The sequence below is a fragment of the Mastigoproctus giganteus genome, chromosome 9, assembly GCF_048544385.1.
Source record: "Mastigoproctus giganteus isolate SK-2022 chromosome 9, ASM4854438v1, whole genome shotgun sequence".
NCBI classification, from domain to species: domain Eukaryota; kingdom Metazoa; phylum Arthropoda; class Arachnida; order Uropygi; family Thelyphonidae; genus Mastigoproctus; species Mastigoproctus giganteus.
Genome location: NC_143583.1, coordinates 198,397,214 through 198,673,640, shown reverse-complemented (window position 1 = coordinate 198,673,640; position 276,427 = coordinate 198,397,214). Strand labels below are relative to the sequence as shown.

Sequence of the window (276,427 nt, the reverse complement as noted above, 5' to 3'; positions counted from 1 at the left end):
CATTTCAAGGGTACAGCTCTAAAACGGTGTTCGCAGGCTGGTCGCTAGTTAGTACACCGGACCGAACCTATTGGTAACTCTCTAGGAGGCTTCCGGATCAGCTAGTGTATAATCTTGCTACCTCTACTCTGCCAGATAGTGACTGGAGGGAGTCTGAGTAGTGTGTATGTGGGGAGCATTGTCGAGGCCACATTATGTCAAGAATCTGGGTATATTCTTACCATGTGTACGCCATATCCAAAAATTTCGTTACTTCATACAGCATGCCCCACCCACTTTTTCTTACTATTGAATACACCATGAATTGTCAAACTAATAGAGCAAGCTTGTCTGCAAAAAGATCTAAACCTCCCAAGCACTTCCTAATTCATTTCACAAATCTAATCAATTCTAATCTTAATGATGTCTATTTCCACTTGCAGTCTGCCGAACCCCATGTACTTTTTCTGACAGAATCTCAGTTATCGGTTGATTCAACTACTGCTCATCTCAGATGCCCAAATTATTCGCTGTATGATTCCTTTCGCCTCAAAGGTGATACTTGTGCATATGTCCATTCTGATATTCCCTGTCAGAGACTTGGCAATTTGGAATCTACTCTCTTTGATGTTCTCTGGCTTAAAATCTCTCTACCTTGTGTAAAATTCATCTGTTGTCTCTACCATTCTCCCAACTCCACTAATCACTTTGAGCTCTTTGACTTCCTCTCTTTGCAACTTGACTTTCTGCAGTCCAACTTTCCTAACAGTGAGGTAATTTTCCTTGGTGATTTTAATGTTCACAACCCCAGCTGGTTTCCGTTTTCTAGTCACACCGACCCAGCTGGTCGAGGTGCTGAGGCTTTTGCAATTTCTATTGACCTTGCACAGATTGTTAATTTACCTACAAGAATACTGGACAATCCTAATCATACAGCCAACACGCTTGATCTTTTTCTCACAAACAACCCTTCTAAGTTGGCAGGGTTGTCAAGGACACTACTGACACTATGCTGCTGCAACAGGATTTGGAAAGGTTGAGCAGATGGGCTTCGAGGTGGCAAATGAAGTTTAACATTGACAAATGTAAAGTACTACATATGGGAAATAGCAACCCCAGAGCAACGTATCAACTCTGTGGTACTACACTGACAGTGGTAGAGAATGAAAGGGACCTGGGGGTGGTGGTGCAGGCAGATATGAAGTTCTCTGAGCAGTGCAGACGAGCTGCAAGAGTAGCTCATGGTGTATTGTCAATGATATATAGGAATTTTTCTAGCAGGGATAAGGAGGTGATTATTCCCTTGTATAAGGCAATGGTCAGGCCACACCTAGAGTACTGTATACAGGCCTGGAGGCCTCATTTCAGGAAGGATGTAGAGCTGCTGGAACGAGTACAGAGAAGGGCAACTAGATTGGTGAATGGGACAAAGGGGTTCTCTTACGAAGAAAGGCTTAAGTTTTGCAAATTACAGTGTCTGGAAACTAGGTACCAGCGGGGTGATCTGATAGAGGTGTACAAAGCCTTGAATGGTTTGAGCATGCTCAATGCTGATGGGATTCTTCCTCTAGCTCAGAAAAATCACCTGAGAGGGCATAAATTCAAATTGAGGAAAGACAGATGTAGGATAGATGTGCGGAAATTTGCCTTTAGCCAGCGGGTGGTTGGTGGGTGGAACAGACTTCCATCCCTTGTCGTGGAAGTTGATAGCCTAAATAAGTTTAAGGCTCAGCTGGACAGGTATTTTGAACGAACAGAGGGGTGAAGTGGAAGTGGGTTTTTTTTTTTTTTTTTTTTGGCTGATGCTGCATAAGCTTGCTTTCTTGCATCAAATGCCTCTACTAATGCTAATGCTAATGCTAATTTATTTTTTATAAGGTCACTATTCGGCGGAAAATCCGATTGGTATTTACCATGAAGTGCGTTGAAGTACCTTTCTAAATTTCATTTTTTGGGTATAGCCACGGAAGCATTGCAAATCAAACAGCAACATTTTGCTTTCACCATTACAAAAAAGTATTCTAGTCCCCACTCTTGATTAAAATGATACCTTTTACTCTTTTTCGTAGTATTCATTTTAAATCAAAAGGTATTAAATCAATATACAGGGTGATTCACTGCCAGTGCGACGGATTTGCGGGGGGTGTGGGGGGGGCGGGGGACGGGTCGGAGTCGCATAGCGTTGCAGGGTCCGAAATGCCTTCGTCATGCGTAGAGGACGTTGAACGGGAGGTCGCGTGAACAGCGATCCCGCTGGACGTCAGCATTTGCGAACCGGTTCCCGAGGCAGTAGGGATGGACGAGTATTCAAAACGTTGAACTGGCCGACATGCACCTCGCGTAATGAGCTGTAACGGGCGCGCCGCTCTGCTCTTGTACCAGGAACGTTTCCCGCACAGGCGTGCTCCTCATCATACGATTTTTGCACGTGCACAGGAAGGTTAGGTGAGACTGGTTGTTTCACGAGAGGTACCATGAATCGAGAGCGAACGACGAGGACACCAGACAATGAGGAGAATGTCGTACATCTTGCAGAAGGCAATCCGAGTACAAGTACTCGAGCGATAGGCCAACGATTGGGTATTTCCCAATCCACTGTATGGAGGATACTGTCAACAAACCAAATGAGTTCATACCCATCTGCAACGTCCAATCATTGGAGCCTGCGGATAATCCACTCCGGAGGACTTTTACTACTTGGTTTCTTCAACAGAAACGGCATTTCGGACCCTGCAGTGCTGTGTGGTTCCGATTCGTCTTTGCGCCCCCTACACTCCCTGCAGGTTTGTCGCACTGGTAGTGAATCACCCTGTATAAGTACTGTCCAGTTATTAAATCAGCAAAAGCAATGCTTACCGATTAAAACACTTTTAAGTTGCGCGAACCGGAAAAATATTCTGTCTGAACAGCTAACGTAGGATAATTGATGAAGAGGATTCCCGAATGAGGAAGTTGTTTACAAAATAACCGGACAAACACACCACCGTTTATTGCTCTGTTTGATTATATCCTTATAAGAATTAGTTTTGAATGCCGTTGTGATATTTTTCCAAAGCTATTTCTGGAGGTCACGACCATAAAACAATAAAAACAATTTGCACTTTTCTGTTAGTGCAATCTGATTATAAACGGGTAATAAACTGAATCTTATTGCATTTTCAATAATACCGACAGCTGGAAACGTGGTATTTTACGTTATTATGGTGAAATGTGTTTCTCCTTCAATGAAATCTTCAATCATGCAAAAAAAACCCCAAAATAAATTTTCAAAATCTGCTCTTCATTCCTATTTTTGAAGCTTCGTAAAAAAATTAATAAAATAACGCGCAGGTAGCGAAACCCTCTGCGCAATATAAAATTTTGGTAGTATACCTGACCGCGCAAATCGAGGGATGACTGCATATGGGAAACAGTAACCCCAGAGCAACGTATCAACGCTGTGGTACTACACTGACAGTTTTAGAGAATGAAAGGGACCTGGGGGTGGTTGTGCAGGCAGATATGAAGTTTTCTGAGCAGTGCAGATGGGCTGCAAGAGTGGCTCATGGTGTATTGTCGATGATATATAGGAATTTTTCTAGCAGGGATAAGGAGATGATTATTCCCTTGTATAAGGCAATGGTCAGGCCACACCTAGAGTACTGTATACAGGTCTGGAGGCCTCATTTCAAGAAGGATGTAGAGATGCTGGAACAAGTACAGAGAAGGGCAACAAGATTAGTGAATGGAACAAAGGGGTGCTCTTACGAAGAAAGGCTAAGTTTTGCAAATTACAATGTCTGGGGACTAGGCACCAGCGAGGTGATCTGATAGAGGTGTATAAAGCCTTGAATGGGTTGAGCATGCTCAATGCTGAGGAAAGACAGATGTAGGATAGACGTGAGGAAATTTGCCTTTAGCCAGCGGGTGGTTGGTTGGTGGAACAGACTTCCATCCCTTGTCGTGGAAGTTGATAGCCTAAATAAGTTTAAGGCTCAGCTGGACAGGTATTTCGAACGAACAGAGGGGTGAAGTGGAAGTGGTTATTTTTTATTTATTTATTATTATTATTATTTTTTTTTTTTTTGGCTGATGCTGCATAAGCTTGCTTTCTTGCATCAAATGCCTCTACTAATGCTAATGCTAATGCTAATGCTAATGCTAAGTACATGGTCGAAGTGAGAGGTCCTTTAGGCACTTCAGATCACAACTTCGTGATTGTCTCTTCTCCAATGGAGCCTTTATCTCATGGCTATTCCCAACCTCGTGTTGTTTGGCATTACAAGAATGCAAAATAGGATGACCTGCGAGATTTATTTTCTTCTTTTCCTTGGTCGGATTACTGTTTCAAATCTTCTGATGTCAATGTTTGCTCAGATCGCGTCAGTGAAATTATTCTTTGAAATCACACTCCACTTTGAAATCTCGTCCTTTATCTAAACCTTGGTTTCCAATAAATGTGCTAAGGCTGTTCAAGAGAAGAATGTTGCATATCGTAATTGGCTTGTTTCTAATTCTTCAGTTTCATTTTCTGCCTACACCAAAGCTCACAACAATTGTAAAGCAGTTATTAATCAGTCCAAACTAGAGTTTGAACAGGCTAAGAGTAGAAAACTTGCTTCTTGTCCTAATGGTAGCCGAGCATTCTGGTCCCTTGCCAAAGCTATTGGCCGCAACTTTTGCCCATCTCTGCTTCCACCTCTGTCCAAACCAGATGGTTCTGTTGTCACTTCAGCAGAACCATCCAACTCACAAGTAACTCTGTCAAAATAGCCTACAAAATTAGTTAAACATGATTTTCCCCTAACAAAACCATGTTGTCTTCATCAGAATTCCATGTCTATCTACACATATCTGGGTAGTACTCTTAAGTGTTGCCTCTAAGATTTTCTCTACCACTGATAGACTAACTAGTCTGTATTTACCAGCTTCATGTCTAGAACTGCCTTTATATATTGGCGATACATTGGCACTTCTCCAATCCAAAGGAATCTCTTCCAAGTCCAAAGATGCCCTCATAATTAACTTCAATGGTTCAATACACTCCCTGGTGGCTTCCCTGAAAATTATCGGGTATATGCCATCAACTCTGGGAGCCTTACTTGCCTTTATGCTTGAAAGTTTTTCTAGTAAACAGTCGTCAGTAATTTTGGAATCACTAATTTCACACAGCTCAGTCTCTTCTCAGCATGGTCTTCACTACAAAACAGATCCAAAGTACCTATTCAATTCATCAGCTGGGTTATCTAAGACTTTTCCACGGCCAGTGCACAATGGTCCGATCTGATTAGCTTTCTTTTTCATTGTACATGAAAAATTCCTTGTCCCCATTCTTTGCTCTCTTAGCCAATGCTTTCTCATATGCACCTTTGGTTTTCTAACCTTATTTGCAGTACTGTTAGAGATCAATTGGTATATGTTGTAGACTTCAGTACTTTTCACTGCTCTGGAACTATTTTTTTCTGCTCTGTTTGACCAGCCAACTCTGCATTCATCCATTTCAGCATCTTCCTCCAATCTTTTCTTAATGGTATGTAAGCATTTGTCTTTTGTGATTTTTTTTTTTTTTTTGCTTTATAGGTATTCCATAATTCAAATGTATTTGCCCTCACTCTGCAATCTGTCCAATTAATAGATGCCATATTGTGCCTTAAACTGTCAAAGTCTCCTCTTCTGAAATCAAAACACATGCATTTACCTGCTGCAACATCCTTCTTTACCTGAAACATCTTTTCCTTTTCCCGCTCAACAACTACTGCAACATCTTTCTTCATCTTTCAACTGATGATTGTGTGATAACTACCTGGTTATGATTACTATTCATAAATAATGATGAGGTCAAGAATATTCTTGCCTATAGTACTTTCTCTAACATGCTGGTACAAATAGTAATTTAGTTTATTTAAAAAAAAACTTTTCACCATGATGAGTTCCCCTCTTGTTTATTGCAATCAATCTGGGGCCTATAGAGGTCACCCATAATAAGACATTTGCACTTGCTTGCCCATTTCATCAGTTAATCTGCATGTAGAGACTCATCTTCTAGTCTGTTGCTTACTCCCAATCACATATGTTTGTTCCAATGAATTTGTCAGAGTTTTGTTAGTTCAATGTACCCCTGACATCCAGTGCAAAGAAAAGACTTTTCATTAGCTAGTGAAAAAATCGTTGCATACATGTGGCAATTAATGGATGCAAACAAAAAAGTTCATAATTTGCAGTAGAATCACAGTTGCCAATTCTGCCATCAGTCACACACAACATTGTTTGGCATGTTATGGTTAACTTTTCTAGGTGCATCCATAATTTCTTTTAAATACAGTTTAAAATTAAAAAATATATAAACTGTGAATTCAGATGAATAAATTATCAAAGTAACATATTAAACTAAAATTTGAAAATTATCACAATATAATGAATATGGCTTAAATTTAGTTCTGGAAAATTTGGTGAAGCTGATTCTATCAAGGTAAGTATAATGTGGAATTGCCAACCAATGACAGACCTGCTTAAAATCAAAGCAAAAAAAGTCTTAGTGACAATTTATTTATTATTATTTTTTTAAATTGAGACTGAAAACTAATCCCTTGGGAAAAAATATATATACTTACACCCATGCAAATTTTAGGAAACCTAAAGTTAAAAAGTATAACAATATGCTCAATATAATACAAATAATGGTGATATACAGGTAATTGTATTATATTTGTATTATATACAGATATACACTTTTTTTTTATATAAATATCGGAAACTTAATTTTTATAGTAGTAATAACTTAATATTTTAACTTTATTGTTATAAAGTTAAAATATTAAGTTAGTTATTTTAATATTGTAATAACTGTTTAAGTTACTACTAACTTAAACAGTTATTACTGTTTAAGTTAGTAGTAACTTAACAGTAATAAATGAACAAATGTCTTACCTTACAAACTGTGATACTTATGTCAGACAATGTAAGTTCATTTAATTTTCTTCCTCTTTATCGCTGCATCTAGATTTCGTGTACCTTCTGCTCTCTTGAAAAGTCACAAACTGCACTCTTTGAAGTCTCAATTATTTATGGTCTCAAAATACTGTGGATCCCCGCTTTAAATGATATGTGAAAATTGAAGCATATTTTCCAGTTAGAAAAATAAAAATAAATTTAAGCTTACATACATAGCTTAATTAACTGTAATATGTATATACTAATTGATATTTCTGCTCACTGACTTTTTTTTTTGGTAAAATTTAAAACAGTAAAAATGATAACAATCAATAACAAAGAACACGACAAGCGCAAGTTGCAACAATGAGTCTCAAGTTGCAAGTAATGAGTTTCTGAAAATTTGTCTTTTATATGATTAAATATTTCATGGAAGGGGAAAACACATTTCACTATAATAATGTGAAAACCCACAATTTCAGCTATCAGTACTATAGCAATTGCAAGAAGATAGTTTACTATCCGTTTATAATTGATTGCACTAACAGAAAAGCCCAATAGAATGGAAAAGTGCAAATTTTTTTTTATTGTTTTATGGTAGTGACCTCCAGAAATGTGCTTTAGAAAAATACCATGAAGGCAATAACAACTAGCGAGTCAACAACAGGGATTTACAAAAAGGAATGGAAATGTTGAAAATTACATTAACATAATTGCAGGGTTTTCCCAGAAAAGCTCAAAAATCCAGTGTTAGAGCGAAACCTTGTAGAAGAAGTACTGTGTTGTGCGAGGATTGCCACAATTTATCAGTAGTGTTAGAGCGAAACAGTGTTGTAGAAGTACCATGTTATACAGGGTTTGCCTGTACTTCCTAAAATGTTCTATATTAGAATATTTTTTATTAAATTTCATTAAAACCTGCCAAAAAACTGCACTTGGTTAATTACACATTAGTTCAAGAACTAGTTTGTGAGCAATATATAAGGAGACATCCATACTCTACAAAGACAAGACGAATCTACTTAATGATGTTTATGACAATAAATCATCGGTCGGTGAATTTTTGGCTGCTGTAAAGGGATAACTGTTATTGATAGTTTTGCCGTATTCTTCATTAATTAACATATTAAATAGGTTTAGTATCATTCGTTAGCTTCTTATTTTGAATTTAACTAGTGATTTTTGGAAGTAATGACTCCCGGTGTTGGCACAAATATTGTTGAAATAGCCGCCATATCGTAATCTATAAGAAATAGCGTAAAGTGTATATCTCGAACTGATAGCGTAAGGTATAACATAACACAAAGCACTGTTAGCTTAGTATAGTATTATCAATTAATCAAAAATATTTAAAGATTTATTAATCTTATTAAATTTCATTGTTAATTAAACTGTATTTAAATGGAAATCATGACCCAGACTAGAGCTGCGAAGCAAAGATCAGACTACTGAAAGTGCTGTGACTCAGAGGTGAAATGAAGGGGGCAATTCTCCAATGCATGTCTCAAAAAATCTGTGAAATGTGAACTGTTTGCTGAGCTTTATAAAACAGGACATGATCTAGCCAAGGAGGATGCTAGATGCCTAGAGTGTCAAGAAATTAGGTGCCAACTCGGCATTCTGATGGACATCTATGAGAGCTTGAGGTGTAGGGTATGACCACGAAGAAATTGAGAGGGCCATCAATGTTCTCAGCTGCCCAGCTCAATGGCAGAGCTGACTCCTGTGCATAAGACAACACAGAGGCAACCTCCAAGGCAGAATGTGCCGGTCCCAAAGGAACTAGTTATTGTTGGTAACTGTATTGTCAGGAAGATGGGGAATTACTATGCAAGGATAGGTGGAACAGGACCAGGGTATGTCTGCTAGGGGCAAAAGTTAACTTTGTAGAGGAGATATCTTTTAAGGGCACAAAAAGTGATATTGTTGTACACTCTGGAACTAATGACATTAAGAGTAAGATATCTTCAGATTTACTCAAGTACAGATCAAGGTTTAAAAAAAAGTCATGAGTTAGGGTTGAATGTGAAAGTGTCTGCAATTCTGCCCAGATATGATAGGAGAGAGTATATGATGAGAGCCTTGTTGATCAATTGGGCCCTGGAGAGATTGTGCAAGGCTCAAGAGGTAGAATTTTTTTCAGCCTGGATTGTGCTTGTTGACGGGAGAGACTGCTTCTACAGGGATGGGGTAAACTTAAATAGAAAGGGTGCAAGAATATTTGCTGATACTATCGAAAAACTGCTAGCCTTGGCCAATACACAGACTAAAAGGTTAACAGTGGCCGCAGAAAAAAGGCAAAAGTGATTCTTGCACTGCTTCTCTTAGAATGAGCAGCAACATGAAAAGCAAGGCAATGGAGATTTTCAGGACTGTTGGGAGTCATAGTGGAACAAATACATACATGGGCTGTGTTAGGGTAACTAGGGTAGAAACAGGTGCATGTATACTTGTGTGTACTCCAATGCTAAGAGTTTGGTAAATTATTATTATTAGCTATATAATGCAAGGAAGCCCGAGGCTTATGCTGCACCAGCCAAAAAAAAATTTCCCAAGTTACCCTGAGAAAGAGAGAGAGAGAGTCAGAAGTAAGTAGAAGGAAATCACCAAGAAAGCAAGAAAGAGAAGAATGATGATATCCAGCTCAGAATCCTGGGTGTGCCAAGCCCATACTCACCAGATGTGAGCCCCTGGGGTTAAATAAATTTTATGAGCTTGAAGTGCTAGTCAAGACATCAGAGACATGGTGTCACACAGATATAAGCAGTGCAGAATTGGAATTTGGAGAGTATAATGTGTACAGAAAGGATGGACAGGAGGGGTTTATGCTGTTAGTTAAGAAACACACAAAATCTAAGGAAGTGCATCCAATTGATATTGCTGGACAATGCAATGTTGAGTGTTTGGCATGACATAAGCACTGGAAAAGGAAAAATTAGAGTAGGTGTGTGTTATAGACCTGATGAGTATAATGAGCAGTTCTGCAGAGAAATAGTTGACCAGTAAATCAGAATGTCTTATAATGGGGGATTTTAACTTTCCAGATATTGAATGGAACTTGTGGGTTGGTCGATTGCACACTAGCAAGACTTTTTTTGGATTTACTGGATGACTGTTCTCTACAGCAGCACTTTCAAGAGGCAACCAGAGGGAATAATACTCTTGATCTGATTATTCATGCATTAAGAATTTTTAGATAAAGAAACCATTGGGTGACAGTGATCACAAAATACAACTTAAAGTTGTAACTACTATCAAAGCTAAAGGGAAGGGATTTTGCTTTTGTAAAGGTGACTATAGGGGTCTCAGACAGTTTTTAAATTCTATACAGTGGTTGGTAATATCAATGGTGATGTTACCAACATCACCATTGATGATGTTACTAACATTGAATTCTAAATGCCTTCAGGAATCTTGGAGGCCACACTGGCTTTTCATTCAAACTAAGAAATACTGTTCAAGGTTAAGGCCTATATGGATGTCAGATGAATTAATGAGGCTTGTGGCAGAGAATAAAAATATATGGGATGCATATAAATTATCAGGTGACACTGAAGCCTATGCCAGATATAAGCTTGTCTGTAATCAAGTCACTAAGGAGGTTAGGCAGGTGAAGGAAGATTATGAGAAACCTTTGGCAAAGGATGCAAAGAAAAACAGCAAAGAGTTCTTTACTTATGTAAACTAGAACGAAAGAGATGAATCAGATTGGCCCACTTAACATAGATTAGTTGACTATTGATGGTCATGCTCAGGTTGCTGATAAACTGAATGAGTATTTTGCATCTTCATTCACACTTGAGTTATTCAATAAGAGGAATGCCAGATGTTTATCATACTGTAACAGGGAGCTAAGTGATAACTGAGATCAAAGTGGAGAAGAAATTGTTGAAATTGAACATAAGGAAGGCACCTGGGGGTGGACAGGGATCTATCCAGTTAAAGGAGGCAGCAAAGGAAGTAAGCAAACCATTAGCCATAATTATGAGAGCTTCCTTGGACTCAGAGGAGGTCCCCTCAGACTGGTGATGTGCAAATGTATCTCCAATTCACAAAGGGGGATCAAAGGGTGACATTAGTAATTACAGACCTGTTAGTTTAAATTCTGTTCTGGGGAAAATAATGGAGTTACTGGTTAGAGAAACATTGCAGGATCATCTAGACAAGACTGCAGTAATAGTTAAGACACAGCATGGGCTTGTTAAAGGGAGGGCTTGTCTGACCAATTTGATTGGATAGTATGATGTGGTCACAAATGAACTAAATGTCAAAAATAATTTTGATATCATATACTTGGATTTCAGGAAACATTAGCATTAGTAGAGGCATATGATGCAAGAAAGCAAGCTTATGCAGCATCAGCCAAAAAAAAAAAAAAAAAAAAAAAACACTTCCATTTCACCTCTCCGTTTGTTTGAAATACCTGTCCAGCTGGGCCTTAAATTTATTTAGGCTATCAACTTCCACAACAAGGGATGGAAGTCTGTTCCACCAACCAACTACCCACTGGCTAAAGGCAAATTTCTGCACATTTATCCTACATATGTCTTTCCTCAATCTGAATTTATGCCCTCTCAGATGATTATTCTGAGAAAGAGGATGAATCCCATTGGCATTGAGCATGCTCAAACCATTCAAGGCTTTGTACACCTCTATCAGATCATTTGCCAGTGCCTAGTCTCCAGACACTGTAATTTGCAAAACTTAAGCCTTTCTTTATAAGAGCAACCCTTTGTTCCATTCACTAATCTTGTTGCCCTTCTCTGTACTCATTCTTGCAGCTCTACATCCTTCTTGAAATCAGGCCTCAAGACCTGTATACAGCACTCAAGGTGTGGCCTGACCATTGCCTTATGCAAGGGAATAATCACTTCCTTATCCCTGCTAGAAAAATTCCTGTATATCATTGACAAGACACCATGAGCTGCTCTTGCAGCCCGTCTGCACTGCTCAGAGAACTTCATATCTGCCTGCACAATAACCCCCAGGTCCTTTTCATTCTCTACCACTGTCAATGTAGTACCACAGAGTTGATACGCTGCTCTGGGGTTGCTGTTTCCCATATGTAGTACTTTACATTTGTCAATGTGAAACTTCATTTGCCACCTCTCAGCCCATCTGCTCAACCTTTCCAGATCCTGTTGCAGCAGCATAACATTAGTAGTATCCTTAACAACCCTGCCAACCTTTGTATCATCTATAAACTTGGACATTAAGCTTGATATACCATCATCAATATCATTTATAAATACAGAAAACAACAATGGACCCAACACGGAACCCTGAGGGGCTCCACTAATAACATTAGTCCACGATGAGCAGTGTCCATTGATTACCACTCTGTCTTCTCCCCTTCAACCATCCCTTTATCCATGGAGACACTGGTTAAAGAAGCATAGCAGCAATTTGCCTCCAATGCCACACTGCTCCAATTTGTGCAGCAGTCTTCCATGTGCAACAGTATCAAAAGCCTTTCTAAGATCCAAATATATAATATCAAAGTTATTCCCTGCATCCAGCTCTTTTGTGATTGCATCATAGTATCCAATCAAATTGGTCAGGCAAGACTTTCCCTTAACAAAACCATGCTGTGTCCGAGCTATAACTGAAGTCTTGTCTAGATGATCCTGCAGTGCTTCTTTATCCAGTGCCTCCATTAATTTTCCTGAAACAGAAGTTAAACTTACAGGTCTATAATTACTTGTCAGCCTTTGATCCTCCTTTGTGAATTGGGGAAACGTTTGTGCTACATGTGCAGACTTTTGCACATGTAACACTGCTGTACAAATTGTAGTGGTATGGCATTAAGGGTAAGTTGCTACAATGGATATAGGGATGGTTAAGTGGGAGACGGCAGATAGTGGTAATCAATGGACACTGCTCTTTGTGGACAAATGTTATTAGTGGAGTTTAGTGCTGGGCCCATTGTTGTTTTGTGTATTCATCAGTGATATTGATGAAGTTATATAAGGATTAATGTCCAAGTTTGCAGATGATACAAAGGTTGGCAGGGTTGTTAACGACAGTAAAGACTATGCTACTCCAACTAGATCTAGATAAGTTGGGCAAAAGGATTGAGAAGTGGCAACTGAAGTTTAACATTGACAAATGCAAAGTACTGCATATGGGTAGCAATAACCCAAGAGAAATGTACCATGTGGTACTACACTCAGGGAAGTGGAAAGTGAAAAAGACCTGGGAGTAGTTGTGCAGTCAAATATGAAGTTTGCTGAGCAGTGCAGACACACTGCCAGGGCAGGTCATGGAGTCTTGTCAATGATATATCAAAATTTTCCTAGCAGGAACAGGGATGTGATTATCCCGTCATTTACAAGGCTATGGTCAGGCCACACCTAGAGTAATGTGTACAAGTCTTGAGGCCTCATTTTAGGAAGGATGTAGAGTTGCTTGAGCAAGTACAGAGAAGGGCAACAAGATTGGTGAGAGGAACAAAGGGGTGCTCTTATCAAGAAAGGCTTAAGTTCTGCAGATCACAACACCTGGAGAGTAGGCAAGTGCAAAGTGATCTGATTGAGGTGTATAAGGCCTTGAATGGGTTGAGCAAGCTGAATGCTGATGAAATTTTTCCTCTTGCTCAGATTAAGAATGTGAGGGGGTACAGATTCCTATTGAGGAAAGACAATTGAATAGATGTGCGAAAATTTGCCTTTAACCAGTGGGTAGTTGATTGGTGGAACAGACTTCCATTTTTTGTTGTGGAAGTTGATAGCCTAAATAAATTTAAGGCTGAGCTGGACAGGCATTTGGAATGAATGGAGGGGTGAAATGGGAGGGGTTTTTTTTTTGGCTGATGCTGCATAAGCTTGCCTTCTTGCATCATATGCCTCTATCAATGCTAATAAAATTTATTTTATCTTGTTTTGTTCCCATAAATTTGCTCTACCTTTTCATCATACACATGTTCCCATATTATTGACATTAACGTATATTACTGAGGTTAAAATTCATGCACTTTAATCACGAAAAGACTTTGCTCTCACTGAAGATGAAGTACTCGGCACTAAGGCTGTTGCCTACGTTCAATTTAGAGACAAATACAAATTAGTGAAAAATACATTATTCACAGTTCTGCCTAAGTTGTTGATATCTTTTTAAATTGCATAGGTGAACCTGCTATAAAAGGTGTAGCTATCAAATAACGAGACTCTTGCAATCAAATGAAATGAAATATTTTGTACCTTACAAGTTATCCACTTCAAATTAATGCCTTGGGCTTGCGTACTGCTCCACATGTTTCTTTCAAGAACAGAAACATTTGTGAATGTTATCCTCTGTAAGCCATTTTAAATATACAGTACACCCTTGCTATTCTGGTTACAGTTAATTTGGATGTGCTAAGTTTGCCAATCAGCGGGTAGTTGATTGCTCGAACATCTGTTGTGGAAGTTGATAGTGTAAATGAATTCAAGGCAGAAGTAGACAAACATTTGGAATGAATGGATCAGTGAAATGGGAAGGTCTTTTTTTTTTTGGCTGATACTGTATAAGCTTGCTTTCTTGCATCACGTGCCTCTACTAATGCTAATGTCAGATAATCCGGATCGAAATATGAAAAATTCTGTTCACAGTTTAGTACTTTGAAAGAGATGGGATTTAGGAAGCAGACAAATCACTCTAACTGTGCAGAGGGGAGAGATGGAGCATACGTTACATTGTCTTATGTGTTGTTCAGTATTGTTGTTGACTTTGTTTGAATTGGATGAATGCTGTTGCTTATATTGCCTCATTTGCATATTTCTTTATACGTATATATGTACATAAGTAAACATTTTATATACACTGAGTGAACAGAAATTGTGGAATACCTACCTAGTAGTACGGGTTCGAATCCCGCCTCGAGCTTGGATCAGAGTAGTGCAAAAACTTTGGGAGGTGCATTATGGCTACAGAAACTGATCTGCCAACAACTAACAAAAAAAAAAAAAAAAACCTACCTAGTAATTGGTAGGCCCACCTTTTGCCAGGATAAGGGCAGTCACAAGGTGATGCATTGAGTCCACTGCTTCATGAAAGCTTTCCACAGGTATTTCCATCCATGCATGCTGCGCTGTTGTCCATAATTCTGTTGCATTCCTGGGTGGAGTATCCAAAGGTCAAATGAACCTTTCCACAGCATCCCAAAGATGCTCCACAGGGTTCATATTGGTGAAAGGGAGGCTATTCCATGGTGGCAAAATCAAACCATGTTCTTGTCACCATGGCTCTGTGGGGAGGCACATTGTCGTGTTGGAAGAGTCCATTGCCCTGTGGGTGCAAGGTGACCATGAAGCGATCAGATGTGCAAGGATGGACAAGTAATCTGGGCCATTCAGAGATGCATCTAGACGTACCAGAGGTCCCAACGTATGCCAGTTGAACATGCCACAGACCATTACCAACCGTCCTCCTGCTTGAACAGTTCCTTGTTGACATGATGGGTGCATAGCTTTGTGCGGTTCCCAGGAGACCTGTATCCAATCATACAAGGTCTAGTGCCAATGTTCTTTTGCCCAGTTGAGGCGAAGAGCCCTGTGTCATGGTGTTAGCAATGGGACTCTGGTGGGTCAGCGGCTGCCATAACCTATTGCGGCTAATGATAGCCTGTTGGTTTTGGTGAAGATGTTCTTGGCACCTCCCTCGTTGAAGGTGGCGTTCATTTATGCCACTGTCCCTCTCCGGTTGGCTGAAACAATGCGAGACAGACATTGATGACCAAGTTCATCTGCCACCATTCTCTGCCCACAGTGCTTCCACAATGATATGTTATTTTGGAAATGGCATATTCCCGATATACTCTTGATGCTGTTAAACGGGGATGGTGTAATTTCTGTACCACCTCCGCGATAGCACGACCCATGCATCAGACACCCACTATCATCCCTCTTTCAAAGTAGGTTAACTCACTTTGACTTAAGACCTTTATCCATACTGACATTGAAGTGAGAGGGGGGACAGTGTCATGTTGCCCAGGAACCAGGTATACATGAATTCTGTCCTTTCATTGAAATTGAAAAGTGGAATAAAAAGAAAACATGTTACTTTAACTATTATTAACAAGCTCAAAGTGATAGAACAACTTAAATGATGTTCCTGGAAATAAAAAAAAATGCTGAAGAATTTGGTACTGGCCAAGACTGTGTCAGATATTAAAAAACAAAGAATCTATATAGATTCTTTGTTTTTCAATATCATTTTTATCACTTCCCACATCAAATTTTGATGTGGGAAGTGATAAAAGCAGTCTATCAAATAAACAGACATAAAAAAAAAAAACCCAAAGGAAGCATTGCTGGAACAAGCTGTATTCACAGCAATGATCAAGTGGCGATAGCATACGATGCCAGTGCCACCTGATAATGTATAAAAAACAAAATGTATTGTCTTTTTATAGATTTTAAATAAAAGCTGTACAGTGATATTTTTTTATTTATTTTCATCAACACTAACTATATTTTATTTATTAAATTTTCCATTTGTGTTTTAAGTTTGTTCTTTTAAGGCTATCTTTTGCTTCACTAATCCGGATTTTTGCTTAATCCTAGTTCATTTCACAAATATACGTGGTCTCAGTTCTAATCTCAACAATTTCCACTTAGTCTGCCATACCCCATGTACTTTTCCTGACAGAATCTCAGTTGCCCTTATTATTTGCTGTATGATTCCTTTTGCCTCAAAGGTGGTACTTGTGCATATGTCTGTTCTGGTATTATCTGTCAGACTTGGTAATTTGGAATTGCCTCTTTTCGATCTTCTCAGGCTTAAAATCTCTCTACCTCGTTCTGTCAAACTCATCTGTCTCTACCATTCTCCCAACTCCACTAATCACTTGGAGCTCTTTGACTTCCTCTCTTTGCAACTTTACTTTCTCCAGTCCAACTTTCCTAACAGTGAGGTAATTTTCTTTGGTGATTTTAACGTTCGCAACTCCAGCTGGCTTCCATTCTCTAGTCACAATGACCCAGCTGGTCGAGATGCTGAGGCTTTTGCAATTACTAATGACCTCACACAGATCATTCATTTACCTACCAGAATACCGGACAATCCTAACCATACAGCCAACACGCTTGATCTTTTTCTCACAAACCAGCCTTCTAAGTACACAGTCGAAGCGAGTGGTCCTTTAGGCACCTCAGATCACAACTTGGTGATTGTCTCTACTCAAATGGAACCTTTATCTCATGGCTATTCCAAACCTTGCAGTGTTTGGCATTACAAGAATGCAAAATGGGCTGACTTGCAAGATTTCTTTCCCTTGGTCGGATTACTGTTTCAAAACTTCTGTCAGCGTTTGCTGAGATCATGTCAATGAAATTATTCTTGTAGGAATGGAATCCTTTATTCCACACTCCACTTCAGAATCTCGTCCTTTATCTAAATCTTGGTTTTCCAATAAATGTGCTAAGGCTGTTCATGAGAAGAATGTTGCATATCATAATTAGCTTGTTTCCAATTCTCCAGTTTCATTTTCTGCCCTACACCAAAGCTCGCAACAGTTGTAAAGCAGTTATTAATCAGTCCAAACTAGATTTTGAACAGGCTAAGAGAGAAAACTTGCTTCTTGCCCTAATGGTAGCCGAGCATTCTGGTCTCTTGCCAAAGCTATTGGCCACAACTTTTGTCCAGCCTGAAAATTAGTCTACTGAAGTTCAAGTCTAATGTCAACAAATATCTTCTTTCATCTTTTCAACCTCCAACCCAAGCACGGTACTAAGTACCATAGGTTCTAATACCTCTTGTGTTTGGAGTTTTCACAAAAAAAAAAAAAAAATCCGGATGACCTCTCTCCCAGTTAATCTGGATTAGCAAGGGTTTCTGTATATACTGTACGTTTTTTTTTTTTTTTCCCCTGAATGTCTTCTCTAGACCGAAAATGGGTTTCCTTAACTATACTTTTCAGTTCAGGTTTAGGGAAGAGAAAGTCACAGGGGGTTATGTCAGTAATTAGGGTCCATGATTACATACAGGGATATTTTTTTTTTTTTTTGGAAAGAAGAACATGTGGAATAGGACCGTAGTATGTCTGCCAGGGATTTTTGAAAGCAAAAGTTGTAGAGTAAAAATAATCTTTTAAGGACACAAAAGATGGTGCTATTGTACACACTGACACTAATAAAATTAAGAGTAGGTGGTCTGCAGACATGCTTAACAAGTACAGGACAATGTTGAAAAAAGGTTGCTAGTTATGATTAAATTTGAAAGTGTCTGTTATTCTGCCCCCACACGTTGAGAGCCACACCAATCATTTTGGCCCTGGAGAGAATGTGCAAGACAGGTAGAATTTTTCTCAGTGTAGTCTGCTTATTAATAGGGGAGATTGTTTTTAGATGGATGGGATACACGTAAGTAGAAGGGGTGCAAGGATATTTGCTAATGCTATTGAGGCAGTGATAGATGGGTTGGAAAACTGCTAGCTGGGGGGGTGATGCACAGATTAATAGATTAACAATAGTCACAGGCAGAGGTGAATGAGATTCCTGCAGTATTTCTATCAGAACACATAACAGCCTGGAAAGCAAGATTCCAGGCATTTCAAGGCCTGCTGTGGATTTACGGTACAAGTGAACACATGGGCTATGTTAGGGTAACTTAGAGTAAGACCAGGTGTAAGTATATTTGCATATAGCAATAGTGTAAGTACACTTACACCATTCCTAGAAACATTAGTAAATAAATTGGATGGATGTGAAATACTGGTACAGTATTGTCATTAAATGCAGATATTATTGGGATATCAGAGACGTGGTTTCACTCAAATAGAATATGGGGATGTACAATGTGGATGCAGAATTTGAATATGGGGAGTACAATGTGTACAGAAAAGATAGGTAGGATGGGGTTATGCTTTTGGTCAAGAAGCACATGAAATATAAGGCAATGCATTCAGATGATATGGGTGATCAGTGCACTAGTCACCCACATAAATTGGATGTACTGCCTTATATAAGGACTGAGAAAGCAAAAAATGAGAGTAGGAGTATGTTATGACACTGGTGAATACAACAAACAATTGTATACAGAAATAGTGGGCTAGTAAATCAGAATGTCTTATAATTGGGATTTTAACTTTACAGATATTCACTGGAACTTGTGCGTTCGTCACTCACACTAGTAGCATGACTTTTGTGTATTTATTGCATGGCTGTTTCCTACAGCAGCATGTTAGAGAGGCAACAAGGGAGTGTAATACTCTTGATCTGATTATCAGCAGTGATTATTCATGCATTAAGAAACTGCAGAGCAGATAAAAGAACCTCTCGTAGCAGTGATCACATTGTATTGATGTGGGACTTAAAAAAAAAAAAAAAAAAAAAAAAGCTATCGTCAAGGGTAAAGGGAAGGGTTTTGCTTTCGTAAAGGAGACTACAGTGGTCTCACAGACAGTTATTGAGGAAAATAATTACAAAAGCTACTAGGCTTTTCATACCAACTAAGAAATACTGTTCATGGCTTAGACCTAAATAGATGTCAGATGAACTGATGGGACTTGTGGCAGAGAAGAAAAATGCATGGAATGCATATAAATTATCAAGTGATACAGAAGCCTATGTTGGTCAAGACATCAAAGGCAGATATTGTTGGGATATCAGAGACGTGGTGTCACACAGATATAAGGAATGCCGAACTGGAATTTGGGGAGTACAATGTGTACAGAAAGGATAGACAGGATAGGAAGGGAGGAGGTGTTATGCTGTTAATAAAGAAAAACATAAAATCAAAAGAAGTGCATCCAGTTGATATAGATGAACAGTGCACTGTTGAGTCAGTTTGGTGTGACATAAGCACTGCGAAAGCAAAAATAAGAGTAGGAGTGTGTTATAGGCCTAATGACTTGAATGAGTACAATGAACAATTGTACAGAGAAATAGAGTGGGCTGGTAAATCGGAATATCTTATAATGGGGAATTTTAACTTCCCAGATATTGACTGGAACTTGTGGGTTGGGCACTCACACACTAGTCAGACTTTTGTGGATTTATTAGATGATTGTTTTCTGCAGCAGCATGTTCGAGAGGCAACCAGAGAAAGTAATACTCTTGATCTGGTTATCAGCAGTGATCATTCATGTATTAGGAATTTGCAGATAAAAGAACCACTAGGTGGCAGTGATCACAGTGTACTGACGTGGGATTTACTTAAAGATTTAATTACCATCAGGGGTAAAGAAAAGGGTTTTTGCTTCCGTAAAGGCGAGTACAGTGGTCTCCGACAGTTTTTAAATTCTGTACAGTGGGATCAACTGACGATGTTACCAACAGTAAATTCTAAGTGGGAAGCATTCAAGGTATTAATTGTGTAAGCTACTAAAAGTTTCATACCTATTAAGAAATATTGTTCAAGGTTTAGGCCTAAATGGTTGTCAAATGAACTAATGAGACTTGTAACAGAGAAGAAAAATGCATGGGATGCATATAAATTATCAAGCGACTCAGAAGCCTATGGCAGATATAAGTTAATCTGTAATCAGGTGACAAAGGAGGTTCGGCAGGCGAAGGCAGATTACGAGAAATCCTTGGCAAAAGATGCTAAGAAAAAACAGCAAGGATTTCTTTACTTATATAAACTCTAAAAGGAAGGGGATGAATCTGATTGGTCCACTTGACATCGATGGTTCGACTGTTGATGATCCTGCTCAGATAGCAAACAAACTGAATGAGTATTTTGCATCTACATTCACACGTGAGGAATTATTAAGGTTTGAAAATGGCAGAAGGTTATCAAATTGTAGCAAGATACTTAATGATTTTGTAATAACTGAGAGCAAAATGGAAGAGAAATTGTTGAAGTTAAACGTAAGAAAAGCACCTGGGGTGGATGGGATCTATCCAGTTATATTAAAGGAGGTGGCAAAGCAACTAACCAAACCCTTAGCCATAATTATGAGAGCATCCTTGGACTCAGGGGAGGTTCCGACGGACTGGAGATGTGCAAATGTATCCCCAATCCACAAAGGGGGATCGAAGGGTGACACGAGTAATTACAGACCAGTTAGTTTAACTTCTGTTCCAGGTAAAATAATGGAGTCACTGGTTAAAGATGCATTGCAGGATCATCTAGACAAGACTGCAGCAATAATTCAGACACAGCGTGGGTTTGTTAAGGGAAAGTCTTGTCTGACAAATTTGATAGGATATTATGATGTGGTTACAAAGGAACTGGATGCAAAAAATAATTTTGATATCATATATTTGGATTTCAGGAAAGCTTTTGACACTGTTGCGCATGGAAGACTATTGTACAAATTGGAGCAGAATGGTATTAAGGGTAAGTTGCTACAATGGATAAAAGGATGGTTAAGTGGGAGAAGACAGAGGGTGGTAATCAATGGGTGCTGCTCTTCTTGGACTAATGTTATTAGTGATGTCCCACAGGGTTCGGTGTTAGGTCCACTGTTGTTTTGTATATTTATCAATGATATTGATGAAGGTATATCAGGCTTAATGTCGAAGTTTTCAGATGATACAAAGGTTGACAGGGTTGTTAATGACAGTAATGGCAGTGTGCTACTGCAACAGGATCTAGATAATTTGGGCAGATGGGCTAAGAAGTGGCAACTGAAGTTTAACCTTGACAAATGCAAAGTACTACATATGGGTAGAAGTAACCCCAGAGAAACGTACCGACTGTGTGGTACTACACTTAAGGTGGTAGAAAATGAAAAAGACCTGGGAGTAATTGTGCAGGCAGATATGAAGTTTTCTGAGCAATGCAGAGAGGCTGCCAGGGCAGGTCATGGGGTTTTGTCAATGATATATAGGAATTTTGCTAGCAGGGAAAAGGAGGTGATTATCCCTCTATATAAGGCAATGGTCAGGCCACGCCTTTAGTACTGCGTACAGGTCTGGAGACCTCATTTTAGGAAGGATGTAGATTTACTTGAGCGTGTACAGAGAAGTGCAACAAGATTGGTGAGGGGAATGAAGGGATCCTCTTACCAAGAGAGGCTTAAGTTCTGCAAATTGCAGTGGCTGGAGACTAGGCACCTGCATGGTGATCTGATTGAGGTATATAAGGCCTTGAATGGGTTGAGCACGCTGAATTCTGATGGGATCCTTCCTCTTGTTCAGATTACGAACCTACGGGGGCATAAATTCAAATTATGAAAAGACAGATGTAGAATAGATGTGCGGAAATTTGTCTTTAGCCAGCAGGTGGTTAATTGCTGGAACAAACTTCCATCTGTCGTTGTGGAAGTTGATAGGTTGAATAAATTTAAGGAGGAACTGGACAGGCATTTGGAGAGAATGGTGTGATTTTTTTTTTTTTTTTTTTTTTTGGCTGATGTTGCATAAGCTCATACATTTGCTTTCTTGCATCACATGCCACTACTAATACTACTACATTCAAGTCACAAACGAATTAGGCAAGACAAGGCAGATTACAAGAAGTTTCTGGAAAGAATGCCAAGAAAAGCAGGGGCTGAATCACATTGGTCCACTTCATGTTGATGGTTTAACTGGATGATACTGCTGAGGTTGATGACGGGCTGAATAACTATTTTGCATCTATATGAGGAATTCCATAGGGAGGGGGATGCCAGAAGTTTATCAAACTGACAGGAAGCTGAATGATTTTGTGATAACTGCACAAAAAGTGGAAGAGATTTTTGAAGTTAAACATAAAAGCACCTAGGGTGCATGAGATCTATGTAATTATATTAAGGGAGGCAGCAAAAGAGGTAACCAAACCATTATCCATGTTTATGAAAGCATCTGGATTCAGGGAAAGTCCCCGTGGACTGGATGTGTGTGAAAGTATCTACAATTCACAAAGGGGGATCATAGGGTGACAGGAGTAATTATGTTCCAAGGAAAATAACGGAGTTGCTGATTAAAGAAGTAATGCTGGAGAACCATCTATATAGGACTGATACTTCAGACACATCATTTGTTTAAAAAATTGCAGTCTAGAGACCAGGCATCTGCAAAGTGATCTTATTCAGGTGTTTCAGGCTTTGAATGGATTGAGTAAGCTCAATGCTGATTGGGTTCTTCCTCTTGCTCAGACTATGCACGAGGGGCATAAATTCAAATTGAGGAAGAATGGTTGCATAATGAATGTGTGTAAAGTTACCTTTAATCATGGTTTTCACTTTTGATTTTGACATACAGTAGACTCTCGATTTTCTGGGATAGATGGTAAAAAACAAATCCCGGATAATCGATTTCACTGTTAATCCAAAAATACAGAAGTCCTCGACATACGTAATAGTAACGTAAGACGTAACTTCTTACTTTGTCGAGTTTTGCATAACTCGGGGAATGATTAATAACATATTGCTACTATATTATTATTATTGACAAATCTGAATTCAGCGCGATACTTGTTAATGTTTGACCATTTTGATACATTCTTATCAGTTTAATTTTTTGATCCAACTCGATCTCTTTCCTTTTCTTATTAGATTTACTAGTACCGCTGTAATTATTCTCTTGGTACCATAATAGCGGTCAAAATGAAATTTTCTGTAAAGAACTTCACAGAGTCGAGGCGAAAACTCACTGTCATCACCCTGCACAAGCTCACATTTTACTAAAGCACATTTCTGGAGGTCACCAAAAAACAATTTGCACATTCCGGGTTACTGGGCTTTTCTGTTCGTGCATATAATTATAAACGGGTAGTAAACTCGATCTTATTGTATTTGAGTTAATACCTATAGCTTCAATTGTGTGGGTTTTTACGTTATTATGTTGAAGTGTGCATCCCCCTTCACAGTAATCTTCAGTCATATAAAAAAAAAACCATTAATAAATTGTAAGAATCTTCTCTTCTTTCCTATCTTTTTGCTTGTTACTCCGTATCTCACTTGTGCAATTTGTGCATGCCGTGATTGATTACTTATTATTTTTTTTTGTTTTAAATTTTACAATCCTAAAAAAAAAAAAAAAAAAGTTGAGAGAAAAAAAATTTTTTGCGTAAATCCGTAGTTGCGTAAGTCGGGGACTTACTGTATCGAAAAATTTTCAACAACCTACGTAAAAAATATGGTGATAGATAAAAAACGAAATAAACTTACCATGCCCTACTTGCGTATCCAATACAATGCTTCCCTTTATTTTTTGTGATTTTGATTTAAATCTAATAGCTTCCCTTTATTTTTTGTGATGTTGATTTAAATCTAATAGCTTCCCTTTATTTTTTGTGATGTTGATTTAAATCTAATAGCTTCCCTTTATTTTTTACAATGTCACGTATGGTTTGGTCACCAACATTATAATTGTTCTTCCCAAAGGTCGCGGGTTCGATTCCCGCCTCGGGCTTGGATCAAAGTACTGCAAAAACCTTGGGAGGTGCAATATGGCCACAGAAGCCGATGCGCCAACAACTACCAAATCAAAAAAAAAAAAAAAAAAAATAATTGTTCTTAAGAGATTTAACTGATACACCGTTTTCAAACTTTTGAATAATTTGAAGTCTTTGTTTAACCGAAAGCACAACGCTTTTGCATTTACCCTTCATTTTTGTGATTTCTAACCAAAAAAATATATTTACTATAAAATAAATTTCGACATCCCTGACATAAATAACGAAACAAAATTTTGTCTTCTTGCAGTGATGCACTAAAAACAAACTAAACATTTGGTAGTTTTTTTTTTTTTTTTTTTGAGTCACAAGTTCTAGTTATTACTTGAATTTTATGATTTTTGTTGATTTTATTTATTTATTTTTTTTGAGTCACAGGTTCTAGTTATTACTTGAATTTTATGATTTTTGTTGATTTTATTTTTTTTTTCCGAGTCTTGAAATGTCCCGGTTAATCCGATCCCTGTAAATTGAGTCTGCTGTACTTTTCTTGTTTCTGGGTGGGGATTGTTTTGATTCTGCTGCATTGACTTTTAGTTTCTGGGTTGTACTGGAACAACCAACTTTCATTGCAAGTAATTATGTTACTCAAAGTCCGCATTTTCTTCGATTGTTTTTCGGAACATCTTCACAAAAACTTGGACTTTTCTTATTCTTTGATTTTCATTCAAAATTATTGGCACCATCTTGGCACACTTTTTTTCTCTTCACTAAATTTTTAGTTAAAATTTGTCTTTGTCCATATTAAATTCTTATGTAACCATTCTAATGTTTAAACAACAATCACTTCTAATCAAAGTTCTTACCCGGTCAGTCCACATTTTCATCAGTTTAATGGATATTAGATGGCCTGGTCATTCATCTTCCACATTCTCTCTCTTCCTTTTGAAAATCTTTTATGCCATACAAACACCCAAGTTCTTGATGTAGTATTTTCTCCATAAACTCGACGTAACAACTCATTTTCTTTAGTTTTGTTAAAATTCTGTAAGTTTGATTCTCTTGTCTGTTATTTTCCCAGCAAACTGCAAAAAACAGACAGTAATGAAAACCTGTCTCATTGTAGAGCAAATGAACATGTTGGAATGTGTCTTGGCAGACAAAGTGAAAGTTCAAGGTCAACTGCTGGTTTTTTTTTTTTTTTTTGTTTCACAGGTGGTGCTTGGTGTGTAGTGGCTGCATGCACTGTTTTGCCATTTAATAGCTACACCTTATACATTTAAATATCTGAGACAATGCTAGGATAATTGTTTTCAAGCTTACTCACTTCTCATTAGCTGGCAGGTGATTTCTATTAGCAAACATACGCTGAGCTGTGAATGTAAATTTTCTGTTAGTGAACAGCCAAGCATTCTATGATAGTAAAACTTCCAATTAAAAACATACAGGTATACAAGTGTTAAACCCTGAAATTGGGCAACATTTTCCCTAAGCAGTACAATACTTTAGAATTGCAGTGGTTTTCCAATGTGGTAGTTAAATTAAATCAAAATTCACTGTTCTTTAAATGGATATTTTACTTTCATACACTGCTCAGCTTGTTCACTGAAACGAAGTGTTACTCAGTTTGGTATACATTTGCTAATAGGATTACCTGCCAGGTGATGAGAAGTCAGTAAGTTGAAATTGTCTCAGATTTTTAAATGCATAGTGGGTTCACTTATTCAGTGTTAAAAGACACCAGCAACTTAAGCAGAACCATAAATAATAGCATTGATCTCTAGAGTTGAACAGAAACCCAAGCCTTATTGTGGAGTGCTCAATTTTCAGCGAGAGCAGAAAGTTTCTCCATGATTGAAATGGAATGCAGGTAGAGCACATGAATTTCGATTTAACTACTGTGTTGAACTAGCCCTACAATTGTACACTATTATTGAGGTTTATGGTAACGATTGAGGTAATGTTTATGTTCCACAGCTGCAATGCAGTCTTTTTTTTTACTTGCTATGCCACATAACTGTATTTGTATTTACTTAAGTTAAAAATAGATTGGATAGGGTTTTGGAATGCAATCTTGCTTTGCTTTGATTTTAAATTGAAACAGTAGCATGCCACTTTATGGGAACTTTCATACAATGCTTGTTGGAACAATCACATAAAATTCTCATGGTACTACTTAGAATAGTATCTGGTACCACATTTGGCACTGCTGGCATTGGTTGCCAATCTATAAAATATCTATATATTATATAGAAAGTTTTGAATTCAGTTAACTGGTTGAGGCTTATCTTAATGTTGAATGGGTGCACAGTAATGTAACTTGAGCATTCAGGTAATTAAGACTTTTTCTCATCACACATCTTTCCTCAGTGTATGAGAGGTTAATTTAATAACTGGCTGGAGAAAACAGTTTTTATGATGGGAATGAAAAAAGGAATCAAGAATTACCCAGGTGCTTCAATGGGCAGCAAGTTATGTCTGCCTCCTTTCTTGGGAAGTTCACTTGAACATTTTTCTACTTTACTAATCTTCAACTGTTTAAATAAGGTTGTTTGTACAACCAGAGCTTCCTTATACAGCAGACTCTCGATTAACTGGGATCAGATTAACCGGGACACTTCAAGACTCCAAATTAAAAAAAAATATATCAACCAGAAATCAAAAAAATTCAAGTAATAACTAGAGTAGATATAAACAGATATTTTGCAAGTTGTAAATAAACGACAAGCAGCATTATAAGTTGTCATTGGGAGATTAGTGTACCTATTATCTTGCAATCCCCGCTATCTTCACACCCATCGCTCAAAAAAAAAAAAAAAAAAGAAAGAAAGACCAAATGTTTAGTTTGTTTTAGGGCGTGGCATTGATTGTTGTTTTGTTGCAGCGCAAAAGGACAAATTTTGTTTTGTTATTTATGTCAGGGATGTCGGAATTTTTTTTTATAGTAAATTTTATTTATGTATTTTTTTTGTTTAGAAATCGCAAAGTTATGGGTAAACTCAAAACAGTTGCATTTTCAGTTAAATAAAAACTTGAAATTATTCAAAAGTTTGAAAATGGTGCATCTGTTAAATCTCTAAGGAATCATTATAATAAGGATGTATCAGAATGGCCAAACATTAACAAGTATTGCACAGAATTAAAATTTGTCAATAATAATATAGTAGCAATATGTTATTAGTCATTCCTGAGTTACGTAAAACTCGAAGAAGTAGGAAGTCCTGGAATGCATCTCTTACTTATGTCAGGGACTTCTGTTTTGGATTAACTGGGATATCGGTTATCCGGGATTTGTTTTTTTACCAACTATCCTGGAAAATCGAGAGTCTAATGTATCAGCAAGCAAAATGATAAAATATACTTGGATGTAAGTCTTCTTCGAGCATAACCTGACCCATAGTTTTAGGACTCAGATGTCAGAAAATATATTGTACAAGTCAATTTTAAAAAACGTGCTTTGAAGAAATGTCTATTGCTACAATTTTTTTTTTTTTTTTTTGGAATTTCTCTTAGCATGTGTTTCTGTTTTTGCCGTTCTTTTGCTGGTTTTTCATAAATTCCAAATGTACATGCAGCTTCACAATTATTTATGGACTGCAAGATTAACTACTTTCAAGTTTTAAGCCAGCTTCATGACACTTGTTTTCAGCTCATTTCAGCCATATTCAAACTTTTTTTATGAATGAATTCATAAAATTAGTTAAAAGGCAAAACTGCAGCCATTATCAACCCACTGCAAGATGGAAGCCTCCTCAACAATTCATTGGACCATAATCTGCCACGCTGGTCCAGTGTGTGTTGGTAGAAGACCGTATTTAGTAGTCAGGGGCTTGAACCCCGGTCTACTCAAAGAGCGTGTGCTACTGCACTCCTGCTCCTGTCCACTCGGCTATGGAGGCCTTTAGTTAGTTATTAATACTATTAAAATTAATTGGTTGATTATTAATACTATCAACTGCATTTCCTAAAACAAGGTTACTTTAATATTAGTTTTTCACTACCGTGCAAAAATATAGATGCCATGACTTATAAACTATGCATCCTCATAGCTTCTGTTTTTGTTCAGTATTTTTATAACAGCATCTTTAATCAAAGATTCTAGCTTTTAGTATCAAAGATTGCATTTTCTGGTTTTATAAGTTCTAAAAGCGTTTTATGATTTTTAACAACAAATGGTTATAATTAAGATTCAGTGAAAGCGCTGTAAGTCCACGAAGATACATTATTGCCTTCCATTTCAAATTACTTTATTTTTTTTTTACTTTATCTTCAAAGACAGTGGATTTAAATTATAGTAACTTTTTTTTTTTTTTTTTTGACAAATGGGTCATCTGATATGCACTTGTATATAATTGATTATATCATATTATGATGATGTTTTGTATTGTAGATTATATATAGTAAGCATTATCATTAGTAGAGAAATATGACGCAAGAAAGCAATCTCATATAGCATCAGTCAAAAAAAAAAAAAAAAAAAAACAGATGGCAATGTCTCCGACTCAACTATCCAAAGCTGCCCTTCCCATTTCACCCATCCATTCGCTCCAAATGTGTGCCTTGAACTTATTTAAGTTATCTGCCTTGAACTTATTTAAGTTGTTGACCTCCACTACAACAGATGGAAGTTTGTTCCAATTATCAACCACCTGCTGGCTAAAGGTAAATTTCTGCACATCTATTCTACAATTGTCTTTCTCAATTTGAATTTATGTCCCCACAGGTGAGTAATCTGAGCAAGACATAGAATCCCATTAGCATTGAGCTTGTTCAAGCCATTCAAGGCCTTATACATCTCACCTTGCAGGTGCCTAGACTCCAGAAGCTGCAATTTGCAGAACTTAAGCCTTTCTTGATAACACCAACCATTTGTTCTACTCACCAACCTTGTTACCCTTCTCTGGTACTCGTTCCAGCAGCTCTACATCTTTCCTAAAACAAGGCCTCCAGAACTGTATACAGTAAGCAAGGTGTGGCCTGACCATTTCCTTATACAAGGGGACAATCACCCCCATTATCCCTGCTAGCAAAATTCTTGTATATCATTGACAAGACACCAGAGCTACTCTTGCAGCCTGTCTCCACTGCCAGAAAACTTCATATCTGACTCCACAATTATCCCCAGGTCCTTTTCATTCTCTACTACCCTGAGTGTACTACTACCCAGTTGATACGTTGCTCTGGGGTTACTGGTACCCATATGCAGTACTTTACATTTCTCACTGTTAAACTTCAGTTGCCACATCTCAGCCCATCTGCTCAACTTTTCCAGATCCTGTTGCAGTAGTGTACTATCATTACTGTCGTTAACAACCCTGCCAACCTTTGTATCGTCTGCAAACTTAGACATTAACCCTGATATACCTTCATCAATATCATTGATAAATACCAAAAAACAACAATGGGCGCAACTCCAAACACTGGGGAACTCCACTAATAACATTAGTCCACGGAGAGCAGTGTCCATTGATAACCACTCTGTCTTCTCCCACTCAACCATCCTTTTAACCATTGTAGCAGCTTGCTCTTAATGCCATACTGCTCCAATTTGTATAGTAGTCTTCTGTGTGCCACAATATCAAAAGCTTTCCTAAAATCCAAGTATATGATATCAAAATTATTTTTTGCATCCAGTTCCTTTGTAACCACATCATAGTATCCAATCAAATTTTTCAGACAAGATTTCTCCTTAACAAACCCAAGCCATGTTTGAACTATAACTACAGTCTTGTTTGCTTGATCTTGCATTGCTTCTTTAACCAGTGACTCCATTATTTTCCCCAGAACAAAAGTTAAACTAACAGATCTGTAATTACTAGTGTCACCCTGTGATCACTCTTTGTGAATTGGGGATACATTGCACATCTCCAGTCCACGGGGACCTCCCCTGAGTCCAAAAAAACTTTCATAATTATGGCTAAGGGTTTGCTTACTTCCTTTAATATAACTGGATACCGACCGGGCTAGCCGGGTGGGTAAAGTGCCTACCTAGCAACCCAAAGGTCGCGGGTTCGATTCCCGCCTCGGGCTTGGATCAAAGTACTGCAAAAACCTTGGGAGGTGCATTATGGCCACAGAAGCCTATGCGCCAACAACTACCAAAAAAATAAAATAAAATAAAATAACTGGATAGATCCCATCACCCCAGGGGCCTTTCTTATGTTTATATTCAACAATTTCTCCTCCACTTTGCTCTCAGTTATTACAAAATCATTTGGCTCCCAGTTAGTTTAATAAGCTTCTATCCTCCACTTCCCTACAGAATTCCTATGTGTGAAAGTAGATACAAAATACTCATTCAGTTTTTCAGCAGGATTATCAACAGTCGGAACCATCAATATCAAGTGGACTAATATGATTCTACCTCTTCTAGAGTTTGAATGAAGATTCCTTACACCAATGAGCCAAAACATTATGACCAGCGAGTCATTATGCAAATTGAAGCAACTGCAGGTGAACGGCGCATGTGCAGGTCGGAACACAGTATGAAAAACACCTGATATTGAGCTCTGTTAATCAGTGTTACTCTTGTTCATCAGATGGGAAAGGCAGCGGACTTGAGCAAATTTGATAAAGGCCAAATTGTAATGGCCAGACGACTGTGTCAGAGCATATCCGAAACGGTACGGCCAGCCGTGGTTGGTACCTACCAAAAGTGGTCCGACGAGGGGAAACCCATGAACCACTGGGAAGTGTTTGATGACCACAGCTCATTGATGCTTGAGGTGAGTGAAGGCCGGGAGAGGATTGTACGTGGCAAAAGAAGAGTGACTGTTGCGCAACTCGCCGGTAATTGGAAATCTTGTGACAGAAGTATTGTCTCACAACACACACAGTACATAGAATTCTTCTGAAAATGGGACTGTGTAGCCGCAGGCCGCTCCGTGTGCCCATGCTAACCATGGTTCACCAGAGACAGTGCCTACAGTGGTATATTGATATATGAACTGTGAGCTGGCATACATGCACCTAGTGTATGGATTAGCAGAGGGCAATGGACGAGCCACTCAACGAATTTATGGAGAACACTTCCCAGACAGATGTACCGGACCACCATTTGTTTGCACATGTGCATCAAAATTTGTGCGATTATGGGTCATTTAGAAGTAACAGGAGTATTGCGGGCAGACCACGTTCGATGTGAACTCCCGCCCTGGAAGAAAGTGTGTTGAATGCCGTCCAGAATAATTCTACTACCAGCACACGTGCCATTGCTTCTGCCTTAGGAGTGTCTCGTTGCAGTGTACAGCATGTCTGGCACGAAGATTCCTTACACCCCCTTTCATCTCCAAAGGGTTCAGTTACTGCTCCCCCAAGATCATCCTGCACGTGTGGCTTTTGCGCAGTGGTTTCTTCAAGACTTGAATTTTCCAGCCTATGAGGCTTATTTCACTCAGGAAGGCTTATTCAATCAGCACAATGCTCATATGTGGGCTCATGACAACCCACACGGTGTGCGCCCCCATACGGCACAACATCGCTTCACAATAAATGTGTGGGCAGGTATGGTCGGTGACTGCTTAGTCGGCCAATACCTGTTACCATCCCACATGAACTCCGCTAAACATCCGATCTTTTTTGAACAAGTTCTACCAGGGTTACTTGACGATGTTCCAGCAAATGTGAGATGCAACATTTGGTTTCAACATGACGGGGCACCTGCCCATTATGGAAGGTGTGTTCGTGACCATTTGCATAGGTGTTTTGAGCATCGATGGATTGGCCGTGGTGACCTGTTGCCTGGCCCCCATGCTCACCTGATTTATTTGTGGGGGGGGGCCCCTCAAAAATACAGTGATATTAAAAAATACAGTCATGATACAGTGAAATACTGGGCTTCGGAGTCCAGCAGACTGATCAATACATCAGGTAAGAGCAATCCAAAGAAACAGTTTAGCATTTTACTGAACCTTAGGAGCAAGAATTCTTTTTCTCCGTTTAAACAATTTCTCTGCATAGGTGGAGAAGGCAGTATAATATTCAGAACAGTTAACCAATTTCTGCAGTTCAGAGCAGTCAAATACATTTGTGAGAAGTTTGAAAGTCTAGTCTTAAATCGTCGTACAGAGGACAATGAAAGACGAGATGCTCAACAGTTTCTTGAGCACCACAACTACAGAGAGGAGTGTTACTTAATCCTAGTGAGAACAATTTAAAGTTAAGACTGCCATGACCGGTATATAAAAATGTAACGTATAAACCAGGATTGAACCAGTCCATTTTCTTGTTGTAATCAACAACCTTGGGAAAAAACTTAAAGGTCTCCCTACCCAAAGTAGAGGTGGACCAGGTATTTTGCCATGCTCTATAACATTCATTTCTCATTCTTTTAATGTCTACATTTTCTTGCAAGTCAGTATTATATGTTATGCCTTTTACAATCGCAGGAACATTTTTTTTCTTCTACAATATAAAAGATAGTGTAACATTACTTCATATTGGATTGGCAGTTGATGACTGAGGACCTGGAGAGCAGCTGTAGAGACAGTTCGACAAGCTCTACTTACAGCGAGAAGAAAGAATCTTTGTGCTTGGGTAAGATATTTTTGAACAAGGGAGTTACCAATTCTGTATCCCCAGGCCCCAGCCGCACAACACACAATTGGTATAAATATACAAGAGTAGTATAATTTAATGGAAGATTTCTTTACACCAAAAGTACTCCTGGTAATCTTAATAATTTTATAGGTCATAGCTTTTATTTTCTGAAGTACATATTTTGCTTGGTAATTGAAATTAAGACGGTCATCAAAATAAATTCCTAAGTATTTATGCTGCCGAGTGCTCCTAATCATTTCTCCATTCAACTTAATAACAGGTGGTCTATTCACATCAAGAGAGCCTTTTAGCAACATTTGTTTTGTTTTATTAGTAGAAATTTGAAGTTTGTGTTTGACACCAGATATCCAAATCCTCTAGAACTTCATTTGCTCTGCACTCTAGCTCCTGGCAGGAATTACCAAAAATCAGAATAGTAAGGTCGTCTGCATAAGCTATCTGAAGGATGTTGTCTCGATCAACCGAGAGCCACCCATCAAGGACCATGTTCCAGCACACAGGGCCAAGAACAGAGCCCCGAAGGCAACCCCTAGAAACAGATCTGGAGACAGAGCAGAATCCTGAGGAAACTGTGATGCTGTGAGAATCAAAGTAATTCGAAAGGAGACGGTAAATAGGAGCAGAGACCCTGGCCTCTCTGGACCTCGCCAGGACACTCGGCCACCAAACAGTGTCGAATGCCCCTTGGAAATCAACAAAGAGACCGAGGACATATTTAGAATTGGAATTTTGAACAGAACTCAAAACCTGACGAATAGCATCAACAGAAGACCTTCCACGTGTAAAGCCAAATTGAAGTGGGGAACTTAGGTTTCTGTCTAAATAGTAATTTAGCAGACGAGAAACAATTTTTCCAAGACTTTGCCAAGGATGGGTAGCAGTGCAATGGGCCTGTAAGAGGCCGGATCATCGGAGGGTTTGTCAAAGGACTTAAGCAGAAGTTTAAGTCTAGCCTGTTTCCAAGCCAGCGGGAATAATCCTGAAGACAGACAAGCATTCAAAAGATTTAATATAATTAATGGGCAATTTTTCCAAAATCTTTGAAGTACAGAAACCTCAAGGAGTCTTGTCCAGGACATTTACCATCCCTTAAAGTTGAGATAGCAGATTCCATCTCAGTATCCGTAAAAGGAGCTTCGGTTCGGGGCCCTTGGTAAGATAAATGATCTAATCTCATTGTAGTTTGGATGGTGTTTTCACAGGAGGCAGTGTCCTCATGGAGCAAGCCGTCCAAGATAGCATTTATGGACAAACTCCAGTCCAGGGTTTCATTACCATTTACAATAATAGAAGAAAGAACATCGTCGGGATGAACCTTGTTAGTAACAAGATTGTAGGGTAATCCCCACGGATCTTCATTTATGTTATGCTGAACAAACGGGCACCTTCGGAGCCAGGTGGGAAGGAGCAGCAGTGCTTAGCACACGCTTCTTGTTAGACCGGGGTTCGAGCCCGTCACCACCAAATACGGAGGATGTGGAAAGGTCATGGAATGACCACCGCATATTTCCGGAGCAATATGGCCTTAGTTGCTAATGCTCCTAAAACCAAAACAACAACAGCTGAACAAACCTTGCCCAGGCAAGTTTCTTCTCTTGGAAAATGGGATTGAAATAACTCCTTCTATTGGATTTATACAACTCACCAAGTCTGTCAATCTCATCTCTGGGCCTGTTAGCTCTCTTTGCCCTCTGAAAATTACGACAAGCATTTTGTAAGTTTCTTCTGAGAATTGTGAGATTTGGGGTCCACCATGAAACACTATTCATTTTTCATTTTTTCTTTTTTAGAGTGGACTCACAGACAGTGATTAGAATCTCTTGAACCCTAGAAACCTGCATATCAGCAGGAAGCGAGCTAAGTTGGACGATTATTTCTTCTGAAGTAAGCTCATGTACCTTTACATCAGAGATATTCCAATCAATGTGTTTTGTCTTAAAACGCGGGAAATCAAAACAGCACCTAATAACCCTAGGATTGTTGCTTATACTGATCATAAAAGTGATGACATTGTGGTCGCTTGAGCACCACAAAGTATGGCTAAGCCAGTTGGAAATGCCATAACCAAGAGTAGAGTTTGAAACGGTAATGTCAGTATAAGATTGACCCAGGGAAGAAACAAAAGTAGGCGGATGGCCTGGGGTATTCCACAGAGTGAGGTTATTGGACTGAATAAGCTCCTCCAAAAGCTCACCTTTAGAGTCTGTAGTGGGGCTATTCCAAAGCTGGGAGTGAGCATTAGCATCCATCATAAAATGACGGGGAAAACCAGATAAACGGATCAAAACGTCTTCCATGTAATTTAGAAATGGCTCTATGGCCTGCCCAGCCTGACTACATTGAGCGTACAGAGAAACCACATAAATTTTTCCAAAACAGCCTTCCAAGTATGCACATGCAGCATGTGTGGTGCAAGGACTAGAAATTTTTGTTACAGTAATGAGGGGGTCAGCAACCACCAGGGCGGCCCAAACCCTGGTGGCATTACCACGGTCACCGACCGTAACAGGGTTTGAAGAAATAATGCGACAGCTGAGAGGGAGGCCCTTGACCACACCCTTATAAGAATACAGTTCTTGTAGCCCTAAAAGTTGAAATTTGTGTTGGACCATTAACTTAGGAAGATCAATTAGAACCGATAAAGACCATTGACAATTTAACTGTAAAGTATATACACAAGACTTTCCAGAGTTAGGTAAAGTCGGTCCGAATTTTTGTTACCTCTTGGGCTTTCACAAATTCAGGGCACTTAACGTCCTTGAAGAAATGGTCCGCATTCCTCTTCTTATGCCGACAATTTGGGCAAACAACAGGTTCCTCCATTTTAGGACAGTCTTGAATTTGATGACCCAGGTCACCGCAATGTCCGCAGGTAAACTCGGATTGGTGGCAGGTTTTAGCCGAGTGTCTGTAGCCAAGTCATTTAAAACAGCGTGATGCTGTGAAAAAATCCTTCATACCATGGACAGACCATCCGACAAAAACCTTGAAATTTGAAGCCAAAAACGCTTTCCTAATTTTATTTGGGATCTCAAGAACCCAATGTTGATTGTTTTTGTTCCGAGACTTGATTTTAAAATGAACTTTAACAGACTCGAAATCTTCCTGGGAAATCCCATGATCCACAAGGTTTTTATTGAATAAGTCCTCCAGAAAATCAGAATCATTGACATCTTTAGGTATGTCATATATTATGACAGTGGGATTTAATTTTTTAGGGGAATTCACAGAGAATTTTAACTCCTTGAACTTAGGGCAGATTTAAGTATATTTAGATCCTTGCTGTTGTCAGTTTCGATTAGAACTCCCTTTTCTCTTATTTTTCTTATTGATTTAATCTTTAATTTTTTAAATTCAGGTTTAAGACTTTTAGAAATTTCAGCTTTAACTTCCTCACTAGTTTTACAATTACTATCTGCATTTGCTTTAACTATGAGTACGTGCTTTGTTTGAACATCCGGTAAGTTAACAATACTCTGAAATTGTTTGCCAGCGCCTAAGGCAACCACACACGCATAGGTGGGAGCCGGAACGGTTGGCAAGACATTATGTTGTTTCCTCTGAATTTTGAGATCATTTAATTTTGTTCTCAACTTTTCATTCTCTATAGTTAGATCTATCAGTAACCTTTCCATATTGTTCCAATTTTTGGACATCTCAACAAATATAAGGTGTCATAATTAGAGCCCTCTATAAAAACATCAAGCATATTTGCTTTTAATCCAAAGAGATAGTCAAGAATAGCTGCACTACCAGTTTGTTCACAATCTTGAGTCATTAAACGTATGAGTAGTATTTAAAGGTCCTTTTATAAGGGGAAATTTGTCTTCCAGTGTTTTTTCCATCATAGCTAGAGGTTCCTTGAAACTGATGTCTGGAACTTCAGAGAAAGTCAATTCACAAGACAACTCGGAATTTTGTTCCGAGTTGTCTTGTGAATTGACTATAATCCGACATTTTGGACGACAGAAATTTGTATGGGGGAGGATCGTCAAAGCTTTCCAGGAACACGAAGCTGCCTTTTCCATTAGGCTGTGCAAGGGCTTTGTGAGTGACGCTGTATGTCGCTTCGCCCTACGGCGAGACGTCACTTTAAGAGACTTCACCTGGAGGGGGGGGGGGATTATCACTCCTCTCTGACCTTGACTGGAGCTGCAATCCAGTAGGCAGAAATCCGAACTGCTGAAAAACGATGATCTTCCACTGCAGAACGTGCCTGGTTCGATTAAACTTACACACAATTTGAAAGCGTTATAATAAACGGATCCGGGAGGTACTCACCTTGGGAGAGGTAGAACCATAGTCATATTATGAAGGTACATATAATACATAGACAAAATTTTAGACTAGTTTTTCTTATATATTTCATACTTTGGAACGGAACCCCTTTATTACTATGGGAGCCATAACTCAGTATTCGTGGCATTTCTCAGGAATGTAACCCCCACGAATAGTGGGGGTTTACTGTACTCACTTCTTGTAAATGAAATTCGTTTTGAAATAATTCATATGAAGTTGTTGGAGATGGTTTCAAATCTAATTGAAACCATAAACGATCACAGACATTACAACTAAATCCAAATGGGTTTTTGTACACTAGTTTTTCAAACTCACTGTCAGCTCATGTAGACACTATAAGGATGTAATCAGGAATCTCATTATTAGCCATTTCTAATTTCGCTTTTTTTCTCTCATAATTAATGGTTCAATTCACTGTCTTGCTGCCTCCCTCAAAACTATACACCATAAATGGACCTCTCCAACTGTGAAAAGTGACAAAACTCCTATAATGTAAAGAAGGGCAGGCAGCGTAACAGAACAAAAAACAGCTCTACAATTGTTCAACCAGAATCAAGTTTATATATATTTACTTAAAATCATCAACACCTCTACATTACTCACTTGCACAACACCAGGTGAAAGTTTATTTCTGCAGTCATCCTTTTTCCAGTTTAAATTTACATTGTCTGTTTTGAAAAAAAAACAAAAAAAAACAGCTAAATTTCTTATCACTTTTTTCAGTTGTATACATGTTTAACAAGTCTTATGGGTTGGCGAAGTCAATGTAACCAACTTGATGCAGAAACATAGACTATATTTCTTCAGTTGAGCTAAACTATAAAATATTTCAATTTTTAATTAAATGTTTTTTTTACTGTTTAAACATTATTTTAATACAGGGTGAGCATAAAATCTTTCCCCGATTTCAAACATTTATTACACAAGAACTATGCTGGGTACAAACATACAGCTTTTTGCAAATTTTACCTCAACTCAAAAAAAAATTTTTTTTTTTTTTACCTCTTCAGTACACTTCTACATGTGCTCTTTTTCGCCTGGAGAACATCTAGCTGATACTCTATTTCTCTCCATGTTGACTCCAACATCTTTTCAGTAACCATCGCGAAAGCATCCATTATCCTCGCCTTTAAAATTTCAGTATCATGAACTGGAGTCTAATACACCCCTCAACGTGGGCACCTGTACGTGGTGAGGGGACCTCCCAGTGATGCTGCTGGGTTTCCAGATTCGCATCACTGGGATCTAACGCCCATACCTTGGTTCCAGGGTTACATCTGTGGAATCAGGCGTGCGCAGCCGTGTGCCGCGACCCGTGGAATGCGGAAAGGGGGATCCTGGTGGTTGAGGGGCCCAGCCTTAATACACCACTTTGGCCCCTGCTTCGACAAGACGGGTGGTCGCGGACCGGCCCGACTGGGATCAATCGGCGGGTAGTTTTTACTGCTAGGGTCAACTGCGTTCCAATAAGTCTCCCTCCCTTTGGTCCTGGGATGGGATAAAGACTTATTGGTAACGTGGGTATGGTGTTCTAAGCGAACTCGGCATCCCATTCGTGTACGCAGTACCTGCTAGTTCACGAGTGGGCGCCCCTTCGTAGGGCTCCGTGGTGGGTGAGGTACTTAGGCATCAGACACTTTCTCTTTACTCATATGAGTAATTTAAATCCTTCTTCTGGGACCCAACAAGGCCCATACTTAATCGAGATCATGAAGCAGATAACACCTCTGCAAAAAGAGCCAGAACTGAGGAAATACCACCACCATCAGTGACACCGCTTTTCCTCATTCTCCATTCTACCGGAGAGCAGTCCATTGGAAAGATGTCACCCTTCTTCATCCAGAAAAGATTAGAAGGGTTGGCAGGTTCACCAAAATCTGTAAAAAGACTGCGTTCTGGCGAACTTTTGGTCGAAGCTTCTACCACCAAGCAAGCGGAAAAAATCATAAAGTCTACATCCATAGGGGGAATACCTATCATCGTAACCCCCTCACAAAACTCTAAATTCTTCACATGGTGTCATATCAGAGTGGGATCTTTTTCATGTTTCTGAAGATCTGCTCTGAATTAAAAGACCAAGGAGTGACAGCTGTCAAGATATCGATACAGAAGGATGGGAATCTCGTCCCTACCCGAGTTCTTATCCTCACGTTTAACACCCCACGGCCTCCAAGTTCCATCAAGGCAGGCTATCTAAACTGCCCAGTGAGGATTTATATCCCAAACCAACTGCGGTGTTTTAGATGCCAAAAATACGGCCACTCACAAACATCTTGTCGTGGTAACCCTGCCTGTGCTCGATGTGGTGTTAAAGACCACGAGAGCAAGGAATGTTCAGCTCCAAAACCAATCTGTGTCAATTGCCAAGGAGAGCACCCCTCCTACTCTAGAGCATGTCAGCGGTGGAAGGATGAAAAAGAGATTCAAAAGTTAAAAACAGAGCTGAATATCTCCTACCCAGAGGCCAGAAAACGTATCCAACCAATAAATAGCGGGAAACCTTCATATGCCCAGGTTTCTGCAAAGTGCACTATTGGGACACAAACTGAGATGACTATACCACCAAGAGAGTCATTCACCCCGATTGCACGCTATTTATTGAGTTCACAAAAGCCCACCAAAAAAACACAGTCAGTTGCCACTCCTATATCCGTACCTCCTAGTGCTCCACCACTACCAAAACCAAGTGGTAAAGAGCCTCCAGTAATAACAGAAACAATGGATGTAGAGAACAAGGAGGTACAGGATGAATCAGTCTTGGAACTCTTTGCGGAGGAAGAAATGGACACGGGACAGCGTCCATTCTTCCCCAAGAAAGATAAAGCCAAGACTGATAAAAGTAAGCCCTCAGCACCTCGGAAGCCGCCTGATGGACCCACCAAGCCAAAATAATGGCAAAATTCCTACAATGGAATTGTCGTGGATTCCGGCGAAATACTGATGACATCAAGGCCCTCCTGCAAAAGCACGAGTCAGTTTGCTTTTGCTTGCAGAAGACTTATCTAAAAGCAAATGATGATCCCACCATGTATAACATCACAAACTTTCGTAAGGATAGAATTGCGGATGGTCCTGCTCATGGAGGAGTGGCTATCCTTGTGAGTAATCAGACCCCAGTTCAGCCCTTGCTAATTACAACCAGCATAGAGGCTGTTGCAATTCGCCTTACAGTGGGATTTTTATTAACGGTCTGCTCTATTTATTTGCCACCTGGGACTGAGATTTCCCAGGAAGACCTTGATGATCTTGTAACGCAGTTGCCTCCCCCTTTCTTACTTCTTGGGGATTTTAATGGACATAACACCCTGTGGGGTAGTGCTAACATCAATGGAAGGGGACGGAGCATAGAGCGTATGCTCAATGACAGTGCCCTTTCCCTTCTAAATACTGGAACAAACACCTTCTTCCACATGCCTACCCGTACCTTTTCTGCCATTGATCTCTCTATCTGCTCCCCTTCTCTACTCCCTTCACTCACTTGGGAAGTGGAGGAGAATCCATACGGAAGTGATCACTTCCCTGTGATAACCTTGTTACACAGTGGGAGACCATGTCTTCCTTTTAGGTTACCATGGTGGAAGTTTGATCAGGCTGACTGGAATGCCTTCCAACATCAGGCAAATTTTGACCTCAGTACAGTCAGTCAAACCTATCAATGACGGTAACGAACATCACAGAAATCATTGTCCAAGCAGCTGCGAATGCTGTTCCAAAAACATCTGCCCGGTTTCCACCATTTCCCAAACCTTGGTGGAATTCACAATGCACAGCAGCAAAAAAAAAAAAAAGGCTCAAAACAAAGCGTGGGGGATATTCCACCGATATCCTACCACTGTTATTCTAATAGCCTTCAAGCGTGCACGAGCCAAAGCACGCTACATTCGCCGTCAGAGTCAAAAGGAATCATGGATCCGTTTTACATCATCTATTAACCAGGCTACCAATTCTAAGGTAGTCTGGGATAAAATCTGGAAAATGAAGGGAAAATATACATCCCACCCTTCTTCAATCCTAGATTATAATGGATGCGCTATTGCAGATCCAACTGCAATAGCAAATGCTCTTGGGGAAACATCCTCTACCATCTCCGCAGTATCTTCATATTCCCCAGAGTTCCTGGTCCTGAAACGTAAAATCGAAAAACAGCCACTTAATTTCAAGTCCAAGGGCCTCTATCCCTATAATGGGGTATTCACTGTAGAGGAACTGAAAAGTCCAAGGGCCTCTATCCCTATAACGGGGTATTCACTATAGAGGAACTGAAAAGAGCCCTCACTCTTTCCAAAGCAAGTGCTGTTGGACCAGATTGCATCCATTATGAAATGATTAAACATCTTTCAACAAAATCTATGGATTATCTGCTCCTTCTATATAACAGAATCTTTATTGGAGGGCAGTTTCCGGACTCCTGGCGCAGGGCAATCGTTCTTGCCTTTCCTAAGGCAGGAAAGGATCCAAATGTCACCACCAATTATCGTCTTATTGCTCTGACTAGCTGTCTGTGCAAAATCCTGGAGAGAATGGTTAATTCTCGTTTAATATGGTATCTAGAATTAAATGACCTCTCCAACATCCAGTGCGGCTTCCGAAGGAACCGGTCCACTTTGAACCATCTTATTAGATTGGAAACATCCATCTGGGATGCTTTCCTAAAACGCGAACACTTGGTGTCAGTGTTCTTTGACATGGAGAAAGCGCATGACACAACTTGGAGATTTGGCATCTTAAAAGATCTGCATAGCCTTGGTCTTAGGGGACGACTCCCCATTTTTATTAACTTTTTAGCCAATCGATCTTTCCAAGTTCGTGTGGGAACCTCACTCTCTCGTTCCTTTAGCCAAAAGGAGGGAGTACCACAGGGATCAGTTTTAAGTGTCACGCTTTTCGCCATCAAAGTAAATTCCATCACAGAACAACTTCCTCCAACCGTAAACAGTGCCCTCCATGTTGATGACTTTAGCATATTTTGTCAGTCATGCAACATGAGGGTTATTGAAAGACAATTGTAAAAATCCACTGATTGCCTTAATTCCTGGGCACTTGCGATTGGCTTCAGGTTCTCGCCAGAGAAGACCGTTTGCGTACACTTTTGTCGTAAGTGTAATCTTCATCCTGAACCTGAATTAAGGCTCGGACAAAATGCTATTCCAGTAGCGGCGTACACAAAATTTTTGGGACTCGTATTTGATAAAAAGTTGACCTTTTTGGATCACATCCGTCAACTCCGCACAAAGTGCACAAGAGGGCTGAATATTCTGCGCTCTCTTCTACATCTTGGGGTACGGATCGATGCACCCTACTACGCATCTACCGTGCACTTGTACGATCCAGAATAGATTACGGGTCCCTGGTATACAATTCGGCCAGAGACAGTGTACTTCGTTGGCTGGATCCTGTCCATCATCTGGCTCTCCGTACCGCTATTGGAGCATATCGAACATCTCCAGTCCAGAGCTTATACGAACCGCCGTTATCGCTTCAACGTAAGCAGTTGTCTCTAAACTACGCTTTAAAACTGAAATCCCTGCCAGATCATCCTACGTGGCTATCCGTTTTTGAGCCACGATGGGAAAATTTGTACAATACCCGGAAGACTGCCAACAGACCTTTTGGTATTCGTCTCCAAGTTACTTAAAGAACTTAATATCAAGGTAGACAAGGTTGCCCAAACACCGAAGCAACCCCTTCCACCCTGGCACGTGACTTGTCCCTTAGAAATTGGGGAAAGTCAGACACTTCGTCGTCTGTCTACCTGCAGCTTTATTCAGCACACCAAGCTGAACATTCTGACTTCGCGCCAGTTTACACAGACGGTTTGAAGGCAGAATCATATGTAGGATCTGCTGCTGTCTTTACAGACAGCACTACATCGGAGCAGATTCCCTCTGAATGCAGCATATTTACTGCAGAGCTGCACGCTATAGAGTTAGCCTTGGAACACTTTAGTAAATGCCAATACCAATGGTTCATTTTATATTCTGACTCTCTCAGTGTGTTACAGGCTTTAATATCTGTGAGATATAATCCTCATCCGGTTCTGTCTAGCATTCAGCAGAAGATTCACTTCCTCCGAGAACGTGAATATGATATCCGCTTCTGCTGGATTCCCAGCCACATTGGGATTAGGGGAAATGATTTGGCTGACACCGCAGCCAAATCAGCAATCCCCAATAATAATCGCTGCCTGTCAGTCCCCTATACAGACTACAGGCAAACAATACAGCAGAAGATACACTCCCAATGGCAGGATTTGTGGAATGGACAGACTGGGAATAAACTATATCGTATAAAGCCTGTAATTGAACCGTGTCAGTCTAGTCTGCGCAGGAATCGTAAGATGGAAGTTGTTCTTGCCCGGACCTGCATAGGAAATAGTCATTTGACACATTCGTTTTTGCTGAGGTCTGATGACCCTCCTATGTGTGAGTCCTGTGGCACAATTTTAACTTTTAGACACATTTTAATTGATTGTCCAGATTTCAGCAATATCCGTTTTACCGCTTTTAATCATCCGACTGAGCCGTATACACTCAGATTTTATCTGACAATGACCATGTGTGTCTGCTGTTTTTAGTTTTTTAAAATCAATAAACATTTTTGCTCTTATATAAAATTTACATTTTTCTTTTATACATATGTTATAAATTTTGACATAGTGACCTAACTAATTAGGTCACTGAAAGTTTAAAATCTTTTTTATATATGACCTGGTCTTGGCACATTATAGCATTAGTAGCTAATGCACCAATAAAAACAAAACCAACCAACCAACCTAATACACTTTTTCCTTAATACACCATAAAAAAAGTCGAGGGGTAATGTCCAGTGAATGGGCTGGCCATGGTGTTGGACCATCCCTCCCAATCCATCAGTTAGGAAACGTAGCATCCAAGAACTCACAAACAACTAAACTCCAGTGTGGCAGTGCACCATCTTGTTGGAAAATTACCCATGGCTGAAACTCTTCTGAGGTGCAATGTATTTCTCCGTGTCCAAGTAAACGTTCGCTGAAATGGTGGGCTCAGCAAAAAAAAAAAAGGTCCAATAACCTTGTTGTGCATTAGGCCCCACCAAACGTTCACTTTAGGGCTGTCCCTCTCTTTCTCAAAAAGGTATTTGGGTTCTCTGACTCTCAAATACTGACATTGTGTCGATTTACCTTCCCCTGAGGTGTGGAAGGTAGCCTCATCAGGAAAAAACAAACATGCTTAAAGTAATCATTGTTTTCATCAACTCGCTGCAGAATCTCTAGTAAAAGCAGCACGTCGGGGACAATCGTCTTGCTCCAAGGCTTGAACAATTTGCACTTTATATTCATACAAATGAAACCATTTGTGCAAAATTTTAACCACTGTCCTCTGAGGTATGCCACGTTCCCTTGATGCACAACGAGTTGACTTCCAAGGACTGCATTCAAAAGCAACATGCACAGCATCAACAGTCTCTTCACTCACACTAGGCCTACCAGTTCTTTTATAGTCCCCAACACTGCCAGTCTCCTTAAACTTTGCATACCAACCTCTTATGTTTTTGATATCTGACAGATCTTGCCAATCTTCTAAAGTTTCGCTGAAATGTAACTGGCGATTTTGTTTCATGAAACCACAAAACACACTGAGCTTTCTCCTTCATCGACACGATGTATCCATCGACATTCATGGATACATCGCTGCATCGGTGATTGCAGCGATGTATCCATTGTAGCAATTGCAGCGCTACTTAGATCATCCACAGATTGTGCAACTGTACAGTGCAAAAAACCTAAGCATTAGCCTTCTTTTTTATGACACAAGGTGCAAGTTTCTATCTAGCATAGTTTTTAAGTTATTTTTCTTAATCAGGTCTTCATGCTCACCCTGTATTACTACATAGCTAACTATATGAATATCAGCAATTCAGATCTTACTGTAAATAATTTGCATATTATGTGCCAAAAAGCTTTATTTTAATAAATACAGTAACTTCAAAAAGTAACATTTTGAAAATTTAACTATTAAAAGGAGTTCACAGAGATAAAAAGGTCAGGTACTGCTGTTATAGAGCAAGCTTTGGATCATCTTGGGAGAGATGCATTTCAAACTGCCTCTGCAGGTATGTGTGAACCAGTGGATAGCATTATAAACAGCATGTAGCACTATGAGTCCTGTAAGGGGAAAACTATATTCCCTTTCCCTTCCTAATGACCAACAACTGACTTTCCACCCCATGATTCCACTCTTGACCAGTTTGTATTCATTGTCATTTTCCATTTACCAGTTTGACTCATTAAAGATCATGTAATTGCTAAGTTGCAGTCAAATATTTCCATTAGTTCCCATGATATGCTCTGTTATGTGACCTGGTCAAAATTGGAGACTGCTGTATTTTAGCCATAGTATGGAAGTTTATATAGTTGTCTTTATCAAGTTTTATATCTGTACAAATGTCTTTGAGGCAATCTGCATGCTGAAATTCCAAGATTAACTTACAGGAAAAGGTTCTCTCTGACCTAGATCAGCAACTACAATCTCAGTTAAGAGGCCTTTAACCTGGGCACATTAAAAGCATAACATAAGCAGGCACATTGGTGCACTTTTCCCATATTCGTTATGCTTGGAATTCAAACTTGTTCACTTTTTCAAGCTAATTTTATTTTATCCATTATGAATGCAACTGTGAAAAATCCATTTTTTTATATTGAAAACAATTTTTTAAAACACCCCCCCCTCTCTGATGCACCTATACACGTGTGATTTTTCATAACATGTTTTTTAATACCACATTCAGGCATTATCTTCATCGTCAGTGATTGCTTTAGAGCAGTGTTTCTCAACCTGTGGTCCATGAGTTGGTTGTAGGTAGTCTGTGGGAGGGCAAATTTTATTGTAAGTATAAAATATAATCACAAATAAAAGTAAAATTGGCAATCAACTGTTTACTTTGTTGTTGCAAATTAAGATGTATCCCTTAAATGATTAGAGTGCAAGACTTACAATGTAAGACATTATGTGTTGCCAGTGCACAGTTGATGAGGCCACTAGCTTTCATCTTCATCTGTCACAGTCGATCACCAGCTTCTGAACATGTAATATGTATTGGATTTGTTTTTGTGTATTCGTGAAGTATTTTTTACGTTTTCACAAAACTAGCGTGCAAGAATAACTGTTAAAATTTGTAGTAATTATTTGATTGTATATGTTGGGTGAGTTTTTTTTAGTATATTTTTAATTATATTTAATTAATAAGTGATAATTTGTTGGGATTGGAATTATTTATTTTAGGAATTTAATATCAGCCCTATACTCAGTATAGTATACTGAACAACAAGGATAAGTGGCTAAAAACAGGATTTTTGAAACGTCAACCCAATACTAGTTTTTTCATAGATGTAAAGAAACCCTACCCAGTGGTTCACTGTAAGTAAAGAATGCTTGAAGTGGTCCGTGAATGATAAAAGGTTGAGAAGCACTGCTTTAGAGCACTTGAAAATTATATAGAAGAATTGGCTTTACAAAGCCTAACAAACTTTTTTATGGCAAACTTCTATAATAAAATAATTCATGATCCAGATCAAAAGCCAAATCAATAATGAATTCACATTTTTAAATTTAAGTCCTTTTGGTGGACATTTAACACCAAAATGCCCAGTAAAGGGTGTGAGAATTTTACAAAAGGATTTAGTGTAGCCCTCTTTAAATGAAGTTAAGTAATGAATTTACCATCCTACTCTCAAGGGGGACTTAGTTTTAAAGGGTTTATAGATGCCTGGGATTTAAAACCCCAAATTATGCAATACTTCTTTATTTCCACATCCTACAGTTGTTGAAAGTCCTTATCGTAAAAAAAAAATTAAGCTTTAACAATTAAATTATCTTAGTTCAAAAATTTTCGGATAATACTGGCCAACAAATTTAGTTATTTCTTTTTTGTTTGTCTCAATAAAATGTTATATATATGTATTTTGCAGCATTAAACACAAATTAACATTGACCTTAATTTTGTTATCACGCCTAGTTTTTCATTAAAATTAACATTTTTGTTTTACTAGCATATTAATAAATCATTTTAACGAAATGTGAATTTATCAGTTTAGTGCTGTTCATAGCCTTGATTTCCACTATGTTGTTCTCCTGCTTCCCTCAGAAGTGCCTAACAGTAATCAGTAAGGCATAGTTTGACTCCACTTGCCTTAATACAATTTTTCTAATGCAAGAAATAGCTTGATAAAATCTTGCATCATTGTCATTGTTGATAGCATCCAAATTTGGGGTGGGGAATTTACACACAAATGTAGAAAATTCATTTTAAGGTCACATTACAACCCACTTTTGTACACCTGCACATGGTCAACAAGCACCTCAGAATTTGCTAATCTTTCATTTCATACAAAATTTTTGGTCAAGAGCCTTGAAGGTATTTCATGTTGCTTTTTTCACATATACTGAGGATACTGTCCAAAGAAACGTCTTGATCTCTGGATTAATGAATAGTTCCTCTTATCTCCACTAAATTCTTTAATTGTAAACTTCGTCATTCACTGTCCAGTGCTTTTACAAAGTTTTTCATAAATCCTAATTTGCCTAATTTGGGAAAAGATTTTGTTCCAAATCAATTAGTGGTGTATGGTGTATATTCCTAGACAGAAATATACACCATACAACACTAATTGATTGGGAATACACTGTTCAAGGTGACCATTTCTTGGTACTATAATTTGAACCTATTCCTTTGTTGTCCCATGCAAGAAACAGAAAAATTTTGCAAAACAAAGTTGCAAACAGTAAAAGGGCAATTACCTTAAATTTCCAGCTGTATCTTCTGTAACAATTTTTTTAAAAAATATTTTCATAAGTTTCCTTCAAAAAGACTGTATACCCAGTTGGTACAGATGGGCATATATTTCCATTATGTACCAGCATGGTCTTTACATTACATTTTGATAGCCAATAAAAAGACTTGGGGGGGGGGCTATATATGTTTATCACTGCAATGATAAAAAAAAAAAAGCATAGTTCCTCTGAAGACAATCCTTTTTTCGCTGCCACAGTATCTAAATAAAATTATTTGCTGTGTAAGTTCCATTGCTGTAATCTAGAACTCAAGAATTCAGCTAGACTCTCAGAAAAATTTGTCTCAAACCAGGTTGACTCTTTTAGGTTGGTGTATATTCATCATTCTTGGACTCAGGGGAAGTCCCCACGGAGTGGAGATGTGCTGTTGTTATTTGGTTTTTAGGAACATTAGTAACTAAGGCCATATTGCTCCGGGAATATGCAGTGGTCATTCCCCGACCTTTCCACATACTCCGTATTTGGTGGTTGATGGGCTCGAACCCCGGTCTAATCAAGAAGCATTGGCTACGCACTGCTGCTCCTTCCCACCTGGCTACAGAGGTGCTGTGGAGATGTGCAAATGTATACCCAATTCACAAATAGGGATCTAAGGGTGATAGGAGTAATTACAGACCAGTTAGTTTAACTTCTGTTCTGGGGGAAAATAATGGAGTCACTGGTTAAAGATGCATTGCAGGATTATCTAGGACAAAGACTGCAGTAGCAAGACTTTAGACACAGCATGGGTTTGTTAAGGGAAGTCTTGTCTGACAAATTTGATTGGATAGTATGATGTGGTTACAAAGGAACTGGATGCAAAAGATAATTTTGATATCATTACAGTAAGACTCCCATATCTGCAGGGAATACGTTCCAAGACCTACCGTGGATGGCTCAAACCATAGATATAAGCAAACACCTGCTGACCCCATGTATAATGTGATTTTCTTGTAATATACATAATATTAATAAAGTTTAATTGATAAACTAAACACACAGTAAGACATTACCAACATTAAATACGATAATAAAAAAGTACAGCAGAATCTCGATTTACCAGGATTGGATTAAAGGACACTTCAAGACTCCAAATTTAAAAAAATCAAAAAAAAAAAAAAAAAAAAAATCAACCAGAAATCATAAAATTCAAGTGAAAACTAGAATAAGTATAAAGAGATATTTTGCAAGTCGTAAATAAGGACAAGAACCGGCATTAGAAGTTGTTATCAGGAGATTAGTGTACCTATTATCTTGCAATGCCCTGTCTTCAAACCTACCGCTCAAAAAAAAAAAAAATACACCTCAATCAGATCAACTGTGAGGTGATCTGATTGAGGTGTATAAGGTCTTGAATGGTTTGAGCAAGCTCAATGCTAATGGGATTCTTCCTCTTGCTCAGATTATGCACCCGAGTCAGCATAAATTCAAATTGAGGAAAGACAATTGTAGAACAGTGGTGGAACCCATGTTTAGTCTCTAGAGCTAAGTTCCGGTCAATCCTTCCCTATCTCTTCCATCATGCAGTATGATTGATGACTTTTGAGGTTATGATGAGCATCATGGCGAGATCCAATATTCCTTACATTTCGAGGGTACAGCTCTAAAACGGTGTTTGCAGGCCGGCCGCTAGTTAGTACACCGGACCGAACCTATTGGTAACTCTCTAGGAGGCTTCCAGATCAGCTAGTGTATAATCTTGTGACCTCTACTCTGCCAGATAGTGACTGGAGGGAGTCCGAGTAGTGTGTGTGCGTGCGTGGAGCATCGTCGAGGCCAGGTTATGTCAAGGATCTGGGTATATTCTTACCATGTGTACACCATATCCAAAAATTTCATTACTTCATACAGCATGTCCCACCCACTTTTTCTTACTATTGAATACACTAACAGATTGTCAAACTAACAGAGCAAGCTTACCTGCGAAAAGATCTAAACCTTCCAAGCACTTCCTAATTCATTTCACAAATATACGTGGTCTCAATTCTAATCTCGGCAATGTCCATTTCCGCTTGCAGTCTGCCAAACCCAATGTACTTTTTCTGACAGAATCTCAGTTATCGGCTGCTTCAACTACTGCTCATCTCAGATGCCCAAATATTCGCTGTATGATTCCTTTCACCTCAAAGGTGGTACTTGTGTATATGGCCGTTCTGATATTCCCTGTCAGAGACTTGGCAATTTGGAATCTCCTCTCTTTGATCTTCTCTGGCTTAAAATCTCTCTACCTCATTGTGTAAAATTCATCTGTTGTCTCTACCGTTCTCCCAACTCCACTAATCACTTGGAGCTCTTTGACTTTCTCTAGTCCAACTTTCCTAACAGTGAGGTAATTTTCCTTGGTGATTTTAATGTTCACAATCCCAGCTGGCTTCTGTTTTCTAGTCACACCGACCCAGCAGGTCGAGATCCTGAGGCTTTTGCAATTACTAATGACCTAGCACAGATTGTTCATTTACCTACAAGAATACCGAACAATCCTAATCATACAGCCAACACGCTTGATCTTTTTTCTCACAAACAACCCGTCGAAGTGAGAGGTCCTTTAGGCACTTCAGATCACAACTTGGTGATTGTCTCTTCTCCAATGGAACCTTTTTCTTATGGCTATTTCCAACCTCGTGTTGTTTGGCATTACAAGAATGCAAAATGGGATGACCTGCGAGACTTCTTTTGCTTGGTGGTCGGATTACTGTTTCAAAACTTCTGATGTTCAACATTTGCTCAGATCGTGTCAGTGAAATTATTCTTGCAGGAATGGAATCCTTTATCCCACACTCCACTTTAAAATCTCGTCCTTTATCTAAACCTTGGTTTTTCAATAAATGTGTTAAGGCTGTTCAAGAGAAGAATGTTGCATATCGTAATTGGCTTGTTTCTAATTCTTCAGTTTCATTTTCTGCCTACACCAAAGCTCTAACAATTGTAAAGCAGTTATTAATCAGTCCAAACTAGAGTTTGAACAGGCTAAGAGTAGAAAACTTGCTTCTTGCCCTAATGGTAGCCAAGCATTCTGGTCTCTTGCCAAAGCTATTGGCCGCAACTTTTGCCCATCTCTGCTCCCACCTCTGTCCAAACCAGATGGTTCTGTTGTTACTTCAGCCAACGATAAAGCTGACCTGCTAGCATCCCATTTTTCTTCCAGCTCATGTATTAATGAACTTGGTAAAACACCTCCCACCATTCCCCACACGCTCCATTCAATGCCCCCTTTGGTCTTCCGTCAAAAGGATATCAGAAGGATTTTGATGAACCTTTATGCTAAGAAAGCTCCAGGTCCTGATGGTATTTCTCCACTTGTTCTCAAAACCTGTGCTCCTGAACTTACTCCTATTCTTTGCCGCCTTTTTTCACTTTCTTATTCCAAAGGTGTTTTTCCTTCTGCTTGGAAATTTGCTCATATCCAGCCAGTTCCTAAAAAGGGTGACAAATCCCTCCCATCCAATTATTGTCCCATTGCAATTACTTCTACTCTTTCTAAAGTAATGGAGAAATCAATTAACAGACAACTCTTAAACTACCTAGAAACCTTCCGTCTGATCAACGACTGCCAGTATGGATTCCGTCAGTGTCGATCCACTGGTGATGTTCTGGCTTATGTTGCCCATTTATGGACTAATTCAATGGAAAGGTTGGGTGAAACACAAGTAGTTGCTCCTGACATCTCAAAGGCTTTTGATCGTGTTTGGCATAAAGGTCTTCTAAACAAGCTTCCATCTTATGGTTTGCCAACTGTTTTAGTAATTGGTTATCCAGTTTTCTCTCTGATCGCTCACTGAGGGTGATGGTAGATGGCTCTCTGTCTTCTAACTTCTCCACTAATGCCGGTGTCCCCCAAGGTTCAGTTCTTTCCCCCACTCTTTTCCTCTTGTATATTAATGACCTTCCATTGACTGGAAATCCTATCCATAGTTTTGCCGATGATAGCACATTGCATTCCACTTTTCATTTTGAGAAACCTTGTCCTGCTTAGTCAGCTTCAACTTCTCGAAAATCTGCTACCAATTCCTTAAATGCCGATCTTCAGGTAATTCTCCAGTGGGGCAAAGACAACTTAGTTGATTTCAAACCTTCTAAAACTCAGTCTTGTCTTATATCTCGCAAAAAGGATTCTTCTGCTCCTATGCTTATTTTTAGTGACACTCCGATTTCTAGGCAAAATGATATAGCTCTTTTGGGGATTACCCTGACTTCTAATCTCTCTTGGCACAAGCACATTACAAATATTGCTTCCTCTGCATCTAAAAAACTTGGTTTTCTCTTTTGCTCTCGGCATTACTATTCTTCCAAACAGCTGCTCACTCTGTATAAATCACAAATCCACCCTGCCATGGAATATTGTTCCCACATCTGGGGTGGTGCCCCCAAAACCTCTCTCAGACTTCTTGATTCCATTCAGAAGAGGGCAGTTAGGTTAATTAATGACTCATTTCTAACAGAGTCTTTCCACTCGCTTTCTCATAGACGTACTGTTTCTGCTGCATGCCTCTTCTACAGATACTTCCATGGGCACTATCCTTCTGAATTGACTTCTATAATTCCTGCATCTCTCTTTCAAAACAGTCCGAACACGTGCCGCCACCAGTCAAAATCCATTTACTCTCCAACTTCAAACCCACAGAACCAACTTTTCATCTTCCTCATTTATTCATTCAACTGCCATTTTCTGGAATAACCTTCCTTCATACGTATTTCCTGAAAATTACAATCTACAGAAGTTCAAGTCCAATGTCAACAAATATTTTCTTTCGTCTTCTCAACCTCGAACCCAAGTACTATAGGTTCTAATACCCCTCATGTTTGGGGTTCACATAAAAAAAAAAAAAAAAAAACGTGCGGAAATTTGCCTTTAGCCAGCGGGTGGTTAATTCCTGGAACAAACTTCCATCTGTGGTTGTGCAAGTTGATAGCTTAAATTGAAGGAGGAACTGGACAAACGTTTAGAGGGACGTGTGAAATTTTTTTTTTTTTTTGGCTGATGCTACACAAGCTCATACGCTTGCTTTTTTGCATCACGTGCCTCTATTACTATCTTCATAAGATTACATATCTCCATCTAAATAGCATAAATTTAATTTTTCCATTTAACTACTTTCATTTTTTCACATGTGGGGTCCTAATTTTATCTTGATTTCCTGTTTTTCAGGCAAAATATAGATTGTTTTCTTGGTCACAAAAGGAATTGTTCCCTTGTGCTGTTAAATTACCTACACACATGACAAATAAACAGAAGCTGCCAGGTTTATTAACACACCTGATATTTATTGTTGTATAATAAATATTTCATTTGCACAGGATGAATTATAAGAAACAAGCAAAGAATTTACTCAAGTTGTATACTAAACAGAAATCAATAATTTCACATGTAAATCTAACATATTACTGTCAGATTGTCCTTTGCACTATTGATATTATAATGCAACCTAGCTGATCAGAACAAGTGGCATGTTGCAACCTTTCACACAGTAACAAGTAACATCAAGAATTGTTAATAACTCTAAATAAATGATTTAAGTTCAACAGGTGTTTCCAGTCTTCAGAAAAATGAGATTTTCTAGTGGAATTGTAATTTATTTCATACCATTACCTAAGTACAACTTTTAATATAAAATAATAAAAAATTTTCAAAAATCTGATATGACAGGAACAGTTCAAAGTCATTTTTGTAATCGGTGAGAAAAAATGCTTTGGTCTTACTTTAAAAGAAAAAAAAATGTTCTAAATATTTTTCATCTGATGAAACTTTCAAACATTTGTTGTTGTTATTGTTATTTGGTTTTTAGGAGCATTAGCAACTAAAGCCATATTGCTCCGGGATATGTGGTGGTCATTCCCTGACCTTTCCGCATCTGGTGGTGACGGGCTCGAACCCCGGGTCTAATCAAGAAGCATGTGCTACACACTGCTGCTCCTTCCCACCTGGCTACGGAGGCGGCTTTCAAACATTTGGAGAACAGATCACATTAAAATCTGTGGAGGAAAGAAAGTTAATTATCTATCCTTCCTTTAGTATTATGTGACATTCCACATTCATACCACATACTCTTTCATCACTCCTCATAGCAGAAAGCTGAGGTTTTTCCAAAAGCCATTTGTGAGGGTTCCTAGTTGAGTGTTTTATTTTTTATTATTTTTTTTTCTCTCTTTTATTTTAATGATTGGGGAAAGATGTGTACCTTTTAGGGCCTCCATGGCAGCTTAGTCAGCACAGCACATCACATCACTACCTGCCACTTGTTCAAAGGAGATCCAGATTTGATTTCCACTGCTGACTAGACAAATTTCTGTCTCCTTCAATCAAGCTTTTAGTTAGCTAATTTCAAGCATAGGGTTTTTCAGTCTGTACAACATGCTAATCAGCCTGTGAACACACACTTCCATGGACATAAACAATACATAAGTACACTTGATTAAGGAACCAAATACTGGTTCTGGTATCCTGGTCAATTATCCCATTTGCATCATTTTTTTTTTTTATACACACACCAAAAAAAATAATATATAGAATTTTAAGTTTTCTGATAAATGAAAGATCACTTCAGTTATACAGGTATGTCTCCAAATGAAATGTAACTTCAAACCACACATCTACAAAATCAGTGCCTATGATTTCAATTTTTGTCTTTCACTTCTTAATGTTACTAAGATGCTTATGGAAATTAATAACTGTTGCTTGTGAAAGTTACAATAGTAAAATCTCTTTATTCTGATCAACAGGTAAAGAAAAAATTAAGTTTTTGAACTGATTACAGTGGTACCTTGGACTGCGAGTGTTTTGCATGACGAGCAAAAACTTTTAATAATTTAACTTGATAAATGAGTGAAGTCTTGCAATACGAGTACAGTATTACCTATACGCTTTGTCTGCCGAGCGTCACGTGATCACAAGTCGCTTGGGATTGTGTGTAATCGTCTCGCATGCTCAGTCTCAGTCGGCATACCTCATTCGTATAGTCAACATTCGTGCTAGCATTGTGACCACGTGTATGCACGTAAAGCATTTTTTTATTTTGTGTCCAAATGTAGTGACTGTTCTTTATTAACTGTACTATGACAATGGCCCCAATGAAGAAAAGGGTTGAAAAGGAAGGCGGTAAGAAGAAGGAGATGATTATGGTAGAAGTTAAGAAGGAAATCATCGGAAAGCACGAAGAAGGTATGCAAGTGGCTGCCATCGCAAGATTTTATAAGAAGTATATGTCAACAATTTGCACAGTATTAAAGAACTAAGGGAGCTAGATGTAGCAAAAAGAGTCATGAGAGTATTAAAGCAACAGCCACGTATTCTGGAAGATGTAGAAAAGTTGCTTTTGGTGTGGATAAACGAGAAGCAACTAGCAGGTGATATTGTGACCGAGAACTAGATCTGTGAGAAGGGAAAGGCCTTGTATGCCGACCTCGTAGGTAAACTGCCAGGTAGGTCTACAGAAAACGAAGAAGGCTTCGAGGCGAGCAGGGGATGGTTTGATAACTTTAAGAGAAGAAGTGGCATCCGTAGTGTTGTGAGGCACGGAGAGGCTGCAAGTTCGGATGCTAAGGCAGCTGAGGTGTTCATTGCTGAGTTCCAGAAGCTCATGGTTTCTGAGTGTTACCTGCCGCAGCAAGTTTTTAATTGCGATGAGACCGGGCTTTTTTGGAAAAAGATGCCAAAGAGGACCTACATTACAGCAGAAGAGAATTCAATGCTCGGTCACATGCCCATGAAAGACCATCTCACCCTCTTGCTGTGTGCTAAGGCAAGTGGTGATTTCAAAGTCAAGCCCCTGCTCGTGTATCATCCTGAGAATCCATGAGCCTTCAAGAAATGCAAGGTGCAGAAGAGCCAGTTAAACGTTATGTGGAGGTCCAACAGCAAGGCTTGGGTCACTCGTATCTTGTTTGTTGAGTGGATCAACAAGGTCTTCGGTCCTGCAGTGAAGAAATACCTTTTAAAAAAAAAATTGCCACTCAAAGTCTTGCTGGTTATGGATAATGCTCCTGCTCATCCTCCAGGCCTTGAGGATGACTTACTGGAAGAATTCGAGTTCATTAAGGTCAAGTTCCTTCCTCCTAACACTACTCCATTACTCCAGCCCATGGATCAGCAGGTCATTTCAAACTTTAAAAAGCTTTACATCAAGGCACTATTTCAGCAATGCTTGAAGGCGACCAAAGGAACTAACCTTACCCTCCGAGAGTTTTGGAAAAATCATTTTCACATCATAAATTGCCTCAGGATCATCGATAAAGCCTGGGATGGGGTCACCAAGAGAACCCTCAATTCTGCTTGGAGAAAACTGTGGTCTGATTGCGTCGAGGGGTTTGCTCATGAACAGGAGCTGACAGTTGTCGATGAAAAAAAAAAAAAAAAAAATTGTGTCCTTGGGGAAGATCGTGGGACTGGAGGTGAATAAGGACGACATTCAAGAGCTGGTGGAGGAACATGGCCAGGAGTTTACCACCGACGAACTGATGGATCTGCAAGAGCAAGAGGTTATGGAGGAGATCTCATCTGAGGAGGAGGAGAAAAAAACAGACACATCCTTCTCTTCAAATGAGATTAGGAAGGTGTGTAAAATGTGGGAAACAGTGCAAAATTTTGTAGAAAAGCAGTGTGAGCGATGAATCTGTTTAACGACAATGCAATGTCATATTTCTGTGAAATCCTCAAAAGGAGGCAAAAGCAAGTGTCATTGGATAGGTTCCTTGTTAAAGTCGCACAAAAAAAAAAAAGTCAACAGATAGCAGTGATTCCGTTAGTGACAGTGAAAGTCGTCCTACCCAATAATTAATAAATTTGATTGCTTTATGTATATTAAATTTAAATATTAAAAATATAAAAAGATATATATGTATTTTGTATTAATCATTTTTATATGAATATTTTTGAGTTTTGGAACGAATCATCTGGGTGTCCATTATTTCTTATGGGGAAATTCGCTTTGATATACGAGTGCTTTGGATTACAAGCACATTTCCGGAATGAATTATGCTCGCAAACCAAGGTACCACTGTATATAGGCTCCTCATTTGTGAAAAGAACCTAGAAATATTTGGTATATTCATTACTTGATCAGAATGAAGTGTTTTAATATTCAAATACAACTTAGTGTCAATTATTGATTTCCATAAGTCTGTGATATCTACATTGCTACAGAATCTTCCTCAGTGAAAACAGCTTAGAAACATTTGGTGTTAGCAGTTGTACAAATTATTGAGTGCTGCATGTCAATAATTAAATAATGCAGTCTCACATTACTACCTGTGCATGCAGTTTTCATGTTCAACTAGTTGAGACTAATAACCTCAAAAAGATGGCTTCCAGTTCTTGAAGAACAGTAAAAGTGGTGGGACAGATATGCTATAAATTTTAGACTTACTTTTATAGATGAGCACTACCATACCAAGTAATTTTCAAATTATTTCAATACCTATGTTGAAATACAACACTGCAACCTCTACTACTTTTTTTGTAAGTTTCATTTTATTAATTAAATTAGTACTTTCATTAATAAAATGAAATTAACACAACAAATAGTGAATTAGAATATGCTGCATAATCTTTATGAAAAATGACCAATATATAAAAACGTTCAGGTAATATAGTGTTAAAGTAATACTGCATATTGGTAAAGGATGCCTCAAATTGCCAGTGTGACCATGACATTTCAATCTATGCTAACAATGTTTAACATCTATTATACACTGATATCAATCATTCTTTGTTTCCCACTTGCCATACATAAAGGACAGTTGAGAAATATATGGCCTGAGTAATTGGAGACAGCTGTCAAAACTTCTCAGTCAGTAATCAGAATGATGGCTTCCACTTTGCCTTTGAAGAATTGCAAAGACAGTGGGACAAACATGCTTAAGACAATACTGTATAGGTGACCACCACTAAGCCAACTAATATGAAATTCCTAAATTCACAATAAATTTTGTTCCACCTTATTCAGTTGCCTCTACAATGTCTATTTATAAAGTTATTGCACCCCCCTTCTACTTAACAGCTATGATGACTAAAATGGCAGTACAAATTGCTGTAGCTTCAGTAACCTCATATATTATCCTAGTTATAAAGACAGGCCCATAAATCTACAAAAGTAGGTACAAGTTTTGATAAAAAAAAGTTCGGTGAATATTGCTAAAAATAATTTTATTCACTGATAATTGGTTTACATTTTTAATATTCTTCAATTTTTGTAAAATAATAAGAGGAGTTTACCTCAATATAGTACGTAGAACACTTCCGTATAATACTCTCCAGAAATTAAAATGAAAAAAATCGAAAACTTACATTAGAGTAAAAAATAAATAATTAAAAACCAATTTAACACAATTAAAAATTAAAAAGAATCTAACAAAAATCAAAACTATTTTCCTTCCTATTATGTTCACATATAAACATAAAAATTCATTTATGTTTATATGTTTATTTCTTCATTCTCACTAAAAAAAAAGGAAGGAAAATAGTTTTGAATATTTTTGTTAATTCTTTTTAATTTTTAATTGTGTTAATTGGTTTTTAATTATTTATTTTTTACTCTAATGTAAGTTTTCAATTTTTTCGTTTTAATTTCTGGAGAGTATCATACAGAAGTGTTCTACGTACTATATTGAGGTAAACTCCTCTTATTATTTTACAAATATTAATATCAACGTAGAACGTATTGAGTATTACAGCTCTGATTCATACTATCTAATATTCTTCAATATACTTTCCCTTTGCAACCCCATACTTATCTATCATGCAAGTCACTGATCAAAACATTTTTGCAAGTGTTCTTTTGTGAATACTTTTAGGTGATCCATCATGTTTTATTGGTTTTCTTGAGTTGACTCATTGTTTTCCTTTCATGAATAGTCATAGTGAAGGAGCCAACTGTTTTTCCACTTTTCAGGTTGCTTATGGCAGATTGCAACTCTTAACCCTTTTAAAACTTCTTGGTAGTAGGCTGTTAATAGTGACGCCTTGTGGAATGAATTGTATTACACTACTCCCTTGTCAAAAATGGATTATCTTCATGTGCGATTTTGAGTGTGATGCCTTTTCGGGCCTTGATAACGATGTTTTCCATTAGGAGCTTTGACTTTTGATCTCTAGTTCATACCCATACACCCAAGACTCATCATCTGTTTTAATTTTTATTAAAAATACAGAATCTGACAGACTATGCTCAAATAGCTCAGATAAATTGAGCAGTCAATGTCCATCTTTGATCTTGAGCGAAAATGTGTGGAACAAACCTATCACTCTAACCTCATGCTCAAATCAGAAGAATAGCCTGAACTGAACTAAATGAAAGAGTTGTCTTCCCAGCAATTTGTAGAATAGTCAGTCATCAATATGACTGAATGATGGTGCAGACTTCATTGATGTTTTTTTTCATTGATGTTCTTTCTTTATCTCCAAGCAAAAATTTCCAACAAACTTTTGAAACTACTTTTTTGCATCCTAGCCATCTATGTAAACTGTAATTTCATTTCACATGTTTCTGTGGCTGGCTTTTCCAAGTTTACAACAAAATTTATTGTGCACATGTTGTTCAGATTTTGTCATTTTCAGTGCATGTGACATGAGAAAAATGCATTCACTCAAAGCAGCTTTCTGCCAGACTGTCACATAATAAGTTAAAGCTTGGTGTTTACATGTTCAAAATATGCAAGACCAGTTCAATTTGGCAGGACTGCTAGACATTAAAAAATTATAAGGTCATTGACCAAACCTTTTGATGTCAAACATTGCATGTATGTACGGGGCCCTTCATTTAAAAGGCAGCAACAGGGGTCTATCTCACTTACATTTTAAGTTTGGCTATTTGTTATCTGAACCTTTTTTCCCATCATATTTAGGCTAAAATTTTTTAATTTATAATTGGATAATATTACAGATTCAATTTTTATTATTTCTAAATTTAAATTTTTCTTAAACTGCTTTTTTCTTAATAGGAAAATTGTTCCTCATCTTTGGTTTAGTTTAAAAAACATCTCTGCTCTTCAGAAATGACATGAACTGATTTTATTTGAAAAAAATAAAATAAATAAAATAATAATAAATAAATAAAACATATATATATATATATTTATATGAGTAATATGGAAAGAAAGTAAGTTAATAAATTGTGAAAAACTGTAATTAATACTTATGGGCCAATGTTATACAACATATTTTATATATATATAATATTGCAGTGTGAGAAGATGCTATACAAGTGTGCTTGTAGCCAGCTGTTAACAGCTACACACACACACACATACTAAAGACCAAACACATCACAATTTTTGTTTTTACTTCAAATAAAATCAGTTATGTTTGTTTCAGAAGTACAATGATGATGTTTAGACTAAACTGAAGATGTAGAATAACTTTCCCCTTGAGAAAAAAAACAGTTGATTATGCAAAATTTTAATTTAGAAATTGTGAAATCTAAATGCTAATACTCAATTCAATTTTAATATAAATCCAAAAATTTCAGCCCAGATATGACAAAAAAAACCTCTAAAATTAGTTTAATTTTAGAGGTCTGTCTGTGTTTTAACTGAAACAGTGTATGCAGATGTACCTATACTTTAAAATTATTATACCACAGAATTAAAATAACATACAAATTTAAAGCAATATTTTTGGATGGTTAATTTAAAATCTTTTAAAACTTGTTAGAAATACTAAAAAAAGCTTCAACTGATGCAGGCATGTTTGTCTTGAAGTAATTCATTTTGATGTTACGTATTTGATTTTTGTGCTGTACAGTTTTCTGATTTCCACAGTTAAACTGTGAAAACCAAGTACTGATACATTATTAAAATAAGGCTTACCTGAATAAGCGTTTGCTTTTATTACATACAGAAGAGTTGCAGATGCCGCAAAAAAAGAAAACGGAAAAAAAAGAAAGAAAGAGACCAGTTTCCTATTTTTCTTCAGACAAGTATAAATGAAATGATTAATCTGAAAATGGATCTAAAACTTTGTTCAATAAAACTACATAATTATGATAATTTCCTTCCAAAACATGCTATAAATTTTTCTAAGCTGAACTAGTTTTTTTTTTTTTTTTTTTGGAATTCATCTGTAATTTTCATATTGCTAGATTATATTAGATGACTAATTTATGGATAGGGACGTGAATCAGCCAATCATCACAAAGCAGCTTTAACACAATACAGTGGCAACAGCAACAGAGTGGTTCACTTCTTTAGCAAAAAGCATGTGAGATTATGGCTGACATTTGCTACTTCCGCTGCATAACTCTCACTCAGGCACCTAGAGGATAATGCCTCTTTTCAGAATGCTTGTAGAAGCTAGAAGCTACGATATCACAAATTTCTATACATCTCAGTCAGGAGAGGACTTTTTGAAAGAAAAACAATAAATATGAAAGTGATCACACATTTGTTTTACCTAAAAAGAAAAAAAAAAAATTAAGTACTTAATGTGTGTATTATATATGATAAACTTATAATGTTAAAACCAATTATAACAGACTTAAAAGGACAAAGCAAATAACTTTAATGTCATCTACATACCAGTTCAACATTATATCAGCTTATAAAATAGGGATATACAAAGGGTGATAATTTAATTTGTAGACTGCTGCAAGATCTTATTTTAATTGTCATCTGAATCTTCTGAGGTTTCTGCTTCTTGAAATACTCTTCCTTGAACTTTACACACTTTGCCACCGTCATGCCCACGCATTAAATGCTTCTTGCAAGCCATTTTTCGAAAGACTACAAAGTGCTTCCATTGTAGCTCTGCGAGCATTGTTGTTGGACACGAAACGCTTGCCTTCCAGAGCTTTCTTTAGACATGGAAACAGGAAGAAATCATATGGGGTTAAGTCCAGCGAATAAGGGGGGGGGGATGTGGTAGAATCTCGGCAGTGATTACTGGCTGCACAATATTACCGTATGGAGACTGGCATTGCCTTGATGGAGAAACCACTTAACACTGGAAAGTTCTAGACATTTCTTATGAATGGCACAGTGAAATTTTACACAGAGAATCTCAGAGTAAGTGCCCTTATTTATAGTTGTTCTGTGGGCACAAAATGCGTAACAAGAATGCATTTGATGTCAAAAAACACAAGAATGGTTTGATTTTCAGCCAAATGAGAAGCTTGAAATTTCTTAGATCTTGGTGAATCAGAATTTCACTCACTCGACTGTTGTTTTGTCTCTGGATCATAGTAAAAAATCCAAGTTTCATCACAAATCAGTATTTGATTTAAGAAGTTTTGACCCTATGGTGTTTCTAAATAATCTCATTTCTTTGCACAAGTCTACTCTTTGCTGTTTTTGTTCTGGAGTCAAACTGTGAAATCCAGTGCGCACAGATTCGCGACATTTTCAGGTGATCTTTCACAATGTTGTGAGTACTATTGTATGAAATGGCATTCTAACAGCTAATCCACGAAGTGTAATTTACCTGTCTTCATCCAAAATTTCCTAGGCTTTTGTGATTTGCTCAGGAGTTGAGGAGGAAGGCTGGGGTCATCTGCAACAGATTCACCACCTTCACTGAATCACTTTTGCTATTTAAATATAGCCGTCCTACCAAGAAACTCATTATCATATGAGTTCCTTTATCTCTAACTGTTTCTGATTCATTTAAGCCTCACCTGACACAATAACGAATCACATATTGCTATTCAGTCTGTATGTCCGATATGATACTCGCTTCTAAACAATCATCAGTGACGAGCAGCTAATAAAAACTCTTCATGCAACACTAGCTCGAAAAGTACTGGAATGCGCACACAGAGCCTGCCTCTAGTGGCAGTTATGGATAGTTTGCATACTAAATATAAAATCTTGCACCAGTCCACGAATTAAATTATCATCCCTTATATATATACATCTAGCTATTAGAAGTAATATATACAACAGGCTAAGAGTGTAGTATGAGCCAAACCTGAATTAATAATAAAAAAAAATGATATGTACATTAATTGTATATGCTGAATAGTATGTTATCAAGGGTATGTTACTAGATATAGCTAGCCTTGAAGATGGTCTCAGCGTAGATATAACTGGAAAAATAACCATTAGCCCAACAGATAGCAAACAAAGCACAGTATATACACCAATCAATAAAGTATTGTGCCACAGAGCAAAATGGAAAGAAAAGAAAATAACAGGTTGCAGGCAAAAATACGTTTAATGCTTACTATGAACAAAAACACAGGTAAAAATACGGGAAAGTAATACAAAAAAAGCTTTTGGACGGGGGACGTCCTTCATCAGTTGTGACTGTTAATGCAAAAAATACAGAATGTCATGTGCGTGCCATGGTAGTCATGTATGGTGAACAGCGTTGCTACAGGTAACAGCTGTTAGAAGGGAATGTTTGCAGTTGTAGCTGTAATGCCTGGGAACGTAAATGTCAACGTTTGTCAGCTAATGGGATGGACACGACATCCTCTGTTCCGGTTAAAGGAACCACTACAGTACGAGATGTGCAGCGATTCCAACCAGATGCAGTGATGGTAATAGCAGGACCGATCAATAATCATGACATTGTGCCGTGGATCAATATCATGCTGGGTTGACCAGAAGGCATTACTGTGCGTGGGCTGCTACATGGTTGCGGGCATGTAGGTCACACCTATCTAGAACACTGGTGGGGTAGCCGCACCTCGCGAGATCTGTCTTAATCCTAGTAATCTCAGTGCGCTTCTCATCCACGGAACTAGAGTGGGTTTAGGGCTCGCACTGTGCTGAGAAGATGGCTGCATGTGTGTGATCAGTAGTTGGTGAACTGGCCAGTACACATCGGTTTGCGATAGAATGATGTCTTTTAAAACTTGCGCTGGACAAGGGTATCCAGGAAAGGAAGAATATTGTCTGACTCCAGTTCGATGGTACAAACTGCTCACAGTTTGTACTAAATTTAAGTGACAAGCACTTCTCTGCAGAGCAATTGGATTTACTCACACTGGGAATGAAGTTTGCCATTATTCCCCGCAGACCACCTATCACTGATATTGCTTTGAAGAACTCTTTATTGCATACAAAAGGCACACGCTGCACACAATACCCTTCACAGCTACAAGCCAAGGGTTTACAGTAAAGGCTAATACAATGTAATAAACAAGGATGAGACAGGAAAAAATATATATATATATTATTACTAATTTACAGGTGTAGGATTAAACATTGGAGAAAAAAAAATTACAAATTTACATATGAAAATATATATACAACAGCACCTTATCAAGTTAAATTATTCTCCAGGGTGTAGTCCTTTAACAGTGCTGGAGTTGTCTGAGCAGGTGCAGAAAGTTGGAACAGTGTAGTGATGGATCCATGGCAGTGATCCACAGGCCCTTGGGAGCAGGTTCTAATGTCCTATGACATGGTCCTGAGAAGGAAGTCGATGGAGTAAGTACTGCCTATATTTTTTATCGACTGTGAACTTGTAGAGGTCGCCATCCAAGGAAGGTACAAACTGATCAGATAACTTTAACCAGTTTGGGGTGGCCTGAAGGAGTGGATTGGCCCAAAGGCTTGATACTGGAATTCTCCATCCACAGTTAGCCCAGTAGTCTGGTTCCAAAATAATGCCAACCATCATTTTTACAGCGAAGACGAGTCTTCTCTCATGGATAATGGCAGGAAGACATCTGATGTTTAGAGCTGCCACCATCTGGGTGGTCCTTGGTGCAGGGGAAGCCAATATTTCCATATGGTCCACTACAATAGCCAAAATTCACTCACAAAAATCGGTCTCAGATGCATTGTGGCAGTTGAGGTCCAGACTTCTGTGCCATAAAGTATGACCAGATAGACACGTCTTAATATATCTGCACCTAACAGCTTGGTCATGGACATGCATAAGTTGTTGCTTAAGCATCCACCAGAGTTTACAGAACTTTATTTGCAGATGGTCTATGCGTGGTAGAAGGGAGAGCTTCTGGTCAAAAATAATGCCCAGATCAGTGTGTTGCCGAACAGCAGAAACTGCGGATCCTCTTAGATCGGGTTGCACCTTTGGGTGTTGAAGAATCATTGATACACATCCCTGAGGAGGTTGCGAATGCGATTTGCCTGAAAACCGCGACGATCTTGCATCATGCTTGTTCTGACATCTCTAATCTCAGTCAACGTCAAATCTCTGCTCTCACCACATTGAAACAAGATGTTTTCATTGTCCTTCCGGCAGACAAGCTATGTCAAATAGTCATTTTAAACCGCTCCAACTACAAAGGGAAAGCCCTATTACTCCTATGAGACACCTTCATCTACCAACCCGTGCTCGTCTCTCCTATCAAGATTCTGGAGCGATGGGAATCCAAGGTATACAACCTCATTAACAGTTGGTTTTGATCGGGGAAAGTCACTGAATCTTTGCGCTGGTGTCTACATGCCTCCAGCTGCCAGATTCTGCAGTTCTACAGTCTACCAAAGGTCCACAAGGAAGGAGTGCCCTTAAAACCTATCGTCTCCTGTTGCGGTTTCCCGACCTACGAATTATCTAAGTTCATTTTGAGCTTGCTCTCGCCCCTAGTGGGCTAGTGGGCAAGACTGCCAATACCATTTCTAACAGTGGGAAATTCCTGGACTGGATTCCACATATCCTCCTCAGATGATCAAGTCATGGCCTCATTTGACATGGTGTCTCTTTTCACTTCAATCCCAGTCAAACTGCCCATCGCTTGTGCCAAGGAGCTTCTAGACAGCGACCAAAACCCGAGCAACACATCTTCTCTAACTTCCAAGGACATTTGCAGATCTCTAACTTCCGACTACATTTGCACCGCCCTTAGATTGTGCTTTATTGATGGGGCCATCATGTTTGGTGAGTCTATTTACCGGCGGATACACAGTAAAGCGATGGGTTCTGGTTAGTTAAGTTACGACGAAAATTGCAATGGAGGAGCTGGAGAGTCGTGGGTTTGCCAGATCCCACTGTCACTACGAAGTAGAGCGGAAATCAAAAAACCAGCAGCTTTTATGCTGATGCACTGAGGAATTCAAAACCCAGTTCACCTAGGGGCTCACATCTGGTGAGTATGGGTTTGGCACACCCAGGGTCCTGAGCTGGATATCATCATTCTTCTCTTCTTGGTGATTCCCTTTTACTTTTCTCTCTTTCTCTCTCTTAGGGTAACTGGGGAATTTTTTTTTTTTTTTTTTGGCTGGTGCAGCATAAGCCTCAGGCTTCCTTGCACCATATAGCTAATAATAATAATAAACAGGGCACCAATAACAAGAAAGGACTCTCATAAAGGAACCACACTTGGTTGTTCTCAGGCCCACACACCCAGAATTTACAAAAACCAGTGAGGAAGTAAAACAGACAATAATTACAGAATTGACCACAGACTTCCAGAACACTAGGATCAAGTCAATTAGAAAGACCTGAAATGTGAGGGTAATCATCAAAACTGAATCTGGCCAAGAAGCTGCTGATATTATGAACAACCCGAAGATACCAATGCTTGGGCTCATAGCTGCACCACCAAAGAAAAGAGGACCCTCCATTATCGTTGATCTTTGACATTGACAAAGATCTCACCCCTACTCAGGTGCGGGACGAGCTATATGGAAGAAATATCCAGAGAACACTCCCAGACGTCAACCTGGAGGAAATTATCACTCGAAAGTACCATACAAAGTCTAGGAATGGAAACAGTATAAACTGGATTTTTGAAATTGCCCCTATCACTTGGCAAACAGTCATTCACCAAGACAGAGTTTTCATAAACTGGGGCAGCCGACGTTTCAGGAAGCACATGGCTGTACCCAAATGCTTTAAATGCTGCAGGTTTGGGCTCACACCTGCACCCAGGCTGCTGCTACTTGTGGCCATTGTGCTGAAAAGGGCGAGTATAATACGTGCCCTAATAGAGAAAAACTGCCCATCTGTGCAAATTGCAAGGGACAGAAGATGCTTCACAAACACTCCATCTGTGACAACAAATGTCCGATATATTTAAAGGCGAAGAGTTTACACCAATCAAAGACCGATTATGGTCCAACGTCTTAAACCATACAACACCAGCATCCCGAAGATACTCCAAATAAATGCACAACGGGCAAAAGCTGTAGCTGAACAGCTAAGAATAAAGGCAGATGAAGACAACTTTGATATTCTGATCTTACAGGAACCATACACCTATGCAAATCAGGTCAGGGGGTACCCCCTCACATATAAAATTACTCAAGTTGATGAAGAGGCCCCCCTGGGCTGCAATAGCAACTAGGAACCCTGACATAACTGTCACCAAAATCCCCCATTTTATGCATGGGGGCTGATGATGTGCCCACATCATCAGCCCCCTGGGAAATTTTTATATAGTCTCATTATACTGCAGACCGGGGGTTGATATACTTCCATACATGAGGTATCTGGAGATCATCCTCACAACTCTCCCATATGAAAAGATCATCATCGGTGCTGCAGGTCACCTGTTTGGTTCAACACTACTGCTGACAGGCATGGCTGTAGAAACAACCAAAAACTTAAAGATCTGGCAAATTCTCAGCTTACTGTTCTAAACAGGCCGAACAACCTTCCCACTTTTTGTAATACCCTGTGGGAATCCACAATTGATGTCACCTTGGCTACGAGAAATATATCAAACTTTATCGTGAGTTGGGCTGTCCAGGATTCCTGGACCACCTCAGCCCACAGGGCCATAACATACCAGCTAACAAGATCCTTGGATAGAATCCTAACTCCAAGATTCACCCCTCAAAAGTATGCCATCTCCTGAGCAAAATGGGATATTTTCGCAGAGAAGCTACGCTCCTTAGCCCAGCAGCTGCAAGTTAATAACTACCATCCCACTGATCCTGATGCCTATCAGAGAAAAGTCACAAATATAATTATAGAAGCTAGCAACTGCGCCATTCCTAGGAAGAAACCCATTCCTGGTGCTGTCTCGTGGGTGCCCAGAACTCCAGCGCCTCCGGCGGGAGGTCAACCTCAGAAGAAGAGCCTTCCAAAGGGCACGCCGGTCCTGGCCAGCTGCAGAGATAGAGGCTCTCTGCCAGCAATACAGAGAGACTAGAAATATACACACGGCTACTATCAGGAAACGCAAGCAAACATCATAGGAACAACTAGTTTCCACAACCGGAAACACCGATCCCTGGGGTACAGTCTATAAAATCACAACCAACAAACTCCCAAGAGGGGAGGTAATGACAGCAACAATAACCCCTCAAGGTAACATAACAACCTCATGGGACAGCTCCATCAATAACATATTAGATACAATTATCCAACCAGCAATGGATTCTAGTACAAGTCACCAACTTTGCCAGGACAACGGTATATACAAAGGGTACTAGGAAAGTTTTGCAATATGACGCAACAATAAATCACAGGAAGCTGCATGTTGAGACATGTTCATACGTGCATAGTAGCCGCCGCGCCAAGTCAATGGGCTCAGTTATTCATTAGTAGTGAGAGTGTAAAGTGCTTGCGACGGCATCGTGGTCACGAAATGAGATAAGGACAGTTTTGCGGTATAATTTCGTGCGTGGTTTAACCATAGACCAGTGCTTAGAAGAAATGACTCTTGCACGAGATGATGATTGTCCACATCGTACAACGATATTCAGGTGGTATAGAGAATTCCAAAGGGGAAATTTCACTCTGGAGGATTCTGAGAGGCCGGGAAGGCCACGAACGTCAGTTACGGAGGAAAACGTTACTGCTGTGAGGAAAATGCTTGACGAAAACAGGCGAGTGACCTACCAACAGATAGAGGATACTTTGGGCCTAAATGCACCAGTAATTCGTTCGATTCTGCAAGATCATTTGCACGTGAAGAAACTTTGTTCTCTCTGGGTGCCACATCAACTGACTGAAGAGCAGATGACACGACGTGTGACTTGGTGCCGGGAGATGTTAAAAAAGTTTGATAAGGGACAATCTTGGTATGTGAACAACATCGTGACAGGTGATGAGACTTGGCTGTACTATTACGATCTGCCGACCAAGGCTCAAAACAAAGTTTGGGTCTTTGATGATGACGACACACCTGTAATTGTCAGAAAATCCCGATCTGTAAAGAAGAAAATGATAGCTGTATTTTTCAAATCGAGTGGAATTGTGGAACGTGTCGTTTTGAACACGCAGAAGACAGTCACAGCTAAGTGGTATACTGAACAATGCCTGCCTAAAGTCATTGGATCTATGAAGAACCTGCGGCCAAAGTCAAGAATGGACACCTGGTACCTCCATCACGATAATGCTCCAGCTCACCGCGCCAAAGCCTGCACCGAATATTTGACCACGACAGGACTGAAACTTCTCGAGCACCCTCCCTACAGTCCAGACCTTGCTCCCTGCGACTTTGCACTATTCCCGCATGTGAAAATGAAGCTAAAAGGCAGGCGGTTTTCCAGTGATGAGGACCTTCTACGGGCTTGGGACAACGAGTGTGCTTTACTCCCTAGTGAAACTTGGCAGAACTGGTTTAAAGATTGGTTTCGGAGGATGGAGAGGTGTATTGAATGTAGAGGAAATTACTTTGAAAAAATTAAATAAACAAAGCTGTATTGCAAAACTTTCTTGTACCCTTTGTACAGTCCAGAACATCAAGAGCCGCCCTTCACTATTGAGAAGCTGCACACTGCAACTGATAGACTCCGCAACAATAAATGTCCAGGACCGGACCTATTTGAACCAGAGATTATAAGGAAGACTGTGGAGCATTCCCCATACCTCATCCTCGACCTGTTCACTCACTGCCTGCAGACAGGAGTCTTCCCATCCGATTGGAAGATAGCTAACATACGCCTGATTCTGAAAAACCCAACCAAGCCTCCAGAAATCCCATCTTCTTATAGACCGATTGCCTTGTTATCTGTGCTAAGCAAGCTTTTTGAATACCTACTACACAGTAGAATTACAGTACATTATAATGCAGAAAATTTATCCTCTACAAGCCAATATAGTTTCAAACAAGGATGCTCTACAGTTGCACTCCAGAATATCCTTATAACTGCCACAAACTCCAATAGAAAATATTTCCTGATTATTGCCATAGACTTTGCTGGGGCATTCGACTCACTCTGGTGGCCGAGTGTCCTCAGCCGACTAAGACATGCCTGTCTTCCCGGAAACCTTTATAACATCATAAGAAGCTACCTCACAGACAGAGAAATAATTGTCAGTGCACCATACTGCAGAGTCAAACGCCAGATTTACAGGGATTGTCCCCAGGGCTCGGTGCTGGGGCCGCTCCTTTGGAATGTTGTACTTGATGATTTCCTCAACACTAACCTGAATGAAGTTATCTCCCAGACCTATGCAGATGATCTGATCCTGGCCATGTCTGTAGACTGCGGAGTGCAGCTAGAAAATTCTGCAAATCAGGCACTCTTGATATTACAAAACTGGGCAAAGGATCATAATCTTCAAATCTCTTTAATGAAGACTAATTCCATCTTACTGAAAGGGTCCCTCAGAAGACGTCCACAAATCAAGATAAACAAGACCACAATGTCTTGTTCACTACTGAACTGAAATATCTAGGAATAATCCTGGACTCAGGACTTACATTCCTCCCACATTTGAAACACCTGCAGACAAAGTTAAGGAACTATACTGTCTTGGTCACCAGAGTTACGCATCGGGATTGGGGCCTCAACCGCTGCACTCTCTCGCTGTTCTACAAAGCAGTATTTCTACTGGCAATTACATACGCTGCAGAGAGCAAAAATAGCAGTAAACAGAAAGAAGCTCGAAACTATTCAAAGATTTATCCTCCTCACCATTATCAGGGCCTGCCATACTGTCAGCACCCATGCCCTTCAGGTGCTGGCAAGCACCCTTCCTTTGGAACTGGAGGTGATACGTTGCCGGCTCCTCTACCAACTATCAAAAGGCACATCAGTGACATTCATGGACCACACCAATGATCCCACTAATAACTTGATTGCTGAAAAGAAGTGCCTTAGCCTCCATTTACAGCAGTATGGCAAGATAGATGGGCTAACTCTACTAAAGGAGATATCACTAAGAAATTTATTCCACATACCAACAAGGTATATCCCAAGTCTCCTCCATGGTTCACTCCCGGCCTGTACACAACTTTCATGCTAACAGGTCACGGATCCATCAGAGCCAAACTCTCAAGTCTTGGAATTATTGATGATCCCCTCTGCCATTGTGGAGAGCTGGAAAGTTGGTCTTACCTAATGTATGACTGCCCTTTGTATGAGGACCTTCGCTGCATTCTGATTACCAGAATTAACTTCAATCCAAAACTCCAGGAGCATTACTTGTTGGACAGTGACAGAGAGTACAAGGCCTTTTCGCAATACTGCCAGGAGCTCTTCACAAGAAGATCCCTACCACTGGAACGAACGTACACCTGATTAACTAGTCTTGCCCAAATTCAAGCTGGACTGTCAACGACTCGTTAATGGGATGGGACCTCTGTTCCACGAACGACAACACTGTTTTGGACCTTCCTGATTTAGACTCTTTACAAATTAAAATGGGACCTCTGTTCCATGAATGACAACACTGTTTTGGACATTCCTGATTTAGACTCTTTACAAATTATGATATTATGCAGCTCTGCTGACCCAGTGACCAAATGGACAGAAGCCCTGAAACTGCCCCCAAGTCAGACTGCAGTGAACATACATCTCTAATTTTGACTTAACAAAAGGGACAAATCCGTGGTGAGACCCATACTAGTGAAACAGTCCAGTGATAACCACACACTTTACGACCAGACCTGAAAGCTCCGAACTCGTAGTGACAAGTATACATTGGGCGGGACACATTATGTACAGTCGCTAGTGTGACAGCCTTGCCAGACTCTGGAAAAAAAAAAAAAAGACAAGATGGGACGGGACCTTCGTCCCAGCTATGACACTCCAAAGCACAGCACAGCTGCTGACATTAAGCTTTCTTTGCCACACTCCCTTGTGTGGTTCTTTTTCTTCACCCAGGCAGGCAGGGGGGGGAGGTTACCCCTGGTCGCCTGCCCCCTCACCATCCCTCTTTTCCCTCTGGTGGAGCATGGGCCTGCTCCACTGATTTGGGAGTCATCTTCTCTATGGACCCCTTATCTCTGTCTTTTCCCCCCCAGCCTTCAGTCTCCCTCCCCCTTCTCTAACTTATAACTAGCGTCTGAACCATCTCTAAATTGCCTGAGTCCTACACCAAAAAAACTTAATAACAACATCAGTTGCATAATCAGTAATCCTTTTGGCTGACCCCTATCCGTAGCATTTTCTTCTTTTTTTTTTAGGTCCTAGCCACTGAAATCTCAGGAAATTAGGTGGCAGGACCTGCCAGAGTAAATAACTATAATACTGGTGTACCTGGTCTGCCTCCACGGGGCAGAGTGTGGACAACGTTGGAACCCATTAGGGGCCCAGCAGCTAAATGACCAGAGGAACAACAGTACACATCACTACACATATACAAAACCCATACACTTTTAAACCTCTGGCATTGGCAGTATTCTGTTCCACACCCACAATGTATACTACACGGAGATGGGGGAAACCCCTGATGCCGTTTGACACTAAACACACTCTACACTCTGTCGCTACTACGTGGATGATGTGTTTGTGGTCATTCCTCGCAGGGTTGGGCAACCGATTTTTGCACCACCTTAACTCTCTTTCACCATTCAACCGGAGTCAGACAATACTCTTCCTTTTGTGGATACCCTTGTCCGGTGCGAGGGCATGCATTTGAAGACAGTCTATCGCAAGCCAATGTGTGCTGGCTAGTTCACCAGCTACCAGTCAGCACGCGCAGCGTGCAGCCATAGATACCCCACCAGTGCCCTAGATAGGTGTGATATACAGATCTGCAACCACATAGCGGCCCACAGGACCATGTGCAGTAATGACTCTGCCTCGACCGCCTTTATTCCATTCTATCTGAACTTATCGCAACAAATTTCTAGTCTTAACAACAGGGAGTTCTAAGCACCTTATCGCTCATGCGATAAGGTGCTTACAACTCCCAGGCACGAAGTTATGATCCCTCGTCTCGAGGGTTAAGACATCAGTTCTTTCCCGCCTGCCCGCTGCCGCAGAGTGGATTAGTCTACCGTATTTTCTGCTGTGACTGCACTGGCTGCTACGTTGTGGAAACCGGCAAGAGACTCAGTGGTCGTGTCTCTGAATACGAGAAAGCTATCCACTTATAGATGACCATCCTCTTAGCTGACAAACGGCATTTACAACGTTCCGAAGCATTGCAGCTACAACTGCAAACATTCCCTTCTAACAGCTAATTGTTACCTGCACCTGTAGCACGCCATACGTGACTACACGGCACGCACACATGCCACGGTAGTCATGTATGGTGTGTATTTTTTGCATTAACGGTCACAACTGATGAAGGACGTCCACAGTCCGAAAGCTTTGCATTACTCTCCTGTATTTTTACCTGTGTTTTTGTTCATAGTATTAAATATACATTTACCTGCAACCTGTTATTTTCTTTTCCTTCCATTTTGCTCTGTGGTACAATACTTTATTGAATATGAATCCAGAGCACATAGGCCTTTTAGCTTATATACACCAATCAGGATTAACCATAATCTATATATGGGGGGAACTACATGGGGTGTTATGAGTAGATGCTAAGAATAGGCAAAATAAGTGGTAGAAATAGGATAAACATAGAACCTCACCTCCCTTAGCTACTTTAATATATCATACAGTATAGAAAACAAAAAAAAAAAAGATATTAAGGAGAGGTTACAATATCTGACATACTGGGAGTGTAGCATCCTACCCATAAAAGGGGTCATAGTATAACAGTAAAGAAAAGAAATAAGAATAACAAAATGACCAGAACAGAATACCATTCGGTATGCTATTCTTATTGCTCTTCTTTATACCCAGTTTTCCATTTTATAAGATGGACTGTTAGCTCCTGCTATGTTTGAATATTATTGCCAAATACTGTAACCCTTCCCTTTTATACCTTATTTTCTATTTGTAATTTTTATAAACCATGATCTATTAAAGTACATGAGGGAGAGTGAAGTTCTATTCCTATCACTTTGTCTAATTTTAACGTAGTACTCCTTGTTTTGTCTGCTAAATTGTTACAATTATAGTATAATTCACTTTTATACTGTGGCCATGGGAAAAATTTTTAGGCCCAGCTGCTGGTGGATAACACCCAGAAACAGAGCTGCTAGCCTACTCTGTTCATAATAATTAGCCTTTTGTTATATAATTAATGTGTTAGATAGTATGAATCAGAGCTGTAATACTCAATACGTTCTACGTTGATATTAATATTTGTAAAATAATAAGAGGAGTTTACCTCAATATAGTACATAGAACACTTCCGTATGATACTCTCCAGAAATTAAAATGAAAAAATCAAAAACTTACATTAGAGTAAAAAATAAATAATACAATTAAAAACCAATTTAACACAATTCAAATCAATTTAACACAATTAAAAATCAATTTAACGCAATTAAAAATTAAAAAGACCCTAACGAAAATATTCAAAATGATTTTCCTTCCTGAAGCACGACATATGGTCAACGCTTTTCGACCGTATGTCGTGATCACAGGAATGAAAATTACCGAATAGGATTGACCCTGAAACTCAAATAGTGATTATTTGTCTTCGTGCATGCACATAAAGGTCCACGCATCAGAGATCAAATATGGCCGCCGAACATTAACAGAATTCTTGTGTAATTTCATTTCTACGGTTTCTGCAATTAATAGTCACGTATAATTACGTTGAACATTAAGTATTTTGGCATCGTTAAACAAAAAAGTATGTTTTTCGTTAATGGCATGAAAGGCTAATTCTGATGCTACTGAACGAGAAGCATAAACTGAGGCTTCATGTTGATTTACACGAATATTCAGAGAAAATCGTGTCGAACCTTGGTAAGACGAGTCGCAATCACAGCAAGAAATGTTGTATACCAGATCATTAATTTGTGTTGCGAACGTGGAAAAAACCAAACGATTGTTCAGTATAGTGTGTAATTTCCATATTGGCCTGGCCACAATTTTAAATTCGCTATCTTTAAAGAATCCATTAAGCTGTTTGTGCCACTGTTCAACATATGGGACAGAAATAAAGTATTTTTTGATATTACTATTGTTGGTTGGTGTAGTATTTTGTATCCCATCCTTGACCTGTACCCTAATTCGGTTTATTGTGGCAAGGGGATAACCCCTGTTTAAGAACTTGCTAGGTTAATATTTGTATTTCAGATTCCGTCGTTGAATATTTATAGGCATTTAGAAATTGATTAAAGATAACTGATCTTTTGCAGGTAAACAGGTGATAGCTATTATAATGTAGAAGCATACTGGTGTTTGTAGGTTTTTGATAGATGCTAAATTGGATTTTATTCGAGTCCCGAGTAAGCGTGAAATTTAGAAAGTTTAATGACTTTGCATCCGTATCCTCCCTTTTCAATGTAAATTTGAGTCTAGAATGAATATTCCCCACAGACACACAACGTACCACCACAGAATACGTCAGCTAGTTCACGAACACCCCCTCACCCAGTATTCAACGAACTGACATATCAAAACATGTTACAAATCTTTCCTCCTGTACGCTATCGCAGGACCAGATTTCACTTTTATCCAAAGGACTAAATTATAATTTACCACCTCGAAAACTACCTAAAAAACAATGCGTAATTGATATTGAATTTGGACTTCGTAATGTTGCACAAAAAGATTTATTTATTCAACAAGTTAACCAAGTAGTGAATAACATAAAAGAAATGCGACTTCCTAAATTGAATACACATGACAGTTCAGCTTTACGAGAACTTCAGGGAAATAAGGACATTATTATACAGAGGGCAGGTAAAGGAGATACAGTGGCAATACTAGATAAACCTGATTATATTAATAAGTTAGATTCAGTTGTTTCAGATACCTCCACTTATCTTGAAATAGACCCGGCACTGTTTAACAATTTGGTCAATCAATACGATAAAACGTTAACCACGTATCGGAAAAACGACTACATTACTATGGCCCAGTTAAAGGAGTTGAAGGCCAGAACATACAATATTCCTGCACTTTTCGGTCAGGTAAAATTACACAAGACTGGATTTCCGATTCGACGTATTGTTTCCTACAGGAACTCGGCATTTTCATCCTTAGCCACACATGTATATAGCATTATAAAACCCTTTAGACAGGTAATACAATTTGGGATTAAGAACTACAATACATTATTTAATAATCTTAAAGATGGTAGACTTGGCAACAATGACAATTTATTCTCACTAGATGTTACCTCGTTATATACGAATGTAAACGTTGAATACACATTAGATATTATTTGGGATGTGTTAAATTAAAACTAGATAACAATTAATTATACGACGCTACCTATTAAGGAAATTTTTCACTTAATTAAACTATTAGTTGAGGTCAACTATATCACCTTTCGAGACAAGGTGTACAAACAAATTTTTGGATTGCCAACGGGTTTGAGCCTGAACAGCTTAATGTCAGAGATCTATCTCTCAATGATTGAGCAAATGCATTTGAACCTTTTTGACCCCGTATCACATACTATGGGAGGTATTTAGACGATGTTCTAGTTATTACTGATAGTAGTACTATCCAAGACATTTTACATTCGTTTAATAATATTCATTCTAGACTCAAATTTACATTGGAAAGGGAGGATACAGATACAAAGTCATTAAACTTTCTAAATTTTACGCTTACTCGGGACTCGAATTAAATCCAATTTAGCATCTATCGAAAACCTACAAACACCAGTATGCTTCTACATTATAATAGCTATGGCCCGTTCACCTACAAAAGCTCAATTATCTTTAATCAATTTCTAAATGCTTATAAATATTCAACGACGGAATCTGCTTTGGGTTCAGAAATACAAATATTAATTAGCATGTTCTTAAACAGGGGTTATCCCATTGCCACAATAATCCGAATTAGGGTACAGGCTAAGGATAGGATACAAAATACTACATCAACCAACAATAGTAATATCAAAAAATATATTGAACAGTGGCACAAACAGCTTAATAGATTCTTTAAAGATACCAAATTTAAAATTGTGGCCAGGCCAATACGGAAATTACACACTATACTGAACAATCGCTCGGTTCTTTCCCCATTTGCAACATAAATTAATGATCTGGTATACAACATTTCTTGCGGTTGTTGTTGTTATTATTTTGGTTTTTAGGAGCATTAGCAACTAAGGCCATATTGCTCTGGGATATGCGGTGGTCATTCCCTGATCTTTCTGTATCCTCCGTATTTGGTGGTAATGGGCTCGAACCCTGGTCTAATCAAGAAGCATGAGCTGCTCCTTCCCACTTGACTACGGAGGCGCCATTTCTTGCGGTGATTGCGACTCGTCTTACCAAGGTTCAATGCGATTTTCTCTGAATATTCATGTAAATCAACATGAAGCCTCAGTTTGTGCTTCTCGTTCAGCAGCGTCAGAATTAGCTTTTCATGCCATTAACAAAAAACACACTTTTCTATTTAACGAGGCCAAAATACTTAATGTTCAACGTAATTATATGTGACTATTAATTGCAGAAACTGTAGAAATTAAATTACACAAGAATTCTGTTAATATTCGGCGGCCATATTTGATCTCCGATGCGTGGACCTTTAAGCACGTGCGCGAAGACAAATAATCACTATTTAAGTTTCAGGTTCAACCCTATTCAGTAATTTTCATTCCTGTGATCACGACATACAATCGAAAAGGTTGTCAGCTTCAGGAAGGAAAATCGTTGAATATTTTCGTTAGATTCTTTTTAATTTTTAATTGTGTTAAATTGATTTGAATTGGTTTTTAATTATTTATTTTTTACTCTAATGTAAGTTTTCGATTTTTTCGTTTTAATTTCTGTAGAGTATCATACAGAAGTGTTCTACGTACTATATTTAGGTAAACTCCTCTTATTATTTTACAAATAATTAATGTGTATATAATTTATTGATTTTATTATGCACAGCTTTGTACACTATTTTTGCTCAAAACACCTTTAGATGGCTACTTATTTATCTCTTTGCTTACATGAGAGCTTACTTCTCTCTTAGGTCAATATATATTCTCTAATGGCTACATTCATATATTCCTACACACACACACACACACACACACACACACACACACACACACACAGAAAATTTTTTATGTTGTGGGAATTGAATTATTTTATTAAAATGGCAACCTAGGATTATTAGAAATATATGGTTGCATGTACTCACCCCACCTGCTTCATGGCAGTGAGAATTTAGAAATTTTTAGAAAATGACGATTTTCTAAAAATTTGTCATAGTTGGAGTGTTAAGGAATTATTGAAACATACAGGAATATCTCTAAACATAATATTTAAAAAAAAAAAAAAAAAAAAGTATAAGGTCACTACTAAATGGGTATCAAATCAATCAGTTGAGGTCCAAAAATGGATGTGTTAAGGGAGGAAGAAAGGCTTAAGTTTTGCAAATTACAGTGTCTGGAGACTAGGCACCAGTGAGGTGATCTGATAAAGGTTATAAAGCCTTGAATAGTTTGAGCATGCTCAATGCTGATGGGATTCTTCCTCTAGCTCAGAATAATCACCTGAGAGGGCATAAATTCAAATCGAGGAAAGACAGATGTAGGATAGACGTGCGGAAATTTGCATTTAGCCAGCAGGTGGTTGGTTGGTGGAACAGACTTCCATCCCTTGTCGTGGAGGTTGATAGCCTAAATAAGTTTAAGGCTCAGCTGGACAGGTATTTTGAACGAACAGAGGGGTGAAGTGTGAGTGGGTTTTTTTTTTTTTTTTTTTTTTGGCTGATGCTGCATAAGCTTGCTTTCTTGCATCAAATGCCTCTATTAATGCTAATTCTAACGCTAAAGGGCCAGCTCACTTGAACCCGCACAAGTAGTCTATATGTGGGGGAGATGTGTGTCATGTCTCTAATTTTACATATCTTAGAAATCGAAAAAAGTTCTTCCAACTATCCAAAACACTAAAAATCATGTGTTTATCCTTTATCTTCTTGAAATAAAAAAAAAATTAGTCATAGCAAAGGTTAACAGCATAAGGTTATTATTATATTAATAACACTCTTATACGACGTAAAAATTAATACTATAGTTTATTAGCTGTTCGCCTACATTATTATACATTAATATGACATTTCAGGTATCTTACCGATACCCATCATCAGACAAAGCTGTTGGGAGAACAGAAAAATAGAAAAGAGTTACAAATTTGAATATTTTAGAATATTAAAATTATTGTAATTGTAATATTCTAAAATCTTCAAATTTGTAACTATTTTTCTGTTACAACAGCTTTGTCTGTTGATGGGTTAAGATACCCGAAACATCATATTAATATATAGTAAAAATGTAGGCAAACAGCCTAAATAAATTATAGTATTAATTTTCACGTGGTATAAGAGTGGTTTTAATATAATAATAACCTTAATGGAAAATAACTACGTAGCGTCCTTCCCTGATTATAATGGATAACAGCATAATTGTGCTGAACAGGTTCTTTTTTTTAAAAGCATCTCTCAAAAAAACATGAATTCAACTGCACCTTAAAGTATAAAAAACAAGTAGTTTACTACTTACTGCTAATGTTGCAAAAAAAAAAAATAAATAAACAAAAATAATGTCCAACTTTCACAATTTTGACATGCTACAGTGACCACCAGAAGACTTGGTTCTAAAACATTTTCAGTTGATGGCACCCTAAAATTATGCACTATGACTCATGACACTCTTAAAGAGGCCCACGGCTTGGGCAGGGCAACGTAGGTCCCAACAAATTTATGAACCCAGCTGAAATCATTTTTTTAATTTCATTAAAGGTGAGAGAATTATGGGATGTCCATTAAATTTCTTTTATAGTAGAATGCTGGTTAACCAAACGACCAGTTAAGTGAAAAGGCAGGTGGTTGAATTCCAAAAAATTTCTCCAAACTCAGTAACTTTCTCAGAATGGAAATTTAATTAATGGTTTTCTCTACTGTTAAAACAAGTAACGTTAATAAAAAAAATAAGAAAATTTGCAAAACAAGCAGCATTCCAAGGTGTCACAGCATTTACAAACTACCGTTCTGAAGTAAGTACTGTTAGAGTACACTGCTTTGAAAGCTTTTTAACAATTTTTACCTCATTAATGTATCAGTTACAAAAAATATTCCCTTCATTCCAAAATGGTTTTTAATGCTTGAAAATTTTCCCATGTTCAAATTGCGCATTCTGTGTAAAAGATGAAAATCTTTACTACTGAACTTGTTGGTAGTAAGTATCTATCTCTATCTCTCTCTCACTCTCTCTCTCTCTCTCTCTCTCTTGTAATAACTTTTATTAAAAGAAGAAAACATTTCTTTTACTAGCACTAGAATCTATTATTGCCAAATGTTTTCAAAGTTCAGTCCTAATTTATTGCAATAAACAGTTTTTTACCCATTAATATTTGAACTTCAAATAAAAACCACAAAAAATCTTATCATGGCCTATAAATTTCATGACAGAAACAACTACAACAATTTTACTATACAGGGTGTCTCAAAAATACACGGCATAACTTCAGGAATGAGTTCCTCATATGTAGACAATAAAAATATTTTAGTGACAAATGGGCCTGGAGTACTGGGGTCCATAGTTTAACAGATATTTATTTAAAGTATACCCAGTAAAATAAAATAAAATAAAATATTTCCAGAAGCTTTCGGAACTCGTGTCCCTTTCTCAACTGACAGAATTTTTTTTTTTTTTTTTTTTACACAAAAAAAAAAAAAAAAAATTCTGTCAGTTGAGAAAGGGACACGAGTTCCGAAAGCTTCTGGAAATATTTTATTTTATTTTATTTTACTGGGTATACTTTAAATAAATATCTGTTAAAAATATTTTATATCAACAGTTCCGGAAATGCTTGGTTTCCGAGTTTTGAAGGTCTGTCTATGACACTTAACTCTTCACATCACCTTATAGTAATTGTTCAAAATGTCCACCTTCTGCCTGAATACAGGACTCACATGGCCGTCTCATGGACTCACAAAGACGATGCCAAATTCCTGGCATGTTTCTTATTGTCTCGCAACCTGCTACAATTCCATTGTGGAGAGTTTCCACATCAGCTACCAGAGTCGAATATACCAATGACTTTAAATGGCCCCACAAGAAGAAATCTAGTGGATTTAAATCAGTGAGCGTGGAGGCCAGGCAGTTGGTCCATCTCTACCTATCCACCGACCACGAAACCACCACGATTCAGGTAATTGCGGGCTAGGTGGCTGAAATGTGCGGGAGCACCATCGTGCATGAAGTGTGCTTGTTGACGAACGATCAGCGGCGTGTCATCCAAGAAATCAGGAATGATAGGTGTGAAAGTTGTTTTCCAGAAAGTTTCTGTATGCCTGCCCTGTGAGTTTGTTTGGAAGTACATGGGGCCCAAATAACTTATCACCAAAAACACCTGCCCAGATGTTGAGGCTGAACCCCTGCTGGTGATGTGATGAGGCTGAACCGCTGTTGGTGATGTGATTGTTTTCACAATCATCCCATACATGCTGATTGTGAAAGTTTTGGATTCCATCTTGTGTGAACTGTGCTTCATGTGAATATCACTAAGGCAGGAAAGAGGAACTGTACCACACTGCTGCAAGAAACACTGGCAGAACATTACTCGCGCAGGGTAATCTGCTGGTGACAAGACCTGTACCCATTGCAGATGGTAAGGATACAGTTGGTGTTCTTGCAACACTCTCCAAATAGTCGAACGTTGAACAGCCAACTGCATTGCTATTCTCCGTGTGCTGATTTCAGGAGTGGTATGCACGACGTCCAAAATCTCCTCTTCAGGAGTCGTAGATCTTGGTTGTCCTCTGTCGGCAGCACGAGGTGTAAAAGTCTCATGTTCACAAAGGCGGTGATGGATACCTTCAAACGTTTTCCTGTCTGGACATCTTCGTTCTGGGAACCTTTCATGGTAAAAATGACAAGCCTCCAGAGCATTGCTGTCTGCCAAACCGTACATAAAGTGCATATCTGCTTGCTTTTGATTTGAGTACATGGTCGGAATAGAAAACTACCAGATTCTGTCAGTACGTTGTGAAAGTCTGCGTGGGCAGCACAGTGGTATCGTCACCGTCCTCCCCGCACCGGGGGGGGCGGGGAAGGCCCGGGTTTGAATCCTGTTGATGACGCGAGGAACTTTAATGGGCTTTTTTCACTCCATGGCTTAGTCTCAGGGAGAGACAGCAAGGTTTTCCCCCCCAGAAACTGGGGTTTTTCATCCAGCAAACAGACAAATTGACCATAGAACACACACATTTAACAGACATAAGACACAGCAGATGAATTTAATTATTCGGGTAGCCTAAATATAATAGTTTAGTATCTTGTGATGAAGAAAATCACCTGCGGTAGATAAGACATTTCGGTTAATAACTCAGGAACCAGCATTTCCGGAACTATGTTGATATAAAACATTTTTATTGTCTACATGTGAGGAACTCATTCCTGAAGTTATGCCGTGTATTTTTGAGACACCCTGTATAAATGCATTTTCAGCCATTTTCACAAAGTTAAAATTCTTAAATCATAAACTCCAATAACATTAAACTCTCCTGTTAACGAGTCATAACCCTCTTTTTTATTTTATATTATTTTTATTTTTTATATTATTAGTGCTTGCTCTCTGTCTCTGATAGCATAGGCATTAAAATAATAAACATTCTAAACATTAGTTGAAGAATGCAAACAAATACATAGGCAATGCGTAAAAAAAAAGTGCTTAACATTTATCAAAAATTGTGTACACTAGTATGTCTTTAAATATTCACAAAGCTCAATTGATTACAATGTAAGAAAGAGAAATTTTATTACTGTTAATATAGGATGTCTGTAAAGTCACTGTGCACCTTTATAAATGACATGGCCTCACAAAATTTTCATTTAAAATGTAATACAGTGAAATATCAATCTAACAAATTCATGTGGGAGAATACAAGGGCAGAAAATTAAGTAATGCACTATAAGCTGTAATGCCTTTATTATCTGAGATATTGTAATCATACTTCACATACATAAAATATAATCTTTCAGCTTTGTGAAAATAACACTCAATATAAGAACTTTTTTTTTTTTTTTTTTTTGATTTGGTAGTTGTTGGCGCATCGGCTTCTGTGGCCATATTGCACCTCCCAAGGTTTTTGCAGTACTTTGATCCAAGCCCGAGGCGGGAATCGAACCCGCGACCTTTGGGTTGCCGGGCAGGTACTTTACCCACTCGGCTAGCCCGGTCGGCTATATAAGAACTACCACATCACTGCAATTTCTCCAGTGTTCTTTCTGGGCAGCGAATGTACTTTGGTAAAAATCAGGATGCTGACATTTACACCATGTTTAATATCAGAAATGAGTTCCATATCACTGTCAAACACCTTACCACACAGATATGCCTTCAGTAATACAAAAAAAAAAAAAAAAAATGTGATGGGGCCAAGTCAGAGCTATAGGGTGGTAGCATTATGTTGCACCCCAGCTGGGCAATCTCTGACAGTGTCACCTGTGCTGTGTGTGTGTGTGTATGCCTTAAATTATTCTCATGAAACTTGATTAGAGCTCGATTAAGCTTTTCCGGGGATAAGCATCATCTTTCTTTGTTGATGGTTTTTCCACTTTCCAAGAAATTGATAAGAATGATCCCAGAAGAAGGTGGCCATATGTTTTATTGATGATTTGGAAAGTTTTGGCTTTTTGTTTACAGGTGATGTCGAATGTGTCCATTTCATGCACTGTCGTTTGGTTTGTGGATCACATAATGGAAGAGCCACATTTTATTCAGGACCACCAGCACCAAACCTCTCCAGAAGGTTTTCATAGCTCTCTTTCCTTGCAGCTATCCTCTCTTTGTGAGAGCAGGCTAGGCACCCAAAGAAAATAGATTTTTCTGTATCCCAGTCTGTTGATGATGGTCAAAATGCTTCCTATGTGACAATTTCAGTGTCCCTCACTTGTCTGGTTATGCATCTGTTATTTCGAATGGGTTGATCAATGAGTTCTTCATTTTTACTGTTTGTGACAGACATTGGTCTTCCAGCTCTTGGTTTGTCCTTGATATCAAAATCACCTTCCCGAAACCACTGTAGCTATCTCTGGACATTACTTCAATCAACTGTCTGGTCTCCAGAGCTAGCCTGGAGTTTTCAATTGAGATATGTGGCTGACTGATCACCCTAATTTGAACAGGAACTCTATCACACAAAATGACAGCCATTTCTGGTTGCTGCCAGAAATGGCTGTCATTTTGTCTCCATACCTTCAGAACTAAAACCACGAGAAAAATATTAGGTATGTTAATGGGTGGTAACTGGTAGTACAAAAAAGTGTACATCATAACCCCTCTTTCCCTATGCATGCATATGTGTGAGTAATTGTGCATTACTTCTTGATCCACCCAAGTATATTTGTTATAATGATATTTCATTAGTGAAAAATAGTAAAAAAATGTCAGAACACTAAGCCACATGTTACAAAATAATTATAATGAAACTTACTTGTTAAACGTAATTTTTGTGTGCTATTTGAGAGATGCCAAATCTCTCATATTGTGGAATTAACTTTGCAACTGTAATGTATATTTTTTTTTTTTTTTTTTTTATGTGAACCCCAAACACGAGAGGTATTAGAACCTATAGTACTTAGTACCGTGCTTGGGTTAGAGGTTGAGAAGATGAAAGAAGATATTTGTTGACATTGGACTTGAACTTCTGTAGATTGTAATTTTCAGGAAATACGTGTGAAGGAAGGTTGTTCCAGAAAACGGCAGTTGAATGAATAAATGAGGAAGATGAAAAGTTGGTTCTGTGGGTTTGAAGTTGGACAGAAAATGGATGTTGGCTGGTGGCGGCACGTGTTCGGACTGTTTTGAAAGAGAGCAGGAATTATAGAAGCCAATTCAGAAGAACAGTGCCATTGGAAGTATCTGTAGAAGAGGCATGCAGCAGAAACAGTACATCTATGAGAAAGCGAGTGGAGAGACTCTGTTAGAGATGAATCATTAATTAACCTAACTGCCCTCTTCTGAATGGAATCAAGAAGCCTGAGAGAGGTTTTGGGGGCACCACCCCAGATGTGGGAACAATATTCCATGGCAGCGCGGATTTGCGATTTATACAGAGTGAGCAGCTGTTTGGAAGAAAAGTAACGCCGAGAGCGAAAGAGAAAACCAAGTTTTTTAGATGCAGAGGAAGCAAAATATTTGTAATGTGCTTGTGCCAAGAGAGATTAGAAGTCAGGGTAATCCCTAAAAGAGAGATATCATTTTGCCTAGAAATCGGAGTGCCACTAAAGATAAGCATAGGAGCAGAAGAATCCTTTTTGTGAGATATAAGACAAGACTGAGTTTTAGAAGGGTTGAAATCAACTAAGTTGTCTTTGTCCCACTGGAGAATTACCTGAAGATCGGCATTTAAGGAATTGGCAGCAGATTTTCGAGAACTTGAAGCTGATTGAGCAGGACAAGGTTTCTCAAAATGGAAAGTTGAATGCAATGTGCTATCATCGGCAAAACTATGGAAAGGATTTCCAGTCAATGGAAGAAGGTCATTGATATACAAGAGGAAAAGAGTGGGGGAAAGAACTTAACCTTGGGGGCCACCGGCATTAGTGGAGAAGTTAGAAGACAGAGAGCCATCCACCATCACCCTCAGTGAGCGATCAGAGAGAAAACTGAATAACCAATTACTAAAAACAGTTGGCAAACCATAAGATGGAAGCTTGTTTAGAAGACCTTTATGGCAAACACGATCAAAAACCTTTGAGATGTCAAGAGCAACTACTTGTGTTTCACCCAACCTTTCCATTGAATTAGTCCATAAATGGGTAACATAAGCCAGAATATCACCAGTGGATCGACACTGACAGAATCCATACTGGCGATCGTTGATCAGACGGAAGGTTTCTAGGTAGTTTAAGAATTGGCAGTTAATTGATTTCTCCATTACTTTAGAAAGAATAGAAGTAATTGCAATGGGACGATAATTGGATGGGAGGGATTTGTCACCCTTTTTAGGAACTGGCTGGATATGAGCAAATTTCCAAGCAGAAGGAAAAACACCTTTGGAATAAGAAAGTGAAAAAAGGCGGCAAAGAATAGGAGTAAGTTCAGGAGCACAGGTTTTGAGAACAAGTGGAGAAATACCATCAGGACCTGGAGCTTTCTTAGCATCTTAGTATGTTTCTTTCTTAGTATGTTTTCATTACCAGGGTACCTGCTCACCCACTGATGAAAGGCCAACAAGCTTTGAACCAGTGCCGTCTTGGGTGATGGTGCTCACCGAGAATAAGTAACAGTAGTCTTCTCTACTAGTGAAGCATTACTTATTCAAAGTAGTGCAATACCTGGTATCTTGTTGTGAATGTAGCCACAATATGAGATATAATTAAAATGATGCCTTTACACTATGTATGTAGTTTAATTTTAAGAGTTAACTATGGTGTAGCTACACCAATATTATATATATATAATATAAATCTGAGGTATATTGGCTATTAGCATAGCCAGATAAATAAAATCCTCAAGTTTCTGCAAAACTGTGACATATAAACGTAGGCATTTTCTGATGTTGTTTGTTATTTGTTTTTAGGAGCATTAGCGACTAAGGCCATATTTCTCTGGGATATGCGGTGGTCATTCCCTGACCTTTCTGCATCCTCCGTATTTGGTGGTCACAGGCTTGAACCCCAGTCTAATCAAGTAGCGTGTGCTAATCAAGTAGCCCAGTCTAATCAAGTAGCACTGCTGCTCCTGGCTACGGAGGCACCAGCATTTTCTGAGTGCTTTGTGGTACACGAGACAGTAATCTGTTGAGGTAACTCCAAATTGATTTATAAGAGCTCCTATACTTGCTGAAACCTTTGTTAGACCTTGCACCATCACAAACTAAACTGTTGAACAGAATTTTACAATTAACTGCCTATGATCACAATAGATATCATCACTATCAGGAAACTGTTCAGTAAACTCCTGTCTTGCCTTTGCAGTATATTCAACACCATTATTAAGCATTCTTTCTAATAAACACCTGCATCTCAATAGTAAAAAAAAAAAAAAAAAAAAAAAAAAGAATAGCATTTCAAAAAGTTAACCTGAAAAAAATGGCAGACATGATGGGCACGTGGAGGGCATAAGCAGATGGGGTAAGGATAAGTTATTTCTCAAGCACATAAAAAGGCCACCTCTTCATTGCAATCAGTAATCCTTTTCACAACATGTGCCATTTACAGAGATGCACAGTGACTTTATGGACACCCTGTATGTAAAAGGAAATCAAAATTACAATATATGATCAAAAATCTTACCAGATAAACACCATAATGTATATGGGCTATAATGGTAAATATTGTCAAAAACCACAACAGGTATAATTCTTTATCTCCTAGCCCTGGAAGAGTTAGGGCAAGAGTTGTAGCCATGGCAACAGGATAAAGCATCCAGTTGAATATTTCACACCTTGTTGATGTCATCTGGTTAACTATGAGGCGGCACTGCAGAAATACAATTAAGCTATTATTATCACATATGAGATAAGTAAAGGCTTACTTCCTTCTGAAATGAGAAACCAGTGCATACATTAATAGATACTTATTTTATCATACATAATATTAAACTTTATAAAAGTTAGGTACATGATATTAGAGAAGAAAAACCAGTTCGGATATGGTCAGAGAATACCCAAACAAGAGTCATCACATCCCTTAATTCAATATTTTCTACATCTAAGAATTACCAGAAATTCAGTATATTTCTTATTTAACTATTTTACATTTATAAAAAAAAAAGCACCATATTTTAATAATGAATACTTTTTTTATCCAAGAAACTGCATAAAAAATAACAAAATTAACAGCATGGAGAGTTTTTTGATACGTTTCTTTGAAAAAAGTTGGAGTCCAACAACTTCTTTATTCAGATGATTATTAATTACTGTACAATACACAGCAACTAAAACATTTTAAATATATGAATATTATATTCGATTTATGGACAGCATACATATTTTATTTGTACTAATATGGTTTAGAATAAGGCTTATTATACCAGCATAAAATATATATATAAAAACTGCTTCCAGAAATACAGTAAATATATATTTTGTTTTACAACTGTTATATATACATTGAGTTGGCTTTACATTAACAACACCTACCTAATACCTCCTGAGGTCATCTTTTGCCTACAATACAGCTTGTACATGTCTTGGCATGAATCCATGAGGTACTGTAAGGTATCCTGTGGTAGTGCTACCCATGCACTGCACATGTACAGTAATGACTACATATTGTCAAGGTGATGGTCTTAATACTGAATATACTTTTCCAGTAGATCCTAAACATGCTCAATTGGGTTGAGCTCGGTTGAGTTGGGCTGCCATGGGAGAATGGAGAATTCTTCCTCAAACCAGTTAACAACCTGCTGGACTTTGTAACATGGTGCATTGTCTTGCTGATAGATGCTGGAATTGTTCTGGATACAGTGTCATTACGAATGGGTATACTTGGTTGACGAAGATAAAAGGGTAGGCATTCCTGCTGAGCCATTGATTAATGGTAATCAGAGGACCCATGGCATATGAAAACAGTCCTCAAACCGTAACACCACTGGCCTGCTAAACACCAACAGTGCGCCTAGGTACACTGTTGGTGTTTGGCAAGCAACGTGGCCTCATGTTGCTTTCTCCAAATGTGCATACACCCTTCAGCATGGCAGGGTCAGAAATGGAATTCATCACACCAGTTGATAGATTCCCACTTATCAGTGGTCCAGTGTTGGTGCTGGTGTGCCCATGCAAGGCACATTTTCTTGTGTCTCCCAGTGAGCATGACAGCTGCCATAACCTGTATGAGCGTCCATGTGGATATTGGTCTTGCTTATTCTTATATTGTACTGGGTGGTTACCTAGACCACTGTGCTGTGTTTCGAGATGAAACACACAAAGCTTGTCAAGGGCATCAACCATACATGCCTGTTCCACAGTGACTGTGACATCACAGAATGGGAGCACTTAACCATGTTGGTGAGATACTGGCACTTGCATGTCTTGCCTTCACAATCACTCCAGAGTCAAAGCTGGAAATATCTTGATCCTTATCATTCTTCCCCACAGACACTGAAACTTGTTGCTGTGTTCAAACTACAACTTCACAATAGCTGTTCCCATCAAAGACCAGTCCATTCCTACACAAGGGGGCATTACCAATACAAGGCCAACTAAGTGCATATGAGCTGTGATTAAAAAGTTCAGACTAACTTTGTACCTTGAAATTGTGGCACAGTGAGCTGTAACTTGCAGAAACATGTTCAGTGATTCATCTGGACATTGTAATATATGAATAAGCCATTGCAGTCAATTTAAATTAGCAAATGTTGAACATTACGTGTTTTATGTGTTTCATCACATTTTAAAATGAGTCATTTTACTGTGCAGTGAATTTACATCAATTTTGGTGTGAAGAGAAAAGTGAAAAACAAACCAACAAAATGTTAAAAGCATCTTTCAGAAATTAGTATTAGTTTTAGTAATGGCCACATGGTGCAAGAAAGCCTATGGCTTATGCTGCACCAGCCAAAAAAAAAAAAAAAAAAAAACCCTGAATAAAACAATGATAAAAAAAAATAAAATAATAATAATTAATAATAGAAAAGGAAATTAAATCTATCATCCTATGTGCTTCCCTGACCCGAAGGTACTATCCAGATGACCTTTGAATTTCCCTAAACTGTCAGCCTCTACCACCCATCTAGGCAACTTATTCCAGTAATTTATAACTCGCTGGCTAAAATAAAACTTCCTGCAGTCCAATCTAAACATTTCCTCCCCCGTAACTTGAATTTATGTCCCCTAGTTCTAGCATCATTTATAATCTTGAAAATTTCGTCCTCATTCATTTTACTGATGCCTCTCAGAGCCTTAAACACCTCAATCAAATCTCCTCTAAGGTGTCTAGTTTCCAAACTCTGCAACCCACATATTCGAAGTTTTTCTTCATAAGGATGCCCTTTTGCCGATCTCACTAGGTGAGTTACCCGTCTTTGCACCCTTTCAAGAAGCTCGATATCTTTCTTTAGGTGCGGTCTCCATACTTGAACACAGTATTCCAAGTGTGGTCTAACAAAAGCCTTATATAATGGGATTATCGCGTCTCTATCTCTACTTGCAAAAGTTCGATAGATCATCAATAGGACACCATGGGCCTTCCTTGCAACCTGTTTACAATGCTCAGAGAATATGATTAATACTACACAATTATCAGATCCTTGAAACCAGCAGAAGCCTCTAGCTCCAGTACATGGATCATAAAGAAGACCGAACATATACTTTTTAAAATGCCCATCACACTGTAACAAATTCTGATATCGCTTCAGAATTCTCACTGTATTTTTTTACAAAATTCTCGAATTTAATTTGAGGTTAGCGCTTCAGCACTTAAAAAATTATTACTCTAAGGGCCTTGATGGAATTCTCTCGTCCTCATCATATGCAAAAAATCTTCCAAATCGCACTCCTCTTGTCTTGCTTGTATTTACGTAATTCTAATCTCACATTAGGAAACTATCCCACTGCTTTTAAATAAGGGCTTAAGAGCTTTCACCATATAAAAAGATTGCTGAGGGCTCCATTCACATTTAGTTACCTTGTTAAATTATCTTTCCAAATTCTTCGATGCACCGTTGTTCCGCAACAAGCTCGCCCTTTTGACCAAAATTTTGATTAAGCTTCAGTAGCTTATGTTTCGATCCTGCTGTTCAATCACTTCTAATCTCTTCTTTCCGGCATTTAGCTTACGTGAAGTCAGTAGGCTGTTCGGGAGATGGATTTTACATCGGTTCATGCAAAATCTCGGGAGCATCAGGCTTTCTCAGACCATTTCCAATAACGTAACTGACAGAACACGAGGAACTCCCATTTATGATCGGGTCTTCACCGATCTACACAAATCTAAGGTGGGTCTTCTGGATCTAACCAAGATCCAGAAGACCCACCAACAACAGGCTGACTAATGGATGCTTCCTCATGGAAGCATCACAGAAATAAAAAAGGAAAATTTTCGACTCCATGTAAGCAGATACTTAACACATTGAAATTTTCCTAAGTTAAATTGAACGTGCTGCAAATGGGGGAGGGAACCTTCGTAAATGACTGATTTCATATGTAGTTAAATTTCCCGAAATAAAAGTAATCAGTATACAGCTAAAGGCAGTCAGCCGCACCTAATTACGAGCAACCGGTAGCAATTAAAACGGTCATTTGAAAAGGTAGCAGTACTGGAATTACGGCGTCAAATAAAACAGACCCTCTGCCTTCAGCCCAATGTTTGCCACAAAGTCTCCATTTGGTTTTCCTGAAATATATTCTCGGGAATATATTTCAGGAAAAAGAAAGCCATTGTTTTGAATTTCCAGTTCTGTTCGTCTGTCTGTCTTTTAGCCACACAGTTTTATAGTGGAGTGAAGAAATATATGAGCAGATATAGCCCCTCACTGGGTAAGATGTGCATCCCAATAGGTGTGACTATTAGCAGCTTTATGACATATCTATTTGGCTACCAAAAAGGGGACAAAGTCTCCATTTGGTTTCAAGATGGCTCTACCGACGGCAATGTTTGAACTTGAACTTTTTTATGTCGGGAGCATTACATGATGACACAAATAGCACGTCACCCATTAAGAATCGCTATTAATTGTCAACATTCGTAATTTCTTTAAAATGAATAGTTATTTGGCGACTAGGGGATTCGTAGTAAGGACATTAAAGATTTAGATCTAAAGGGATGTCAGATGAATTAATGAGGCTCGTGGAAGAGAAGAAAAATGTATGGGATGCATATAAATTATCAGGTGACACAGAAGCCTATGGCAGATATAAGCTAGTCTGTAATCAAGTCACAAAGGAGGTTAGGCAAGCGAAGGCTGATTACGAGAAATCCTTGGCAAAGGATGCAAAGAAAAACAACAAAGGCTTCTTTACTTATGTAAACTCTAGAAGGAAGGGGGTGATTAGCCCACATGATGTTGGTGGTTCGACTGTTGATGATCGTGTTCAGATAGCTGACAAACCGAATGAGTATTTTGCATTTACATTCACACATGAGGAATTCTGTAAGGAAGGGGAGGGCAGATGTTTACTAAACTCTCAACAGGGAGCTAAATGATTTTGTAATAACATAGAGCAAAGTGGAGAAAAAATTGAAGTTAAACATAAAAAAGGAACCAGGGGCAGAAGGAATCTATCCGGTTATATTGAAGGAGGCAGTGAGGGAAATTAGCAAATCCACACAGTTGGTACACTGATCTGGAATTACTTGAAACGGTTGTCTCTAAAGTATATTTCAAAATTGAAATCCCTGCCAGACCATCCTACATGTACATCCATTTTTGAGCCTCAATGTGAAAACTTGAATAATGCTCATCAGATTGCCAACCCACATGAAATATCTTGCATTTGTCAATGTTAAACTTCAACTGTCACTTCTCGGTCTATCTGCCTAATTTTTCTAGATCAAGGAACTGTTAAATGTAAGCACACTTTTTGTTACACAGTATAATTAGTACACCCATGAGCCAAAACATTATGACCAGCGAGTTGTTATGCAAATCGAAGCAACTGCAGGTGGACTACGGTGTGTGTGCACAGGTTGGGACATGGTTTAAAAAACACCTGATACTGGGCTCAGTTAATCAGTGTTACTCTTGTTCTTCAGATGGGAAAGGCAGCAGACTTAAACGAGTTTGACAAAGGCCAAATTGTAATGGCATGACTAGTGGGGTGCTCACGGTCAGCCGTGGTTAGTACCTACCGAAAGTGGTACAAGGAGGTGAAACCTACGAACCGCTGGCGAGGTGTTGGATGACCATGGCTCATCGATGCTCGAGGTGAGCAAAGGCTCTCCTGGATAGTACGTGGTAACAGAAGGACGACTGTGGCGCAACTCGCCAGTAATTGGAATGCTGGTGATGGGAGTAATGTGTCACAACACACAGTACATCGAACCCTACTGAAAATGGGGCTGTGTAGCTGCAGCCACTGTTTGTTGTTTGGTTTTTTTTAGGAGCATTAGCAACAAAGGCCATATTGCTCCGGGGATAGGCGGTGGTCATTCCCTGACCTTTCCGCATCCTCCACATTTGGTGGTCACGGGCTCGAACCCCGCTCTAATCAAGAAGCGTGTGCTTCGCACTGCTGCTCCTGCCCACCTGGCTATGGAGGCGCCACTGCAGCCGCTCTGAGTGCCCATGCTAACCACGGTTCACTGGCGACAGCACCTACAATGGGCACGCGATAATTGAAACTGGACCTTGAGTGACGGCCGGGCACGTGTGTGTTGTTTACCTGGGGAAGTGATGGCACCTGGATGCACCGTGGGATGAAAACAAGCCGGTAGCAGCAGTGTCATGTTTTGGGCAATGTTCTGCTGGGATACCCTGGGTCCAGTCATCCATGTGCCAGGCACTCTGATGTCTACCACCTACCTAAACACCATTGCTGACCAGGTACGCCCTTTCATGACAATGGTCTTCCCCTCTGGCGGTGCCATCTTTCAGCAGGATAATGCTCCATGCCACACTGCCCGGATTGTTCAAGACTGGTTCGTGGAACATGAGGAAGGCTTCCAGATATTGCATTGGCCTCCAAATTCTCCAGACATCAATTCCATCGAGCATCTGTGGTTTGTGTTGGAACAGCAACTCTGATCTGCGGCATCTCAACCACGGACTTTACAGGAGTTAAAGGATCTGCTGGTTACGTGTTAGTACCAGATACCACAAGACACATTTCGAAATCTTGTAGCATCCATGCCTCGCTGGGTACGAGCTAGTGTGGCTGCACATGAAGGATCAACATCATATTAGGTAGGTGGTCATAATGTTTTGGCTCATCGGTGTATATTGTATTGCTTGGGAACCTTTTTTGCTTTCTTATTGGTTCATCAAAAATGTTCCATGAATTTGTGGCTGTCCAGAGGGCTCCCCTACCCATATTATGGGAGATTTAGACAAGTCACAGTTGCAAGAGCAAAAAAGGTTCCTGATGTGGCATCCAAAAACCATTCCTTAAAAGTATGTTAGTGCCAATCCATACTGGCTTCTAACATACTGCTTCTGCACAGACTCAAGATTTATACTGGCATGTCTGAGGTAACATGCACATGTGGAGAACTTCTGGTGCATTAGAAAATATTTGTGAATGGCTGTTTAAATACTATTGGTCATATAGTATGCATTTCCTTAAATAATCACAAATCTTGACAACAACTGCAACCAACAATCTTGAAGGTATATGCTGATCTAAAGACAACAGGATACTTTTATTTGTTACATATTACATTTAGAAATTTTCTTATCATTCAAATTTGGCTATTTGAATGATAAAAAATTTTTGGGAAAAATAATATATACTTCCCTGGAAAAAACTGCAAAATAAAAAAAAAAAAAAAAAAAAGAATATTAAATAATAAAATCACAGGATCCTTTAACAGAGTGACTTTACATAAAATTTTAAAGTGTGTATTCATTTAGGTAGCAATTTATTATAATAAAATAACATATTTATCCATTTAAAAATACAGTACTTGACCCCTTAGCTAGAAAGTTTTCTGGATTATAGGTCCTTAGCAAGAGAAATTAGAACACAAACACATGCAAAATAAACAATTAAAAAACCATATAATAAGATTTGCTTTATGTAAGAAGTGTTACAAAATATAAATTTTAAAATTTTCAGGTGCCCTGCAACTTGCAACATAATTTTTACATTACGAAAGTCCGAACAACATAAGTCTAAGTTCAATAAGTTCCTTGAAGTTGAAGTGAGAGCCAGAATTACATAACTTTTATCAGCAGAACAGTTCATAATTTTTTTAATCAAGCTGTAATATAAAGTTAATTGTTTTATGTATTTAGGCTTTTTTTTTTTTTTTTGTGTTTTCAAAACCTCTTGTATTTTACATACCAACATATTTTGTTCAGAAATTAAACTCTTTTGTTCCAGTCACTTGAACCTATTTGTCACCTTCTGAACAACCTGAAAGCATGTGGGATTTTTTCAAAAAAAAACTACATAGCTCTTAAGGGTTGATAATACACCTGTTATAGTAGGCTTGAACACTGAAGTAGGAGTAGTAAAGGTGTTAAAAGAGGCAAATCAGCACTTGATGGTAATAGGCTTTCTTGTCAACTTAATTAATTTATGTGCTGGAAAAGGACCTGCATACCTCCCTGCTAAAGTGGATGAATACTTTGTGGAAATTTACTACTATCTAGAAAGAAGTGCTGAAAAGGAAAGATAGATTTAAACAATTTCAACTAATACATGCCACTGAAATAAAAAAAGATTTCTAAGCATGTACCAATCACTAGCAAGTGGCACTGACTTGGGTTTCAAACCCAAATTGTAATATAAATTCTAAAAGAATAGAAATTAATGAACCCAAGAAAAAATTACTAAACTGCAAACCTCTGGTAGAGCAATCTGAAACAGACCAAGCAAGCTGATACTTCTAGGTTGTTGTTGTTTAATGGTTTTAAGACACAAGGGCATCAATGACCAAGATGTGTCTTTCCAAGTTTTTAATGTAAATCAAACATTTTTTTCAGATTTGTTTATCAAATCTAATTTGCCGAATAAAATTAAACAATTCATCTATATTTGCAGAATTGTCCAAGATCTGTTGAAGGGTAACTGAATTCTGGTTATTGTATGAACTCTGAAAACAAAGGGATCTGGAATTTCTGAATCGAGGGCATACCAAAAGAATGTGTTTTACTGAAAGCTGAACTTGGCATTGAACACAGAGTGGGGGATTTTTGTTTGTCAATAGATGAAAATGAGTAAGATGAGTATGGCCAATTCTCAGTCTGGCAAGTATTACTTCTTCTCTGCGACTCTCTCTCTGATGCTGGAGTTCCATATTTCTGGATTAGGTTTTATTTCCTGTAGTTTATTGTTGACTTCATTTTTCCATATTTGGGCCCATTCATTTTCACTTTCTCTAATAATGATTGGACTAAAATCAGTGTGTGGGACTATGTTCTGTTTGGCAGTTCTGATGCTGACTTAACTGCAATGTCTGCTTTTTCATTGCCTTCTATTCTGCAGTGTCCTGGGATCCAGCAAACAGTTATTTCAGAGTGTTTCTTTTGACAGAGGTTGATTAGAAAGTCAATTTCTTGTAGGAGAGGATGATGAGAATGTCGTTTACCCTGTATGGCTGAAATAGCACTGAGTGAATTGTTGTTGTTGTTGTTTGGTTTTTAGGAGCATTAGCAACTAAGGCCATATTGCTCCGGGATATGCGGTGGTCATTCCCTGACCTTTCCGCATCCTCTGTATTTGGTGGTGACGGGATCGAACCCCGGTCTAATCAAGAAGCGTGTGCTATGCACTGCTGCTCCTTCCCACCTGGCTACGGAGGCACCTTCACTGAGTGAATCCGAGTATATTAAGACAGAGAGGGACGACTGTTGACATATTTCACTTAATGCAAGCTGTATAGCATACAGTTCTACAGATAGAATGCTGCACTCAACTGGAAGAGATTTTGAAATTACATGCAAAGGGCTGCTGCACCTACATGTGACTGGGTCTTAGATCCATCCATATAGATTATGAGTTTCCCAGTGTGTTGTGAAGTATAGTTGGCATGCAACTGTCAGATATTACATAGTGGAATGGTATTTTTTGGCCACTGAGCGAAGTAAAGATCAATGTTTATATGATGTCTATTCCATGGAGGTAAAGGCGTATTTGCACTTTCCGCAATTTTATTGAGATCGAGTTTCCACTTTTTTATTACTTCTTGAAGACGAATCTCAGCAAGTCTGGGTTCATTAGGCTTGGATTCATAAAGTGTTGGCCATAAAGGTTGGTTGAGGTAAACCCAACAGGGATGAGTTGGAAAGCTTCTTATTTTTGCAGCGTATTGGCAGAGTAGGAGTTGTTTTCTAAGATAAAGCGGAGGGTCGTGTGCTTCTATATACAAGCTTTGTACAGGCGAGGTTCTGTAGGCGCCTAGTGCTGATCGAAGGGCACTGTGTTGAATGGTGTTCACAGACCGTAAGATGCTTTTTTTAGCTGATGCATATACTATAGCTCCATAGTCTAATCATGACCGGATTAGAGCACGATACAAATTCAGCAATGACTGTCTGTCAGCACCCCAAGATGTTGAGGATACTGCACGAAGGATGTTTAGTTTCTGGAGGCACGTAGTTCGTAGATAGGTTACATGTTTACGAAAATTTAATTTGGTGTCTAAATTCAGACCCAATAATCTTATAGAGTCTGTCATCGGTATTTCTCTGCCTTTCAGTTTTAATACAGGTTCCGTATGAAACAATCATAATTTACAGAAGTGTATTGCTGCTGTTTTCCCCTCGGTTAATTGATAGCCGTTGCTTTCTGTCCAAGTTTCAATTTTGTTTATTGATATCTGTAGTTGTCTTTCAATTGTAGCCATGTTCGATGATTGACAGGAAATAGCAAGACCGTCGGCATACATATAAACTTCTACCGTGGCTGGGATGTCTCTTATAATGCTACTGGTACGTAATGCAAAGAGTGTGGCACTTAAAATCAATCCCTGAGGTACTCCTTCTTCTTGTGTGTGAATTTTGGACAGCTCATTCTGGAACCTTACTTGAAAGGTCCTGAGGTGAAGAAAATTCTGAATGAATCTAGGCAGGTTACCTCTCAGTCCAAGTTTGTATAAGTCTTGGAGGATTCCATATCTCCAGGTTGTATCGAATGCTTTGGTAATATCGATAACCATGTTATCATTACCATGTGCTGTTTTTTAAGAAAAGCATTTCGAATGTGAGCTTCAACCTTGATATGGACATCGGTTGTACACCTGTTACGGCGGAAACCAAATTGACGGCATGATATAGCATCTTGATCTTCAACAATCCAGGCAAGTCTCTTGTGAACCATCTTTTCTATTATCCTTCCTAAACAGCTGGTCAAAGATATAGGATGATAACTATTGGGGGAAGAAGCATCTTTTCCGGGTTTCGCTATGGCTACCACAACTGACTGTTTCCATGTATCAGGGTAAATATTCTCCTCAAAAATTCTATTGTAAAATTTCAGTAGTATAGATTTTGAGTTTGAGTTGAGGTGGTGAAGCATTATGTAGAAAATGCCATCTGGTCCAGCAGAACTATTTCTAGAATTCTGGAGAGCTTCGTTGAGTTCATTCATAGTGAGCGGAAGGTTATAAGAATAAGATTGTTTTGTAACAAAGTTAATTTTATATTTTTCCACGGACATTTTTTTGCGTCTAAATGAGTCTTCATAAGATTGAGATGATGAAGTGATTGCAAATGTTTCTGCTAAAGCCTCTGCAATATCAGTTGGAGAAGAAATATCCATTCCTTTCCAGGACAGGATTGGGGCTTTGGTTTGTTGACACTTTCCACTGAGGATACGGATCTTTCTCCAAATTATTCTGGGGTCAGTGTTTCTGCAGATGGTAGAACTGAATCGAATCCACACATCCTGTTTAGCTTTTCTACGAATTTGGCGTGCTTCAGCTTTCAGCCATTTATAGTTTATAAGGTTATCCATTGTAGCATTTCGGCGAAAAATGTTCCAAGCTTTGTTTTGTTTTCTTTTGGCAAGATAGCAATCCCTTGTCCACTAACTATTATACCTTTGTTTCGTAAGGTTAACTTTCGGTATTGCGCTGGCAGCAGCTCCAAGTAGTTCTTCTACTATATGTCTAGTGGCATTATTAATAGATGCAGTAAGAATCAAGTGGTTATCAAATTGCACTGTTTTCGAAAACTTCTCCCAGTTTGCTAGGTGAAAATCCCACGTAATTCTTTGGTTAGATGTATAGTTTGTATCCGTCTGTATTTTGCAAATTATAGGAAAGTGATCACTGCTGTGAAGGTCAGTTAATACTGTCCAATCAAAGCTAGGATAAATGGACGAGGAACATATGGACAGATCCAGAGCAGAGCTAGAACCTGTAGGCAAGTGGATATAAGTATGCACACCAGTATTCAGTAGTGTTAAGTGATGGTTATCAAGTACAGTTTCGATCATCCTCCCTCTACGATCTATGTTCGGGGAACCCCACAAAGGATGATGAGCATTTAGATCACCTAGAAAGCATACAGGTTGGGGCAGTTGATTAAATAAATTGTCAAGTTCTGCAATGGAACATGAAACGTTTGGTGGAATATAAATGGAGATAAGAGTGAGATTAATTCCAAGAACAATACGAACGGCTACTGCTTCTAGATTAGTGCAAAGCTGAACGGGTTTCGATGGTACATTACTACGAACTAATATTGCTACTCCTCCTCTTGCTGGAGACTCAGAACATCTGTCACGTCTATATAGTGTATACCGTGAGAAGTATGGGGTATAATTTGATGATAAATAAGTTTCCTGAAGACAAATACATGCAGGATCATGCTGGTGCATTAAGTATTTTAATTCGTCAAGATTGCTTCTTAGTCCTCTACAATTCCATTGAATAATTTTCTGCATTACTTGGGTTTAGGTTAGGTGGATTGGTCTGATCGTTTGTTTTTCCCTCGATCCTGTTTATATTTCTCTCATTTTGAAAAGACTGGGCGAGTAATATCCATCTCATCACCAGCATGAAGCAGGAGAACAGCATCTTCATTATCTAACTTCTCATCGATTTCCATAGATCGTTCAAGTTGGTTTATTTTGTGTACGACGAGCATCTTTCTCCTTTAATAATGTGCCTGAGTTGGGACCGTCTTGTTGTGACTTGGATGGCTTTGTATTAGTAAAATTTGATGGACTCTTTGTCTTTGTTGCTGTCAGTGTCTCACCATCCGCAAGGATGGATCTAGCCCACTGAGTAAGAGATAATTTAGGAGGAATAGTAATATAAGTCTGTGTAGAAAATTCTTTAGTGTTTTTGACTGCATTGGAATATGTTTTGGCAGGCATCACATTTAATATCTGTTTACGTGCCTCTTGGTAAGATACATTTTTCTCTACCTTGTACTTCATTATTTTCTTTCCCATTTTCCATAATTCACAAGTTCTAGAATATGCGGGGTGAGTACCCTGGCAATTGGGACACTTTGGCGTTGCTGCTGTACATTCAGTTTGGGAATGGTCTGATGAGCCACACAGGGGACAGATTGTCTTACCTTGGCATGCTGTTTGAGAATGACCATACTTCTAGCATTTAAAGCATCTAAGTGGATTTGGTATATAAGGTCGGATCTTACGGGAAAGGTAGCGAGCTTTTACTGATTCTGGGAGATTCGGACTGCTGAAGGTAAGGATAACATTTCTTGTGGGTGTAAGGACACCATCTTGTTTGGTCATAATTCTCTTAGCACCGACAACACATTGTGCTTTAAGTTCTTCGGCAATTTCTTCCTCAGAAACATTAAGGAGGTCCCATTCCGAGATGACTCCCTTTGAGGTGTTTAAAGTTCTGTGCGGGGTTACTGAAATGGGAAGGCCTTCGAAGGTTGTTTGCTTCAGGAGTTGTCTAGAATGACTGGGATTGGAAGTCTCTATAAGAAGATCTCCTGAGCGAAGGCGTTTGACAATTTTGGGAGTACCTGCTACAGCCTCTATGCTTTTCTGCACAAGAAATGGCGATAAGCTACTAAGAGGTTTCATTGATAATGAGTGTAAAATTAAAAAAGCAGGTAGGTCATGTGAAGAATCATCTTTTTTGATTCTTTTTGCTTGAGATGACTCAAGTTCATGCGAGCACGCAGGCTCAACAGTCGGTGATATTAATGGATCCATAATTGCTCCTTTTCGCCCTGAGTATTGGATTATACTCAGATTACCAGCCCCGCCACTTGGAGGCAGGAGCGGTGCCACCAGTGACCAAGCGATATGAGATTAGTGGTTAGTTTGTTAGAGAAATTGGTTATATATATATATATATATAAAAGAAAGGTGTATTTCCTTCCTTGATATGAAGCTTAGTTCTTTATTTAGAAAAAGCCAAAATTAAATAACTTTATAAATAAAGAGGGTTTTAACAATCTCTACAATCAGTTGCTTAGAGAAAAGACGCTTTCAAATCACTTTGGAAATATCGCTATGATCACTCGCTTGGCACTCGGGGCCGATACTTCTAGGTATGTTATCCTCAGTCATGCAGAAAGTATGTTAATATATCTCTCTTTTGGCTTGAATAAAGCAGTTTGCTTGTTGCTTTTATATGTTATGCCAGTGTTAAAATATTTCAAAATAGCTCTTCAATCCAACATACCTCATATCCATGCACTAAAGTCATTCTATATGCTGAAGTCACCAACGGTTTTCAAAACTTCGACTTCCATTTTAGAAATAGCAGATTAAACCAGAACAATAATTCTGACTTAACAATAGACATTTCTGCTGCTAAGGTTGTGAAGAGTCTAAAACAAGAGAGGATTCAATTCTTTTATTCAGTAAGGAAGGCCCTTTGGCTGCATGTTCCCATTAAAAAATGAAGTTTTTATAAATGATGAGGGAGAACAAACGTTATCAACTGGCACTGCATCATTTTTGAATTTCGAATTTTTGTGGACAAGCTTCCAGTACTTCTTGGTGTCATTAAAGATAAAGAAATAGATGAAGCAATAGATATTTGCAGCATCAGTTCAATCAGTTTGTGAGAACTGACACTATTATGAAAGAAAAGAAAGAAACAAAAGAGCACAATAGGAAAGGCTTTCAGCAAACTGTGGCACCTGGAGACTAGGGCCTGTGAGAATGTCTAACTGAGGTGTTTAAGACTTTGAATGGATTGAGTAAATTCAATGATGATGGAATCCTTTCTCTTTTTCAGACTACACATGAGGGGGCATAAATTCAAACTGAGGAAGGATGCAGGATAGCTGTGCAGAACTTGCCTTCTGCCATGGATGGTTGTTGTTGGAAGAAACTCCCATTTGGTGCAGTAAAGGTGGGTAGTTTGAATAAATTCTAGGAAAAACTATTAGAGGGAATGAGCAGGTGATATGGGAAGTGGTTTTTTTTTTTTTTTTTTTTTTTTTTTTTTTGATGATATTGTATTAGCTTGCTTCCTTGCATTATTTGCCACTACTGATATTAACGTACAGTGGTCAGAATTGACATGCACAAGGAAGCTTAAAATATAACCAAATTATCCCAAGTCATATTTGGCATTTTAACGTTTCCTCATAGTGTTTAATGTGAAAGAATATTCAGCCAAATTAGAAAAGCAAAAACTGAGTTCAGATCTCGTTCAGGCTTGAAGCTTCAGAAATGCTCCTGGCAACCAAATCTAAACAGCAGGGCCACTGTTATATAAACAAAATTGACTCAACGCTTCTGAAGAGGGCAAAATCTGTACAAGTGTCTTCCTTGAAGCAATAAAAATCAATTGTTGCCTAAGACAATGTCCACAAAAAAATCCACACACACTTAGGTAAGCTAATGTTTAAAAGCATAAAGGCTTAGAATGCTGGGTAAATAATCCCATGGCTGTATTTTAAAATAAAATGTGTATTTTGCAAGTGAAATTTAATTTCTAGTGCAGTATGGATGGTCTTAAAAAAAAATCCTGTTTTTTTGCAAATAATAACTACTCTTTACAAATGACTGATCTCCAGTTTTTTTGAAAGTCAAAAGTTGGCAGTTTTGGGAGAGCGCCTTCAATAAGTAACGCATTATAAGCTGCAACATCTTTATCTGAGATATCATAAGGAAACTTCACATACATAAAATACAATTTTTCAACTTTGTGAAAATATCACTCAACGTAAGAACCACCACACTTGCTCTATTTTCTCAAGCATTCTTTCCAGGCAGTGAATGCACTTTAGTAAAAATGAAGAGGCTGTTTACACCAATGTTTAATGTCAGAAATGAGTTCCATATCGCTCTCAAACACCTTCTGCACAGTTATGCCAAAAAAAAAAATCTGATGGGGCAAGGTCAGGGCTATAGGATGGGTGAGGTATTGTGTTCAGCGGGACAATCTTCGACAGTGTCATCTGTGCTGATTAAGTTCAGTTCTTTTGGTTTTCAGCTCGATTAAGCTTTTTCAGGGATAAATGTATCTTTTCTTTGTTGATAGTTTTTCCACTTTCCAAGAAATCAATAAAAATTAATGCCATTTTGGTCCTAGCAGAAAAAGGTGGCCATAAGTTTTGTTGATGATTTGGAAAATTTTGGCTTTTTGTTTACAGGTGATGTTGGATGTGCCCATTTCATGGACTGTCATTTGGTTTATGGTCATAATGGAAGAGCCATGTTTCACTCAAGACCACCAGCACCAAACCTCTCCTGAAAATCTTCACAGATCTCTTTCCTCACAGCCATCATCTCTCTCTCTCTCATGTGAGGAGGTTAGGCACCCACTGAAATGTTTATGCACCCATCATTTTGAATGAGCTGGTCAAAGAGTTCTTTGTTTTCATTGTTTGTGACAGACGTTGGTGTTCTGGCTCTAGCTGAGTGGGCAGGAGCGCAAGTGCAGTAGCACACGCTCTTTGAGTATACCGGGGTTCAAGCCCCTGACTGCTGAATACGGTCGATCTGCCAACTCGCACTGGACCAGCGTGGCAGATTATGGTCCATTTCCCTCAGCATGAATTGTTGAGGAGGCTTCCATCCTGCAGTGGGTTGATAATGGCTGCACTTTACTTTTCTCTGAACTATTGGAGCCATCTCTGGATGTTATTTCAATCAACTGTCTGGTCCCCATAGACTGCCAGGAGTTTCAATGCGTAGATGCAGCCAACTGATCACCTCGATTTGAATTGGAACTCCATCACACACCATTACCAGAAAAGGTTGTCACTTTTTCCATTCATATAGTCAGATCTTAAAATCACCAGAAAAATGATATTAGGTGTGTTAATGGGTAATTGGTATTACAACAAGAGTATATCATAAATTGCTCCTCCTCCTCCTTCCTTATGCACATGCACTTGCTGATCTGCCCTTGTACCTACTGTATATATAAGGGCAGATAACACACATCACAACTGTGATTCATGGTAAATCTTTTTCGCCAATTATTATTTTCACAAATTATTTTTACCAATGGCATCAGCTTCTGACTTTTGTTCCTCTATGTAGAGTATCCCTGCATAGACCTTTGGACAGTTGTTTAAAAATTTCCAAACAGTATGTAACTTTATAATTTCAATCACAGCTGTTTTAAGTCGAAAAGTCAGCCGTATTTGCCTGTGGTTAATATGTCAACATTATCATAATGGTGAATTTTGATAAATTCAGTGGCCCTTTTTCACTCAAAACAGATTTTTTTTTTATTTTACTTCGTAATAAGAATTTTTCAGCAAACTACAAACAATAATTTTTTTGCCAATAAAATGTAAGCATTGAAAACAACTCTGACTGTAAAAGTGATGGACAGGCAGGCATATTATAACAAAAGTGGTTTTTTCCAATGAGCACACAGAAAGAAAGTAAATTTACTATAGTGTTTAATTAATGTCTGAATGAATGTTTTAGTTGCAGCAGAATTACATTTTTGGATTTTACCAAGAACCTTAGAGATTTTAGATTCTTCTGAATATGGTGGTTCCATATTGTGTGTGTGTTTTTTGTATGAAGGAAGTGTGAAGAAGCTATTGTGTTATTGTGTTTAATACTATTAAATCTCCAGTATGCACGAGAAGTGAACTAGAAGAAATGGATAAGAAATGTAGCGATATATGGTAGGATGAAGTGACCAAGTAAGATATGAAAAAGAGACAGATAGTTGACAAAAAATGAGATATGAAAAAGCAACCAAAATAAAACTACATTGCAGTGTTTTTCACAATTTCAGTGTCTTCGTCAGAGGTCATTCACCAAAATTATGAGAAAGACGGCAATGTTCTTGTTTCCGACATGCGGTACACATGTGCAATAGACACGTGAATGTCTATTGCACACGTATGAAATTACACAAAAGAATTAAATTTGAAACTTTGCGGCAAGAATAGGGTCTAATAAATTGTGCCAATAAATGTAATTATTATTATTATTATTATTAGCAGGGCATACAGATCATGGATGACCTTACAGAAGCAAGCAAAAGGAATTGAAAAACTGAAGTAATGATATCGAAATGTAGGAATAGGCAAGAAGGGAACTTACTGTTACTTCGTAAGACTGAAAATGACCAAGATGGCGGCTTGCCAGTATATTTACACATAGGTTCACTAGTGGTTCCCTAGCGTTAGAACACGGTGAGAGAGAGAGAAAAAAAAAAAAATTGAGTAGCTAGCTGGATGTATAAATCGAAACGATATATGTGATGATGAATGCTGTTAAATACATGGTGCACAAACTGCCCAGGATAGTTGAGAGTTATAATAGCTTACAAAGTAGCAGTGAAAAGCAGCTAAACTTTGTTAAGGCGAAAAATAGATTGGGTAAAGGAAGAAGGTATCCCACATATTGCATTCGTAAGATTAATGGCTCACAGGACATAAGTAGGGACAAGTAAAGCAGAAAAATGAATGACACACTTCCTTCATACCAAATAAATAAATAAAATAAGATAAATAAAAAAATATATATATATACATTATGACTGTAGGGTAGTACGTTTGCTTATGCAGTGTCCCTCATCCATAATTAATATTATCTTTCTTTTTCATTACAATTACTCTCCACCCCTACTCTCACTTATTTTCTTTATACTATTATATATATATATAACTGAGGCTACAGAAACTACCCAAAACAGTAAAAATATAGCCAACAAAAAGAAAGACAAATTATTAAAAATATACTAAAAAAGAGAGTTTCACATTATATAAGTCAAAATTTCAAGGTGATGAATTTTTTAAGTAATAAAAATTCAAGGTAATGAACTTACAGCAACATTGGAGAATACAGTGCCTGCCATAACATAAAATGTACGTGGATCCCTTTCAACAATATTTGTTGGAGAATATACTGCCCACAGTGATGTTATAAGAAAAAGAAGCCCTGCTGGTATTAAAGGACGAAGTACTTCATATATGGAATAATGCCTCAAAGTTTGAGATTTGTATGCACTATTTGAGGGAAAAAAAATTAGTAAACTGTTGAAAAATTTAGAATGAACACATTTTTAAACAACTATCAGTAAGAACCTCCCTCTTAATTATGCTAATTCTCTTGGTAATTTTTAAGGACAAACAGAAGTCAAAAATACATCATTTTTATAATGTGGGAGCACTGTAATTTGTTACAATGTGTAACAAATTATCAACAATATTTCATTTGTACTACAGTGTTTAATATCGACTTCAGGAACAGTATAATGCATAAACTTGATAACATATTACATATTACTATAATAGTAATATGTATATATATTAACAGACATCTAAATACATATTGTATTTAGGTGTCTATTAATTTAGTGTAGCATTCTCAAATTAAACAGAAACCCTAGAAAGAATTAAATTGGGGAGGCAATAAGCTCTCAGCTGCCCAACTCAATGCTAGACCTCTAATTACATGTGTGCATTACATGACAGTGACAATCCACACGGCAGAATGCACTGTCTCACAGGAGGTAGTTATTGTCAGTGACTCTACTGTCAGGGAAAGGTGAAATATATTGTGCAAAAAGATTAGGTGGAATAGAACCAAGGTATATCTGTCAAGGGCAAAAGTAGATGATGCCGAAGAACCGACATCATCTTTTAGAGGCACAAAAGGTGATACTGTTGTTAGCACTAATAATATTAAGAGTAGATCTGATGGCTTACTTAACAAGTACAGTGGTGCCCCAACATCTGATGGTAATTCGTTCCACAAAACCCATTGTATGTTGAAAATATTGTAAGTTTTGAAACCAATAATACATTGATTTCCTGTAATTCGTACCCCAACAACACATAAAATAGGTATTTCTTACATGTTATACTTCATTTTTACATTAAAAATGAGTGTTTTACAAAGATTATTTAATAGTCATAAAACATCCTAAAATAAAAAAAAACAATAAATTAGCATTTACCTTAGACTTGAAGTGCACAGCTAATGAAATCAATGGTAGTGTAGTGGTGGTGGGTCTATATCAAGCATCAGGTATCTTTTAGTCTTTTGTCTTTTGCTGCTACTTGCAAAGAAACTGTCCAAAGTGGACTGTTTTTGATGACTTTTTTTGTAGCTTCCTGAAGTAAGAAAAGAACTTCAACCTCCAAAAATCTTTAAGGGTGGCAGCATTTTCACCAGAGGTCACTGCAAAGCAACTTGCAAACATTTTCGTGGTGTAAATTTTCTTGAAGTTTGCAATTACTTGATGGTACATTGGTTGGAGAAGAGGAGTGGTGTTGAGTGGCAAAAATTTTACTTGAACAAATTCAAATTGTGCCTCAAGAGATTGAACAAGGTTGGGATCATGGCCTGGCACATTATTCAGCAGGAGCAGTACTTTACAGGAAGTTTATTTTTCTCAAGATAACTCTTCACTGAAGGACAGAAAACTTGAAGCTCCCATTCATTGACGACGTATCCTGTAACCCAGGCTTTCTTGTAACTGTGCCAAAACACTCTCCCAGCATGGCTTTGTCGACCTTTTGTTGTTTAAATCCTCTGGGGGTGCTAGAGTGATACACAAGCAAAGGATTCAGCTTAAAATCTCAAGAGGCATTGACACCCAACAGGAGAGTGGGCCTATCTTTCATAAGCTTATGCCCAGGTAAACTAGCCTCATTCTTAGTGATGTACGTTTTCCTGGGGATTCGCTCCCAGAAGAGGCCAGTTTCATCAATGTTAAAAGCCTGCTGGGGAAAATAGCCCTCCTGTCTCAGCTGCTTTTTTATCAGCACTGAATGCCTCCCCATGCCTTTCAACACTTTTGATATTTGCCTGCTATTTTTGAAGTGCTCAAACCAGTCTCTGTTGGCTTTAAAGTCTTCAAAGTGCACAGCACTGCCACTGGTTGATGGAGCTTTAAGTTTCAGATTGTCATAGATCTGAAACAATCTCGTACGAGTGATGTTTTGCGTGCTACACATTGAACAATAATGTTGTTGAAGGAGCCTAGTTCGTTGAGAACAGTCATATGAGTGATGTTCTGTATGCCACGCATCTGAAAATTTCCACCCATGTATCGTTCCAACTACATTGGTACCTGCAAATATCACTGGTCCTTAAAATAAGAGATCGTATGGAAAGTATATAGGTTCCTGAGAATATCAGATGTCGATGTTATCGTAAGTCGAGGCTCCACTGTACAGGGCAATGTTGGGAAAAGTTGCTAGTTAGGATTAAATTTGAAAGTGTTTGCAATTCTGCCAGATACAATAGGAGGACCTACATGTTGAGAGCCATGTCAATGAATTCGGCTCTGGAGAGACTGTGCAAGTTCCATAAGGTAGAATTCTTCTCAGCAAAGTCTGTGCTGGTTAACAGGAGAGGCTGTTTTTAGAGGGATGGGATACACTTAAATAGAAGGTGTAAGAGGATATTTGCTAAAACTCTCAAGGTAGTGTTAACTTGAAAACTGCTAGCTTGGGGACATATACAAATACAGTCCATTCCGGTTATTTGGGACACATCGGGACTAGTGCATTTTGGACTGATTAAGCGGCTGCCCCAATTATCCAAGTTTCACGTAAATACCGTATTTCCCCTTGTATAAGATGCACCTTTTTTCAAAAAATTTGGGGTTTAAAAAGTGGTTGTAGATTTTTTTTTTTTACTTGCATTTCCCACTTTTTCGCACTTGTTGTCTTTGCGCTCATTGTTTCGCACTTGTTACTGGTATATTAGGTTAAGTTTTGCCACGTTCTTCCCAGAAATGGCTCAGAAAAGATTTTCGTACAGTGCTGAATTTAAGTTAAAAGTGATCCAGTTTGCAAAAGTGAATGGAAATCATGCTGCTGAACGTAAGTTTGGTCCTCCTCCAACTGAGAAAACAATACGAGACTGGCTACGGGAAGAAGAAACCCTACTGAAAATGCCACGGCAGAAGAAGGCCATTAGAGGCAAGTCAGCAAAATGGCCTGATTTAGAGAGGGAATCGAAGATATGGATTGAGGAGCAAAGGGCAACTGGAATTCCTATGTCCACAAAGATGGTTCAGCATGAGGCAAGAAGAGCTGATGTTTGTTTGTTTGTTTGTTATTTGGTTTTTAGGAGCATTAGCGACTAAGGCCATGTTGCTCCGGGAATATGCGGTGGTCATTCCCTGACCTTTCTGCATCCTCCGTATTTGGTAGTGACGGGCTCGAACCCCGGTCTAATCAATAAGCGTGTGCTACGCACTGCTGCTCCTTCCCACCTGGCTACGGAGGTGCCAGAATTGCTGACGAAAAAGAAGTTACTGATTTCAAAGAGGACACATTTGGTGCTTCAGGTTCATGAAACAGAAAGGACTAAGCATGCGTACATGCACCAGACTTGCCCAAAAGATGCCTGAAAGCTATAAGCAGAAGGTCCTCGAATTTCATTGTTTTGTCATTCAATGTCGGAAGACACATCAGTTTCAGTTGGGACAGATTGCAAATATGGACAAAGTCACCCTTCAATTTGATGTCCCAAGTAACAGAACTGTTGATAAGAAGGAGATGAAAACTGTAACTGTGAAGATAAGTGGACATGAAAAGAGCCATTATACAGTTGTTATAGCTTGTTGTGTCGACGGAACCAAGCTGCCTCCTATGCTGATTTTCAAATGCAAAACAATGCCAAAAGAAGACATTCCTCGAGGAATGATTGTCCACGTTCACGACAAGGGTTGGATGGATCAGGATGGGATGAAGATCTGTTTGAAAAAGTTTGGAGCAGGAGACCAGGTGGGCTCTTATGCAAACTTGCCCCTATTGGTGCTTGATCAGTTCAGGGCACACATAACAAAAAACACAAAGAAGATTGCTGCAGAGCAAAAAACAAAATTTGCTATCATACCTGGAGGCTTGGCATCCCAGCTCCAACCACTTGATGTCAGCATTAACAAACCTTTCAAAGCTGCCATGAGAAATGAATGGAACCAATGGATGAAGTCTTCTGGGGACAATTTGACACCAGCAGGAAGAGTGAAGAAACCAAATATAGGAGAAGTTTGTACCTGGGTGAAAAAATCCTGGGATAATATCAAGATTGAGATCGTTGTCAAGTCATTTAAAGAAGTGCGGCATTTGAAATGCCATAGATGGAACAGAGGACGAGGCAATATATGAAGACAGTGATTCATCATCAGACACAGATGAGGACAAGCTAATGGATGGGAGTTTTGACAGTGATGAGTTGTATGAATTTTACGATGAATAAAACTTGAGCTCAATAACTTTATATAATACATTTTTTTTCAAATTTTGGACCCCAAAATTAAAGTGCGGCTTATACATGGGGAAATACGGTAGTTAACAATGTACCCCCCTTTACAATTAGTTCACTGTACAATCAAATCACGTTACAACAAACTCACCATATTAAAGTACCGTTCACTATACGATGTGCAGTAAGCGCCGGTCATTGTAATCAAGTTTGTGAATTGAATTTTAATTCTTTTAAACAGCGATTCTAATTAGCAAAAATAGGAGAAATATTATCCACAGGCTATAAAAGCAAAGATATATTAAGCACAAATTTACCCTTTATTACCTTACCAATTAAAAAATTAAAAATACGTGAAAATCGGAAGAATATACTTGATAATCGGAATAATTAATACATACTGCAATATGTACATACGAACTAGTTGAAATTTCTGTTCACTGACATTTGTGGGCGGGGGATTAAAATTTAAAACAGTAAAAAGATAAGCAATCAATAACAAAGAACACGGCACACAAATTGCAAGTAACACGATACGCGCAAGTGAGAACCGAGTAACGAGTTACAAAGCTTTAAAATTAGGAATGAAGAGAAGATCTGAAAATTGATTTTTTTATATGACTGAAGATTTCATGGAAGTGTAAACACATTTTACCATAATAACCCACAGAATTCCAGCTGTCGGTATTATCGCAAATTCAGTAAGATCGAGTTTACTGTCCGTTTATGATAGATTTCACTAACAGAAAATTATTATTATTATCATTATTAGCCATATAGTGCAAGGAAGCCTGAGGCTTATGCTGCACCAGCCAAAAAATAAAAAAATAAAAAAATTCTAAATTACCCTGAGAGAGAGAGAAAAGCCCAATAAACAGGTGACTGCTAATTGTTTTTATTGTTTTATGGTTGTGACCTCCAGAATTTCGACCAAACCACGTGGTACCGTCGGAGACAATTGCAGGGTAATCTCCAGTGCTGCGGTCTCCTGCCCTGATTAAACGGCATGCTGTCCCAATTAAGCGAAGTCAACTCTGGCTATTTTCTCGATTGGTTTCTGTTTTTATAAGATTTGCCCCAAATAAACAGCTACCTCGATTAACCAGTGACCCAAATAACCAGAATCTACTGTATATTTAATTACAGCCACAAACAGAGGTAAAAGTGATTCTTGCACTGCTTCTATTGGAACATGCAGCAGTTTGGAAAGCAACATGTTGGGGGATTTCAAGCCTTTCTGTGGGTCATCATGGTTAACATAGACTGTGTTAAGGTAATTAAGAGTGAGAACAGGTGCATGTATACTTGTATGTACACTAATGCTAGGACACAGTAAATAAATTTGATGAATCTGAAGTACTGATTCAGTCATCAAATGCAGGCATTATAGGGATATCGAAGACATAGAGTCACTCAGACATAAGGGATGCAGAATTGGAATATGAAGAATACATATTCCAATAGGACACACAGGATAGGAGATGGGAGTTATGCTTTTAGTTAAGGAGCTTATTAAATCTAAGGCAGCTTACCCAGCCGACATGGGTAGCCAGAGCAATGTTGAGTCAGTTTGGTGCAGCATAAGCACTGGAAAAATGAGAGTAGGAGTGTGTTACAGGCCTAATGACTGTGACGAGTACAATGAAAAACTATATAGAAAAAGAGGGTGGCCAGTTAAATCAGTATGTCTTAATAATGGGGAATTTTAACTTTCCCAATATTGACTGGAACTTGTGGGTTGGCCACTCACACACCAGCAAGATTTTTGTGGATTTATTGGATGACTGTTTTCTACAGCCGCATATTAGACAGACAACAAGAGGAAGTAATACTCCTGTTCCAGTCAGGGGTATATTCAGGGATGGGCACAGAGGGCATATGCCCCCCAACAAAAAATTTGAAATTAACAAAAAAGAACACAGGAGATGTTCTAAAAAAAAACTCAAAAGCCTGGTCGCCATGGCCTCCTTACAATGATACCTGGACCTGGTCGCTATGCACCCCCCCTTATGATGATACCTGGACACGCCACTGGATCCAGTTAATAGTAGTGATTCTACATGCATTAAGAATCAGTAGGTAAAAGATCCACTGGGCAGCAGCGATCACAGTGTACCAAACATCTTAGAGGGAGATCTCTATCAGGATGAATGATAAAATGAATGACGGTGAAAACTTCGTAGTTATAAATAATTTCAGAACTAGGGACCAGATTGTTGGAAGTTTTCGGCCAATAAGTTGTTAATTACAAGAATAAGTTACCTCCATGGGTGGTGGAGGTAGTCTGCTTGGGGACGTTCAAATATCAGTTGGGTAGCTACCTACTTGAGGAGGGACACACATTGGTAATTTATTAATTTATTTTATTTATTGGCAGTTTTTACAAAAGCCTGAGGCTTCCTTGCATTACATGCCTAATACTAATATATTTTGTACATGAACACAGAGCCATAAAGAATGTTTTATTGCTCTACTTTCCCAATTAAAAAAATAATTAATGATGCCCATTTTAAGCAAATACCATACTGCAAGAATAGTGAAATTTATATTGACATCACTTTACCAAACAGTTTTTTTTTTTTTTTAATGTACATTAAATATATTTAATGTACATGTTAAATATATTTAATGTATTTAATTTTATTAAATTTAATTTAACATACATAAAATTTAACGTACATTAAATTTAATGTACGTTAAATATATTTTTGAAATAATATACTTCTTTTTTTGTTTTATTTATCCTAGCATCATTTTTGTGTTAATTATGTTTGTATTTTCTCTCAATGATCAATAACTAGGCTTATTTATTTATTTTTTTTTGATTTGGTAGTTGTTGGCGCATCGGCTTCTATGGCCATATTGCACCTCCCAAGGTTTTTGCAGTACTTTGATCCAAGCCCGAGGTGGGAATCGAACCCGCGACCTTTGGGTTGCCGGGCAGGTACTTTACCCACTCGGCTAGCCTGGTCGGCAACTAGGCTTATAATAGTCAATCAGCACTGAATAAATACCTACATCAAAAAATGCATATATTATTTCGGTATTTAAATGGTAAAAAATCCTCATAAAAATAAATAACTAGTGTTTACTTCAGTTTTACAAAAAGTATATACACTCAAACTCGAAAACAAGTCATCAGAAATAACGACAACTTGGCTATAGTATAAAAAATAAGTTAGTTAAGATAATTATATAAACTGCATCATTTTACTTTGGCTACATTATTTCAAAACTGTATAGCTATAACAGTAAACTGACCAGCGATATGTAAGCATCTGCTGTATAAGTCGATCTCCATTTTTATAGTAATTTTTCACATTTGCAATTCGAAGAGTGGTATATTATAGAAAAATCTGCATTAATATCCACTGTCAACTTTTTAATTCAATTATTTCTGCTTTTTCTTTTAGAAATTAAAATTTTGACATATTATTAAACTGCACAGTAAACTGTGAAGAAAGCAATAAACATATGCAGCTCCCTCATGCAGAAGACTGAGAAACCAAAATCTACTGGCATAGGTGATGATGTCACATCATTCTTACTGATGCCATATGTGTACATAGGAGGCTTTAATATGTAAATGAGTCATTCCTTGTCACCACAAATTGGTTTTTTTTGTAAACAGTGCCTCATTGTGGAATTTATTTTGCTATAAAGAAATCAACAATCTTGGGAATTTTTACTTTTCAAGTTCTTGAAAAGTATTCACAAGCATTTAGTATCGCATGCACATGTATGGTTCCTCCTCTGCTCAAGAGCATTGTTTTTATTTTGAGTCAGTTTCCATCATTCTGCTGCAGAGATTAACACATGGTTTTTTACACCATACAGTACAGTAATTTTAAAATAATTATTGTTGGCAAAAAGCTTTAGATGTGTAGGATAAAATTAAAGTTATTACAGAAATATAAAAGGAAGAAATGTATTGTTGCTCATGAATTTAACTTTTCAAGCTCAACATGGTACAAAATTTGGAATTCAAAACAAAAAAAATTGATGTTAACAAGGCTCTTTTAAAGTAGTTTAAACACAAAAGAAGCAAAAATATTCTAATATGTTCCACTTTTAATGATTATAGCCTTCTGCCAAATTATTTGGAATTGAGAAGTCTGTGTATTCCACTAGTTGGAGAAATAATTTAAGTTGCATCATAACATATGTTTTGGAAAAGTTACAGATAAAGCAAAATATAGGAACAATACAGAGTGGGTAAATTTGGTTTGGTCCAAAGTGTACAGAGGATACTTGAACAAAGGCAATTTTAATTCAGCTGAGATGGGACATTTTTTTTCAATTAACTCCTGACAGAATATTAAACTCCAAGGGTGTAGGTGCAGAAGCAGTAAATCATCAAGAGATTGTATCACAGTCCTCAATTGCACAAATTTGTATGGCATAGAAAAGACAGAAATGTTTGTCATAAGAATATAAAATCTGTGATGTTTCAAAAATGCTAAGAAGTTACCTTGTCAACTAAGAACAAATGAAAAAGCTGGTATAATATCAGCCTTGTTTGAATCCAGGTTACTTCAGCAGGATTGTGAGTTACAGACACATGACTGAAAAATTCTACTTCTTTTGGACAACTACTTTGCACACAAAGTCAACAAAGCAAGATAAAAAAACATTAAACTCATGTTTCTTCCATCAAACTGAAAGAAACTTGCAACCAAGGAACCAAGGAGTTGCGAAGTTCCAAATCTCATTTTTGAAAATTAATTTTCCATAAAATGGCTTGTCTTGAAAGACATCTATTCTGCATCCAATAACATTATTGTGAAGCTTTTCTCTCTTTCAAGAGAGAAAAGCTTCACAATAATGTTACTGGATGCAGTATAAAATGTAGAAAAGGTACAGAACAGAGTATTTGAGAAAACTATCTGTGGGATTTTGATCATGTGGGATTTAGTCAGAAACTCTGGGAATGATTCTGTTGAAATTGATACTAATGAGAAAACTTGTCTTTTTCAGAACACATCTGCAAAACAAATCAAGGATTTAAATCATTACAACTTAGATGCATATGTTATTGTTGATGATGATATTGTTGAACTGAAGAATGAAATGGGTGATAAAGATGGAGATGAAAATGAAAAAACTGAAAAAGACATAGGGCAGAAAGTTCCAACTATTAGTATAGCACTTCAAGCAGCTAAATTTTTGGATTGTTTTTATAAAAACAGAAGATAATCACAATACTGCAAAAATTGAATATGAGTTAGGAAACAAAAGAAAAAACCTGACTATTTCTGTTAGATAATACAGTATTATTAAATATACGATATACTATACAAATAATATAATACATATATAAATTTATGTTGTAATATATGTATGCAATCAAATAATATGTGCATACGTACTATAATCATCTCAATCAGATCTCCTTGCCTGTGCCTAATTTCCAGGTGCTGCAGTTTGAAGAACTGAAGCCTTTCCTGGTAAGAGTACCCTTTTTTTCCTTTCTTCTTTCTTTTCTTTCAAAATAGTGTCAGATAAGTTCTCAAAAATTGACAGAACTGATGTTGTAAAACATCTATTGCTTCATCTATTTTTTTATCTTTAACAACAAGAAGTAACTTGTCCACAAAAAATTTCAAATTTAAAAATGATGCATTGCCAATTGATGACATTTATGCTACCACATAATTTTAAAAAGAATCATTTTTCAATGGGAATTTGTGTACCACTTAGTCACATGCAGTAAAAAGTCCTTCCTCTTGAATAAAAGAACAGAATCTTCCCTCGTTTCAGACTCTTCATAATTTTGGCAATAGAAATGCCTATGACAAAGCAAGAATCATCATTTTGATTTAGTCTGCTAGCGTAAACAACTTCCAAAATGGATGTGGAAGATTTAAAAACTGTTGGTAACGTAACATTCTTCAACATATCTTGGTACATGAATATGAAGTATGTTGTTTCACTTTATATGTTATGCCAATGTTCAGATTTTCGAATCTTGGCATAACATATACAGTGAAACAGCATTTAATGTAACTGGAGTTATAACTATGGGTAATATATATGCATTTTATATCTTTTAATAAAATTTTATTACATTTCTACCAATTTCAATGTAATTTAAAGAAAAAGTCAGCCTCGGTTGATAATGATGTTAATAATATTGAAGACCTTTCATTGATGGTAAAACTGAGTGAGTTTGATTGTGTACACACACACACACTAGAAGGATTTCTAAATTTCACAAGAACTAAAGAGCACTTACCTATACACATTATTCACACTCATAGGCACAGTCACAACTACAGTACCAACTATGAAATAAAAAATATACTTAAATCTTTAAAAGGTTAAAAAAAAAACTATAATAATAATTATTGAAGTTATTATTTAGTCATTTTCTGAGAAGTAAAATTGCTCAAAATTTAGTTTGTTCCAGCAGTTTATAATGAAGAAGTTTTTATTGATAAAATTAAACTGACAATCTTTAATGATGACAACTATGTATAGAAATATCTATAAGAATGCCATAATTCTGACTTATAGAGCTATGCTAATTATGGGAGAGAACTCCATTCTTAACACTAAATAAATAATAAATGTATAAACTAATGTTCCATTAGATCCCAAAAAACTAAGCACACCAGTAAGTTTTTGGCATATATGCAGAGGTGAACCAGTGACACACACACAGAAAAATACACTATATTACCAAAGTTACCTGGATAACCCTGAGATTTTGGATTATCCAAAATCTCAGACATCAAAGGCAGATATTGTTGGGATATCAGAGACATGGTGTCACACAGACATAAGAAGTGCAGAACTAGAATTTGGGGAGTACAATGTGTACAGAAAGGATAGACAGGAAAGGAAGAGGGGGTTATGCTGTTAGTTAAGAAACACATAAAATCTAAGGAAGTGCATCCAATTGATGTTGGTGGACAATGCAATGTTGAGTCTGTTTGGTGTGACATAAGCACTGGGAAAGGAAAAATGAGAGTAGGTGTGTGTTATAGGCCTAATGTATCTGATGAGTATAATGAGCAATTGTGCAGAGAAATAGAGGGGACCAGTAAATTAGAGTGTCTTATAATCAGGGATTTTATTTCCCGGATATTGACTGGAATTTGTGGGTTGGTCACTCACAAACTAGCAAGGCTTTTGTGGATTTATTGGATGATTGTTTTCTACAGCAGAATGTTTGGGAGGCAACTAGAGGGAGTAATACTCTTGATATGATTACCAGTAGTGATTCTTCATGCTTCAAGAATCTACAGATAAAGGAACCACTAGGTAGCAGTGATCACAGTATGCTGAAGTGGGATTTACTCAAAGAGGTAACTACCTACCATCAGGGGTAATGGGAAAGGTTTTTGCTTTCATAAAGATGACTACAGTGGTGAGACAGTATTTAAATTCTATATGGTGGAACCAACTGATAATGTTACCAACAGCAAATTCAAAATGGGAAGCATTCAAAGAATTAACCTTGGAAGCCACTAGGCTTTTCATACCAACAAAGAAATATTATTCAAGATTTAGGCCTAAATGGATGTCAGATGAACTAATTAGACATGTGACAGAGAAGGAAAATGCATGGGATACATATAAATTAACATGTGACACAGAAGCCTGTGATAGATATAAGCTGGTCTGTAACAAAGTTACAAAGGAGGTTAGGCAGGCAAAGGCAGATTATGAGAAATCTTTGGCAAAGGACGCAAAGAAAAACAGCAAAGAGTTCTTTACTTATGTAAACTCTAGAAGGAAAGGGATGAATCAGATTAGTCCACTTGATATCGATGGTTCAACTGTTGATGATCCTGCTCAGGTAGCTAACAAACTGAATGAATATTTTGCATCAACATTCACACATGAGGAGTTATTCAGGGAGGGGAATGCCAGAGGTGTATTCAACTCTGGCAGTAAGCTAGATAATCTTGTAATAACTGAGAGTAAAGTGGAGAAGAAATTGTTGAAGATAAACACAAGAAAGGCACCTGGGGAATATGGAATATATCCAGTTATATTAAACGAGGCAGCAAAGGAAGAAAGCAAACCCTTAGCCATAATTATGAGAGCTTCCCTGGACTCAGGGGAGGTACCCATGGACTGGAGATGTGCAAATGTGACCCCAATCCACAAAGGAGGATCAAAGGGAGACACAGGTAATTACAGACCTGTTAGTTTAACTTCTGTTCCAGGGAAAGTAATGGAGGCACTGGTTAAAATAGCATTACAGAATCATCTAGACAAGACTTCAGTTATAGCTCGGACATAGCAGGGGTTTGTTAAGGGGAAGTCTTGTCTGATTAATTTGATTGGATACTATGATGTAGTCACAAAGGAACTGGATCCAAAGAATAACTTTGATATCATATATTTGGATCTTAGAAAAGCCTTTGATACTGTTGCACATCGAAGACTGCTGCACAAATTGGAGCAGTGTGGCACTGGAGGCAAATTGCTGCTTTGGATAAAGGGATGGTTGAGTGGGAGAAGACAGAGGGTGGTAATCAATGGACACTGCTCTTCTTGGACTAATGTTATTAGTGGAGTCCTCAGGGTTCAGTGTTGGGTCCATAGTTGTGTTCTGTATTTATAAATGTTATTGATGATGGTATATCAGGCTTAATGTCCAAGTTTGCAGACGATATGAAGGTTGGCAGGGTTGTTAATGAAACTAATGACAGTACACTGCTCCAACAGGATCTAGAAAAGTTGAGCAGACGGGCTGAGAGGTGGCAAATAAAGTTTAACATTGACAAATGTAAAGTACTACATATGGGAAGCAGTAATCCCAGAGTAACGTATCAACTCTGTGGTACCACGCCGACAGTGGTAGAGAATGAAAAGGACCTGGGGATAATTGTGCAGGCAGATATGAAGTTTTCTGAGCAGAGAGTGTCAAGAAATTAGTTGCCAACTCAGAGTTCTGATGGGTGCCTAAGAGAGCTTGAAGAGTTGAGTAGATGCCCTCAAAGGTATTAGAGTGGAAGACCCAGCAAATGGGTTAAGAAGTGGCAACTGAAGTTTAACCCTGACAAATGCAAAGTACTGCATATGGATAGAAGTAACCCCAGAGAAACGTACCATGTGGTACTACACTTAAGATGGTAGAAAATGAAAAAGACCTGGGAGTAATTGTGCAGTCAGATATGAAGCTTTCTGAGCAATGCAGACAGGCTGCCAGGGCAGGTCATGGGGTTTTGTCAATGATATATAGGAATTTTGCTAGCAGGGAAAAGGAGGTGATTGTCAATCTGTATAAGGCAATGGTCAGGCCACGCCTTGAGTACTGTGTACAGGTCTGTAGGCCTCATTTTAGGAAGGATGTAGATTTACTTGAGTGTGTACAGAGAAGGGCAACAAGATTGGTGAGGGGAATGAAGGGATCCTCTTACCAAGAGAGCTTTAAGTTCTGCAAATTGCAGTGGCTGGAGACTAGGCACCTGCGCGGTGATCTGATTGAGGTGTATAAGGCCTTGAATGGGTTGAGCACGCAGAATTCTGATGGGATCCTTCCACTTGTTCAGCTTACGAACCTAAGGGGACATAAATTCAAATTAAGAAAGGACAGATGTAGAACAGATGTGCGGAAATTTGCCTTTAGCCAGCGGGTGGTTAATTGCTGGAACAAACTTCCATCTGTCGTTGTGGAAGTTGATAGGTTAAATAAATTTAAGGAGGAACTGGACAGGTATTTGGAGGGAATGGTGTGATTTTTTTTTTTTTTTTTGGCTCATGCTGCATAAACTCATACACTTGCTTTCTTGCATCACATGCTACTACTACTACTACCCATCAAGCTCTCAGCTGCCAAACTCAAGGCCAGAGCTCACTCTTGTGCATCAGGCAATACAGTGGCAATCTCCAAGGCAGAATGTGCTGGTCCCACAGGAACCAGTTATCGTCGTTGACTCCATTATCAGGGAGATGGGTAAATATATTGTGTAAAAAGGATAAGTGGAATAGGATCAGGGTATGTCTGCCAGAGGCAAAAGTTGATGACGTTGTAGAGCAGATATCATCGTTTAAGGGCACAAAGGGTGATACTGTTTTACACCTTGGTACTAATGATATTAAGAGTAGGAGATCTGAAGATTTACTTAACAAGTAAACACAAAAAAGGCACCTGGCGTGGATGGGATCTATCCAGTTATATTAAAGGAGGTAGCAAAGAAAGTAAGAAAACCGTTAGCCATAATTATGAGAGCTTCCTTGGACTCAGGGGAGGTACCCATGGACTGGAGATGTGCAAATATGACCCCAATTCACAACGGAGGATCAAAGGCTGACACGAGTAATTATAGACCTGTGAGTTTAACTTCTGTTCCTGGAAAATTAATGGAGGCACTGGTTAAAGAAGCACTGCAGGATCATCTAGACAAGACTTTAGTTATAGCTCGGACACAGCATGGTTTTGTTAAGGGGAAGTCTTGCCTGACCAATTTGATTGGATACTATGATCCAGTTACAAAAGAACTGGATGCAGGGAATAACTTTGATATTATATACTTGGATCTTAGAAAGGCTTTTGATACTGTTGCACATGGAAAACTGCTGCACAAATTGGAGCAGTGTGGCACTGGAGGCAAATTGCTGCTATGGATAAAGGGGTGGTTGGGGGGGGAGAAGACAGAGAATGGTAATTAATGGACACTGCTCATCATGGACTAATGTTATTAGTGGAGTCCCTCAGGGTTCAGTATTGGGTCCTTTATTGTTTTCTGTATTTATAAATGATATTGATGATGGTATATCAAGCTTAATGTCCAAGTTTGCAGACGATACGAAGGTTGGCAGGGTTGTCAAGGACACTACTGACACTATGCTGCTGCAACAGGATCTGGAAAGGTTGAGCAGATGGGCTGAGAGGTGGCAAATGAAGTTTAACATTGACAAATGTAAAGTACTACATATGGGAAACAGCAACCCCAGAGCAACGTATCAACTCTGTGGTACTACACTAGCAGTGGTAGAGAATGAAAGGGATCTGGGGGTGGTTGTGCAGGCAGATATGAAGTTCTCTGAGCAGTACAGATGGGCTGCAAAAGTAGCTCATGGTGTATTGTCAATGATATATAGGAATTTTTCTAGCAGGGATAAGGAGGTGATTATTCCCTTGTATAAGGCAATGGTCAGGCCACACCTAGAGTACTGTATAAAGGTCTGGATACCTCATTTCAAGAGGGATGTAGAGCTGCTGGAACGAGTACAGAGAAGGGCACAAGATTAGTGAATGGAACAAAGGGGTGCTCTTACGAAGAAAGGCTTAAGTTTTGCGAATTACAGTGTCTGGAGACTAGGCACCAGCGAGGTGATCTGATAGAGGTGTACAAAGCCTTGAATGATTTGAGCATGCTCAATGCTGATGGGATTCTTACTCTTGCTCAGAATAATCACCTGAGAGGGCATAAATTCAAATTGAGGAAAGACAGATGTAGGATAGATGTGCGGAAATTTGCCTTTAGCCAGCTGGTGGTTGGTAGGTGGAACAGACTTCCATCCCTTGTCGTGGAAGTTGATAGCCTAAATAAGTTTAAGGCTCAGCTGGACAGGTATTTCGAACGAACAGAGGGGAGAAGTGGAAGTGGTTATTTTTTATTTATTTATTTTACTTTATTTTTTTTTTTTGACTGATGCTGCATAAGCTTGCTTTCTTGCATAAAATGCCTCTACTAATGCTAATGCTAAGTACAGGTTAACGTTGAAACAAAAAAAGTCGTGAGTTAGGGTTATATTTGAAAGTGTTTGCAATTCTACCCAAACACGAGAAGAGGGTGTACACGATGAGAGTCTTGTCAATCAATTTGGCCCTGGAGAAGTGTGTAAGGCTCGTGGGGTAAAATTTTTATCAGTATGATCTGTGTTGTTAACAGGAGAGACTGCTTCTACAGGGATGGGATACACTTAAATAGAAGGAGTGCACGAGTGTTTGCTGATGCTATTGAGGGAATGTTAGGTGGGTTGGAAAACAGCCAGCTTGGGAGGGAGGATTCACAGACTAATAGATTCACAGTAGCCACAGGCAGAGGTGGAAGTGATTCTTGCACTGCTTCTATTGGAATGTGCAGCAGCCTGGAAAGCAAGTTGCTGGGGATTTCAGGAACTGCTGGGAGTCATGAAACAAGTAAATACATGGGCTGTGTTAGAGTAAATAAGAGTAAGAACAGGAGCATATACACCAATGCTACGAGTATAGTAAATAAATTTAATGAATTTGAAGTGCTGGTCAAGACATCAATGGCAGATATTGTTGGGATATCAGAGATGTGGTGTCACAGAGATAAAAAGAATGCAGAACTGGAATTTGGAGAGTACAATGCGTATATAAAGGATAGATAGGACAGGACAGGAAGGGAAGAGGGGTTATGCTGTTAGTTAAGAAACACATAAAATCTAAGGAAGTGCATCCAGCTGACATAGATGGACAATGCAACGTTGAGTCAGTTTGGTGTGACAATAAGCACTGGAAAGCAAAAATGAGGGTAGGAGTTTGTTATAGGCCTAATGACTCCAATAAGTACGATGAACAATTATACAGAGAAACAGAATGGGAGAGTAAATCAGAGTGTTTTTTGGCGCCTCTGTAACCAGGTGGGAAGGAGCAGCGGTGCGTAGCAAGCGCTTCTTGATTAGACTGGGATTCAAGCTCGTGACCACCAAATACAGAGGATGCAGAAAGGTCAGGGAGTGACCACTGCATATATTCCCGGAGCAATATGGCCTTAGTTGCTAATGCTCCTAAAAAACCAAATAACAACAACAGAGTGTTTTATAATGGGAGATTTTAACTTCCCAGATATTGACTGGAAATTGTGGATTGGTCACTCGCAAGGCTTTTGTGGATTTATGGGATGATTTTTTACAGGAGCATGTTAGAGAGGCAACCAAAGGGAGTAACTGAGTAACAGAGGGAGGGAGTAATCTGATTATCAGGAGTCATCTCAGTGTACTGATGTGGAATTTACTTAAAGATGTAACTAATATCAGGGGTAAAGAGAAGCGTTTTTGCTTTTGTAAGGGTGACTACAGTGGTCTCAGACAGTTTTTAAATTCTATAAAGTGGGACCCACTGAAGATGTTATAACAGCAAATTCTAAATGGGAAGCATTCAAGGAAGTCATCTCGGAAACTACTAAGCTTTTTGTTCCAACTAAGAAATACTGTTCCAGGTTTAGGCCCGAATAGATGTCAGATGACCTAATGAGACTCGTGGCAAAGAAGAAAAATGCATGGGATTCATGTAAATTATCAGGTGATGCAGAAGCCTATGGTAGATATAAGTTAATCTGCAATCAAGTCACAAAGTAGATGCCGACCGGGCTAGCCATGTGGGTAAAGTGCCTGCCTGGCAACCTAAAGGTCGTGGGTTCGAATCCCGCCTCGGGCTTGGTTCAAAGTACTGCAAAAACCTTGGGAGGTGCATTATGGCCACAGAAGCTGATGCGCCAACAACTACCAAACGAAAAAAAAAAAAAAAAAAAAAAAACAAAGTAGATTAGGCAAGCGAAAGCAGAATATTAAAAATCTTTGGCAAAGGATGCAAAGATACCTTTACTTATATAAACACTAAAAGGAAGGGGATGCATCAGATTGATCCACTTGATATCAATGGTTTGACTGTAGATAATCATTTTAAGATGATTGCAAAACTAAATGAGTATTCTGCATCTACATTCACTCAAGAAGTAGATGACCAGATGTTTATCAAACTCTAACAGGGAGTTAAATGATCTTGTAATAACTGAGAGCAAAGTGGAGGAGAAATTGTTGAAGTTAAACATACGAAAGGCACTTGGGGTAGATGGGATCTATCCAGTTACACAGTTACATTAAATGAAGCAGCAAAGAAAGTAAGCAAACCCTTAGCCATAATTATGAGAGCCTCTTTGGACTCAGGGGAAGTCCCCATGGACTGGAAATGTATCTTCAATTCATAAAGATGGATCAAAGGGTGACACGAGTAATTACAGACCTGTTAGTTTGACTTCTGTTCCAGATAAAATAATGGCATCGCTGGTTAAAGAAGCATTGCAGAATCATTTAGATAAGACTGCAGTAATAATTGAGACAGAGCATGGGTTTGTTAAGGGGAAGTCTTGTCTGACCAATTTGATTGGATATTATGATGTGGTCACAAAGGAACTGGATGCAAAAAATAATTTTGATATCATATACTTGGATTTCAGGAAAGCTTTAGATACTGTTGTACGTGGAAGACTGCTGTACAATGGCGCCTCCGTAGCCAGGTGGGAAGGAGCAGCAGTGCGTAGCATACGCTTCTTGATTAGACCGGGGTTCGAGCCCGTCACCACCAAATACGGAGGATGCGGAAAGGTCAGGGAATGACCACCGCATATCCTGGAGCAATATGGCCTTAGTTGCTAATGCTCCTAAAAAAAAAAAAAAAAAACCCAAACTGCTGTACAAATTGGAGCGGTATGGCATTAAGGGCAAGTTTTTTCAATGGATAAAGGGATGGTTGAGTGGGAGATGGCAGAGAGTGGTAATAAATGGACACTGCTCTACATGGACTAATGTTAATAGTGGAGTTCCCCAGGATTCGGTGCTGGGCCCATTGTTTTGTGTATTTATCAATTAGCATCAGCATTAGTAGAGGCATACGATGCAAGAAGGCAAGCTTATGCAGCATCAGTAAAAAAAAAAACCTCCCATTTCACACTTCCATTTGTTCCAAATGCCTGTCCAGCTCAGCCTTAAATTTATTTAGGCTATCAACTTCCACAACAAAAGATGGAAGCCTGTTTCAGCAATCAACTACCCGCTGGCTAAAGGCAAATTTCCACACATCTATTCTACCACTGTCTTTCCTCAATTTGAAATTGTGCCCCCTCAGCATTCAGCTTTCTCAACCCATTCAAGGCCTTATACACCTCGTAGGTGCCTACTCTCCAGGCGGTCAAATTTGCAGAACCTAAGCCTTTCTTGGTAAGAGCACCCCTTTATTCCACTCACCAATCTTGTTTGTACTTGTTCTAGCAACTCTACATCCTTCCTCAAATGAGACCTCCAGACCTGTACACAGTACTCTAGGTGTGGCCCAACCATTGCCTTGTATAAAGGGATAATCACCTCCCTGTCGCTTCTAGCAAAATTCCTATATATCATTGACAAGACTCCATGATCTGCCATGGCAACCCATCTGTACTGCTCAGCGAACTTCATATTTGACTGCACAATTACCCCCAGGGCTTTTTCACTTTCCACTTCCCTGAGTATAATACCACACAGTTGGTACATTTCTCTTCGGGTATTGCTACCCATATGCAGTAATTTGCATTTTTCAATATTAAACTTCAGTTGCCACTTCTCAGCCCATTTGCCCAACAACAGTAAAGATAGTATGCTACTCCAACTGGATCTAGATAACTATCTTTACTGTTGTTAACGACCCTGCCAACCTTTCTGTCATCTGCAAACTTGGACATTAAACTTGATATACCTTCATCAATATCATTGATAAATATACAAATAGCAATGGGCCCAACACTGATATCGATGAAGGTATCGATATCGGTGTTGGGCCCATTGTTGTTTTGATATTGATGAAGGTATATCAGGCTTAATGTCCAAGTTTGAGATGATACAAAGGTTGGCAGGGTTGTTAATGACAGTAAAGACAGTATGCTACTGCAACAGGATCTAGAAAAGTTAAGCAGATGATCTGAACAGTGGCAACTAAAGTTTAACATTGACAAATTCAAAGTACTCCATATGGGTAGCAGTAACCCAAAAGAAGCATACCAACTGTGTGGTGCTACACTCAGGAAGGTGGAGAATGAAAAAGACCTGAAGTTAATTGTGAAGTCAGATATGAAGTTCTCTGAGCAGTGCAGATGGACTGCCAGAACAGGTCATGGAGTTGTGTCAATGATATATGGAAATTTTGCTAGCAGAGACAAGAAGGTGATTATCCCTTTCTATAAGGCAATGGTCAGGCCACACCTTGAGTACTGTATACAGGTCTGGAGGCCTAATTTTAGGAAGGATGTAGAGTTGCTACGAGTACAGAGAAGGGCAACAAAGGAGGTTAGGCAGGGGAAGGCAGATTACGAGAAATCCTTGGCAAAAGATGCTAATAAAAACAGCAAGGATTTCTTTACTTATATAAACTCTAAAAGGAAGGGGATGAATATGATTGGTCCACTTGACATCGATGGTTCGACTGTTGATGATCCTGCTCAGATAGCAAACAAACTGAATGAGTATTTTGCATCAACATTCACACATGAGGAATTATTAAGGTTTGAAAACGGCAGAAGGTTATCAAATTGTAGCAGAATACTTAATAATTTTGTAATAACTGAGAGCAAAGTGAAGGAGAAATTGTTGGAGTTAAACATAAGAAAACCACCTATTGTGGATGGGATCTATCCAGTTATATTAAAGGAGGCGGCAAAGCAACTAAGCAACCTCCTTAGTCATAATTATGAGAGCATCCTTGGACTCGGGGGAGGTTCCCACGGACTGGAGATATGCAAATGTATCCCCAATTCACAAAGGGAGATCGAAGGGTGACATGAGTAATTACAGACCAGTTAGTTTAACTTCTGTTCCGGGTAAAATAATGGAGTAACTGGTTAATTTAACTTCTGTTCCGGGTAAAATAATGGAGTCACTGGTTAAAGATGCATTGCAGGATCATCTAGACAAGACTGCAGCAATAATTCAGACACAGCATGGGTTTGTTAAGGGAATGTCTTGTCTGACAAATTTGATAGGATATTATGATGTGGTTACAAAGGAACTGGATGCAAAAAATAATTTTGATATCATATATTTGGATTTCAGGAAAGCTTCTGACACTGTTGCACATGGAAGACTATTGTACAAATTGGAGCAAAATGGTATTAAGGGTAAGTTGCTACAATGGATAAAAGGATGGTTAAGTGGGAGAAGACAGAGGGTGGTAATCAATGGGTGCTGCTCTTCTTGGACTAATGTTATTAGTGATGTCCCACAGGGTTCGGTGTTAGGTCCACTGTTGTTTTGTATATTTATCAATAATATTGATGAAGGTATATCAGGCTTAATGTCGAAGTTTGCAGATGATACAAAGGTTGGCAGGGTTGTTAATGACAGTAATGGCAGTGTGCTACTGCAACAGGATCTAGATAATTTGGGCAGATGGGCTAAAAAGTGGCAACTGAAGTTTAACCTTGACAAATGCAAAGTACTGCATATGGGTAGACGTAACCCTAGAGAAACGTACCAACTGTGTGGTACTACACTTAAGGTGGTAGAAAATGAAAAAGACCTGGGAGTAATTGTGCAGGCAGATATGAAGTTTTCTGAGCAATGCAGACAGGCTGCCAGGGCAGGTCATGGGGTTTTGTCAATGATATATAGGAATTTTGCTAGCAGGTAAAAGGAGGTGATTGTCCCTCTGTATAAGGCAGTGGTCAGGCCACGCCTTGAGTACTGCGTACAGGTCTGGAGGCCTCATTTTAGGAAGGATGTAGATTTACTTGAGCGTGTACAGAGAAGGGCAACAAGATTGGTGAGGGGAATGAAGGGATCCTCTTACCAAGAGAGGCTTAAGTTCTGCAAATTGCAGTGGCTGGAGACTAGGCATCTGCGCGGTGATCTGATTGAGGTGTATAAAGTCTTGAATGGGTTGAGCACGCTGAATTCTAATGGGATCCTTCCACTTGTTCAGATTACGAACCTAAGGGGGGCATAAATTCAAATTAAGAAAGGACAGATGTAGAATAGATGTGCGGAAATTTGCCTTTAGCCAGTGGGTGGTTAATTGCTGGAACAAACTTCTATCTTTCGTTGTGGAAGTTGATAGGTTGAATAAATTTAAGGAGGAACTGGACAGGCATTTGGAGGGAATGGTGTGATTTTTTTTTTTTTTTTGGCTGATGCTGCATAAGCTCATATACTTGCTTTCTTGCATCACATGCCACTACTACTACTACGACTACTAGAAGATTGGTGAGAGGAACAAAGGGGTGTGCTTACAAAAAAAGGCTTAAGTTCTGCAAGTTGCAGCATCTGGAGAGTAGGTACCTGCGAGGTGTATAAGGCCTTGAATGGTTTGAGCAGGCTCAATGCTGATGGGATTCTTCCTCTTACTCAAATTACAAACCTGAGGGTACATAGATTCAAATTAAGGAAAGACTGTTGTAGAATAGATGTGCGGAAGTTTGCCTTTAGCCAGTGGGTTGCTGGAACAGACTTCCATCTGTTGTTGTGGTAGTTGATAACTTAAATAAATTTAAGGCTGAACAAGATAATTTGGAGTGACCAGATGGGTGAAATGGGAAAGTTTTTTTTTTAGGCTGATGTTGTATATGCTTGCTTTCTTGCATCATATGCCTCAATTAATGCTAATGCTAATATGGTAGAGGTTTGAGCAAGACTCTTCAAGAGTGTTAGCTACATCTTGAGGTAGCAAAACATCATTCCCATTTGTATTCAGAATGTAAAATGTGAAAGAGGATATTTATTATACATTTTGCCGATTTTTTTCTAGATGGTTTGTGCTTCAGTGGACCCCGTAATCATTGAAGTGAAATGTTTTCATGACTCTCTTTTGCTTGCTTGCTGAAAGCATCTGGCATTTGCTCTGGCTTTCATAAACTACACTAGATTTGCAGTGGTAAGGTTCTTGTGCAAGCTATTCCAAGCTTTATTTTTCTCTTGTTTGGCTTGGTTGCATTTGTTGTTCCACTAGGATTTTGGCCATGTTCGATGACTTGTGAACGTCCTTGGTATTATGGTTTTGGTGGCCTGTAATATTTGAATTGTTATATAAGCCACAGCAATATTAATTGATACCTTTGAAACAACTGTTTTATCTAGGATTGTTAGCTGCCTGTATTTTTTTCAATCAGCTTTTGGAAAGTTCCATTTGATCATCTGATTATGACAGGGTGGTAAATTTGCCTCTATATATCCAACTACTGGGTAGTAATCACTACCCAGAAGCTATCACAAACAGACCAGTTGAACATTTGAAAAGAGCCAGTGAGCATATGGAGAGGTCAACTGCTCAGCTTGACCCAGAAGGCAGGTGAAAATAAGTGGATAATCCAATATTCAATAGTGTCAGATCTTGATTTATCAAGAAACTTTTCTAAAATTTGTCCCCATTTATTGTGCATCTTATCACCCCATAAAAGATATGTATTAAAATCCCCCCATAATAGAGGGGGAGGAGGGAGTTGAAATGCAAGACTTTCAAGGTCACTGTAAGAGATGTCTTGGAAGGATACAACAGTAAGAGCAAAATTGAAAGATATTTGAGTAACTACAGTTTCTAGATTTGTTTGTAGCATTAATGGTCTGGAAGGAACATTGGAGCTGATTATAACTGCAATGCCTCCAAGAGCCAAATTGCTTATACAAGAGACTTGATCTTTTCTGTAAATGACATGATGTTTAAGTGAGGTAGTAACTGAAGCTATTAAGTTAGTTTCCAGAAGGCAAAAGGCAACTGGGTTATACTTGAGAAGAAGATCCCAAATGTCATCAAGGGTGTTGCAATATCGCCTACAATTCTGTTGAAGGAAAATGTGCATTATTTAGGTTTAGTTGTTGTTTGGGTTTTAATGGCACATGTTCAAGTTTTATTTCCTGTTATGCTGTTTACTAATTTGGCATATTAGATATGGTTGGTAAGGTTTATTAAACTGAGGTATGAAAAGAGTTCACTAAATTTTGATTTTTCTCCCATAATGAGTTCAAGGCTTAATGGCTCATTTGCATGCAATCTGAAAGCTGATTGGCGGGCAATTTGGTAACGTGGATATTCTATGATGACGTGTTTCACTTTTAGCGTGGTCAGACACTGAGGGCTTGGGGAGGATCATCTTTTATTAGGATGTAAGAGTGTGTTAAATGTGTGTGGCCAAAGGGAAGCCGGGCAAGGATAACTTCTTCGTGTCTGTTTGAACGAAAACTTGATTTCCAGGATTTCTGCTGCTGTTTGATTTGGTATAATTTATTGTTTGTTTGTGATTTCCAGGTCTATGTCCATATATTTTCAGAGGCTGTTTGATTGACAGGTTTAAAGTTGAGCGGAATTTTATGCAAGTGAGAATTTTCATTTGACAGATGTTTTGCAGCATGATCCACAAGTTCATTGCCCAGTATTCCAGAATGTCCAGGAATACAAGCGAATCTGACTCTGGTTTTTTTGTCCTATGTGATAGGTAGGAAAGAATTTTTCTTAGATATGGATGATTTTCTAGTTGTAAAGCATATATTGCACTTAATGAGTCTGTGAAAATTATACCTTTTACAATAGAAGTTTTGGCAATGTAATCTAGGGTGAGACTTATTGCAAACAATTCAGCACTATAGAGACTGAAATTATGCTGTATGGCAAGACAACTGCAGCACCAATGTGTGCATCCATCAGTGTATAGATGAGAATAGTCAGAGAATTGCGTTACACAAGAGGAATGTAACTGTTTTATATGTTGATTTGGGATATTGTTCTATTTCCATTTTATGAGGTCCATGTCACTCAACTGAACTGATTTCCCACGGTGGAAGGGATGTGGGAGTATCTTGGTAGATTTTATTCATACTTAAGTTCAATTGTGAGAGTATTTCTTTTAGTTGGATACCCGCAGGTTTGCGTATGTTAAGTTTGTTCGCACATAATGTTTCCCATTTTGGATTATACAGATATTGCCATGTTGAATGTCTGGGAAGGCTTTGAACTTTCCCAGCATAGTTCAGAAGAAGGACTTGTCTACGAAGACTGAGTGAGGAGTTCAGGGATCTCTGTGTATAAACTATACACAGGTGAGGTATGAAATGCTCTGGAAACAACACGTAATGTACTGCGATAAATTGGATCTAACCAATTCAGCACACTTTTCCTAGCCGAGGATTAAATGGGAGAACTGTAATTTAATCTAGATCTTATCATTGCATGATAAACGTGCAAAAGTGAATAACGATCAGCTCCCAATGTCATGGCTGATATTGCTTGGAGAATGTTTAATTTCTTTAAGCGCACGCTTAAAGAAATTAAACGTAGATATTTTATATGTTCTAGGAAATTTAATTTGTGATCCATGATTAGTCCTAGAAGTCGGATACTACGTTTGAGTGGGATTTGTTGATTGCTTATTCTTAGTTCTGAATCAGGATGCATCTTTCATTTTCTGTTGTATTGCCACTGTCTTTTGTACTGAGATTCAATATCCATTATAGATGGACCAGGACTCTAATTTGTTAATGGCACATTGAAGCTGTCTCTCGATTGTTTGCATATTCTGAGTGACACGAAATTGTGAGGTCGTCGGCATATAAGTAGGTTTCTACTGTTGCTGGAATAACTTCTGTAATAGGGTTGATTTTGATAGCAGAAAGGGTTGTTGTCTGTTTGTTTGTTTCGGGATTTATTAGGCGCATCGACAACTATGATCATAGTGCGCCAAACAAAAAGGGTTCCACTGAGGCTGAGCCTTGGGGGACCCCCTGTTCTTGATTGTATATTTGAGACAAAATATGATGGCAGTGGACTTGAAAAGTTCTTTTAGTCGTGAAGTTCTGAAGGAACTTTGGTAGATGGCCTTGCAGTCCTAATCTATGCAATTCATTAAGGATACCATATCTCCAATGTAGTATCGAATATCAAGGCATATCAATACACAGTGGTCATTTTGGAGAAAGGCATTGCATATGTTTGATTCGGTTTTTGTCATTATGTCTATTGTTGATCTGTTGTTCCAAAAACTGTATTGGCTAGGACTAAGGGGATTGTGAAAGTCAAGAAACCATGTTAACTGATCATTCACCATTTTTTCTAAAGTTTTACCTAGACAGCTAGTTAGGGCAATAATTATATGAGTTTGAGTGGTCCTTCCTAGGTTCTGGAAAGGCCAGTACAAATGAATGTCTCCAAGAGTCTGGATATGTGTCTTCAAGGTATATCCTATTATACAGCAGAAAGAGCATGCATAATGAATTTTTGGTGAGGTGTTTAATCATTTGATAGTGGATTCCATCTGGACCTGCTGCACTTTGCTTTGATTTGGCTAAGGCTTTATGCAATTCATTTATAGTAAAGAGTTGGTTGTATGAAATCTCATGAGCTGCATAAAATTAATTTTGTATTTTTCGATTTGAGCTTTATACGTTTGAAAGACTGGTCTGTATGATGTTTCTGACAATTCCTCAACTGTTTCTCCTAGTAGATTTGCAATTTTTTCAGTTATGTCATGACCTTTCTAGCTCATGATCGGTTTAGGGACTGTTGAATATTTGCCTGAAATTTGTCTAATTTTATTATAGATAATTCTGGTGTCCATATTTCTATTAATTTGCTTGCAAAAGATATCCAGGACTCTTTCTGAAATTTCCGGCTTATATAACATGCTCTTGGCACTGACTTTCTTATATTTTTATGAGATTTCTTATATATTATGAAATTGATTCCAAACCTTATGAAATGTTTGTAATGTTTATGGTACTGGTTAGCTGTCTTTGGTATTGCAATATTTGCTGCAGAGATTATTTGATTTGTGACATAAGTAACAGCACTATTGATATCAGAATGTCCCTATAGTTTTCTTATCTAAAGAAGCAGCACTTTGGTATTTTTCCCAGTTTGCTTTGCAAAATTTCCATTTTGTACCTCTTATAGATTGCAGTATGTCATTTGCTGGGAGGTAACAAGCAAATGGATAACGATTACTGTTATAGGGATCATTAGAAACAGACCAGTCAAGAAGAGGAAAGAGAGCTGGGGAACAAATGGTGAGATAAAATGCACTTACGATCTCCCTGTTGTGGTTTTTCAAGTCCCTGTTGGTAAAAGAACATGGGTGTGAGTACCTGTGTTTACGAGTGTTAAGTTCCTATTATCTATAAGTTTTTCGATCATCTATCCTCTTTTGTCTATATGAAGTGATCCCCAAATGATATTAGCATTAGTAGAGGCATACGATGCAAGAAAGCAAGTTTATGCAGCATCAGCCAAAAAAAAAAAAAAAAAAAACCTCCCATTTCACCCCTCCATTCATTCCAGACATTTGGAATGAATGGAGGGGTGAAATGGGAGTTCAGCCTTAAATTTATTTAGGCTATTAACTTCCACAACAAAAGATGGAAGTCTGTTCCACCAATCAACTACCCGCTGGCTAAAGGCAAATTTCCGCACATCTATTCTACAACTGTCTTTCCTCAATTTGAATCTGTGTCCCCTCAGGTTCTTAGTCTGAGCAAGAGGAAGAATCCCATCAGCATTCAGCTTGTTCAGCCCATTCAAGGCCTTATACACCTCAATCAGATCACCTCGCAGGTGCTGCAATTTGCAAAAATTAAGCCTTTCTTGGTAAGAGCACCCCTTTGTTTCCCTCACCAATCTTGTTGCCCTTCTTTGTACTCGTTCTAGCAACTCTACACTCTCCCTAAAATGAGGCCTCCAGACCTGTACACAGTATTCACACCTAGAGTACACAGTACTCTAGGTGTGGCCTGACCATTGCCTTGTATAACAGGATAATCACTTCCCTGTCCCTGCTAGCAAAATTCCTATATATGCCCATTAACAGAATGGAGATGGTAATTGTTCAGTTAAGTCCTCAAAGTCTTGCAGTGTATATGTGTGATTAGGTGGAAGGTAGAGTAACAGAATGGAGATGGTAATTGTTCAGTTAAGTCCTCAAAGTCTTGCAGTGTATATGTGTGATTAGGTGGAAGGTAGAGTGAAACCATGGTCAAGGTAATTCTAGTCACAATGCATAACGTGACTGCTTCAAGGGGTGTTTGCAGCCGAATATGCGTGGATGGAATATTAATATTAGAGTCGACCAAAATGGCGACTCCTCCATGAGCTGTTGTGGTTTTATGATCTTGCCTATATATATTGTAGTGCTTGATTGAAATACTTATGTATTTCAATGTGTGGAGTTAGGTTTGTTTCTTGTAGACAGACACTTGCAGGAGTATAGACAGAAATAAGATCTTTGATATCATTTAGGTTACTTTGAATGCCACGACAATTCCACTGAAGAAGTGTACGCATTATTTGGATTTAGTAACTAATTCAGATGACTTACAATGGGCTGACTGTTTGAACTGATCTGTTTTGATTTTTTCTTTTCTAGGGAAGCTTGGTGGGCCACCACTGTCCATGTCATCAGTTGCATAAAGTTCTAAGACTTGTTCATCTTCTTGCCCAGTTTTCATTGATTTCCATAGTGTCAGTATCTTTCTGTTTTTGTCTACAGATTTGGTTGGATTTATACTATTGTTGGATCTTCAGCATCTGGTGAGATTATAATGGGTGTATTAATTGCCGGTCAACTTTTGTCTTTGTTTCTAAAAAGAGATTATGTGCCCAGTCTGCTATTGAGATGTTAGGTGGGAATGAAATGTCAGTCTGTGTTGCAGTTACTTTTGTTTTCTGCACTGTAATTGCTGCTGCATATGATCTCGCTGCTAGAAGTAGTGGTATCTGCTTTTTGGCTGCTTGGTATGTGACCTTATGTTCAGTTTTATATTTCTTAACTTGCATCTCTATTTTTCCATATATTACAGTTTCTGGAATAGGCAGGGTGGTCCCCTTTGCAGTTGGGCAGTGAGGAGACTGTATTGCATTCTTTGGGCCACAAATGGCACAAATAACTTGTCTTCTGCATACTGTTTGGGAATGGCCATACTTCTGACACTTGAAGCATCTTATTGGGGATGTATGGCTTTACCTGGCAATTCAGGTATCCTGCTTTGACTGATGTTGGTAGAGTAAGAGTACTGAAAGTAAGTATGATAGTGCAGGTTGGTAAAGTTTCCATCCTTTTTAATAAACATACATGCCATTCTGGTTTTGTAAAACTTCTTCAGAGCTATTTAGGAGATCCCATTCTACGATAACTCCTTTTGATGTATTTAAAGCAGCACGTGGAGTACCTTTGATAGAAATCCTGACAAAAGTTGTGGTTTTAAGAAGACGCTCAGAATGTCAATGATTTGTCATTTCTATAAGTAGGTCATCTGATTTCAAGCGGCGAACCATACTCATTTTCGGTGGACCAGCTACATGTTCTAGACACCTTTGTATTACAAAGGGAGAAAGTTTATTAACTGGCTGGTCTGATAAGGAATGGAAAAAGATAAAGAGTGGAGAGATGGTCTGAGTCACATCTTTCTTTTGTCTCTTGGCAGTAGATGGGTTAGGATCATCTTGCTGCCAATAGTGTTCAGTTTGATCCACAGATACAGGTAAAACCTAGTTTGTAGAGTCCATTGTTGCTCCTTTTAGCCCTGAAAGGATTATTTTTTCTTTCAGGTTCCCAGTCCCGCCACGGGGAGGCAGGAGCAGTGCCACCTAGTGACCAAATGCCCGGAGAGGTTAGTTTGTTAGTGAAAAAATTAATTAATACACTAAGAAAAGAAAGGTTATTTTCCTTCCTGGGTTCTTACTCATAATCTGTTAAGTACAGAACCACTTACAAAGAACTGAGGATAAGAAAGGCACTGGAAAAAAAACGGAACGAGATCACTTAGAAAATCACTTGGACACTATCACTTGGGCTTTAGGTTTAGTGAAGCCCTCAGTTTGTGATTGAGGGGTTGATGGTTTATGGTGATCAGATTTTCTTTTTGGGAAGTAGAGTCTTCCTGTGTCAATCTCTTCCTCTGAGAAGAGATTGAGAACTGATTCTTCTTGGTGGAGGGGGGGGGTGTTTCATATATTATTATGACTAGATATGTGGCTAAACATGTCATGACAGGTGCAACTTGCTACAATGTCACGATTTCAAGATATAAAGTCAGTCCACAAACTTTTTGATCATACCAGGATCATGCCAAAATCCAGGATCATCACAAAATCCTTTGTGATTACCTCATAGTAATACTCAGTCTGCTCAGGTTGGTCAGAAATTACTACCTTAATTGAGATATGATTAAGTTATTTTACAGTAAGGCTTTAAGTCTCAAGAGATTCTATTAATAGGAGAATCAGCAAAATTTCATAAATATGAAAGAACCTTGCCTCCACGAGGTAAGTTTCATAGATATTTATGAGGCATACATATTATGAAGGCAATGCATGCTGGAAATTATTTGATATAGACATAGGTGCTGCTTGTGAAACACTTACTGCTAAGCTTCTTGTGCCACTTCCAGAATTCTTCTCAATTCAGTTAACAACCCATTCTTTTAACTAAAGTGGCTCTACACACACACACACACACACACACACACACACACACACACACACACACACACACACACACACACACACACACACACACACACACACACACACACACAGTGTTCACAGGCATGAATAAGGCTTTAACCATGAATAACCATTTTCTCTAAGACTATGACCAATGGCCTCAGACTCAACACTACCATTCTGGAAATTCTACCTGGTAAAGAAGCCAGGCATTCATGTGTTACCATTTGCATGAACATACATTAAATGCAAATAAAAGTCAGTTGAATAGTACCGTTGATAATATCACCATCAGAATAGCAAAATAGTTGTAATTCAACAAGGAAGCATTTCAAACCACCTATGTTGACATGGAATTTTTTTTTATTCATTAAATCTGCCCTCCCCCCTCAGCTCCTGATTTATGGAAGTGTCTCTTAGATTTTAGAGAAATCAGTAAAGCCCTGCTTATATTATTATCAAAAATGGGAGAAAAAAATTAATTTTGGGTGAACTCCAACCTATATGTGCCTGATGGCCTTGGTCAAGGCAAGACTAACCTGGCATAATTTGATGAAACTTCAAATGCATTTATCTTATTGTCAGAGGTGAAACAATTTTTCCAAGTCAGGACATGCAGAATTGTATATTGTGCTTAGTAAATGCTCATTCACTGAGCATGTACCAATACACAATTGTTGCAAATGATATTCATAATTTTGATATCATATACTTGGATTTTAGGAAAGCTTTTGATACTGTTGCACATGGAAGACTACTGTACAAGTTCGAGCAGTATGGCATTAAGGGCAAGTTGTTGCTATGGATAAAGGGATGGTTGAATGGGAGAAGACAGAAAGTGGTAATCAATGAACACTGCTCTTCGTGGACTAATGTTATTAGTGGCATCCCTCAGGGGTCCATGTTGGGCCCATTGTTGTTTTCTGTATTTATCAATGATATTGATGAAGGTATATCAGGCTTAATATCCAAGTTTGCAGATGAAAAGAAGGTGGGTAGGGCTGTTAATGACAGGAAGGACGGTACACTACTGCAACAGGATCTAGAAAAGTTGAGCAGATGGGCTGAGAGGTGGCAACGGAAGTTTAACATTGACAAATGCAAAGTACTGCATGTAGGTAGCAGTAACCCCAGAGTAACATACCAACTGTGCGGTACTACACTCACAGTAGCAGAGAATGAAAGAGACCTATATGAAGTTTTCTGAGCAGTGCACGTAGTCTGCAAGAGTAGCTCATAAGGTCTTGTCAATGATATATAGGAATTTTGCTAGCAGGGATAAGGTGATTATCCCTTTGTATAAGGCAATTGTCAGGCCACACCTTCAGTACTGCATACAGGTCTGGAGGTCTCATTTGAAGAAAGATATATAGCTGCTATAACGAGTTTACTACCAGTTTATAACAGAGAAGGGCAACAAGATTAGTGAGTGAAAGAAACGGTTACTGTTACCAAGAAAGGCTTAAGTTCTGCAAATTGCAGCACCTGGAGACTAGGCACCTGTGAGGTGACCTGATTGGGGTGTATAAGGCCTTGAGGGGTTTTATCAAGCTCAATGCTGATGGGGGATTCTTCCTCTTGCCCAGATTAATTGCCTGAGGGGACAAATTCAAATTGAGGAAAGACAGTTGTAGAATAGATGTGCAGAAATCTGCCTTTAGCCAGTGGGCGGTTGATTGCTGGAGCAAATTTCCATCTGCCGCTGTGGAAGTTGACAGCTTAAATAAAATTCAAGGCCGAACTAGACAAACTTTTGGAGTGAATGGATGGGTGAAATGGGAAGGGTTTTTTTATTTATTTTTTTAATGCTGTATAAGCTTGCATCGTATGACTCTGCTAATGCTAATATACTTTCAACAGTAAAATTTTAAATGATCTGCAAAAATCAAAATGATAAAAGTAGGAAAACAATAAAATAACTCACCATGTAGTAGTAGTTCTACAAATTCACCACTTCCAAGATTGAAGTAAGGAACAGTAAACTTCCACACTTTGTATGATTTAAAATAAGTAATAAGAAAAGTGATTACGAGAATCTGTAATAAAACAAAATAAAAAATCTTATCATTATTATCATTTTAAGGCACAGTGTTTCTGAACTAATGTCAAACTATGTAAAAAGTGAAATTAGATATAAAGCTGTTTGTCTACCTATTCAGGGTGTTCCTAATTACCTTTCATAACTTCAAACCATATAAAAAAGTGAATGTAATTAGACCCAAAGTTGCAAGTCTACTAGAGGCGAAAAAAATGTCTCACCCACTGCAAATAGAATCCCTGCAAAATTTATCTCATCTAACTAAATAATAAAAATAATAATAATAAAAAAAAAAAAAAAATACAGATAAAATGTCTCCAACTTTTGCATTTTATCTTTCACATAATTATCTAATACCTCTTTATATTTGCATGGACTCTCTAACTGTAATGTAATGTAATTTTATAATGTAACATAAAATTTCCTAGCATAATGGATGCATACCATTATGGTAACCCATTTATCAGTAACAGGAGTACCCGCTGCATGAAACATGAAGTGCGAACATCAACTGTTTGATTCCAGATGATTTTTTTTTTTTTTTTTTGTAGTTGTTGGCGCATCGGCTTCTGTGGCCACAGTGCACCTCCCAAGGTTTTTGCAGTACTTTGATCCAAGCCCGAGGCGGGATTCGAACCCGCGACCTTTGGGTTGCCAGGCAGGCACTTTACCCACCCGGCTAGCCCAGTCGGCTTTCCAGATGATGCTTCAATGTTACACCAGAGAGTGTTACCAGTTGGAGGAAAGAATATGGGAATAAAGTCAGCTTTCTATCAATAACTGAAATCAACAGATGTCAATCAACACGTGTACATAATTAAGTTTAACTTAATTCATAAATTTTTCCTAATTATGCAATAATTAACAGAGATTTCTAGAATTTTCAGTGGAGAAATCAAATAAAAAAATAAAAATAAAAAAAACAGCTATCGGGAGTTTCAGCTATGTGGATGGAGAAGATGAAGAGCACAAATTGCTGACATATTGTCTTATGGTCTAATCCAGTGGGGCACAAACGTAATTCGCTCGCAACCCCCTTTGTTAAATACAAAGTTGACGCGACCCCTCAGTATAAAATCTTGGCATCCCCTCCGAGGGAGGACGACAAGATTTTTAGACAAAAAAAAAAAAAAAAATGGCATTTTATAAATTATGTAGAAGAAAATTTTATTTGAGTACAGTCAGTCCTCGTATAACATGTGTTTACACTACACGAATTCGATCATACACGATTTACAAATAGGAGAACAATATCATATAACACAAACCGAATTCGCTTATGCACGATTCGCATTTGTGTTTACAAGAAATGGCAGTAAAACACAGAATCACCCCAACCGAACGGAACATGATAGGAATGAAGAGAAGATTCTAAAAATGTATTTATGTTTTTTATATCAGTGAATGGGGAACACATTTCACCATAATAACGTAAAAACCCACACAATTCTAGCTATCGGTATTATCGCAAATGCAATTAGATTGAGTTTACTACCAGTTTATAACAGATTCCACTAGCAGAAATGCAACTGGAAATTGTTTTTATTGTTTTATGGTAGCAACCCCTAGAAATGTGCTTTAGTAAAATGTGAGGTGTTAATAGTGTATCTCTGCTTTTACAGTGTTGTTTATTCATTTGCTACATGCGTGCAGCTTTGTTTATATGTATCAAGCGTGCCTCCTTGTTTTGTAATTGTACTTTATTCCCTAAAAATGAAGTGTACTGGTGAAGACACTGCAGATTCAGAGAGAAAAAGAAAAGCAATATCGATAAACAGAGGCAGACTGGGTCAAAAATCCTTACCCAGGAAAATTTATAGGGCCTCATACTATGGTTTATGGCCACAATCACACCAGCCTCCGGCCCACCGGGGTTTCCCCGGTAAGGCTTATGACCAGTCCGCCTCTGTCGATAGAGAAAAAAATATGAAATTGTGAAACGCTTTGAGCGAAATGAAAGACCATGTGATATTGCATGTGCTACAGACCCAAATGAGGCAACACTGAGAATTACAAAGAATGCAGAGAAAATAAAAACAACTTTTATAGCAGGAACAACTCAAAAAGTGTAATTATAATCCATTAGATTAAGACACAAAGAATTGGAAGAGATGGAATGGCTGTCATCTGTTTGGATAGAAAATCAAACAAAAAACAAGTTTGCTTACGATAGAAGCAAAAGCATTAGCAATATTTTATTACGTAATAGTCGTAATAAAATACTCATGTATTTTATTATGATTATTTATTGTGTTTGGTAATGTTTTAGTTACAAATGTGTGTTCAATCTTGGGTGGTCGGCACCTAACCCTATTTTTTCCATAGGGCCTGTTGTTTATATTGCACGATTTTGCATTGCATGAGGGTTTCTAGGAACACAACTATCGTGCTATACAAGGAATGACTGTACTGAGAGAGGAATAAAAAAGTTGTTTCCTTTTTAATTTACACATTAATATAATTTTTTAATAATTTAAATGAATACAACAAATCAAATTTTTATTCTTCAATTAAGATTACAAAACAATAAAAAATGAACAATTATAAAACAAAACAATTAATGAGAAGGATGAGCTTGACTAACTGATAATATATGAAACTGCTAATCTCATGTCATCTTCTAGATCAAGTCAGATACGCTGTTTTGTTTTTTAGCTGTTAATTTTATGACATAAATGTGTAGATCTGAAAGGCTTGTCCTCGGGTCTACAAATCTTTGTATTGCCATTTTCGATATTCTGGATACTCATCTCAAAGGGAAAGACAAAGTTTTTCACAAGCTGTAGTCTTGAAACAAGCACGTAATGCTTCGTCAGACAACAGGTCAATAAGATCTTTCTTTTCCTGAATGGTAATTTTGGGACATGAAGAAATATCAAAATCAAAGGGATCACGGATCCAATACAACTTTTTATCTGGAAATACATTAAATCATTTGGAAAAATTCTTAATTAGGTGAGAGGCAATGATATCTCAAATTGTAAAATGTCAATATTATTGCTATTAACAAAATCAGAAAGACATGGGAACATTTCATTATTATTACTATTCATTATTAATATCCGATTATTAATATACAGTATTTGTTCCCTGTCCTTGAAGACTTAAATTTAAACCATTAAGTTTTTCAAATATATCAACAAGGTAGGTAAGTTTTGCAAGCCATTTTTGATTTATAAACAATTGAGCAAGGTTCTGATCTGTTTCTGATAAAAACAATAAAACTTCATGTTTGAGGCCAAAAAGAAGTTGGATCATTTTACCACTGGACAACCACCTCATTTTCGTATATAAAAGAAGTGTTTCATAAGCGGATCCCATTTCATTACAAAGTATAGTGAAAAGTCTGCTGTTTAAGCTTTTACTTTCAACAAAGTTGATCACACTTATTGCATCTTTCAAAACTTCGTGCAAATCAGTTTGCATTTCCTTCGCTACTAATGCTTCCCTATGTATAATGCAATGATTAAAAACTGTATTTGGAGCAATTTCCTTTACTTTGCCTTTTAAACCTTTATTTAATGCAGCCATCAGTACATATCGCAACACAGTTGTTCCACGCTAGATTATTTGTTTGAAAGAAAATATTTATAACATTAAAAATCTTCTTGACCATCGTTCTTCCTTCCAAAGCTTTGCAAAATAGAAAATTCTCTAAAATATCCCTCTTGTAACAGTATCTGACATATACAATAAGTTGGGCAAGGTTTGAAATATCTGCGGATTCATCTAACTGTATTGCAAAAATTGGTCCTTCAATCGATTTAATAAATTGAATTTTATGTTGTTCGCAATAACTGCAATACGTCACGAGACTGTCTCAGGACAGAGGAATGGTACGATTTTTTAAATTGCACTTTTCTCCATGCATAACTGAAATAATTTTTATTGCAGCAAGAATGTACCAAATTCAAAGCAGAATAAAGCTTGCATGCTATATACAGGCATACCTCGGTTAACGTTACCTCTGATAACGAAGCTTCGATATAACGAAGTCCACAATTTCAAGCCCCATTTAACATAAAAAATATTCCAGTTTAATCACCTGAAATCTAAACAAACTAAAGAAATTACCGAAACCTTTGGGGCTTCTCGTGGTTGGTTCGAGAAATTTAAAAAACGGGCCAGGATTCATAGTGTAAAATTAACAGGAGAAGTTTCCAGAAAAACTAAAGGAAATAATTGAACGTGAAAAATTTCCACCAAATTTGGTGTTCAATGTTAACGAAAGCGGTTTGTTCTGGAAACGGCTACCAACAAAAAGCTTTATTTCTGTTGAAGAAAAATCAGCTGCTGGGTTCAAAGCAGCCAAAGACCGTTTAACGTTACTCTTTGGATCAAATGCCTCTGGCGATTATAAATTAAAATTGTTATTAGTTTACCATTCAGAAAATCCGAGGGCGTTAAAAGGTAACATAAAAATGAATTTACCTGTAATATGGAAAGCAAATAGAAAAGCGTGGGTTACCAAGGAGTTATTTACTGATTGGTTTGTTAACCACTTTTGTCCTGAAGTAAAACGGTATTGTCAAAAAAACAACTTTGAAGAAAAAGCTCTTTTGTTGTTAGACAATGCTCCGGGACATCCTACTGATCTTAACACGTTGGACACATGCATTCCTGTCAAAGTTGTGTTTCTTCCAGCAAACACAACTTCCCTGATTCAACCATTGGATCAGGGAGTAATAGCATCATTTAAAGCTTATTATCTGCGTCGAACATTAAGCAGTTTAACTGAACTAGAGGATAAAGAGGAAATGACAGTTAAAACTTTTTGGAAAAACTACACCATTAAAAACGCAATTGAAAACATTGATAGTTCTTGGAAAGAAGTCACTAAGAAATGCTTACATGGAGTTTGGCGCAAAATATGGCCAGAAGTTGTACTAGAAGAAGAAAATAACATCCAAGAAATTAGAAATGAAGTTATCCAGATGGCTCAATCAATAGGTTTCGAAAATGTCGATGAAGAGGATGTTAGAAATTTATTGAATGCAGAAGATGATGGTTTTTCAGTGGAAGATTTAGAAAACCTTGTTAGCAACGAAGACAAAGATAATGAAGACGAAGTTAAAGAAGTTCCTTCTGAAAAAGTGTTAACAACCAAAGATTTAAAAAGGTGCTTAAATGACATTGAAAACGTTTTAAATTTTTTTAGTGAAAATGATCCTGATTTAGGAAGAAGTTTTATTGTTAAGCGATCAGTGTTAAATGCAATAACTCTGTATAGGCAATTGTTAAATGAAAGAGAAAAAAAGCATAAGCAATCAACTTTAGACTCATATTTTAAAATGTGATTTCACTTTGTATGTAAGTTGACTGTTTATTTAATAAAACTTTTCTTTTTTTCGAAAAAAAAGCTTTTCCTTTTCTTTACATAGGAACGTATCCCTATTCTGGCCATAGTATTTTTACCTCTGAAAACGAAGTTTCGCTTAACGAAGTAATTTCGTGGAACGCATCCTATTCGTTATTCGAGGTATGCCTGTATATACACACACACCCAGAGACTGAGTTCCCTGAACCAATATATACACACATTTGCTATGTATATTTACTGCTACTTAACATTCGCACCTCTGGCCTTTAGGCAATACAGTACAGTCATTTTGAGAACTTGTGCTGTAGGAAGCAGAAATTAAGAGCTAAAGTTTTACCGTAAGGGATTAATTGAGTAGTACTTCTCAGTACTACTCAACATTTGAGTAGTACTGAGAAGTCGCACTAGTCAGCGGTTTTTTGTGTATCCATATGCAGCGAGCAAATTAAGGCATATTCCCGATGCGGTAGGCAGTTGGGTTCATTCATATCTCAGATTTAGTTCAAGTAGCAAGATCTCTATGCCTACAATATTAAAAAAGTAATTTTAACAACAGGTTTTCAGCTTTTATGTACACAAAAAAAATAAATTTATTTAAAATTTTCTGCAACCCCTTTAATTTTTCCCACGACCCCTCTGGGGGTCACACCTCACAGTTTTCATGCCACTGGTCTAATCAACTCCATACTCTGCTCGGGGCTAAATATAAATATAAGAATTTTTTTAAGATTACAATTTTAACACAGTTTAGCTATTTTTTTATGAAAAGAAAAACCCATGTTACCACAAAAAAGAGAAAGAAATGCTTTGTTATGAACTCTGTTATGATGGTGAGGAAGGGGGGGTCAAATTGAGTCAAAAAGATGGATTTCCATGATAAACCCAGAGAATTGGCAGCTATATGCCCATTGATTCCTGTTGTGCACTGTTCATATTACAGAAGAATATGGAAACGTGAAGCAGGTAGTAGATTAAGTATGACCAGTATAAATGGGATGTTTGTGGGGACTTCAACACCGGGTTCCTTTTTTTGGTTGCAAGGCAGTTTCAGTAAGTTTGCTTGCTTTCTTTGCCTCTGGGAGAGAAAGCAAGAGAGCTTAGCAGGACAATAGTTCAGTACCACAAGAGAAGACAGTATCTGCCAAAATTGAAAATATTACTTCTCGCACACATAATATAGTAAATAATCCCTTAGTTTCAAGAAACAGTCTTGCTTTCATCACTCTATGTCAAGCTGAGAGACTGGTCAAACAATATGTTAAAGCACTGGATCCTCAAGGTGACACTTTCAAGCATATGCAGTCCATATTTCCAAAATTTGCCCGATCCAAAAGTGAAAGGTGGCATATTCATTGGTCCACAAGTTAAGTAAATGTTGCTTTTCAAGAACTGGATACAAAAATTCTTGGCAGTTCTTAGTAGTGGATTTCTTGATAAGATTAAGAGTGAAAATTACAAAGAAATAAGCTGTTCTTTTAGTGGCATGGTGCACAGGAAAATAGTGAGAAAATAATAACTTCACTATGGACAGAGTGTAATCCATCCTCAACTTCTTAAAAGATCTACAGATTTTTGTAGAGATGGTATTCACTTGAACAAAGGTAGTGCAAAGATTTTTGCCAGTATCATGAGGATGTCTTAAGGAAATCTCAGGGAAACTGCTAGTTGAGGGGGAGAAAGAATAATACAGATCTGCATTTATCTGATGATATGATTCAAAGTAATGCTTGTGCTCATCTCAAGAATTCTAGTTTGTTGCCACAGCAGACAATGCTGACAAGATTATCCGAGGGTAACAATGTTTCAAACAAGCAGGATGATAAAGATAGGGAAACTATCTTTCAAACGAGTGGAATAATAAAGATAGGGATAGGAGTTATTCAAGGAGGGGAATGCCAGACGTTTATCAAACTCTAACAGGGAGCTAAGTGATTTTGTGATAACTGAAAGCAAAGTGGAGGAGAAATTGTTGAAGTTAAACATAAAAAAAGGCACCTGGGGCAGATGGAATCTATCCAGTTATAATGGAGGCAGCAAGGGAAGTAGGCAAACCATTAGCCATAATTATGAGAGCATCCTTAGAGTCAGGGGAGGTCCCCACGGACTGGAGATATGCAAATGTATCCCCAATTCACAAAGGGTGACACAAATAATTATAGATCTGTTAATTTAACTTCTGTTTCGGGGAAAATAATGAAGTCACTGGTTAAAGAGGTGATACAGGATCACCTAGACAAGACAGCAGAAATAGTTCAGACACAGCATGGGTTTGTTAAGGGGAAGTCTTGTCTGACCAATCTGGTTGGATACTATGATGTGGTCACAAAGGAACTGGATGCTAAAAATAATTTTGATGTCATATACTTGGATTTCAGGAAAGCTTTTGATACTGTTGCACATGAAAGACTGCTGTACAAATTGGAGCGGTATGGCATTAAGGGTAAGTTACTGCAATGGATAAAGGGATGGTTGAGTGGGAGACAGCAGAGAGTGGTAATAAATAGACACTGCTCTATGTGGACTAATATTATTAGGGGAATCCTCTAGGGTTCAGTGCTGGGCCCATTGTTGTTTTAAGTATTTATCAATGATATCGATGAAGGTATATCAGACTTAATGTCCAAGTTTGCAGACGATACAAAGGTTGGCAGGGTTGTTAATGACACTAAAGACAGTATGCTACTGCAACCGGATCTAGAAAATTTAGGCAGATGGGCTGAAAAGTAGAAACTGAAGTTTATCATTGAGTAGCAGTAACCCAAGAGAAACGTATCAACTTGGGTAGCAGTAACCCAGAGAAACGTACCAACACTGTGGTACTACACTCAATGAGGTGGAGAATGAAAAAGACCTAGGGTAATTGTGCAATCAGATATGAGCAGTACAGATGGGCTGCCAGAGCAGGTCATGGAGTTTTGTCAATGATATATAGGAATTTTTCTAGCAGAGACAAGGAGGTGATTATCCCTTTGTATAAGGCAGTGGTCAGACCACACCTTGAGTCCTGTATACAGGTCTAGAGGCCTCATTCTAGGAAGAATGTAGAGTTGCTAGAACAAGTACAGAGAAGGGCAGCAAGATTGGTGATAGGAACAAAGGGGTGCACTTATGAAGAAAGGCTTAAGTTCTGCAAGTTGCAGCATCTGGAGACTAGGCACCTGCAAGGAGATCTGATTGAGGTGTATAAGGCCTTGAATGGTTTGAGCTGGCTCAATGCTGACGGAATACTTCTGCTTGCTCAGACTAAGTACCTGAGGGGATATAGCTTCAAACTGAGGAAAGACAGTTGTAGAATAGATATGTGGAAGTTTGCCTTTAGCCAATGGATAGTTCATTGCTGGAACAGACTTCCATCTGTTGTTGTGGAAGTTGATAGCTTAAATAAATTTAAGGCTGAACTAGACAAACATTTGGAGTGACCGATGGGTGTAACAGGAAGGGAGTTTTTTTTTTTTTTTTTTGGCTGATGCCGTATAAGCTTGCTTTCTTGCATCATATGCCTCAACTAATGCTAATCATGCATAAATAATTTAAAGGGATGTGTCATGGCAGTAAACTATAAAAGAATACTTAGCTTTAACTGTGTCTACAGTAATGTCAGGAGTGTTGTCAATAAAAGGGCTGAATTTGAACTCCTGGTTAGAGTTCAAATGGGATGACAAGTTCCACTATGGTACTTGTATTTTCAGCCCTAATGTATTTAGGAAAGATAGGGAAGATAGCAGGGATAGTGTCATGTTTCTAATCAAAAGCAGCATGAGTGCAAAATGGGCTTTTGCTGAGTTTGAAGTTATTTCTGCCAGCATAGAATCTGTGTAGCGTGAGTTAGTTGGGAACATAGATAGTGAGAGTGGAAGTAATCTACATACCAGAAGATTGTGAAGAGTATGATGAGAAGTTCTACAGGCAGATTGGAATGGGCAATCAAGTACGAATGTCTTATTAAGGGTAACTTCAATCTGCTGCCCTAGATTGATTGGAATAAGTAGGAGGGAAATCCAGCTTGGGGAAAAATTTCTTAAAATAAACTAGACAATTACCATTTTTACTAGCATGTTAGAGAAAACATTAGGGGTGAGAATATTCTTGACCACATCATTACTCACAAATTAGATGACAACACAGCTGAAAATACAGGAATCACTGGCAGGTAGTGATCATGGCAGTCATCAGTTGACAGATGAAGAAAGATGTACAGTAGACTCTTGATTTTTAAGGAGTCCTTATGTGCTGTAATGTAATAACTAGATCGTATGTATAGCTTAGCTTAATTTTCAGCACTCACCTCATAGTAATCCGCTTAGCTGGTGGAGAGTTTTACCACATACATAGTGGTTATAGGATTCTAATAACTTACAGGGATTATGGGTTTAAAACTAAGTTATGGGCTATAAAAATTTTCCTAAGAAAGGAAAGTGCACCTTCCATTCTATGGTTGCCTAATTAAATTAAATTAAATTAAGAAAAACAGAAGCTAATAGCCGCGCACGAGCGACTTTCGAAATTCGTCCTCGGTTAGCTATAGTGGGGGGGGGGAAAGAGAGCGCGCTTGTGTTATATACGGGTTGGGTTCCCGAAATGCATTTCAGTGCATGTAGAAACTTAATACGTGCTAAATTTCAAATGGGGGAGAAATTGGCGGGAATCTTTTTTGTTTAACACGTTGAGTGATGTTTTTTTTTTTTTTTTTTTTTTGATTTGGTAGTTGTTGGCGCATCGGCTTCTGTGGCCATATTGCACCTCCCAAGGTTTTTGCAGTACTTTGATCCAAGCCCGAGGCGGGAATCGAACCCGCGACCTTTGGGTTGCCGGGCAGGTACTTTACCCACTCGGCTAGCCGGTCGGCTTTGAGTGATGTATGGCGCTTAAACCATTCGATGACGAGGGCTTTGTTTTCAAGGATTTTGTATCTGGAATTTAATTTAACTACTGTGATGGCTGAATCTATGAGTGGGTTGTGATTTTGAGATTGGACGTGTTGTGTTAGTTCTGCACTTGCTGAATTAGTTTTGAAGCTATTAAAGTGGTAGTATGCATGCGTGTTGGAAATTTTTGATGTCCCGAATTTTGCTGTTGTACTGCCTATGTAACATGCTTTGCAATCTGATTGGCATCTGATCAAATATATAATGTTGTGATCTTGTGTCTCGTACTCGTGTGTTGTCTTGTATGAACTGAATTTGGAACTTAATTTGTTATAAGATGTGAATATTAATTTGATATCTGTATTTTTAAAAATCTGTTGAAGTCTTCTAGCATATTGTTGATGATATGGGAGCACGATAAGGGGTTTATGTATCTTATTCTTGTTCACGTGGTTATTAATTTTGTTTTGGTTATTAGTGTTATTATGAACTTTGGTGATGGTTTCTTTTATTAGTTGTGAGGGGTAATTTCTGTCGATGAATTTTTTGGTGAGGTATTGCAATTCTATAGATAGGTCTGTTTGTGTGTGGCTATATTTTACAGCATTGTATATCTGGTTGTATAGAACTGCTTTTTTGATGTATAGAGGGTGGTGTAAGTGGTAATGTAAGAATTTACCTGTATGTGTGTTTTTTCTGTATATTTTGGTGCCTAAAGATGTGCTTATTTTGTATACAGTGAGGTTTAGAAAATTAATTTTATTATCGGTTTCTACTTCAAGGGTAAATTTGAGTCTTTTGTGTGTTGTGTTAAAGGTGTTCAGTAAAGTATCAATGGTGGTTCTATTGCCTATTAAGAGGACGTCATCTGCATGCCTCATGTATAGTTTAATTCCTGGGGGAAAGGGTTGGAGAATTTTTTCTTCGATAGATGCGAGGTAGATCTCGGATAAAGGGGCAGAGATACCGAGGCCCATGGGAAGGCCGAAAATTTGTTCGTAGATGTTATTTTGGAATTTAAATTGTTTGGCGTCAAGTAACAGTGATGCGAGTTCTAAAATGTCATTAATGTTTAAGTCGGTACGTTTTGTCAATGTGTCGTCTTTAATTAATAGTTCTTTAAGGGCCAGTACATGGATTCGATGTGCACGTTTGTGTACAGGGAGATGACGTCGAAGGACGTGAGAATATTATTTTCAGATATGGTTATGGAAGTTATACGTTCGGGCGGGCGAGCGTGTGTGTGTGTGTATGTGTGTGTGTGTGTGTGTGTGTGTGTTCGTGTGTGTTCATTGTAAAGAACATGAAGAGGAGATTAACTGCATATTCAGTGTTCTGATGGGGTTATATGAGAGCCTGAAGAATAGGGTGTTGATGTTCTCGAGGGATTAAAAGAGAGGGACCCATTCAAGCACTTAGCTGCCCAGCCCAACATTAGAACCCATGCTCCATAATTGAGATCCTTGGTCCCACAGTAAGCAGTTATAGTTGGTGACATGATTGTCAGAGAAAAGGGAAATATATTGTGGAATAAGGACAGGTGAATTAGGATCAGGATATGTCTCCTAAGAACTAAATTTGATGACACTGTGAGCAGCTAGCACCTTTTAAGGGCACAAGGGGCGATATTGTTATGATACTAATGTGATACTAATGATATTAAGAGAAAAAGATCTGAGGATTTAATTACAAAGTACAAGGCAATCTTGAGAAAAGTTGCAAGTCAGAATTGAAATTGAAACTTCTGCAATTTTTCTCAATATGATCTGTGCTTGTTAACAGGAGAGACTGTTCTTACAGGGATGGGACACACTTAAACAGAAAGGGGTGAAAGAATATTTGCTATGCTATCAAGGAAGTATTAGGATAGTCAGAAAACTGACAGCTGGGAAGGGAAACTAACAGATTAACAGCAGCCACAAGCAGAGGAGTCTTCCTTGCATTGCTTCTATTGGAACATACAAAAGCCTGGACAGCAAAGTATCAGAAATTTCAAAGTCTGCTGGGTATCCTCATGAAATAAGAAAATACATGAGCTGTATTATGGTTACTAAGAGCAAAACCAGGTGCATGTATATTTGGCATGTACATTAATGCAAAAATAAATTTAAAGTAGTGATCAAGTCATCAAATTCAGACATTGTGGAATTATCGGAGACATGGTGTCACTCATATATAAGGGAAGTAGAATTTGAACAAGGGAAGTACAATGGTACAGAAAAAAACAGACAGGTCAAGAGTTAAGAAGCACATAAAATGCAAGGCAGCACCTCCAGTTGAAATTAATTGCCAGTGCAATGTTGAGCCAATCTGGTGAGACATAAGCACTCTAAAAAAAAAATGACTTGGACAGTTTTTAAATTCTATGCAGTGGAACCAACTAGCGATGTTATTAACAGCATATTCTAAATGGGAAGCATTCAAAGAAGTAATTGTAGAAGTTACTATGCTTTTAATAACACCTAAGAGATAGTATTGGCAGGGTTGTTAATGACACTAATGACAGTACACTGCTGTAACAGGATCTAGAAAAGTTGAGCAGATGGGCTGAGAGGTGGCAAATGAAGTTTAACACTGACAAATGTAAAGTACTACATATGGGAAGCAGTAACCCTAGAGTAACGTATCAACTCTGTGGTACTACACTGACAGTGGTAGAGAATGAAAAGATCTAGGGGTAATTGTGTAGGCAGATATGAAGTTTTCTGAGCAGTGCAGACAGTCTGCAAGAGTTTGTTTGTTTGTTTGTTTGTTTGTTAGTTAGTTAGTTTGGTTTTTAGGAGCATTAGCAACTAAGGCCATAATGCTCCGGGATATGCGGTGGTCATTCCCTGACCTTTCCGCATCCTCCGTATTTGGTGGTGACGGGCTTGAACCCCGGTCTACTCAAGAAGCGTGTGCTACGCACTGCTGCTCCTTCCCACCTGGCTACGGAGGCGCGTTTGTTTGTTATTTAGTTTTTAGGAGCATTAGCAACTAAGGCCATATTGCTCCGGGATATGCGGTGGTCATTCCCTGATCTTCCCACATCCTCCATATTTGGTGGTGACGGGCTCGAACCCCGGTCTAATCAAGAAGCATCTGCAAGAGTAGCTCATGGTGTCTTGTCAATGATATACAGGAATTTTTCTAACAGGGATAAGGAGGTGATTATCCCCTTGTATAAGGCAATGGTCAGGCCACACCTTGAGTACTGTATACAGGTGTGGAGGCCTCATTTTAAGAAGGATGTAGAGCTGTTGGAATGAGTACAGAGAAGGGTAACAAGATTAGTGAATGGAAGAAAGGGTTGCTCTTACGAAGAAAGGCTTAAATTTTGCAAATTATAGTGTCTGGAGACTAGGAACCTGCGAGGTGATCTGATTGAGGTGTGAATGGTTTGAGCATGCTCAATGCTGATGGGATTCTTCCTCTTGCTCAGAATAATCACCTGAGAGGGCATAAATTCAAACTGAGGGAAGACAGTTGTAGGATAGATGTTCAGAAGTTTGCCTTTAGCCAGCAGGTAGTTGATTGATGGAACAGACTTCCATCTTTTGTTGTGGAAGTTGATAGCCTAAATAAATTTAAAGCTGAGCTAGACAGGTATTTGAACGAACAGAGGGATGAAATCGAAGCTTTTTTTTTTTTTTTTTGGCTGATGCTGCATAAGCTTTCTTTCTTGCAATGTATGCCTCCACTGATGCTAATGCTGCCTAAGCTTGCTTTTTTGCATTGTATGCCTCTGCCAATGTATATATGTGTGTATATAAAACTGCAAAAATAGTATGTTTCAGAGTAAAAATAAAGAATGAAGAAAGAAAGAGATGACTATGACTGTGTGTATATATATAGCACTGCTTAACATATATTTTATAAGAAATATTTATAAGAAGTTCTTATATTTTATAAGAACATTTTATAAAATCTATAATTGTTTGAGTGTTCAACCCTATGCATCAGCCTGACATTTGCACCCCACCCCACTCTACCCCCATTTCCCATTAATTTCTCATTGGATATGAAGTCTTAATTTATGCATCATTTTCAAATTCACATACTATGGCTCAAGAAATGAGTGTATTACATTAGCCCTATTTTAATTTATACAGCTTTCCTTTTTTGTATTTAGAATATCTGACATGAATCATTTTCCTTGCAATTTTTCTGGTTTTGTCCTATATTGCTTCTCTCAAATATTATTACTTTATTCTAAACTGAATAATAGTGGTGGTAATTAATAAAAACAAACAAAAAAATTTGTAAATTAAACATCTCTTATAATAAGACTATTTCTTCCAAGATGACTTTTACTAGACTCAAGAACTTGTAACTTTAAAAATATTTTTTGGCTAAAGAAATATTAGCCAAGAAATATTTTTAGATTAAACCACACACCCACCATCAAGCAACTCTCATATTGTGGAGTTATACTTCATAACTGGGTTGTCACTATTGCAACAACAGGATATCTGCCCATCCACTGATGAGTAAGCGAACAAGTTTCAAAACAGTGCCGTCCGGGTGGTGGTATCTGCCGAGAATAAGTAACATTAGTTTTCTCCACTGGTGATGCGTTACTAATTCAAAGCAGTGCAATACCTCAGCCATTCGTTGTGAAGATATTCATAATATGAGATATAATTAAACAATGCATTCATACTACCTTGGTAGTATAAATGATAAATGTGCAGTAACCATGCATAAACCAACTCCTTCAACTTGTAACTTTGTTTATGATATAAATAAGAAATTTATTTCATATAAATATTACTCACAATTTGAGAAAAATCATAAGCCCAGGGTAGATAGAGCACACCAGTATTATATTTTTCCCAATGTGAAAGTAAAAAACATAACTGAACATTCCATAGCATAAAGAATACATGCAGAGGGCTGCAGCTGAACTCTTCTCGCCCAAATACAGAATACAAGCATGAAGGCATTAAAAGTGCCGCCCAACTGTCAAGTCCATGATCCATTAATTCTCCTAGAGGTCCACTAGCGTTTGTTCTTCGTGCATGTTTACCATCAATACCATCTAAAAAAATGAAATAAATGGTACATAATCTTATAATTTGCAACCATTCAATTATTTAACAGTACAATTTTATATATTTATGTTTGCAATTTATCTTTAATAACCAACTTAACAAAATTTTATAAACATCTTCATATGATAAAGAAAATATTTATGGAATACATATTTCCTTACCTTCAATATATTACTCAAACATTGCAAGCTGCAAAAGAATTTAGTATTTTGGTATAAAATATTAATCTTGCAAAATTTAGACAATATTACTTACAGATGAATGACCTTTTTTTCAATATTCATATCCATACTAAGAAGTGCTGGTGGAGAAGGAACTAAAAAATGTACTTTCTGGACTTTTGATATCCTAAAGAAATTGTAGCATTTTTACTCTTCTATGAACCAAGGACACTAGCTTGAGTAACTTTACAATATAGTTTAGAACTTATGTGAAAGGCATGGTGCAGATAGATAATTATCTCTAACCCACTGGTGATGGTAATTCATCTGACAAGTGACTCCAGAAAATAATGACCCTGTATTAAGAGTTAGTGATTAAAAATCTTTTAAATAATCTGAAAAAAAAATTTTCAGATTTTTAAATCACTGACAGTTAATGCAGGATAATTTTTCCTATATGAGCCCATAGAAGGTAGAAAAATTAAGCACATTATATGAGATTGGAGTGTTCACAAAGGCTGATGTACAATGATTACTGCTGCATTACTTTTGATTTAGTGTTTGATAGTGAAGTTAATATGATGAATGAAACAGGTTGATTTTCTGTGAAGGCCTTGAAGTGTGACGTCTTTGATTCTGTAGTGAAGACCCAATGTGAGTTATGGTCTGCTTGGGACGTGTGTAGTGCAAATGAAAAAAGTGGATTGTGTTCAAGGGCTTTTGAAATTGGCTTCATTTAATTGTATGAGATATAACTTTTCTAAATCAGTTCCATGATGTGTTGCAGAAATGTAGGTGGACTTGGAGTATAGCATAAGAGAAACATTATGTTAGTGCCCAGTGATTATACAGTGATATGTTGAATAAGGGTAAGAAAGAGCTGTGATCAGTTGAATCCTAGCTAGTTCATGGTACAGGACATGCTCCCAAGTCTCATCCTCACCACATAAGCAGTTTGGGTGTTCAAGGGAGAGTAATTTGGTGTTGAACAGTCCATGTCTTTTGATCATATAGGTTACTGCCAGGCCAGGGGCAAACCATGGGTATTTTTTCTAGTTTTCGTTGTTCACTTGTGGAACAAAGCAAAAGTTAGCTGGTCCTTTTGCTTTGGTTCACACTAAAGAATAGTAACTTTCTCACCTCAGATGGAGGTGAGAGGAAGTTCCTTCTTTACCCTTTCCCTACTACTCAGGAATAGATAGAAAGAAAGAAAGGGAGGGAGAGAGGGAGATAGAGAGACTTTGGAGTTTTTTCCCACAGGAACAAGATTACAAAAGTTTTTAGAGCATCTCACACACACAACCTATCAGGGCATTTCATACACCATTTGCTGAATCAACTGTCGACATAGCAAGCATTATGTGACAGTTGCAGTAGAAACTCTGTCTGGCACAGTTATCATTTCTCTAGGTTTAAGTATGCCACATTTCAAGTATCCTATATAAAATATGCTAATTTTTTAATTTAAATTTTTTATTATAAAAAAATTACACACTAGTTATATAGTTTCATAAATTTTCAGAGTAAGTTTTAAAATGAAATCAAGCAAGCAATTAGTAATTAACGAGATTTCTGGCATTAACGTTCTACAGAAAATTTTATTTTTATTTCTGCACTGCAGTCAATCATTTGTCAACCACTGTTTCACACTATGGCATTAACAAAACCCTAAGCTGGAAATCAAAAATCTATACAAGTAAACAGTTATTGTAAAAGTCATTTTGGTAATTTTTTTTCCTAAAAAACGATATTTACCAAATTAATTTTTTATTTGGAATCTAAAAATTAAAAAAAATAATAATAATAAAAAAATAATGCATTTTATGTGAAAAACTTTCAAAATTTCTTCCCCCATCCCCATTGCCACACACACAAACATATGAGTTCCAGAGATTTTGAAAAAGTGGCAACTCTAGTGCAAAGACATGCTTGTGATTCCAGACTGGAAAAGATGGCGAAGTGATGTGGCCTTTCACCACATTGCAAAAAACGACACTAACAATCTTTATAGACAAAAGTACTAACCATACCATGAGAGGAAAGAGAGAGAGAGAGAGAGAGAGAGAGAATTCAAGGAGGCTTGGGCCATACAGCACAATCCAAGTAAAAAAATTAACCAAAATGAAGAGGGAACTGGAAAAATAAGGAATCCTCCCAGCTAGTCTCATTCTATAACATCAGCACCAGACCCAGACCCTTGAAGTTGAATTGTTTTTCAAGAAATAGCTGTTGTTGTTGGTATAGAGCTTAACGACACAAGGGCTGCTGAGGCCAAATTGTGTCTATTCCTGTTTATTTACAAGCAACATATAGTTATAGATGTTAAATTATATGCTCCTGTACAGGTCAATATATTTTATGAACATCAAAAGTTCTTCTATGTTTGCTTCATTTCCAATGAAGTGCAATAAATCATACTCCAGTCATGAAATAATACATGGGTTATTAGAGTAACTAAGATTAAGAAGAGATGCATGTATACTTCCATGTACACCAATGCTATTAGTATTGAAAATAAATTTGATGAATTTGAAGTGCTGGTTAAGACATCCAAGGCGGATATTGTTGGGATATCAGAGACATGGTGCCACTCAGATATAAGGGATATAGAACTGGAATTTGGGGAGTACAATGTGTACAGAAAGGATAGACAGGATAGGAAGGGAGAAGGGGCGCCTCCTTAGCCAGGTGGGAAGGAGCAGCAGTGCATAGCACACGCTTCTTGATTAGACCGGGGTTCGAGCCCGTCACCACCAAATACGGAAGATGCGTAAAGGTCAGGGAATGACCACCGCATTTCCTGGAGCAATATGGCCTTAGTTGCTAATGCTCCTGAAAAACCAAATAACAAAGGGAGAAGGGGGGTTATGCTGTTAGTTAAGAAACACATAAAATCTAAGGAAGTGCATCCAGTTGACATAGATGGAAAGTGCATTGTTGAGTCAGTCTGGTGTGACATAAGCACTGGGAAAGCAAAAAATTAGAGTAGGAGTTTGTTATAGGCCTAATTACTCTAATGAGGACAATGAAAAATTAAACAGAGAAATAGAGTGGGCCAGTAAATCAGAGTGTCTTATAATGGCAGACTTTAACTTCCTACATATACACTGGAACTTGTGGGCAGGTAGCTCACACACTAGCACAGCTTTTGTGGATTTATTGGATGATTGTTTTCTACAGCAAGAGAGAGTTAACACTCTTGATCTGATTATCAGCAGTGATTATTCATGCATTAAGATTTTACAGATAAAGGAACCACTAGGTGGAAGTGATTGCAGTGTACTGATGTGGGATTTACTTAAAAACGTAACTTTTTTTTTTTTTTTTTGATTTGGTAGTTGTTGGCGCATCGGCTTCTGTGGCCATATTGCACCTCCCAAGGTTTTTGCAGCACTTTGATCCAAGCCCGAGGCGGGAATCGAACCCGCGACCTTTGGGTTGCCGGGCAGGTACTTTACCCACTCAGCTAGCCCGGTCGGCAAAAACATAACTACCATCAGGGGTAAAGGGAAGGGCTTTTGCTTTCATAAAGGCAACTACAGTGGTCTCAGAGATTTTTTAAATTCTGTACACTGGGGTGAACTCATGATGTTACCAACTTTGAACTATAAATGGGAAGCATTCAAGGAAGTAATTTTAGAACCAACTATGCTTTTTGTTCCAACTAAGAAATACTAGATTTAGGCCCAAATGGATGTCAGATGAACAAATGAGACTCGTGGCAGAGAAGAAAAATGATGGAATGCACATAAATTGTCAGGAGACAGAAACTTATGGTAGATACAAGCTAGTCTGTAATCAAGTCACAAAGGAGGTTAGGCAAGCGAAGGCAGATTACGAAAAATCTTTGGCAAAGGATGCAAAGAAAAACAGCAAAGACTTCTTTACTTATATAAACTCTAAAAGGAAGGGGATGAATCAGACTAGGCCACTTGATATCAATGGTTTGACTGTAGATGATCATTCTCAGATAGCTGCCGAACTAAATGAGTTTTCTGCATCTACATTTGCGCATGAGGAGTTATTGAAGGCGGAGAGGGCCAGATGTTTATTAAACTCTAACAGAGAGTTAAATGATTTTGTAATAACTGAGAGCAAAGTGGAGGAGAAATTGTTGAAGTTAAACATAAGAAAGGCACCTGGGGTGGATGGGATCTATCCAGTTATATTAAAGGAGGTAGCAAAGGAAATAAACCCTAGCCATAATATGAGAGCATCCTTGGCCTTGGGGGAGTGTTCCCACGGACAAGAGATGTGCAAATTCAAAGGGTGGCATGAATAATTACAAACTCCAATTCAAAGGGTGGCATGAATAATTACAGACCTGTTAGTTTGACTTATGTTCCAGGGAAAATAATGGTCACTAGTTAAAGAAGCATTGCAGGATCATCTAGACAAGATGGCAGTAATAATTCAGACAAAGCATGGAAGTCTTGCCTCATCAATTTGATTGGATACTATGATGGGGTCACAAAGGAACTGAATGCAAAAATAATTTTGATATCATATATTTGGATTTTAGGAAAGCTATTGATACTGTTGCACATATAAAAGACTACTATATAAATTGAAGCAGTATGGCATTAAGGGACAGTTGCTACAATGGATAAGAGGATGGTTGAGTGGGAGAAGACAGAGAATAGTAATAAATGGGTACTGCTCTATGTGGACTACTGCAGGCGAAGGCAGATTACGAGAAACCCTTGGCAAGGGATGCAAAGAAAAACAGCAAAGAGTTCTTTACTTATGTAAACTCTAGAAGGAAGGGGATGAATCAGATTGGTCCACTTGATATTGATGGGTCAACTGTTGATGACCCTGCTCAGGTAGCTAACAAACTAAATGAATATTTTGCATCAACATTCACACATGAGGAGTTATTCAGCGAGGGGAATACCAGAGGTGTATTCAACTCTAGCAGTAAGCTATAGAATCTTGAAATAACTGGGAGTAAAGTGGAGGAGAAACTGTTGAAGATAAACACAAGAAAGGCACCTGGGGTGGATGGGATCTATGCAGTTATATTAAAGGAGGCAGCAAAGGAAGTAAGCAAACCCTTAGCCATAATTATGAGAGCTTCCTTGGACTCAGGGGAGGTACCCATAGACTGGAAATGTGCAAATGTGACCCCAATTCACAAAGGAGGATCAAAGGCTGACACAAGTAATTATAGACCTGTGAGCTTAACTTCTGTTCCAGGAAAATTAATGGAGGCACTGGTTAAAGAAGCATTGCAGGGTCATTTAGACAAGACTTCAGTTATAGCTCGGACACAGCATGGTTTTGTTAAGGGGAAGTCTTGCCTGACCAATTTGATTGGATATTATGATGCAGTCACAAAAGAACTGGATGCAGAGAATAACTTTGATATTATATACTTGGATCTTAGAAAGGCTTTTGATACTGTTGCACATGAAAGACTGCTGCACAAATTGGAGAAGTGTGGCACTGGAGGCAAATTGCTGCTATGGATAAAGGGATGGTTGAGTGGCAGAAGACAGAGAGTGGTAATCAATGGACACTGCTCATCGTGGACTAATGTTATTAGTGGAGTCCCTCAGGGTTCAGTATTGGGTCCATTATTGTTTTCTGTATTTATAAATGATATTGATGATGTTATATCAAGCTTAATGTCCAAGTTTGCAGACGATACGAAGGTTGGCAGGGTTGTCAAGGACACTACTGACACTATGCTACTGCAACAGGATTTGGAAAGGTTGAGCAGATGGGCTGAGAGGTGGCAAATGAAGTTTAACATTGACAAATGTAAAGTACTACATATGGGAAACAGCAACCCCAGAGCAACGTATCAACTCTGTGGTACTACACTGACAGTGGTAGAGAATGAAAGGGACCTGGGGGTGGTTGTACAGGCAGATATGAAGTTTTCTGAGCAGTGCAGACGGGCTACAAGAGTAGCTCATGGTGTATTGTCAATGATATATAGGAATTTTTCTAGCAGGGATAAGGAGGTGATTATTCCCTTGTATAAAGCAATGGTCAGGCCACACCTAGAGTACTGTATACAGATCTGGAGGCCTCATTTCAAGAAGGATGTAGAGATGCTGGAATGAGTACATTCCAGTACTCGTTCCAGCATCAAGATTGGTGAATGGAACAAAGGGGTGCTCTTACAAAGAAAGACTTAAGTTTTGCAAATTACAGTGTCTGGAGACTGGGCACCAGCGAGGTGATCTGATAGAGGTGTATAAAGCCTTGAATGGTTTGAGCATGCTCAATGCTAATGGGATTCTTCCTCTTGCTCAGAATAATCACCTGAGAGGGCATAAATTCAAATTGAGGAAAGACAGATGTAGGATAGACGTGAGAAAATTTGCCTTTAGACAGTGGGTGGTTGGTTGGTGGAACAGACTTCCATCCCTTGTCGTGGAGGTTGATAGCCTGAATAAGTTTAAGGCCCAGCTGGACAGGTATTTCGAACGAACAGAGGGGTGAAGTGGAAGTGGTTATTTTTTATTTATTTATTTTATTTTATTTTATTTTTTTTTTTTTGGCTGATGCTGCATAAGCTTGCTTTCTTGCATCAAATGCCTCTGCTAATGCTAATATCTGTTTTCATGCTTCTTGGTATGAGACATTTTTCTCTACCTTGTACTTCAATATTTTCTTACCCATCTTCCACAATTCACAAGTTCTTGAATATGAAGAGTGAGCACCCTGGCAATTGGGACACTTTGGTGTTGCTGCTGTGCATTCTGTTTGGAAGTGGTCCGGAGAGCTACATGAGGGGCAAATGGCCTTTCCTTGACATGCTGTTTGAGAATGATCATACTTCTGGCATTTAAAGCATCTAAGTGGAATCGGAATGTATGGTCGGATCTTACAGGAAAGGTAGCCAGCTTTAACTGATGCAGGAAAATTTGGAGTGTTAAAGGTAAGGATTATATTTCTTGTGGGTGTGACAACACCATCTTGTTTAGTCATAATTCTTTTAGCACTGATGACATGTTGTCTAAGTTCTTCAGCAATTTCATCCTCGGTAACATTAAGGAGGTCCCATTCTGAAATGACCCCTTTTGAGGTGTTTAATGTTCTATGTGGGGTTACAGAAATGGGAAGGCCTCCAAAGGTCGTTTGCTTCAGAGCTAGCTAGAATGAGTAGGATTACTCATTTTCTATGAGGAGATCTCCTCAGTGAAGTCGTTTGACTATTTTTGGAGTGCCTGCTATAGCCTATATGCTTTTCTGCACCAAAAATAGAGATAAGCTGCTAAGAGGTTTTGTAGACAAGGAATGTAAAATTAGGAAAGCAGGCAGATCAGGTGAAGAATCATATTTTTTGATTCTTTTTGCTTGCGATGACTCATGTTCACGTGAGCATGTAGGTTCTACAGTTGGTGATATCAAGAGATCCATGTTTGCTTCTTTTCGCCCTGAGTATTGAATTTATTCTCAGGTTACCAGCCCTGCCACGTGGAGGTAGGAGCGGTGCCACCAGTGACCAAGCGATAAGAAGTCAGTGGTTACTGTGTTAGAGAAGTTAGTTATATATTAAAACGAAAAAATCAAAAAAATTACATTAGAGTAAAAAATTAAAAATCAATTTAACACAATTAAAAATCAATTTAATGCAATTAAAAATATTAAAAAGAATCTAACGAAAATATTCAAAACGATTTTCCTTCCTTATATGGAGATTTTAAGGCAAGTTTCACGTGATGTGGCTAGTTGTTTTATGCCTGAAATGTTTTGATTTAAATTGACCCTGGCAAACTTTGGAACGATGTTGTTTTGAAGGCAATATTTTAGAAAAGAAATATGGTAACTTTGGGCCGAGTATTTTAGGGTTGATTTAATCTAATTTTGCACCAAGCTTTTCAAAAAATCCCCCATAATTGTGTGTATCGATAGGTTACCCCTGGAGAGATATGAAGTGAATGAAATAGTCAATAAGAGTTTAAAAAATGAATTAGATAGTATGAATCAGAGCTGTAATGCTCAATATGTTCTACGTTGATATTAATATTTGTAAAATAATAAGAGGAGTTTACCTCAATATAGTACGCAGAACACTTCCGTATGATATTCTCCAGAAATTAAAATGAAAAAAAAAATCAAAAAACTTACATTAGAGTAAAAAATAATTAAAAATCAATTTAACACAATTAAAAATCAATTAAAAATATTAAAAAGAATCTAACGAAAATATTCAAAACAATTTTCCTTCCTTGAATATTTTCGTTAGATTCTTTTTAATATTTTTAATTGCATTAAATTGAATTTTAATTGTGTTAAATTGATTTTTAATTATTTTTTACTCTAATGTAAGTTTTTCGATTTTTTCATTTAATTTCTGGAGAGTATCATACGGAAGTGTTCTACATACTATATTGAGGTAAACTCCTCTTATTATTTTACAAACTACTCATTTATAGAAAGGACACTTTCAAATTGCTTTGGAAAATTGCTAGATCACTTTGCTTGGCACTCGGGGCCCAGACGGTGAGTGTAGCCATTACAATATGCAAAGTGATTTCCTCAAAGAAAAAGTAAATGTTTTTCCAAAGTGCTTCACTTCACATTTTCACTCATTCTAGAATAAAACATTGTATACAATTTGTATACTATGTTTTATTATTAGTACATATTACACTTAGATTAATGTTTTAATATAAGTATATAATTTGACGTTGTATTCTTACATTTCAGCAAACCTTTTCAAACTGTTCCACATGAAAGACTGGTATACAAACTGGAGCAGCGTGGCATTACAGATAAGATACTGCTATGAAGGGTTGAGTGGCAGAAGGCAGAGAGTGGTTATTAATAGGCACTACTCTTCATTGACTAATGTTATTGGTGGAGTCCCTCAGTGCTGGGTCCTCTACTGTTTTCAACATTTATTAATGATATTGATGAAGAATATCAAGTTTAATGGGCTAAGGTAAAGAAAGCCAACACGAGAAATGTCGGATAACTTACATGGAAAATTAGTTTCCTGACACTGGACTCTAGAGCTGCTCGCTCAGTAAACAGATGATAGGTGTTATCGGTCTGGAGCTGAAATCGAGAAGAATATATTGATTGACAGGTAGGCGTAGCAAACGATGAAATGATTGGTGGTCGGTGCAAAAGATGACAAGCTATTGTGTAGTCGTTGGTTGGCATTATGATGTGTATTTATGAGTAAAGAACGGTGCATAATAGTTTTGTGATGAATGGTAAACAGGTAATAGTAGCGATGAATCTTTTAAAGATGGAAGAAATTTGTAAGGAAAATAAAATGTTGGTTGAATTTTTGATGAAAACTAAATTAATAAAAGTTTCGTTCTGTTCATTTTTATGTTCTTCATTATGTTTTTTTTTCTCATTATTAAAAGCAGATTTTTGGAGTACACGAGTGTTTTTACTATATTGTTGATTTAGGTTTGGTTACGGAAAAAGGAAAAGGTTTCTTTATTTTTCGTTATATTTCGTAACCTAACCTTAAACGTTAGGTTAAGAAATAATAGGAAAAGAAAGAAAGATTCTTTATATATATATATATATATAGCGAATTGAGGTGTTGATTGATGTTATGATACGTAAACATCTGCACGAGTGTCTTCAAAAATAAAAGTACAGTAATAAAAAATTAATATTTTGTTAACAAACAATTTATGCACTAGTCCACCCATGATTCTAAAGAAAAAAAGGTTAGGTTACCCCCTCCATTTTGGGAGGGGTTCACGTTCCCATGGGATTCAAGTGGAGGTAACCTGACGTTTTTTCACCATTAGGGCATATTATTGAACAAGAAAATAAAAATAGTCAAAAAAAATTTATTTTTTTATGAATGTATTTCTAAATATGACTGTGATTCTAAAGAAAAAGGTTAGATTACCCCTTCCACTTCAGGAGGGGTTCAAGCTCCCACGGAATTCAAAAGGAGGTAACCTGACCCTTTTCCACCATTATGTGGAAAGCGTTCATTAGGGCATGTGCGATTAGGGCAAGTTACCATTAGTGTTTCTGAGTGCTGCTAAAGCGATACTAAACCGATATTATTGTGTGTTGTGTTCGCATACCAATCAGCACATCATTTGCCACGCCTACCTGTCAATCAATATATCGTTCTTGACTTTGCTCCAGACTGATAACATCTACCGTCTGTTTACCGAGCGAGCAGCATAGAGTGCCATATCGAGAAACTAATTTTCCGCGTAAGTTATCTGACGTTTCTTGACGTTCTCTTGTTGGCTTTCTTAACCTTCGCCATTTAATGTCCAAGATTTCACATGATATGAAGGTTGGAAGGGTGGTTAATGACAGTAATCAGGGTATGAAAAGTTTTCTAGGAAATGTTAAAGCTGGCAACTAGAGGCAGCTTTTGGAAGATCTCATTACTTCTTACGAAAAACTGTGGTGCAACATGTCACTGAAGATGAATTTCTTGCACTCACACTTGGATTTCTTCCTGCCAAACTGTGGTGCTGTCAGCAACGAACACGGTGAGTGCCTCTATCAAGACCGCAGCGATCGAACAAAGATACAAAAGCAAATAGAGTGCTGCCATGTTAGCTGATTATTGCTGGATGGTGAAAAGGGATGTTCCCAAAGCTGAATACAAACCAAAAGTGAAAAGGTCCTGTGTTTGATACAGGTATGTTTGGAGCTACATCTTACTGCCATATAAATAAAAAATACCTTGTATAAATATAAAAAACTACTTTTTTCAAAAACAAGATCCAATCTGCCATTTTAAGCACGATTTCTGTGTTTAGCACCCCAAAATCTATAAAGTAAACCTACTTTCATGCCCATAACAAGATATGACCCAAAATTTGTTGTTCAGTATTATATTGTTTTGCCCCCCTTCTTTCTTTGATTTACTTTCTCCATTGTCCCAACTTCTATTTTATTTTAATGTTCACAACCACCACTTGGTATCTTCATTATGTTTTTATGTATTCTATAATTTGGTTTATATTAAATTAATTGATTATTTGATTTTAATTGGTTATTTATGTTAAATCTGTGTATAATGATTTCCAAGTTAATTTACACATTTTCACATAACCATCGATTGACTATTTTCTTATTTCAATTTGCATTTTGGTATGTTATTTGTTTATTTAACCTACAGAGGTCTGTAGCCATGACATCTTTTATTTCTTAGGTTTCCATTCTATTCGTTATCTATTATCTGAATCAAGATTTGTTGTTATCCATCACTGGCTCTTTGGTGAATAGCAACATATTACTGAAATACGATCCTTTTTGGAGTTCACAAGTGCGGATATACCCACAAAGAGATAGTGCTTGCGAGTTCCCAGTTCTTTCTTTATTTCTATTTTATTATTCATTTACAAAATATGGTACTCATTCTTTTGGAGGATGTATGGGCATTAATCTCCTTGGAGCAGGAGTACTGTATCTGCACAGCTGGAGCAAATGGCTTGGTACACAGCAGCAGAATCACATTTTACCAAGTTGAGCCTTAGAAAGACAGCAGTGATATTTTTATAATGTGGCTTAGTGTTTCCCTTGTTTATAAGTTAAAATGTTTTATATTTTTCCCAGAAAATTTGAAAATTGTATAGCATTAGCAAGGGCACATGATGCAAGAAAGCAAGCTTATATAGCATCAGCCAAAAAAAAAAAAAAAAAAACACACACACACACACACACACATCCTTCTCATTTCACTCATCCACTCGCTCCAAATATTTCTCTAGTTCTGCCTTGAACCTGTTTAAGCTATCAACTTCTACAACGACAGATGGAAGTTTGTTCCAGCAATCAACCACCCGCTTGCTAAAGTCAAACTTCCGCACATCTATCCTACAACTGTCTTTCCACAATTTGAATTTATGCACTCTGAGGTAATTATTATGAGCAAGAGGAAGAACTCCATCAGCATTGAGCATGCTCAAGCCATTCAAGACGTTATACACCTCAATCAGATCACCTTGCAGGTTCCTAGTCTCCAGACACTATAATTTGCAAAATTTAAGCCTTTCTTCGTAAGAGAAACCCTTTGTTCCATTCCCTAATCTTGTTGCCCTTCTCTGTACTCGTTCTAACAGCACTACATCCTTCTTAAAATGAGGCCTCCAGACCTGTATACAATACTCAACGTGTGGCTCGACCATTGCCTTACACAAGGGGATAATCACCTCCTTATCCCTGCTAGAAAATTTCCTGTATATCATTGACAAGACACCATGAGCTACTCTAGCAGACCATCTGCATTGCTCAGAAAATTACCCCGAGGTCCATTTCACTCTCTACCACTGTCAATATAGTACCACAGAGTTGATACGTTACTCTGGGGTTACTGCTTATCATATGCAGTACTTTACAATTGTCAATGTTAAACTTCATTTGACACCTCTCAGCCCATCTGCTAAACTTTTCTAGATCCTATTGCAGCAATGTTCTGTCATTAGTGTCATTAACAACCCTGCCAACCTTCGTATCATCTGCAAACTTGGCCATTAAGCCTGATATATACCATCATCAATATCATTAATGAATACAGAAAACAATAATGGACCCAAAACTGAACCCAGGGGGACTCCACTAATAACATTAGTCCATGAAGAGCAATGTCCATTGATTACCATTCTCTGTCTTCTCTCACTCAACCATCCTTTTATCCATAGCAGCAATCTGCCTTCAATGTCACACTGCTCCAATTTGTGTAGCAGTCTTCCATGTGCAACAGTATCAAAAGCCTTTCTAAGATCCAAATATATGATATCAAAATTATTCTTTGCATCCAGTTCCTTTGTGACCACATCAAAGTATCCAATCAAATTGGTCAGACAAGACTTCCCCTTAACAAAACCATGCTGTGTCCGAGCTATAACTGAAGTCTTGTCTAGATGATCCTGCAGTGCTTCTTTAACCAGTGCCTCCATTAATTTCCCTGGAATAGAGGTTAAACTAATAGGTCTGTAATTATTTGTATCACCCTTTGTTCCTCCTTTGTGAATTGGGGTCACATTTGCACATCTCCAGTCCATGTGTACCTCTCCTGAGTCCAAGGAAGCTCTCATAATTATAGCTAAGGGTTTTTCTTACTTCCTTTGCTGCTCCTTTAATATAACTGGATAGATTCCATCCACCCTAGGTGCCTTTCTTATGTTTATCTTCAACAATTTCTTCTCCACTTTACTCTCAGTTATTACAAGATTATCTAGCTTACTGCCAGAGTTTAACATACCTCTGGCATTCCCTCCGTGAATAACTCATGTGTAAATGTAGATGCAAAATATTCATTTAGTTCATTAGCTACCTGAATAGGATCATCAACAGTTGAACCATCGGTATCAAGTGGACCAATCTGATTCATTCCCTTCCTTCTAGAAGGAAGAACATAAAGAACTTTTTGCTGTTTTTCTTTGCATCCTTTGTGAAAGATTTCTCATAATCTGCCTTTGCCTGCCTAACCTCCTTTGTGACTTGGTTACAAAGGAGGTTACATAAACTTCTGTTTCACCTCTTAATTTATATGTATCTCATGCATTTTTCTTCTCTGGCACATGTCTAATTAGTTCATCTGACATCCATTTAGGCCTAAATCTTGAACAATATTTCTCAGTTGGTATGAAAAGCCCAGTAGCTTCCAAGATTAATTCTTTGAATGCTTCCCATTTTGAATTTGCTGTTGGTAACATCATCAGTTGGTCCCACCATATAGAATTTAAATACTGTCTCACCACTGTAGTCACCTTTATGAAAGCAAAAACCTTTCCCTTTACCCCTGATGGTAGTTACCACTTTGAGTAAATTCCACTTCAGCATAATGTGATCACTGCCACCTAGTAGTTCCTTTATTTGCAGATTCTTAATGCATGAAGAATCACTACCGATAATCAGATTAAGAGTATTACTCTCTAGTTGCCTCCCGAACATGCTGCTGTAGAAAACAATCATCCAATAAATCCACAAAAGCCTTGCTAGTGTGTGATTGACCAACCCACAAATTCCAGTCAATCTCTGGGTAATTAAAATCCCCCATTATAAGACTCTCTGATTTACTGGTCCACTCTATTTCCCTGTACAGTTTTTTATTATACTCATCAGAGTCATTAAGCCTATAACACACACACCTACTCTCATTTTTTCTTTCCCAGTGCTTATGTCACACCAAACAGACTCAACATTGCATTGTCCACCAACATCAAGTGGATGCACTTCCTTAGATTTTATGTGTTTCTTAAACAGCATAACTCTTCCTCCCTTCCTGTTCTTCCTATCCTTTCCATACATATTGTACTCCCCAAATTCCAATTCTGCATTGCTTATGTCTGTGTGTCACCACGTCTCTGATATCCCAACAATATCTGCCTTTGATGTCTTGACTAGCACTTCAAGCTCATCAAATTTATTAACTATACTTCTAGCATTGGTGTACATGCAAGTATACATGCAACTGTTTCTACTCTTAGTTACCCTAACACAGCATATGTATTTATTTGTTCCACTATGACTCCCAGCAGTCCTGGAAATATCCATTGCCTTGCTTTCCAGGCTGCTGCTCATTCTAATAGAAGCAGTGTAAGAATCACTTTTGCCTCTGCCTGTGGCCACTGTTAACCTTTTAGTCTGTGTATCCCCCCCAAGCTAGCAGTTTTCCGACCCACCTAACTCTGCCTTGATAGCATCAACAAATATTCTTGCACCCTTTCTATATAAAGGATATTTTATGTCTGCTTATTTTTTATGCACTACCATTCCTTACAATATGAATAGAAGCACTTATGAAAAAGACTATCCTGCCTCCAGCATATATTACAAATTGGATGAACTGAAAATGGGACCTGGTTACGTCAATGCCAAGAGGTATTTAAAATTAATGGACTGGCTCTTCAAAAATTTAATTTATGGTCAGGTAATTTTAGAAAAATATAGGACTTTTAAGTTGAAGGAAGGATGTAATGCGAGGTAAAAGCCACATTGAAACAGATTTTTTATTTCAATGTGCACACTTAATTCAATTTGTTAACATTTCAGATTACAATAAATTTTGTCGTCAGACCTACAAAGGGAATTATAACAGCAGATAATGTTAGAAATTAAGTAATGTTTATGTAATTAAACTAATACAGAAGGAATGGGAAGAGGATAAGTGAGTAAAGAGAGGCCAATGCAGAGAGGGAGAGAGGGAATATTAATGTAAAACAAAAATGGAGATAAGAACAGAATACAGTAATTTATGATATTTAAATAAAGCAACTTAACATAAAACAATATTAATGTTTAATTTAAAACATTAAACTAAATACAAATCAATTACACTTAAAATATAAATCTGGGAGGGATGAAGAAAACCAGATGAACTAAGTTAAACTTTACTATCTATCTGGAGTAACTGTTACTGAAATTGGACAGACTTACCTAGTTAAATGGGAAGAAATAACTTCTAGAATGACTTTTTTCCTCTTACAAGTTGCTTCTTTTGTAAGTGGTGACTTATAAGAGAAAGGACCTAGAGGGCAAGTATTGTATATACCACCAGGACCGAATAACTTGGAAACTGGTTCAACTAATGGAAAGAGAGAGCTTAAACCAGAACTGTGTTCTATAGTATAGGCTTAAAAGGTCTTTTAGAAGAATACCTAAAAGATTATGAATTGCCAAGAGATAAGCAGAGAGCCTATGAAACAGAGAACCAATGAGACCCAAGAAAATTTATGATGAAGGTTTAGTTAGTCCTACCTTTAGTAAAAGTTTTTGTTAATTATAAGAGAAATTATCATACTTTACTATAGTAATGCTCTTCAACCAACACTCACCCCCAACTTATCCAGTTAATCCATTATCAAAAAAAAGGTTAAAGTTAGTAATGCGATATTATCCATAAAATTTATTATCAATACATACAGTTTTATTAAAAAAAACTACTCTTGTGTTCAATTCCCATTATCTATTAACTGCTAAGAAAGGAAAAAAGAAGCATAGTCAATGCACACTGAACCACCCAAGACTAAACTAACTCGCAATCACAGACCGGGAAGCGAAGACAACTGTCAAATTTTCCTCATTATTTTTAGTTAAACTTCTTTATAAGTGATTAAGTTATTTCAGTTGAAATCCGTGCTCACAAGAATTAAAATGACAAACTTAATATCCATTCTCTTATAAACCAAATTTAATACTACCCCATGTCAAGATTATCTTTGTTAACCAATGTGAATACCACTATTCGTGTATGTGTGAATAAAATTCACATATGCGTGAATTTTTAATAAAACTGTATGTATTTGATAATAAATTTTATGGATAATATCGCATTACTAACTTTAACCTTTTTTTCATAATGGATTAACTGGATAAGCTGGGGGTGAGTGTTGGTTGAAGAGCATTCCTATAGTAAGGTATGAGAATTTCTCTTATATTTAACAATATTACCGAAGTAGGAAGGATTGAACTTTATTGTTCTTTTTTTTTAGAAATTTAAGTAAAAGTTATATATTCAGGGTGTCTGCGAGAAGAATCATTAACCATGACAGAAGATAGTGGATAGAAAAGGGAGGGGAAAGAATGAAGAAAGAGAAATGCAAGGAAGGAAACAAGTGCTAAACTTAGAAAGTAGATAAAAACAGATTTAAAATAACTGCTATTACAATTTATAATTTAAATCAATGTTTGTGATGTCATCTGATGGCAGTAGGTAGGTAGGTAGGAGGATCTGTATTTATGTTGACTGTGGATTTAAGAGCTTTGCTGAGCAGAACTGAAGTTTTTTATGAAGACATTTCTTAAATTTTTCTATGATTCCAGTGTAAAATAAATTAAAAGTCTCCTTCAGAAGTAGCACTCTTTTTTGTGAATTTAAATTTGAAAAACCACAGTTTCCAGCTGAAATTGAACTGATTTCAAATTCTACTTCATTCTAATTTGCAATTTACATATGTGATTACAATATTAAAATAGGAATGCTATAATTGTGTTACTTTGAAAAATTTACATATGACAAAATATGCATTAGAAGCATGCACATTCTTACCTAATGTATGTGCAAGAAATTGGTTAACAGCACATGCAATCCATACCCAACTGGGTACAGGAGGGCAAGGTGCATAGGCATCACTTGAAGCATAAAAATTATAGTCATGAAGTGCGAGAAGCAGTGCATTAGCCACAGTCAGGAGAAATCCAGTAAAAGTAAGGATATTTGGTGTAATCCACCTTGGAACTAACTATTAAAAGAGAAAAATAGAGAAGGAAAAAAAATATATATATATCACATGAAATTGGGACATGGCAATCACACCTGGCATGAAAAATTAAATGCAAAAATAAAAAGCATAAAGGGCAAGCTAAGAACTGAATAAAGCTGCACTCAAACATATCATATAATAAGTAAGTCAAGGAATGTGTTACCGTTTACACTCATACTGCTATGCACTAAAATCATAATTGCCAGTCTGGCCTGAAATTAAAAAAAAAAAAGAAAAAGAAGTATATATGACTTTCCATATGTATCAACATATTTTAATGATTAGTAACTGAACATTTCCAGTATAACATTTGGATATAAATGAAATATTAACAGGTTAGGTCCAATTGGTAAATACTCATTAGATATTTATTCAATCTACAACCATTAGATGTTTTTAAAAATACATCATATGCCTTTATGCATTATAACCACATACACATTTGAAAAAGCTCATAATTTCACCACATTATAAACTGCTATAAAAAGAAAAGTACACCAGATAAAGAGAAACAGTTAATTTTATTTGAAAGAACAATTCAAAAAGTTATATAGAAAACAGACTAATGTTACAACCAGATAATGGGACTGAAAAAATTAAATTTTAAAACAGCATTGCAGCAACAGAAAGTGATGTGTGCATGTGTGTGTGTGTGTGTGTGTGTGTGTGTGTGTGTGTGTGTGTAGTATTAGAAGCTTAAATCTCTTATTAAAATGCAAAGATGTTATCATTCAAGTGGCTGAAGCAGTTTCAAGAAACTCTGGCAGTCGCAGAGTCGACATGTTTTTAGTTGGCTGCAGTAGATTAATTGAAAGAGATTAAGATTTTTTGGCGGGCTCCAGGGTTTCCCCTATTCACCACTGAAAGTAATCTATACAATGTGTACAATTTATAATGATTAATTATACATGAAAAGTAGAATGATTAATTATACATAAAAAGACTATTAGTAAATTAATAAGAGGAGTTTACCTCAATATAGTACGTAGAACACTTCCGCATGGTACCCTCCAGAAATTAAAACGGAAAAAACGAAAAAATCGACAACTTACCGGTACATTAAAGTAAAATATAAATAATTAAATAATCAATTTAACACAATTCAAAATCAATTTAAAACAATTAAAATTCAAATTAACGCAATTAAAAGAATCTAACGAAAATATTCAAAACGATTTTCCTTCCTGAAGCTGACAATGCTTTTCGACCGACTGTCGTGATCACAGGAATGAAAATTACCGAATCAGGCTAAACCTTCAACTTAAATAGTGATTATATGTCTTCACGCATGCGCGTAAAGGTCCACGCATCGGAGATCAAATATGGCCGCCGAACATTAACAGAATTCTCGTGTAATTTAATTTCAATGGTTTCTGCAATTAATAGTCGCGTATAATTACGTTGAACGTTAAGTATTTTGGCCTCGTTAAATAAAAAAGTATGTTTTTCATTAATGACATGAAAGGCTAATTCTGACGCTGCTGAACGAGAAGCACGAACTGAGGCTTCGTGTTGATTTAACGAAAAACATACTTTTTTATTTAACGAGTCCAAAATACTTAACGTTCAACGTAATTATACGCGACTATTAATTGCAGAAACCGTTGAAATTAAATTATAAGAGAATTCTGTTAATGTTCGGCGGCCATATTTGATCTCCGATGCGTGGACCTTTATGCGCATGCGTGAAGACATATAATCACTATTTAAGTTGCAGGTTTAGCCTGATTCGGTAATTTTCATTCCTGTGATCACGACAGTCAGTCGAAAAGCATTGTCAGCTTCAGGAAGGAAAATCGTTTTGAATATTTTCGTTAGATTCTTTTAATTGCGTTAATTTGAATTTTAATTGTTTTAAATTGATTTTGAATTGTGTTAAATTGATTATTTAATTATTTATATTTTACTTTAATGTACCGGTAAGTTGTCGATTTTTTCGTTTTTTCCGTTTTAATTTCTGGAGGGTACCATGCGGAAGTGTTCTACGTACTATATTGAGGTAAACTCCTCTTATTAAATTACTAATATTACTATCAACGTAGAACATATTGAGTATTACAGCTCTGATTCATACTATCTAAATAAAAAGACTATATACAATGATGGTATACATAAAAGACTATGTACAATGATGATACATAAATAAATACTGGGCTTCGGAGTCCAGCAGACTGATCATACATCAGGTAAGAGTAATCCAAAGAAACAGTCTAGTCAAATACATTTGTGAGAAGTTGAAAGTCCAGTCTTAAATCATCATACAGGGGACAATGAAAGACGAGGTGCTCAACAGTTTCTTGAGCACCACAACTACAGAGAGGAGTGTTACTTAATCCTAGTGAGAACAATTTAAAGTTAAGACTTCCATGACCAGTATATAAAAACATAACACATAAACCAGGATCGAACCAGTCCATTTTCTTGTCATAATCAGCAACCTCGGGGAAAAAACTTAAAGGTCTCCCTAGAGGTAGAGGTAGACCAGGTATTTTGCCACCCTCTACAACATTCATTTCTCATTCTTTTAATGTCTACCTTTTCTTGCAAGTCAGTATTATATGTTATATTACCGACCAGGCTAGCCAGGCGGGTAAAGTGCCTGCCTGGCAACCCAAAGGTCGCGGGTTCGAATCCCGCCTCGGGCTTGGATCAAAGTACTGCAAAAACCTTGGGAGGTGCATTATGGCCACAGAAGCCAATGCGCCAACAACTACAAAAAAAAAAAAAAAAAAATGTTATACCATTTACAATCGTGAGCATTTTTTCTTCTACAATATAAAAGATAATGTAACATTACTTCATACTGGATTGGCAGTCGATCACTGAGGACCTGGAGAGCAGCTGTAGAGACAGTTCGACAAGCTCTACTTACAGTGAGAAGAAAGAATCTTTGTGCTTGGGTAAGATATTTTTGAACGAGGGAGTTACCGATTCTGTATCCCTAGGCCCCAACCGCATAACACACAATTGGTATAAATATACAACTGTAGTATAATTTAATGGAAGATTTCTTTACACTAAAAGTACTCTTGGTAATCTTAACAATTTTATAGGTCATAGCTTTTATTTTCTGAAGTACATATTTTGCATGGTAATTAAAATTAAGACGGTCATCAAATTAAATTCCTAAGTATTTATGCTGCCGAGTACTCCTAATAATTTCTCCATTCAACTTAATAACAGGTGGTCTATTCACATCAAGAGGGACTTTTAGCAACATTTGTTTTGTTTTATTAGTCGAGATTTGAAGTTTATGTGTTTGACATCAGATATCTAAGTCCTCTAGAACTTCATTTGCTCTGCACTCTAGCTCCCAGTGGGAATCACCAAAAATCAGAATAGCAAGGTCGTCTGCATAAGTTATCTGAAGGATATTGTCTCGATCAACCAAGAGCCACCCATCAAATACCATGTTCCAGCATATAGGGCCAAGAACAGAGCCCTGAGGGCAGCCCCTAGAAACAGATCTGGAGACAGAGCAGAATCCTGAGGAAACTTGATGCTGCGAGAATCAAAGTAATTCGAAAGGAGATGGTAAATAGGAGCAGAGACCCCGGCCTCTCTGGACCTCGCCAGGACACTCGGCCACCAAACAGTGTCGAAAGCCCCTTGGAAATCAACAAAGAGACAGAGGACATATTTAGAATTGGAATTTTGAACAGAACTCAAAACCTGACAAATAGCATCAACAGAAGACCTTCCATGTGTAAAGCCTAATTGAAGTAGGGAACTTAGGTTTCTGTCTAAATAGTAATTTAGAAGACGAGAAACAATTAATTTTTCCAAGACTTTGCCAAGGATGGGCAGCAGTGCAATGGGCCTGTAAGAGGCCGGATCATCGGAGGGTTTGTCAAAGGACTTAAGCAGAAGTTTAAGTCTAGCCTGTTTCCAAGCCAGTGGGAATAATCCTGAAGACAGACAAGCATTCAAAAGATTTAATATAATTAATGGGCAATTTTTCCGAAATCTTTGAAGTACAGAAACCTCAAGGAGATCCTGTCCAGAACACTTACCATCCCTTAAGGTTGAGATAGCAGATTCCAACTCACAATCTGTAAAAGGAGCTTCGGTTCGGGGGCCCTTGGTAAGATAAATGATCTAATCTCATTGTAGTTTGGATGGTGTTTTCACAGGAGGCAGTGTCCTCATGGAGCAAGCCGTCCAAGATAGCATTTATGGACAAACTCCAGTGTAGGGTTTCATTACCATTTACAATAATAGAAGAAAGAACATCGCCGGGATGAACTTTGTTAGTAACAAGTTCGTAGGGTAATCCCCACGGATCTTCATTTATGTTATGCTGAACAAACCTTGCCCAGGCAAGTTTCTTCTCTTGGAAAATGGTATTGAAATAACTCCTTCTATTGGATTTATACAACTCACCAAGCTGGTCTTGGCGCATTATAGCCTTAGTAGCTAATGCGCCAATAAAATCAAAACCAACCAACCCACCAAGTCTGTCAGTCTCTTCTCTGGGCCTGTTAGCTCTCTTTGTTCTGAAAATTACGACGAGCATTTTGTAAGTTTCTTCTGAGAATTGTGAGATTTGGGGTCCACCATGAAACACTATTCATTTTTCGTTTTTTTTTCTTTTTTAGAGTGGACTCACAGACAGTGATTAGAATCTCTTGAACCCTAGAAACCTGCATATTAGCAGGAAGCGAGCCAAGTTGGACGATTATTTTTTCTGAAGTAAGCTCATGTACTTTTACATCAAAGATATTCCAATCAATGTGTTTTGTCTTAAAACGCGGGAAGTCAAAACAGCACCTAATAATCCTAGGATTGTTACTTAAACTGATCACAAAAGTGATGACATTGTGGTCACTCGAGCACCATGAAGTATGGCTAAGCCAGTTGGAAATGCCATAACCAAGGGTAGAGTTTGAAAGGGTAATGTCAATATAAGATTGACCCAGAGAAGAAACAAAAGTAGGCGGATGGCCTGGGGTATTCCACAGAGTGAGGTTATTGGACTGAATCAAATAAAACTAGGTGTTTTCCAAGGATTTGAGCATCTGATGACCTGCAAAGTGATTTTAGTTTTGATTTTGCTCCAGAAAGAAACAGCCAAGTACATGTTCAAGATTTAGTTTTATTGGGAGACTCCATCGTCAGGGAAATGGGTAACATTTTGATATGAAAAAATGGCAGCACCTACTAAATTTTTTGGACTGAAGTAAAACCGATTGGTAGCAAAAATATGAGATGGAAATGAGGCAAATGATGTCACTTCCTAAATAACGGTAACTCAGTCACTAGCATTAGCATTAGCAGAGGCATTTGATGCAAGAAAGCAAGCTTATGCAGCATCAGCCAAAAAAAAACCCACTTCCACTTCACCCCTCTGTTCGTTCAAAATACCTGTCCAGCTGAGCCTTAAACTTATTTAGGCTATCAACCTCCACCACAAGGGATGGAAGTCTGTTCCACCAACCAACCACCCGCTGGCTAAAGGCAAATTTCCACACGTCTATCCTACATCTGTCTTTCCTCAATTTGAATTTATGCCCTCTCAGGTGATTTTTCTGAGCTAGAGGAAGAATCCCATCAGCATTGAGCATGCTTAAACCATTCAAGGCTTTATACACCTCTATCAGATCACCTCGCTGGTGCCTAGTCTCCAGACACTGTAATTTGCAAAACTTAAGCCTTTCTTCGTAAGAGCACCCCTTTGTTCCCTTCACTAATCTTGTTGCCCTTCTCTGTACTCGTTCCAGCAGCTCTACATCCTTCTTGAAATGAGGCCTCCAGACCTGCATACAGTACTCTAGGTGTGGCCTGACCATTGCCTTATACAATGGAATAATCACCTCCTTATCCCTGCTGGAAAAATTCCTGTATATCATTGACAATACTCCATGAGCTACTCTTGCAGCCCGTCTGCACTGCTCAGAGATCTTCATATCTGCCTGCACAATCACCCCCAAGTCCCTTTCATTCTCTACCACTGTCAGTGTAGTACCACAGAATTGATACCTTGCTCTGGGGTTGCTGTTTCCCATGTGTAGTACTTTACATTTGTCAATGTTAAACTTCATTTGCCACCTCTCAGCCCATCTGCTCAACCTTTCCAGATCCTGTTGCAGCAGCATAGTGTCAGTAGTGTCCTTGACAACCCTGCCAACCTTCGTATCGTCTGCAAACTTGGACGACATTAAGCTTGATATACCATCATCAATATCATTTATAAATACAGAAAACAATAATGGACCCAACACTGAGCCCTGAGGGACTCCACTAATAACATTAGTCCACGATGAGCAGTGTCCATTGATTACCACTCTCTGTCTTCTCCCCCTCAACCACCCCTTTATCCATAGTAGCAATTTGCCTCCAATGTCACACTGCTCCAATTTGTGTAGCAGTCTTCCATGTGCAACAGTATCAAAAGCCTTTCTAAGATACAAGTATATAATATCAAAGTTATTCCCTGCATCCAGTTCTTTTGTGACTGCATCATAGTATCCAATCAAGTTGGTCAGGCAAGACTTCCCCTTAACAAAACCATGCTGTGTCTGAGCTATAACTGAAGTCTTGTCTAAATGATCCTGCAATGCTTCTTTAACCAGTGCCTCCATTAATTTTCCTGGAACAGAAGTTAAGCTCACAGGTCTATAATTACTTGTGTCAGCCTTTGATCCTCCTTTGTGAATTGGGGTCACATTTGCACATTTCCAGTCTATGGGTACCTCCCCTGAGTCCAAGGAAGCTCTCATAATTATGGCTAAGGGTTTGCTTACTTCCTTTGCTGCCTCCTTTAATATAACTGCATAGATCCCATCCACCCCTGGTGCCTTTCTTGTGTTTATCTGCAACAGTTTCTCCTCCACTTTACTCCCAGTTATTTCAAGATTCTGTAGCTTACTGCTAGAGTTGAATACACCTCTGGCATTCCCCTTGCTGAATAACTCCTCATGTGTGAATGTCGATGCAAAATATTCATTTAGTTTGTTAGCTACCTGAGCAGGATCATCAACAGTTGACCCATCAATATCAAGTGGACCAATCTGATTCATCCACTTCCTTCTAGAGTTTACGTAAGTAAAGAACTCTTTGCTGTTTTTCTTTGCATCCCTTGCCAAGGATTTCTCGTAATCTGCCTTCGCCTGCCTAACCTCCTTTGTAACTTGGTTGCATATCAATTTGTATCTATCATAGGCTTCTGTGTCATGTGTTAATTTGTAAGTATCCCATGCATTTTTCTTCTCTGCCATATGCCTCATTAGTTCATCTGACATCCATTTTGGCCTAAACCTTGAACAATATTTCTTAATTGGTATGCTCTCTCTCACTACTTACTCTACCGAATCAACTAATGTTGATTCGGTAGAGTAAGTAGTGAGAGAGAGCATAAAATGTTACATCATTCTTAACTTCGGTTCTAGCTGTTCAATTTTAAAATTTTAAATGGTTTTGATTTTTGTCAAAGATGTTTTCACAGAATAAAACATCTTTCATAAATACAGGGTACACACACGGTTTTTTTGTAATAAAAATAGATGACTAGAACCGGAGTGTTTGTCAGGAGCAAAAACTGACATTACCAAACAGATTGTCAGATTTTGTTTAATATCAACAAGTTGATATTAAACAAACATAAGCTGATGATTTGTTGGATAAATCATGCTGAAAAAATGTTGCAAGTTAGGTCAGAATGTGTATTTGTCTGCAAATCTACCCAAGCACAATAGGAGGGTTATATGATGAAAGCCTTGTAAATTAACTCAAGAATTAAGAGTATCTGTAACAGAAAGTGGTGTAAATCTGTAAGGGTTTTGGTGGGAAATTTTTATCAGCATGGTCCACACTTGTAGATAGAAGGAATCAATTCTGCAGAGTAGGGTTCATTTCAACAAAGGTGGTGCAAGAGTTTTTGCCACTGCAGGTTGAGGTAATGCTTGCACACGTCTCAAGGATTCTTGTTTGTTGCTGCAACAGCCGATATTGGCAACAGCACCCAAGGGCAGTGATGTTTCAAACACATGGAAGTTTGTGCTAGGAAAATATGCTGATATAACATTAAGGAGTGTGTCAGGGTAGTAAACTATATAATACTTTGTCTTAACTATGTCTACAGTACTGTCAGGAGCACTGTCAGGAGCACTGTCAATAAAATAAGTATATTGGAACTTCTGGTTAGGACAATGTTAATGTTGACATTAACATTGGCTAATGAAAATGTTGTGTTACCTAGAAAGAGGAGATAATGAGTTTCACTATGTAACATACAATATATTTAGGAAGGATAAGGGATAATACGAGTGGGAGTATCTATGACCAGAAGATTTTTTTTTTTTTTATGTAAACCCCAAACACGAGAGGTATTAGAACCTATAGTACTTAGTACCATGCTTGGGTTAGAGTTGAGAAGACGAAAGAAGATATTTGTTGACATTGGACTTTAACTTCTGTAGACTGTAATTTTCAGGAAATACGTATGAAGGAAGGTTGTTCCAAAAAACAGCAGTTGAATGAATAAACGATAAAGATGAAAAGTTGGTTCTGAGTTTGAAGTTGGACAGTAACTGGATGTTGGCTGGTGATGGCACGTGTTCGGACTGTTTTGAAAGAGAGAGAGCGGGAATTATAGAAGCCAATTCATAAGAAAAGTGCCCATGGAAGTATCTGTAGAAGAGGCATGCAGCAGAAACAGTACGTCTATGAGACAGCGAGTGGAGAGACTCTGTTAGAGATGAATCATTAATTAACCTAACTGCCCTCTTCTGAATGGAATCAAGAAGCCTGAGAGAGATTTTGGGGGCACCACCCCAGATGTGGAAACAATATTCCATGGTAGGGCGGATTTGCGATTTATACAGAGTGAGCAGCTGTTTGGAAAAAAAGTAACACCGAGAGTAAAAGAGAAAACCAAGTTTTTTAGGTGCAGAGGAAGCAATATTTGTAATGTGCTTGTGCCAAGAGAGATTAGAAGTCAGGGTAATCCCCAAAAGAGATATATCATTTTGCCTAGAAATCGGAGTTTCACTAAAGATAAGCATAAGAGCAGAAGAATCCTTTTTGCGAGATAGAAGGGTTGAAATCAACTAAGTTGTCTTTGCCCCACTGGAGAATTACCTGAAGATCGGCATTTAAGGAATTGGTAGCAGATTTTCGAGAAGTTGAAGCTGACTAAGCAGGAAGGTTTCTCAAAATGGAAAGTGGAATGCAATGTGCTATCATTGGCAAAACTATGGATAGGATTTCCAGTCAATGGAAGAAGGTCATTAATATACAAGGGAAAAAGAGTGAGGGAAAGAACTGAACCTTGGGGGACACCGGCATTAGTGGAGAAGTTAGAAGACAGAGTGCCATCTGCCATCACCCTCAGTGAGCGATCAGAGAGAAAACTGGATAACCAATTACTAAAAACAGTTGGCAAACCATAAGATGGAAGCTTGTTTAGATGGTTGGTTCACACCTGGGTGGTCACTCAGCATGTACTTGTGCATGGAGGTTATACCCAGGATTACTAACAGTCCCACCATCGTGAAGGTGCAAGCAGAGGATTTGGCTGTCACAGACCGTCCGGACTTCACCGAAATTGGGTCCACTTGACTTGAGTGTCACCCGAATATCAGTTCCATCAGCATTTTAGACTCCAGGTAGCAAGTGCAGCTTGTCTGGCATATCTGAGAGAATGTCTGTGACAACCTCAAGGACCAAGGATCAAAAAGATTGTGAAGAGTATGACACGAAGATGGAATGGGTGAGAAACTCACCATAGTGAACAAAATTTTTAAATAAACTAGATTATTATCTGTAACATATTAGAGAAAATAATAAAGAAAAGAAAATATAAAGAATATTCTACACCTGATCATTACTCACAAATCAGATGATATCATAGGGCTCACAGTACAGGAACCACAGGCAGTCATAAGTGGAAGATGAAGAAAGGTGTTGCAGTTATTAAAGGTAAAGTCAAGGGTTTTAACTCCAGGAAAGGGGCCTATGACAGTTTAAGACACTACATGGCATCTATCAACTAGGTAGATTACAGAGTAAGGGTGTATACATTAGAATTATGGAATACCTTTAAAGCAATAGTCACAAAAGCTGAGCACACATATACCATTAAGAAACTATAGCACAAGAAGGATGGTGAGAAGAATGAATACAGAGCTAGCCAATCTAATAGAACAAAAAAAAAAAAAATGGAATGAGAAAGTTACAAGATTATGAAAGTACTGAAGCATATAACAACTACAAGTTGATCTAAAATAGCATCGCAGAAAAAACAAAGACAGATGATGAGAAATCGTTCACAAAAAGATTGCAAAGAATGAGACAAAGAGATTTTGAAGTATGTGAATACAAAGAATAAAACAAATAAGATCAGACCATTGTGTAAAGGATATGAAAAAGTTTCAAATAACTCAGCCAAAGAGCTGAATAGATAAGTAACACTAGTCTTTACTGACAAATGACTGTCCACGGAGAGGAGAGGAGAGGTTGCACAAGAGAGCTGAGATTTTTTGAAATTAGCAATATCAAAATTACAGATGGTTGTTTATTAGGAAAACTTTCAAGACCTAGAGGCAAGTAAGGCACTTGAGTTGATGGCACATACCCGATAATTTTGAAGGAGGCAGCCAGAGAGTGAATTACACCATTAAGGTTAATTGAGGGTATCACTGGACTCAGGAGAGAGAGAGATTCTTTTGGACTACAGAAATGTCAATATATTGCCAATACAGCAGGCCCTCATTATAATACGGTTCACTTTATGCTAATTCACTATAACACTGTTCTTATATTATAACCTGTATCTCACTATAATGCTGTCAAATTTTACTAGCATACAGATTGAATTTTTGGCACACTCTGCTTCAGTCCAGTCTGTTTTTAAGCCTTTTTTTTTTTTTTTTTTTTTTTTTTTGGCAAAAGGAGAAAACAGCCACCGTGAAATTAACTAATTATTTTTATAATTTCTACTCTATGTACAAAATTTAAACTTTTAATATGCTTCATTTTCTTGGTGTGGATTTGATGTTATCACAAAGTTTCAAGGGAGAAATTCTTTTTTAGTACACAAGCTGAAAACATTTACCATTCAGTGTCATATGCTGTTACGAAGTCTGCATTTCCTGTTCTGACCTGTAATAGAAAGATATATCCTATTGAAAAATAGATTTACTCCCTATCTCTTCTTTTGTTTTACCATGGGAACTATAACTTACGAAAAGGTTTTTCACACAATCAACCCCACGAGTGCTAAATGCGGTGCTGTTTCTTATCTTCTGAACTCCTCTGACTGTGTGGTCATCCCGAAGTACAGAAAATTTGTTTGTTTTACTGTCCAAATGGCCTTATGTACTCCATTCTGTCTTCTAAGCTAATTTGCCTTGAGATTATCCCTTTTGAGAATATTGGAAAATACATCTGTTAGAAACAGTTTACATTCCCCCACCAAAACGATTACTTTCGGTAACATAAAGGGTAACTTCCCTGTTTGATTTTACTGTATGGGACTTCTCAGAATAAAACACCTATCGTCACTGTCTTCACGGCACTTGACATTATTACCAGATGGAATATTGACAACGTACTTTCCACCCATTTGAAGCAGAAAACATTCTCCACGACTCACACCGTAACTGATTGCAGTACTTTTCGTGCAATAAAGGATTACAGTACAACCATTTGATTTTACCGCAAGGTAAAATCGAACTTTTCAGATAAATAACACTTGTCACTGTCTTCAGCTCGCTTTCCAGAGGAATTCTAGTCATCATTCAGTGCATACAGTGTTAGACATACGGACAGTTTACTGTACTCGAACATCGTATAACAATCAGTGCAACGCAGTTACATTTTCAGGGAGTTATGGAAATTGACCTTTCCAGTCATTTTCAAAGACTAGAAAGGTAAGAAAAACATCGAGTTTGAAAATTAAATTAGACGTTTTAAAGAAAATCGATTCCAGTCAACGACAAATGGATGTGTGCAATAATTTAGGACTGGCAGGTTCAACTGTAAGAACAATTATAAAAAATAAAGAATCAATTTTAGCAGCTGGAAAAACAGCTGTTCCCTGCAGGCAACTAAATTGACTAGGGCTAGGCCGGCTATTATGATTGAAATGGAGAAACTTCTAAATAACTTTATTGAAGAGGGAGAATACAGGCAGAAGCTACAAGTGCAGATCAAGAAGGAGCCGAAACTTTCAAAAAAGAACTTGTTAAAATTATGAAGAGGGGTATTATACCGCTCAACAAGTTTTTAACATAGATGAAACAGGTCTTTTTTTGGAAAGAATGCCTAAAAGAAGTTTCACATCGAAAGAAGAAAAAAACATGCCAGGCTTCAAAGCAGTGAAGGATCAGTTAACTTTGTTGTTGGGTGGTAGCGCTGCGGGGGATTTTAAATTAAAATTCCTTTTAGTTTACCATTCTGAAAATCCAAGGGCTCTTAAAGGTTTAGCTAAGTCAAACCTACCTGTAATCTGGAAGGCTAATCAGGCCGCTTTTCATTGACTGAACGCTGAGTTCTTCTGTCCCGCAGTGGAAAGATATTGTGCAAAAAATAACCTTGGTTACAAAGCAATTCTGATCATGGACAACGCACCAGGACACCCAAGCAAAGAGAGCTTAGAAGACTTGAACAATCACATAAAAGTTTTTTTCATGCCTCCAAACAATACATCTCTAATCCAACCAATGAACCAAGGTGTATTTGCCACATTTAAAGTATATCACATGAGGAACACCTTTCCCAAGCTATTAAAGCCATCAACACTGAAAATGTACCGAGCTTAAAGGAGTTTTGGAAATCCTATAACATTAAAACTGCCATCTACAACATTTCAAGTGCCTGGGATGAAGTGACTCAGAAAACCATGAATGGAGTGTGGAGGAAAGTTTGGAAGAATTACATAAAGCATTCCCAGGAACCTGATGATTCCATTGAAAATGTTAAAATGCAAATTGTTGAGCTCGGAAAAGAAGCAGGATTAGATGAAATTGATGATGATGACGTACAAGAGATGGGCGACAACAACAGGGATGGCCTCTCTAATGAAGAACTAATGGAAATGATAAAAGAACAAGAGCTTACTACTGAGGGAGATGATGATCAAGATACTACAGATGAAGAACTGATGAAGTCACTGACTGCAAAAGGACTTAGTAAACACTTCGAAAAAATGTGTGATTATTTCCGGGAGAACGACCCTAACATGGAATGAAGTGCCAAGGTAATAAGAAATTTGAAGAAAGAAATGAATCCCTACATGAAGTTGTACGAGAGGAAGACGACCAAAGCAATACCCAAAATCGACACATTTTTCAGTCCGAAGATACGAAAACTTGAGAGCACAGGGCCATCAGATTAATAAATTCATGATTTTAGTTAGTTAATTACCACATAATTATATATGTATGTAATGTAGAATATTTTATATGTACAAAAATTTGAATATTAAATATTTTTAATCGACATTTCAGTGTATTTTCACTACCATTTATTATTGATTAGGAAATATCCTATGGAATAGACCGCAACTCACAAATACATATGTTACCTTATGGGAATACAGTTCTCGTTTAGCGCTGATTCACTTAGCGCTCTGTTTTTCAGGAATGAATTATCAGCATTAAGTGGAGGTCACCTGTATATAAAAGCAGCTCTAAGGGTGAAGTGGGTAACCACAAACCATCAGCAGTCTGACTTAAGGAGTTCGGATAATCTTGGAGGCAATGATTAAGAGTACAATCCAGGGAACATTTAGATAGAAATGGTATTCTGAAGGACACACATGATTTTGTTATGGGAAAATCGTGTTTAACTAATCTGGTAAGCTATTTCGACACAGTTACTTCAGCTGGATGTACAGAATAATTTTACATAGCTTATTTAGATTTTAGGAAGGACTGATTCAGTCCCTCATGAAAGGATACTGTATAAATTGGAACTTATTGGAATCAGAGAGTGGCTCCAGGATGGAAGGTTAGGATTAATGGATATTTTTCAGATTGGGTTAATGTCAGAAGTGAGATCCCCAAGGATTAGTTCTTGGACTGCTCCTGTTTCTGATTTTCAAAAACGACATCGACGAGGGGGATATAATGTGTTATGTCAAATTTTGTAGATGATGTATGGATTGGGAGAGTGGTTAATGATCAGTACCAAGCAGTGATCCTTCAAGATGACGAACGGGCTTCAAGGATAGTCAGAAAATTGGCAGCTATGTTTTAATGCATCAAAATACAAGGTCTTACATTCACGGAATAGTAACCTCAAAATAACTTATACACTTAGTGGAGTTGAATAAAAACAGGAGGGAAAAAAGGGATCAGGGAGTTAAGATATCTGGATATAAAATATTTAAGGGCAAAGGCCTATGCTACGAGGTAGAATGACTAACATGTAGGTTAGTGTAAAAACATCATTTTAACATCTACCAAAGTAGTTAAATTAATTAAATTGGCATCGTTTTGGTTATATCTCATATTGTGAATGCCTTCACAACGAGTTGCCATGATATTGTACTACCTCGAATAAATAACACTTCACCAGTGGAGAAGACTATTGTTATTTATTCTCAGCGGATACCACCACCCAGATAGAGCACTGTTTCAAAGCTTGTTGGCTTCTCTTCAGTGGGTGGGCAGGTACCCTGGTGTTGCAATAGTGACAACCCAGTTATGAAGTATAACTTCACAATATGAGAGATGCCTGATGGTGTGCAGTGATATAGACTATAAAATATTTAGGGGCAAAGGCCTCATGCTACGAGGTAGAATGACTAACAAAAATTAGGTTAGTCATTCTACCTCGGGCAAAGGCCTCGTAGCATGAGGCCTTTGCCCTTAAATATTTTATAGTCTATATCACTGCACACCATCATGCATCTCTCATATTTTATAGTCTATATCACTGCACACCATCAGGCATCTCTCATATTGTGAAGTTATACTTCATAACTGGGTTGTCACTATTGCAACACCAGGGTACCTGTCCACCCACCGAAGAGAAGCCAACAAGCTTTGAAATGGTGCTGTCTGGGTGGTGACTAACATATAGGTGGTATCCACTGAAAATAAATAACAATAGTCTTCTCCACTAGTGAAGTGTTATTTATTCGAGGTAGTACAATACCATGGCAACTCGTTGTGAAGGCATTCACAATATGAGATATAACCAAAATGATGCCAATTTAATTAATTAATTTAACTACTTTGGTAGATTGCTATTTGGTAGATTGGCTATGTATTAGCAAATGATGCTTTTGCACTAACCTACATGTTAGATATCTGGGTAGAAATGAGTTCTCTGAGCAGTGTAGACAGGCGGCCAGGAAAATCCATAATGCCCTATTAATGATTTATTGAGCAATAGGCCTGTATAGATAGGGAGGCAATAATCCCACTGTATAAGGCAATTGTAAAACTGCACTTGGAATATTGTATCCAAGTATGGAGACCTCACCTTAAAAAGAATCCCCACATGGTGAAATATGCAAAAGGGCAACTGTATGAGGAAAGATTGATTATGTGAGTTACAGAGCTTATAAACCAGGTACCTTGTAGGGGACCTGATTGAGGTCTATAGAGTTCTGACGGGATAATAGAGTGAATGAATAAAGATGAAATTTTCACTGTTATAGAGGATTCCAGAACTAAAGGCCATAAATTCAAATTAAGGGGGAAGATGTTTTAAGATTGCAGGAAGTTTTCTTCTTCTTCTTCTTTCTATCCAGTATTAGGCCTAGTGGGGTGTTATGGTTTCTCTTTCCACCTTTGCAGAGGTCTGCCTGTGTCTTTCCTTCCCCAGGGTTTCTAATTCAGAATCATATCATACTGGATAGCATCCATCCTCCATTCTCTCTACATGCTGGATCCATCTGTTTCTGTATGAATCAATAAAATTCAGTATCAAAGTTGTCTCCAGTTCTGACAGGATGTCTTGATTTCTTTTCATGTCAAGATGTATAAGGCCTTGAATGGTCTGAGCAAGCTAAATGCTGATGGGATTCTTACTCTTCTCCAAATTATGCACCTGAGAGGGCATAAATTCAAATTGAGAAAAGACAGTTGTAGAATTGATGTGTGGAAATTTGCTTTTAGCCAGCAGGTGGTTGATTGCTGGAACAAACTTCCATTGGGTGTTGTGGAAGTTGATGCTTAAATAAATTCAAGGAAGAACTAGACAAACTTTTGGAGCGAATGGATGGGTGAAATGGGAAGGTTTTTTTTGGCTGATGCTGTTTAAGCTTGCTTTCTTGCATCATATGCCAATGCTAATGCAAAAATCATAATTAATTTATGGGCACTGTAGTTGCAGCAATGAAAACACTGCTCCTCCTTTAACCTGGACAATTTATATAAAAAATCTACATTCTTCATAATGTGTTTCTTTCATCTGTATGAAAATATGAAAAAGTGTTTGTTTATTGTTTTATTATTATTTATTTTTCATGGTATTCTTTATTTTAACTAATGACCTGGGCAAAAGTCTCTACTCCAAGACTCACTAGGTACATTGTTGTTGTTATTTAGTTTTTAGGAGCATTAGCAACTAAGGCCATATTGCTCCTGGGATATGCGGTGGTCATTCCCTGACCTTTCCGCATCCTCCGTATTTGGTGGTCACGAGCTCAAACCCCAGTCTAATCAAGAAGCGTGTGCTACGCACTGCCGCTCCTGCCCACCTGGCTACTAGGTATGTAATGTGAAATATAAATGGATGTATTAAAGCATCAAAAAAACATTTACTTGATAACCGCAAACTTTATACCACAAATACTTGAATAAAATCTTCTTTTTCACACCCACCAAATGTGTATGATAAGTACAGGCATCACCAACTGCTAGGGATACATTCCTGAAAAGTACTGAATTTGGCAAAACCACAGCTGGAAAGACTAATGGTCCTCAGCAAATGGGGTTTGGAGGAAAATAATAATTATGCCAATAAAATGTATGAAAAAATAATCACACATATACTGTTGGCTATGTATTAGCAACACCAACTAATAATTTGTGGGGTCACCTTTTGCCTGTAATACAGCCTGTACACATCTTGATATGGACTCCACAAGGAGTGTTGTGTTAATGCTATCCACGCATTGCACAATCTGTCCAGTAATGCCAGTACATTGTTAGGTGGATGTTCATGTCATCGAATGTCCTTTTCCAGTGGGTCCCAAACATGCTCAAATGGATTGGCATTGAGTGATTTGGGTAGTCATGAGAGGATGGAGAATTCATTTTCATGTTTCTGAAACCAGTTAGAAACCTGCTGGTCCTTGTGGGATTGCATGTTGTCTTGTTGATAAACATTGGAGCTGTCTGGATATACTGTTCATGAAGGCACATACTTGGTCGGCAATGATAGACAGGTAGGCATTCTCATTAAGCTGTTGATTAAACGGTAATCAGAGGACCCATGGCATACCACATAAATAGTCCCCAAACCATAAAACTACCACCTCCAGCCGGCCAAACATCAATAGTGCACACAGGTGCCATGGCCTCATGTTGCACTTTCTCCAAATGTGGATATGCCCATCAGCATGCCAGAGTTGGAAACAGGTTTCATCAGAACAGGCAACAAATTTTCACATGTTACAATTCCAGCATTGTTGCTAATGTGCCCATGCAAGGTGTAGTTTTTGTGTCTTGCAGTGAGAATGGGTACCAGTGATGGCCATCGAATGCCATAGCTTACACTAATGTCTGGTGCGCACAGTCCATATGGATATTGTCTTGCTATTCCTATTGTACTGGGTATTTAGCTGGTCCACTAGTGCTGCATCACTGCTCTGTTACACAATGAGACATATGATGCTTACAACAGGCACGACCACATGTGGCTGTCCCACATTTGACCATTGTTGAGCTAGTCACGGTAGCCCCTTGATACCACAGAATGGGAGCACTTGACCATGTTGACTGTTGTTGAGATACTGGCAATCCATGTTTGAAGTCGGTAAGATCTTGACACTGACTCATTCTTCCTTGAAGACACTCAAAAACTGATCGCCACAAGTGCAAACTACAATCTCATATTAACTGCTCCACCAGCTTCATTCTCACACAAGGGGTTTGCTGCTAACAAAGAGCCAAGTTAGTGTAGTTATATCTATTATATAAAAAAAGGAACATACACAAAACTAATGCAGCAAATTAATGCTGCATTTGGGGTTATACATGGCAAGGTGAAATTCTGCCATCTAAGTACCCAGATACCCTAACATTAAAAATAAAATGAATTTATAAAATTATAATTTTATGATTTCATTTTATTTTGAATGTCTGAGTATCTTGGTACTTAGGTAACAGAATTGCCCCTTGCTATGTATAACAGCAGAATTAATTTGCTGCAGTAGTTTCATGATATATTAGTGTTACTTTTATCTACAGTAAATTTCATTTTATATTTATAAAAATGATGGTAAGGTTTACAATACAGAAAGAAAAACAAGGTGATAGGAACAAACCATACATTATAAAGGGTAAAATGAATACAGTGGTATGCAAAACTTAAGGACCAGTCAGGTTTTCACCTGTAGCTTCTCATAGGAGTGGCCTGGATATGGGAAAAGCATACCAAAGGAACCTCGTGAGGTACAGAAACGATGAAGGAAACAAAACCGACACAGAAACGACGAAGGAAACAACACCGACACAACAACGGAAACAAAATGGTACAGAGGGATTTTATTCAAAAATGGCAAGATAGCACTGTCTGCCATGATACAGATGCATCACTGCCAAAGATGGAACAAAGGGAAGAGGTAGTCCTTAGTAGGAGATATGGCCACCCCTAATGTCGATGCAGGCTTTGCACCGCCTGTCCATACTTAGAACAACGTTGTTGATAAGTTCTTGCGGTAACATCGTCCATTCCTCTGTCAGCACCATCTTCAGCTGGTGAACGTGCTGCTAGGTGTCTCCTCAGAGCGTCCCATATGTGTTCGATGGGATTTAGATTGATAAAATGGGCAGGCCAATCCATACGAACAATGTCTTCACTTTTCAAAAGCATATCAACAGCTGCAATGGGGTGTGGCTTTATCATCCATAAACACGAATTCAGGGCCAACAGTACCTTGGAACAGACGCACAAGGAGAAGGATTACCTCAGTACAGTAATGCGCACCGGTTACAGTACTGCCTTGCAGTATCTGAAGTTTTGTATGTCCATCCAAGATAATGCCTCTCCAGACAAGAACACCTCGACCATCATATCGATCCCTTTCAGTGATGTTTGCGGGGTGATATCGAGTGCCAAACTCTTGCCAGATTAGCTGACGTCCAGAATTGCTGCTGAGGCTGAATCTACTCTCATCAGTAAAGAGTACCTTACCCCATTGCGCTGCTGTCCAGTCCTTGTGTTTGATGCACCACTGTAAACAGTCTCCAATGGGCAGGTGTTAAAGGGACACTGCGGACTGGCTGTCAGGCAAACAGTCCACCTTTGTGGAGTAACCTGGCCACAGTAAACCGCGATATCCTGCATACTGTTCGCAATGGATCCTGCTGTCTGGTGTCGGTCCATCTTGGCCTGTAGGAGTATATAGTGGTCATCACTGGGTATTGTTTTTCATGGACAACCACCACTGGTCCTTCGAACAGCTGTACCTGCTGTTCTAAAGGCCAACCATGCACATGAGACGATGCTATAGGCGATACCGAACTCTGCAGCAACACTTCTCACACTTTGACCTTCTTCGAGCTTCCCAATTATTCGACCCTGAGTAAAGTCATCCTGATGTTGTCTACTGACCATTTCATTGTCTGTAAGACTATGAAACCGATTGAATGTCTGTAACAATCGTGCTCACCGTTCGGTAATTTGCACATAACTGCTGAACTGCTGCTTTTATCTGTTTATGTGAGCCCTCTCATCACGATTCAAATTTTTGAATGTGCACCAGCTTTCTACTGAGCGGCCACAGTTATGTAAATCGTCACAGGCTGTTTCGTTTGATTTTGTAGTTGTAACCTTTAGAAATAGTGTCGGTCCTTAAGTTTTGCACACCAGTGTATAAATTTACATTTCTGTATAACAAATAGGGTAATTTTCAGAGAGTTATGAAACAAGTCTGAAACACGCTGGGAAAAAAATATAACTGTTAGTCAGAAAAAAGAAAATCTACAGAGAGGCAGTAACACATCCATTGGTAGCATGAGTGATTTGAACCTAGTCAATAATTTACTCATAAATTTTCTCACACATTATAGTGAATGCACCTTCATGTTCTGGAGCAAAAGGAAATAAAAATATGTAATCATCATATTTACTTAACATCTTATTAAATTTTATGTTTAAACAGGATCTGAACCACAATGAGATAGATCTTCACTAATGCATAAAGCGATACGTTACTTATTTTCTAATATGGACTGCGAAGAAAATGACAAGGAAAAAATTTCACTCATTAGTTACACGGATCATAAAAATATCATTTTCATTTTTTCATCAGTTACATAGAGTGATAATCAATGGACACTGCACTTCATGGACAAATGTTATTAGTGAAGTTCCCCAGGGTTCGGTGTTGGGCCCATTGTTGTTTTGTATATTTATCAATGATATTGATGAAGGTATATCAGATTTCATGGCCAAGTCTGCAGATGATACAAAGGTCGGTAAGGTTGTTAACGACAGTAAAGACAGTATGCTACTCCAACTGGATCTAGATAAGTTGGGCAAATGGGCTGAGAGGTGGCAACTGAAGTTTAACATTGACAAATGCAAAGTACTGCATATGGGTAGCAATAACTGAAGAGAAACGTACCAACTGTGTGGTACTACACTCAGCGAAGTTATTATTATTGTTGTTATTTGGTTTTTTTTTAGGAGCATTAGAACTAAGGCCGTATTGCTCCGGGGACATGCGATGGTCATTCCCTGACCTTTCCGCATCCTCCGTACTTGGTAGTCACGGGCTCGGACCCCAGTCTAATCAAGAAGCGTGTGCTATGCACTGCTGCTCCTTCCCACCTGGCTACTGAGGCGCCCTCAGGGAAGTGGAAAGTGAAAAGGACCTGGGGGTAATTGTGCAGTTGAATATGAAATTTGCTGAGAAGTGCAGACAGGCTGCCAGGGCAGGCAGCCTGTCTGCCTGCCCTGGACTCCATGAACAGGTCATGAACAAGACTGGACTCCATGAACAGGTCATTGACAAGACTCCATGAACAGGTCATGGAGTCTTGTCAATGATATATAGGAATTTTGTTAGCAGGGAAAGGGAGGCGATTATTCTGTTATACAAGGCAATGGTCAGGACACACATGGAGTACTATGCACAGGTCTGGAGGCTTCATTTTAGGAAGGATGTAGAGTTGCTAGAATGAGTACAAAGAAGGGCAACAAAGGGATGCTCTTACCAGGAAAGGCTTAAGTTTTGCAAATCACAACACCTGGAGAGTAGGCAACTGAAAAGTGATCTGATTGAGGAGTATAAGGCCTTGAATGGCTTGAGCAAGCTGAATGCTGATGGGATTCTTCCTCTTTCTCAGATTAAGAAGCTGAGGGGGCACAGATTCAAATTGAGGAAAGACAGTTGTAGAATAGATGTGCAGAAATTTGCCTTTAGCCAGAGGGTAGTTGATTGGAGGAACAGACTTCCATCTTTTGTTGTGGAAGTTGATAGCCTAAATAAATTTAAGGCTGAGCTGGACAGGCATTTGGAATGAATGGAGGGGTGAAATGGGAGGTTTTTTTTTTTTTTTTTTGGCTGATGCTGCACTTGTTTCTGGCATCATATGCCTCAACTAATGCTAATGGTCAAAACAGCTTAAGTTGTTTTGATTTTTGTGGCTGCTTATAGCTAGAGGGTGGGCATAAGCAGGTATTCTTCAATAAATTGTTTTTATTTGATCAGTACCACTAAAGTTTCCTGGGATGATGAAAGTACATAAAATGAGTAGATCACTGTTTTGACAGTGGCTTATGATGTTTATTTGAGTTACTGGATTCTTGATAACTGTAGGAGTTATGAATTATTATATCTTCAAAACTGGGAGAACTAACTAGAAACATAAAATCATTTCTATGTGAGAAATGGGGCACTCTAAGAGCCCCATTAGCCAAACATGAACAAGAAACAGAACTGAGTAGTCACTGCCCTTCTTTAGTGTTCATCTCACAAGGAGCACCAAGTCTCTGACACAAGTGTATATGAAGGCATAACACACAGGAAGTTTATCCATACATATCAAACTATCCAAACAATATCAAGAAAGAAGTGCTCTAAAGTTTTTCTTGCACAACTAAGGATATATAGGCATAGAGGAACACAAGGCATACATTTTACCAGGGCAAAATCTTCATCATCATCATCCATTTTTAATTCACTGCAGGATGAAAGCCTCTCCAGCAACTTTCCAGTTCCTTCTGTTTTGTGCAATGGCCATCCATTTACTAGCCCACAAACTCATGAATTTCATCTGTCCATCTCCATTGTTGTCTTCCAGGTTTTCTTCTAGCTCCTCTTGGGTACCATTCTGTTATTTTCTTAGTCCATCTGTCATTGTGTCTTCGATCTATGTGTCCTGAATTAAAAGAATTAAAAGACCATTTTAATTCTTTATGTTTGTTATTTGGTTTTTAGGAGCATTAGCAACTAAGGCCATATTGCTCCGGGGATATGCGGTAGTCATTCCCTGACCTTTCCGCATCCTCCGTATTTGGTGGTCACGGGCTCGAATCCCGGTCCAATCAAGGAGCGTGTGCTACGCACTGCTGCTCCTGCCCACCTGGCTACGGAGGCACCTTAATTCTTTAGTTTTGACAAGAATGTACTTTACTTGAGTTTGCTGCCTAATCCATGTTTCTCTTCTTATCTAACAGTTGATTCCCAATATAATTCGTTCCATTCTTCACTGTATAGTTCTCAGCTTCTCTTCCATTCTTTTGGTGAGTGCCCACATTTCACTTCCATAAGTCATGGTGGGGAGTATACATTGGTTCATTATTTTACATTTCAGACAAATTGGGATATTGCTGCTCAGTATGTGACTATATTTCCTGAATGCTATCCATCCAAAATTTATTCTTCTCTTGAGTTCCAGCCATTTATCATTATTACAACTAATGACTTGTCCTAGATAAGTATATGACTCCACCTTTTCAATTACTGCTCCTTCAATCATTACATCCCTTTCTGTGGCATACTTGTTCATCATTACTTTTGTTTTAGCCATATTCATCTTTAGTCCAAAATCCTTACTAACTGTGCATAACTGATTAAGATTTTCCTCCAATTCTTTGGGATCATGGCTTATGACCACAATGTCATCTGCAACTCGTAAATGATTTAGGTACTCTCCATTCACATTGACTCCTTTCTGCGACCAGTCTAATCTTCTGAAAGCTTCCTAAAGGGCAACAGTAAACAACTTCGGAGATATTGTGTCTCCTTGTGTCTCCTTTAAAAAAAATAAAGTTCTCAAACTCAGTGAAAGGTATGTTCATGAATACTGAATTTATATAGAGGCTGACAAGTATTTCATCAGGAAGGAAGGAATTCTTTTATCTTCTGAATGAAATGATAAGGATTTTTGACAGCTCTTGGATGACTAGGGATGTCCTCAGAAATGATGTAGATAACAAAATGCAACTACTCCTACTAAGTAGATCCTCATGCTGATGATAGAATGGGCAGGAAATTTCCTGTACGTGTGCCCTGATACTAGTGAAACAAACTACTGATAGAGTAAACAATGCAAATGCCAAATGTGAGAGTAATGAGAGTACAAAGTGCAGAGACAAGGAATATCACTTGTATATGAATACAAGACATTAATCACAGACTCCTCGAGTGTGTATATATGAGGGGAACAAAGGGGTGCTCTTACCAAGAAAGTCTTAAGTTCTGCAAATTGCAGCACCTGGAGATTAGGCACCTGCGAGGCGATCTGATTGAGGTGTATAAGGCCTTGAATGGGTTGAGAAAGCTGAATGCTGATGGGATTCTTCCTCTTGCTCAGATTAAGAACGTGAGGGGAGTACAGATTCAAATTGAGAAAAGACAGTTGTAGAATAGATGTGAGGAAATTTGCCTCTAGCCAGCAGGTAGTTGATTGGTGGAACAGACTTCCATCTTTTGTTGTGGAAGTTGATAGCCTAAATAAATTTAAGGCTGAGCTGGACAGGCATTTGGAACAAAGGGAGGGGTGAAATGGAAGGTTTTTTCCCCTCTCTCTCTCTCTCTCTCTCTCTCTTGGCTGATGCTGAATAAGCTTGCTTTCTTGTATTGTATGCCTCTATTAATGCTAATGCTAATACCATTAAAAAAATACTCCATAAGGAGTATTCCAAGTTGGGTGAACAATGAAGTTGCCTGATGACTTGAGCAGAAAAAGATGGCATGGAAAAGTTATAAAGCAATAAAAAGTACTGAAGCCTATAACAGCTACAAAATGACCTGTAATAGTGCCACAGAATGGCAAAGGCAGATAAAGAAAAATCGCTGACAAAGAGTGGGGATAACAAATTTTTCACTTATATAAATGCAAAGAAGAGAAGGACAAATCAGATGAGAACAACAATCACTTTGCACCAATATTTACAGAAGAAAAACACTTTATGTCAATGAGATATTATGAGAGTGAAGTTGAAAAATATGTAATTAATGCTGAAATTTCACATGATTATTTAATGAAAAAACGTTCCAGCCTACAGGCGAGTAAGGCTCCTGGGGTTGATGGCATATACCCTATAATTTTAAGGGAGGAGACAAGTGAGTGCACCAAACCATTTAGGCTAATTATGAGGGCATCACTTCACTGGAGAGATTCCATTGCATTGGAAAAGTGCCAATGTATCTCCAATACATAAAGGTGGTTCTAAGATGTAGTGGGAAATTACTGATCAGTCAGTCTAACTTCAGTAGTAGGGAAAATCATGGAGGCAATGATCAAGGGTGGGATTCAGGATCATTTAGATAGAAAATCTGAAGGATCAGCAGCATGGTTTTGTAAAGGGAAAATCGTGTTTAACAAATCTGGTTAGGTATTTTGGGAGAGTGTCACATGTGAGCTCGATTTAGGGAATAATTTTGACTGTTTATTTAGATTTCAGCAAAGCATTTGACTCAGTCCCACATTACTTTATAAGCTTGAACAGGTTGGAATCACAGGGAAACTGCTTAGATGGAAAGCAAGATGGCTTCAGGGCAGGAGGTAGAGGGTTGCGATAAATGGTTATTCCTCAGATTGGGTTTATGTAAGAAGTGGGGTTCCCAAAGGATCAGTATTGGGACCACTGCTATTTTTGATTTTCTTAAATGACATCGATGAAGGGATAGAAGGCATGATGTCTAAATTTGCAGATGATGTGAAGATTGGTAGAGTAGTTAATGATCACCACCAAGAAGAACTTCAGCATGGCCTAGATAGACTTCAGGGATGGTCAGAAAAGTGGCAGCTTTACTTTACCCAGCAAAGTGCAAGGTCTTATACGTGGGGAACAATAACCCAAAATACACTTATACATTTGGTGGAGTTGAACTAAAGTCAGTAGTGGAAGAAAGGGACTTGGGAGTTACGAGATGGTCAGACCTGAAATTCTCTGATCATTGTAGACAGGTTGCAAGGCAGGCCCATCGATGATTTATCAAATATTTGCCAGTAGAGATAGGGATGTCATAATCCCGTTATATAAGGCTATTGTTAGACCACACTTGGAATACTGTGTTCAAGTGTGGAGATCGCATCTAAAAAAAGATATGGAGCTTCTTGAAAGGGTCCAAAGATCGGTAACTCGTCTGGTGAGATCGGCAAAAGGGTGTCCATATGAGGAAATACTTTGAATATGTGGGTTGCATTGAAAACTAGGCACCTTAGAGGAGACAACTGAGGTGTTTAAGGCTCTAAGAGGCATAAGCAAAATGAATGAGGATGAAATTTTCACAGTTTTGATTCTAGAAGGGGCCATAATTTCAAGTTACAGGAGGAAACGTTTAGACTGGATTGCAGGAAGTTTTATTTTAGCCAGTAAATTAAAAATTACTGGAATAAGTTACCTACATGCATGATTGAGGCTGACAGTTTGGAGAAATTCAAAGGTCAGCTGGATAGTTACCTGGATAGGCAACCAGAGAGGGTAATACTCTTGATCTGGTTATCAGCAGTGATCATTCGTGTATTAAGAATTTGCAGATAAAGGAACCACTAGGAGGCAGTGATCACAGTGTACTGATGTGGAATTTACTTAAAGATATAATTACCATAATTTCCTTTAGGGGTAAAGGAAAGGGTTTTTGCTTCCTTAAAAGTGAGTACAGTGGTCTCAGACAGTTTTTAAATTCTGTACAGTGGGATCAACTGACAATGTTACCAACAGTAAATTCTAAGTGGGAAGCATTCAAGGAATTAATAGTGGAAGCTACTAAAAGTTTCATACCTATTAAGAAATATTGTTCAAGGTTTAGGCCTAAATGGTTATCAAAAGAACTAATGAGACTCATGACAGAGAAGAAAAATGCATAGGATGCATATAAATTATCAAGCGAGTCAGAAGCCTATGGCAGATATAAGCTAGTCTGTAATCAGGTCACAAAGGAGGTTAGGCAGGTGAAGGCAGATTACGAGAAATTTTTGGCAAAAGATGCTAAGAAAAACAGCAAGGATTTCTTTACTTATATAAACTCTAAAAGGAAGGGGATGAATCTGGTTGGTCCACTTGATATAAATGGTTCGACTGTTGAGTGTGTGTGTGTTATGGGGGTTTAACGGCGCATAAGCTGCAGTGGCTATAATGCGCCTATTCACAGGAAAATGCTAAAAACAAAATTTAAGCGTAACTGAAAACATAATTTAGGCATAACAACTTGGTTGTGTTTACAAATATATTTTAGAATTTATCATATAGTCCAATTATTTTCAGATAAGAGAAAAACTTGTTGATGTTTGCATCATCTGCAATAATATGTTGTAATGTCATTGGTTCTCGTAGATTACTCAGGGAACACAGGATGGATGGGTAAAGATTTAGTACTCGGTGCACCCTTCAAAATGGCGGCGAGGAGAAGAGGGGGGAAAGCAGTGATTGACGGATTGTGACTCCGCCCACTCACTGCGTTCCCGCTATTCTCCTCGGCAAACGGTACTAGGTGACACGCAGGTGGCACAGCAACAAATACAGCAGCTGAAAACAGGATAAATCCAATAATTTCAAAAGTTCAAGTTACAAAAAAAAGGTTTTCGTGGATCACAAAATATCACGTGACATTTGAATAAGTCGGATACAACCGAAAAGAAAAAAAAAAAGGGGGAAAGGTAATTTTCGCGAAAGAAAAGGAACGGCAAATGAACAATTATTAAAAATAAAACAAACAAAAATGCACGTTTTTCTAAGCTATATTTTACAAGCATTAACAATGAGATTCGCTGAAAAGGAAAAAAAATAAATAAAACAGTAATTTTTAAGGAAATTTAGATGGGGGGATTATTATTTTTAAGGCAATTATTTTTAGCGCAAATAGGGAGATCATTATTATTTTTTTTTTTTCTGGGGGCTCTGCCCCCAGACCCCCGTTTCTGTGGGGGCTTCTGCCCCCACACCCCCGATATACGTATTATTCAGCCTTTTCCAACACCAAACAACTTTTCTTTTCTTTTTTTTTGTTTGTTTAAAAAAAATTCGCACCACGTGCAACCCTTGATTCTTCTTGCCCGTACATTACTAGACGGGAATCCCAATCCCCTGCCTTTCTGCCCGGACATAAAAAAACAAGTAATTAGTATTATTTATAACAAAAATTAACACCACGTGCAACACTGGAAATTGCTGATGCCCGTCAACAGAAATGCTAAAAGCAAAAAATTAATCACAAGCAATCTAATAATCACTGATCTAAAATCTAAAAAAAAAATTAACACCACGTGCAACACTGAAAAAAAAATTAACACCATGGGCAACACTGAAAATTGCTGATGCCCAACAGAAATGCTAAAACGACAGAAAACCACTCACCTCATCAATCGAATTATATTTTCAAAACAACCCAACATTTTCGAACTAATATTTCGCAGGGAAAAAAAAAAAAAAAATCACCCAATACAACAGACACCCGTCTCAACCATGGGAAACCAAAGAGTAAGTCACTAACAATCGAATACGCAAATAGAGGTTTTTTTTTGGGGGGGGGGGGGGGGGGCTCTTCCCCCAGAGCCCCCCCCCCCCCCCCCGTTTCTGTGGGGACGTCTGCCCCTACACCTCCGATATACGTATTATTCAGCCTTTTCCAACCCCAAACAACTTTTCTTTTTTTGCTTTATAATTACGCATCGATAAAATGAAATAATATGCTAATCAAGTATTAACACCACGTGACATTTCTAACAGCGAAATTCATAACACGGGTGACACGCACGGCGTGGCACGCGTGCCTGATGTTTCCATATGTTCAGGAGAACACGTGACACTGGGCGGAGTCAGCACCCGTCAATCACTGCCGTGTCGGCAAGTGTAGAGAGGGTGCACCGAGTACTAAATCTTAGCCGATGGATGTTCTGTCCTGTTGATAGTGAGGGCAGTCAATCAGAATATGTTTGGCTGTTACATTTTCTGAACAGTATGGACATTGAGGAGGATCTTCGCCTCAGAGCAGATGGAGGTGGGTCAGATATGTGTGTCCAATACGTGCCCGTGCAAGAACCACTTCTTCTCTTCGTACTGTTTTAGTGCTAGAGTGCCAATGCTTTGGATCGTGTTTCAACTGGTAGAGTTTATTATTTGTTTGGGTGTGCCATAGCTCTTTCCACTTTGCGAAACATGCTGTTTGTATGATGTGACAGTAGTCAGAGGCTGGAACCGGAATGGAGGTTAAATCAAAAGTTGAGGGATTTTTAGCAGTTTCATCAGCGAGTTCGTTACCCTTTATCCCTGAATGTGCTGGGATCCAGCAAAAGGTCACTGATTGATGACATTCTTCAATTTGTAATAGGAGTCTTCCGATTTGATTTAACACAGGGTGAGGCTTGTAGGAGCAGTTTTGCATTGTGGTTATTGAGCTGAGAGAGTCTGTGTATACAACATATTTTAGAGATGGGTAGAAATTCAGGTTGTCTAAAGCTAATTTTATTGAGTGGAGTTCTGCGGAGAAGCTGCTATACTCAGGTGGAAGGATAGCCGAAATGATAGTAGAGGGAAATACTGCCGCTGCTCCAACGGCTGAATGTGATTTGGAGCCATCAGTAAATATGGGCAAAAAATCAGCGTATTTCTAAATATGGCTTGCATGGAGTTGTTTCACATTGAGTGTTGGTAGACGATTCTTTCCCCACTTGTGAAGATAAGTATCGAAATATAACTGAGGAGGGGGAATCCATGGCGGTTGGGAGTAATTCATTAAATGTTTCCTGTTGAAAATTTGAACTTTCCAACTCTGCATTAATTCAATAAGGTGTAAGCCTGCCTGTCTTATTTTACTGGGTTTATTTCTATAGAGGTTTTGCAGTGGTAGATTAAAGAGGTATGGCTGAATAGGATGATGATAGCAATTTTGTATTCGCGCTGCATACTTAAGAAGCAACGTTTTTCTGCGTAGGTAAAGGGGGGGGGGGCTCATCAGCTTCAATGTACAAACTATGAGTAGGAAATGTCCTGAAAGCACCAAGTACAATCCGCAATGCTGTATAGGATCCAGCCATCGTAGTGTACTCTTACAGGCAGAATCATAAAGTGGAGCACCATAATCCAATCGGGATCTGATCAATGCTCTATATAAGAGCAACAGAGATGTACGGTCTGCTCCCCACAACAAGGTAGATAAAGCTCTTAGTATGTTCAGCTTTCTGAGGCAGGATATATGGATAGATTTAATGTGCTCAAGGAAATTTAGTTTCCTGTCAAGGATTAATCTCAAGAATCTGATGTTGTTGGTCACTGGAACGGTAAAGTTTTGCATCTGAAGTTCGGGATCTGTATGCATTTTCTGTTGATTGCAAAAGTGTATTGCAACAGTTTTCTGCTGTGATAGATGATAGCCATTTAATTCTGCCCACCTTTGGACTTTATTCAAAGATATCTGCAGCTGTTGTTCAATGGATCTCATATTCTGAGAACGGCAAGAAATAGAGAGATCATTGGCATAAAGGTAGGCAACAGCATTTGGAAGTTCTTTTGTGATGGAATCGATTCTAAGGGCAAAAAGGGTTGCACTCAGTACAGACCCTTGTGGCACTCCTTCTTCCTGTAAAAATGTCCTAGAAAGCGAGTTGCGGTATCGAACTTGGAACGAATGAGTCCTGAGAAAGTTCCTGATGAATATAGGCAGGTTGCCTCGTAGACTTAGAGCATGGAGGTCACTGAGAATGCCACGATGCCAGGTAGTATCAAATGCCTTCTCTATATCTATGGAAACCATAACAAGATGTTCATTTTTTACAAAGGCATTACGAATTGCACACTCTGCTTTGATCATGAGATCTAAGGAGAACCTGTTCTTTCGAAAGCTATGCTGATTATTGCTAATTAGTTGTTGCGTTTCGATGATCCAAACAAGGCGATTATGGATCATTTTTTCAAGTAATTTACCGAGGCAACTGGATAGAGAAATAGGTCTATAACTGTTAGGATCTTTACCGGGTTTCAAAAAGGCAAGAACTGTGGCATGATGCCAAGAGCTGGGATAAATGTTTTCCATAAATATCCGGTTATAGTAGACCAGCAGTATTTGCAAATTTCTGTCACCAAGGTTTTGTAACATAATGTAAGATATTCCATCTGGCCCAGCGGCACTATTGCGTGTTGTTTTAATGACATGTAGAAGTTCATGATATTGAAGAGGCTGGTTATATGGAAAGAAAACTGAGGTTCGAAAGTTGATGGCTCGTTGTTGGCTAACTGCAGCCTCGATTGACATAGCCTTTAAAACTTCATCTAGTCTCCAAAAGGATTATTGAAAGGCAATCACACAGAGAGAGAGAGAGAAGAATTTAGTCATGCTCCATTAACATGTTAATCACCATAATGTTAATTAATGATTAATGAAAAAGTTTAATAGGGGTCCTACATTTTTTTTTTTTTTGAAAATATAATTATATATGACATACAAAAATATTGAAACCAAAATCACATCTGAGTCTTCCAGACTACTTAGATTCATTTTATGTTAAAGAATATGCTATGAGTTGTGAATAAATGTGAACTGCAACAAATGCTGCATCACATGGCCTAATACTTAAAAAAAAAATGAAATACAATTAACATGCTAAAGCAATCATTACTGTTGAGAAAAAATTTGAATGGGAAGTGTGCAAAATGACTAGAAGTAGTAAAACAACAACCCCTGTTGAACAACTAAGGAAATATCCCCAAAGGGGGGGAAAAACATAGGACAAGGTCAGGTAAATATGAAGGGTGTTGAAGAACATGTTTTTTTTGGGGGGGAGGGGGGGAAATTCTTGAATGGAGTGAGCAACAGATGCAGGAATATTATCAGGACAGAGTAACCCTTCACCGTTTTTAAATACCTGGGGGCATTTTTAACTTAAGTCAAATCAAAAGATCTGGTTTAGTGACTGATCATTCTGAACAAATTCAGTTAGTGACACTTTGAACATTGAAAAAGTAATCAATGCTATTTTCATATTTCATAAAACCTTTCATACTTTTTTTTGGATGGGGCAAGTTTAGTGACTTGACCAGGATAAATGACCAGAATTTCATTTCGGGATCACAGCCATAAACGTTCATTACCAGAAACAATGCAATTGATGAAATTAGAATCACTTTTACAAATTTTGTTTCTATCTTAACACACACACTTAGTCAAAATATCTCTCTCTCTCTCTCTCTCTCTCTCTCTCAGGGTAACTAGGGAACTTTTTTTTTTGCTGGTGCAGCATAAGCCTCAGGCTTCCTTGCACCATATAGCTAACAATAATAATAATAATAAAAATCATGTGGCAAATTCAAAGAAAAATCCCCATTCATTAACAATTTCTCGATTGGATAATTAGTGATTAAAAATTTTTTTTCATGGACTTGGGTAACCATTTCATCACTTATTTTAGTTGGAGGCTGACCAGAACACAGGTAATCTTCAGAAAATTCTCAATCATTTTGTAAATGTTTCTTCCACTGATCCAATAATAGCCATACTTAAACAAGTATCCCAAAATGTAGTTTTTAACATTTGGACTATTTCTACTGTTTTCCCTGTTCTCATGTAATACTTGATATATACACACATTGTTTGGCTTTCATTTCCATTACAACTGCAAAACACATTTGTACTTCAAAACAAACTGCTCATTAGTGGTTTGATGGAGCAGGGAAGTGGCTCAAACTAGTAATTTTTTAATAAAAAAAAGTCTTAGATTTAATCACGCCTAATGTATAGCTCTCAGAGTATGTGACAGAGGTTAACTGCTTGCAAAAAAAAGGAAAATACATTTGTGATTCTATCTCTGTTATTAGTTGTTACTGCATCTTATAGAAGGATAAAAAAAAAAACTCTTACTAAGTTTTGCACATTCCTCAAATGTGTTATACTGTTTGTACAGTGTCACAGTTATTGCATCTTGGTGATCCTCTGCTGGAAGTAGGAAAAGATGTGCAACAAAAGAATGTTCTATCCGTAGCCTGGACAGGCTGTCCAGCATTTCTTTCAGCAATTTTCAAGTACTTGAAGTTCCCTATTACTGACTAATTTGATACACCTTGTTTGATATTTACTCTTGCCATATTTTTTGCCAATGTATTTGAAAATTACAAGGGATTATTGAATGATATTCAATGTATCAAATTTGGAATTGTCTGGGTGGAGATGGTCACTATTTTTGCTTCTCTATCTGCCTCTATTTCCTTTTAATCCTGAGTGTCTTGGTACTCAACAGGATGTATGTTCCATTTCCTTCTTATAAGCTCAGTTTTTACATGCTGCACCCCCACAGTGGTTGCAAAAATACTGAAGATTTCGTTCTGATGTATACGAACAATATTTGCAAGCATTTCAAAGCTATCTGTACTGCTTCCAGTTTTGTGGTAGTAGTAGTAGTCGCATCTGATGCAAGAAAGCATGTGTATGAGCTTATGCAGCATCAGCCAAAAAAAAAAAAAAAAAAAATTCACACAAACATTCCCCTCTAAATGTTTGTCCAGTTCCTCCTTAAATTTCTTTAACCTATCAACTTCCACAAGGACAGATGGAAGTTTGTTCCAGCAATTAACCACCAGCTGGCTAAAGGCAAATTTCCGAACATCCATTCTACATCTGTCTTTCCTTAATTTGAATTTATGCCCCCTTAGGTTCGTAATCTGAACAATTGGAAGAATCCCTCAACCCATGCTCAACCCATTCAAGGCCTTATACACCTCAATCAGATCACCGCGCAGGTACCTAGTCTCCAGCCATTGCAATTTGCAGAACTTAAGCCTCTCTCTTGTAAGAGGATCCTCCATCTACATCCTTCCTAAAATGAGGCCTCCAGACCTGTATGCAGTACTCAAGGCGTGGCCTGACCATTGCCTTAAACAAAGGGATAATCACCTCCTTATCCCTGCTAGCAAAATTCCTATATATCATTGACAAAACCCCATGACCTGCCATGGCAGCCTGTCTACATTGCTCAAAAAACTTTTTATCTTGCAAATTAATCCCGGGTCTTTTTCATTTTCTACCACCTTAAGTGTAGTACCACACAGCATTAGCATTAGTAGAGGCATTTGATGCAAGAAAGCAAGCTTATGCAGCATCAGCCAAAAAAAAAAAAAAATAAAAGTAAAATAAATAAATAAAAAATAACCACTTCACCCCTCTGTTCGTTCGAAATACCTGTCCAGCTGAGCCTTAAACTTATTTAGGCTATCAACTTCCACGACAAGGGATGGAAGTCTGTTCCACCAACCAACCACCCACTGGCTAAAGGCAAATTTCCGCACATCTATCCTACATCTGTCTTTCCTCAATTTGAATTTATGCCCTCTCAGGTGATTATTCTGAGCAAGAGGAAGAATCCCATTAGCATTGAGCATGCTCAAACCATTCAAGGCTTTGTACACCTCTATCAGATCACCTCGCTGGTGCCTAGTCTCCAGACACTGTAATTCACAAAACTTAAGCCTTTCTTCGTAAGAGCACCCCTTTGTTCCATTCACTAATCTTGTTGCCCTTCTCTGTACTCGTTCCAGCAGCTCTACATCCTTCTTGAAATGAGGCCTCCAGGCCTATATACAGTACTCTAGGTGTGGCCTGACCATTGCCTTATACAAGGGAATAATCACCTCCTGATCCCTGGTAGAAAAATTCCTATATATCATTGACAATACACCATGAGCTACTCTTGCAGCCCGTCTGCACTGCTCAGAGAACTTCATATCTGCCTGCACAACCACCCCCAGGTCCCTTTCATTCTCTACCACTGTCACTGTAGTACCACAGAGTTGATACGTTGCTCTGGGGTTGCTGTTTCCCATATGTAGTACTTTACATTTGTCAATGTTAAACTTCATATGCCACCTCTCAGCCCATCTGCTCAACCTTTCCATATCCTGTTGCAGCAGCATAGTGTCAGTAGTGTCCTTGACAACCCTGCCAACCTTCGTATCATCTGCAAACTTGGACATTAAGCTTGATATACCATCATCAATATCATTTATAAATACAGAAAACAATAAAGGACCCAATACTGAACCCTGAGGGACTCCACTAATAACATTAGTCCACGATGAGCAGCGTCCATTGATTACCACTCTCTGTCTTCTCCCCTCAACCACCCCTTTATCCATAGCAGCAATTTGCCTCCAATGTCACACTGCTCCAATCTGTGCAGCAGTCTTCCATGTGCAACAGTATCAAAAGCCTTTCTAAGATCCAAGTATATAATATCAAAGTTATTCCCTGCATCCAGTTCTTTTGTGACTACATCACAGTATCCAATCAAATTGGTCAGGCAAGACTTCCCTTAACAAAACCATGCTGTGTCCGAGCTATAACTGAAGTCTTGTCTAGATGATCCTGCAGTGCTTCTTTAACCAGTGCCTCCATTAATTTCCTCCAGTGCCTCCATTAATAATATGTGCTAGCCCAAAGCAATTATTTTGAAGAGAATAACTTGTAAGGTACAAAATATTTCATTATACAAAGGGTACTAGGAAAGTTTTGCAATACAGCTTTGTTTATTTAATTTTTTCAAAGTAATTTCCTCTACATTCAATACACCTCTCCATCCTCCGAAACCAATCTTTAAACCAGTTCTGCCAAGTTTCACTAGGGAGTAAAGCACACTCGTTGTCCCAAGCCCGTAGAAGGTCCTCATCACTGGAAAACCGCCTCCCTTTTAGCTTCATTTTCACATGCGGGAACAGTGCAAAGTCGCAGGGAGCAAGGTCTGGACTGTAGGGAGGGTGCTCGAGAAGTTTCAGTCCTGTCGTGGTCAAATATTCGGTGCAGGCTTTGGCGTGGTGAGCTGGAGCATTATCGTGATGGAGGTACCAGGTGTCCATTCTTGACTTTGGCCGCAGGTTCTTCATAGATCCAATGACTTTAGGCAGGCATTGTTCAGTATACCACTTAGCTATGACTGTCTTCTGCGTGTCCAAAACGACACGTTCCACAATTCCACTCGATTTGAAAAATACAGCTATCATTTTCTTCTTTACAGATCGGGATTTTCTGACAATTACGGGTGTGTCGTCATCATCAAAGACCCAAACTTTGTTTTGAGCCTTGGTCGGCAGATCGTAATAGTACAGCCAAGTCTCGTCACCTGTCACGATGTTGTTCACATACCGAGATTGTCCCTTATCAAACTTTTTTAACATCTCCCGGCACCAAGTCACACGTCGTGTCATCTGCTCTTCAGTCAGTTGATGCGGCACCCAGAGAGAACAAAGTTTCTTCACGTGCAAATGATCTTGCAGAATCGAACGAATTGCTGGTGCATTTAGGCCCAAAGTATCCTCTATCTGTTGGTAGGTCACTCGCCTGTTTTCGTCAAGCATTTTCCTCACAGCAGTAACGTTTTCCTCCGTAACTGACGTTTGTGGCCTTCCCGGCCTCTCAGAATCCTCCAGAGTGAAATTTCCCCTTTGGAATTCTCTATACCACCTGAATATCGTTGTACGATGTGGACAATTATCATCTAGTGCAAGAGTCATTTCTTCTAAGCACTGATCTATGGTTAAACCACGCACGAAATTATACCGCAAAACTGTCCTTATCTCATTTCGTGACCACGATGCCATCACAAGCACTTTACACTCTCACTACTAATGAATAACTGAGCCCATCGACTTGGCGCAGCGGCTACTATGCACATATGAACATGTCTCAACATGCAGCAACAAGCAGCTTCCTGTGATTCATTGTTGCGTCATATTGCAAAACTTTCCTAGTACCCTTTGTATTTATTTTATTGCAACAGTCTCTTTATTAAGAGCCACACTTTGTATATATAAATTAAAACTGAAATTAATTAATAGACTATGAAGAAAATAAAAAGGCAAAAGAAATAAAGCAATAGAAACAGAAAAAGAAAATAAAGAAAGAACAGCAAACATAAGTGACTGTGTTAGCATAATCAAAAACTTGTTGCCTAGGACATAATGAAAATTAAGTTAAATATGTAAATTAAAGTGATTCAGTAGAATGGATAAGCATGCAAAAAGCAAATGCAAAACTAAAACCATTCTTAAACAAAGACATTAGAAAAAAAGAGAAGTGGGAGGGAGAAATTAAACTAAGAGAAGGAGTGCCATGGAAGGAATACATACCTAAAATTTTAACATTTTAAATAAAAGGCAACTGAAGCCTACTTTATAAGCCAATTATAAACAAATTTAAACTTGCACCCTCTTGATAACACCAAGACCAAATAATGTGAAATATCACAACTATGGTACTACAAACCATCCACAACATGACCAATAAATGAAACAACTAAAAAGTGAAAAGAAGTATGACCATTGAGTCCTATCTACATATATATGTATACTTAGCTTTTTACAGCAGTGTCTAAGAATTCTCTCAAACCCACCTCATGTCTCCGTGTTGAGCATCTCTACAATCCAGACGTGTATGCTGTGTTGTATATGTTACTGGCCTCTTAGCAAACAGCTGGCAAAAATGGAAGTCACTTGGAAATCTGCTGGTTAGCTCCTTCCTGTCCTTGCCATGAGGTGGTAGCCCACCTTCCATACAAAATTAAATCATAATTTTTGGGCCTTCCACCACAACCTGGAATTGCAGTGAGAGTGCCCAGTAAGGAAAAGATAGCAGGAGGGGAAAGCAGACAAGTATACTAAAAAAAGTAAATAATAAATAAATAAAAGCTAATACAACAAAAAAAAAAAACTAACGAATAAAAAAATATATATATATAAAACAAAAACTGGATAACATGTATTATAAAAAGAAATTCAGGATAGAAAAGATCTCTTTGGGTATAAATTGCATTTAAACATTTGCTGCCACCTAAATGTGAGAGAACCTGTTCAATGTGCTATAATTTTCAGAATATTGAAAAAAAAATTCCATATTCCAACATACACAGCATTTTGAAAATTTGTACATAATGGTTGGAAACTAAAAGTTTGGAATTCATTGCTAAAAGCAAACACTTGCTTTTGTGGAAAGCTATAAATCAGGACAAATCTTAAAATTTCACAAAAAGTTTATTTACGTACATAAGCTAATATCAAACAAGCAAAGAATAAAACTATGTGACAAGTCTACAACTAAAGTCAAGCATTACTGTGAAATGAAAATTACTGTGAAAAACCAGAGTACCATTAAAGGAGTAGCTGTTAATTTCATGTGCCTTTAGGTTTACGGAACTCACTGGTTGTCCACTTAAGAATGATTGCTCATGCACGTTATGGCACATCTAAAATAAATTTTTAGTTATGGCACCTTTACTCTCAAGTGTTTCATCAAATTTGCAAAATATTTTTTTTTATTAGTGTATTCAGTAATCTTTCTTTTTCCTTTCTGATATCAGTGACTCAGTTCATATCAATGCTAAGAAAGTGGGATCTAAGCTACAGAGATGAGAACCAAGTTCACAAAATGTGACAAAAGGTACAAAGGATGCTTACTGGCAAATTATTCAAAGCAGTACTTCTCTTCTGAAATTTCCAATAACGAGCAGCAAGAAATCATCCACATGTGGCCGTGCTGGTACAGGAGGGCCTCGATTAATGCGATTAATTCGTCCCGCAAGCACATCGTGCAAAACGGAAACGCGTTAATCGAATATAATAACCAATAGGAAAAGTTATAATTGGTCCTTGACCTTCTGGAATGTCCATAAAGAATTTTAAAAATACCTTTTAAATAACTTTTTAACTGTATACAATGTAAAAGATAATGAAAATAATTATGGAATTAAATGTTTATTGCATAAAACAGCGGTTCCCAAACTGCGCACCGCAGAATATTTTAAATTTTCGAGGGAAACACAGCGATACTCGACATCTGTCGGACACCACGCGAACTACTAGCTTGAGGTGGTTCACAGTTTCAACATTTCTTATTAAGTTGTTTGGACGTAACAACTAAGCGGAACTGTTAGGTATTTCATTTAGTCTGAGTGCACCTTGAAAAACTTACTGAGACACTAAGAGCACCGTGAACCGAGAAAGTTTGGGAACCTCTGACATAAAATACACAATGAAGAAATGACTGTTGCAGAAATATTTGAACAGTGTTGACTTTCTCTTTTCATCAATCAATTTCCGATAGTCGACAACAATCTTCTCTGGGCCCTGGCGAAATAAATATCGCAGAGAACCTCAAACCTTTTGTTTGAGGTTCTATGCGATACGAAAGATTTCATCTAATTCTTTTACCGTTATCTCCTTCGGGGTAACATTTTCATCTGGCTCATTTAAAATTTTGAATTTTTATGCAAGTGTGCATTGACTTTATTAGCAGGAGACAAACAAGTAACACGTCTTCTTCCGATGGAACACACCGAGGCGGGCAGCAGGCAAACGTTTGTTTATTGACCGTACTACTCACGGTAAGCTTAATGCGTGACTCAAATCTTTTTCAACTATCGCATTAAAAAAAATAATAATAAATATCACGTTAACTGAAAATTTGCATTGTGTAAAGTGAAAAGTGGTATAATTTTTCATTTAGCGTTAACTGAAATTCGCGTTAATCGAACTCTCGTTATGCGAGGCCTTCCTGTATTAGCAAAATTTTTATTAAGCAATTCATTAGGTACTAGATTCCAAAGGGAGTAGGTAGTCCCAAAACAGACTCCCTGAGGATGCCCTCCCCCCTTGTCTTGAAATCTGTTTTTTTACAATTACTCTATAAATTCTTTAGGTATGAATTCTTTATTTTTGGTATTTCAACAGAGATTCCCATGTCTGATCTCTTGACAGATTTCACATTTTCTGTCTTTTTTGGTTGTTTGTTTCAATGATCATCCCTTTACTGTGTAAAGGCCTCATGCTTTAACCATTACATTTTTAAGGTTTTCCCTTGGTGACTTTTGTGATTTTTGTTCATATACACCAATGAGCCAAAACATTATGACCACCTACCTAATATTATGTTGGTCCTCTACGTGCAGCCAAAACAACTCGTACCTAACGAGGCATGGATGAACAAAATTTCTAAATGTGTCTTGTGGTATCTGGTACCAACACGTAACCAGCAGACCCTTTAACTCCTGTAAGGTCCGTAGTTGAGACGCTGCAGATCGGAGTTGCTGTTCTAACACAAACCACAGATGCTCGATGGGATTGATGTCTGTGGAATTTGGAAGCCAGGGCAATGCCTGGAAGTCTTCCTCGTGTTCCGTGAACCAGTCTCAAACAATCCGTGTGGTGTGGCATGGTGTATTATCCTGCAGAAAGAGGGCACTGCCAGAGGGGGAGACCGTTGCCATTAAAGGGCGTACCTGGTCAGCAATGGTGTTTAGGTAAGTGGTAGACGTCAGAGTGCCTGGCATATGGATGACTGGACCCAGGGTATCCCAGCAGAACATCACCCAAAGCATGACACCGCTGCTACCGGCTTGTTTTCGTCCCATGGTGCATCCAGGTGCCATCACTTCCCCAGGTAAACGACACACACACGTACTTGGCCGTCCACATGGTGCAACAGGAAATGTGATTCATCGGACCAGACAACCTTCTTCCAATCACTCAAGGTCCAGTTTCAATGCTCGTGTGCCCATTGTAGGCACTGTCGCCGGTGAACCGTGGTTAGCACAGGCAATCAGAGTGGCCTGTGGCTATGCAGCAGCCCCATTTTCAGCAGGGTTCGATGTACTGTATGTCAAACACATTACTCCCATCACCAGCATTCCAATTACCAGCAAGTTGCACTACAGTTGCCCTTTATTGCCACGTATCATCCAGGAGAGCCTTCACTGACCTCGAGCATCAATGAGCCACGGTCATCCAACACCTTGCCGGCGGTTCGTGGGTTCCCCCTCCTTGGACCACTTTCGGTAGGTACTAACTGCTGCTGAGTGTGAGCACCTCGCAAGCTGTGTTGTTTCGGATATGCTCTGACCCAGTTGTCTGGCCATTGTCAAACTCGCTTAAGTCTGCTGCCTTTCCCATCTGAAGAACAAGAGCAACACTGATTAATGGAGCTCAGTATCAGGTGTTTTTTCTATTGTGTCCCGACCCGTGCATACACTGTAGTTCACCTGCAGTTGCTTCGATGTGCATAAATACTCACCAGTCATGATGTTTTGGCTCATTGGTGTAGCTTAGCTACTTGCAGGTTTTTGGTGTCACTAGATTTTAGAATTATTATATTATTTGCCTTTGTATTTGTAATATGTCTGATAGGCTATAGTAGGAGCAGAATTAATAGGGTCTTTTTGACAGCCTCACTGAACAAACAGTACGTTACCTGATTTTATCAAGGTCTGCAAAAAAGTTTATTCGGTTTTCCATTTCTGTATTTTTCATCTTAAGTTGTGCATTTTCAACAATCATCTATGTGAGCATATTTACCAGTATGATCCTTAAATCTAATACGTCAGACCAATCTAATCAGATTGGTCCACTTGATATCAATGGTTCGACTGTTGATGATCCTGCTCAGATAGCAAACAAACTGAATGAGTGTTTTGCATCTACATTCACACATAAGGAGTTATTAAAGTTTGAAAATGACAGAAGGTTATCAAATTGTAGCAGGGTGCTTAATGATTCTGTAATAACTAAGAACAAAGTGGAGGAGAAATTTTTGAAGTTAAACATAAGAAAAGTACCTGGGGTGGATGGGATCTATCTAGTTATATTAAAGGAGGCGGAAAAGGAAATAAGCAAACCCTTAGCCATAGCCCTTGGTCATCAGGCAACACAGAGGCAGCCCCCTAGGCAGAATGCGCTGGTCCCACAGGAACTAGTAGTTGTTGGTGACTCTAATGTCAGGGAAACGGGGAACATGCTTTGTAAAAAGGATAGGTGGAATAGGACCAGGGTATGTCTGCCAGGAGCAAAGGTTGATGACGTTGTAGAGCGGATATCATCTTTTAAGGGCACAAAAGGTGATATAGTTGTACACGTTGGCACTAATGATATTAAGAGTAGGAGACAGGCGGAATTACTTAGCAAGTACAGGTCACTGTTGAAAAAAAGCCGTGAATTAGGGTTGAATTTGAAAGTGTCTGCAATTCTGCCCAGACACGATAGGAGGGAGTATATGATGAGAGCCTTGTCGATCAATTCGGCCCTGGAGGGATTGTGGAAGGCTCAAGGGGTAGAATTTTTTTCAGCCTGGACTGTACTTGTTAACAGGAGAGATTGCTTCTACAGGGATGGGATACACTTAAATAGAAAGGGTGCAAGAATTTTTGCTGATGCTGTCGAGGCAGTGTTAGGTGGGTCGGAAAACTGCTAGTTGGGGGAGGGATACAAGGACTAATAGATTAACAGTAGGCACTGGCAGAGGTGGAAGTGATTCTTGCACTGCTTCTATTGAAATGAGCAGAAGCCTGAAAAACAAGATGCAGGATATTTCAGAGACTGCTGGGAGTCATTGCGGTACAAGTAAACACATGGGTTGTGCTGGGGTAGCTAAGAATAGAAACAGGTGCATGCATACTTGCGTGTACACCAATGCTAGGAGTTTGGTAAATAAATTTGATGAATTTGAGGTATTGCTCAAAACATCAAAGGCAGATATTGTTGGGATATCAGAGACGTGGTGTCACACAGATATAAGTAATGCGGAACTGGAATTTGGGGAATACAATGTGTATAGAAAGGATAGACAGGACAGGAGGGGAGGAGGGGTTATGCTATTAATTAAGAAACACAAAGTCCAAGGAAGTGAAGCCAGTCGACATCGATGGACAGGGCAGTGTCGAGTCAGTTTGGCGTGACATAAGCATAGGGAAATCAAAATTGAGAGTAGGAGTGTGCTATAGGCCTAATGACTCTGATGAGTATAATAAGATATTGTACAGGGAAATAGAGTGAGCCAGTAAATCAGAGAGTCTTATAATGGGGGATTTTAATTTCCCAGATACTGACTCGAATTTGTGGGTTGGTCACTTGCACACTAGCAAGGCTTTTGTGGATTTATTGGATGATTGTTTTCTACATCAGCATGTTCGTGAGGCAACAAGAGGGAGCAATACTCTTGATCTAATTATCAGTAGTGATTCTTCATGCATTAAGAATCTGCAGATAAAGGAACCACTAGGTGGCAGTGATCACAGTGTGTTGAAGTGGGATTTACTCAAGGAGGTAACTACCATCAGAGGTAAAGGGAAGGGTTTTTGTTTTCGTAAAGGCGACTATGATGGTCTGAGACAGTATTTAAATTCTATACAGTGGGACCAACTGATGATGTTACCAACAGCAAACTCAAAATGGGAAGCATTCAAGGAACTAATCTTGGAGGCTACCAGGCTTTACATACCAACTAAGAAATATTATTCAAGGTTTAGGCCTAAATGGTTGTCAGATGAACTAATGAGACATGTGGCAGAGAAGAAAAATGCATGGGATACATACAAATTAAGGGGTGACATGGAAACCTATGATAGATATAAGTTGGTCTGTAACAAAGTCACAAAGGAGATTAGGCAGGCAACGGCAGACTACGAAAAATCCTTGGCAAAGGATGCAAAGAAAAACAGAAAAGAGTTCTTTACATATTTAAACTCAAGAAGGAAAGGGATGAATCAGATTGGTCCACTGGATATTGATGGTTCAACGGTTGAGGATCCTGCTCAGGTGGCTAACAATCTAAACGAGTATTTTGCATCTACATTCACACATGAGGAGTTATTCAGGAAGGAGAATGATGTAGGTAAAGTAAACATTGGCAGTGAGCTGGATGATTTTGTAATAACTGAGAGGAAAGTGGAGGAGAGATTGTTGAGGATAAACATAAAAAAGGCACCTGGGGTGGATGGGATCTATCCAGTTATATTAAAGGAGGCAGCAAAGGAAGTAAACAAACCCCTAGCCATAATTATGAGAGCTTCTTTGGACTCACGGGAGGTACCCATAGACTGGAGATGTGCAAATGTAACCCCAATTCACAAAGGAGGATCAAAGGCTGACACAAGTAATTATAGACCTGTTAGTTTAACTTCTGTTCCAGGTAAATTAATGGAGGCACTGGTTAAAGAAGCACTGCAGGATCATCTAGACAAGAATTCAGTTATAGCTCAGACGCAGCATTCAGCCCACCAATTGATCTGGATACTATGATTCTTTGCCATACCAATTATTGATAATCTATAGTAGTCTTAAGATACTGATTGCAGCTTGAATAACTTTGCACATAATTGATCTTACCTATACTTTTGGCTCTTAGAAGGGCTTCTGATAATGTGACATGGAAGTTGATGCAAAATGCTGTATGGATAAGGGAAGGTTGAGTGCAGAGACAGAGAGTGGTAATCAATGGACACTGCTCAACGTGGACTAATGTTATTAGTGGAGTTCCTCAGCGTTCAGTGTTGGGTCCGTTGTTGTTTTCGGTGTTTATGAATGATATTGATGATGGGATATCAAGTTTAATGTCCAAGTTTGCAGATGATACAAAGGTTGGCAGGGTTGTTAAGGACACTACTGACGCTATGCTGCTGCAACAGGATCTGGAAAGGTTCAACAGATGGGCTGAGAGATGGCAAATGAAGTTTAACATTGACAAATGTAAAGTACTACATATGGGAAACAGTAACCCCAGAGCAACGTATCAACTCTGCGGTACTACACTGACAGTGGTGGAGAATGAAAAGGACCTGAGGTTAATTGTGCAGGCAGATATGAAGTTCTCTGAGCAGTGCAAAGGAGCTGCAAGAGTAGCTCATGGTGTCTTGTCAATGATATACAGGAATTTTTCTAGCAGGGATAAGGAGGTGATTATTCCCTTGTATAAGGCAATGGTTATGCCACATCTTGAGTACTGTATACAGGTCTGGAGGCCTCATTTCAAGAAGGATGTAGAGCTGCTGGAACGGGTACAGAGAAGGGCAACAAGATTAGTGAATGGAAAAAAGGGTTGCTCTTACGAAGAAAGGCTTAAGTTCTGCAAATTACAGAGTCTGGAGACTAGGCACCGGCTAGGTGATCTGATAGAGGTGTATAAGGCTTTGAATGGTTTGAGCATGCTCAATGCCAATGGGATTCTTCATCTTGCTCAGAATAATCACCTCAGAGGGCATAAATTCAAATTGAGGAAGGACGGATGTCGGATAGATGTGCGGAAATTTGCCTTTGGCCAGCGGGTGGTTGGTTGGTGGAACCGACTTCCATCACTTGTTGTTGAAGTTGATAGCCTAAACAAATTTAAAGCTCAACTGGACGGGTATTTCAAACGAAAGGAGGGGTGAAATGGGAGTGGTGTGTGTGTTTTTTTTTTTTTTTTTGGCTGATGCTGAATAAGCTTGCTTTCTTGCATCATATGCCTCTACTAATGCTAATGCTAATTATGAGGGCATTCTTGGACTCAGGGGAGGTCTCCACGGACTGGAGATGTGCAAATGTATACCCAATTCACAAAGGGGGATCGAAGGGTGACACGAGTAATTATAGACCAGTTAGTTTAACCTCTGTTCCGGGTAAAATAATGGAGTCACTGGTTAAAGTGCATTGCAGGATCATCTAGACAAGACTGCAGCAATAATTCAGACACAGCATGGGTTTGCTAAGGGAAAGTCTTGTTTGACAAATTTGATAGGATATTATGATGTGGTTACAAAGGAACTCGATGCAAAAAATAATTTTGATATCATATACTTGGATTTCAGGAAAGCTTTTTACACTGTTGCACATGGAAGACTACTGTACAAATTGGAGCAGAACGGTATTAAGGGTAAACTGCTACAATGGATAAAAGGATGGTTGAGTGGGAGAAGACAGAGGGTGGTAATCAATGGGTGCTGCTCTTCGTGGACTAATGTTATTAGTGGAGTCCCACAAAGGTTCGGTGTTGGGCCCACTGTTATGTATATTTATCAATGATATTGATCATGGTATATCAGGCTTAGTGTCGAAGTTTGCAGATGATACAAAGGTTGGCAGGGTTGTTAATGACAGTGTGCTACTGCAACTGGATCTAGAAAATTTGGGCAGATGGGCTGAGAAGTTGCAACTGAAGTTTAACCTTGACAAATGCAAAATACTGTATACGGGTAGAAGTAACCCATATACAGTTTTTGGTTAAGACATCATACTAGTCTACAAATGGATTTCGCTAACTACTGAATGGTGAAATACCAAATCTAATTTCAGTTAACAACCTATAAGAGTATTTTGAAGATGGCTAAAGCTCCAGCTGAGCGAAATTGAGAAATATGCAAGAAGAAAAACTTCAAAGCCACCGAAGAAGCCTCCCATGTTGACAAAAGAACGAGTTCAAAAACATAGAGAATGAAAACAAATGCAGAGTTTAATAAAATCTGCTTCTCAAGATTTTGAGAAGGAGATTTTATTAATAGTTATATTAATATTTTTTTTATAAAAGTTAAGTATTGTTATAAGTCAAATTATTTTACAAAATAATTTTTGAAACAAAAGTATTTTATTCAAATACAATTTACCTTTTTTCACCAGTATGGTTTTTCAAGGAATTTGGAAGTTATTTATTTTGGAAGTGATTTATTTTACTGCTATATATAAGTAAAGTTTAATGATCTCCAATAACACTGCTTTAGCCTTCCCCTTTAGAAAATCATGGGAGGGCCCCTACATTCATGTGTGTTGATGTGAATTCTTTATATATAATTAATGACCTGTTTGTGCAGTCTGTGTTTATATGGCAAAGCATTTCACATATTTTGTATGAATATAATTCTCATATCACAAGGCCAAAAGCCACTTTTCTAGCATTATTATGCCTATACATGCAAATGAATTAAAAAAAAAAGAAGACTAATGCATCTTTCTGTAACATTATCAAATACCAGTATAGACTGGTGTTTAATCAAAATGAACAGAACATACATATATGCCTATTTTTGTTAGCCATTACAGGTTTTGTTACATAGTAATGACAAACAATATAAAGCATCCACAATCTAAAAATACTGTTAACATACAAACATTTTTTATATAAAAATTTTTTGAAACATAAGTGTGTTCAAATACAAATTAGCCTTTTCAAAAGTGAGGTTTTTCAAGGGATTTCAAAGTTCACAAAAATTGTAAAAATGTACAGAAATACTTTTAAATATCAATATTTTCCTATTTTGACTTTATAATTGAACACAAAGATCGTTATCAAAAATTAAATTAAAAATTTAAAAAAAAAAAAAAAAAAAAAGAAACCATTAAAAACATGTTTTTATAAATGTTTTGAAAATCAGCATAAGAGGATGTATTCTTTATATTCATATAAGTATTATTTAGCATTAGCATTAGTAGAAGCATATGATGCAAGAAAGCATGCTTATGTAGAATCAGCCAAAAAAAAAACAAAAAAAAAAACACTTCCCAATTCACCCATCCATTCCGTCCAAATGTCTGTCTAGTTTTGCTTTGAACTTATTTAAATTGTTGATCTCCATTACAACAGATGGAAGTTTGTTCCAACTATCAATCACCTGCTGATTAAAGGTAAATTTCAGCACAACTATTCTACAATTGTCTTTCCTCAATTTGAATTTATGTCCCCTCAGATGAGTAATCTGAGCAAGAGGAAGAATCCCATCAGTACTGAGCTTGCTCAAACAATTCAAGACCTTATACACGTCAATAAGATCACCTCACAGGTGGCTAGTCTCTAGTTGCTGCAATTTGCAGAACTTAACCCTTTCTTAGAAACAACAACCCTTTGTTCCACTCACAAATTTCATTGCCCTTCTCTGTACTCATTCGAGCAGCTCTACATTCCTCCTAAAATGACGCCTCCAGACCTGTATGCAGTATTCAAGGTGTGGCCTGACCATTGCCTCCCTATCCCTGCAAGCAAAATTCCTGTATATCATTGACAAGACACCATGAGCCACTCTTGCAGCCTGTCTGCATTGCTCAGAAAACTTCATATCTGACTGCACAATTACCCCAAGTCCTTTTCATTCTCCACTACCCCGAGAGTAGTACCACCCAGTTGATATGTTACTCTCGGTTTTGTCAATGTTAAACTTCAGTTACCACCTCTCAGGCAAACTGCTCAACTTTCCAGATCCTGTTCCATAGTGTGCTATCATTATCAACCCTGCCAACCTTCATATTAACCCTGATATTCCTTCATCAATATCACTGATAAATACAGAAAACAACAATGGGTCCAACACCGAACCCTGGTGGACTGCACTACTAACATTAGTCCATGAAGAGCAAGGCCCATTGATAACCACTCTCTGTCTTCTCCCACTCAACTATCCATTTATCGATTGTAGCAACGTGCCCTTAATGCCATACTGCTCCCATTTGTGCAGTAGTCTTCCGTGAGCGACAGTATCAAAAACTTTCCTAAATCCAAGAATATGATACCAAAATTATTTTTTGCATCCAGTTCCTTTGTGACTACATCATAGTATCCAATCAAATTTGTCAGACAAGACTTCCCCTTTACAAACCCATGCTCTGTCTGAACTATAACTGCAGTCTTGCCTAGATGATCCTGCATTGCTTCTTTAACCAGCGACTCCATTATTTTCCCTGGAATAGAAGTTAAACTAACAGGTCTGTAAGTACTCATGTCACTCTTTGATTGTCCTTTGTGAATTGGGGACACAATTGCACTTCTCCAGTCCATGGGGACCTCCACTGAGTCCAAGGAAGCTTTCATAATTATGGCTAAGGGTTTGTTTACTTTCTTTAATATAACTGGATAGAGCCCATCCACCTCAGATGCCTTCCTTATGTTAATTTCCAACAATTTCTCCTCCACTTTGCTCTCAGTTAGCATTAGTAGAGGCATATGATGCAAGAGAGCAAGCTTATGCAGCATCAGCCAAAAAAAAAAAAAAAAAAAACACACCGCTCCCATTTCACCCTTCCTTTTGTTCCAAATACCTGTCCAGCTCAGCCTTAAATTTATTTAGGCTATCAACTTCCACAACATTCGAGGTTATTCGAGGTGAGCGGACGCGCTTAGACAGGGCTCCTCAGTTAAGTGGTTTACTTTTGGATAGTGCTTTTAAATATTTGATTTATTTAGATATTGTTGGATTATTTTGTTATAGGTTTTCCTGTAACTATTTGATTTTAATAATATTATAGATATAATTTTTTAAAGTTACTTTCATTGATATTTATTTAATTTTATAATGGTAGTTACGAGATCTGCCTTAAACACGTCACAGGGTATCGTGACTCACACGGAAATAGCAGATGGCGATTTACGGGTGAGTCATGATTTAATCCGTTGTGGAACCTGTGGTATGTTTTCCAGGGTCGACCTGGTGACTAATCCTACCTCACCTGGGGATTCTTTTCTTTGTGATTGATGTAAGGAGTGCACTGATCTTAAATTACAATTTGGTGCACTGATGGAACAATTGGAGTCCCTGAAAAAACAAGTGCTTGCCCTCGAAAATAATGCATCTGGGAGCTCGTCAGGGACTTGAAACTCCAGCAATCTACCAAGTGATGCACACCCGATTCGAGCCTCAAAACAGAAAAACCAAGTGCAAACTACTCAGGTTAAAAAGGACAGTTTTATTAGGAGACTCCATTGTCAGGGAAATGGGGAATATTTTTTGTAATAAAGATAGGTGGAGAAGAACCAGGGTATGTCTGCCGGGAGCAACTATTGATGATGTCACCAACAGATTGTCAGATTTTAAAGGGGGTAAAGAAAATATTATTATTCATGTGGGGACAAACGATATTAAATGTACACGATCTGACGGAATCTGCAAGATCTGCAAGATCTGAAGGAATCTGCAAGGCTTTAGGGGGTAAATTTCTATCAGCATGGCCCACACTTGTAGGTAGAAGGAATTTGTTTGTAGAGACGGGAGACACTTAAACAAAGGTGGTGCAAAAGTTTTTGCCAGTATTATTGAGGATACCTTAAAGGTTCGAGGAAACTGCTAGTTAGGGGGGATGTGGGTAATACTGACACGCGTTTATCTGATAATACTGGTCAATGTAACTCTTGCACATACCTTAAGAGTTCTTATCTGTTACCCCAACTGGACGTATTATCTAGATGTTCTGGGGGCAAAGACGTTTCACATGAGCGGGTAGCTAATATCAGGGAAGAGAGCCTAAAAAACTTCAAGGGTTGTGTTAGGGTTGTTAAATATACAAGAACAGTAAATCTTAATTGTTTATACAGTAACGTTAGAAGTGTCGTCAATAAAATGAGCAAATTCGAACTGGTTAAAACAAGTAATGCGGACATAATAGGGCTTACAGAGACGTGGTGCCACCTGGAAATTGGGGATGATGAGTTTCAGTACGGCTTGTATAATGTATTTAGGAAGGATAGAGTAGATAGAAGGGGTGGTGGGGTAATGCTTCTTATCAGAAGCAGCCTGAGTGCGACGATAGCTTTCCCGGATTCAGACATTTCTCATGCTAGTATAGAGTCTGCATGGTGTGAGATAGTTGGAAACAAAGGTATAATGCGAGCAGGAGTAATCTACAGACCAGGTGATTGTGAAGATTATGACAAAAGCCTCTACATGCAAATGGAATGGGCAAGTAAGCGTCAATGCCTTATTATGGGTGATTTCAATTTGCCTCTAATTGATTGGAGTAAATGGGAAGGAAACTCGACATGGGGAACAAAATTTTTAAATCAACTAGATGACTGTTATTTGTATCAACATGTCAGGGAAAGTACTAGAGAAAAGAATATCCTAGACCTCATCATCACACATGAATCAGATGACATAACAGGGCTGACAGTGGAGGAACCAGTAGCAGGAAGTGATCACGGAGTTCTACGGTGGATGATGACGAGAGAGGTAGCAGAAGTAAAAGGCAAAGGAATGGGTTTTAATTTCAGAAAAGGAAATTACGATGCCTTAAGGTACTACATGGCCTCTATTAACTGGGTAGATATCACGCTGAGAATGAATACAATTGAACTGTGGTACGCTTTTAAAACATTAATCACAGATGCCTTGAATGCATATATACCATTAAAAAAATACTCCACGAGAAGGGTTCCAAGTTGGATGAATAGTGAAGTTGCCACATTACTTGAGCAGAAAAAGGTGGCATGGAAAGGTTACAGAGCAATAAAAAGTACTGAAGCCTATAACAGCTACAAGGTGATCTGTAATAGAGCCACAGAAAAGGTTCGACAGGCAAAGGCAGTTTATGAGAAATCACTAGCAAACAGAGCATATATAAATGCCAAGAAGAGCAGGACAAACCAGATCGGACCTTTACGTAAGGGAAAGGGGATGGTAATAAATACACCTTTTATTACCATCCGTTGCAGAAGAACTCAACAGTTATTTTGCATCGATATTTACAAATGAAAAGCCTTTTGTGGCAATGGGAAATTGTGGGAGCGAAGTTTAAAAATATGTAATTAATGATATTGAAATTTCGCAAGATTATTTAATGAAAAAACTTTCAAGCCTACAGACCAGTAAGGCTCCTGGAGTTGATGGAATATACCCTATAATCTTAAGAGAGGCGGCAAGCGAGTGCATTGAACTATTGAGGCTAATTATGCGAGCATCACTAGACTCTGGGGAGATTCCCTTGGATTGGAAAAGTGCAAATGTATCTCTCATACATAAGGGTGGCTCTAAAAGTGAAGTTGGAAATTATAGACCTGTCAGTCTGACTTCAGTAGTAGGGAAAATCATGGAGGCAATGATCAAGGGTGGAATTCAGGATCATCTGGATCGAATTGAAATTCTCAAGGATACTCAGCATGGTTTTGTAAAGGGAAAATCATGTTTAACAAATCTGGTTCGCTATTTCAAAAGGGTCACCCACGAGCTGGATTTAGGGAATAATTGCTGACATTGTTTATTTAGATTTCAGAAAATCTTTTGACTCAGTCCCACATGAGCGGTTGCTTTATAAGCTGGAACAGGTTGGAATCACTGGGAAAATCCTTAGATGGATAGAAGGATGGCTTCAGGGCAGGAGGCAGAGGGTTGTGATAAATGGCTATTCCTCAGATTGGGTTGATGTAAGAAGTGGGGTTCCCCAAGGATCAGTATTAGGACCACTGTTGTTTTTAATTTTCATAAATTACATTGATGAAGGGATAGAGGGCGTGATGTCTAAATTTGCAGATGATGTTAAAATTGGTAGAGTAGTTAATGATCACTGTCAAGCTGAGCTTCTTCAGAGAGACCTAGATAGACTTAAAGAATGGTCAGAAAAATGGCAGCTGTGCTTTAATCCAACAGAGTGTAAGGTATTACACCTGGGAAACAGTAATCCCAAAAAAACTTATTCACTTGGTGGAGTTCAACTAAACCCAGTACTGGAGGAAAGGGACTTGGGTGTTATGATATGGTCAGACATGAAATTCTCTGAACATTGTAAACAGGTTGCAAGGAAGGCCCATGGTGTCCTATCGATGATCTATCGAACTTTTGCAAGTAGAGATAGGGACGTGATAATCCCATTATATAAGGCTTATGTTAGACCACACTTGGAATACTGTGTTCAAGTATGGAGACCGCACCTAAAGAAAGACATCGAACTTTTGAAAGGGTGCAAAGAAGGGTAACTCGGCTGGTGAGATCGGCAAAAGGGCGTCTTTATGAAGAAAGACTTCGAATATGTGGGTTGCAGAGTTTGGAAACTAGACACCTTAGAGGAGATTTGATTGAGGTGTTTAAGGCTCTGAGAGGCATCAGTAAAATGAATGAGGACAAAATTTTCAAGATTATAAATGATGCTAGAACTAGGGGACATAAATTCAAGTTACGGGGGGGGGGGAATGTTTAGATTGGACTGTAGGAAGTTTTATTTTAGCCAGCGAGTTATAAATTACTGGAATAAGTTGCCTTCATGGGTGGTAGAGGCCGACAGTTTGGGGAAATTCAAAGGTCATCTGGATAGTACTTTCGGGTAAGGGAAACGCATAGGATGATAGGTTTAATTTCCTTTTTATTTATATTTTATTTTATTTTTTTTTAATTATTATTATTTAGTTATTTATTTTATTTATTTTTTTTTTTTTTGTTTTTATCATTGTTTTGTTCAGATTTTTTTTTTTTTTTTTTTTTTTGGCTGGTGCAGCATAAGCCATAGGCTTTCTTGCACCATGCGGCCGTTACTAATACTAATACTAAATACTAATACTAACAAAAAAGTTATGGAAGTTGATAGTTATTACAAAATATCAGTTATTACAAAATCATTTAGCTCCCTGCCAGAGGTTGATAAGCATCTGGCCTCTACTTCACTACAGACCCCATGTGTAAATATAGATACAAAATACCCATTCATTTTGTCAGCTACCTCATCAGGTTCATCAACAATTGATCCGTTGATGTCAAGTGGACCAATCTAATTCATCCCCTTCCTTCTAGAGTTTACATAAGTAAAGAACTCTTTGCTGTTTTTCTTTGCATCCTTTGCCAAAGATTTCTCGTAAGCTGCTATTTTTTGGTTTTTAGGAGCATTAGCAACTAAGGCCATGTTGCTCCGGGGATAAGCTGTGGTCATTCCCTGACCTTTCCGCATCCTCCATATTTGGTGGTCACGGGCTCGAACCCCGGTCTAATCAAGAAGCATGTGCTACGCACTGCTGCTCCTGCCCACCTGGCTAAGGAGACGCCAATCGTAAGCTGCCTTTGCTTGCCTAACGTCCTTTGTGACTTGATTACAGACTTTCTTATATCTACCAGAGCCATCTGTGTCGCCTGATAATTTATATGCATCCCATGCATTTTTCTTCTCTGCCACGAGTCTCGTTAGTTCATCTGACATCCATTTAGGCTTAAACCTTGGACAGCATTTCTTAGTTGGTATGATAAGCCTAGTAACTTCCAAGATTAATTCCTTGAATGCTTCCCATTTAGAATTTGCTATTGGTAAAATCAACAGTTAGTCCCACTGTTTAGAATTTAAAAAATCTCAGAGACCACTGTAGTCACCTTTACGAAAGCAAAAACCTTTCCCTTTAGCGCTGATGGTAGTTAAAGATGACAATTTTTAAGTATCTCACATCAGCACACTGTGAACACTGCCATCTAGTGGTTCCTTTATCTGCAGATTCTTAATGCATGAAGAATGACTACTGATAATCAGATCAAGAGTATTACTCACTCTGGTTGCCTCTCGAACTTGCTGCTATAGAAAAACAATCCTCCAATAAATCCACAAAAGTCTTGCTAGAGTGTGTGTGAGTGACCACACACACAAAGGCCTTTGATGTCTTCACCAGCACCTAAAATTCATCAAATTTATTTACTATACACCTAGCATTAGTGTACATGCAAGTATACATGCACCCGTTCTTACTTTTAGTTACCATAACACAATCCATGTATTTACTTGCTCCATGATGACTCCCGGCAGTTCTTGAAATTAGCATTAGTAGAGGCATTTGATGCAAGAAAGCAAGCTTATGCAGCATCAGCCAAAAAAAAAAAATAATAAAGTAAAATAAATAAATAAAAAATAACCACTTCCACTTCACCCCTCTGTTCGTTCGAAATACCTGTCCAGCTGAGCCTTAAACTTATTTAGGCTATCAACTTCCACGACAAGGGATGGAAGTCTGTTCCACCTACCAACCACCTGCTGGCTAAAGGCAATTTTCCGGCTAAAGGCTAAAGGAAATCCCCAGTACCTCATTGAAATTCCAAGTTCTTGAAATCCCTAGTTCTATTAGAATGAGCAACAGCCTCGCTTTGCAGGCTGTTGCTCATTCTTATAGAAGCAGTGCAAGAATCACTTTCACCTCTGCCTATGGCTACTGTTAATCTATTAGTCTGTGAATCCCCCCACCCCCAAGCTAGCAGTTTTCCAACCCACCTAACACTGCCCTGATAGCACCAGCAAATATTCTTGCATCCTTTCTATTTAAGTGAATCCCATCCCTGTAGAATCAATCTCTCCTATTAACTTGATTCAGTTTTATCAACTTCTGGATCCATATTACAGAGAATTTCTTCAATTTCCACTTGTGTAATGTATCTCAAAGCTTGCTTAATGGACTAAACTCTCCTATGCTGATTTTGAAAACTATCATAAATGATATGAAAACTAATCCCCCCCACCCCCAAGCTAGCAGTTTTACAACCCACCTAACACTGCCCTGATAGCACCAGCAAATATTCTTGCACCCTTTCTATTTAAGTGAATCCCATCCCTGTAGAAACAATCTCTCCTATTAACTTGATTCAGTTTTATCAACTTCTGGATCCGTATTACAGAGAATTTTTTCAATTTCCACTTGTGTAATGTATCTCAAAGCTTGCTTAATGGGCTAAACTCTCCTATGCTGATTTTGAAAACTATCATAAATATAAAATGGCAACTATTACTAGTAAACACAGTTGATAGATAATAACATGTCTCTGTAGTTACATGACAATATTTATATACAGACATAATTTGTTGATACTGCACTGACTGAACCATAAATATGTAAATTTATGTGTATATATAATATGTAATAATGTGTAAATAACAATTATTAATAATATATTAATAACTGTTATTATACCTGCGAAATGCAATATGGAAACTGACTCAATGAGTATGCATCAAAAATTATAGTACACCTTACCCTCTTCAATAGATCTCCTCACAATTGAAGTACATGATGAAAATAGAGAATCTGAAAAGGAGCCGAAATACACCCATCCCATTACTCCCTCTGATATTAAATGCAGTAAAAATAAATGCTAAAAATAACCTAAAAATCAAATTAAAATAAAAAGAAAAAAAACAATTAAAATTGAAATTATTAAAATTATAAAAAGAATTAAAAGAAATTGGAAAGAACCAACCATTTAAATACAAATGCAAAAAATTTTACAAAAAACCACTGCTCTGAGCTAGTAAAAAAAACTAGGTGGATCTCTCTCTATATATATAACCTCACTTGCAATGGCATCAATGTTTAATTGTGCTCATATACAAAAGTTTAATAGCAGTTAACTGGCATTAAACTTATAAATTAAATTGCTTTTCTCACACACACACACACACACACACACACACACACACACACACACACACACACACACACACACACACACACACACGATCAAAAGTATTTGAATGCTTCTCCACAAATATTGTGTACTGTAACAAAAGTTCTCTGCATATGCATGTGTATTGGCTCAGACATGTCAATATAAAACACTGGGTTTGTCTGTACAACAGCAGTATGTTAGAAACTAGTACTGAATGTGAATCAGAACTTAGACTTTCCATGTGGGGGTGATGGTTGGACCACATAAGTAACCTTTCTATGTGTGCAACTGCATCTTGTTAGAACCTCCCAAAATCCACTGTGGTAGATGTTATTCAAAGATGAAAGACTGTGGCCTGCATAGTCTCACAAACTGAAGGAAAATTTTGGTAAACCATAGAGCATTCTGTGCGGCTCACGCATATTGTCTGTGTAAAATATTAAGCAGGTCGAAGAGGCCAGAGGAACATCCATCAAGATATAAATTATCCACAGGCAGATACATAGCTTTGGATTCAATAGCAAGGCAACTACACAGAAGCTCAATAACATAGCCCCAATGCACAATGGTATACAATGGTGTTGTTTCCAAAATTCATGGACTCCAGAGCAGTGGCAGAAGGTGACAAAGCTCTTAACACAATGTTCTATCCTAATGGAAGTGTCTGGGTACAAAGACTACCTGGAGAGTGCTTCTTGTAGTATATCATCTTAATCATGAAGTTTGGTGAAGGTGGTCTGAAGCTATGGGCTGTTTAAGCTGATTTGGCCCTGGTCCACTGGCAGTAGTTACTGAAACCATTAGATCCATAAAATTTGATGTTTTGGACAATTATGCACTATGGCAGAACTATTCTGTGCCAATCAGTTGGTGTCGGTCATATGTGGCAGAACTATGGAAACAGACCCCCCCATCAGGTATTAGCATAGCAATGTTCCACATCACATCATATAGTGAATTATAGAGAACTGGTTTGTAGACAATGGTGTCAAAAGGTCTGACTGATCAGTTCAGAGTACAGCCCTCAACTCTGCCTTAGAATGAATTGGAGCACAAGAATGGACTATAGGCAAAGCCTTTTTTATAAAATTATGCTGTGAATAAGCCCAACAGGCTTCAGACTGTCATACAGGTCAAAGGTGACCCTACTGTGTGTTATGTTTTTGAATTAAAAGCCCTGTGTGTGTGTGTGTGTGTGTGTGTGTGTGTGTGTGTGTGTGTGTGTGTGTGTGTGTGTGTGTGTGTGTGTGTGTGTGTGTGTGTGTGTGTGTGTGCGCGCACATGCACACAGGTGTAAATACTTTTGGTCATATAGTGTATGCTGAAAGAACACTGAAATAGGCTATCTGTCTAATATTCAGTTTAGGCTCCATGGGTGCATGGGTGCACAGATGGTCAGCAATGATGGTGAGACATCTCGACTGTCCTTGAACATGTATAATCACAAGACCTAGAGTACCCAAACAAAACATTCTCCATTCATTCAGCATGATACAAAAAGAACTGCAATATGTCCAATCACTACATGTATTTCTAGTTATCTGCTGTCCAACCATAGTACAGGTAAGACATATCTCCAAGATGTTCAGTCAGAAAAGTATGTAAAATCAACTTTATTGATACTCTCATCTGGTGGAGAGTTCATCAAACAGTCCTACTGCAAAATGCTCTGTACTATCACACATTGTATTCTGCTGTCAAATACACCACGAAGATCATCCTGTTATTCACATGATCCACTGCATTTGACCCCCACCATGTTCATCCATCAGTTTTTTTGTACCAGAGGTTTGTGAAAGCTAGTTGTTCCCCCCCCTCCCCAAATCTGCCACCCCTGATATGCTCACACACCACTAGGTCAGGAATGGTCCACAAGAAATACTGTCCTGGAGATGGACACACCTCCTCATTTTGTATCAATGTTCAAGTCTTCTCATGTTCAATCGCATATAACATTACATGCTGTGTGACACACCCACATATCAATTGTTGACTGTGTCCATTTGGCTAAACTTTCATTCCCATGGTGCAGTCCACTTACTCTCATTTAGGGCAGCAGATCCTATCTGAATGTCTGTGTGTGAATACTTTTGGTCTTACAATATGTTGAAAGGCCTTTTACAAAATGTACAAGTTCTTTCAGCATTTTTACAAAATGCAAAAGGATTTTTTCCTTTACATACTAATAGTAAGCATATATTGGTACTTACAGGTTTTGCTCAGATGTGACTATCAAAATTCAACTTAAAATATTAGATACACATAAAGCATATTCTACATAACTAAAATAACTTAAAAAAGCCAGAATTAAACAATATCCAATTTAGATATCAGCCTAGCATAAGTCTTCAGGTCCAACAGATGGAATTAAATTTAAAGAGAGAATCACTTAGAATAGTGAAAATTAATTAATAAAAAAATTAATTCACCTTAACTGAGTTTAATTGCTTTTTATACCAAGTATGGAGTTTGCATTGCTATATTTTTGTTCAATTTAATACATCTTGCACCCTTCAGCTTTTACTGTTTTCCTGCACATTCATTCTCTAATCTAATACAGTGACTTCTTACTTTATGCATGTTTAAATAAAGCACGGCAACCATATTTACAGGAAGCGCCACAAGAGGGGAGGGGGCGTACATACCCAAACAGATATTCAGCATCAACGAAACAGGTTTATATTGGGGGGAAAATGCCGGATCGCACTTATATTTCCATTGCTGAAAACATCGCACCTGGCTTTAAGGCAGTGAAAGATCGGCTAACACTTCTGTTTAATGCTAATATGGAGAGTCATAAACTGAAACCTGTGTGCATTTACCATTATGAAAATCCTCGTGCTCTTAAAGGTTACAAGTTGTACATGCCCATGTACTGGTACTCAAACCCTAAAGGGTAGATGACTGCTGTTATTTTCAGAAGTTATCTTGAATCTCAGGTACAACCAGAATTGGAAGTGCATAATTCCATTCAACATCTTACTTATTCTTGATAATGCCACAAGCCACCCAGCCAGTATTGCCGATGCCTGTTCCAATATCCAGATTGTTTTTTTCCCCGTCAAATAGAACTTCAATACTCCAGCCTATGGACCACCATGTGATTAAATCGTTTAAGACTCAGTATTTAAAGCGCATTCTGACTGATCTAATTGATATGATCAACCACGAACAGATGAGTATGCAGCAATATTGGTGAGCCTTCAGTATAAAAGATGCTTTAAAATTCATTGATGCTGCATGATGTGAAGTTCTACATAACTGTATTCAAAGTTTGTGGTATAAGTTATGTCCAGATCTTAGCAACTCCTTCAAAGGCTCTGATACCGATGAAGATTATGCACAGACTGTGCAGGTAGCACAGTGGTATCATCACCACCATCCTCTCGACACCAAGTGGAAAAGGCCCGGGTTCGAATCCTGTCGATGACGCAAGGAACTTTAATGGGCCTTTTTCACTCTGTGGCTGAGTTAGTCAGTCTCAAGCATAGATAGCAAAGTTTTTTCCCCAGAAATGGGGTTTTTTTGGTCTAGCAAAACACACAAATCAACCAGAGAACACACAATACACATGGGTATACGTAAGAAATTACTGGGTGACCCTAATATAATAGTCTGTTTTTTTCCTTTTTTTGAAGATTATTTATGCACATACTAAAAACATGTGCAAAACTTCCCAAAACGATAGGTTTCACTGAAGTGGAGGCAATTGACATCGATGATTTAATTGATTAATATCATCAGGAATTGTCATATGAAGATTTGGTTAGGTTACAAATGAAGCAGCATTGCAATCAAGGGAAGGAGGCAGCAGCAAGCAAAAGCCCAGAGGTTAAAGAAAAATGGAGCCTGACAGTGAAAGGAATATTGATAGCATTAAATCTTATAAACAAAGGCCTAAATCTGTTAACTGATGAAGACCCTAATCTTGAACGAAGCTCTAAAAGGCAATGTAAAGTTATGCTAGAAAGTGGTTGCTATTATGTATTGTTGAGTGAGATGAAACAATGTGCAAAGCAACTAAGCAACTGGATTCCTTTTTCAGGTGCTCAAGGGAGCAGTCAAGTGGACCCTCCACCTCCAGAGTTAGCGTAACCCCCCCCCACCCATCTGGTCAGAATTGAAGGGAATGGAATCTGACCATGACGAGCCCTCTCATCAATCTGCCTACGGCCACCTTCCACCCCAATTTCTCTCCCTCTCTCTCAATTGTTGTTTATGTTCTACTGTATATGTTGTTCATTATCATTAGTAGGACATATGATGCAAGAAAGCAAGCTGATATGGCATCAGCCAAAAAAAATAAACCCAACACCCTTCCCATTTTACCTCTCCATTTGCTCCAAATGTTTGTCTAGTTCTGCCTTGAACTTATTTAAGTTGATGACATCACTACAACAGATGGAAGTTTGTTCCAACTATCAACCACATGGTGGCTAAAGGCGAATTTCCACACATCTATTCTACAACTGTCTTTCCTCAATTTGAATTTATGCCCACTCAGATGAGTAATCTAAGCAAGAGGAAGAATCCCATTAGCATTGAGCTTGTTCAATGCATTCAAGGCCTTAAACACCTCAATTAGATCACCTCACAGGTGCCTAGTCTCCAGAAGCTGCAATTTGCAGAACTTAAGCCTTTCTAGGTAACACCAACCCCTTGTTCCCCTCGCCAATCTCATTGCCCTTCTCTGTACTCGTTCCAACAGTTCTACATCTTTCCTAAAATGAGGCCTCCAAACCAGTATACAGTACTCAAAGCGTGGCTGACCATTGCCTTATACAAGGGGCCAATCACCTCCTTATCCCTGTTAGCAAAATTTCTATATATCATTGATAAAACACCATGAACTACTTGGTGAGCTCTTGCAGCTATTTTGCACTGCTCAGAAAATTTCATATCTAATTGCACAATCACCCCCAGCTCCTTTTCATTCTCCACTACCCTGAGTGTAGTACCACCCAGTTGATATGTTACTCCGGGGTTACTGTTACCCATATGCAGTATTTTACATTTGTCAATGTTAAACTTCAGTTGCTACTTCTCAACCCATCATCTCAACTTTTCCAGATCCTGTTGCAGTAGCATACTATCATTACCAACCCTGCTAACCTTCGTATCATCTGCGATATTAGATATTAACCCTGATACACCATCAATATTATCATTAAATATCGAAAATAACAATGGGCCCAACACTGAACCCTGAGGTACTCCACTAATAACGTTAGTCCATTGCTAACCACTCTGTCTTCTTCCACTCAACCATCTCTGTTTATCCATTGTAGCAACTTGCCCTTAAAGCCATACTGCTCCAATTTGTACAGTAGTCTTTCATGTGCCACAGTATCAAAAGCTTTCCTAAAATTCAAGTATATGATATTAAATTATTCTTTGCGTCCAATTTATTTGTGATAACATGGGCCCAACCCTGACGTACTCCACTAAAAACCATGAAGAGCAGTGTCCATTGCTAACCACTCTCTGTCTTCTCCCACTCAACGATCTGTTTATCCATTGTAGCAACTTGCCCTTAAAGCCATACTGCTCCAATTTGTACAGTAGTCTTCCATTAGATAGTATGAATCAGAGCTGTAATACTCAATATGTTCTACGTTGATAATAATATTAGTAAAATAATAAGAGGAGTTTACCTCAATATAGTACGAATACACATGACAGTTCAGCTTTACGAGAACTTCGGGGAAATAAGGACATTATTATACAGAGGGCAGATAAAGGAGATACAGTGGTAATACTAGATAAACATGATTATATTAATAAGTTAGATTTAGTTGTGTCGGATACTTCCACTTATCGTGAAGTAGACCCGGCACTGTTTACCAATTTGGTCAATCAATACAATAAAATGTTAACCACGTATTAAAAAATGACTACATTACTATGGTTCAGTTAAAGGAATTGAAGTCCAGAACATACAATATTCCTGCACTTTTCGGTCAGGTAAAATTACACAAGACTGGATTTCCTATTCGACCTATTGTTTCCTACAGGAACTCGGCATTTTCATCCTTAGCCACACATGTATATAACATTATAAAACCCTTTAGACAGGTAATACAATTTGGGATTAAGAACTACGATACATTTAATAATTTTAAAGACTCGGCGACAATGACAATTTATTCTCACTAGATGTTACCTCGTTATATACGTATGTAAACGTTGAATACACATTAGATATTATTTGGGATATGTTAAATAAAAACTCGACACCGATTAATTATACGAAGCTACCTATTAAGGAAATTTTTCACTTAATTAAACTGTTAGTGGAGGCCAACTACATCACCTTTCGAGACATGGTGTACAAACAAATTTTTGGATTACCAATGGGTTTGAGCCTGGTGGCTTAATGTCAGAGATCTATCTCTCAACGATTCAGCATATATACATTTCACACCTTTTCGACCCCGTATCACATACTATGGGAAGTATTTAGACGATGTTTTAGTTATTACCGATAATAGTACTATCCAAGACATTTTACATTCGTTTAATAATATTCATTCTAGACTCAAATTTACATTGGAAAGGGAGGATACGGATACAAAGTCATTAAACTTTCTAAATTTCTAAATTTCACACTTACCCGGGACTCGAATAAAATACAATTTAGCATCTATCGAAAACCTACAAACACCAGTATGCTTCTACATTATAATAGCTATCACCCGTTCACCTACAAAAGATCGATTATCCTTAATCAATTTCTAAATGCCTATAAATATTCAATGACGGAATCTGCTTTGGACTCAGAAATACAAATATTAACTAGCAGATTCTTAAACAGGGGTTATTCCATTACCACAATAAACCGAATTAGGGTACAGGCTAAGGACAGGATACAAAATACTACACCAATCAACAATAATAATATCAAAAAATACTTTATTTCTGTCCCATATGTTGAACAGTGGCACAAACAGCTTAACAGATTCTTTAAAGATACCGAATTTAAAATTGTAGCTAGGCCAATACGGAAGTTACACACTATACTGAACAATCGCTCGGTTCTTTCCGCGTTTGCAACACAAATTAATGATCTGGTATACAACATTTCTTGCGGTGATTGCGACTCATCTTACCAAGGTTTGACGCAATTTTCTCTTAATATTCGTGTAAATCAACATGAAGCCTCAGTTTGTGCTTCTCATTCAGTAACGTCAGAATTAGCCTTTCATGCCATTAACGAAAAACATACTTTTTTATTTAACGAGGCCAAAATACTTAACATTCAATGTAATTCTACGCGACTATTAATGGCAGAAACCATTGAAATTAAATTACACGAGAATTCTGTTAATGTTCAGCGGCCATATTTGATCTCCAATGCGTGGACCTTTTCGCACATGCGCGAAGACAAATAATCACTATTTAAGTTTCAGGTTTAACCTGATTTGGTAATTTTCATTCCTGTGATCACGACATACGGTCGAAAAGCGTTGTCAGCTTCAGGAAAGAAAATCGTTTTGAATATTTTTGTTAGATTCTTTTAATTGCGTTAATTTGATTTTTAATTGTTTTAAATTGTGTTAAATTGATTATTTAATTATTTATATTTTACTCTAATGTACCGGTAAGTTGTCGATTTTTTCGGTTTTTCCATTTTAATTTCTGGAGGGTATCATACGGAAGTGTTCTACGTACTATATTGAGGTAAACTCCTCTTATTATTTTACTAGTAGTCTTCCATGTGCCACAGTATCAAAAACTTTCCTAAAATTCAAGTATATGATATTAAATTATTTTTTGCATCCAATTTCTTTGTGATAACATTATAGTATCCAATTAAATTTGTCAGACAAGACTTTCCCTTAACAAACCCATGCTGTGTGTGAACTATAACTGCAGTATTGCCCAGATGATCCTGCATTGCTTCCTTAACTAGTGACTCCATTACTTTCCTTGGAACAGAAGTTAGACTAAGAGTTCTGTAATTAACCGTGTCACCCTTTAATTGCCCTTTGTAAATTGGGGACACAATTGCACATCTCCAGTCCATGGGGACTTCCACTGAGTCCAAGAAAGCATTCATAATATGGCTAAGGGTTTGCTTACTTCAAATTGCAGCCTCCTTTAATATAACTAAATATATCCTATCCGCCCCAGGCTTCCTTATGCTTAACTTCAACGATTTCTCCTCCACTTTGCTCTCCATTATTACAAAATCACGTAGCTAACTGTTAGAGTTTGATAAACTTCTGACATTCCCCTCCTTGAATAACTCCTCATTTGTGAATGTTGATGCAAAATACTCATTCAGTTTATCAGCTACCTGAGAGTGATCTGCAATAGTCAATCCATCTATGTTAAGTGGACCAATCTGATTTATCCCTTTCCTTCTAGAGTTTACATAAGTAAAGAACACTTTGCTGTTTTTCTTTGCATCCTTTGCCAAATATTTCTCATAATCTGCCTTCGCCTGCCTATATTTGCCATAGGCTTCTGTGATGCCTGATAATTTATGCAGCACATGCATTTTTCTTCTCTGCATGAGCCGCATTAATTTATCTGATATCCATTTAGGCCTAAACCTCGAACGGTATTTCTTAGTTGGTATAAAAAGCCTAGTGCCCTCCAAGATTAAGTCGCTGAAGGCTTCTCATTTAGAATTCACCATTGGTAACATCATCAGTTCATCCCACTGTATAGAATTTAAAAACTGCCTGAGACCATTGTAGTCACCTTTATGAAAGCAAAAACCCTTACCCTTATCGTAGTTGCATCTTTTAAGTAGATCCCACATCAGTGCAATGTGAACACTGCCACCTAGTGGTTCCTTTATCTGCAGATTTTTAAATGAATGAAAAATAACTGCTGATAATCAGATCAAGAGTATTACTTTGTCTGGTTGCCTCTCAAACACGTTGCTGTAGAAAACAGTCATCCATTGAATCCATCCACAAAAGTCTTGCTAGTGTGCGAGTGACCAAACCACAAGTTCCAGTCAATATCTGGAAAGTTAAAATCCCCTATTATAAGACATTCTGATATACTGGCCCACTCTATTTCTCTGCACAATTGCTCATTATATACTCAACAGATTCATTACACCTATAACATGCACCTACTCTCATTTTTCCTTTCCCAGTTCTTATGTCACACCACGCTGACTCAACATTGCATTGTCCACCAGTCAACTGGATGCACTTCCTTAGATTTTATGTTTTCTTAACTGACAGCATAACGCCTCCTCCCTTGCTGTCCTGTCTGTACTTTCTTTACACATTGTACTACCCAAATTCCAATTCTGCACTGCTTTTATCCAAGTGGGACCACGTCTTTGATATTCCAACAATATCTGCTTTTGATGTCTTGACCAGCACTTCAAATTCATCAAATTTATTTACTATACTCCTAGCATTGGTGTACATGCAAGTATACATACACCTATTCTTGCTCTTAGTTAATCTAACACACAGACTTTATTTGTTCCATGATGGCTCCCAGCAGCCCCTGAAATCCCCACTACCTCGCTTTGCAGGTTGCTGCTCGTTCCAATAGAAGCAGTGCAAAAATCACTTTCACCTCAGGCCATGGCTACCGTTAATCTATTAGTCTGTGAATTCCCCCCAAGCTAGCAGTTTTCCGACCCACCTAACACTGCCTCGATAGCATCAGCAAATATTCTTGCACCCTTTCTATTTAAGTGTATCCCATCCCTATAGAAACAATCTCTCCTATTAAGAAGCACAAACCACACTCAGAAATATTCTACCCCATGAGCCTTGCACAATCTTTCCAGGGCTAAATTGATTGAAAAGGGTTCTTATCATATACTCCCTCCTATTATGTCTGGGCAGAATTGCTGACACTTTCAAATTTAACCCTAACTTGCTACTTTTTTTCAACATTGACCGGTACTTGTTAAGGAAATCCGCAGCTCTCTTATTCTTAATGTCATTAGTGCTGACGTGTACAACAATATCAGCCTTTGTTGCCTTAAAAGATGATATCTGCTCTACAACATCATCAGCTTTTGCCCCTGGCAGACATACCCCGGTCCTATTCCACCTATCCTTTTTGCACAATATATTTTCCGTCTCCCTGACAATAGATTCACCGACAATAACTAGCTCCTGTGAGACCAGCACATTCTACACCGAAGGTTGCCGCTCTGTTGTCTGATGATCAAGTGCAAGCTATGGAATTGATGTGGGCAGCTGAGAGCTTGATGGGTCCCCTAATTTAATTCTTTAGAGGGCATCTACCCTGTCTTTCAAACTCTCGTAATGGCCCATAACAACTCTGAGTAGCCGCCTAACTTCTTCATACTACTTACATCAAGCACACACAAAGGCATCTCTCTTGGCAACATCATGTCCCGTCCCAGAAAGGTCTGGAAACATTTCACAAGTTGCACATTTCTTTAGGCTGTGATGCATTGGAGAATCGCACGCCCTTCGGTTCTCTCCCAAGCCACAGCACTCCTGCTACTTTGTAAACGTTGCTATGCTGCTCTAGTCTGGGGCATGATTTACGTTTAAATACGATTTAATTAATTAACAATGAAAATGAATAAGATTAATAAATTCGATTGTTAAATTTACTATACTGTACCTGACCACACAATACAGTACTATACTAAGCTAATGCAGTAATACATATTCCGCTATACAGTTTTACATTATACCTTAGCTATCAAATTCAAGATATATGCCCAAAAAAGTGATTAAAACCTTCAAAATACTTATTTATTACAATTAAAACCCTACTATTCTTTTACGCTATGATATTCCAGCCAAAACATTAATACGATAGCAGTAAGAGTAGTGAGATGTAAGTGAACAAACTTTTTCTTACTGTAATAAAATAAGTAAATCAGTAAAGATGCATGAACTTTTTTGGTTGCTCATCATTTTCTTTTGAGTGCCCAGTCTTCTAACCAAAAGAAAACGAATGGTATGCACCGGGAAGGGGGTAATAGATGCAGGAGTTATTCTCATAGGCCTATTATTGCATTTTTTGGTGATTGTTTACATTATGTGTAAATTTAAATTGCACATGATGTTCTGGAACGTAACCCTCGCATAAATTAAGAAGCCACTGTATAATGGTCTTCCAGCCTGGTTGTATATATTTTTATATTAATGTATGCCTTCACTATTTTAAACTTCATTATTCTTGCACTTTTGATTGTTTTAAGTTACTTTGCTTTTATTTCACTTGCTGCTTTTATTTCACCCATTATTTTCGAAATAATCTTAATTATATATATCACTTAGTTTCTTCTTCTCCAAAATTTATTTCCTTTTTAATACATTCAGATTAAAGTTTATTCCATAAACTTTGAATGCTTCACTGGTCAGTCAAGTGGACATACTGACTCACTGCCATTTGAAGTTTTAACTTCCAAAAAAATTTCTTCCATTCACTTTAGTTTTTTCATTTCTTTCTTTCTTTTTTTTTATCGTATGATGTGAGCAATACACGAAGGAACCAGTTTTTTTCTGCTTCCTTCGTGTATCGTGGAGTACGGCACCATCGTAACATCCAAGCTTTTTTAGATGAATAGATGAATTAAACTTTTTTAATTCATCTATTCCTAGACATTTTTCACACCGATGAAGCATACAATCTTTTGACTCCAAATCACAGACTGTTTTACCAATGAGAATCTTGTAATCACATTCAACAGGACTTGCTGCTAGCATTAACTTGACATTTGATGGATTGTGCATACACAATATAGAATGTGTTCCTGGTGCACTAACTGTGACACACCACTTAGGTCGAAGTTCACAAAACTTAGAAAATCCAATGTTAGATCCATTTCTATCTCAATGTTATAAACATATCCTTCAAGTTGCTGAGTAGTAATAGCTTTTACATTTGCATTTTTATTCCATCTGCATTTCTAATGGAAATGTAATCTTTCTTTCCACGGCATATCTGACTAAATTTATCATCTTCAAAAAATTCCATCACCTTTTGTTTTACTTGCTCAGAAAGCTTTTTTCCAGGTATGGCCATGATTCCTTCTTCTGCTTTAAGTTTTCTAGCTTTCTTGGCCATTCTTTCTGAGACACTAAACCAGGCTTGTCCAATCTGCGGCCCAGGACGGCTATGAATGTGGCCCAACAAAAAATTTTAAACTTACAAACTTTATGAGATTGCAACTAAAAATACCATTAATAATACTACAAATATAATTTTAACATGCTATTAATTTATAAGCGATGAATTTTTGAATTTAACACATTCTTTAGCAATGAGAGATTCATAAAATCATTCTCAAATAATTGTATTTATTCAAAATTGCCACCCATGCGAGTAGTTACATGCTACTTCTTGACATAATAAATGGTGACATAATAAATGCTGGTACGGCTTTCAATGTGCAATTGTAAACAGTCGAGTTGACACTGAAGAAAGATGCAGACATTACATGTGTTTGTGGCGATTTGCGAGTAAAACGCACTGATTATTGATAATATTTCTTCCTACCTACCTACCTTTGTAAACGACAGACATTTTGGTTATTTAGAAGACATGTATTTTTATTTGATTATTAAAACTTGCTTTCTAATTTTCAATCTATTTTTTTTTTTTAAATTCCAGCATGGCTTCCACAGCGTCTCAAACGAAAACCGAACCAAAAAAAAGAAAAATTATAGAAGAAGGAAGATTGTTCAACGAAAAGTAGACAGATGACTACATTTTTGTCGAGGCAAAAACTAAGGCAATCTGCTTAATTTGTAGAGAATTTGTGCCAGTTTTCAAAGACTACAATTTGAAAAGGCATTACACGCAAAAATATGCTGCGAAATTTAGTGCATATCAAGGAATGTGTCGTAAAAACAAAATAGTGGAACTGAAAAAAAGTCTATCATCTCAACAAAGTTTTTTAAAAAAAAATAACAACTCAAACGGATTCTATTGTAAAAGCTAGTTATGTGGTTGCAAACCTGATAGCAAAAAAATCAAAACCGTATGCTGATGGTGAGTTGATAAAAAGGGGGATTTTTCTAAAATCAGTTTGTCTCACCAGACTATAGCCAGGCGAATTGATGAAATAGGAAAATCTATCAAAAAAGGTTTGGAGAGTAGAGCTGCTAATTTTAAATTTTATGCTTTGGCGACAGACAAAAGTATTGATGCTACTAATGCAGCTCGATTGGCAATTTTTATTAGAGGTATTGATGACGAATATAATATCACCGAAGAAATGGCTTCTTTAGTGCCATTAAAAGACACAACTAAATCAAGAGATTTATACGAAGCAGGGAAAAATACGTTAAAGCAATTTTCTTTATCCACTGTGAACATATCTACTGATGGTATAGCTACTGAGGGTGCCCCAGCAATGATAGGTAAAAGATGGACTTGTAAAATTAATAGAAGACGATGCAACTGTCTCCCAAAATTTACATATGATGAAATATCACTGCATAGTACACCAAGAAAATTTATGCGCAAAAGCTTTAAAGATGGAGAACGTCATGTAGATTGTCATCAAGGCTGTAAATTTCATAAGGGCCAAGGGATTGAATCCTCACCAATTCCAGGAATTCCTTAAATTTATGGATGCCGACTATGGGGACATCATGTACTTTTCGAAAGTAAGATGGTTAAGTCGAGGTAAAATTTTGAAAAGATTTTATGATTTGCGAAATGAAATCAAGACATTTATGGAATCAAAAACAAAATTTGTGCCAGAACTTGATGATGAAAACTGGCTCACAGATTTGGCATTTTTAGTAGACTTGACTGCTCGTTTAAATAAGTTAAACATGCGTCTTCAAGGCGAAAACCAACTAATCAATACAATGTTTCAAACTATAACAGCGTTCGAAATGAAACTGAAATTATGGCAATCTCAAATTAAGGCAAACAATTTTATGCATTTCGACACGTTGGCTAAATACGGTCCTGTGAACAATGAAAAACATGCAGCCTTGCTTTTCGATTTGATACAGGAATTTGACAACAGGTTTCAACATTTCCGGAAAAATCATCAATCTTTTGGTATATTTGCAACTCCATTTTCAGTCGATATAAACATATCACCTGCCAATTTTCAAATGGAATGCATAGAGCTACAATCTGACATTCAACTTAAAGAAAAACTTGATCATGTCTCTTTACTGGACTTCTGTAAGATATATCTTCCCAGAGAAAAATATCCCTCGCTTCACAATCATGCCTTATTCGTGTCATCGCTATTTGGAAGCACCTACATTTGTGAGCAGCTATTTTCAAGGATGAAGCACACGAAGAATAAAACTAGAACCAAAATATCTGATGAGCACCTTGAGAACTCACTGAGAATTGCAACTACTTCCATCGAACCAAATATCGAAGCATTAGTGTCTCAAAAACGATGTCAAACATCTCACTAATTTCATGTTGCTGTCTTGTCTTTTACTTTTATAATAAAAAATTCATGAATGAATGAAGTTTCAATTACTTAAATATGTTAACTATATATTCTACATTTTTTTGCTCATTAGCTATCGTTAGTTGTTAGTGTATTTTATGTGTGGCCCAAAACGACTTGTCTTCTTCCAATGTGGCCCAGGGAAGCTAAAAGGTTGACACCCCTGCACTAAACTCTTCCATTGCTTTCTTTATGTACCAACTAACTGAAGCTAGTGTTAATATTTGAAGTATTTCTGAATGACTTGATACCATCAACTTTTCTTTCAATTCTTTCAGCAGCTCATTGTAATCTAAGTAATTTCCACACTGATGGCTTGCACTTGGCTCCATGATGGCATTTGGATCCAAGCCACCAATAGATGCAATTTTACTGGCAATTACTTTTTGTACTTAACTAGCCTTCTTTTTGGCATAGCCTTGTGAGTCTCTCTTAGCATTCACTGAAATTTCAGAGGAGAAATACCAATAGCCATCAAACTTGTGTTCAAGCTTTGAGTAACATGCATTTTGTTGTCATGGTCTGATCCAGATGAAGTTGATGTTTCTTTTGCTGCTTTTCAACATGATGAGTACAGCTTCTGGCCTGGTTTTATGGTCTTTCAGGTAGTCTGCCATTGATAAATCAATTGGTTGTAAACTTTTTTTCACCATATGATTTTTGTTCTGGAAAAGATTGCAACATGAACGCTGCACAAAGTCAAATTTTTTCAGAAGTAAAGCTTCATGATGTAGACAAATTGTGTCTTCTTCACCTAGTTTTAATCCACAACATCGACCTATCAGTTGTTCTTCAAATTCAACTTCTTTAAACAATTTTAACCCAGTTTTTGCGTGTATAGGATAGCACATGATATTCAGAATTATCCATATGACTGATGGTGCATGAGTCCAGCTTATCTCCAGCAAAATCTTCTGATTCCATGGCTTTCATACTGGCTAATAAGTGGACGTTTCTGTAAGCAATGAAAATTTCACTAACTTTATTACAGTCAAACAATAAAAAATAGAAGAACAAAATAAACTGTTCATTATGAAGATAAAACACATTAGTAATAGCATGGTTCAAATATCAGCTATTTATACTTTTTTTTGTATGATTCTAAAATATTCCAGAGTTCTAGAATGTTCTAGTATTTTTATCAAGTTTTTTTTTTTTTTTTGGAATTCAAGGATATTCTAGAACAGGGATTTCCAAACTAGGAGGCACGGACTAGTGCAAAAGGAGGCGCGAAAAGTTTAACAGAAATGTAATTTTCATAACATAACATATATAAATAAAAAAATTTATACATATAAATAAACTTTCATAACATAACATTAAATTTTATAACCTATTTTTTAAAGCATTTACCGCCACCTATTTCACTCTAACTTCAATATAAACATGAGATAAACATTTGGAAAAAAAATATTAATTTTACAGAAATGGATTGATGAATTATGAATGATATGATGTAATGTAATATATATAATATAGTGCGTACTATGTATGACATATATAGGTAGATTGCATAGTATAGCATTAGCTGCATGGTTGAAAATATGGTTTCAGCGGTGTGCGATTGTGTTTTTTATTGTTTTTGGCATGATTACTTACTGATAATAATCGTTAGTAATTTAGAAGTTGTAGTTCTATATTATTAACGTAATTTAGCATCTGTAATTCTAAATTACTAACGTAATTTAGAACTACAGATGCTTATTATTTCATGTAGTATTAATAATTATTGTATTAACATATTAAAAATAAGAAATTGCACAATTATAGATGCTTTACTTCAAGGGAGACACCGGGAAAATTTTACAGGTCAAGGGAGGCGTGGGCTCAGAAAGTTTGAGAACCGCTGTTCTAGAATATTCTGGAATTCTGGAATATTCCAGAATTCTAGAATATTCTACAATTCTTGGGTATTCTTCTAGAATATTCTAAACATTAAGTAGGATTAAGGAAGTGTTCTGCAACAAAAAAGATCTCACAAAATAACAAAAAGGCACATAAAACTACTTGATGTTTAGGCTTAATTTTTAAGGCCTTAAGTGCAAAGACACAAAACAGATAAACCTTGTAGCTGAGACTCTGCTCTTTCCACTGGTAGCAAAAATGAAAGAATTGAAGATGTCCCACATTAAGATATTTGTCCCTTAAGATAGATCAAATTTGACTTTCAAATTTTGAGTCATTCTTTGAAGGAAAATATCTCAGCCCGAAAACAAGTACAAGAGCTGATATTTAATTAGGCTGAATTCATGCAGTTGGTAAGCTGAATGTCCAAAGAAGAAGGTACCATAGGTTTTTATTTCAAAGTTATGACTTTCAAAAAGTCTTGCTTAATTTTGTTGTGACAAATTTTTGGTGCCAGTTTTAGACCGCACTGTAAAAAATGTGAAGGTTTTTAAGCCTGGATACCAAAAGTTAACTAGATATGCCAAGTTTCAGAGTACTACCTCTCACCATTGTGCAACAGTAACACTTAAAACTTTTAAAATTTTTTGATTTATTCCACATAACAAAAGTGACCTCCACAAAAAAAAGGTACTGGTGCCTCAAGCATACTATATTTTGAACTGAAATTTTGTACAGCTTCATTTGAAACCTGTTTAAACATCCACACCAAGTTTCAACAAAATTGAAGATGGCTGAGCAGGGACCCCTAGGCCCTTGACATGGAACAATCCCCATGCAAATGTTTAGGCATTTTAAATGTTAATTATTTATATAATTTAATGGGTAGGTAGTTAGGTAGTATTCCTTGAAATATCTGCCAGGATTCAATCCTGTTTTTCTGTTTCTTTTCTCCTATGTCTAATACTACACAATCTTTCACGTTATTTGGATTTTCATCTTTCATTACAAAATAAGGATGGCCATTTAATCTGTCTCCTGCATCTGAACTCAATAGCCTTTTTCAGAAAAGAATGTTTTTACTGTTTTTATTCTGAACATCTCTTACTTTGCCGAACAAGCTACTTCTTTTGAAATTGTGATGACAGCTCTTTGGAGAGGGAGCTGCCATCATCATCAAAATGAAGCTGTTCACAATTGAGACTTCTACATGCCTGAAAAAAAAACTTCAATCACCATTTTTAATTTTTGACTGAATCAATAACAGGTACGGTAAGTCAGCTCTGTCTGCAGACCCATATTTCTTGTGTATTCCTAAATAGTGACTGGCTTTTCAATTTGAAAGTTTACCCCTCCTTTTGCTTTTCTTGTTGATATTTCAATTTCAGTATTATACAAAGTGGAAAGTTCTTTAGTCTTTCCAGGCTACCACTCAACCCCAGGGGCTCACATCTGGTGAGTATGGGCTTGGCAAACCCAGGGTCCTGAGCTGGATATCAACATTCTTATCTTTCTTAGTGATTCCTTGATACTTCAATCTCTCTCTCTCTCTTATTCTCAGGGCAACTCGGGAAATTTTTTTTTTTTTTTTTTTTTGGCTGGTGCAGCATAAGCCTCAGGCTTCCTTGCACCATATGGATAATAATAATAATAACTTTATCCGCTTTTCAAAAAAAAAACAATTATTATGTGTTTTTCTTTATGGTCTTCATCTCTAGTAGCAATCCTATCCTGTTCCCATAACAATGTCTGTTAGGTGTATATTTAGTTTACGAAGTTCTTTGGCAATTTGGCCAATTCTAATGAAAGGAATATTTTTTGAATACTAAGGTAAAATCGGTTAGTGAATAAATGAAATCCATTACCCTCAATACTATGATGCCGTTTTGGATGACATAAAGCACAATCCCTAAGATGAAAGTCAAGTATGATCTTATCAACCCATCAGTAAGAGACTTACTTAAATTTGGCACAATAGCTGACATATTACCTGTTTCTGAGTCAGCTAAAAGATATACTACATGAAAGCCCAACTTTGTTGGCTTTTGAGGGTTATAATATTTGAATAAAATTGTACCTTTCATCTAATGTAATTTTTCTTTCTGGAACAAATATTCACAGAACATTTCAGTCAGATAATAGACAATATTTTTTACTTACGATCCCCTATTTTTAATTCCTTATGTTTGCACTTTTGTGGTAGTCATCCAGCAAAATATCTACAGAAATCTCTTCTGCTAAATACATTCTTGAAAAACAGAACTGTCTGTCAGTTCGTTCGTTATTTGATTTTTAGGAGCATTAGCAACTAAGGCCATATTGCTCCGGGAATATGCGGTGGTCATTCCCTGACCTTTCTGCATCCTCCGTATTTGGTGGTGACGGGCTCGAACCCCGGTCTAATCAAGAAGCGTGTGCTATGCACTGCTGCTCCTTCCCACCTGGCTATGGAGGCACCTGTCTGTCAGTTCATTCTTCAGACCAGTATTCCTTTATATTGTTTTTTTTTTTTTTTTTTGTCTCACATTGATAATAACAACAAAAAACATCAAATGAATCAAAATCCAGCCACACCAAATGGGACAATGAGAAACTACCTTATCTGATCTAGTTTCCTTGGTATAGTTATTTGTTTCTTCAAAATTTCTTCAGATCAACAATTGGTAAAAACAGCTTAAAAAATTCAAGTTTAGTTTTGGAATACTTGATTTACCCAACCGAAACCCACAGTTCAAAACAGTAAAGGGAAAACGTTTGAATGAAACATCATTTACCTTGCTTAGTCTCCAATTTCCCATTCTACCTTCAAGTGACACCTTGTCATCAATTTCGTCATCACTGTTATTACAGACATCGTTTGGATTGAAAATAACATTATCGTCACTATCCGAAAAAAGTAATTTAAATTCTGAATCAGAAAGTTCTAACAATTTCTCAATTCTTCATCAGTTCTCACAATTTCTTTATTACATAGTTTGAAAAAATACAATTTTTTTTAAATTTCTAGTTATTATTTTTTTTATTATTATTTTCTAAATAGTTAGAAATACAGTGGAATCTTGAATATCTATGTAAATGACAGGGAGCAAGATGGCCGTTAGTCAAAAAACACAATGTATTCAGAGAAAATTCCCAATCTCTATAGTCCAGAATAGGTATACATAATCATTTTAAAAAAAATTAACCAATTTATTCCACAAAATGTGGAATAAATTGATTAATTAAATGCATGGGCTGTATTAGAGTAACTAAGAGCAAGCACATGCACATGTATACTTGTATGTACACTAATGCATAGGAAATAAATTTGATGAATTTGAAGTATTGATTCAATCACGAAAGGTAAGCATTATAGAGATATTGGAGACATGGTGTAACTCAGACATAGGGGTTAAGAATTTGATTATGGAAAGTATGTGTACAAAAAAGATTAGGCAGGACCAGAGAGAGGAGTTATGCTCTTAGTTAAGAAGCATATTAAATATCTTTTAGGCGCACAAAAGGTGATATTGTTGCACACATTGGCACTAATGATGTTAAGTGTAAGAGATCTGCGGATTTACTTAACAAGTAAACAGAGAAGTTTTTGCTTTTTGACTGACTTAAATTGGCATATTAATTTCTTTTTTAGAGTTGCTTTATATTCCTAGTAACAATACTTTAGTTTAAATTGAATTTAGATAGAGATTTTGTAAGTTATTACTTAGTATCGGTAAGGGTATCAAATCCACGTGTGGCCAGGTTTTGCAGCTCCCGCAAACGAAGGTTTTTTAATTATACTTAGCTGCTTTATTGACTTAATTGTTAGATTAAGTTGTTTTCTAGAGTTAATTTATTTATTAAAATTTAATAAGATTAAAATTTATTAATCTTATTAAATTTCATTGTCAATTGAATTGCACTTTTTAAACTAAATAAATATAGCGACGTATATTACAAACGTAACATCATAAATTAATACATATAAGTTGACAGGGGATAAGAAAGTCATATAACATAACTCGGAGATAATATTCGATACCGAAATACATACATATAGTGTTATAACTGCATTGGGATATAGGTTTAGGGTTATATTTTGTATTGGAATTTTATTGAACTTGAATAGAAATCATGACTCAGACCAAAGAAGTGCTGTGGCTCATGAGAGAAAACTGAGGGGAAGGCGGTTGTCCTCTGAATCATTTCAGAGGACAACCGCCTATTGAAATGCACTGCTTGTTTCATGTTTGTGGAGCAATCAGGAACGGGACATGATATTACAAAGGGGAATGTCTTTGTGTATGCGCGATGTAAGGAGTGTGAGGAAATCAGGAGCCAACTCGGCATTGTTATGGGCATATATGAGAGCTTGAAAGACAGGGTGAATGCCCTCGAAGGATTTAAGGATTTAAATTGAGCAATCAGGAACGGGACATGATATTACAAAGGGGAATGTCTTTGTGTATGCGCGATGTAAGGAGTGCGAGGAAATCAGGCGCCAACTTGGCATTGTTATCGGCATATATGAGAGCTTGAAAGACAGGGTGGATACCCTCAAAGGATCAATGCCAGAGCTTGCACATCATGCAACACAGAGGCAACCCCCAAGGCACAATGCGTTGGTCCCAAAGGAACTAGTTGTTGTAAGTGACTCTATTGTCAGGGAAACAGGGAACATATTGTGCATAAAGGATAGATGGAACAGGACCAGGGTATGTCTGCCAGGAGAAAAGGTTGATGACGTCGTAGGGCAGATATCATCCTTTAAGGGCACATAGGGTGATATTGTTGTACACGTTGGCACTAATGATATTAAGAGTAGGAGACCGGCAAAATTACTTAACAAGTACAAGACAATGCTGAAAAAAAGCCGTGAGTTAGGGTTGAATTTGAAAGTGTCTGCAATTCTGCCCAGACACGATAGGAGGACAAGTTTAGGGTTATAATTAAATAGTATATGATGAGAGCCTTGTCGATCAATTCGGCCCTGGAGAGATTGTGCAAGGCTCAAAGGGTAGAATTTTTCTCAGCCTGGTCTGTGCTTGTTAACAGGAGAGACTGCTTCTACAGGGATGGGATACACTTAAATAGAAAGAGTGCAAGAATATTTGCTGATGCTATTGAGGGAAAGTTAGGTGGGTCGGAAAACTGCTAGCTTGGATACACGGACTAATATATTAACAGTAGCCACTGGCAGAGGTAAAAGTGATTCTTGCACTACTTCAATTGAAATGCAATTCAGCAGCAGCCTGGAAAATAAGGCAATGGGAATTTCTAGGACTGCTGGGAGTCATAGTGTAACAAGTAAATACATGGGCTGTGTTTGGGTACATGCATGTATACTTGCATGTACACCAATGCTAGGAGTATACTTAATAAATTCGATGAGCTTGAAGTGCTAGTCAAGACATCAAAGGCAGATATCATTGAGATATCAGAGACATGGTGTCACACAGACATAAGCATTGCAGAACTGGAATTTGGGGAGTACAATTTGTACAGAAAGGATAGACAGGACAGGAAGGGAGGAGGGGTTATGCTGTTAGTTAAGAAACACATAAAATCTAAGGAAGTGCATCCAATTGATGTTGGAGGACAGTGCAATGTTGAGTCTGTTTGGTGTGACATAAGCACTGGGAAAGGAAAAATGAGAGTAGGTGTGTGTTATAGGCCTAATGAATCTGATGAGTATAATGAGCAATTGTGCAGAGAAATAGTGGGCCAGTAAATTAGAGTGTCTTATAATGGGGATTTCAATTTCCCAGATATTGATTGGAATCAGGAAGCAACTAGAGGGAGTAATACCCTTGATCTGATTATCAGTAATGATTCTTCATGCATCAAGAATCTGCAGATAAAGAAACCACTAGGTGCAGTGATCACAGTGTGCTGAAGTGGGATTTACTCAAAGAGGTAACTACCATCAAGGGTAAAGGGAAGGGTTTTTGCTTTCGTAAAGGTGACTACGGTGGTCTGAGAGAGAGAGAGAGTATTTAAATTCTATACGGTGGGACCAACTGATGATGTTACCAACAGCAAATTCAAAATGGGAAGTATTCAAAGAATTAATCTTGGAAGCTACTAAGGCTTTTCATACCAACAAAGAAATATTGTTCAAGATTTAGGCCTAAATGGATGTCAGATGAACTAATTAGACATGTGACAGAGAAGAAAAATGCATGGGATACATATAAATTAACATGTGACACAGAAGCCTATAATAGATATAAGCTGGTCTGTAACCAAGTTACAAAGAAGGTTAGGCAGGCGAAGGCAGATTACAAGAAATCTTTGGCAAAGGATGCAAAGAAAAACAGCAAAGAGTTCTTTACTTATGTAAACTCTAGAAGGAAGAGGATGAATCAGATTGGTCCACTTGATATCAATAGTTCAACTGTTGATGATCCTGCTCAGGCAGCTAACACACTAAATGAATATTTTGCATCGTCATTCACACATGAGGAGTTATTCAAGGAGGGGAATGCCAGAGGTGTATTCAACTCTGGAGGAGAAATTGTTGAAGATAAACACAAGAAAGGCTCCTGGGGTGGATGGAATCTATCCAGTTATATTAAAGGAGGCGGCAAAGGAAGTAAGCAAACCCTTAGCCATAATTAGAGCTTCCCTGGACTCAGGGGAGATACCCATGGACTGGAGATGTGCAAATGTGACCCTAATCCACAAAAGAGGATCAAAGGGAAACAGGTAATTACAGACCTGTTAGTTTAACTTCTGTTCCAGGGAAATTAATGGAGGCACTGGTTAAAGAAGCATTGCAGGCTCATCTAGACAAGCCTTCAGTTATAGCTGGAACACAGCATGGGTTTGTTAAGGGGACGTCTTGTCTGACCAATCTGATTGGATACTATGATGTGGTCACAAAACAACTGGATGCAGGGAATAACTTTGATATCATATATTTGGATCTCAGAAAGGCTTTTGATATTGTTGACCATTGAAGACTGCTGCACAAATTGGAGCAGTGTGGCATTGGAGACAAATTGCTGCTATGGATAAAGGGATGGTTGAGTGAAAGAAGATAGAATGAAGACAGAATCAATGGACACTGCTCTTCGTGGACTAATGTTATTAGTGGAGTCCCTCAGGGTACAGTGTTGGGTCCATTGTTATTTTCTGTATTTATAAATGATATAAATGATGGTATATCAGGTTTAATGTTCAAGTTTGCAGACGAAATGAAGATTGGTAGGGTTGTTAATAACACTAATGACAGTACACTGCTGCAACAGGATCTAGAAAAGTTGAGCAGATGGGCTGAGAGGTGGCAAATTAAGTTTAACATTGACAAATGTAAAGTACGGTAAACCCCCGCTATTCGTGGTATCTGTATTCGCGGTTTCGCAATCGCTGATTTAATATAAAACGGAACCTAAAAAAATGTGAATTTTAAAGCGCCGTGAATAGTTTCCGCAATAAAAAAACATGGGTGTGGCTAAAATTATCTTTCCCGGTCGAAACAGTGCTCAGTAGGTGGGGGGGAGAGGGGTGACAAAATCGCGAGCGTGGATGTTTCTCGCTAATCCTTGTTTAGTATGTGTTATGCGCTTGTCATGGAAGGTTTGGTCATTTGCTTTTAATTTATATGCTTATAAATTGAATAAATTTATAAATTGATATGCTTACAAAAGTGATAAATCTACCCTTTTGCACACTCGAAAAACAGACTTTTTCGAGTGTGTTAACGGAAGAAGTGCCTTTATTGTGGACAAGTTCTTTTTTACCCGTACAAAAATATGGCTACGAATAACAAGAGAAATGTGAATATATGAAAGAAGGTGATGACATTAGCGAATAAAATTGAGTTATTAGACAAAATTTCTAATGGTGAAAGTGTCTCTTCAGTGGCAAAACATTATAAAATCAATGAGTCAATGGTATGATCAATCAAAAAATCGGAAGAAAAAATCTGCCGTAGTGTCCGTGAAAACGCGCTAATTGCTTCAAAAATTTGCTCTGTAACTCGTGATGTTAAATTAGAAAAAAATGGAAAAGGTTTTAAATCTGTGGATAGAAGACCGAACTCAAAATAAAATTCCGTTAAGTTCACTCATCATTCGTGAAAGGGCAAAACTCCTTTATCAACACTTTAGCGAAACTGGTGATAGCACTGGCGGGATAAGTTTTTTTGCTAGCAAAGGCGCTGGTTTGAAAGATTTGTTTGAAATTTCTAATAAATATTACATTTAATATTAAATTGTTTCTTATTTTAATTTCAATGCCATATGCTTGCATTTCACTATGTACTGTCTATGTACAGTCATATTATGAAGTACATATAATACATACATACATAGACAAAATTTTAGACTAGTTTTTCTTATATATTTCATACTTTGGAATGGACTCCTTTATTACTATGGAAGCAATAACTCAGTATTCGCGACATTTCTCAGGAATGTAACCCACGTGAATAGCGGAGGTTTACTGTACTACATATGGGAAGCAGTAATCCCGAGTAACGTATCAACTCTGTGTTACCACACTGACAGTGGTAGAGAATGAAAAGGACCTGGGTGTAATTGTGCAGGCAGATATGAAGTTTTCTGAGCAGTGCAGACGGTCTGCAAGAGTAACTCATGGTGTCTTATCAATGATATACAGGAAATTTTCTAGCAGGGATAAGGAGGTGATTATTCTCTTGTATAAGGCAATGGTCATGGCACACCTTGAGTACTGTATATAGGTCTGGAGGCCTCATTTTAAGAAGGATGTAGAGCGAGTACAGAGAAGGGCAATAAGATTAGTGAATGGAACAAGGGGTTACTCTTATGAAGAAAGGCTTAAGTTTTGCAAATTACAGTGTCTGGAGACTAGGCACCTGCAAGGTGATCTCACTGAGGTGTATAAAGCCTTGAATGGTTTGAGCATGCTCAATGCTGATGGGATTTTCTTCCTCTTGCTCAGAATAATTGTCTGAGAGGGCATAAATTCAAATTGAGGAAAGACGGTTGTAGGACAGATGTGCGGAAGTTTGCCTTTAGCCAGCGGGTGGTTGATTGCTGCAGCAAACTTCCATCTGTCGTAAAAGTTGATAGGTTAGATAGATTCAAGGCAGAACTTGACAAACATTTGGAGCGAGTGGATGGGTGAAATAAGGGTTTTTTTTTTTTTTTTTTTTGGCTGATGCTATATAAGCTTGCTTTCTTGCATCATCTGCCTTTGCTAATGCTAATGCACAATAGGAGGGAGTATATGATGAGAGCCTTGTCAAACAATTCGGCCTTGGAGAGATTGTGCAAGGCACATTGAGTAGAATTTTTCTCAGCATGGTATGTGCTTGTTAACAGGAGAGACTGCTTCTACAGGGATGAGATACACTTAAATAGAAAGGGCACAAGAATATTTGCTTATGCTATCAAGGAAGTATTAGGTGGGTCGGAACACTGCTAGCTTCGGAGGATTAACAGTAGCTGCAGGCAGATGTGGAAGTGATTCTTGCACTGCTTCTATTGGAATGAGCAGAAACCTGGAAAGCAAGTTGCTGGGAATTCAAGAACTGCTGGCAGTAAAGCAAATGAAACAAGCAAATACATGGGCAGAGTTAGGGTAACTAAGAGTAAGAACAGGTGCATGTATACTTACATGTACACCAATTCTAGAAGTATAGTAAATAAATTTGATGAATTTGAAGCTGATCAAGACATCAAAGGCAGATAATGTTGGGATATCAGAGACGTAGTGTCACACACATATAAGGAATGCAGAATTGGAATTTGAGGAGTACAATGCATACAGAAAGGATAAACAGGATAGGGAGGAGGAGGAGTTATGCTGTTGGTTAAGAAACACAAGGTCTTAAGGCAGTGCATCCAGTTGACATTGGTGGACAGTGCAATGTTGAATCAATTTGGTGCAAAATAAGCAAAGGGAAAGCAAAAATGAAGGTAGGAATGTATTATAGGCCTAATGACTCTGATGAGCACAATCAACTATAGAGAGAAAGAGAGTGGGCCAGTAAATCATAGTGTCTTATAATGGCAGATTTTAACTTCCCAGATATTGACTGGAACTTGTGGATTGGTCACTCACATGCTAGAAAGGCTTTTGTGGATTTATTGGATGATTTTTTTTCTATAGCAGCATGTTTGAGAGGCAACCATATGGAGTAATACTCTTGATCTGATTATCAGCAGTGATTATTCATGAATTAAGAATTTGCAGAAAAAGGAACCACTACGTGGCAGTGATCACAGTGTGCTGATGTGGGATTTACTTAAAGATGTGACTTCCATCGGGGTAAGGAGAAGGGTTTTTGCTTTCGTAAAGGCAACTACAGTGGTCTCAGACAGTTTTTAAATTCTATACAGTGGGATGAACTGATGATGTTACCAACGGTGAATTCTAAATGGGAAGCCTTCAGCAACTTAATTTTAGAGGGTACTAGGCTTTTCATACTACCTAAGAAATACTGTTCAAGGTTTAGGCCTAAATGGATGTCAGATGAACTAATGAGATTCGTGGCAAAGAAGAAAAATGCATGGGATGCATATAAATTACCAGGCAACACAGAAGCCTATGATAGATATAAACTAGTCTATAATCAAGTCATAAAGGAGGTTAGGCAAGCAAAGGCAGATTATGAGAGATCTTTGGCAAAGGATGCAAAGAAAAACATTGCTAAGCTAAGAAGGAACTACCTTTCAGCTGTTGATGTATATTATTATTTCTATTTAACTGCATTATCAATTTTCCTAACCAAGCAAGATTACGTACAAGGATATATCTAAACAGGTTATACATAGTAAATATTATCATTAGTTCATGGAAGTATGAAAGAATATAATCGAATGTTCCAAATATGGCAACCTTATGACCTGATTCTTCCTGGATTGAAATTTTCCAGATTTCAGATAGTTATATTATGTTAAAAAGGAAAGAAAAGAAAAAAAAAAAAAAAAAAAAACCAATCAAGCCATGAAAAATGCATCACTTCAATCATCATTATTAACCACGTTCTTCCTACAGCCAACCTTTTAAGATACAAGGTGACTACAGTGGCCAAATTATAATTCCTGACTTTCTATATTATAACTTTGTGTACATAGTACTGTACATGTGTAGCCAGTGTTTTTTTAAAGAGAAAGGTAATGTACAGTACACGGAAAAGTATAGAAAATATACAGCATGTATTGTAAAAAAATTATTTCCCCTTCTGAAATATGTCATATTTTGGAAGAGGAAAGCAAAAATTATCACACAATCACTTCATTGAAGGCTCCATGCTAAGCATCTTTGACAATGAAACCTTTTTCCACAACACAATGACCCATGCAAGAGTTCTGAATGGTAAATCCTCTGGGTTACTTAATTTTTTTTTAAGGTGACATATGGGCAAATACATATAAGTGAAAGTTGCTGTGTTGATGTCATTTACAAGTAAAAATCTATAAGTTCTAATAACATTCACTAAACCATAAATGTGTTTAGCGAATCATTTCTCACTTTAATCCTTGTACAAATTGTGAAACTTAAAAACTGGTAATCCAGTGCTAGTTATCAATGTCACTATCCTTGTTTGTGAATAGCAATTAGCTAATTACGTGACCTAACAAATTTTTCTGTCATTGAGGTGCAGTAAAGTTTATGGCTCTGAGATGAAATCTCCACCTTACACAATCAGTTTTATTGCACTGATTTTAAAAATGGCCAATCCAAGAACTAAATTGAATACACCTGAAGAGGTTGTCCCATTCACACATTTTCCAAAACATAGCTGAATTTTCGGAAAATGGGCGAATGTAACTTCTTATTTCATTTAGTAAGCTCGTGCATAAAATAAGAGTATAACTCAGAAAAAGAATCAATAATCAACTTGACAATTCATGCTTATAATTTCATATATAGGATACAAATGTAATCAAGCTCCAAAATGTAGCAAAAATGGTAGCAGGTAATCTGTCAGGTGCTCAACTTTCTTTTTAATTTCTGGAAAATGTTTTGGGGTTTTTCTGAATTCTTCTTGAATACTGCCAATATTTCATCTTTTTTTTTTAATTGATTGCAATATTTATTATATGTCCTTTTTAAGTTCTAATAAAAAAAATTAAAAATTTTAAAACATGCTATGTGTTTTATACCTTTTATTTAAAACAAAAAAATATTAATTCTGCAGAAAATTAACAAAAAATGTTTTAGGCATAAAATAGAATCAGTCTCCTAGCTTCATTGATTTCACTGCTTTTAAAAGACCATTAAGTGCATGAAATTTCAAACATAAATATATTTCAGCTTACTTTTTAACAATATTTTTTAAATATTATTAAAAAAAAGTTTAAAAACTATATATATATATTCGATAATATCCTAAAACAACAAAAGCATATTCAATGTGTTCAGGTTTGGCATGCTTCATATGTGCAAAATTTTAAATGAGATACATTGCTTCCTGCACAGTAGCATCCATCTTGAAAGAATTAGAGTTCGTGTTCTTGTTTTTACTATGTGAAAACAATAGAAAATCTTTCAAAAACAACTAGGTTAGACTGCAGTTATTCACTGAACTAGTGGGAGAAGAAAAACAAGTAATCTGAAACTATAAAAAACAAAAAACACAGGATTATCACTTATCTGATACCATGCCACTCTTTAAGCAAAAACCCAAATAGTCACAATGGCAGTGGCAGGTCACCTGACAGGTTCTTGCATGCAGTTTCTGTATGAAAGCTATAAAAAAAAATCACTTAAAAAAATTACTGCAGTAAAAGTTTGACTATTTAGGAAGGTAAAAAAAGTTGAGATTTTTAATCATTAACAGTTAATATAAGAATGTTATTTTCAAGGGTCAGTAGGTGGGTGACCTGCCACCACCACCAGTTAAAGACAACTATTTCTTTTCTCTTTTTTAACTCTCATATATATATATATATATAAGAGGCCCTAAATTTAATGGACTAATTGGAGGAAGGCGTGTCCGCTATTGCCGAAAGTCCATCAAATCGAAAGTATTTTAAAAACATATATTAATAACGAACTTACAATGTAGGATGTATTAAAATGCTATTATAATATATAAGTATGAATAAAATATTATTATAATGTACATTTATTAATTTATACACGCCACTAAAACATTTGTTAAAAACATAAAAATAAATTTACGACAGGAACCAAAAACTATACAATGCAACTAATGGAGTGTTTGCACCACTTTATTTTATTTTTTTTTCTTAAAGCTCATACAAAGTTATTTTCGATGTTAACATTAGTTTTTTCATTTAAATCCATTTTAGAGGAGAAAATATACTTTAAAATTCTTAAATTCCATTGAATAAAAAACAAAAAAACATTAAAAAAAGATACATAATATTCAATATTAACATTCATTTAATTGAAAGAATCACAATTTTCAGAATCAGAAACAACTGTCATATGGAAGGAGAGGTGTTAATTCCTAGCTGGTAGAGGGATCTGGTGAAACAGTCCAGTTGATGAAGTGGTCTTGAAGAAATCATCAAGCTTCAGTTGCCTTACACCTTGGTGCTGCTTCTTTATTACTGTAGATTGAAATTCTCTAAAATGTTCATAATAAGGAAGCACATCAGAGTCAGATGATGATTCAATATAATGTATATGTCATCCATATTGTCTTCTAACAGACAATTTAGGAAGAGTGCAACTGATTCTTCATCTTTGTTATCATCACTGTCCTCTTATTCTCCATTAAGAACATTTTCTGCAATCTCTACCTCAGAAAAAATTTGATAGCCCGGATCACCTTCATCATTTTCGAGCCACTGCTCCACATCATTCTCAGTTGCAAGTCTCAGGCCCTCAAAAGAGTGTCCCAAAAATTAGACTCCTCAACTCCCTCAGAGTCCATTTGGTTCTACTTCGTACAACAACTTCTTCCAAGCATTGGCCAAAGTAGTAATCTTCATATCTTACCAGGCAGCTGCTAAGTTGAAGATAGTAGATCTGATGTTGTATGCATGTAAATTTTGCAGTGTCCTGGTGCCTCTAGTATCTTCTTCTGCGTCTTCTGTTTCTTCCAAAAACTTCTTCTTATACAACCGGTTACATGCAATGATCACACCCGGTATCAGTGAAGTAGTGTTAGGAGGCAAAAAAAACCATTTAATTCTCCCATTCCTGCTAACTAAACTCTCAGCATTAGGGTGAACAGGTGCATTATCTAGCAGTAAAACAGCCTTTATTTCATGAGAAGGAATTTTCAGCACATCTGTCTGATAGCAGGTGTCGGTAGGTGTCATTTGGTGAAGACAAAAACTTCTGTAGCTGCTGCAAATCGATAAGTTTTCATTGAAATTTTATCGTATTTTTGATTAGTCAGCGAATTAATTTGTGTTTTACAAACAGATTAAATAAGCTTAGTGGCATTCGTTAGCTTATTTTTTAAATTAAGCTGGTGATTTTGTAAGTTATAACTCGCTACTCCTACCATTATCGTAGCAATGTTTTAGGTGAGAACTTGTAGCGTAACCAGTAGCTCAGAAGAATAGTAAGGTTTGAATTATAATAATTAAGTATTTTGAAGGGTTTAATCACCTCTTGGGCATATATCTGTTGTATTTTTTTAAATAGTTAATGTATTAATTTGTGTTTTACAAATAGATTAAATAGGCTTAGTAGCATTCATTAGCGTATTTTTTAAAATTTAGCTAGCAACTTTTAAGTTAAAACTTGCTACTCTTACTGCTATTGTATTGGTATTTTGGCTAGAATATTGCAGAGTAGAAAAATAGTAGGGTTTTAATTGTAATAAAAAAGTATTTTGAAGGATTTAATCACTTTTTGGACATATATCTTTTGTATTTAGCTAAGGATATAACTAATTTAGCATTGTGATCATTACGGTATAGCATAACTTGATAACACATATCTCAAATTTGATAATTAAAGTATAACATAAAACTATATACCGGAATATGTATTACTGCATTAGCTTAGTATAGCATTGTATAGTCAAGTATAGTACAGTAAATAAAATCAATTAAATTTATTAATTTTTATTGTTAATTAATTAAATCGCATTGAAACAAAAATCATGCCCCAGACTACAGCAGCAAAGCAACATGCACAAAGTAGCAAGGACAGGGAGGTGATTATCCCATTATACAAGGCAATGGTCAGGCCACGCCTAGAGTACTGTGTACAGGTCTGGAGGCTTCATTTTAGGAAAGATGTAGAATGAGTACAAAGAAAGGCAAAATTGGTGAGGGGAACAAAGGGGTGCTCTTACAAAGAAAGGCCTAAGTTCTGCAAATTGCAGTGCCTGGAGAGTAGGCAACTGCGAGATGTTTGATTGAGGTGTGTAAGGCCTTGAATGGGTTGAGCAAGCTGAATGTTGATGGGATTCTTCCTCTTGCTCAGATTAAGAACTTGAGGGGGCACAGTTTCAAATTGAGGAAAGACAGTTGTAGAATAGATGTGCAGAAATTTTCCTTTAACCAGCAGGTAGTTGATTGGTGGAACAGACTTCCATCTTCTGTTGTGGAAGTTGATAGCCTAAATAAATTTAAGGCTGAGTTGGACAGGCATTTGGAACGAATTGAGGTGTGAAATGGGAGAGTTTTTTTTTTTTTGGCTGATGCTGCATAAGCTTGCTTTCTTGCATCGTATGCCTCTACTAATGCTAATGCTAGTTTATTGCTATGAAAAACTTTGATCCAGATATCAATTCACTCATAAAAATAAACAGTATCAAATCTCTCATTATATATTATAAAAATAAAGTATTGCAATTTTTGTTACTGGAATTGTATTTTTATTTTGTTACTATAATTGCATTTTTGTAATTTTATCTTGAATTTGTTATTTCATTTTTCTTATTAATAAAATTATATCTATGGGTAAATATTACATAAATATTACAGTATATAATATAAAACTGTTTATGACAAATTTTTCATTATACACCATTTTAATAATCCTAAAAATCATGGAAAGCTAAAAAAAATTTGGCCCATTTATTTGGCAGACCATTTATAAAGATTTCCCACCCTTGTTTTAGAATTATCTACAATATTTTATCACATTCAGGAATCTTCTACACCTTTCTGGAATATTCCTGAATATTATAAAAATTTCTTAAATAGTTCTTAAATATTATTTCAGTTTTTTGATTCTTATACATAATAGAAAATATTTTAATAAAAACACTGGTAAACAAGTTTTTCTCATTTTAATAAAAACTTTGAAAATTAATAAAAATGAAAAGAGATTCCAAACTTTTAGGCAGGAGTATGTATACACACTCCTGCCTAAACACACATACACCAAGGTATTTTTATATTTCTGAACCTTCTTCAAATTAAAACCATTCACACTTGTTTAGCTTTTTCATCTTTAATCAGTTCAAAAATATTTGCAAAAACAAATTCCTTTGGCATGTACAGTATTCAATAAAGAGTTTGAAAAGTATTATATACACTAATACGTACCTTAACAGCCTGATTCCAGAAAGGGTGCATGACATAGTTACTTAGAGGACTAGTATCTCGGGAACTATACTAAAAGAAATAAAATTGATAGTAATCTTATAATCCTAAAAATTACAGCTTTTTTTAAAAACAGAATAAAATATTAGCATTAGCAAAGGCACATTAGCAATGACTCGAATGAGTACAATGAACAATTGTACAGAGAAATAGAGTGGGCTAGTAAATCGGAAGGTCTTATAGTTGAGTTGAGTTGGTTGAGTTTTATTGGCGCATCAGCAACTTAGGCTATAATGCGCCAAAACCTTGTCAAAAAAATAAGTAAAACTTTCAGTGACCTAATGAATTAGGTCACTAAGTCAGGGTATAAAAACAAGTATAAACTGTAAAAGACAAATATCAGTAAACAAGTAACAATAGTAAATCTTAAAATAATAAGATTTTTTAAATATGAGTAAAAAGGTTTACTGATTTTAGGAAGCTAAAAATAGCAGACACATGGTCATTGTCGGATAAAATCTGACTGAGCGTATACGGCTCAGTCAGATGGTTAAAAGCGGTAAAACAAGCATTTCTAAAACTGGTACAATCACATAAAATATGCTGAACGGATAAAATGGTGTTGCACTGCCCGCACATAGGAGGGTCATCAGCCCTCAGCAAAAAGGAGTGTGTAATATGACAGTGTCCTATGCGGAGCCGAGCAAGAACAACTTCCTCTTTGCGATCCCTGCGTAAGCTGGACCGCCAAGGATGGATCACAGGCTTAATTCGACATAGTTTGTTTGTAGTAATCAGTCGATGCCACGAATATTGCCACCGAGATTGTCAATTATTACGGATCACTTGCCTGTAGTCTGTATAGGGAACTAGCAGGTCAAGATTATCCATCAGGGCTGCCGATTTGGCTGCAGTGTCAGCCAAATCATTTCCTCTAATCCCGATGTGACTGGGGATCCAGCAGAAGCGGATATCGAATCCACTTGCATAGAGGCTGTACATTATCTGCTGAATTCGGGACAGGGTTGGATGATTAGTGTGTGACATCGCTGATAAAGCCTGTAGTGCTTGTTATTTGTTATTTGGTTTTTAGGAGCATTAGCAACTAAGGCCATATTGCTCCGGGATGTGCGGTGGTCATTCCCTGACCTTTCCGCATCCTCCGTATTTGGTGGTGACGGGCTCGAACCCCGGTCTAATCAAGAAGCGTGTGCTACGCACCGCTGCTCCTTCCCACCTGGCTACGGAGGCGCCGCCTGTAGTGCACTCACTGAATCGGAATATATAATACACCGTTGGTAACGGTGTTTTCTTATGTGATCTAGAGCTAACTCTATAGCATGCAGCTCTGCAGTGTAAATGCTGCAGTCAACGGGTATCTGCTCTGATATGGTGTTATCTGGAAAAACAGCAGCAGATGCCACATACGATTCTGACTTCAAGCCGTCTGTGTAAACTGGCAAGAAGTCAGAATGTTCTTCACAGTGTTGTGAATAGAACTGAAGGTAGATAGAAACTGGAGTATTAGACTTCGTCGCAATCTTGAGCGAGAAGTCACATGCCGGTGTTTGTGCATGCCAGGGTGGAAGGGGCTCTTTTGGTGATCGAGCAACCTTGTCTACCGAGATGTTAAGCTCATTGAGTAGCTCTTGAACACAAATGCCGAATGGGCGATTGGTGGTCCGTCATGTGTTATAAAGATTTTCCCATCGTGGCTCGAAAACGGATGCCCACGTGGGATGGTCTGGCAGGGACTTCAGCTTGAAGGCATATTGTAGAGACAACTGCATTCGTCGAAGCGACAAGGATGGTTCATTTGCTTCGATATACAGACTTTGGACAGGTGATGTTCTGAATGCACCAGTAGCGATACGAATGGCTTGGTGATGGATGGGGTCAAGCCAACGAACAGCGCTATTTCTGGCAGATGCATACACCTGAGACCCATAATCTAATTTTGAGCGTACAAGTGCACGGTATAGACGTAGTAGAGTGTATCAGTCTGCACCCCCAAGAAGTAGAAGAGAGAGAGGGGAGGATGTTAAGCCCTCTCGTGCACTTTGTACGTAGCTGATGAATGTGTTGAACAAATGTCAACTTTTTGTCAAAAAAGAGTCCCAGGAATTTCACCCCTGGTACAACTGGAATGGTGTTTTGTCCAAGTCGAAGGTCTTATAATGGGAGACTTTAACTTCAAAGATATTGACTGGAACTTGTGGGTTGGTCACTCACACACTAGTCAGACTTTTGTGGATTTATTGGACGACTGTTTTCTGCTGCAGCAGCATGTTCGAGAGGCAACCAGAGTGAGTAATACTCTCTCTGGTTGCCTCTCGATCTGGTTATCACCAGTGATCATTCGTGTATTAAAAATTTGCAGATAAAGGAACCACTAGGTGGCAGTGATCACAGTGTACTGATGTGGGATTTACTTAAAGATTTAATTACCATCAGGGGTAAAGGAAAAGGTTTTTGCTTCCGTAAAGGTGAGTACAGTGGTCTCAGAAAGGTTTTAAATTCTGTACAGTGGGATCAACTGACGATGTTACCAACAGTAAATTCTAAGTGGGAAGCATTCAAGGAATTAATCGTGGATGCTACTAAAAGTTTCATACCTATTAAGAAATATTGTTCAAGGTTTAGGCCTAAATGGTTATCTAATGAACTAATGAGACTCGAAACAGAGAAGAAAAATGCATGGGATGCATATAAATTATCAAGCGACTCAGAAGCCTATGGCAGATATAAGCTACTCTGTAATCAGGTCACAAAGGAGGTTTGGCAGGTGAAGGCAGATTACGAGAAATCCTTGGCAAAAGATGCTAAGAAAAACAGCAAGGATTTCTTTACTTATATAAACTCTAAAAGAAAGGGGATGAATCTGATTGGTCCACTTGACATTGATGGTTCAACTGTCAATGATCCTGTTCAGATAGCAAACAAACTGAATGAGTATTTTGCATCTACATTCACACATGAGAAATTATTAAGGTTTGAAATTGGCAGAAGGTTATAAAATTGTAGCAGGATACTTAATGATTTTGTAGTAACTGAGAGCAAAGTGGAGGAGAAATTGTTGAAGTTAAATATAAGAAAAGCACCTAGGATGGATGGGATCTATCCAGTTATATTAAAGGAGGCAGCAAAGCAACTAAGCAAACCCTTAGCCATAATTATGAGAGCCTCCTTGGACTCAGGGGAGGTTCCCACGGACTGGGAACCTCCCGAGTCCAAGGGGAGGTTCCCACGGACTGGAGATGTGCAAATGTATCCCCAATTCACAAAGGGGTAAAATAATGGAGTCACTGGTTAAAGATGCATTGCAGGATGATCTAGACAAGACTGCGGCAATAATTCAGACACAGCATGGGTTTGTTAAGGGAAAGTCTTGTCTGACAAATTTGATAGGATAATATGATGTGGTGACAAAGGAACTGGATGCAAAAAATAATTTTGATATCATATATTTGGATTTCAGGAAAGCTTTTGACACTGTTATGCATGGAAGACTATTGTACAAATTGGAACAGAATGGTATTAAGGGTAAGTTGCTACAATGGATAAAAGGATGGTTAAGTGGGAGAAGACAGAGGATGGTAATCAATGGGTGCTGCGCATCGTGGACTAATGTTATTAGTGGAGTCCCACAGGGTTTGGTGTTGGGTCCACTGTTGTTTTGTATATTTATCAATGATATTGATGAAAGTATATCAGGCTTAATGTCGAAGTTTTCAGATGATACAAAGGTTGGCAGAGTTGTTAATGACAGTAATGGCAGTGTGCTACTGCAACAGGATCTAAATAATTTGGGCAGATGGGCTAAGAAGTGGCAACTGAAGTTTAACCTTGACAAATGCAAAGTACTGCATATGGGTAGAAGTAACCCCAGAGAAACATACCAACTGTGTGGTACTACACTTAAGGTGGTAGAAAATGAAAAAGACCTGGTAGTCATTGTGCAGTCAGATATGAAGATTTCTGAGCATTGCAGAAGGCTGCCAGGGCAGGTCATGTTGTTTTGTCAATGATATATAGGAATTTTGCTAGCAGGGAAAAGAAGGTGATTGTCCCTCTGTATAAGGCAATGGTCAGGCCACGCCTTGAGAACTACGTACAGGTCTGGAGGTCTCATTTTAGGAAGGATGTAGATTTGCTTGAGCATGTACAGAGAAGGGCAACAAGATTGGTGAGGGGAATGAAGGGATCCTCTTATCAAGAGAGGCTTAAGTTCTGCAAATTGCAGTGGCTGGAGACTAGGCACCTGTGAGGTGATCTGATTGAGGTGTATAAGGCCTTGAATGGGTTGAGCACGCTGAATTCTGATGGGATCCTTCCACTTGTTCAGATTACGAACCTAAGGGGGCATAAATTCAAATTATGAAAGGACAGATGTAGTATAGATATGCGGAAATTTGCCTTTAGCCAGCGGGTGGTTAATTGCTGGAACAAACTTCCATCTGTCGTTGTGGAAGTTGATAGGTTGAATAAATTTAAAGAGGAACTGGACAGGCATTTGGAGGGAATGGTGCGATTTTTTTTTTTTTTTTTGGCTGATGTTGCGTAAGCTCATACACTTGCTTTCTTGCATCATATGCCACTACTACTACTAATACTACATGATGCAAGAAAGCAAGCTTATATAACATCAGCCAAAAAAAAAAAAAAAAACCCCTTATTTCACCCATCCACTCGCTCCAAATGTTTGTCAAGTTCTGCCTTGAATCTATTTAAGCTATCACGTTCTACGACAGATGGAAGTTTGTTCCAGCAATCAACCACCCGCTGGCTAAAGGAAAACTTCCGCAGATCTATCCTACAACCGTCTGTCCTCAATTTGAATTTTTGCCCTCTCAGGCGATTATTCTGAGCAAGAGGAAGAATCCCATCAGCATTGAGCATGCTCAAACCATTCAAGGCTTTATACACCTCAATCAGATCACCTCACAGGTGCCTAGTCTCCAGACACTGTAATTTGCAAAACTTAAGCCTTTCTTCGTAAGAGCAACCCTTTGTTCCATTCACTAATCTTGTTGCCCTTCTCTGTACTCATTCCAACAGCTATATGAAGCTATATAAATTAAAACTGGCCTAAAAATAGATTAACAGATATTTACTTTAAGAAAACAAGCTTACTGCAAACACAAGAAAGGGCCTCATTTTAATAATGACACCATTGAAAACGGAAATACTGTATCTGCTAGACAATAAGCTGTGCCCAAATTTAAAAGGAGAATTTGGTAATAGTTTTCTCAATTGGAGCGAAATGTCTTTCAGCTGAAATTTTTCTAGCTTTGGTGGTATATTTTAATGCGGAGGCATTTTAAAGCCAATACAAAAATTTCTGTCTTGTATCCATTTTGACAGGATACAAATTTTTAACAAATTAGAACTACCACACCGTAAGAAAGAAACACGGGCTACAAAACAGATATTTTTCTCTCACCACTGGTGATTTGCTGATTTACAGAAAGATTTACTGATTCTTGAAAGTAATGGAAAAGGTCAATCAAATATCATTACTAATTTGTTAAAAATTTGTATCCTGTCAAAATGGATACAAGATAGAAATTTTTGTATTGGCTTTAAAATGAGGGTATTAAAATATACCAAAGCTGGAAAAATTTCAGCTGAAAGACATTTTTCTCCAATTGAGAAAATGATTACAAAATTCTCTTTTGAAATCTGGGGACATCTTATTGTCTGGCAGATACTGTATCTGTTTTCAATGGTATCATTAGTAAACTGGTAATTCAGAATAATCACACTGCTCATTGTTGAACATGTAGATCTCAACAGGAAGAAGCAGGGAAAAGGGTGAGGGATGAGATTGTGTTTCATATATTGAAATTAAGGCAGAGATATATGGTAATTCCCAATAATCCTTTCCAGAAAAATGTGATCATATCCCCTAAAACGAATTATGGAAAAAAAGTAATGTTCAAAGAACTAGCAATGTTATATTGGAAACCGGAAAAAGTGAATACTGTATATACTCTTATCTACTGTACATCCTACTGCTGCATTTCCAAGAGAGGAAAATAGCTAAAAATTAGAATTTTTAGTAGTAGTATTAGTAGGGGCAAATGATGCAAGAAAGCAAACTTATAAAGCATCAGCAGGAAAAAAAAAAAAAAAAAAGAACTACACACTTCACTCACCCATATTCTTCCTTGAATTTATTCAAACAGCCCACTTCCAAAACAACAGATGGAAGTTTGTTCCAACAAACCACCCACCCACCAGCTGAAGGCAAACTTCTGCACAATCTATACTGCAACCATCATTCAACTTGAATTTATGTTCCCTCAGCATGAAGAAGAATGTATCAATATACTCAATATTTAGCATACTCAATCCTTAAAGGGCTTAAATACTTTAATGAGATAGCACAAGTGCCTAGTCTCCAGATGCTGCAATTTGCAGAACCTGAAGCCTTTCTTGGTAACTTTGGTTCCTTTCACCAATCTAGTTGCCCTTCTGCACCTGTTCTAGAAGAGCTACATTCTTCCTAAAGTGAAGCCACTAGACATGAATACAGTACTCAAGGAGTGGCCTAACCATGGCCTTTATACAAATGGATACTCACCTCCATATCCCTGCTAGCAAAGTTTCTGTATATCACTGCCAAAATCCCATCAGCTCTATTTGCAGCTTGTCTGCACTGCTCAGAGAATTTCATATCTGACTGCATAATTACCCCAGCTCTTTTTAATTTTCCACTATCCCTAGTGTAGTACCACACAGTTGGTACGTTAATCTGGGATTACTGCTACCCATATGCATTAGTTTGCATTTGTCAATGTTAAACTTAACTGCCATTTTCCAGTCCAGCGATCTAATATTTCTAGATCGTGTTGTAGTATTATACCGCCGTTACTATTGTTAACCACACTGCCAACCTTTGTATCATCTGCAAAATTCGACATTCAGCCTGATATACCTTCATGAATATCATTAATAAATACTGAAAACAACAATGGGCACAGCATCATACCCTGGGCGACTCCACTAATAACATTAGTCCAAGAAGACTCACTGATAACCACTCTCTCTCTTCTCTCACTCAATCCCTTTATCCACAGCAGTAATTTTCCTTAATGCCACATTACTCCAGTCTGTACAACAGTCTTTTATGTGCAAAGTATCAAAAGCCTTCCTAAAATCCGGATACATGAAATCAAAATTATTTTCTGTATCCAGTTCTTTTATTACTACATCATAGTATCCAATCATATTGGTCAGACAAGACTGCCCCTTAATAAATGCATACTATGATTACCATATAATTGCATTCTGTCTAGATTCCTTCTTTAACCAGATGTTATGCTAACAGGTCTGTGATTGCTCGTGTCACCATTTGATTCCCCTTTGTGAACTGATGATACATTCACATATCTGCAGTCCACAAGGACCTCCCCTGAATTCTGAATTCAATATCTCATAAGCATTGCTAAGGGTTTGCTTACCTCATTTGCTGCCTCCCTGAATATAACTGGATAGATTCCATCCACCCCAGGAGCTTTTTTTTTATAGTTAGCTTCAATAATTTCTCTTCCACTTTCCTTTCAATTATCACAGAATCATTTAGCTCCCCGTTAAAATTTGTTAAACTTCTGGAATCCTCTTTCCTAAATAACTACTCATGTGTAAATGTAGATGCAAAATACCTATTCAGTTTGCCAGCAACCTGAGCAGGGTTTTCAATAGTTAACCCATTGACACCAAGTGGCCCAATGTGATTAAACCCCTTCCTTCTACTGTTAATATAATCATAGGAGTCTTTGCTGCTGTCCTTTATATGCTTTGCCAGACCTCTCATAATCTGCCTTAGCTTGCCTAACCTCCTTTGTGATTTGATTAGAGGCTAATTCATATCTACCATAGGCTTCTGTATCACCTGATAATTTATATGTATCCCATGCATTTTTTCTTCTCTGCCACAAGTCTCATCAGTTCAACTGACATCCATTTAGATCTAAGCCTTGAACAGAATTTCTTTGTTTGTATAAAAAGCCCAGCAGTGTCTATGATTACTTCCCTGAATGCTTCCCATTTAGAATTTTTTGTTGGTAACACCATCAGTTTGTCCCAGTGAATTAGAATTTAAAAATTGTCTGAGATCACTGTAATCATCCCTACAAAAGCAAAGGCCTTTCTCTGTATCCTCAACAGTAGTTATGTCCTTAATTAAATTCCACATTAATACAATGTGATCACGGCCACTCAGTGGGTCTCTTGAAAACAGTCATCCAATAAATCTACAAAAGTCTTACTAATGTGTGAGTGACCAACCCAGAAATTCTAGTAAACATCTGGAAAATTAAAATCCCTCATTATAAGACATTCTGATTTACTGGCCTATTTTTCTCTATAGCTGTTTGTTATACTCATCTTAGTCATTAGGACTATAGCACACTCCTACCATCATTTTTGTTTTCCCAGTGCTTATGCCACACCAACTTACTCAACAATGCACTTCTCACTCATATCAACTGGATCCACAGCCTTAGATTTAATATGCTTCTTATACTAAGAGCACATTCCCCCACCACTGTCTGTCCTGTCTGTCCTTCCTGTATGAATCCTGTCGTTGATGTGAGGAACTTTAATGGACTTTTTTCACTCCACGGCTGAGTTAGTCGGTCTCAGGCGTAGATAGCAAGGTTTTCCCCCCCAGAAACTGCGGCTTTTTCGTCCAGCAAAACAGGCAAATCGACTAGAGAACACATGCAATTTACAGATATAATACACATACGGGTATATGTAAGAAATTATGGGTGGACCTAATATAATAATTTGAATTTGTCCTTCCTGTATAAATTGGACTCCCCATATTCAAATCCAGCATCACTTATGCCTGGGCGACACCATGTCTCTGCCATCCCTATAATATCTGCATTTGATGACTTAATCAGTTAATTCTTCATCGAATTTATTTACAATGCTCCTATCATTAGTGTATATGGAAATATAGATGCACATGTTCTTACTCTTAGTTACCACAACACAGCCACTTGTCCCATAATGACTCACAGCAGTGCTTGAAACCCCCAATACCTTGCTTTCCAAGCTGCTGCATGTTCCAATAGAAGCAGTGCAAGTATCACTTTTGTCTCTGCCAGTGGCTCTAGTTAATCTATTAGTCTGTATATCTCCCCCCCACCCAGGCTAGCAGTTTTCCAACCCACATATCACTGCCTCGATAGCATCAGCAAATATGCTTGCACTCCTCTTCTGTTTAAGTGTATCCCATCCCTGTAAAAGGCAGTCTCTCCTCTTAATGAGCACGGACCACGCTGAGAAAAATTCTACGCCATGAGCCTTGCACATAACCTCTAGGGACAAATTGATTGACAAAGCTCTCAACGTGTAGTTGAGAGCCTTGTCGAGAGCCAACATTGCCAAGTATTTGTTAAGTAAGTCCTAAGATTCCCTACTCTTATTAATATTAGTGCCAACATGTATACAGCATGTATACTTTTGTGCCCTTAAAACACAAATCTGCTCTACATCACCTACTTTGCCCCTGGCAGACATGCATGGTCATATTCCACCTATCCTTCTTGCACAATATTTTTTCTTTCCCTAACAACAGAGTCACCAACAATAACTGACTCCTGTGGGACCAGCGCATTCTGCCTTGGGGATTACCACTGTGTTGCCTGATGCACAAGTGTGAGCTCTGGGGTTGAGCTGGGCAGCTGAAAACTTGATGGCCCCTATTTTAATTTCTTCAAGGGCAACCATTCTACACTTCAAGTTCTCATAAATGTCCATCAGAACACCAAGTTGGCACCTAATTTCTTCATACTGTGCACCAAACACACACAAAAACATCCTCCTTGGCTGTATCATGTCCTGTTCCAGAAAGTCTGCATACATTGCACAAGTTGCACATTTTGTTAAGCCATGATTTGTATGAGAATCATCCCTTCTGTCCTCTCCAAAGCCTCAGCACTCCAAATACTTTGTGCCAGTTGCTTTGCTGCTCTAGTCGGGGGCATGATTTCCATTTAAATAGAATTTAATTGATTAACAATGAAAATTAATAAAAATTAATCAATTTACTGGATTAATTTTATTAATTGGCTGTATGTTTGCTTTGATATACAGTAAGATCCCCGTATCCACGGGGATACGTCCCAAGACCTACCGTGAATGACTGAAACTGCAGATATAAGTGAACACCTGCTGACCCCACATATAATGTGATTTTATTGTAAGACATCATGTTAAACACACAGTAAGACATTACCAACATTAAATATGGTAATAATAAAGTACAGCAGACTCTCAATTTACCGGGATTGGATTAACCGGGAAGTGGATTAACCTGAACACTTCAAGACTCCAAATAAAAAAAAAAATCAACCAGAAATCATAAAATTCAAGTAATAACTAGAATAGGTATAAACAGATATTTTGTAAATCGTAAATAAGTGACAAGAACCGATGTTATAAGTCGTCATTGGGAGATTAGTGTACCTATTTTCTTGCAACCCCCCCCCACCGTCTTCACACCTACTGCTCAAAACAAAAAAAAAGAAACTAAATGCTTAGTTTGATTTAGAGCATCGTGTCGATTATTGTGTTCCATCGCACCAGAAAAGGACAAATTTTGTTTTGTTATTTATGTCAGGAATGTCAGAATTTTTTTTTTTTATAGTAACTATTTTTTATTTATTTATTTATTTTAGTTTAGTTTAGAAATCGCAAAAATGATGGACAAATGCAAGAGTTGTGCTTTCAAATTAAACAAAAACTTGAAATTATTCAAAAGTTTGAAAACGGTGCATCCATTAAATCTTTAAAGAATCATTATAATGTTGACAAAACCATACGTGACATTGTAAAAAATAAAGAGAAGCACTGTATTGGACATGCGAGTAGTACGTGTTAAGTTTTTTTCATTTTTTTTCCGTGGTTAACTGCGGGTAACTGAATCAGCGGATACGGGGGCACAACTGTATTCAATATTCAGTTGCAGGATAATTTTTGTAAACCACAGGACTGATCAGAGACTAATTACTGTAGATACCCAGTTTCTCCCCTCAACTAGAGATGCAATAAAAGAGTATACCAGTGGAATGCTAATTACAAACATCTATCTCTCAAGGGAAATACAGCTACCATTTGTCAAGTGAATTTCATTAGTTAGAGTAAATTTTTGTAACCAACAGCGTATGACATCCTTTTTTCAACTAGAAGTTACACTTGGAATAGCAGAAACTGCTAAACTAGACAAAAATATACATGAACTGACAAATGATTTATGAAGAAATCATGTGGCTTCCCCACACTCTGATAAGCCGAACAGTCTGGCTTTGATTTAGTTTTCTCAAAACATGGTAAAGTCTAGGACATCGGAAATGAAATATACAGCAAAATTAGTAAATCAGTAGGATTGAAGTAATGACCACTAAAAGAAAAAATTATACAGTTAATGAAAAGTTAAAGATTATCGAAAGAGTTAAGAGTGGTGAAACTTTTTTTTTTTTTTTTTGTTAGTTATTGGCACATCAGCTTCTGTGGCCATATTGCACTTCCCAAGGTGTTTGCATTTTTTTTACTCTGATCCAAGCCCGAGGGGGGATTCGAACCAGCGACCTTTGAGTTGCTAGGCAAGCATTTTACCCAGTCAGCGAGTGGTGAAATAAAATACAGTATATTTTGCAAGTGTGAAATTCCAGAAGGAACGATCTGTGATTGGATGAAAGAGGAATAAAAATTGCATTCATTCATAGACTCCATAGAAGATGAAGTAGGCCCCCAAATAAAGAAAACTAGACTTTGTGAAAACAGTGATGTGGACCAATGCTTATACAAGTGTTTTCTAGAGAAGTGTAGTGAAGGAGTATTGATAAATGGGGTAATTTTGAAAACATAGGCAATTAAATTTCATAAGCGATTTGGTGGAGATGATGACACATTTAAAGCTTCTGGTCCCAAGTCAGTCTTGTAGGCGAATCTGCATTTGGTGACATTACAGCAGCAGCAGAAGCATTTCCTAAATTTCTGCATAATGTGATTCAAGATGATGAATTCACAGATGAACAGTTGTGATGAAACAGTGTTGTACTATAAACTTCTCCCCAAGAGGTAACTGAATGTTAAAAAGGCAACCAACAAAGCAGGCATGAAAACTAAGAAAGAGAGAATTACTGTTGCTGTGTGCAAACAAGACAGGAAATCATAAGCTAAAGCCATTGTGCATCATTAAAATTCGAAGTCAGTCCCCGGTGTTTGGTGTTTTAAGCATGTCAACATGAAATCTCTACATGTGATTTATAAAAATAGCTCCAACACTTGAATGACAAGGGATATTTTTGTTTCACGGTTTGAAACTGAGTTTATACCATCAGTGAGACACCACTTGCTTTCCAAGAAACTTGAAGAAAACGCTGTTACTACTGGATCACTGCCCAGCTCATTCTTCAGCTGATGTCCTGCCTTGAAAGATGGCATGATCAGCGTTGCGTTTCTGCCAAGGAATACAACTGCACTAATTCAGCCCATGGATCAGGGCATTATTTGAACCTTCAAAACCTACTATCATGGTGAGCTACTTGCCAGTGTTGTGAACTCAGAAACTCAAGTTCTAGAATTTCTGAAAACATTAACACTGAAAGACAATGCATACAATATTTGATTAGCGTGAGAGAAAGTAAGCTCAACAGCAATTGAAAACTGCTGGAAAAGATGAGATACCGGTTGTCAGCCTGCTTGACTCCATCCCCCCCCCCTCCACAGCAGCAAGTCTAGCAGAAATCCTCCCCTTCCCCTAAAATCTGTGGTTAAAAAAAATGAGTGTGCCAGATGCTGCTAATAAGATCACACGGAAGACACACTGCAGTGTATTTTTCACTGCCTAGCAATGCACAACATATTCAACCTTAATGTTGTTAGAGGTATCAGTTATCAAATGATTTCAGAAATCATAACATTTAAAATAATCATTTCATTTCACATTTTATCGCTCAATTGCCAGAAAACCTATGTTTGAAAGGAAACTTTTCAGATAAATATAAAGTTAACTACAGAACTCTTGGTGATAGTTCACAATACTTTGTTTGTAGTAGTGAACCACAATAATAGTATGAGTGGCATCGATTTAATTGTATCTCATATTGTGATTACCTTCACGAGTTGCGCCTCCGTAGCCAGGTGGGAAGGAGCAGCAGTGCGTAGCACACGCTTCTTGATTAGACCTGGGTTCGAGCCTGTCACCACCAGATACGGAGGATGCGGAAAGGTCAGGGAATGACCACCACATATCCCGGAGCAATATGGCCTTAGTTGCTAATGCTCCTAAAAACCAAATAACAACAACAATCTTCACGAGTTACCATGGTACTGCACTACCTTGAATAAATAATGCTTCACCAATGGAGAAGACCATAGTTACTTATTCTCGGCAGATACTTCTACCCAGACGGCACCGTTTCCAGGCTTATTGGCCTATCATCGGTGGGCAGGTAGGTACCCTGGTGTTGCATTCACGCCAACCCAGTTATGAAGTATAACTCCACAATACGAGAGATGCTAAATGGTGTACATGGTAATATACTAGGAAAAATAAACGCACATAGTAATATATTTTTCCTTGCCTTGAAACGGTGCCGTCTGGGTGGAAGTATCCACCGAGAATAAGTAACAATGGTCTTCTCCATTGGTGAAGCATTACTTTTTTGCCTTTAGCCAACGGGTAGTTGATTGCTGGAACAGACTTCCATCTGCTGTTGTGGAAGTTGATAGCTTAAATAAATTTATGGCTGAACTAGACAAACATTTGGAGTGACCGGATGAGTGAAATGGGAAGGGGATTTTTTTTTTTTTTTTTTTGGCTGATGCAGTATAAGCTTGCTTTCTTGCATCATATGCCTCAACTAATGCTAATACTTATTTGATGTAGTGCAATATCATGGTAACTCGATGTGAAGGTAATCACAATATGAGATACAATTAAATTAATGCCACTCGTACTACTGTTGTAGTTCACTACTACGAACAAAGTATTGTATTAGTTGTCTGATGGCACCACGGGTTTCCCCCATCACCGCTCGAACAAAGTATTCTGAATCATCACCAAAGTTCTGTAAAGTGTGTTGATGTCTAGCGGCAGAACGGGGTTTTCCCCATCTCTGTGTTGCTTACATTGTGGGTGGGCCAGTTCACTAGGAATGCCAGAGATTTAGAAGTGTGTGGGTATTGTATAAGTGTTGTGTCATGTACCGTTGTTCATCTGGTCATTTAGCCGCTGGACCCCTGGTGAGGTCCAACGTTGCCCCACTTTCGCCCCATGGAGGCAGACCAGGAACACCCAGTAGACGAGAGTTCTGTAGTGCATTGCTTCTCAATCTATGGTGAAGGGCCAGTTAGTTTTATTTCCAATCCGTCGCAGACCGATAACGAAAGAATCGTTGCGGATCGGCACAAGACCATACTTGGAGTAGCACTACAGTGTAGTGAATTTTCAAGTCGTAGTGTACTATGCCTTGTGCGTTTATTTTTCCTAATATAACAGTTAACTACCATAAAATACGTTGACGTAAAATTGTAAATTATCAAATGGAATATAGTGTACTCGAATTTCTGATAATCTAAAGAAAACAAACGAAAACAACTCACTTTATACTGCTCAAATCCCTTTAAATGTTCCGGTAACAAATATTCAGTCGCCATTTTAAAAACCACCTATCGGTACAACACATATTCTATAAAACTTAATAGTAAAACGAATAGCATCACAGATCAGATTGTTAGTGAAAGGGCTTGGAATAGACTGGGTGTAGGAAGGCCGTTTCGGTTCGTTACACGCATTATGCACATCACACGGTATGATATGTGCATACCTGATTATTAAAAATAATATATTTTATTAATGAACATTCCGTTTCGTAATCGAAATTTCGACTCCTGCAGTGGGGCATTAGCAAAATTCTAACGGTGACAAGATGGAAACGACCGCATCCGGGTGTCAGCCTGAAGGAGTGAGAAACACTATGATTACCCTTCAGAAGCATCATTTTGATTTTAGAGCTGGATATAGCTAAATTATTTTCAATGTGCTATGTTCCAGAGATGCTCATGAGTTACTCTCCTGAGGAATAGTCAGTTCGGAATAGAATGAACAAAGGAAAGATGTGAGGAGGCGCTCATTCAGAAACAAATTCCAGCCGAGTTCAACAACCACAAACCCTTGAAGGCAGCTCCAGCGACAGAACAGAAAACAGAATGTGCTACCGACAGAACCGTGAGTAAACGATTGTCAAAATAAAACTGCACAGAGGTAAAAGAAATTTTTTATTTTTTGTGTTGTGGCGATCCCCAACAAACGATGACAACACTGCTCTGTGGTGTGCAGTACCAGATAGAGGTACAATCAGTGTACTTGTTTTCATATACTTAAGGAAAGTTGAGTTTAAAAAATATATATCATATTAATGTTATCTGAGAACAACCTCACCCACCCATGTGCATTACGTCTGCAAACTGCTTGTGTTCTCTGGTCGTTTCTCTTGTTTTGTTGGAATGAAAACCAAAGTTTCCAAGAGAAAAAATCATGATGTACACTACTGAGACCCACTAACTCAGCCACGGAATGAAAAAATTCCATAAAAGTTGATAGGGTTACTTGTTTTATAGGTACTTGTTTTCATATACTTAAGGAAAGTTGAGTTTAAAAAATATATATCATATTAATGTTATCTGAGAACAACCTCACCCACCCATGTGCATTACGTCTGCAAACTGCTTGTGTTCTCTGGTCGTTTCTCTTGTTTTGTTGGAATGAAAACCAAAGTTTCCAAGAGAAAAAATCATGATGTACACTACTGAGACCCACTAACTCAGCCACGGAATGAAAAAATTCCATAAAAGTTGATAGGGTTAATGACAGGATTCGAACCGGTGTGGGGAAGACAATTTTCCAACCGGTGTGGGGAAGACAATGATTATAATCACAGTGCTACCCGCTAGGACTGCAATGTTGGGTTATGTTATTTGCGTTGTGACTAGCCTCTTAACCCAGATGACTATAGAAACTGCAATCACTTGATGGGTGATGATCCCTGGAGCCAGGCTGGGGCTTACTTTACTAGCTTTCTTAAAAAAGCCTGCAACCACTACTGGTGCCAAAGACCATATATAACAGCCTAGCAACAATAGGTCTCCCAGCGAACACCTACAAGGAACTCAATAAAGTCGCAATCCTGAACACATGTAGGATATTCAGACAGTTTCTCGACCATCAGTAACACCAGACACAACAATCACCGCGTGTACTTGGTAGCAATACCCGACACGATACAGAACCCCCAATCAGGGAGAAATAATATAAGAGCAATAATAATAACAATCCCGATGATGTATTGCGGAATCTTCTCTTTTAATCAGCGATATTAAAAGAACAATCACTAAAATCTCTTTCAGTCAAACATTCCCGCAGGAAAAAGCCATTTGCACTGAGGTCAGAGGTCCTTGGAGGCCATACAATTTGTGAAAACTTGAAACATGATTATAGTAGTAGTAGTAGTGGCATGTGATGCAAGAAAGCAAGTGTATGAGCTTATGCAAATCAGCCAAAAAAAAAAAAAAATTCACACAACCATTCCCTCTAAATGTTTGTCCAGTTCCTCCTTAAATTTCTTTAACCTATCAATTTGCACAACGACAGATGGAACTTTGTTCCAGGAATTAATCAATGGACACTCCTCATCGTGGACTAATGTTATTATGGGAGTCCCTCAGGGTTCAGTTTTGAGTCCATTATTGTTTTCTGTATTTATAAATGATATTGATGATGGTATATCAAGCTTAATGTCGAAGTTTGCAGCCGATACAAAGGTTGGCAGGGTTGTTAAGGACACTACTAACGCTCTGCTGCTGCAACAGGATCGGGAAAGGTTGAGCAGATGGGCTGAGAGGTGGCAAATGAAGTTTAACATTGAAAAATGTAAAGTACTACATATGGGAAACAGTAACCCCACAGCAACCTATCAACTCTGTGGTACTACACTGATGGTGGTGGAGAACGAAAAGGACCTGGGTGTGATTGTGCAGGCAGATATGAAGTTCTCTGAGCAGTGCAGACGGGCTGCAAGAGTAGCTCATGGTGTCTTGTCAATGATATACAGGAATTTTTCTAGCAGGGATAAGGAGGTGATTATTCCCTTGTAAAAGGTAATGGTCAGGCCACACCTTCAGTACTGTATACAGGTCTGGAAGCCTCATTTCAAGAAGGATGTAGAGCTACTGGAACGAGTACAGAGAAGGGCAACAAAATTAGTGAATGGAACAAAGGGTTGCTCTTACGAAGAAAGGCTTAAGTTATGCAAATTACAGTGTCTGGAGACTAGGCACCGGCGAGGTGATCTGATAGAGGTGTATAAAGCGTTGAATGGTTTTAGCATGCTCAATGCCGATGGGATTCTTCCTCTTCCTCAGAATAATCACCTGAGAGGGCATAAATTCAAATTGAGGAAAGACAGATGTAGGATAGATGTGCGGAAATTTGTCTTTAGCCAGCGGGTAGTTGGTTGGTGGAACAGACTTCCATACCTTGGCGTGGAAGTTGATATCCTAAATAAATTAA

The 276,427-nt window shown here is 38.0% G+C and overlaps 1 protein-coding gene across 4 annotated transcripts; it reads right to left on the bottom strand.

Moving 5' to 3' along the window:
- Positions 1–60,844: 60,844 nt before the first annotated feature.
- On the bottom strand, positions 60,845–273,552 carry LOC150081011 (ethanolaminephosphotransferase 1-like). 4 transcript variants are annotated; one of them, XM_090381040.1, is made up of 10 exons: positions 273,463–273,552; positions 258,838–258,906; positions 245,209–245,317; positions 170,533–170,725; positions 153,136–153,398; positions 138,080–138,191; positions 116,236–116,284; positions 105,601–105,781; positions 87,097–87,282; positions 60,845–61,179 (listed from the first exon to the last, which is right to left on the bottom strand). In XM_090381040.1, exons 2-10 carry the CDS (start codon positions 258,870–258,872, stop codon positions 61,114–61,116), a joined length of 1,194 nt encoding a protein of 397 aa, XP_090237166.1. In that variant the 5' UTR covers positions 258,873–258,906; positions 273,463–273,552; the 3' UTR covers positions 60,845–61,113. The 4 variants fall into 4 exon arrangements, with proteins under 4 accessions (XP_090237166.1, XP_090237167.1, XP_090237168.1 ...); XM_090381041.1 differs by having other exon boundaries at positions 258,838–258,901; positions 273,463–273,528; XM_090381042.1 differs by lacking the exon at positions 245,209–245,317.
- Positions 273,553–276,427: the final 2,875 nt, after the last annotated feature.

Excerpts from the sequence above, each read along its gene's own strand:
- LOC150081011 (XM_090381040.1), bottom strand. The coding sequence starts at position 258,872 with ATGTCATGCACCCTTTCTGGAATCAGGCTGTTAAG. Across the intron at positions 153,399-170,532 it reads ATTTCTTGCACATACATTAG|ATGGTATTGATGGTAAACAT; the intron begins GTAAGAATGTGC and ends TCATTTTTTTAG. Across the intron at positions 116,285-138,079 it reads TGTAGAACTACTACTACATG|TTGGTACTGTAGTTGTGACT; the intron begins GTGAGTTATTTT and ends TTTATTTCATAG.